The 254,767-nt window shown below is 41.6% G+C and overlaps 8 protein-coding genes across 23 annotated transcripts in view; 3 read left to right on the forward strand and 5 right to left on the reverse strand.

Moving 5' to 3' along the window:
• PIGG (phosphatidylinositol glycan anchor biosynthesis class G) overlaps positions 1–8,750 on the reverse strand; it is an 85,261-nt gene extending 76,511 nt beyond the window's left edge. For 6 of the 8 annotated variants that reach the window (XR_001922367.1, XR_001922368.1, XM_018086134.2 and 3 more), the window contains exons 1-5: positions 8,507–8,750; positions 4,995–5,200; positions 3,808–4,017; positions 2,137–2,325; positions 485–623 (exon numbers count right to left, since the gene is read on the reverse strand). Coding sequence is in view for 6 of the 8 variants with exons in the window: in XM_018086134.2 (XP_017941623.1) it covers positions 485–623; positions 2,137–2,325; positions 3,808–4,017; positions 4,995–5,200; positions 8,507–8,666 (904 nt within the window). In the remaining 2 variants the exon portion in view is untranslated. The remainder of the gene's footprint in view (positions 1–484; positions 624–2,136; positions 2,326–3,807; positions 4,018–4,994; positions 5,201–8,506) is intronic. The other 2 variants (XM_018086133.2, XM_018086132.2) reach the window with 2 other exon arrangements.
• A 25,272-nt stretch (positions 8,751–34,022) lies between these two features.
• On the reverse strand, positions 34,023–108,539 carry GAK (cyclin G associated kinase). Of its 2 annotated transcripts, XM_025896436.2 has the most exons (28): positions 108,521–108,539; positions 97,725–97,786; positions 96,275–96,334; positions 94,389–94,503; positions 93,808–93,950; positions 90,601–90,726; positions 88,623–88,712; positions 84,428–84,563; positions 83,712–83,824; positions 82,983–83,094; positions 80,671–80,794; positions 72,154–72,203; positions 71,919–72,067; positions 67,214–67,336; positions 65,320–65,453; positions 63,918–64,112; positions 63,250–63,367; positions 61,110–61,189; positions 60,565–60,758; positions 58,576–58,734; positions 56,671–57,141; positions 54,513–54,683; positions 47,980–48,114; positions 47,524–47,643; positions 44,748–44,960; positions 43,304–43,452; positions 41,214–41,390; positions 34,023–39,556 (listed from the first exon to the last, which is right to left on the reverse strand). In XM_025896436.2, the coding sequence occupies exons 3-28, from the start codon at positions 96,275–96,277 to the stop codon at positions 39,455–39,457; spliced, it is 3,702 nt and encodes a 1,233-aa protein (XP_025752221.1). In that variant the 5' UTR covers positions 96,278–96,334; positions 97,725–97,786; positions 108,521–108,539; the 3' UTR covers positions 34,023–39,454. The 2 variants fall into 2 exon arrangements, with proteins under 2 accessions (XP_025752221.1, XP_017941510.1); XM_018086021.3 differs by lacking the exon at positions 108,521–108,539 and having other exon boundaries at positions 56,671–57,138; positions 97,725–97,782.
• A 3,614-nt stretch (positions 108,540–112,153) lies between these two features.
• Positions 112,154–128,083, reverse strand: LOC103766668 (S-adenosylmethionine synthase). Its single transcript, XM_008933724.3, has 9 exons — positions 128,003–128,083; positions 124,935–125,012; positions 123,223–123,345; positions 122,219–122,331; positions 121,448–121,591; positions 120,078–120,296; positions 118,476–118,658; positions 116,813–116,946; positions 112,154–113,738 (listed from the first exon to the last, which is right to left on the reverse strand). Exons 1-9 carry the CDS (start codon positions 128,073–128,075, stop codon positions 113,636–113,638), a joined length of 1,170 nt encoding a protein of 389 aa, XP_008931972.1. The 5' UTR covers positions 128,076–128,083; the 3' UTR covers positions 112,154–113,635.
• Positions 128,084–132,994: 4,911 nt separating this feature from the next.
• Positions 132,995–146,837, forward strand: TMEM175 (transmembrane protein 175). Of its 2 annotated transcripts, XR_001922366.2 has the most exons (11): positions 132,995–133,033; positions 133,319–133,357; positions 135,285–135,382; positions 136,504–136,555; positions 137,425–137,460; positions 138,824–138,907; positions 139,544–139,708; positions 140,906–140,984; positions 142,721–142,862; positions 143,387–144,956; positions 146,740–146,837. XR_001922366.2 is itself a non-coding variant. In XM_018086110.2 (10 exons), exons 1-10 carry the CDS (start codon positions 133,004–133,006, stop codon positions 144,048–144,050), a joined length of 1,389 nt encoding a protein of 462 aa, XP_017941599.2. In that variant the 5' UTR covers positions 132,995–133,003; the 3' UTR covers positions 144,051–145,614. The 2 variants fall into 2 exon arrangements, 1 of the variants encoding a protein (XP_017941599.2); XM_018086110.2 differs by lacking the exon at positions 146,740–146,837 and having other exon boundaries at positions 143,387–145,614.
• Positions 146,838–153,101: 6,264 nt separating this feature from the next.
• Positions 153,102–174,320, reverse strand: PDE6B (phosphodiesterase 6B). Its single transcript, XM_008933723.3, has 22 exons — positions 173,735–174,320; positions 171,301–171,453; positions 170,874–170,963; positions 168,352–168,492; positions 167,264–167,338; positions 167,109–167,173; positions 166,109–166,175; positions 165,916–165,963; positions 165,581–165,730; positions 164,441–164,584; positions 163,803–163,868; positions 163,086–163,232; positions 161,393–161,500; positions 160,311–160,420; positions 159,218–159,305; positions 158,547–158,647; positions 157,050–157,157; positions 156,267–156,330; positions 155,852–155,926; positions 154,865–154,948; positions 154,427–154,583; positions 153,102–153,346 (listed from the first exon to the last, which is right to left on the reverse strand). Exons 1-22 carry the CDS (start codon positions 174,143–174,145, stop codon positions 153,288–153,290), a joined length of 2,511 nt encoding a protein of 836 aa, XP_008931971.1. The 5' UTR covers positions 174,146–174,320; the 3' UTR covers positions 153,102–153,287.
• An 11,907-nt stretch (positions 174,321–186,227) lies between these two features.
• Positions 186,228–193,017, forward strand: LOC103766665 (purpurin). Its single transcript, XM_008933721.2, has 6 exons — positions 186,228–186,289; positions 187,077–187,194; positions 188,659–188,795; positions 190,281–190,393; positions 191,508–191,720; positions 192,872–193,017. Exons 2-6 carry the CDS (start codon positions 187,078–187,080, stop codon positions 192,880–192,882), a joined length of 591 nt encoding a protein of 196 aa, XP_008931969.1. The 5' UTR covers positions 186,228–186,289; position 187,077; the 3' UTR covers positions 192,883–193,017.
• A 2,580-nt stretch (positions 193,018–195,597) lies between these two features.
• On the reverse strand, positions 195,598–241,219 carry IDUA (iduronidase alpha-L-). 2 transcript variants are annotated; one of them, XM_025896461.2, is made up of 14 exons: positions 241,075–241,219; positions 237,766–237,906; positions 210,442–210,524; positions 209,718–209,825; positions 208,917–209,012; positions 208,146–208,348; positions 207,542–207,721; positions 205,087–205,303; positions 204,321–204,536; positions 203,579–203,700; positions 202,175–202,300; positions 201,519–201,595; positions 200,629–200,729; positions 195,598–198,543 (listed from the first exon to the last, which is right to left on the reverse strand). In XM_025896461.2, the coding sequence occupies exons 1-14, from the start codon at positions 241,194–241,196 to the stop codon at positions 198,443–198,445; spliced, it is 1,893 nt and encodes a 630-aa protein (XP_025752246.2). In that variant the 5' UTR covers positions 241,197–241,219; the 3' UTR covers positions 195,598–198,442. The 2 variants fall into 2 exon arrangements, with proteins under 2 accessions (XP_025752246.2, XP_025752245.2); XM_025896460.2 differs by lacking the exons at positions 237,766–237,906; positions 241,075–241,219 and adding an exon at positions 211,912–212,058.
• SLC26A1 (solute carrier family 26 member 1) lies at positions 198,419–235,438 on the forward strand. 6 transcript variants are annotated; one of them, XM_025896456.2, is made up of 8 exons: positions 198,419–198,557; positions 198,924–199,027; positions 216,955–217,060; positions 218,486–218,690; positions 219,482–219,526; positions 221,847–221,926; positions 228,503–229,151; positions 230,538–235,438. In XM_025896456.2, the coding sequence occupies exons 7-8, from the start codon at positions 228,531–228,533 to the stop codon at positions 232,056–232,058; spliced, it is 2,142 nt and encodes a 713-aa protein (XP_025752241.1). In that variant the 5' UTR covers positions 198,419–198,557; positions 198,924–199,027; positions 216,955–217,060; positions 218,486–218,690; positions 219,482–219,526; positions 221,847–221,926; positions 228,503–228,530; the 3' UTR covers positions 232,059–235,438. The 6 variants fall into 6 exon arrangements, with proteins under 6 accessions (XP_025752241.1, XP_025752242.1, XP_025752243.1 ...); XM_025896457.2 differs by lacking the exon at positions 219,482–219,526; XM_025896458.2 differs by lacking the exons at positions 219,482–219,526; positions 221,847–221,926.
• Positions 241,220–254,767: the final 13,548 nt, after the last annotated feature.

A 254,767-nucleotide genomic window follows, 5' to 3' on the forward strand; every position in this document is an offset into this window, starting at 1 on the left:
GAAAAGGTAAACCTCCTGGGTTAAAGATAAGAACAGCTTAATAATTGAAACAAATAAAATATTATAATAATAGTAGCAATGAAAAGGAGAGAGGGAGAGGAATCAAACCCAAGAGAAAGAAATGATGCACAATAAAATTGCTCCCCACCTGCTGACTGATGTCCAGGCCCTTCCCAAGTAGAGATTGGCAGCCCCCAGTTTATATACTGGCCATGATGCTCCACGGCTCAGAATATCCCTTTGGCCAGTTCAGGTCAGCTGTCCTAGCTATGCTCCCTCATGGCTTCTTTTGCACCTGCTCCCTGCCAGAGCATGGGAAAACAGGAAAGTCCTTGATTCAGAGTAAGCACTAAAATATCAGTGTGTTATCAACGTTATTCTCATACTGAATCCAAAACACAGCCCTGTACCAGCTACTAAGAAGAAAATTAACACTATTCCATCGGAAACCAAGACAGTTCCGAAAAAGTTCTTTGATCCTTACCACTTCTCTTTTCAAAAGCAGAGCTGATAAACAGAAGAGGTGTGTGCACTTCTCCTTCTGAAGAACCACCATGACTACCCGTTTCAGACATCCCGTGATCCCCACACACAACTAGCAAATTGGGTAAAGAAGCTTCTTCCTGCAAATCACAGAAAAAAATGTAAGTTATTTTACTAATACAAGTCGTATATATCACTTCACTATCATTTTCAAACATGACTATGTCTCAAAGTGAATTTAATTTTTTTAAGCTTGCTCACAACACCTGGGGCAGATAACAAGAGATGTCTGCAGCTAAATGTTGTGTGGTAATAGTAGTTTTTAGAAGTTAAGGCACATACTTACTAACAGACTTGTCAATATATTAGGAAAAAAACTCAACAAAAAAAATCCCAAACTTTAAAAACCCCTTAATTTACAGTCTCAAGAAACTCACCAAAAGATTAAATAAAGGCTATCACACTGAGGGAAGAAAATCAGGAGCCCAGGAACAGTAGCATTAACAGAGAAGTATTTCCCACTTCTTTTCTTCACCTTCATTGAGTTTTTAGTATACATGCTGAATTATTAATATTGCAAATGGTAAAATCATATCAATTTAATATGAAAAAATAATCCTATTTCTAATACTCTCTAGTGTCTCAAGTGTTTTTGGGATCATGACTGATGTTAAACAGTGCGTATGTTTCTGAATAAAGAGAACAACAGAAGAGTAAGTGAGGCCTGTCCAAGAATTTTGAGCTAACAAATCAAAGATGGCAGAAAATAAACAGTCAATCCGCAACAAAGTCATTTTTTGTCATCTCTAGTTATTATCAGTACCTGTTCTACCCAAAAAGTAAAGTGCCTTTATTATTCCTGTATTCTAAAACGGAGATAAAGGCTTTCTGTTGACAAAAGCAAACATACTAAAAAACTGTAGCAAAACCACTACGACATTCATGAAGCTTCCACACACAGGATTTAATCTGTCCTTTCATACAACATATCCATTTGTCTAAAAGTACTACTGAAATTTTGTGAGCAGCTGTTCTGAATTGCAGTGGCCAAAAACAAACAAGAAAAATGCTTCTTGGAATTAGGCCACTTGGAATTAGGACTTGGTAGTTCAACATCCAGACACGGATGTTTAGGTAATTGACAACCTGTATATCCAAACCTAAAAACAGGTTCAGATGTGCTGCATTTAGCATAAGACAAAATGTAGTTTACAACCACCGTTTCCATTTGAATTTTTCAAATATCTAAGAATTAGGTATACCTTCATAACTGCAGACATTAGAGCCATTAGCTTTACATGCCCATTACTCCTCCCGCTGAATTTCATTACTAGAAAGCACACCAACCACTGCCCTAATTCATGAGGGATAAGAGAATTTTGGCATGCATTCCTCTCGGTGCACACCAAGAGGGAGTTATTTCCCACAGCTGCTCAGAGGAGGCTCTTAACAGATGTTACTAAAGTCAGCCAGTAAATCCTTAAAAACGCTACACTGTACTGTTAACTGGGGAATGTCCTGGGAAGGGAAGGAAAAGAACTGAAGAATACCCACTTCAGTCCAGGAATAAACGAGCTACCATCCACAACCAGCGAGCATTTTAATGTCAGTCCACAACTAACAAGACACTGATCCAAGAGGAAGCTATATTACCTTTGAAAGAAGAGAAATATGAATCTTCTTCAGTATGTTATCCATTTCACGAAGTTTTGGTCCCACTAATGGGCTGTTTGGCCCACTAATATGTCCAATATGGTCCAATCCCAGGTAATGTAGTATTAGGATATCCCAGTCTTCTCTCTTTAACACTCTATCCAAATGCCTGGTAACATTGTCATCAACCTCAAAGAAAAGGAAAACAATTAAAAGGTAAAAATAACTTCTCTCTTGTAAAAAACATGGCAAAATTAGATCACACTACCCATGAAAATTCTGCAGAAGTTGATGAGAATTACAGTCACTCACGATGTTAATGAGAGAAAAAAAATCAGACCAATTAGTTCAATGTCAGGCAGTCAAATATATTTCTCTTACAAAAGAGATTCTTCACCCCAATTACTTGTTTCTGGTCACGATGCATCTGATTACACACAAACAAGGCAAACAGCTTGCCAAGCTTCCACAGAAACTTAAACCACTTTCATCCTTCACACTCCTGATCTCTCACTTCACAAATTATCAAGTACATAAAGTATTGTAGGCACAGGGAAAAGCCTCTGTTTAGTGCTTGGAATCACAGGAGGGCAAAAAACCCACACTTGCTTTTTCAACTCAGTTTTTGCTAGGCAAACACAAAAAGATTGTACTTGCTGCGAGTGAAAGAACTGGCAACACAGTGAGAAAGTAAAATTATTTAAAAAGTGCTATTTGGAGCCTAACTTACCTGTTTTCCTGCTTAGGTTGACAATGCATTTTTAGTTGCATATCTTCTCCCTGGATATTAAAAATCCTTATAATATTTCACATGCAACATCACTTTGCTGACTCTGGATATAACTACCAAAAAAATCTATAAAAAGCTGTGTGTTTAAGGGACTATATTCAGATAGATAAAGACTGCCTAAAGAGCTTGAGAGTCACAAAATCACAGATCCAGCAGCATACTTGCATTTTTCCACTGTATGTTGAAGCTTTTGCAAGTCTTACTAGTGTAACCAGTTAAAAGTGTCTTCCAATCCATTTAGACCTTTCTAACTGCCTCACACATGTTAATAAAATACGTCAGTAGCAGTGGGTCGACAGCCTGAGGTTTAACAAACCATAAAGGTTCAAGAATGAACTAAAATTGCCAAAGCATTTATTCTTCTAGTGTGTCCAGAGTAAGAATTTTCACAATTTGTTTCATTTACTTTCTATGCTCCTTCTTTGATAACATAATGAAACACTACTCCTATTGCAATTACAAAAGTGATGCAACACTACAAAAGTATGCCTCTAGAAGACCAAGATAATCTATTAATTGGCCACTTAAGGACAACATTAACTAATATAAATACGACAGCAAACTGGAAACGTGGATAGTGGAATTTTTAAACAAAGCAACTGGTCTAACTTCCTACCACAAGAAGTTTTGTAAGAAAATCGTACATTTAGGAAAGTTATACAGTAACTGCATCATCCAAACACTTCTCACAGCATATGCATGAGGGACTGAAATGCTTAGCTCCACAGTGCCCATACCAACCACACGTGTAAATCCAATTTCTATTTAATTGCCAGGTGCGTATTTCAGAACTAGGATAGCTTTACTCATTCACTCTTAGAAGTTGCCACCGTGTGTTTGAATTCACTTTATTTACCTTGGGATCATACAAAGCCTCTCACCTCTGTAAAGTCTGACACAAAAAACGATGTAGTTCCATCATATTCCATGAAGTGCTTTGGGAACAATTTAACCCATGTATCATCACCATAAAAGATTATTCTCTTCCCAGCTGCTTTTGCCTGCCATATCAGATTGTCATCTAACAGAGCTGGAGAATTGAGGTTCACAACAACATCAATGAAACCAGGTATGCTACCTGTCATCAAAGCCTACATGAAACAAGAAAAGAGACAACATTAACCAAGAAGCTTCCAGGGATGAGAAGACAGTAGCAGTGTAAGCAGGAGGAAGCAATCAACCAGATGGCAGGCAAATTATACTTTAAGTAAAGAAACATAACAAAGTAAAAGAACACAGGCTGCCCTGACACATAACCTCACCTGCCACAATACAGTGCTAGTTGATGTGAGAGATAATGATTGCTTTACAAAAGGTAAAAATAATATTGTCTTAACTAGTGGACAGCAAAATGGCTTTGTATGACTTAGTCAAAATTTGTTTCATTTACTAATCATTAAATCACCAAAAAGATAGTTTAGAAGGTCCAAGTAAACTGACTCAGCATTCACAATGATAGTACATTTGAAACACTAAATAAGAAACATCTAGGAAATGAAATGAAGTCCACCTATGAATAGTTACCAGACTGTCTCCCCCTCACTCTCTCACTGGCCTTCTAGTTGACCTACAAAGATCACTCCCCCAGTTTCTTCAATGAAGAGGTGTCACTCAGATCCATCACTGACAAGCCTGGATGATCAAGTATTTTGATGATACCGCCACAATTAATCTTTTAGTTACATGGAACTTCGCACAGTTTCCTTTTTAAGCTCTTCAAAAACATCCTTATGACAAAACAATTTAAGAGTAAACTGGATTTTCTATCCAAGTTACAAGAACACAGAGAAATACCAATAAAAATGTTCTTGGATAGAAGAACAGTGGAAGACTTGACAACTGAGAGGCTGCTGGCTTTCCCATGACTGCAAATAAAGAGATTATGCACTAGGGCCTTAACCTCTGGGCGATGGCAAATCAGGACTCTATCACATGCACTCCTACAGCAAAGAGAGATTCAGCCACAGATTGCACTAACACAACAAACCTGTCCTTTATGCCAACTCCAAGCATACAAAACAAACACTCCAAAACTTTCTCAAATGAAATGGGAAAAAAAAAAATTTACCTTAATTCTAGGCATAGTCACAGTAGGTGGCTTTGCTTCAGCAATGAAGCTGTAGGAAGTCCCTTTTTCAACAACTTGTGTAGTATATGGCATGAACTGTTTCCCTTTGGATCCAAACACAAAGTCATCTCTCAAAGCATCTATCAGAACAATGACAACTTTATTGAAAAGCGGTGCAGGAATCTTGGTCCAGTTAGAAACCATTCCTAAGCAACAAAAACAGGGTACACAGAAGTCATCAACAAATTTTACCAAAGACTAGACAGAAGTTAAAAGGACAACTTCACAACAGAAATGAGTGCTTTCAACTCCTTTATTATTTTTACATTTGGAAATGAGAAATTGCAAACAACAGCCAGTGTGAGAAGTAATTCAGAGGATGCTGGGTTTTTAGGCCATCCAGCACAGGAATAACACAACTGTAACTCCAACACAGCATCTAGGAAGTAAAACAAAATGTGAACGGAATGTGTGATGTGAAATCGGGAAAACTGAGGAAAAGCTTTGAAATGGAGAATGTTCAAAGCAATAAGAAGGGGTAGCTGCTACTTTCTCTCTTGTTAATTCATTAAAGCTGAACTGCATATATCTGACAGACTTTTGTTAGAAAAAAGATGCTGCATTCACTTGTACTAACGCACAATTTTGCACATCAGAACACAAGCAATGCCTCTTAATCAAATCTCACCATAAGATAACAGGAAAATTACAAAGAAATATGAGATAGCAGGAAAATTACAAAGAAATAGACAATTTCACTGAAACTTGAAGGTAAAAGATCTCTGCACACTTGCTCCCTTCAAGGTAGAAGACTGTATGCCAGGCTAGTTCGATGATGGCAGCTGCAGGGCCAAAATCCAATTCTAGAATTCCCAGAATCTGGTACAAGGGTGGGCACAGCAAAATGCTGCTGTGCATCAAGCAGTAGGCAATGTCATGCCTTCAGGGCCACCCTTCTCTTGCACAGACTTAATTCTGGTTGCAGCAACTCTTGATGTGCATTGAGCTTGGTCCACATGGTGACATTAAGCTCTTGGTTCACCCTCTACAAGTCTCATTTCTTTACCAGGAAAACACACAGAAGGGCAAAATGCAAGCAGAATGCATCCTACCCACAGACCTCTACTCAGACAAGATTGTGTTTACTCAGTACATGTATTATATAAAGCTAGGGTTTTTACACTCCTTTAGAATAAAGTTTGTTTCTGCATAAGCGGTTGACAATTTGGAAAGGTCACAGATAGTGGTGTGTCTAACACAAGAAACTCAAAAAAAAACCCCAAAAAGCAAAAAAACCCTCAGAAACTGTATTTTGGAGTACATAGATAATCATCAATAAACTGATATTCACAGACTCGTTACTGCTAATGATTTTTCCAGATCAGAAAATTGTGGAGGAGGGCACAGCAGGGGGAAGAAGGAAATCTCAAAAACAATAAAATGCTAACTACCAGCAACCCTAATTAAACTGATAATTTTGGTTTAACAGGACCTGAATTATCAACTAAAAGGCATGCTTTGGCTCTCCATGAAAAACAAGAAGGCATCACTGGATGTACTGTCGGTAAAATCTTTCTCGTAATTTACTCCTATCCACTTGCTTAGTGAAAGAAAGCTTCCTGGACACCAAAAATGATCAGATCTTAAACACATATATCCTACTCCTAAGTTCCTCCTGCAGTGTAATTCATCAGTAAGTCAAAGTATTGAGAAGTTCAAATGAATTCTGAGTCACAAGCCATCTGAAAATACTTATTGTAAGATAGTGAAAACGACACATGGTGCAAGTCTTGGTATGTGGCATGATTATTTAGTGTTACTTACTTAGAGAACAGTTACTTTAAATGAAGCTGAACTTCTGCAAGGAGTGAAGAAAACCACAGGTTCTCTATCAAAAACTTCCTACAATGATGTGCTGCAAGGATTCACTATTACAGCCATCCCACAGGCAAGACAGCGTGGAGTCAATGGCAGTCAGGACTCACAAAGGAAACATGCAGGAAATACAGAGGCACTGGGGAAATAATCTTTCCTGAATAGACCTAAAGTAGGTTGAAAGCCTTCTGCATCATGTGTTTAGCAAGCAACACCTTGCCTTTAGAGCTTATCGTCCAGACCAAGAGATCACTGTGGAAGCAAATCATAACTCAAGAACTACAGAAAGAAAGTGTTCTTCCACTGTCACTCCATTTTTGCCTACTACACCTGGGATTACTAGTGACACGCCTAAATTTAAACTGCCTGTAGAGCCCTGTGGTGCACACTAACACTCTTCAGCACAAACCAGTCCTTTCAAAACCCAGTTATCTCACATCTCCATCCCACCCAAGCAGTCTCCCCCTGCATTAGGCTCCAGCCAATAATCACATGTGAATGCAACATTTCACTCACAGCAGCCTATCAAACATCTCTGGCAGTCTTGGTAAACTCCAGTTAGAAAGCAACCTGCCATCCACAAAATCCACTCAGGTCTGTTACCAGATTAAATTCTTTCGTTGTTCCTGCTTAATTGGTATCAGCACATCACATTCTAAATTGCACAACCTTCTCTTCCCTCCACTGCATCTCACAATTCAAGTAATGACTTGATCCTTGTGGGTCCCTCCCAACTCAGAACATACTGTGGTTCTGTAAAAAAAAAAGTCACACACTTTGAAAGAATAATAACAAATAACAAGCAGCTGAAGACCCAGTTTGGCAGGTACAGTCCTATTCCACAAAGTTACTAAGTAGATGTCCCAAGCAAGAGCTTGCAAGGAGCAAAATAACTCCTATTCCATTCAGCTGCCCACTGAACCTGAAGTTTCACCCTACAAGCTCCAAACACTGGTGAAGAACACTCCTTCAAGTACAAAGTCCTCTTCTTCACATTACTTTAATGCAACTTGAGACTGAACATGTAAGAAAGTTATATTATCAACATGTCCTCTACTGACTCCTCATTATAAAGACACTTGAAAACTTTGGTGTCGCCAATTCAGCTACAGAATAGAGCAGGACCTGTAAAGGGGGTGATTTCACAGAAATGGTAATGGACAGCAATACTCTGCACGTTGCAACCTGCATTGCTACAGTCACTTTGTGGCTACTGAGGTGCTAAAATCCCAACGAGGTGGGGTTAAGACGCTCACACAACACAGAAGCATCACAGGCACGATGGTTCTTGGGCACAACACAACGAGCGAGTTAGCAGAGCAAGCACTCAGGTGTTTGAACTGAGACGGCATCATTTAATGCAAACAGCTTGCCATTAAACAGGAGGGGTATGACGGCAACATCAGCGTCAGGGAACGGGGAATAAAAGGACAGGAAAACCCTTCAGAGACGTGACAGCTGACGATGGAGGCTTTTTGCCACAGTGAGCAGATGCTGCTGGCAGTAATCGACAACTACATGGAAACCAGCTAAGTTCTAAACTACTCCGGAAGCAGTTCTGGAAGCACGAAGGCGTCTCCAGAAAGGTGTCCCGCGGCACCGAGGGAGAGGGCGCGCTGGGCGGCTGCTCGCGTTACCTGGGCCGGGCGGGGCCGGCTCGGCGGGAGAGTCCGCACGGGCCTCTCTGCGGGGCAGAGACCTGACGGGCACCGGGAAGAAGCCGCGAAGGAACAGCGCGACACCCAGGGCCTGCACGAGGAGGCAGGAGGAGGCGAACACCCCCGAGCGCAGCCGCATCCTGGTACAGACCCGGCGGCGGAACCGGCACCAGCCCCGACCCGTCCCGGGCGCCGCTGCGCCGGCTCTGCGGGGCGGCCCCGCCGGCGGTCCGGCCCTGCCGCTGAGCCCCGCCCCCGGCCCGCGCGACCAACCAGCGGCCACCGCGAGCGCCCGCGAGCTTCGCTATTGGCCAGCGGCGACCCCGCCCCTTCTCAAGCGAGAGGCGGCAAACACCGGGCCGGAAGTGGGGCCCTGTGCGCCGCCCCCTCAGCCGCGAGCGGCGGATCCCGAACCGGCATCCCGCGTCCCGGTCCCGCATCCCTCATCCTGCATCTCAGACCCGCGTCCCTCATCCTGCATCTCAGACCCGCGTCCTGCATCTCGCTCCCCCACCGCGTCCCACTCTCCGTCCCACCCCTGCGCTCCGCACCCCACCCCGTGTCCTACCCCTGCGACCCACCTCCCGCGCCACACCCCACCATCCCACCCCGCGACCCGGCCCCGCGTTCCCCAGCGCAGAAGGAGCCGCTGGAGCGGGAGGTGAAGGGAGACTTTATGTAATGTTGCCACAAGAAAAGCATGGCAGGTGAGGAAGGAGTCCAAGCCGGGGACTGTTGCAGGTGTTTGGCAAAGCAGAACCTTTCCTCTCCACACACGCACACATCTCTCAATACAAGTGAATAGTGATAACCTTTCGGTCTTTCCACTGGAATGGAAACAAACTGGAGCAGGTGGGTCATGGCAAACGAGTGGGGAGAAATAAGTTTTAAAGGTTTAGTTTTCTGAAAGAAGAAACCGAAGGCACTCTGCAAAGTGAACTAGTTTATACTGGTCTCGCTATTGCTCATGGGTTTAGGATGATAGCCTCGGAATTTCACTCTTCCGAACAAAACTGCTTCTCATCTCTACCGGGACAGTTCTTGTGTGGCCCACCATTCCACCAGCAAGGTGTGGTAGGTGTTTCTGCGGCATAAGTGACAAGCCCTTAGCATTACCTGTGAGTGGCACGTTTTCCCTGATCCCACAAGTGCAGTGCCCCAAGGCTGCACTCACATTTACACCTGGACTTGGCTGGCTGGAGTCAGTCCCGGGACGAAGCTGCACTGCCACAGTTTGCAGCCCTCACCCACAGCTGTGTGTGTTGATGTGACACTACAAGTGACTCCAGAGTGTTTTTCCTGCTGGGCCTTTTGCCTCAGCACAAGGTGTTACCTGTTTTGTGTAAAGGCAGGCCAAATATATTGTACCATGCTTTTAAAAATGTTTTCTGGCTGGGGTTTGTCAGTCTGTGGTTTTACTGCCAGCTTTTGCTGGCCAGCTCTCCATACTTTGCAGCAGCTGTCACGAGGCAAAGTTGTCCTGATGTGAGAGGCATGTGTGAGTGTGGGTTTGGGATAAAAGCTTTGTGTAACTTCAAATTCCTTTTGGCCTTTCCTAGGGCCTCCAAGCACAGGGAAAAAATCAAGGAGCCTTTTGTCCTGTGGGTTCTTGCTATTTACATGGAAGATTGGGTAATAGATCTCTGAGCACCGTGATACCTTTAGGCTTCCTAAGTGCTTTTTCTGGTCACTCTTTACACATTATGCTCCTACTCAGACTAATTCTGTTTTCATTTCCTAAGAAGATCCAAAGCCATTATGTTAAGAAGAAATTGCATTTTTGCAGATGCTGTTCACTTGTTTCTTTCCAGAAGCATGACTCTCAAGGCCCATGAAAATTACTATTCAGTAGTTAACTGCAGCTCACTATGGGCAGTGCAACGAAATTCAGAGAGAACATGCAAGGCTTTGGATCAGTAGGAAAGGGAAAAAGGAAACTTTTGGCCATTGTGTTCAAGCTTAAAATTGGCTTTAGGTAACGTGCTTTAGAGTTACATTATTTGTATGTTCAGAAAAGCTGTATTTGTTGCTTTTCATGGGGATTTTCTGCTCTCCTTTAAACCTTGAACTAGCGAGTGAGACTCTTCAGGCAGAAAATAAGAAAGATTCACTAACAAATATAAAGCACCCTAGTGTGGGCAGTGTTTATAAATCACGAAACAGCATCTAAGAAACATCTGTCTTTTGCTTTCATGGACAAATATTAGTTTCCCTTGCAGGAATAAGGTGGAAATTCCCCAAAACACTGCAACTTTCTCCATCATTTATAGACCTAGATACACTTGCTGCCATGTGATTCACATTCCCCAGGACTTATCTCTGGGCATTTACTGAGTACCATCATCATTTGGCAAGTTGCTGCAGCAACACGCTTTCAAGTCCATTGCTATTGCACTTAGCTGCAGGGATCAAATATAGAGAAAATCCTGAGTGCTGCACAAGACTTTAAATCTGACTAAGTCTATGAGTCTTTGAGCATAATTACAGCATAATATACTCACAATCACTGCCCTGCAGTTCTGGGGCCATTTTACAAGTGTTCGAGTATAACCTACTCTGTTGTGCATAACACATTTACGCCCTGTGAGAGCTGGTGGTTTCATGAGAATTCAAAGGAAATGTTTTTATGCTCCCCAGGTTTTAAGCACGCAAACCAGTGTTGTGTGCATCAATTTGTGTCAAGGGGCACTGACTGACTTAAATAGCCTATAGAAGGTTAAAGGTTCATGTCAGGGTGTCAGAAAAGTGCAGTAAAGTGCAATTCCTGTGATTCGAGAGACTGTAGTTTCATCAGGGCCAGCAAGCATTTTAGAACACAGTGCAGCTCGTCCATGTGGGAGATGAATTTGCATCACTCCTTGCAGGAGCAATGTATTGCCACTCAAGCAAACTTACCTCTCTGTGTCTTGAGGAAGAAGAAGGGATTTAAGGTTCTGTGCAGAGCCCTCACTAGAGGCATTGTTCCAAATCAGCTGAGAAATCGGCTGACAGAAAGCCAACCAAGCCTTGTCTTCACCAGGTGTACCTAGCACTGGTTCCTCAACCAGTAGGAACATGTTTTGGTGAGCCTCTTTGCAACCAACATTTAAAGCAGCCAGGTGATATTGTTAATCTCTCTGGCATACCTCAGGGCTTTTCTTTACTAAGGCAACAAGTAAAAAGCAGGTAAGGCAAAAATTTGGTGTGTCCCATGAGAAAGGAGCACACCACCTTCCAACAGTCTCTGTGGCCTCTGCCAGCACTTAATGAAATGCTGCCCATTAGTCAGCACTCAGCATGTCTGCTTTCCCCACTCCTTTTCTCCTGATTCTTTGACTTCTTATCTTTCACATTTTGTCTGGGAAGAAAGGCCAAATCTTCCATTCTCCTCTAGTTTCAAACGCAGCCAATATGCAGCCAATTTCCTCGGTATCTATTTCTTCTTTCCCCTTCTCTTACTTAACCTTATTTTGATTGATTCCCTTGTAGTTTTGCTCTCAGGTCTCTTTGCCTGGTGTTAATAACTTCTAGGGATCTGCAGCTTACCACCTTGGTCTTTGAACTGCCTCAGGTGTTCTCCCTCTCGGGGCCTAATTTAACAGGATTTCACATCTGAGTGTGTGTATGTGAAACCTGCACATTTCTTCTGACCTTGACAAGGTCAGATATGTGAATATGTCGCGCCAGTGGTTTAAACAAGCATCCTTTTCTGTGATCAGACCTCTTGTTCCTAATACATTCAATACTGTATTGGGGAACACACAGGGGAGTGGCAACGGTGGCAAAATTGATGTGTATAAGCAAAAGCCACCGTTTTTACACACAAGGGGTGTGAAGCATATCAGTGAAGTGAAACAGGAAGAAAAAAAAAAAAAACAAAACCTACTTCACAAGGTGATCTGACTCTCCGAAAGCACTACTATGTAGTTTGAAATCCAGAAGGACACACAGAAAATTTTTTTCTGCTATCATTTCTCCATTCTTCAGTACATGGCAATTTGAATGTATGTCAGGTCTCTGCTGTATTAAGCCACGGTAAAATATCAAAAAAGGTTAGCAAAGACTGCCTGCTGAAGTGTGACTCTCCCTCCTCCATCCTGGTGCACTGCAAAGTCTCCAGAGGTTTGTAGTTGCTGAACAAAAAAACAATGCAGAAGCACTGTCATTGTAAACCTGCTTCTCAAATCTTAGACTGAATAGGAACCTCTGCACATAGAGGAGAATTGAACAGAAAAAAAAAAAATCAATAGTTTTATCCACATCGAACAATTGATTGTCTGTCTTTACAGGCACACACGTGCACACACACGCACGGGCTAAACCTGCCTTCAGGTTTAGCTACTTTGGAAACTATGCTTGCAGAGCTTATGGGATTTGAGATTGAGGCAACCAAGGGATCACTGAAGAAGATAGCCCCTGATAACCTCTGAGGTGGTGAGCTGTGGGAAGCCAAAGCCTGGTTTGTTTCTGTAGACTGCAGACCTGCTACTTGCCTGCAGTATGAAATTACTGGCTTTTGAAGGGGAGGCAAAGCTGCAGAGCAAGAACTAATTGAAGTAAGAGGCTGCTTGTTAGTTTCCCCCAGAGCCCTGCACTCAGAGCTTACCCAGCTTAGTAGCAATATCTCTATCCCCCTTTCTCTACACAGGGTTGCAGAGAGATGTAAACAGTCATTCTGTCTTAAAGCCCTGGCTTTAGAGCCACATTTAGAGTGCTCATCCAGGCAGGTTCTCTCAGAGCTGCAACCCTACACTGGGATCACTGAGCATGAACCCCACATGGAGCTGCTGGTTAGAACAGATCACAGGATGCTGTGACCCAATGGTCGTTTTTTATTTGGTCTAAATGGGCTGGATAAAACGTGAACAAAAAGGAGTAAAACCTCAAGGAAAAATTCCAAAGCCACTTAAGTAGATGTACTGATTCTGGTAGTAAAAACATCTGAAGCCCCTGCGAAATGCCAGTAGGCTCCACCAGTCATCTAACCCTCAGGGCAGGCACTGCAAGAAGGAGCCAAATCGGGGCCCAGCTAAAGCAACAGCTTTTCATTATGCATGAAAATTAACCATAATCTCTCCTCCCTAAAATTTTACTTCCTTATCATGCTGTCTCTTCCTTTAATCCCATTTTCTTTCCTAATCTGCTTCTTTTTCCCAAGGCAAAAGCTTTTGCAGCCATGCTCTGTGTTTGACAGTCTCTTTCCTGCTCTTCCTGATAGACTTAGCTCATTTCTAGAGATGCAGTGAGCAGGGGTCACTCTGATACTAGGTTCTTCCAGATTTAATGACAACCTGGAAAGAGCAAACAGATTCTGTCAGTGCCCCAAGAAACCTGTCTGTGGTGTCAGCTGACCCCTTATCAGGTGCCAAAGAATCCACAGGATAGTGGGAGAAAAGGGCCATGATATGAACATCCCATCCAGAACAACCACATTTGCATCTGGGTTACTAGGGAATCCAGCAACTGCATCCCACAACTGCAAGAAACAGGACTACCCCTTTTCCTGCTTCTCCATGAGATTAGTATGTTGTCCCCTGCATGCAGGTGATGTCTAGCCCTCGTTGTTTGCCAGATCTGCCTAGTGCTATAGGGCTTTCTTTACTCATGTGGTCTTTGTCCTACTGAGAATTTCTCATGGTACAGAAATCCTCTTTTCCTGGGTCCCTATGAGCAATGGTGATAAACAATTACAATGCTGAAGTAGGAAAGGTAGTTACATTCTTCTATTGCATATGAATTTGCTGAAATAACCTTCCTAAGAAATCATAGTAAAGATTATTTTTTTATCTTTATAGCCACTTTGCTTCACATCTCTCCCTTTTCTGAGCCTAAGTCTTCTTTCTAAAGTGATCTAACTTCAAAATTCACCTGCAGGTGCCAGCAGTTCAGTAGCACTGCTTTAAACTTTTTTTTTTATTTACTTTAAACCTAGATATTTTTCAATAGCTAAACACCACGTTGCATTAAGAAAATACCAATGCCTAACAGAAGCACTTCTAGTTTTGTAAACCAGCTTCTTTTCTGACGTTTCTTACTGCACGTGTTTACATGAAAGAGGTCTTTATGTGTTGCTTTTCCCTGCTGGGAATTGCCATGCTGTACCAAGCTAGCATCCTAAGCCCACTCGTCTGAGTTGTGCCTCAGAAAGTGAGGAGAGTGAGGGAAAGAAGAGAGTGAGAAGGGCTAGCAGGCATTAATAGTGCAGGCTGTTGGTGCCTTTGTTAACTCAAGTGTGCACTTTGTCAAATTTTCATGCTGAATAGCAAAGCCATCGCCAAGGGAGAAGCCCAGTCTATACAAGGAGCCTTAATAAGATGTGTCAGTGGCTGCAGGGAGGTCAGGGAAACAAGAACCTGTCCATGGGCAAATTATCCAAAGCGAAAATGTTCATGAGGGAGGCAGAAACGGTAACCCAGCTCCATTTACTCACCTAAGGTAACTAATCAGCACCATTGAACTGTGGTATCAGTAGATTCCACAAGAGGTTTTCAAGTGCTTATATTTTCAGGATAAGTCTCTTCCAGTGCCCTGTGGCTAGAACTTCTTTCTCTGACAGCTTTGTCACCAGTTAATTAACAGCCTGCCAGGCAGATAGATGTACCCACTTACTACTCCCCTGTGGGAAAAGGCTAGCTGCTCCTGTGTGGGCCACAGCCATCCTGCAGCATGCCTGGGCCCCTTCTCCTCCATGCCCTGAGTCAACTAATTCTGCGAGACCATTGCCTTGGGGGTTCCTCTCAGCTTGCTTCTGCAATGGCAGAGTGCTGTGTTTTCCATGAGGGGAATTAGTCAGTTGTAGAATGCCCTGTGAAGGAGCAGAGAGTATCAGAGGGAACTTAGCCTGCCTGGATAGTCTTGGCAGGGAGCCAAGCCTGATGCAGTGTCACCTGATGGAAGCTGGTCCCTGAAAACAGACGGTCTGCATTACCGCATTTTAGTTACCCACCTGCTCACTGCAGCCGTGCCAAAACAGTGGTGATTTGCCAGGCAGAAAACCAAAACCTTTTAGGTTTCCTACAGTTTCATTTCTTACAATGGCTGAAGCTCTTGCTTTCCTTGCCATTGAGGCAATTATGAAGTCCCCTGGATTACTAAGGTCTAATGAAGAGAAGTTTTCTTTCCTGCTTCTGTTGTCCCAAACACAGTCTCGTTACTGATTGTGCAGCACCAGCTCACACACCGAGGCAAGGTATTTCAGTTTTTTTGCACAAAGCAGGGAACTGGGTGGTAACCCACAACAAATTGGCTCCTTGATCATCAAACCCTTACACTATTTATACATTTTAAATAAATAAAGGCATCAGCAATCATTGCTTACAGACTTTTTCATTAATTATTACTGAAACCCCTATTTGTTCATTTTATCTCTCACTTCTCATGTCACTTAGTCTGCTTGCACCGTTCTTCTCTCCATTTGAGCCTGGGTTCTGCTTTGAGTAGGTGGTCATTGAGCTGGTGGTCACAATCTCCCACTGCCAGATTTGCCTTTCCCTCAGTTACTGCTCAGTCCTGCTGACTTCAGTCCTGGTAGGTCTCATCCAGACAGCCTGTTCATCTTGGGATTGTCTACCCCTTTCCTTAAAGCAAAAGATCAGCCAAGCATACAACACCAACAATGGAATTGTTTAAGTATAATTGTTTAGCTAAGATGGACTGACATTGACATATAGAGACACTACAAGCTTGTAAGTCCTATTTCAAGAGGCAGTCAGTCAAGAAGTCCTTCCATCTGATTGTAGTCTGTTAACCTTATCTGCACCAGTAAACTTAAAAAGTTTCCTTGTCTGAGCTTTGTTTTCATTTCCAAAACAGCTTCTGGCATATCCAACAACTGAAGCAATCCTTAAGCAATATTTCTCTCCTACTTAGGCTGTGCTCAGTGCCTATTTTCTCAAAATGTAGGTGGAGAGTGAGACTCAGATCACAGCAAAACTGAAACTGGCTGACCTTTTGGAAGATTTTCAAAGATCACCAGTGTTCCTGACAGCAGGAAAATAAAAAAAATACAACTATTTTGTGTCCATTTTAATGACTTTCGAAAGCTTTCAATGAGCACAATTACTGTAACTAAGAATCAAAAACTGTCAAGAAGATGAGATTTCTGTATGACCCTTAGTGAGAATGGTTTCCCATTCCTTGAATGCCTGTACTATGAGGACAAGCATCTGAATGTCCTCTTATTGAAGAAGAAGTATTCCACTACCCCCTCGATTTTAAACTTCAGCAGACTCAACTGTGAGTTAAATTATCAACATATGCAGAACACCAAAACAACACAGTATAACGGCTGTAATGGGAGGTCAAGATTTTTTTAATTTGATTTTCCCTCTGTTTTGGTTTTTAGTGGGTTTTTTTTGGTTTCTACTCAGTCCCAAAAACTCTACAAGGAAGAACAAACTGTGACAAATCACATCTCTTTTTTTCAAGCAAAAATGGCACAGAGAAGCAGATGAAGAGGGCACCTCTCAGACACTGAAACCATCCCTTTACATCGTCTTATATACTGTCTTCCTGAAACCTGTCACACTCCATCTTGCTGTTATTTGGGCTTCTTGGGTTGCTGTTCCAAGAAGGCGAGCTGCAAAGCTGCAAATTTCCACCCTCAGCATTTTGGTGATCTGTTGTTTATGTGCCAGATCTGCATGTCACCCAGCTTAGCTCCTCTCACTCCTGGCAGGTTTTTCTTCCCACTGCACTGAGGACTTTGTAGAGGACACTGTCATCGCACTTTGGCCCCTTTTGGCTGTGCTGCTCCTGCCAAGATTATAGTTTGTCACACTGGGCCTCATTTCAATATTGCAAGTGACCAGCACTGTGCACAGTATTTCTCAGTAGGTCCTGAGTGACCCCGCGAGTCTCTTTCCTGTTTGCTGGCACTGGCCATGACATATGGGAAGAGCTTCTCCACAGTGTCCCACCAGTACTCCAATCATTTTGTAAATGATGTGCTGTCACGTGTTTTGTTTCTCCTACACTGCCTCTCATGTATTTCCAGCTGAGAACAAAGATTCTGGCTGGTGATTTACAAGACCATAATCTTATTGTATTTGGTTACTGAAACTCACGCTGTATCATCACTCTCATCTCCTTAAATAATCCATTTCTACTTTTTGTGTCAAAAATTATTAGTAAAAATGTGAACAAGTTCTCCTCCATGGGACATCACAGATCAGTCCTGCCTCTAAATGGGCTATTGCAGTCAGCACCTACCACCTTTGACTTTGTTTCTCTTAATCAGCTATTCCTCAGCATCTCAAACTGAGCAACAATACGTTTGCCTTCCTCATATTGTTGTTTAACAGACATTTTAACAGACAGGGACAGACATTTTTTTTCTTTCAAACCTAATCATTTACCTTAGTAGATGAGAAACTTTCCACCTAAGAACAGGTTTCACTGCCACTATGCCCCTCTCCCTGAACATTTCTGTCTATCATGTTACCCTATTTTTACCTGGTTCTTGGTCCCCTCCCTGAGTACTGAATGCAACAAAAAAAAATATTTTTTGTCTTTTCCTTAAACTATAACAGTAGCAATCCTAGTAGATATTACCAGCTTAGATGTCCCTTATTAGCTTGCAACTCTATCTGGACAAAAATGTATCAAAGTCATCTTTTCTTTTAAATAGTTGAAGTGTGACTTAACAATAGAATCAGTAACAAAAAAAGACATTAAAAAAAAGGAAAGAAACATAAACACCCTTGGCAGAAGTATGGAAATCTAGAGCTGCAAAGAAAGCAGGTTGTGGGTATGATGCTTCAGGATATACCACCTAAACAGGTACAGCAGTGCCTTGCTATCAGTTTCTTGTTGCCTGCAATACTTGAAGAATATTAAAGGTGAAAAGAAGAAGATCTGTCATAGGAGGACAGGGGAGACAAGAGGACAGGCTTGAGGAGAGCAGAAAATTGAGAAACACCGACATTCAGAAAGAATGAAGCCACTTCTATGGGGGAGACTCTAAAAATACAAAGAAATAATCAATCCTATCATCAAGCCATGGTTCCTAGGAAGTAGCCCCTTCCTTCTATATGGAAGGAATGTATAGCATTTCTTCAAAGACTGTACACTGCCTCTGAACTTAGAATAAAAAAAAGTAAAAAAAAAAACGTAAAATGGCCAAACAGTGCCATCTGGGGACAGTTGGTTTAAGAATAGGATGAGCAAAAGCCAGTAAAGTTAATCAAGTACCTGCTTTTCCCACTGAGAATGAACAGAACTTTATTCTGTGGGGAAGTTTAGATTGTTTGCATAGGGCCAGTCTCGGGGTCAGGCACTGATTGACACACAGCACTGCATTGACAGTCAGGAGTGCTCCAAGAAATGAACACCAACACACCTCTAAATTCAAGAGCTGGAGTAAAGCAGCAGCTTTGTTATATTTTCTTGATACAAAGAATTTCTTCATTTGAAGCTTGTAGAAAACAGGAGACTACAAAGCCTCCAGAGCACAGTGTTCCCCCATTTAAACCAAGTATTTTCAAGTGAGTGCCTGAGGCATTGTTTAAGGACTGCAGTGAAATCATAGAATGGTGTGGGCTGAAAGGGAGCTAAAAGGTCCTCTAGCTCCAACCCTACTGCAGTCAGCTGGGAACTGTCCACTAGCCCAGGTTGCTCAAAGCCCTGTCCAAGGTGACCTTGAACATGTCTGGGGATGGGACACCCACAACTTCTCTGGGCAACCTGTGCCCTCACCGCCCTCACAGTAAAGCATTTTTTCCTAATATATAATCTAACCTACCTTCTTTCAGTTTGAAACCATTCTCCCTGGTCCTGTCACTATATGCTCTTTTGAAAAATCCCTTCCAAATCTTCTTGTGAGCTCCTTTAAGCACTGGAAGGCTGCTATAAGGTCTCCCTGGAGCCTTCTCTGCTCCAAATGGCAGCAGCTGACAGGTACCTCTACTGATGAAGTAAGACTCAGCTTGAAATCCTGCACTATTTTGTCTGTCCTGGGAGTCACTGCAGTGAAGGTGGTTCACTTCTGAGACAAGGCACAGATGTTTACACTGGTGTCTCACCTCTATAGAGGTGTGACACAGTGAGCACCATTATGTAGCTGTTTATACAGGCACTGAGAATAAGCCTGTTTTCCCAGCTGGTGCAGCTGATAGGGATGGAAGGACAGCTGTGTTATTTCAGAACTGGCATGGGGCAAAGGAGGCTGCAGGAGCAAAGCACCTGGTACTTCCTTCAGGCAGGCAGATTCTCTCTCTGTTGTGGTTACACTCAGCATGGTGCAGCCCTGAAGAGACCATGAACCTTACTGAGGACAGATTTTTGTCAGAACAGGCACTAGACAACCTGCTATTGAGGAAACTCATCATCGGACGAAGAGAAATAAAGGCATAGGAGGTGGATTCCCTCCAGCTCACAGCAGTTTTGAGGCTGGGTAGGCAGTTTCTGGCAGGCACACGTGTCCTCTCAGCACTCAGTAACTCACTGCAGCTGCAGCCAGAAGCCCCAGAGGTCCTTGGGGAGATTTCTCTCAGCTGTAGGTCTGTTCACAGTTGCTCTTTAGCCCATTCTTGAGCTCTCTTGTACTCTGCAATGCTCTTCCTTCTTGCACCCAACTCCCTGGACAGTTTGACATCCCTCCCCACCAGCCTGTTTGGCTGTTGCCACATTGAGTCTGCATCCTGTGTTCTCACAAAACAGTGTTCTTTAAAAGGTGTGCTACCATAGACAAGACAGATGCTTGGCAAAAGATAGCTTTTGCTGGTAGAGCTTTTGCTTGCTGGAGTTGCAAAGTCCATGCAGTGCAGGTATACCAGAGGAACTAGACTAACAAGAAAGTTTTGAGTTAACCGCAATATAAAGTGCCAAAAAAGATCACCATCTCTTTTATTCAGTTCTTCAGTCACAAAAGAAATACGTATTCAGCTCCTTTAGGAATTAAACCATTGACCTTTCTGAATGCCAGAGAGCCGAGAAGTAGGACAGAAGGAGAATGATTATCATATCATTAAAACAGAAGAACTCCCAAATCTACTTAGTGTGAGACCTGACACTACCTGGGGAAAAGGAGGAAGACAGGATGATGTTGTTAGAGCAGGATCTGTTGGGGGGTGGTTGCACAGAGAATCCAGGCTGACACAGGTTTCTCTGATGTTTTGGGAAGCATTTGACTTACTTCTGCATGACACCTGCAACAAGTCACATCCTTACTATGGTTGTTTGCAAAATGCAGGAAGCAACATTGACCCAAATCAAGGGGGCTTCCCTGCAGAAATGTGTTTTTGGGGGAGGTGCTCAGGCATATTTTCTCCTGGACACTGGAAGTCCCCGTGATGGTGGGATGCCAGGAGTGGGGCACATACGCTGCTGCCAGAGGACTTGGTCTCAGGGACATACCTCAGCTCCAGGGCAGATGATGCAGAACCTCTCACTTGCAGGGGACTTCCCCTGGCCCTGGCAGAGGAAGGGGCCCTCTAAAGGCACGTGCAGACCCCCTCATAATTCATAGCAGGTGTACAGGCACCCCATGACAACAGAGGTCCCTCTCCTAGCCCACTGTGCTGCCTGCTTGGCAGCCTTTGGTGATTCATTTAAAGCCGGTTTCCTCTCTTGGGCCTTTGGAGGAAAGAGGGCTCTGTCCATGCCTGGGTTTCAGGTGGTACAAGAACATGCCTTTTAGTGGTGTAGGTGTGGACAGCCCTGACTGAAGATGACACAGAGTGGCCAGTAGCTGCCTTAGCTTGAGAGCCAAGTTCACTGGTGCCCAGTTCAGTGGTACCAGGCCAGGGATCGGCTGCTGGAGGTGCCTGGTTTCTGCACAGCATGGAGCACTTGCACCTGTAGGAAGAAGCAGGTTTGATGCTCAAATATACAAGGGGCTCAAACTCTTCAGAAACTTGGTTCCCCTGGACAACCAATGGATTACCACAAGCCAGCTTCTACAGTGAAGGAAAATGTGGGAAATGTGGAGAAGGCAGCGCTGTTGGGAGCCCATTGCTTAGGTAACTGCACATTCATGCCAGTAGCTCCATGTTCTAGGCCCTGCATGGGAGGATTGCAATTGAAATACAAGCAGACACCTCTGAGCCACATGTGGAGTCCAGGCTGTATCAGAAGGAACAAGTTTTTCCAGTTAGCAGCTGAATCTGCCTGCCTGACTCACCAGTGCTTTGGGAGCAGCAAGGGCAAGACAGGTGCCAGGAGCAGCAAATTCTCCAGCTGGAGCATTCTGCAGAATGCAGTGGCAGAGCAGGGTGCAGCCACTTGTGGAAATGAGGACCTGTGCCATTTTCATTGTGATAGTATCCCACAAGTGTCCTCCCAGGACTGAATCAGAGCCATTACTGGGAACCATCTCAATTGCAGTGACGAGACAGGCATTTCCTTTCACAGGCCAAGAGCTAGTCATATATATTTACTGGTGGCTTCTGTTTGCTCAAGATTGTATCGATGGTAACCAGGCAACATTTATAAAAGTGACCTAACCCTTGTGTTTTGTTTGGTTTGGGTTTTTTTTAAGTTTCTTTCTGCCTTTACCGACACCTGGCCCATGTGAGGAGGCATGTCCTGGACTGACTGTGATGGCAACAAAGAACATCAGTTTTCATACAAAGATTTGACCATTGTACATTCATGATAAACTAAAATGATTTTGGAAATTAAGGACTGCTAAAGACTCTTTGTTTCTGCATCCAAAAAAAAAACAAACCCAAAAACAAAAACCTGTGTTTATAACCAGTGAGGCAACCAGATTCCTTTACCAACAGTGGTGAGATATATATCTATTTGGAAGGAACTAGAGTGTACAGGTGGTGGCAGATACATCCCTGCCTATTTCTGTGCTTTCAGGAAGCAGAGTGCAATGTTTCTAGCATAGGAAAAGCTACTTCCCAGGGTTTCTGTGAACACAACTCCCAGTCCAAGCTACTATGACAGCAGATGGGTGTTCACAATAGGGAGCTGCTGTGTCACACTCAAAGGGGCAGATCTAAGGCTGAATAAATATTCAGACTCCCCTGGTTTAGCAACTGATTCTTGCTTTGAAAGGAATTCTCTGAAATACAAGATCCCTCAGAGGGATCTCTCCAGGTGAAAGCTACTGAATGTCAGGGTTCAAAATGCTGGAATACTTAGTGTTCATATTCATTGTCAAGTATCTCCTCTTTTTTTGAAAGTTACTTTGATTCAGGTTCAGTGACTCTCACAGTATCTCATACTGCTCAAATACCAACACAAACCAGAGACAGGAGAACAGCTTTTGCACTCCTACGACAGTTTCTGTGAATCTGCTGAGGAACCACTGGGTCTCACAGCACTGCCGTTTGTCTTTATCTCATCTTCTCACTGCCCTGTATTTCTGAGGGAAAAAACAAACAAACAAACAAACAAAAAACTCACAAAGAGAGCTTGTGATGCAATCCCAAGGGAGAAGCTGTCCAGATCATCAGTACTGTTGCATTTGGGTTGCCAAAGCTGAGGGAACTTCCCAGAGTGCATGCAAAAAGCACTCTCCATCTGGGAGCTGTGGTTCACGCACTTCTATGCATTGTGACAGACATACTTAAGGAAGGATTAGTGGTCACCTAGGAGGTCGGTTTCCTAAATGAGTATCTATCACTTCTGAGTCCAGTGGTAGTGATAGCTGCAGGTAACCAGCTACCAAGGTGTATTTCAAGGCAGGTTTATGTTTCTGTGCAGCTATACTGCCTGAGGATGCACAAGGAGCCCTTGCATCTCCCTCCCTCCCAGCTGCGGTTTGCTGATGTGCTCTCCCTTACAGCTGTGTGCAGCACAGGAGAGTGCTGTGTAGGGTACTGCCTCCTACATCAAGATCAGTCCAGAAACTCACGTAATTTCTGTTTCTGCACAGCTAACTCCTACCCAGAAACCTACTGAAAAGGGGGGGGGAAAGCAAAGCCTCTTTATTCGCATCAGCAGAAAGGAGGTTTTGTAAGCTACTGGGTAACAGGTGTAAGGGGGTGGTGACAAGTTACTACATTAGTAAGAATTTTTTTTTTTTAATTTAACAGCTGTGTGGCTTGTAGTGTTGCTTGAAACAATTGAATGTGTATAAGCTCTGACCCCTGGGGCTCTCAGTGATTAATCCACACACGGGGATCCAGAGCACACTTGAAGCTTTGACTAACAACTTTAAGCTTTTCTTATGTGGTGAATATATAAGGCAGTTCACCACAGGGACAATTATGCTGTCATGGAGCTCTAGACCCTTTGAGACCTGCAAACAGGTCTCCACAGAAAGAATCAGAACACCATCTGGCTGCAGTGCTGAACGGGAGCTCAAACTAAAGCTGCCAGGCTGAAGGGGAGCAAGCCTCTGCAGAAATGTGTGTTGTTGCTTGCTGTCCAGATCTCCACTGCTCTCCTTTTGAGAGTCCCTTCCCAGAAAGAACCTGGTTGTGTTTGATGGATACAGCAGCTTCTCATACCTCAAAGACCATTAAACACTGTGTTTGTGCTGATCCTCAGCCAATCTGCAACAGCATTTTGAGCACGTGTTGAGAAACATGGTGCCCTGGGTTAGCCACGGGAAGCCACAGTCTCCTTTTTGGCTGTAAAGCAAATCCAAATCCCTGGGCAGCACACTTTCAAGTAGGGAAGAGAAGAAAGCGATGGGTTTCACTGGAGGTTTTTGCTCCACCAGCTTGGGGGCAAACTCTCTAGGAGGAACTAGTTTCCAACAGTGGAGGAGCTGGGTCATGTGCACCTGAGAGAGAAATACCTCTCTGCCATGTTAATATGGACAAATGATACCCTGCCTTCCATCCCAGCTGGGCTGGACTGAGATACAGCTCGTAGAGGAAGGGTAGAGCTCCCAATGAGTGTCTCTGGAGAAGCAGAGGCCCCATCCCATGCCATCTAAGGCCTATCAGCTCCCTTCTGGGGGTGTGGTGGGACTCAAAGTGCCACAGCTCCAGTGCAGAGGCTGACAGTGGAGAACTTTGAAGGTTAGACCAGGTGGGAGAGGCCCCTTTTCCTCACTCTGAGAGCATTTGGAAGAGGAGAATTGACTCTCAGACCTGTGAGGTTTTCTTCAGAAGACTTTCTTAGTGCTGAAGTTGGTTGCTTCACTTTCCCAGCCACGCCCCTGTTGAGTCAGATATGTTCGTATGTTCAGTTTATCTGGGAGGGGGCTGAGCTGCGAAAGGGAAGAAGGACAGCAAAGCAGAGGGTCAAGTAACAGTAACAGGGTACTGAGGTATGCAGTCAGGGCTGTCCAAGGACAACTTCCACACAGCCGTGCACTGGAGCACCACAGCCTGGGACAGAAAAATAAACCAAACCTTCTTTCTCATCATACCTCATGTGACTGACTGCAGCCAAGAAGGTGAGGAGGAGTGCAAGGAGCATCCAGGACAGATAGATCAAACATCCCCATGCCCACACCCATTCCAGACCTGATGGCCTCAGCATCTTCCTAACACCAACTAGGCACCAAATGCTATGGTTTTAAACCTCCATATTCTCATGTGGACACATCTGCATAGGATTGCACATGTGCTTACCACCTCCTCACACACACAAAATCCCCTGACAGAGGGAAGGGAAACCTTTACAGTGTGACACACTCTTCCGAGATATCTGGTTAGGCTGATCTTGTCAAATGTTGCAATGATATAAAACCATTTCACTCAGGTGCAACTTCAAACTGAAACTCTAAAAACAGATCAGAAGAAAAACACTTTGCTGTTATCAAACTCTTCCAGAAAGCCAAAACACAGGGAGGTTTGTTTGCATTAGCCAGGAACAGAAAGAGCAGATGACCAAGAGGAAACCTGGAGTCAAAGCCAGGTGATGAGAGGGGAGACTGATTATGAAGTCTTTCTTGAATCAAACTGCAAACTGAAGTGTGAGCAGCAGTAAGCACATCTTTAAGTCAGGCCATGAAATGTCCCTATTTTCATATACAATTAGCCTCACTAGAGCAGTAAGAGCCGCCTCAAGTCTCCTTAATGTAATCACTGCTTGTGGAAAATTTCCTCTTGTTGCAGTTTCTCCCACAACATATCTCCCTGAATAGGTGATCATTTCAGTCAGAGTGTGAGGAAACATCTGGGCCCATCTGGCTCAATTACAGTGCCTTGTTCCAAAAGCATAACCCATCATTTTCTGTTCATCTTGTTGTATTTTCACTTTTGTCTGAAATTAGGACACGGTCGGAAACGCTAATTATTTTATGAATCATCTAACATCAGACTCGATACATCTTTTTTTGTTGTTGTTGTTATGTAAAATCCTTACTTTCGATTCTTTTGTCCACTGATACCAGTGTAATGCTGTCTGGCTTATCTTATTTCACAGACACTGAAAAAAAAAAGGCTTTCTAGCAGTAGAACTGGCCATGCGTACGGCAACGTGCTCTGAATGCCCAACGTCTCTGTTTGCTGGCAAATTAAGTCTCTGTGCCCTCTGGCACACAGAGTGAGCAAGAAGGAGACAGATCCAGATCATGCTGTGCAGGCAGCAGAAAGGTGATGCTGTCAGCCCATTCCAACTGACAGGGTGCAGCAACCCAGGGCTCTGCATCATTTGCAACCCAGCAAGCCTTTCACCCAGACATGCAGCAGGGCTCCAAAGTACATACATAAGACAAAGCACATTCAGTGCCTGGCTCAAATGCTATGATCTTGGGCCCAGCTTCTGGGCAGCTCCCTGGGCAGAGGATGGGAAGCTCTAAAAGGTGTTGTGCCCCACAGCTCAGTGGAATTGTCAGATGCAGGGGAGCAGGAGGGAAGCCTGTGGGAAGTGCCTGTCCCTTTGTGGTCCCAAGGAAGAACCAGGCTGAACAGCAGGGCCTCTTGCACTGTTGTATTAGGCAGAGATGTGTCTGTTGCAGAAGGGCACGTAGAGTAAGTGCAACTTTGGACCATAAGGAGAACTTGGAGTCCCATGCTTTTTAGCTGCTATGACAGGAAGAGGAGCAGGGGCAGGCCTCTTCGAGACATTTCAGACAGGATTTACAGGACACACAGCAACAGGCTGGTTCCTCTGGTCTCTCCAAGCATGAGGTATGTCAATGGGAAACAGCAGGAGCAGGAGAGAGTGTCCCTAGAGAGCTGGTTGAAGGCACCCAATTCCTTTTATTCAGTTCATTGACCTGTGGCACAGAAGGGTACGTTGCCATCACATGAGACGCTGGAGAAGGGCAGATCCCTTCTCTGATGCTGAACTATTAGACCTGCATTTGCATGGTCAGCTGTTCCAATGCTTCAGGCTCACAACATCACAGACAGTGTATTGAGCTTTCTAGAAACCCCAAGGTCTGATTAGCCTTGGAGTCACAAAAGCAAACACACCAAGACCCTCTTCCAGGAGCCCAAGTCACACAAGACAGGTGGATCTAGGACAGGGTCCCTGGGGAAGCACTGTGCAGATTCCCAGCTATCATGTGCCGTGTTTCCAAAAGGTTTGCTCTGAAATCAGAGGTCCAAGACCACAGCAGGTACCCAGAATCACAGAGCTGCCCTGCTTCCTGCAGCAGTCTCCAAGCACTACAGCAAGCTTCTACAAACAGTCCCCTCTGCAGCGATGCGGAGCCAGCTACCTTGTCAGCTTTTGGTGTTGAGTCTGCAGCAACAGAAGAATCAATTCTGCCTAGAGAGGTATTTCTGCAAGCCAGCACAACCCAGTCACCAGTCCGTGCAGCTGCACACTGCTCATGCAAAGCCTCATGGTTCAGTTGGCCAGCAGTGGCTCCCACAGCACAGTGTGCTCCTGATCCTGGTGACTGTGCAAACCATGCCATTGCAAGTAGGGAGGTGGGAAACAGCTTGTGCCGTCTCATCCTCCACATCCCCAGGGCTGAAAGGTCTCACTGAAAGCAGGAAAGAAGCTAAGTAGGTTTGTTATTTGCTAGAGATCAGTTACAGATCAGTGTAAACAGCTGATCTCCCACTGAATTCACTTCTTTATTATACAATTTATTAGAGGATTATTCAGGCAGCTCAGCTGGATCTTACTAGCACATCAATATTTATTCTGCCCTTTAGCAAGAAATGGAACTACAAAGCATGATTTTCTTATTAAACTCTTCTTCTGGGAAGGCAGCACCTTGCTAATGCCACAGAAACCCTCTCTCTCCTCCATGAAGGCTTGTGTCCTTGCAGACCCACTCCTGGGCCCACCTCAGGAGCACAGCCCGGGAAACACAGGCACCATGGTGTCCATGTGTCACCAAGGAGGCACATCTGCCCAAGCCAGGCTTCCCACTGCACAGGCTGGTCTCTGCTGCGGAAAGCTGAGCTGTAGCTAAAAAGCTAAGTGGAGACACGACTGCAGTTATATTTAATGCCAAGAGAGGCACTTCAGATTTCCAAAAATGCCATAGAGAGAAAAACAGATAAATCACCACTGTTTCAGATCACTCCAGCACTGAAGTTGCAGAGATCAATAAGCAGATAATTCTGAGAAAGCCACATATCTGAAAACAAGGCTCTGCCTCAGCACATATTTGCCTAGAGTGCCAGACTACTTTCTTGTTCATGCTCATTGCTCCAAAAATAAATTGCTTCATCATCTATAACTGGATGTGTAAAACAAGGGCAAACATTATCTCAGACACAGACACATCAGAAAACAGGAAATACATGGGGCCTGCAGGGCCTGTACTAAAGGTACAAAACCTTAGATTTTTTAGAAGCTATCCAAGTTATTCCAAGTATTGACCTCTCATTGCAGAGTCTTTGGTATTGTAGGCTGTTTGAAGGACTTCATTCCTTGTAACTCTTGGCAATTCCTTAGAGGAAAGTGGGTGTTTTTGTTTGCCACAAACACTGGCACAATAGAATTTCTGAAATTTCAGATCTTAAGAGGCCTTGGACTTGCCTTTTCTTACCTAGAAATTGTAACCTTGTAGCTCAGCCATACTCTCATAACAGACCTTGAGCTTCATAACATTGTTTTATTAGACCTCAGGTTGTGTCAGGCCTTGAATCTATCTTGGCTTGATTTAGCCATCTCTGCAAAATCTGTTAAGATGCATCACCCGCAATTTGCCTTCGGATTAGACATGCTGCCTAGCTTGTCTCAGCTACAACAGCAAAATTGTCTAATGGTCAGTGCCTGACCTTTTCTTGTGTTTTTGAGCTTTGTTTTTGAGCTGTTGCCTAAGTCTTTTAGAGTAATTTTTGTTCAGCCTGTGCAATTATATGGTTCTTCCTTCCTAAGAAATCATGTCTTATACAAAGAAAGAGAAAACCTGAATAATTGTGGTTTAATTAACCCTGGGGACCCGCAGGAGGCAAGATAATATAATCTACTAGTACGTGTGAGGTTGAAACATACAATCATCCTAAACATACTCGAGAATGAGAGGAAAAATATTAACCTATATCAACAGAGCATTTTCCTGGAAATAGGGTTTGCATGACAATGAGCAATGCACAGGAGGGGCTAAGGCAAGATATTGATGAAGTAACTAGTGCTAGAAGCAAAGCCTTGAGCTTTTTAGGATAAACTTTTTACTCTTTTGTTATGTTGGAGGAGCCAACTCAGATGCAAACCTGTGCCCACAGATAAAGCCAGGACATGTCCAGGTCCTTGGGCTCCAAGAAAACTCCTGCTACTTGCCCTTGTTGTTACATGCCCTTGAAAAAGGTCCCTTTCCCTCCTTTCTGTAAGCTCCCTTTATGTACTACAAGGCTGCAGTGAGGTCACCTTGGAGCCTTCTCTTCTCCAGGCGGAACAACCCCAGCTCCCTTGGCTGGAGAGGTGCTCCAGCCCTCTGTTCAGCTTTGTGGCCTCCTTGGAACTCCAGTATGTCTACAGCCTTATGCTGGGGGCTTCAGAGATGGAAGTAGAGAGGGAAAATTAGTAAAATTCAAGCCATTTCTGACAGGAGGGAAGGAAAAAACCACTTGGTTTTCTTCGCCTTGAACTCCAGTGACTTCCTGGGAGAAAATGCAGGGGAGAGTCTGGCAGGAGGACACAGGTGGATGTGTGTCCTCTCCTCTTCATTGTGCAGTGGGGATCATTGAAACTGATGCAGCCTTTGTCCTGTTAAGGGATACAAAGCTACTCCAGCTTCTGCAGAACTGGAGCTTAATTTCAGAGTTCTGGATAAATGCATGGTCTTCTGACATCTCCTTCCTTGTTTGCTTCCACAGAACTGCAAATACTTGTGCCAGGCGAATTGTCTTTGGGAAATGCATTTCAGACTATCTGTGGGAAAGGATACAAAGTATTAAATGTCATATGGGTCACAGCAATAGATCTTCCAGTCTATGCTAAAGATCTGCTGAAAGATTCAGCAAATTCTGATCTTCCAGCATTTGGAGTCATCTTCTAATACTATTTGCATAGCACTGAAATTAAAGAACTGCATTTATGATTTCTCGGTTGAAGCAGACACATCACGCTTGACAGCAACAGAATTAAAAGTCGAAGCTCATTTGATTTTATTTACCTACACGAAATGCTTGATCATATTAAAGATGCAGTTTCCATCCAGGTAGAATTCTAACTTTGCTTTTAAGGTCTTGCTTATCTCCTTGTGAATTGCTGTCATTTAGGCTGAATTTTATATCTTCCTGCATGAGGGTAAATAAATGCCCAACAATTTTTCTTTGAAGCTGCCGGCATTTTATTTTTTTTTTCAGACCGGGAACTTCCCAGGACAGAACTTGATTCATCACCTGAGTTTAAGTATTTAACATGCTGATCAGATGCATTTTGTGGCACTCATGCTGGGCCACAGGAACACTGGTGAGAGGTCAGTCTTTTCTATGAGGGCACTTGTTAAGGATGAGACTAGTGCTGGACAGTGCAGGCAGGCACCCTTTGGAGCCACCCAGTCACCTCAACAGCCTCAGCAGGGGTGAAGCAACCTGGGCTTAACAGCCAGTACAGCCTCAGTTCCTGGGAGCAAGTATTAGGACAGTGTAGCAGTTTGCACTGCCAGGAAGCTTTGCATGCCTAGTCTGTTCTCCCTCCTCCCACTGCAGATGTCTGTGCCTGAATACCTGCACTCTAAATACTTGTATGTCTGTACTGAAGTCACACCTACTCACCACAGGCTGGGCACACGCAATGCACAGCCCTGGGATGTACCCACTTAGCCCTTTAGTCTCCCCTGCTACTTTCAGTCATGTGTCCCCATCTGTCTGTATCCACCCCTCACCCCAAGTTCAGAGAGTCCTGTGCTGCGTCTCCTCTTCCTCATTCTCCAGCTCTAAGAAGACAGCAGAGACAGAACCTGAAGGGCTAAAGCAGTGCCCTTGCTGGAAACCCCAGCAGCTGCACAACACAGTCCCCAGCAGAGCTTTGGGAGAGGAGCTGGGTGTCTCCGCTGCTCTTCCAGCTCCAGAGAGCTGCCAGCTCTGCCTCAGGCATTGTCAGCCTGTGAATTCAGACATTCAAAGGCAGCCCTTTTCTGCAGCACTCACACACAAACCACACAAAGGCATTCAAAATGGTTAGTGTGGCTCAGGCTTGGTTAAATAAACCTGTGTGGTGCCGGTGTGAAATGGCAATGAATACATCATTCTGCCAGCAGATGGCAATCAAAACAAGGAAATAGGATTATTGGTGATAAATAATTCCATGTGCAGCCAGGTGCATTTTATTCAAGGGAGCAATGCAGCTGCCACCCACTATGAGGGTGTACATGGCAGAAGGGTGGTGGTCCAAGAAGGGGCCAAGAAGAGCTGCTTGCATTAGGAAAAGCAGAGTAGAGAATGGAGTCCCTTCTCTCTCTTCCTCTTGGATGAGTTCCTAGGAAGATTTTATAAGAAACCCTCAACCACCCTTTTTTAAATCTGGAGATGGTAAACAATTGCAGTTCAGCTCTCTATGAGGGACATGTTCCTCATGGTTTCCCACACACAGGAGAAGAAATAACAGAGGTCTGGCAGGCTCATGGCTTACACAGGTAGGGAGGAAGCTGCAGCAGGCGGGCACAGAAGCAGACGAGGAGTTTCCAGGTCTAATAGGTGTTAGGCTCATGCTGGTAGGTGAAGCAGAAAAGCCTGGTAGAAGAAGGAAAAGGGTGGGCAGCTTCCACAGTGAAGATAGCTGTGTGAAAAAGATATTGGTAATCAAACCCTGCATTCATCCCTGGTTTCAGGCTGAGTCAGTAAGGGCACAAAAGGCAAATTTAGCCACAGTATACAAAAACATCTTGGTGAAATTACATAGAACATGCACCAGGTTCAACAGCCTTAATTCAATCAATTGAAACACACCTGGGAGTCCAGTTCTTGTGGTTCACACATCCCTAGAATAGACCTGGCACCCTTTTTTGCCATTAAGGCATCCTAAGGTAGGATGTGGACAGAGCAGATGGGCAGCAGGAAAGGAGGACCTATGAGACACAACAGTGACTAAGTTTTGCAGGTCCTGCTTTGATGAAGGTCAGTTTCCACATGAAGTCTGGTGAATTCATTGCTTTAGAAAGTCCAGAAACCCGGAGAAAGATGATATCTTGGAACCAGCGACAAGAGGGAAGTCTTTGGGTCGAACACATCATTAATAGCTGCTAGGAAGGCTGTCAACATCAGGACCCAGCTAGCAGGGATCAGGACAGGAGCAGACCCCGTGGGAGCACCACATTCAAAACACTAAGCTAGGTAGTGAAGCACTCTGTGCTTCACAGCTCATGACATCCCTGCAATGTTAAACCTTTGAAGAGGCTTGTAATTTAAATAAGCTTCCTGAGCAAGCTGGATGAGCTGTCTCTTCAGGTTTTGTCTTGCACATTAGAAGTGTGCTGAACACACTGCACACTGTTTGGCAAGGAGGCAGTGCACTGACCATCCCATCTCCTGCAGAGTACTTCTGCTGTCTTCCCACTCACCAGAACTGTGCACAAGGAAGCAAGCAGTGCAGTTCACTGACAGATAATGGCCATTAGTAAGTGAGGCCTTACCAAACGTGAGCCCCTGAACACCCCTACAAAGATAACTGCTTAATTTTTGGGTCTCCCAGCAGCATTATACACCAGAGAACATCACAGCCATTATTTCCTGTGTGCCCCCACCTTTGATTAGGAGCTGAAGCCATTCCAGGAGAACAGCCAGCAAGTTTCAGAGATTATAAGAGATGAAGTCTCTTACAAGTTCAAAGGGATCCTTCCAGTTCAAGTCTTCATCTACCTACATGCTCCATTTGCCCTTCTTCAGCAGTTTTTGCTCAAAAATCTGCCAGAAGTTCTCCTCTCACCCTCAGAACAGAGGCAGTGCTACGTCAAGGCAAATCATATTCTCTTCAGCTCTCCAGCATCCAGATCAGGTGTCTACAAGTACAGACTTGGAAAGCTTTGACTGCTGCAGGCTGCTCTGTGCCCCACAGTACTCACAGTGTTTCTGCTGCCTTTTTTTAATCTCCCATTGGCTCTTGCTGTTTTGTTTGTTCTGCTTGATACTGAATTTACGGCCATGCTATTTCTTTGTAACACTTTCTGCCTGGTGTAATTACATACTGATGTCTGCCAGCTTGACTCTTCAGGGTATCTATCTGCAGTGGAGTGTTGTCCCAGCTCAAGTCTTTCCAAATACACGTCAGAGTAGCTGGAGGCCTTGTATATGGCAAAGAAAGATGCGCTTGACTAATGTTATCCTTCTTTGATGCAGTGGTGAAGGACTGGAAGTAGGTATCAATGCATGTTTCAGCACCTTTGCACGTTAGGAGTAAACTGACTCACAGCAAAAGTGGCAGCATGTTCTGTACAGGATATAAGGAGAAGGATTATTCAGTGAGGTGCTGAAAGACCTATCTTAAGTTCATGTAAACTCAACAGACTATTCAAAGTAGTAGGCAAAATATGAAAAACATTAATCAATGGCAATGGCTTTTCCCTAACAGTGTTTGCTTTGCTTGCTAATACTTCTCTTTCCTGACCCATGCACATTCCACCCATCCTTCTTTGGTCACATCTGTCCACTCTCCTAGATCCTGTTTTCCACACTTCTCCTTGGGGAACCCCTGTGGTAATCCTATACTCTTGTGCTTTTAACTTTTAAAGAAACTTTCTCAGTGTCACTAAGTGACTTGTTCCCAACTATGAGAGATTCTGCTTGTCCATCCTAGTTTGAGAGCAGGGAGCCAAAAGATGCTTCTGAGCACCTTGCTAGTATTCTCCCAGCAGCAACTCACCCTTTGCCATCCAGTATTCCCCCAGATTTCTGAGATCTGCAGTCCTTCATCACCATATCTCACTCCCCCATCATCTCTACAGGCTGCTCATTCCTCCCTCCTGCCTCAGGCTTGTCCCCTTGCTCTTGCTCCCCTTCCCTTTGATCACTGCCAAACACGTAGGCAAGAGCTTCCCCTGGGCAGCAGAACAGCACCACATCAGGTCCTGTGCAAGAACCCCAAAACCCAGCACAGGCAGTCTGGAAAACTGAGCTGCCAAATCCCAGAGAACACTGCAGGGACACCCCTCCAACAGAAGAGACACTTCTGAAGAGCCACTTGGTTCCCAACAGGTTCAGCCACCTTGAACACACTAATGAGAACCATTTCTCTAATATATGCATATTGTTCTGAAAGGGGCAGTGGAAATGCTTTGGGTGTTCTCTCTTGCTAAAGAAGGAAACATACAAAGTCATTTTGCTTGTTTTAATTGATCACTGGTTAGGTTGTAATACATTTCAAAGCAAAATATTCTGTTCAAGGACATTGTAACCAAACATTAAATCTACTTTTAAACAAGGCTTAATTTGACTATATTACCTTTATATACATACAGGTATAATTTTCATTTCACTAGTAGCAAAATTACACAATACAATTGCATTTCATGAAAGATAGCAAAAGAAAAAGGACTGGAGTGTCTGTTCTGTCCTTCCACACACCCCAAACCAGAAAAAAACCACAAGTATAGAAAGTACAATCACAACTACAGATAAATACAATAAGGATCTCAGAGCAAGCTAAGACCTTATCAGAGAAGACAATCACTTCTAGAAATCTACGTTGCAAATATACAGTACATTCCACTAAAGAGTTTTGGGAGTTCTCACGATGCCTCTTAATCCCCTTTTGGTAATAAAAGCTTCTATGACAACATGTATCCTTCATAAAAAATAACTGAATTTGTGTTTTTGGAGTGTATGTTGGAAGCTTAATGAAGTCTAAACTGCAGCCCACAGCAAGCTCACCCAAACAGAGAGCGAGCAAGCAAGCATTGCAAGATTGATCAAGGGCAGAAGCACAGCTCAGCTCCCTGTCACTAGTAGCTTGAACTGCTCTGCACCAGGGACAGACTTGAAGGGTGGGAAATGATACATTCCTTTCACAGCTTCGCAGGTCAATCGCCTGGAAGTTCCTGACAGAAAATGTCAAATGACTCATACAAGGTTAATTTGAACTTCTTTACAGAGCAGACGTTACATTGCAATTGTTAAGACAATTAAGGACACAGCTAAGGGGCAACAAAGTTCCCACATTTATCCCATCCCTGAAACGATCCTGTGAACAGCAGAGAATGCAGTGGCCAACTACTATGCAAACACACTGGCACTGCTGGGGAAACTGGTCTGGCCTTGGGAGGTGGGATGGTGCATGTAACCCAGCAGTCCCAGAGGGCAGATGAGATTTCAGCTGCACTCAAACTCTGCTTTGGTTTGTGCAGAATACTCTTCTTGTGCCAATGCAAGCTTTGAGATGTAGCCTGCATTCAGAAAGGAACTATTGCTCTGTGCTTGGCAAGACATTGGAGGAACTCTCTCGAATTATCAAGAAAATGGAGGTAAACAAGGCATTTTTTTGAGCACTAGTTACCCTCACAAGTGCAACACCAAGGACCTTGCCATTGTTCCAAGGAAATGTACTCCATCGGCACTGTTGTAGGTTTTCCATGTTTTTGCTGAAGGAAACTACCACTGATCCACAAAATATCTGAACTTGACCCAACTAAGTGCAGAGGACCTTTTCCTTCCAGGCTTTATGTCTAACTGACCACTAACACTCTTCACTGCTCTTAAGGAACTCTGACAGCACTAGGAAACACCAAACAGGCATGCCAAGGTTGAAGACACCAAATGACTTCCTCCAACATGGTCAAAATACATCACTCACCTCCATTAGGCAGGTTCCAGTCACGCACACTCTTAACACCAATTTTTCTTCACAGATCTCTATTTTAAAAAGTTATGCCTGACTCTCCAGATCTAACAGCAATGTAACGAGCAATTTAATTAAAAAAAGAACTAGTGGAAACCTGCCCTATCATTTTAGAAACGTTGCTTTATAGAAACTTCTGAGGAAAAAAAAAAAAAGGAAAGCCAGACTTGCTACTGCCACATGCTACAGTCAGTCAGCAGCACTCTAAAACAGCTGGAAAAGCAGGCTACAAAACAGGTTTTCTCTACTAATCTAGACCTGTCTTTAGCAGAGGTAGGTAGGAGTAGGTCAATGAAGAGAGAATTAGAAAACAGTATTTCAGATGTAGTTTAGAGCCTGGCTGTTCTTCCCTACTCTTCCTTTAATCTCTGTTGCTTTGTTTTTCTTTGTTGTTGCAATAACCATGTCAACCTACTCATTTTTTAAAAACTGGACCCTGGTAGGCTGCAACAGATGCATGGCATTAGTCAGTGGTTGCTACCAGAGAGAGGAGTGACCAGCGTGGGTGAGAAGGCACCACGATTTGCTGGAAGAGACAAGGAGGTTTCTTCACCGCAGCATTTCAAGTGCCGTGTGCGAAGCCTGGCAGGCTCAGGTATTAACCCACCGGCACAACTCAGTCACCTCAGTCTCAAACTTTGCTGCTGGCAGATGCAGATATAAAAATTTCAGCTTTCAGGGCACGGCTTCAACACTTCAGAACTCAACTGCGCAATGAATAATAAGCATGAATTGAAAATACACATTTTAAGCAAAGAGAGAATCCAGCCAAGTCTCTGATGAACCATTTTTTCTGTAGCCTGTTCTAAAAGCCTTTCAGGTTGTGGACACTAAGAATATGGCCACAGTGAAATGTGTTTGTAATCATTTCAGTGCAGTCCTATTCCAAACAGCAGACAGACAATAAACAACAAAGTACAGAGTATGCAAAAGATTGAAAAGCTCTTATTCCCAGATTTTCTACCATTTTTTATTGCTGTTTTAAGATTAATTCAAACAGAATTGCTAGACTTTTCTTCCAAATGACCCTCTCCTTTAAAAGCAACATTAAGACTTCATATATGTTTATACGAAATGTACTCTGATTTCCCTTTTCCAGGTTCCTGTAACTAAAAAATTCTATATATAAGCCTAACGCTAAGAAACACCTTTAGTGGTCCTCATGCTGCTTTGTGTTCCACAGAAAACAAAACTTCAGTTTATTATGTTCATAGTCATCATTTGAATTTTTATTTTTTTCTTTTTAATTTTCAACTTATAGTTTGCTTACAGAGCCTTACTGAAATCCCCATTTTTTGCATTCTTGTATGCAACACAGCTAAATGACAGTCACCTAAAAGAGAAAAAAAACCCAAACCTGTCTGAAATAGTTTCAATATCAGGATTCAAAGGCTTATCAAACTGAGCATCTCCCAGAATCTTAGCAGCAAAATTCAACTACACAGAAAGGAGCAGGACAGAGCAAATCAGCCCGTTCCCCCACTGAGAACCAGAGATGACTAAGCCATCTCTGTTGAGTTGAGCTCAGTAAGTTAAGCTGCTCTGTCAACCCAACTGAAAGTTTGGTAATTATCAAACAGCTCTTGCAAGAACCAAAGTTCATGATTTTCCGTAATCTTAAAAAGAGAGGATCAATTTCAAGAGATCTTCAGTTCTAGATAAGACCATTCATGCTTCCCTGCTCGCTTAAAATCACATCTAAGGTTCTTCTCTGAGGAAAATTTTGCTAGCAAGAGTAGAGAAATAAAAGCAGATTAATGTAGACATCATCCAGAAAAGGTATTTTCCTCCCAGTTCTCAGGTTTTAACTTTTTAAACACCTATTTCAAGAAAAGAGCAATTAAAAATGTGTGCCTCAAAATTAAGCCTCCTGTATGTGCAAACATGGGGTTTTTTTAAGTCCTTCCTTACTCAAAGCAGCTCCCTCAGAAATGCTTTCTCTCTCAACTGTATTTAGGACTGCAGTCAAAGACATTATATATTTGTATATGTTTTTTTAAACCTATTATTAGATAGCATTTGTCCTAGAACTGTAAAGAGCCGCGCAGGTCTCCCACAAACCTATCCTACCACCAGAAGCCTTTAATTTCCATGGATGCAAAACACATACACAAAGAGCTAATGAATTGTCCCAAGGAAAAAAGATTAACTCTTACTTTAAATCAGACAGTAAGTTCTATCCTTTAATGAAGAAATCTACTGAGACTTAAGACTGCTTCAAAGCAGGAACTGAAATACAACTGCAGCTATGAATAATATACAAACTTTTTGATCCATAACTAATCCTAGCTTCATCTTTAAAAAAAATTTAAAAAAAATCACAGCAGCTGAATATATATGCAAATATACACAAACCCCTTGACCAGAGGTTAATAAGTAACTGTGTTGGATCAGAGCTTAGAGACCATAAATTGCAACCTGGGTTCACACATCTCTAACCCATCAGCTCTTGGGCTGGTGTGGAAGTGGAAAATCTCATCCCACACACTGTTTAGGTGACATTAAAATCTCGTGTTTTCTGTTCAGATATTACTCAGCAGAACAGTTACCTCTGATAATGATACAGTCTCCCTCTCATATAAAAAGGCAAGATGGTCAAAATATCCCCTTGAATGCCCAACTGTACTGAATCAAGAGACTGCTGCAAGGATTTAATGCTCCAACACTAATTTTCAATATTTTCAAACTTGATATGAAAACTGCACTTTTTATTACACAGAGTATAACAGTCATTGGTCATTTGCATTCATCCACCCCAGCACTAGTGCAGAAGTGCCTTCTGAACAGGGATGAGAAAACAGGGCAAGTTTTGTTACCAAGTTGTGTTTCTACTCATCTTGCACTAAGCAGTGCATGGAAGGTAGGTGAGCAGAAATGCAACAAATATACCCCATGTTTTCACATACACGGATGCCATGCCTATCTCAAAAACACAGAAGTTCAGACATGCAGCAAAACGTGTTAAAGCACTTTAAATGCTCTCCAGATGACAATGAGTAATGTAATACTCACTCAGACAACTCAAAGCACAGTAAAACATTTGAGCTTACACTTCAAGTTTCAGAATAAAATTATCTCTATCAGAGTATCTGAAGTGCAACGAAAGGAACGTTCCATGAAATCAGAAGCAAGAGACACCATTTAAAGAACCAGGAAAATACGCACAGGTCAGATTACCACCTTATAATAAATAATAAAACAGCAGGAACATGCAGACCTTAAAGTCAAAATTTGTTTCTAGATTCATGATATGTAAAAAAACAACAACAACAACAAAAAAAAAAGTAAAAATCAAGAACAACCCTGTCTGATTTCCCCACATCTGAGGTCTTTTTGGCTAAACAACTGTTACTTTGTTGTAAGGAACACAGGTATTGCCAGAAAACATTATTTACAGAATGATTATCAGATTGATTACATAAAATAGAGATGAAAATATACACCCTTAGGTTTGAGATAAGCCAAGCAAATTCACTGCTGCTAACTACAGCACTTTGAAGAAGGCGACAGGCACCAAATATCAAAGTTGAATCACAAAACTACTTGAAGGAACAGACAAGTTTGGGAAGGTAGAGGTACAGCAAAGATCAATGAAGTTGGAATGGTTTATAATTCATCCTAATATACCAGAAATTATTTAGCTTCATTAAAACTCTATTTCTCATATATAAAACTGAAGAGAAATCTTTACTCCCAGACTGTGATTTCTACAGGTACTGAGCAGCTTTTTTCTTAGTGGATCTATGTAATGCTTTGTACTCTACATCTTACAAAATACATCCCCACGTTTAAGTGCATGACTAGAAACTGCGCTGAAATCATGGAAAAAGCGCTTCATAAACCATAGGCGCAATAAAGTCACAACAATGCTCAGCTCCAGTTTCTGGAAGCAGTTCTGTGAGAGGTGAAGTTTTAGAAAAGGGACTTCGATCCCTGGTTTTCAAACTCTGACCACGCGTCGTTCAACTCCATGAAGATCATTTTGGCATACTGCTCATAAGGCTGTCCCGTGGCCTGAAGACAAACAGAACACATAATAAGCATAAAAATATTAGGAATTAGGTGACTTAGAAAAGATCTCACTCCTTTTATATTTGTCCTCTTATTCAACAACTTCAGACTGATTTGTGAACATAATTTTGCAGACACGTAACTCTCTCCAACCTCATCCAAAGCTTGCCACAAGTATTCTAAACAAAACCAAGCCCTTGGATTCCTTAAATCATCTTCAAGCTTACAGTGCAATTCATAAATAACTGAAACTTAGCTAAAAACAGTTTTCAAAGCTCTTTCCATAAAAAGTTTTAGTTATTATCACTTAACCAATCAAATAAGTAACTTCTGCATTTGCTTCCTGAGACAGCTTGCAGTAGTGCACAAGGATAAAATCTGAGTACTTTTTAAGACAACTCCTTCTGAATGGGATTTTTTGGAGTAAAATCTGTTGCTGGTTGTCACTGATGTTAAGATTCATGCAATTCATGTAACACAAATTACATTGCACTTCCTGTGTGTTTCCTTCCACACTCAAAGACAGTATTGATCACGCTTCCCTGCCTATTTCACAGCAGCCCTGACTCTGGGTCAACACAACCCAACCCTTGTGGTTCATAGAGATCCAGTCCCAAAACAGGAATTATTTTACCAGGTTCTTTCCAACACAAAAGGGAAGCTTCAGAGCCCTTTCCAGTATCCTTCCCCTTCTCCTGCTGCTTACCTCTTGCCAGCTGCAGTACTGTATTGACTCTTTTAGAGGGTGCTTTAATGGATAAGTGGCAGAAAAAAATAAGTGAGAAAGAAGACTGTGCCTCAAAGAGAGCGGTGTTCTGACACTGATGAACTGAGGAGCCTCCAGAAAACACCAAAAAAACATCACAAGGGTGAGAGAAGCCACATAGTCAAAAATACTGAAGGACAGGGGGGAGAAAAAACCCAAAGAGTGTGTTGGTTTTTTCTGTTATGGACACAAGACGACACAGAATTGAGACAATTGCTCACTGAACCACCAGTGACAGCAAGCCTGAAAATTCAAACCAGGTATATTCAGTGCTTATCTTTGTATCTAAAATACAACTCAGAGCAATAGCTCAGAACAAGAAGGTACCTTCATACACTGGAAGACTAACAAACCATGGAATGCATTAAATATTTTAAAAAGACTACTGGAATATCGCACTTATCACATACTTTTCATCTGATCATTTGTTTACTAAAGTTTACTTTTTCTAGTAAAAATTGTTCAGTAAACAAGGTTCAGCAGGTTTTTCCTAATGGTTTTGCTATGGCAGCCTCTGAGTCTCCATTTATAGGTGCATAGTCCTAAAAGACCTGAAATATCAGCTCATGGAAACAAGGCAGATTCCACTAACCAGCACTAAACCTGCCTGCAGTGAGAATCCAGCATAACTGACTTTGGTGCTCAGTACATCTTTCATAGGATGTTTCATTTATTAATGCTTACCTGTTGAATTCTGTTCTGTGTCAGGACAACAAGAAAAATCCCAGACTACCTGAATGCAGCAGGACACCACATTCAGAAGACAACAGAAGCAAAGTGAAGAGCACCTAGAGTGCTGATCAAGAAGCAGGGCATTTTCCAGTGACTAGTACAGTGTGGTAAAAGCAGTTTGTATTCCTTCTAAAATAAAGAAGATCAGAGGACCACACTCACCTTATCTGGATGAACTACAAGGACTGCTTTCCTGTAGTACTTCTTTACTTGTTCAGGAGTTACTAAATCTGCCATGCTGACTGGTTTCCACTTAGTTTCCCCTTCCCAAAGCACTGTATGAAGAGTGGATATTAATGCTCTGATATTTCTCTCCTTTCCTTCAATCCATTCAAGAATCTGGGAAAATCAGAATATACAGAACTGAATGCAGCACTGTAAGGATTCTCAGTCTATCTACAGACATAATCCTCATTCTGTGCACAATTACAATTTTAAGACTCAAGCACAGTTGTCTTAGTGCACCCACTCCCCAAGTTCAACTGTTTTAGCCACCTGAAAGTGAAACTTTTCATCTACCACTCAGGAATAGTTCACTGTTATTAGTTTACCGCAGAAATTCAGTCATTGCAAGAGATATTACTGAGATAGTTACATATTACAAACCTCTGTAAAAACAATGACAAGGGAATTGTCAGGAGTAATTAAAAGCATCTGTTACAATTAGATATTACATTCAAATTACATTACTCTTGTCCCCATTGGGGCACAAGGTTAATTTACTAAAATTCTTACCTGATTTGTAAAAAAGCATAAGTGCACAAGCATTGTACAAAAGATCATGTATATTAATAGTCAATGTTTACTTAAGCAACTGGCAGAGGAGCACAAACTAAAGTGTTCTTTGAGATATCCCTGACAAAGTTATTCTGATAACTGGCCATTTCCAACTTTAACAGCAATATTCAAGCCACTTATATAGTGATAGTGTTTTCATTGAATGCTTATGTAATATGACAATCTCTGCCATCAACAATGAGTATGGTAAATAAAAATCTGTATTTATTTCCACTTGCAGTGATTGGTGTTAAAAGGTAACCACACAAACTGTGCACTCCCTTTTCAGAGCACCCCTCCAAGGTTCTTCTACAAACTTTTCTAAAACACCATAAAGGCTACGAAACTGAAAGTACATTATTATGCAGTGTTATCAATGAGTAACACATAAAAAAAAAAATCTGAACAGCTCATCAGGTAACACCTCCCAAATTAGTTATATAGCTTATTTCCAGAATTGCACCTCCTAGTAATTTCTTAGGACAGCAGCAGCACTTGTTAACCAGTAAATGCAAGTATGTGGTCACCCTGAAGACAGCTATTCTCAACTGCCTTTTTTTTAAAGCATGGTTTTGTATTATCAGTTAAATCTATCTTTTCCCAGGAGACCTATGGGAACACTACAGATAAACAGTAGTTCTAGCTTGGAAAAATGGGAGTTTGAGAAGAAAACTCGTTCTTTAATTCTCCAAGTTTAGTTGAAGGAAACAGAAATTTGCATTCCATCCATACATTTTTGTGCTATTATCACTGCTACTTCATTGCTAACTGACGCTTGTTCCTGCTAATTGTTCTAGAGTCACATGATTTAAATTAAGATAAAATTTCGTTCTATTTTATCGGAATGGGATAGAGCTAATTTTTTCCCTAGTAGCTGGTGCTGTGTTTTGGCTTTAGTATGATAATAATGCTGACAGCAGCAACTAAAACATTGGTGTGTTATGTGGTGCTTCCCCTGAGTCAGAGGCTTTTCAGTTTTCCATGTTCTGCCAGTGAGCACAAGAAGCTGGGAGGGAGCTCAGTCAGGACAGCTGTCCCAAACGGGCCAGAGAGATATTCCATATCACAGAACATCACACCCAGTACACAGACTGGGGGAGTCAACTGTGGGCTGTCCATTGCTGCTCGGGGACAGGCTCGGCACTGATCAGCAGGTGGTGAGGAATTGTACTGTGCATCACTAGTGTCTCTTGGGCTTTATTCTTCTCTCTCTCTTAAATTATTATTGTTATTATTCCAACCCAGTCCAGTCTATTATTTTACTTTATCTCAGTTATTAAACCATTTTTATCTCAACATGCAAGTTTTAGCTTTTTAATCGATCCTCCTCCCTATCCCACCTCAGTGGGTAGAAGGCAAGTGGCTGCATTTAACCATCTGGGGTTAAACCCATGGCCATTAGTTTCTCTGTTAGTCATTGTATCCTTCTGCTAAGATCAGATTTTCACTTAAATCAAAATCACTGTTAAACAAACCTTGAGCTTCAAGGGGTCCATATCTTTAGACATTTCTTGTTTTCTCATCTCAGCAATAGTCTTTGGTCCCTTTTTATCAGATTTCGCTGAAAATCCTTGATTAGATAAGAGATCCTCAAAGTCATTTTCTGAAACTTTTGGCTTTTGACCTATGGAAGGAGAAGAACATTAAATAAAAAGTTACATAGGAGAATACGTTAATGGGGGAAATATATGGCACTCAGAAACACACTCCTGGCACGAATCACTACCATGATAAACATTCTTCAGTGATGTGATAAATTCCACAAGACTAATAGAAGGACAAGAATAAAAGAGATCACTGACAAGCTTTCAGTCCAACAGAACAGACAAGCTCACGTGCATCCATCTGACTGCACACTTGCATGCCCTCTTTTTTTAAAAATGGGAGTAGACTTGAGGGAGCACACATCTCTCTGTTCATGGTTTTGGAAATGGTTCCATTTTTCCACTGTAAGTTAATTCTAATGGCTATGCAGCAGTTTTTCAACTGCTCTAGTTAGAAGTATGTAGTCAACATCTAAGTGTTGAAACTTATACAGTATAATGAAGAGATAAAATACTAACAGGAATATTCATTATAGAACCAACACATTTCAGAGAACTGTAGAATAACTGAATTCTGAAGAGGCCTCTGGATGTTATCTAGTCCAATTTTCACTCAAAACAGGGACAACTCAGTTCATTTCTCAGGTCTCTGACCAGTTGACATCCATCTGTTTTCAAGGGAGAGGAACTACAACATCCCATTTCAGCACTTCATCATGCTAATTCTTTTTTTTTGCCTTGTTCTACAGACTTCCACATGCTCCAACTCATGCCCACTGCCTCTCCATCCTGTCACTTCTTTCCAGACACAGATCAACAGAATCATTTCAACATAAAGTGTCTGTTGTTCATTTATATGCCAGCTAAAGGGAGGCATAATCCTAATACCAACATGCCAGGAAAATAATATTTTCCAAGAAAGTTGATGTAGAAGAGACCATGCCCATCCCTATAACTCTACGTTTGCCTATTCAGTTGGAGCATCTTAAATTACTCCCAGTATGATTCCATCTGGTCCTGCCTCCAAATCTGTTTGAAACCCAAGAATTTCCAGTAAGTTTAGCCTCAAACTTTCTCAAGAGTAGGTACTAATTTTTAGTTTGGAATAACGTTGCATCCCTTTCCCTGTATCACAAACGGACTAACATGAAACATTATCAACCATCTCTCCCCAGACAGATCAAATTTACCTTTCTAAACCCAGTGATACAAAAAGGAGGACACCAGATTCACCAAGAACTTCTGTTTTTCTGTTTTCTACTACATACAACCTAAATGTAAATAAAAATATGGAGCTACAAGAGCTTCTGCAGGCAACAGTGCACCCAGCTAACTTCATATGGGCCACTGTAAGTAATACATTCAGAAAACTTACCGAAGCTTGGGGTTCTGACTCCTCTTTCTTCTCGTCCTCCAATAACACTGAAGTTTACTGTGTAGTTGGGCTTAGGTGCTGTGCTGGATTTAGTCTGAGACTGCCATGAAGTACTTGGTGGTTTTGGGGATTTCTGCCACTGATTTCCCAGCTTCTGAGATGGAGCAGTCTTCTGACTAAATCCACTACCCAAGAGTCCACCACTGGAGGAACCTAAAAATAAATGCTAAGTTAGTTGTTCAGTTTAATACAAGTAAAACAGTTTAGTCTTGACATATAACCACGGAGCTCACAGTGATGCCACGATACATGAGAAAACGTAACAGAAAAGTGTGAGTAAAATGAAGTTAGAAGAGTCTCATTAACAACTAACTTGAACAGCAGGAACTAGAGACTGAAAGTCTTCCAGCCTCTTACAACTCAAGTTCTCAATTGTCAGTTTCAGCAGAAGCACCCACTCTTGTCTGATGGGTCAGGCATGTGTCAGACCAGAAGATAATTTGGCTGTGACAGTAGTTATGCCTCCCAATGTTTGTTAATATGCAGAGGACAATGAATAACTAAGCACATGATCAAAGAAAGTAAGCATATTGAGAATATTCATTTTCAAATGAATGCTTTCAAAAGTCTCTAGTGATTTCTTGCACTACTGTTTAGGAAAGATGAGAACGTTATTCTACAGCGGCATTCACAAGGAATATCACATGAGCTAAAAAAGCACTGCAGGAGATACTGCTGTAATCATCCCAGTGTGGTACAGCCCAAGCTTCTCTGGGTATACACAGCAATGTAAACTCAGTTTGCTCTTTCAAAGCTGTTTCCTCACACTTCAGCTCTCTTGACTGCTCTCTTTTGTAGCTGCTGCTTATAGTTATAACTTGCACAACAGGATGTCTTCCCCTGGGCCATGTACAAGATACCTTACTACAGCTTTAAATACCACACCTGATACAACTTAGTATTCAATACAACACCTGATATAATCTAGGAATATACTGTTTTTGTCAGGAAAGCACTCAACTGCAGTCAACTCAGTTTTCGGCTACTTATAACTTGTGAAATTCACAAAAAAATCTGTTACTAGTCAGAGTACATGACCCCGCACTCTGAAAAATTATCTCTTTCTACTATTCTTTCAAAGCATTCTACATTCATTATTCCAGTCTTCAAGGCTACCAAATTCATCCTGTAGGGCAAGTCAGTGCCTCATTACCCACAGAAAGTTTTCAAACACCACACTCCCACTTCCTTATACAAGACCATTCCCAGGAAAGAAGAGAGTGATGACACCAACTACCACAGAACAGAATTGGTATCCTACCACTACTCTAATACAGTACTTTTAACTACCTTTAGCTATTGCCTCTTTTGGTTTTATATAGCATTCACATGTAAGCAGCTTGCACTCTCATAAATTCTCTTCCAGAATAACGATTTGTATGCGGACTCCAAAAAACTCCCATGAAAGAAACAACACTCAGTCTGAATTCCAGTTCTTATAATGCCTTGAAAATTCATTTCAAGTCTGAGAAGGTTAACTAGGATAGTGACATTTGACTACTTTTTAATGCAGTCATTTTTCCTGTTGAAAGGTAACTGAAAGACTAATGAATTGATCTAAGTCCTACTAAAATCAGTTCCATTTCTTCCACTGGATTCAGTGTGTGCTATACCTGCATCTTTGAGTCAAAGAAAAATTGATTTTTTTTTTACTGTCACACGATCTGTAGATTTAACAAGTCTGTTAATTATTAAAGTAGAAAATTTTTGTAATTTGTTTACTCCCAACCAGCCTCTCCTTCAACATCAGAATTCTGCAAGTGATTATGCACAAGCAACATAAAGAAGTCAAACACTGCACGTTACCTTGTGCTTCTAGAAGATAATTCCACTGGCACTCAAGTCAACACACAACGTTAACTGCCAGGGCAGCAGAGTAAAAACCTCCATCAGCAACAAGCTAAGGGAAAAACATGTTTCTGCAATTCAGCAACACTAGGTTGTTCTGAATCCTTCCTTGTACTCTTGGCAGCTGGTCACATTTATGGTAGTGTGGGTACTGAAATGAAAGGACCTCAGCTCCTTTTGCTGCCCTTCATTTTCTCACTGTTCGAGAATGCTGCAGAGCCAATTCCTGAATTTCAGGTGAATATAACATCCTGGAACAAGTGTAACTCCGTGTTGTGTCTTACCTTCCATAACTCCTTGTGCCCACCACTGCAAACTGACAAACGTTCCTAATGCTTTTGGCACTCATGCACATGTATGGGCGTGATTTGTGCTCATCTTACAAACCTGGTGTGAGCAGCAGAGCCATGAAGGTCTACTGAATTCAAAGAAAAGTACGGAATTAACAGGAAAACAACCGTCACTTTGGAACTAACAAATTTAACTAATTTAATCCAGCTTTCATTTTATATCCTTCAAGCACAGTACTAATCAATGCTAGGTAAGAAACCTCAGGTTCAGTTACTGAATTAGCACCCTCTGTTTTCTCTTACCATCTCAACGAGATTCTGAAGCATTAAGTATTTTCCACTGTTTCTATACCACAGCTGTGGTTTCTTCTGAAATATTATTTTGGATGTTTCACACAATATCTGTAAAATTCAATCTTTTCTTGTTACTCATCAGCTCTCTGCAATTGCCTCAAGCTGGTTGTTAACAATGAAAGGGAAACACTTTCCTTATAGGCTATCAGTAACATTTGTTAGTACAAGAAGCAAATAAAAAAAGTAGGGGCATTAAGCATAGTCTCTCAAAAGTAAGATCTTACCTGGAAGACCAGATCCAAGATTGGCAAGATCAGCAAAAGGATCTAAGTTCTGAGATTTCGCCTGGCTGAAAGACAGACCTGAAGACACACTGGACTGGCTCCCTGTGGTAAAAGCTTGACCTGTATAATAAGAAGATGTATGATGTACATGGTCTATTTGGAAATTGAGAGAATGAATAAAAGCACTATTTCCAGAACACCTTGAGCAAACCTCCCCTACATTCTGCTTCATGACACCTTTTACCAAGAATCACAATTACTATATAGAATTGAAACTATTTGATCCCTCTGTCTTGAACTTAAATCTGAAAAACTACGTGAGTGCCTTATTAAAGCATCATTCAAGCAACATAGCAAAAATGCATGAAGATGTGTTCAGCAGTGTCAAGTGATTAAAATGACCAAGTCTGGAGTATTCCTTATTCCCTCTAATGGAAAAATTTAATTCTATAATACCTTCACTAACAGGCTTCAGCTGTGGTGACGCTACATTACTGCTTGTTGAGGAATCTGCCCAAGAATCCCATCCGCTTAAGAGATCCGGGTGGCTTGTAGATGATGATATTTTAGGTGGCTCTGGTGCCAAATTCCCTACAGAAGAAAAATGAAATCTTATTTTTTTTTAAGAAAACCATCACGATAATGGATATTTTGCTAATACCAACAGAAAGGGTACCACACCGTCTACTACAATGATCAATTACATAGCTTGTTTAAATTTCTCAGTAACGCATTTATGCAGTCAAACAGGACTCAGAAGGGTTTTATCACTGGAATTCCTTCATGTATATTTAAAACACTCCCCACACTTCATAGGTAAGATATTTTCATGCACAGGCAATGCTATGAATTTAACAGCTTAGGTCTCCTGGGCAAAAGACTAAGGCTAGAAAGCCAGTGGTACTTCATGAATGGTGTTCTTCATCACTCAGCAGCCTGGGTCCTACACAGGTGGAGCCAGGTCACTTCAAACTGCAGGTTTGCCTAACCCCAGCCTGTTGTGACAAAGGGAGCTCTTGACCAACTAATTGCCCTCTCAGATGCAACACATCAATGAACCCACACAATTAATAAGAGGAAGGCTGATCTCTTCTGGGAAAAGACTGAGAATCAACAGCTCCATGGTTAAAAGCCAGTTTTCTATATGTGAAACAAAACCACCATGGCATCTAAAAACAGGCAACAAAAAAGTCACATTCAAAAGGATGCAAGGGTGCTTCCACTAACTCCTAGAAAGTGTTGCATCCAGCAGAAGGTTACAGCTGCCATCTCTGACATTTGCAGATGATTCCCCACTTGCTCACTCAGACACAGCACGAGGTGAGCAATCCTCAGAATGAGGTTCCATTCCTAGGTATGGAACACTCGAAGCTGCATGCCTCAGCAGCTCTGAGCATTCAGCTTGTGTAGACTCACAGTGAAGCACAACAACTCTTGAATCTAATCTCTATTTCAAGGCTATGACAAGAGTCTGTGCTACAAGGACAGGCTGTATTTCAGTAAAACCAAAGCATTCAGCAGTGTTCTAGGACACTTCAAAGACGAAGCATTTAGAAAGTTAACCCAGCCATCCTTACAAAAACAATGACATTTTGAGGCCTTGAATGTTCTGAGTACTACATCACAGCCTTTCACTTTTCTTAGCTTTTCAACTTTATATTCTGAATATTGATAATAAATCCTTGTAATTGAGGAAATAATTAGAAGCAAATTAAATATCCCCTCTAGTATCTCAATCCACTATATTAATATATATATATATAACTATATACTATATATTACTAAATATTATTTACACTAAGATCTTACAGCTGTAAATACATCAAATACTCTGCAACAAATATCTGCCAAGAGCCTGTATTTCAGCACTACTCTCTGCTGCATGTGAAGGAAAACATCAGAATAAAATGCTGCCATTTCCAGCCCCTTCTCCAGGGCTTCAGCTTCATCTCCCTGCCTCTGAAACCATGGGAGAAACAGTATGTGTATCTCCCTCAGTACTCAGGACCCCAGCTATCTGCTAAACAGCAGTGTCACTGGCTACAAACCTCAAAGTATCCAGCACTCATCAGCTTAGAAATTTGTTCAATTATATGCCCCTCCCAGGGGACATACGAGCAGCCTTGAATTATTTTAAGCATCAATTTTTAGGCTAGAAATTGTTTTGGCTTACAACCTCCGCTATTACTAGGGTTTTTTTACAGGGGCATAAGAAAATTAACAGCCACATATGAAATTAACTGTTATAAAACCAAGTTGAGAGAAATAAGAATGAGGTAAACCACGGTTGAATGCATTTGAAAGATTGAGAACACACTATGGGAATCAGCTGTTTTATAACTGCTGGCTTAAGAGCAGTCAAGTTGAACGCCTCCCCCACTCTGAACTAAGCAGGAAGTAGCCTACTGCTGTGTACAGCAGTAAATTCACTATTAATAGTAAGAGCTCACATACATCCACTACACTTTTATCACAAAAGCCTGAAACAATGGAATGTGCAACATACTGAACAGTTGACATATTACTCATTAAACCGTTCATTCTCACGCTATATTCTTTTCAGTTGTACAACTTGGGCATTACACCAGATTTTTAACACCAAGGTCAGGGCAAAGAACTATTTCTTTACTAACACTGCTCAAGCCAAGCTAAGATGTAAGAATAAGTTGGTGGTAATCAGATCACACTTTCCAGCTTTCCAAAATAAGAGACCTGCATTTTACTATATCCTGCACACAACTTCACACAAGGTTTTCTTTATTTAACTTGTCATCTCTACAGGAAATCCTTTAATCACAGAAGACAACGGGATTTTCTGCGAACCAAGAGGCTGGTTTATTATGATGCAAGGTTTTTTTAACCTTGTCTAAAGCCTGTCTGAGCACACAAGTTGTCACAGAAACTAACTTCTACTTGGGAGAAGACAACACTGGTCACTCAGGTTTCTTTTGATCACCTTCCACATCTCCTCCTATTTTTTGACCAAATTAGGTCATTCTCACAGAGGGAAATATGTTCCTGACTTGACCTGCATTAAAGATGACCTGCTAGTTGCAAATCCAAAACAAAATTAAATTACCTTGTTAATACGTGGCTGTTTAGCAGCAACTGTGCAACAGTTTCCTATTACAGGTCGTAATGCCTTAACAGACCAGATATTCTCTAAAAACTGTCTTTCATTTTAAAACTACTATGATTTTAAATTTCGAGCCACATTTGAGAAATACAAGGCTAAAATTCTAATCCTTGAACTTGTGTTCACTGAAACACTACAGGTATCTAGAGAGGTTTAGTAATCATTTACTGCCAGTGAAATACATCACTAAAATTTGATTCCAGACACTTATTACTGCTTCAACAGTAGATTCAACAAATCTATTTACTACAGCTTACTTTTAATGGTCATTGGCATTACTACTGATTTATTTTTAGTGAGTTTAAAATTGTTTCTCACTTTAATGACCTCGTGTTTGCACTTTCTTTTGCTCACTTAACACCATTTTTCTCTCATTTGTCCCTTCTTTTCCAGTTATTAGTGATCATGTCTTTTCACTCCCACATTCATATTAAAAGCAATATAAGTATTAATATTCCTAACTTTCTTGATAAAAATTGATACCTGTAACTGGACAGAATGTTAAAGGCTCAAACACATACTTCATTTCAGCTGAACACATAGAAAAGCTGTCATTTGAAAGATAAATGTAAAGCAGCATGAAGTGTTAACCCAACTCCTCCACTTCCATAAAGATTGCATAGCCACAGAGAAATACTGGGAAATCACTGTATAACAGACTGAAGAGAAAATGAGTACATTTCAAGTATCTTTTCCCTGTGTTGACAGAAAACTCCAGAAGTTACATTAAAATAGCAGGTATCATAATGCATTTACCAGGGTGCAACCTATCAACCAAAATCAGAAAGAGTAAGCATAAAAAAATAAGCATTGAAGTCAGATGTAAAAATATTCCTCCTTTTTCTTCTGTACTTGCTCAAATTTACTAACAGCTGAACAATGATGGTGGTCTCCTTAAGGTTGCAGGTAAACATTTAGAGAGCAGAAATTCACTTTTTTTTACTTTTCCAACTTAAATTTAATACATGTAAGGGTTCTCTGTCTCCTCTCTGATATGAGGACAAGCTGAGGGTGCTGGTACTGTTTAACTTGGAGAAAAGAAGAACTGAGGGCAACCTTATCAATGTGTAAAAATACTTAATGTGAAGAAACAAAAAAGACTGAGCCAGACTCTTCTCAGTGCTGCCCAATGGAAGGGCAAGAGCCAACGGGCACATTTTTTTCTATAAGATCAGTCCAACACTGGTACAGGTTGCCCAGCTCCAGAGTCTACATTCTTGGAAATACTAAAGATCAGTAAGGACATGGTGCTGAACAGCCTGCTCTACCTGACCTTGCTTTGAGCAGGTCAGGTAGATAACTTCCAGAGGTCTACAGTGAGTTAGATTTTGGCTGAGATTATAGAATCACAGAATATCCTGACTTGGAAGGGAACCACAAGGATCATTGAGTCCAACTCCTGGCCCTGCACAGGACACTTCAAGAGTCACACCACGTGTCCAAGCGCTTCCTGAACTCTCTCAGGCTTGGTGCTGTGACCACTGCCCTGGAGAGCTATTCCAATGCCTAACCCCCTTCTGGGTGATGAATTTTTTTGCAATATCCAGCTTAAATCTCCCCTGACACAATTCATGCAGCTCCCTTGGGTCCTGTCACTGGTCACTGGTTTCTGAGAGGAGATCAGTACTTGCCCCTCCTCTTCCCCTCCCAAGGAAGTTGTAACTGCAATGAGCTCTCCCCTCAGTCTCCTCTTCCCCAGGCTGGACAAACCAAGTGCCCTCAGCTGCTCCTCACACAGCTTCCCCTCAAGGCCCTTCACCATCTTCACTGCCCTCCTTTGGACACTCTCTAACAGCTTCATATCCTTTTTATTTTGTGGTGCCCCAAACTGCCACAATATTCAAGGTGAGGCTGCCCCAGGTCAGAGCAGAGCAGGACAATCCCCTCCCTCACCCAGCTGGTGATGCTTTGCCTGATGGCCCCAGGACAGGGTTGGCCCTCCTGGCTGCCAGGGCACTGCTGACTCAGATTCAACTTGCCGTTGACCAGGACCCCCAGGGCCCTTCCAGTGGCACTACTTTCCAGGCCCTCATTCCCCAGTCTGTACAAATATCCAGGGTTGTCCCATCCCAGGTGCAGAATCTGGTAGAGATGATGCTCCATAGGTCAGGATTGATCAAATTTATCGTCTGTTTGGTAACCTCATGCAGTGACAATAACAGTGGCATAAAACTGGCAACTATACAAGTATACAACTGAAACATACAACTTTTAACTGTCCACAGAACAGACAAAAGCACTGCAAAGGAAGCAGCAGACAGGATCTTCTCAGCAGAATCAATTACAGCTGGAATATAATGCCTAACGACATGGTAGGAGAGGGCAATCACCTGGGTACCTTTTATTTCAAGGAGGAAGCCCTCATCTCAGTCAGACAAATATTGCATTTTTTTTCTGTTCAGTTTGTCTGTAGCTAACACTCAGACTGCATCCCTCGGACACAGGGACAACTGGACCAACTGCTAAACAAGGAGGGGCAAGTCAGAGCCACAGGCAATAAGCTCTGGGAAGAAAACACTCTGGATTCAGGATAAGCAATGTGATACCACCATTCCTAACTACCTGCAGGTTATAGGTGGCAGTCTGTGTGAGGAGAGGTCTGAGCTTCCCTGCGTTGGACACAGCCAGTTCCAACAGAGCCATCAAAGGACAAAAATGAGCCCCTAGATGATGGCATCTTTGGGAAAACATTTTTTAGAAAGGATAAAAAATGCTGCACAGCAGCTGTGAGAGAAGCAAGAGAAGCATGAGAGAAACAGCCCTGCAAACACCCAGGTCAGTGGTGAAGGAAGGGTAGGAGGTACTCTAGGTGCTGGAGCAGATTCCCCTGCAACACAGAGGGAAGACCACAGCAGAACAAATATCCACACTGCGGCCTGGAGAGGAGCTTACACAGGTGGACATGTCCTGGATGGAGCCACAGCCCACAGAGTAGCGGATTCCTGGCAGGAGCTGCAGCCTCTGGGAGACCCATGTCCCTGTGGCAGTCTCTTTCTAAAGGACTGTAGCCTACAGAACCCCTTGCTCTTGAAAGACTGCATCCTGTAGGAAGGATCTGTACAGGAGGAGGGGAACAGTGTGGGGATGAGAGAGCAGCAGAGAAGAGCTCTAGACTGACCACAACTCCTATCCCTGTGGAGAGGACCCACACTTGTCTTCCAAAGTCACATTTTAAAAATCTCTAACACAAGTGGCTCTACCACTGCAACATTTTTCCAAGTGTGTGCTTTTCTTCAAAGAATGACAGGAAGATCAAGCATATCCCAAAGTTTTTTGTTTAAAGATTAATAGATTTTAAAATAAATGCAGAAGGAAAAGGCTTCGCCAGGAATACATCAAAGAAATGAAACAAATAAGATTAGAGCATTACATAATGTACTTTGTAAGTATATTACCAGAATGCATTCAGGTCAAGAAGGTGCAAGCTAGCCTCAGCTTGCATTTTAAGAACTGGTTATACTATATAACTTGACTCGCTCATTTCTTTTCCAAGGTTTCCAGAAAATCTTTAAAATCTGAATACAATCAACATAGCATTTTGTCAGCTATAAAGTAAGTTTTGAGGTGTTTGTGTACCCTCAGTTCAAGATCATTGAGAGGAAACTCGAGCTCCTAACAGAAGGTTAGGAATGCTACAAATCCTCTCACATCATAACCAGCAGCATGACATTATACAGGACCCCCTTGTTTCTTGGTGAATTGATATCTGCATTCCCAGAAGACAGAGCTAATTAAAAACAGCAATCACAACAAGTGGATCTATTAAGACACTAATCCACCTTGACTAAGCTGAAAGACAAACACACAGAGCAGCAGAAACTGTTGAGAAACAGAACACCAGAAGCACACTTACCTAAATTTAAGAAATCTGAGCTGGAAGAAGGTGGAAGTGAACTTTGTGTGGAAGGAATTGTATTTGCTGTAGATGTTGATGTTGGATTAAGGAAGTCCCCAAAGAGGTCTGGACCAGACAGGGCTTGATTCTCTGAACTTGATGACATTGTGAATGGATCAAAAGGATCAGCTAAAAGGGAAGCAGAAAACAAAAGTTAACTCATGACAAATTTTAGAATAAACAAAGTTGAAAAAGCCTTACTCCCTCTGGGGGTACAGACAAAAGCAAAGTTCATGTTAGTAACCACAGCAGCCTTCTGCAAATTCTTCATGGCCAAGAGTCACCACCTGTCTCTTCCTCTAGCCAAATGTACTTCTGCATTGCTACAAAAAGTATCTCAGCCCTACACAATATGAAGAGCTATGTCTTCAAACACAAATCCTTAGTAAGACTGCATAAAATTCAATAACATTGTTAATTTCACCCATTTAAGACACACCTTAAATTTGTGTGACCATCAGCATACAAACAGAAGAATTACATTTGTTAAATGCTCTATAATGCCAAACCTTCAATAAATTTAAAGAAAATGGACTATTATTCTACTAAAAAGAGTATCAAGTAAAACATTCATACTACCATTTAGACTTGAAGGCATTGGTGATTCTGGGGCAGAAAGCACGTCAATGAAAACCAACAGAAGTAAGAGTTCAACAGGTCTCTAGTGCTCACAGTGAAGAAAAACTAATTGGAAGAGTATTTATAGTCAACATGGAGTAACATGTGACAGTCAGCTGGAATCATGGCTTGAGATCTTCCTGTTTGTGCTGCCCTCTAGGGTCAAAACCCTCAAGAGCCCAGGGACTCAGAAGCTGAAGAGAAGGAATAATCCTGCCATAGCACCCCAGCACATCCTGAGGTAATGACATTGTACAGGACTCACTAACACTTCACAAACGAATCCTGGATTGTCACTAAGCAAACCTACTGTAGCACCACACATACATAAAACCTCAAGTATAACTTTGATGTGCAAAGTGAAATATAACAGTGACCAAATATTCTCACTTCTGCAACTATCTTATATAATTCAATTAAATACCTTGAAAGAGAATGAATACAAGAATGAGACAGACATGACTATTGCTCAGGTGTTTCACACAGTAGATATAAGGCATGGTTAGAGAAATATAAAGTAATAAAGCTTCTCTCTTATAGATCTCTACATATGTGAAAACTAAAATGATTCCTCATTGACCACAGTAATGAAGTTCAATAGTGAACTAACTGCCTCAAAATAAAGAAATATTTCAAGTCATCTAAGTGCTCTACAAGAAAAACACTTTGCATTTGTCTGTATATTAAAGCTTTTAGTCCCCATGAATTGTCTTTCCACAAACAAGCTAAGCCTTGTAATAGTTCCCCAGATTATGTTCCCTGAAATCTTACTGTTAACTTCACACAGAGAATTGCTATTCCCAAAAGTTTAGTAATGTGGCAAAGAGCAGATTATCCACTAGTATGAGGAACAGAACACCTTGTTTAAATACCCAATAGACAGCAGTATGTAGCATTTTCTTTCTGGACATTGACCTGTCAACATCAGTAAAACCAGCAAGAAAACATCTTTTACCAGTATCATTATCCCACTGGTTTAAACAATAATCTACAGGATTTCCAGTTGCCTAGCAGTCTTATGTGATTAACACTTAAAAGTCCCACGCAGACATTTGACCTAAGCAGCACAGCTCTGTACAACTAATGACATTGCTTTACATAAAGTTCAAGAAAGCAGTAAGTTATGACAATTCTGTGCCTTAGCAAGAGAAATTATTTACATGTGGATTTAGAAAAGGATCTAGCATGTAATGTTTGTATGGGAAAGCTATGGATTCTTTAAGAATTTCCTTTAAATTCAAAATTTTATACTTTTCTCTTTACATGGTTTAAAGCTAATAGGATACTGGCATCATAACTAAATACCTGGATATTGTACCGGAATTTCTTTCCTTCATGCAGAAATAACAGGTATTCTGTGCAGAATCTTGCTATAGACCAACATGCCTTCACTCTCTGTGATAGTATGAGTACATGATACCCATTTTCTAAGCACAAATGCAAGTAGCAGTTTTCATGTGTTGACTGGGTGAAGAGTACTGATGTTAAATTCACATACCTGAAGACATGGCTGCTGCTGAAGATGTACCCTGAGTAGCAGCTGGATGCTGATTGCTGAAAAAGAAATCTGTTCCTTGTCCAAGGAGATCTCCAGTGGGCTCTACTGAAACCTGTGATGTGCTACTCACAAAGAGATTGTTCAACAAGTCTGCATTACTTGATGAAGAGTTTCTTTCCGAGATAGGTTGTTTCTGTTCTGGTGATATATCAGAGTCTAATCCCAGCAAGTCCACACTCTCTTCAGGAAGAGATTTTTGTAATGATGCAGATGGAGCTTCAAAATTGGCTTCAAAAAGCAACTCTCCTTCTGGAGTAGAGTCTTTTTCATCAACAATTACTGTGCTTTCTTCACCTGGAAATGTAGGGAACTCCTCATCTGAAGGATCACTCTCCTCCCTGTCATCAGACAGTTGAACATGATCGTTTTTAGATGAACTGTCCTCTATTCCACTTTCTGGAGTTTTTCCTTCTTGAAGAGAAAAAAAAAAACCAAATAGTTTTAGATTACCAGGATTATTCTGCTGACTAGGATGAGACAGCAACATAGGAAGCAACATCATATGAAGCAACATCATGGCAACATCATATGAAGCCAATCCCTAACTAATCAGAGCTCACAAAAGAATTGATGAAAAAACAACTAAATGTTGCCTACCACCTCTTTGTACAGGGCAGGCAAAGCAGCAGCTCACTACCACATTTGCCACTCTGCAATGCAGGTATTAGGAATTTTTTCAAAATTAGGCTGACTTGGACATTCACCTCAGATCATTGTGCCACTTACAGTTCAGAAGATCTCTCAGTAACTGCTGCTCCACTCAATGAAAGCCTAAGCAGCTGCTGACATTTTTGCCAACATATCAGTGCCACTGAAAACTGGGAAATAAACTCTCCAACCAGTTTGCTAGATTAGAAAGCTCACATTACTTTATTAGCAGCACAGGCAGGTTATACTCATGAAATTAAAAAACACCCATGACATTTCGTCAATACATGCATATATGCTAATTATTTCCGTGAATTTATTTGGGTCTGTGTAGAGGTCTTCTCAGGGTCTTTGGTGGCTGTTTGGGAACATCCTATTTCCCAAAATTCCCTTTTATGGTCCCAGATCTTATGATGAATCTTCTTTCCTTAAGAATGTCTCAAATATGTGGTCAGGTCATGGTGCACTTCTCTTACCACTCTTTACTCCAACACTGTCTATGTTCTCAAAATTAAGACATCTATTAGTACATATTCATCACTAACGTAAGTAAATAAGGAAGCATTAACTGGCACAAGACTTATTAGTCACAGATGTAGGAAGCTAACAAAAGGCCACACTAATCTCTGGTATTTGTACTAAGCAGTATATAGTACAAAACTAAGGATTAAGCAAGAATACAGGGACTATACGCTATTATGCTAAAGTTAAAAGAATTTTCCAACATCTTCCCCCACTGCTGCATAGACTCCTCTTAAAGGAATACAACTTGTTCGGTAACAGCAGCACCCAGAAAAAGGGGTTACACGTGAACTACAAAGTTACTTTTTCACCGTCCTTAAATACTAATCTGGACCCCACTGGCTAGCATACCTTTTTTCCTCTGGTCCAGCCTAAGTAGGGCTGTGGGAATGCAAAGCTTCCTTATAGACCTTCATGGTTAAGACTTTTACAAGAAAAAAAAAAAAACTTTAGCTCAGCATTTAAGTTATGCTCAACACCAAAACCCATTACTTGGTGTTTATCCAAATGAAGCAGAATGACTGCTTATTAGTCTGCAGAGCTCACTCTTTAAATAGCTTTTCCTCATAGTCTGGTGAATTAGAGACTTTTGCTGAATAAGAAGGCTTAAACACTCATTGGAAGGTATGCAAGACAAACACAAGCCTGGGAGTTACTTCAGAGGAAAACCTGTACCTTTCCAGTCCAGAGAGTGAAAGAAGTTATTTGCATCAGTACTACTGCTGTGTGGGGATTCTGTATCAGTAGGTGCACTTTCTGATGACTGCTCCAGCTGGGATGCTTCTGCTTCATATTGTGCAGTTGAACCTGGTTGTCTAGGCAGCTCTGGTTTCCCTATAAAAACAGAGTTTAAGCCATAACCCTTAAAGAGAAACTTCTCAACCTTCATCATAGAAGCTGATACTTGGCTTGCAGACTGAGTGCCATCTGCAAGTATCTAACGCTCTGCAAAGGCAAATTCCTGTCCACACTCTGCCCTTGAAATTAGCATTATTGAATTTGTTTTGACTGAAAAAACTGATAAGACCTTGTTTTCAGCTAGGACATTAAATCAGACTCATAGCAAAACACTCAAGCATTCTATTTACATTTGGAGGAAAACGTAACTAACATCTCACTTGTACCAACTGTTCCCTAAAACATGTGAAAGCTATGAACACTATCTGCAATAAGAGACAAAACAACAGAAAAGAAGCAAATGCAGCTGTAGAAAAAACTCAGAGTACAAAGCCAGACAAGAACATGGACTTGTTAAGAAGCATCACCAAGGGGTTGAGTAATACACTTGTGTGCTGCTTCTTATATTTCTTATTTTACTGAGATCAGATATTAAGTGACTCTTCTGTAGGACTGAGTCAGGCAGAATTACCTACTGCTAAATTATCTCTCAAAAATGAGGTTTTCTCATGGCAAATTGAGAAGACTCCCTAAATAAGTCGGTATTCATCCACTCTTTGAAGAGAATGGATGAATGCTTCGGAGAAAGCTTCTGGTCTAAATCTGAATACAAAACTGGTAGAGCACTTTTTCACCCTCCTTCCTCATTCTCAGTTGTGGCTCAGAGATGCTGAAAAAAATAGTCTGTCTCAGAAAACATACATGAAAAATCATGATTAATGAAATAGAGTAAATTAAATTTTAATAAGGTAAGCTTATAAAACCAGTTCACAGCACTTGCTTTTGTACTATTTTCTTCCCATCAACTTTAAGAAATTCTTTTAGTGTAACTTGAAATGCTTACATTTCATTTATCCATCAGAAAATGGAAGTGACTTAAGAAAATAAGAGTAATTTTTACAGATCTTCATCATCAATGAAACAGCTCAACTTTACTGACCCGAGAGTTGTGTTTACAGTAGGATTAAACTAAGTTAAATAGAAAATTGTATAAATCATAGTACAAACAAAACATATCCTGATTAAAAGAAAACAAGAACCAGCAACATCTATCTGGTTCTTGTATCAAAAGAAATGTAGTTGAGATGTACCATATTAAAAGCGTAGAGTAAGATCTCATTTATCACTAAAATCACTATAGTAATCTCCATCATGGCTTTTATCCTGGAAACACAGAGAAGGCTTAAAAGCCTGAATGAAAATGTCAAAGCTAATTACTGATACCAGAAGACACTGAATAGCATCAACTAGAATTAATGCAGGCACCTGCAGATGAAGCACTGAATATGTAGTATTAAAATAAAGAGTCTGCTGGAAAAGTCGAGGAACTGAATTACAACATTACTTGGCTATGCCAGTGCTGATAAAAACACACTTAGTTAAGACCATTTGCGAGGAATGCTCAGATGATTTTAAGTGAAATGATACTGGTGCCATCTTAGCCAAATAAAGCTCTTTCAAGACATCTTGCCTACAAATCCTGAGTGTCAAAATTCCATTTGCTAAAATCCCACAAATGGCATATTCATAGCTTTAAAGCAAGCAAATGTAGCCACAGTAGAAGGAAGATAAGAATAATTATAACCCATTACTAGAGAATAATTTAAGTTCCTTCATACAATGCACATTTTCAATGACATTTACAAAAAAACCCGACCTTTTAAATTTATTTCACTTAATGGAACATCAGAAACTAAACAAAAGCCTCAAACGCTAAGTACATTGGAAACTTCATCATGTTCTCTAGTTTTTCAAGGGATTCATTACCAAATTTTGATAAAATCTCTTGTTGTTCCTCTCGGGTGGAGAAGAGGATCTTGGGATTCAGTCCCTTTATATTCATATTCTCCCATGGTGGCTGTTCACAGCTAGGCCTATCTCTGGGCTCCACCTCTACTTCCAGATTGACTTGAAATAAATCAGGATACTTTTCTTGTATGTCACAGGCATCCAGATCATACCTGTAAAGACACATACAAATAGATGCTTGATACTGATGGTTAATTGGATTAGGTCTACAGCAGTACAAAACAAAAGTTCAAAGCAACTAGTATTAGACTTAAAACATGCTGTATTTGTTTACTTTTCCCATATATTTTAAACGTGGTATTTTTGTACATGATTTTTGTTGTAATATGAACAAAACCTTCAGTTTTCTTGAGGTGAGAAAATGAAAGAATCTTATTGCAATCACAGTCATCTACTTCCTACATTGACTTTATTTCTTTCCCCTCCTATATGCTGATTTTTGGCAGCTTAGACAGTTTCAAAGAAAACTTCCTTCAGTCTTCTACAAAGAGGTGTCAACATACTTGGCAAATTTCACTGTAGTGGCATTTCGAGGCACAAAACCTGTGTGGAACTGAATCTGAAACATCTTCATTGAAGCCATCTGTTGAAAACAATACAGGAAAATGGCATAAACCCACAAGAACAGTATGCAGAGTGTTCTGCCTTGAATATAATGCAAAGTATTTTTAGCATTAAAATATTTTAAAGTGTTTGCTTTGCTACAATTTCCATTTAATTCCATGTATACTCATCCTTTGAGACGAACATAAATAGATCTATTACTAACACTAACAAATCAAAATACCTTGAGTCAGATACATCTCATCACTAACCTCAAAACAGACTATCAAAGTTTTGTTTATTTACAGATCCTGTCTTGGAGGCTGAAACAGCATGACCTTTGCTACCTTTCTGAATAACATACACTCAGAAAAACCCACTGTGCAACACACTAATCAGGAAATATATGTCACATAAAAAGTAATTGATTTAAAACAGTTTTAATGTAGCACATTTAAAAGAACACTTCATAAGGCATGCAAAAAGTTTTTTTCTCTGAAAGTTCTCAAGTCAGCCATTTATTCCAGACAGAATTTAAGCCTTTTCTGAGCTGACTCATTTTAATCACTCAACTTTCTCAACTCTTTCTTCTCTTGACAGAAAAGCTACTTTTGCATGCCTCATCAGAATGTGAGCATCCAGAAACTGCCACTACAGAAGATTCATGCAGCTCCTGATCTTGCACAAATCCAAATTACAGCTCACTGATAAATCCAGAACATATTTGTTCCCTAGCTTTAGTTACAACACATGTGAAATAGTCTTGCCAGTCCTTACAAAGGCATATAGTAATAGTCCAGAAAATTGAATTATGAAAGCTTTTCTTGTAAATGAGCATTTATTGAACCTCATAACCAGAAAGCAAGTAATAGGCAAAGCACTGACAGAAGGCTGAGGGAAGTGATCTTTCCCCTTTATTCAGCACCAGTGATCTGTAGTCCTGTATACAGTGCTGGGCTCCTCAGTAAAAGAGAGACATGGACATACTGGAAAGAGCTTCTTTGATCCATCCATCCCTACCCTGAACCCCATATGATAACCTGAACAACCTATTAAATCCATTTTCTCAATCCCTTCCTATGCAAGACATTTCCTACAAGACAAAATAAACCCTCTCTAAAATTGTCTGTGAGGAAGCAGAAGACATTCACAATGCCCAGCTCTAGACACTTAGAGGTGATCTTGAAATGCGATGGTTGACCTCTGTAAGAGTTCTGCAGAGAGGTTCAGGCAGCAATTTACAGCACATAAGACTAAGGACACACTGAATACTGTTCCATCAAACCTCCCAACCCAGATTGTGACTAACACTGTTGATGTGTCACACATTACAGCTGGTGGATGAGAAAATTCTAGTCTTTTCCTATCAGTGAATAAACGCCAGAGAAACACCATGAAAGAAACCCTATCATCAATGAAAACGAGACTGCCCAAGGAGTATAACCTAACCTTAGCTAAATTCCAATTAAATTTCAACAATGTCAGTTGTACGCCTTTTTCCTGATGACCTTGAACCAAACCACAGTTATGGTATGCACTAAGGAATCATTTCACTGGGCTTTCAGTTTTAAGGTGCTCTGGAAGACCTGGGTTAACCTCTGCAACATGACGAGATTTGATACTCACCTTCCTATTCCCAAAGTAGAAAAAACATAGGGAAAACAATCTATTTCATTAATAGTGGATTATGTATGAATATGCATGTTTGTCCCACATGTACAGAAACTGTCTGAAGAACTGTCTGGCTCAATTTCCACAATGCTCCAAGTTATCCAAACTTTGCACTATCCCTTCTTATCTTTTACATGGATTTCCAAGTTTAATTTGAGTTACTTATCTGGAGAAAAAAGAACATGACTCTTTTATAAGAAATTTGAAGACAGGCTTCATTAGCAAGTTTTTCGTGATGTTGCAATACATTAAGAATGGACATACTCAGAAGACTTGAAAAAGCTGAATTCACAAGTGTATGAAAACCTCATGCATTTTTTTGAATAAAGAACAGCAAATAAAGTGAAGTAGTTAGTAGATTATGAGTAGGGTACAAAACTGCAACAAGAAAAAGAAAGTCCTCATGTAGGCTCTTAAATTGGTCATTACCTTGGCTTGTAATCGCCCTCCTAGAGTTGACCTGGCATGATAGATTACAATGAGAACATCTCCTTGGACTGTTATACCCAGTGGAATTACTGCTTTCCCATCTTCAATTTTAAACTCCCTAAAGAAAAAAAACACATAACAATTGATTTTTACCTAAAAAATAATGTATTATCTTATGCTTAGTCTACTTTCTCCAAGCCTTCAGTAGCTAGAAAGTTAAAAGGACTTAGGTATTCTGTCACTTTTCCTGTCTTTGATTACCTACACCTGGTATTGTCAGTACCATTTGCAATTCCCATGCAGACACCAGAGCCGTATAGGGGCTATGAAGCAGCCACCTTACAGCTACCATGCCTGGAGAATCCTTACAGTGTTCATGACTGAGACGTGATTCTCTGTTCAGTGCATGTACACATACCTCAGGGATCAATATTCCTAGTTTTACATCACATGGAGGGAGAAGAGAGCCTTGCTCTCCTCTGCCTTGCAGTGTCCACTGCGATGCCACCCCACCATCACCCCCCCCATTCTGCCAGACCAGATCCAAACTGCTACAACAACAACATTCTCTTCCCCACAATTTACCTTTCAAGATGAGCTAAAATGGGGCAGAGGAGTCTAGAAAAAAATAACATGCTGTTTCAGTGCAAGTTATAAGCTGTACTTACTTCATTTTGTCATATTCCTGGGATGTAGTGGTTACTCTCTCATCTCCCACATAAACTTCACAAAAAGGCCTGCAGCCGTTACGCTGCTTACTGAAAAGTGGAACAGGAGTCATGACAATTGATCTGATGAGGATGGGCTTGCTGTGAGGAATAATGGGTTCTTCAGCCATCATGTCACACATGTATTCAATGTATCTGCCAAAACCAGAAGGTACTCGTTTAGTCAGAGAACAAAATTCTAAAAAATGGGTGAACACATAAGTGAGTTACTTCTGTTCTTATACAGTCACCAAGTAGTGATGAGTGTTAACAGTAAAACACTGGAAAGATTTAACAGCACTTTCAGGAAACATTTTCAAATCTGATACAGAGTGTCACAAAAGGAAAATTAATAGAAACAGAGAAATATTTATCAACTGTAGCCAGCCTCTCATTTTAGGGACAACAACTCAGTTTCTGTACAGAAGCCTGATGGCTGCATCACAACAGAAAAATATACTGCCCAGAAAATTGAATACAGCCTTCCATATGAACTCATCTGCACCCGTGTCCCACATTCCAGACAGCTCCAGTCACTGCTTTAGGTCTGTAGCTTTACATATATTCACTTGTAAAACAAACTAGCCACTCTTTCCAAAGGCCTTAAACACTAAACTACAAGAACTACTCAGTTCATATATTGCACATTATGGATCACTCAAATCTTCCTAAAGGCTTTAAATTTGTCCTCGTTAATATAAATTATCTTGTAGAGAACCCTTTAAATACACTTAAAGTAAATCTGTACAACAGTATAATCTGTCACTTACACTGAACTAATACTTTATTTCTCACCCTTCAAAATTTAATGCTTCTGGTTGGAAATACTCTTACTACCAGTATCACTTGCTATTGAGATTTTACTGTTATAAGATCTAACAAATTAAGTCAAACAGTTCAAAATGTTTGTCAAAGTATATGCAAGTCACCTCTGCAGGCACTCCTTTAAAAAGCACTAGGTATTCTTACCCAATTGACAGAAATAATTATTGGTATTGCCACAGAACTTCAGTTATCTGATACAATAAAACCTATTGTAATAAACTAGGAAACACAAAACCAGTCAAATGTGGCAGGGGATTCATAATTAAGAAAGCACCCAAAACTCTGCATACCCTTGTTTTCACTCCTAACACTTCTTCACTACTGGTCACACTTGAACCACTTCTGATGAGAACGTCATGAGTAACTTACAGGGTCACAAAGCCCAGATTCAGAATTTCTCTATTTATGACACAGCAAAATACTTGGAAAAACACATGTTCCAACACAGACATTATTGAAATTATTTATCTTCCTAAAAAGCATCCTGTACCATATTAAGAACTGAATAACTACTGGCTTCAACAGTACCTCACAGTACCTTTTATGAGAAGGCCAAATGCCAGGTGGACAGCGTTTCATACTGAACATATAAACTGCAGCTTCAGCAGTAGTGAAGAGACGACAGAAGCACAGAAAGGAACAAACTACAACAGCAGACGCTGCTCTTCCATCCTAAAAAAAAAAAAACAAACAGAAGTTACTTTGTTATCAAACCTAGTGGAAAAGGCATTACCCAAGTTACTGAAGAACATGATGTCTCCTTATTTAATGTTATGAAGTCCAAGTCTATGGCCATCACTAGATTTGCAGTTTGTATCTGAACGTTAAAGGTTTTCATTTAATTTCCTCACAATGCAAAAGATACTACGTATTATCTGCTTGCTCAAATATGAAAAATTACTTTAGCATAACACTATTTGAAATTTTCAATTTATCTTTTTTATCTTACTGTCAATAATACGCATTTTTAAGGTTTCTTTCCTGGCTGCTGTTTGAAACTCCAGTTCAGTGCTGTTTTTGGCTGACAATCATGGATTTCTACTATAAGAGAAGTACAAAAATTCAGAAGGACTAAACTCACTAAAAACTCTAGTCTTCTGTCTAAAACTGACTGATATTAATAGTTTGCCATGAAATTAATGGTAGGAGACTAAAACACTGAACCTCTTTCTGCTGGAATCACGGCTGCGTACATATCCCAGATTCATCCCTGTATTAAGAAAGGCAGAAGATTTAAAAGAGGTAAGGGCTGATAGAACAGGACTTCAAGGTTTTTTTTGCTAGCAGCATGGAACAGAACTTTTATCATTCATTTCTGGTGTACGCTTTTCACATCACGTCTGTCGTGCAGGCACATATATATAAAAGTTCCCCTCACAACTGAGGAAAAGGAATGAGTTACGTATCTTAAACGAAACACTTGAAGGGAAAGATGTTACAAAAACTAGTGCTAATTCATCACATCTGCTTCTTTACCTACTTGACCACCAATCACGTGATACTGAGATACTAGGAGTATCACATTAATATAGAATTAGATAGGTAATTCTAATAAATGCTGTGTCTAACCTCACAGCAGCACTGAAAGTTACATCGGTTTTCAGGATCTGATGTTAATTGACTTTTTTTCCTTGCAAAACACACAAGTATGGTTTGTCAGATTAACAAATTCTCTTCTTGACTCCAGTAGTGATATTCCTTATAGACTGCTATACCATATCAAAGGACAGGTTCTGAGTGCTTTCCAGCAGCATTGCAAGCATTGTCACAATTGTGATGGTTCTGTTTTTTACTGTGCAACAAAATTAAGAATGAAAAAATTTCACATGTGATTCCTTCACACAAACATAAGAGTAGCCTTGTATTTTCAAATTTTGAACAGAGTAACTCTTCTTTAAATTCATTCTTCCCACCCCCATATTTGACACAACGTGGCTCTGTAGAGGGTTTTACTGCTTTTTTTGGTTATACCAAGTTAATAACACTTTATAGACCAGTGAAAGTTACAGAGCAATCTGCTGCCAGCAGAAGCAAGTTAACCAAGTATCTCACAGTCAGTTTCTGAAATTCTGTGGCTACAGATTACATTCTAAGTGGACAGTAGTGGGAAATGCAGTGTACACCCATCTAGCACTTGGAAGACAAAAAACAGAGCAAACATCGAAACAGTAGAGCAGATTTTTTTGTCCCAAGGGCTACTTTGTTTTAATGCCTCCTGCATACTGCCTTCCATTCTACATGCAAGTAAGCAAGGGTTACATTACCCTACTAATTTCCCTAAGGAGAAAACTGATGCAAGTAACTTCCCTAGAGACATAGCAGGAAGGAATTGCCCCCAGCAGAGAAAGCCAATAAGAGTCACAGACTAAATGGATACTAGCACTCTTAATCACAACTTAAAGCTCTATTTCAGACTTAAACCAATTTCTTACAAGGCAGTGCACAATGCAAACATTTTTCTGGTCTTGTTTCAGCCACAAATGCATGTTCTTGCATATGCTATAAAGATTCTGAAGATTTGGCGCTCGTCTTGCTGGCCAGCCACATTCAGAAACCTGCAATGACAGAGATGAGAGAGACAGCAGTAGATGTGAGAAACGAGACCACAGTCATACTCATTTGCATAGCATAAGCTGTGCACATAAGAGGCAATTTTACACTTTAATGCCACGTTCATGTTGAAATTAAGCAAGGTGCTCAAGAAAAGTTGTCTCACACAGTGTAAATGCCACTTTATAGGATGAAGTGCAATAAAACTCCAGTCCTGTCTACAAGTCTGCTGCACTAGAAGTATCAACAACTGAAATTACTATCTGAAATATTCTTAGAGCAAGGAATCAAGTAAAACAGCTTTCAACTGTTGTACACATACACTTAAGCAAAAAAAAGCCAAAAAAAACCCCAACAATAAAAAGACTAGGCTTCTTTTTATATTTGTCCTTTATTCAAAGCTCTTCAGTGGTTAAGTAATATTCCTTCTGCAATTAGTGCTACAAAACATTGCCAAATAATCAGCTTCACTACTAAGAGCCTATATCCTTAAAATCAACTGTCCACCAGTGTACGAAACTTGGTCCTTGGTACACTTGCAACACCTAAAGAGCAGACATATTCAAGATCAAGGAAGCAACTTACAAAGCAAGCTTCTCCTATTTGTTTTTAATCTCAACCGCAATTGCCACATGTCAAAGACCAAGTTTTCCTATCAGCAAGATGTTTTCCTACCCAGATAAAGAGTTCAAGGGTTACTCTGTGATGAATTACCTGAACTGATGATCACAAAATACTGATTTTGTACCAAGCACAGGAAAAAAGGCTGACATACAAGTCTTCTACAACATTTAACTGTACTCTAGTATTTTAATTAAAAAAAAGAAGGCAGTTTCAGAAAGCATCACTTTGCAAGAGATTTAAATTGAATGTTCCTTTGTTAGTGAAAGCTTACACAAAGTCACCAGTGAATAAATAAAAGCTAAGACAACAAGTCCTTTATATCCCCACTCACCACAGGACTCAATAAACCTCAAATGTGGGCTTCACTACATCCCAAATATTACAATAGTAGTGTGCTGGTTTTGGCTGGAGTAATTTTCTTCTTAGTAACTAAATGAGGCTGTGTTTCAGCTTTGTACTAGAAACAGTGCTGATAACACAAGGATGTTTTTGTTATTGCTGGGCCGTGCTTACACAAAGTCCAGGCCTTTTCTGCCCCTCACATCACGTCACCAGTGAGCAGCTGGGGGTGCACAAGCAGCTGGGAAGCAACACAGCCAGGACAGCTGACCCCAACTGACTCAAGGAATATTCCATACCATAGGACATCATGCTCAGATGGGGCAGAAAGAAGGAAAGGGGGAACATCCAAAGTGATAGCGTCTGTCCTCCCAAGTAAGCATTACATGTGATGGAGCCTGGCTTTCCTAGAGATGGCTGAGCACCTGCCTGCCCATGGGAAGTGGTGAATGAATTCCTTGTTTTGCTTTGCTTGCACCTGCAGGTTTTGCTTTACATATTAAACTATCTTTATCTCAGTCCAGCTGTTCTCACTCTCACTCTTCTGATTCTCTCCCCCATCCTACCAGCAAGGAGTGATCGAGCAGCCATGTGGGGCTTGGTTGCCATGGGTTAAACCACAACACAGTGAAAGAATCACAATGCAGCTTCGAACCAGAAAAGTATGTGTATTAGAAAACGTAAAAAGTTATGACTTTTCTGGGGGATTTATCATTTACTTTCTACTCAAAGACTAGTTTTATTACAAGATGTAAACAGATGTAACAAAACTACATCACCTTCTGTTTCTTTGGCTGTATTTTAAGCTCAAAGTGTCCTGACAATTAGCAGAATGACAGACAGTGCACAATCTCTGAGCAACCTATTCCTAGCAGGACTCAAAGCTAGCTGAAGAGACTTCAAAGCTACCATTGCTTTCAACCAAGATTAAAGAAATTTATAGAAGTTCCATACAGACAGCATATAGCAAGAAGCCAAGAATATATAATTTCACAAATACATTCTAAGCAAAGAGTCAGAATTAAAAATTTTAGAAACTGTTCTTCTATGATCAAGTTTAAGGGTTGCCTTAATTATCTTTAGGAGGCACTAAAGAAAAAAAAAAAAACTAAGCCTCCTTAGTCCCTGCACGGCTGCTCTCACCCAGCACTGAATAATGAAGTTAGTCAGAATTGCTGGACATCTTGATTTCAAGAACGGGCAGGTAAAATTTTCAAATATAATTAAAGAGTTTGTTTTCCAAGTAAAATAGTCACCCTTAAAAAAAAAAAAACAAACAACCAAAAAACAGAAGACAATACTTTGTAGAAACTTCCTAAATACTCCTAGACAATAAAGTTAGCAGCAATCTACAATGTTTTGACTAGTTATGACCTAACTATTACTACCCAGCAAAACAAAGATAGTAAGACAACATTAACATCAAAAAGATAAACTTGGATGAGAACACTTTCAGATCAATGGTAGATTTAGCTGTGCTTATATTACCATTCATAGAACAGATACATCAGAAATATCAGTGTACAGACACCTCAAACTTGCATAACCAAAAAACCATTTTCAGCATAAACTAATTCCCAGCCACAAAATTTATCATTCCATAAACAGAGATCAACAGCTTTGTAGCATGAGGAATAAATCAGTTCACTACATCAGCCTCGGTAGACTTTCCAGCAATTTAGCACTAAAAAGCACTGCTGAACAATTTTGCTTTGCTACAAATAATCATGTAGGAGGTTTCCTGCATGATTAAGCTTTGCCTTCCATCTTAAATAGCCTCTGCCTGAGCCTCATACTGAACCAGCTGCAGATAAAGCACCTGACTGCATCTATCCAAAGAGGCAGTAATGATTTCTTTCAGGTGTGTCAATACTCGATCTCGTAGACAAGTATACAACAAAACGAATGAAGATTTAGGAAGGGTCTATCCACATTTGTTACAGGCACGCTGGTGGCTAATGAGGCCAATACGAGATAGACACATCCGATTGCAAAAGGCACAGCAGAAAGACTCCTTAGATGGTGTATTCTGCAAGACACGGTTCTTTCTGCGTTGCCTTTTCTCCTCGAGAGTGATCCTGCTGCGTTCTCAAAGGAGACAGCAGCGTTATAGATGGTGTGTCTCCAGGCCTCTCAATTTGAGGCCAGAGTAGACCAGTTATGGTGATCAATATGGCCAAGACTGAGATGTTGTTTCAGGGAGTCCTTGTATCTTTTCTTCGGGGCTCCTCTCTTGCAGCAGCCGGTGGCAAGTTCACCATAAAGCAAGATCTTAGGGAGGCGGTAGTTGGTCCTTCATCCTGGAGACGTGCCCTGCCCATCGCAGCTGTGTTCTCAGCAACATGGCCTCAATGCTTGTGACTGCTGCTTGTTCTAGAACAGATGTATTGGTCACATAATCTGACCAGTGGATGTTTAGGATTGTACAGAGACAGCGTTGATGGAAGCGTTCCAGGAGACGCAGGTGGTGGCGGTAGATGCCCCATGATTCGGAACCATACAAGAGAGCAGACAGCACTATGGCTCTGTAAACACTGATCTTGGTACTTTTCTTCAAGTGTTTATTACGCCATACTCTTTTATGGAGTTTTCCAAAAGCACTATATGCCTTTGCTAACCTGTTGTCTATCTCCCCGTCAATCTTACCATCCGAGGAGATGAGGCTACCTAGGTAATTAAACTGCTGGACTGATTTGAGCTCTGATTGGCCAATGGTGATGTGGGGATGATGGGGGACTTCCTGAGGTGCAGGTTGACGGAGAATCCTTAGGGTTCTCCCTCAAGAAGAACAAGGACTGGTTTGACGAAAACAATCAAGAAATCCAGGACTTGTTGAGGAAGAAGAGAACCGCCCACCAAGCACACCTTGCACTGCCATCCTGTCACCAAGAAAAGCAGCCTTTCGTCTTGCATGCAGCAAGCTCCAACAGAAACTCTGTGACATCCAGAACAAGTGGTGGATCGATCTAGCTGAAAAAACTCAATTATGCGCAGATATCGGTGATCACAAAGGTTTCTATGAGGCCTTGAAAACCTTGTTACTGATTTAGGCAAATATCTTCATTTCAATATCAGAGAAATTGCCAGAAAGGCCAACGGAGGGTCAGCTAAGCTACAACAATACTGAAGACAGTACCAACAGTCAGTCAAGCTGAGTCATATGGGAGTCAAATGGTGTGTAGTGGGAGAAAGTCCAGTGAACAGGTTATGCAAATCAGTCGCCACGTCCTTGATAAAGGAAAGTGGCAGAATATAGGAGAGGCTGAAATTTAGTAAGACTTGAACTACATGAAGTACTCCCCATCTAAATTTGAAACATGTAGGGCACCTGGACATGTTTTCAAAGATATCATTAGCCCAGGAAAAGTGGACTTTAGTCAGAAAAAGATTAGTCTGTAATCAGTTAAATTTGGATTTAAAACTAAAGATAAGCAGAATACAAGTTAACTCTTTGACCTTGTGTTTACACTTATTCTTTTGTCTGTTTATTTTTTTTTATTATTATTCTTTTGTCATCTTTTTTATTAGCCTCCTTGAACATATTTCACAATAAAAAGCTGAAGGTATAATCAGGACATTTTGTTGCAAGATCTTTTACAGAAATACACAAAAAACTATACACACCCTATTATGGAATCTTGAAGCCCTGTATGTTCTTGGAGAGAGATTGTACACAGCATAGTGGCCAGGATGTTTAGAGTCCAGACATAACCGCACATCTTCTATGTTATTTTTGATGGCAGATTCTACACCTTCAGCTGGAAAGGACATCACTAAAGACAGAACAAACAGCAGGTGACATTTTTCATACTATAAGAACAATGAGAAGTTATGCTTAAGAAAAACATAGCTATCATACCAGCAATTCTGGAAGTGATGTATGATATATCCAAGTCTCCTTTTGCATAACTGAAACAGAACACACTAGAGTTAGTATTGGGAAATACAATCATTCAAGCCATAAGTTTAAAAGCCAGGTCTCTCAGGTCACATTCATGACCATGAATAATGTTTCATTTCTTCCATTTGAGGATTGCTACCTCACACTTCAAGGTTTTCAGAACAGGGCCAGAACAGATACTGTGTTTGAACAGTTCCTCAGTTAAATCAGTTCCTCCAAAACCATCTCTGGGATTTTGTAGAGATGCCTTTAATGTTTAACTCACTCCTCTAGCCCCTACTCTTACTGATAAAAATTCACTGTAGGGTATCAGTTTGAAAGCCTAACGAGGAAGCATTAACATCCTAGTTGAAGCTTCAAAGTTTAAAATTATATAACTCATGGCACAGATGGCCATGCTATCCAGTATCTGGATTCCATACAAATAGTGTTAGGGAAATCTCCCTGTCCGATCATTGAGGAGCACTCTGGCAGTCACACTCCCACCACCAAACCGTCACTGCCAGGACTAGAGCCCCTTCACAGTGGGTGGCTCCAGTGAGCCCATGGGTGCCCTGCTTGACTCCCCACACGTCCCACACTCACAGTCAGGTTTCCTCACTGGATTGACCCCAGGCCTCCTATAGAAGAGTCTCAGACTTAAGTAATTTAATCATGATGCAGCAACAGACTCCCCTTGATTCTGATCCACAGGCACTCAACCTTATCATCACTGACCTCAAGTTCTACAAAGAGACTCTCTTAACATATAGAGCCACTCCTCCACCTCTCCTACCTTGCCTGTACCTTCTGAAGAGCCTGTAGCCACCCATGGGAGCACTCCAGTCATGCGAGTCATCCCACCACATTTCTCTGATGGTGACTACATCGCAGCTTTCCAACTGCACAATGACTTCCAGCTCCTCTTGTTTGTTACCCATGCTGCGTGCATTGGTGTACATATATGCATTTCAGCTGGAGAGCCTGGTTCCAACCCCTTCCCCCTTCAAATCTAGTTTAAAGCCCTCTTAATCAGCCCTGCCAACTTACAGGCTAGAGTCCTTTTGCCCTTGCTCGATAGATGAAGCCCATCTGACTCTGACAGGTTTGGTACCATAAAAATTGCCCCATGATCAAAAAAAACAAAATTTCGCTGGTGGCACGAATCCTTTAGCCACCTATTGGTAAAATGGCTTTTCCTACTCCTCTCCTCATTCATCCCTGCTACTGCAGGAACTGAGGCGAACACAACCTACGCTCCTCTCCCATCAACCAAACAGCCCAGAGCCTTGAATTCCTTTTTAATTACCCTGGTACCTCTTTTATCAACCTCATGGCTGCCAATCCAGACTACAAACAGTGGATAATAATCAGAGGGCTGAATTAGCTCAGGGAGTCTCCTGCTAATATCCCTCACCTAGGCCCCAGAAAGGCAGCAGACGTCCCTGTGGGATGGGTCTGGTTGGCATATAGGGCCTTCAGCTCCTCTCAGAAGGGAGTCATCAACGACAACTACCCTTCTTTTTTCTTAATAACTGAGGCTGTGATCTCTTTAATAGACAGGGTACAACTGGGAGACCCTCCAGACAGATCTTTCTTTTGAGTGTCATCTCTTCATACAGTTGTGTATAGCTTTAAAAAGTAGCCTTTTTGAAAAATAATGTCCCAGTGACTTATTTTTTTTTAATTTACTTATTTAGGTCTATTCCCTGCATCTCTACCTTATCATCCACATTATGTCAATAATTTACTAATTTAAGATCACTATTATTTTTTCTTTCTAAGGTATCTGCTATGTAGCTGAATGAAAAAAACTAAAAAAAAAAAAAAAAAAAAAAACAAAACCCTAAAACAACAACAAAAACAAACACAAAACAAAACAAAAACAAAAAAACAAAACAAAACAAACAAAACCTGAAGAGACTCAGTGCCAGGCCAACATCCTTGAGTATAATTATATAGGTCTGCACTCCTGGATTGGCAAAATAAGAACAAACCTCACCTACAGAACTTAACTCAGATATTCCTAACTTAAATATGTCAGTAGGACATTAACTCCAGAACATCAAAATGTCATCACAACACTACAATGCATGTTTAAGGAATGCAGAGTTTCCAACAAAGTTTCAAGACACTACATAAAAGAGCAGACCCAGGATACTGAACTCAAATTTTACACACCAAGAGAAAACATCAAGCTTTGATTTTTATTGCTTGCTAGTAAACATAAAGGAGGTTAGTGGGATTGATTAAAAAATTATTGAATAAAGGACTGTGAGAAGGATTTTAGATAAGGCAAGGACAACTGTTCTGAATGGAAGACTATCTCAAACTGAAATCACCACAAAGAAGGTTGAGTCTCACTAGACAAAGCACTAAAGAAGATTCCTCAGCCTTGAAAAATCTTGCACAGGGAGGTAGACAAATGGTCACTATTTCAAAACACATTGCACTATTGGAAGGACACACATAAGCTCAAGCTGCAACACTGTTGCAGCCAAAGTAATTAGGGCAGAAATTTACATTCAGAGCTAATCATGATTTCTTACAAAAATTAATGATGATTATAGTCCTTCATAAAATTAAGAAGTATCAAATGTTATTTGTTGCTTACACCTAAGAGCTTCAAGCAAGAAAATATGTAGATCTCTGTAATAACACCAACTTTTTCTGATATCAAGATAAAGGACTACCTAATATAACAGCTGAAGAACAAAGAACCTTTATCTCTTCAGTGCTTTAACACCAAGGTTAAGCAGAAACATCAAACAGAATTGCAGAACTATTAAGAGCCAAAAATCAATAGTCCTCACATCCCTTCCTGTGGGAAGACTTTCAGATTCTGACTTCTTACTAGCAACACCACTCGATTCAGCTCCAGTTTTTACACTTGTCTAAATTAAAATGCAATATTATTAGGAGCATGGACCTCACCACACACACATTGCTGCAAGAATGCAGTTTAGCATGTCGACAACAGAGTACAGCCAACTCAAGCATGCTGTTTTGAAGGGGAAAAAGTTGTGTGCTTGTTACACCCAAGAAGTCTCAGAATGTTTCAGCAGTTAAAACTTAGCTTCTAAACTGCAGTACCAGGAATTTAGTTTAATCAATTTAGGCGTGTCCAGAATACATCTAACACACCATGTCCTTAAAGTTCCTTGAACTTTATTCTGAAGATTTCAGATCTATTTCAGTAGTAATACTTGAACACAAGGTTCTCTGTTTACAGTGGAGTGTTTTATGGTAACTGGCATTTCTTTAAACAGCAAGAAGGTGAAAAAATGCTTCGTCACATTGGCAAGCATTCCTACATATTTCAAGATACAACCCTGTAACTACAAATCACAAATAAGGTTTTTCTTTTCATGTTGTTAACAGCAGAAATTTCATTTACATAGAAATGTTGTTGGCAGGTGATAAGAGTAGGAAAGTACACAAACAGACTTGCAAAGAGGGTTTCTGGCCTGTGATTCAATATAGAAAACTCAATGTGCTTTTAAGGCTCTAATTAAGCTTAATAAGAATGTGTAATATGACACTAATATTTAGTCACTTTTCTGATGGTACCAGGCTAATTCAAGGCTTTTTAGCAAGTCTAGAGGGACTGGACTAGACTAGCGTAGTCTCCAAACAGAGGCATGGGGATTTTTCTTACAGTACCTAATGGGGGCCTACAAGAAGGTTGGAGAGGTACTTTTTACAAGGGTATGTAGTGATAGGACAAGAGGGAATGGTTTTAAACTGAGAGAGGGCAAGGATAGATGATAGAAATTCTTCACTGTGAGGGTGGTGAGGCACTGGAACAGGGAAGCTGCAAATGCCCGACCCCTGGAAGTGTTCAGGGCCAGGCTGGATGGGGCTTTGAGCAACCTGGTCTAGTGGAAGGTGTTCCTGGCCATTGCACAGGGGTTAGAACTAGATGATGCTTCCAATCCAAACTGTTGTATGATTCTATGAAATGCAGCAAGTAAGATATGAATTCTCATTTTGCAGAATAAATACCTAAGCAAAAATCAGAAGTTTTAATTAGATGTTAAAAAACTTTTCACTATGTAAATGGTTGGCATTATCAACCTTGCCAGAAAACAGCTGCACCTAAAGACCACAACTAATTAGCATACAGAACAAAATTCTACAGCTGTGCATAGTTACCCTGTGTTATTAGCTAAAGATGAGAAAGAACAAAGAATGACAGACCAACCAGCATAGTTACAATTTGAGTATATCGATGCATTAAGAACCTTTTAGTTTCTTATTTTTCTAATTTTGTAAGCTTTATAAATTTTCAGTCCTTATCCCTCACCCTGTAGCACAAGTAGTTTACACATTCCTCAACCCTCTTACCCTATTCCATGCTCCCCATATCAATCCTACCCCTGAATTCAGTAGAAATGTTTAGTCTCTTGTCAAGGCGAGGCCTATGCTCTTTAGAGAACACTCATATCTTGGCCTGAACAACAGAACACAGTCAAGAACTAGGTGGCAGTGTACCCTTTGTGCTATGAGGATGATGAGAATGATGAAGAGGTGGTCCCAAAAGGTCACAGACCCAATTCCCATGGGGTGGGCCAGGAGGTGGACCAGAGCAAAGGCAACGGGATGGACAAAACTTGGATTGGTCAAGCAGTATTAGAAAATGTAACATCTCAGGCACAGCCAGCACATCCTGTAACATCTATGCCTTGGCACAAATTAAACCCTTTCCTTATCTCACCGTCAATTAACTGCTCCTGAGGTTTTTTTCCTTAGCATAAGCTGCACAGGCATCAATATATACCATTATCTTCACTTAAACAACACCCTCATACTAAGCAATCTTCCTCCAGACATCTCTACACTTACAAGATTAGGAAAAAATATCTGTTAATTAGCTAAGTACCTTTTTTTTTTCCAGTTTATTTTTTTAAAAGCAATGAAGAAAAGCAGCACTGAAATTCACATGAATCTGTTCCCACTTGGTTTTGCTTCATAAAACTGAATTAATTATTCAACTACTTAGTGTAATAGAAAGATCTATGATATTAACATGGCATTAAAGCAGAAATAAAATTACCTTAGAAGCAAAGAAAGCTGGCAATAAAAGGCAGCTAATTATTCCATAGATTACTACATCAGAATCTTTTCAGTGAAAGAGACTGTTCTGACAAAACAAAGGAAGACTGATCATAAGTTTTGAGTGCTGCTTTCAATGCCAGTGAAGATCAGATACTTTAAACATTTAGCTATGTTTTTTTTGCAGGGCATTTGTAACCTGTGTGGATGCAGACCTCAATGAGTGTAAAAGCTGGTCAAGGGCACAGAAGCTTCACAAGAGAGAGAAACACACAAGCGTAACAGAAGTCTGTCTGCAGATAAAGGAAGTAACTCCACAATTCAGAAAACCAATCATAAGCAGGAAGGAGAACCCCTACCTAATGAGATGGCAGACTCCAACACAAGGAGTGCTTAAGCGTGGTGGCAAAGATGTGTGACAAAGAAGAGAAATTTTAATTGGTGCAGAATGTCTGCTTCTTGTGTTGGTTGAAGAGTTTTGGAATGGCACTCAAGCACGCAATAGTAGAAGAGATATTCTCACACCACTGATTCTATCAGCTGTAGCCACAAGACAAGCTTGTAAAGCAGAGAATGACCACGACAGAAAGAGACATGCCCTACAGTAGATGTAAACAAAGCATTAACAATTCAGCTGGATTGAAACATAGTCTATGAATGCACAAGCCCAGTCGTGGGACTCCCAGCAGCAGAATAAATGTTGAATGCCAAAGGACCTGACCCTACCTTAGGTCCTACAGAACATTAAGTACTGGTCATGTTAATTCACGTTTTGCCATTTCAGTGAACTGATAAATACAGTTAGGATTAAAAATACACTACAGGCTTATCAAGGAATGAAAATTACAGAACTAAGGCCTGCTAAAGAAAATTGGCAGATTACAAGTGGAGAGAGTTTCTTTTTTCAGTATTGGTTAAATATTACCTGGAAAATTAGTATTGAAGTAATTGGTTCTCACTAACATAATGACATAGTTGGCACATTCCCTCAACCTTTTTTCTCCATTCCTCAACCCAATGACTAAATTTGCTTAGACAACACAAAAAACCAGAAATGTAGTATGAAGATAGAGGGCTTTACACAAAATCAAGATCTTTTTACGACAGTGTAGAACTTAAAAAAAAAACCCTGACAGTCTCACATGTTCTGTCAGAGGTGATGTTCAAGAATCACTTCAACATAAACCCTCCTACTCCTCCTATTCAACCAACCTAGTCCAAAACATCTGTGAGGGACTGATCTCCTCATGATGAATCATGGAACATAAAATACTGTCTGACAACCCCCTGTCAATCCACCACAGCACATTGCAAGTGCATCCCTCATTAGCTGGAAAAGTCTCTGGACATGGATTTCATTTGGATATGACAGTACTCCCACCCACTAGGAGCTACCAAGCAAAACAAGGTCAAACAATTACACTTGCAATATATTCAATTCTAGTAAATATCCACATGTGACTTTCTGTAATTAGAAAAAGCAAGGGGTAAAAGTAGTGAATTTTTCTTTGACTAATACTTAGTAAGTTCCACAAGCCATGCACTAAGCTGTTCTGTTCATCAACAGAACACTAACCAGCAACTTACAAGTAGCACACTAACTTTAAAAATAAGATAGATGTAAGACTTATTTTGGGCAGTCGCCATAATCTAAACCATTGTAGAGAAAAGCACAAGAACCAAACAGAATCTTTCCAGACAGCAAGCACTCACTGTCCAATACTTCAGAAGTTGCTACATGAGCTCTGCAGATGTGGTTGGATATACAACCACCGTTTTCTTCCTTGCACACTACACTTACTAAAGAAACAAAGCAAAAAGCTACACACATATGTTAGGTAAGATAAATAAAAATAAGGTGTAGGCACAGCATAAGCCATTCCATATTAAGAAGACAATTTTAGACAGTTCTAATCCACCACTAGAAAAGGGGAAAATGGCACAACACCAAAATCAAAAAATTATTAAAACTTTCAGTAGCCTTTAAGGAAGAAATCACTTGCAAGAGCAGGAAGAGGAAACCTCTTCAAACATAACTAAGTGATGGAGGTCCAACAACCCAGAAAGTCATGTGGAGAGAAGAGTACAAGACACTGAAGTGCAGGAGTACTTCAGAAGCACATAGCGTACAATAAAAATACAGTATCAGAGTAAGATCTAATATACAACCATGGGAAAGTAGGGCTTATAACTTTGTCAAAACTACGTTTCATCATGCAACAGTTTGTTGCCCTTGTACACCTCCCTATCTTGAGTCCACGTGGTTTCCCCAGGGTGAAAAGTTTGATGCTGTTGTCCCAATTGCTTCTGTAGAAAGCTTAAGGACAAACCAAAGCTCCACCACTTTTGCAACCTTTAAAAAAAAAAAAAACAACAAAGAGGACCTGGCCTTTTTAAACCATGCATAGGAAGTTTAAACAGGCTAAGTGTAAGAGCAAACAGCTAAAAAAGCACTTGAAGTGACCATGAAAGTGCAGTATCTACAGATCTAACTTACCTGAATATTATAAACACTTTAGAGGAGTACTGTACACAAGTTACACACAGAAACTGAAAAAACCCACATGGCGAGCAACAGACTTCACAAGCAGTATCTCAATTAGTATCCCAATTAAAGGGGCACAAAGCCTACAGTGAGGAACAAGGTTCAGTAATCCTTATGAGGCTCTACTTCAGACATGGTACTCAGTAGTGACTTATCTGTTCCTTGTAGAACTAAGAAAACCCTTTAACACTGCATCAAATTTTATTATGAGAAAAATATATAAATCATACAGATCAATTAATATTGATCATAGAGAAACATTTGAAATGGGGCTGAAAAACCTGATTAAAAAAAATAATCACACACTAGGAATCTGAAAACATCTAAACAGGAGAGCATCCATCCAGGCAATGCAGGGTAAAGGAAACAAACAGATCCCCTCACACCGTCTTGAAGGCACAGGATTCTACCTGAAAGCTAAACTGAAGAGCTTATTCACTATTTCTCTGCAGGTTTTTTCCCCTCAGATCCACTCTCTTGATTTGTACCTTTCACCATTCCATCTTTTTTTCTTCCTCTCTTATTAAGAAAGGCACTTTCTAGTAATTCAATTCACTCATTTTGCATCATGACAGTCCAATTCCATACCTCTCTGCCATGCTCCAGCACCCACTTGCTCATCTCTCACAAGCTTTCAGGATTTAAAATACAGTAAGGCAAGAAGTACTTACAGACAGGCTTTTGCTGCAACATTCTCAATTCTAGTATATGACTGCTAAAGTAACTTTTGTATCAATATCATTCATAAAATTTCAGGGGCTGGCTACCACCTATTAGAGCTCAAACTTGGAAAGGTATGCTGAATTCATCATTTCTGAAGTAAGCTCCTGAGTCTTCATTTAGAACTCTTAGCAGAACAGTTGTTAAATTTTTATTTTTTGGTTTTTTTTACTCACTTGGCCACAGACTGGATAACTTTAGAAGATGTATCCTTAATATTAGTGAAAAATCGCTCTGTTCCACCCCTCAGAATATCAAAGAACCCTCCATAAGTCTGGTCACATTCCGCAACGGTCAGGCCTAGAGTAGTTGAATAAAAATAATTGTACTTTATTATGGGGCCCATTCCAGGATATGACTTAAAGTACATTGCCTGCAAAGCTGGAAGTGAATGTACATGTAGGCTACACCTTGCTGTAAGGCTCACAGTTTTAAAGTTCTCCTTAACTATGACCTATGCAGCCAGGAAGTACTTAACACATTGTTTAATTTGCTGTTTGTATTTATGAGAAAACAAGATTAAAAAATTCTGAAAGTAAGGCATATGTTTCATATTATCAGCGCGGTAAAATGCTGCCTTTTTTGAGTATCAGTTTCTTAAAGTGCAGCTTATTATTAGCAGATCTACTTAATCATCTCTAATAGACACATTTTAATGCAGAGCTTCAAGAGCAGCTGGCATAGTTAAGTTACTTTTTAAGCACAGCATCCCAGATAGCACAGCATTGCAGCACAATATCCCTTTTAATATGACTGTATGCAACAAACAGCAGCCATTCTTGCATAAAACAGACTGACCAGACTGACTTTTGATTACAATTACATTTGGAAACTGGATTCTTCCACAGAAATTAACATACACATGACATTACTACAATAAATATTACCCAAATTTAAAATTTCCCCTGTAAAATTAATAAATTTTGTTTCATTGACAGTTCAGCATTATTAAAATCAATCAAGAAATATCAAACTAGAAGGAAATTTGAATACAGTATGAAATATTCCCTTGATATCATCTACATTAATTGTAGTGTTCCATATTTACATATGATAGTTAATATGGGTGCAGAAAGAACAATAAGAACTTAGATGTAAATAAGCCTGTCAAACTGTTTGTTTCTTTACTATTTAAGTATTTTCAATTGCATGTACTCTGGAATACCCATTTTTACAGAATGGCTATGTAAGCTTTTAACTGTATCATTTTGGAGATGTGTTTTGGTTGATCTAATTTAGTTCTGCTAGTCCAACCTATGTTTTATCTCAGACAGAACTACAACTCCTCCTCCCCACCACTGATGTCCTATGGTACAACTTCAGGTGTCCTGCAGTCCCTTCTGCACAATGCTCCCATAATTAGCTGAGCTCATGGGAGTACCAGCTATAGCTATTTCTGAAAGTACTGATGAGATAGCCAATAAATTGAATTTAGGCTGCTGCTTTTTCCCTTTGAGGCAGTCAGACATGAATCTTTTGGAAGTGACAAAACTAAATAACTTTAGACTATGGTCACTGCCAGATACACTTCAAAATACCACAGGGGGTCAAAAGTCTTTTGGGGCAGGAGAGAAAAGGAGATGGATGGATCTCAGATGCTTATGGAAGTATTTCTTCTTCATAGAGGCTTTCTGCAGGCTAAACTAAACACACGTGTGAGGTCAGTGACTCCCTAGCATTAATGAACTGCTATGGTCCATAGGCAAAATCCCTGCAACTGCTTCTGCATTTATTTATTAGGCTACCTCAGCCACTAGACACAAAGCCCATTTTAGCAAACAGTTACAGCAAATGCCACAGAACAGCTGCCGTCTTTTTAAGCTGTAACCTATCTGATGTTAAATAGTTCCTCTTGGAAAGCAAAGACACCTCTCGCCTTCATAAACCAAAGATCCAAAGTTGTGCACATACTCAGGATATGTACTGATTTCAGTAACTTTTACCAAAAGGTAAAAACTTTTCAATTAAAATATAGCACTCGGAAGATAACAGTTTAAATTCAAACTCCTCTTATATGCTGTTCTTTACACAATGCACTTTCCATTATTATTGCCTCATTGAATCACAAAAGTTTGGGATTTAAAGGAAGCCACTTTTACTTGTTTGTCATAAGCTGAAGACTACTATTATCTCTACAGCTCTTGTTCTTTAGAACATTATTGCTTCTTGTATACACCCTTTCATCAAGTTTTAGTTCACTTATGTCAACACTCCTGCCTCTACAGGTCAATTACGCATTTAAAATTATTTTCCACGGGAAACCTCATTTTTATCCTGCCCAGCAACAAACTTGAGAAATTCACATCTGAATGTTTCAACACACAATCAAAACTTTGCAAAAAATAAAACAAGGTTAGAAGCAATTATATGAATGTCGAATAGCTAGTGCCAGAGCAAAATATCCCAAACCCCCAAACGACTTTTTCTTTTCCATATGGAAGATACACACCTGTCTTTACACTAAGATGACGCCTCTCTCTGCACATACCTGCATTGTACATGTTGTTGAGTTGTCCCACGGGCTTGGAGCTCTGTGAAACAGAGGTCACAGATGTCCGAGGCTGAGCATTGTTTCCATAGCCTCCATTTTGCTCCAGGAGCTGAGGAGATTAATGCTCACTGTGAGTATTTTCCTGATAATTTGGCCAACTTGTTATGCTTTGCAAATTACTTTTACTGGGTGAGAACAAGCAAACTGAACCTCAGGAGAAAGCAGGGAAGTTAAGATACTTGCAGTGCTGTGCAAATTATGTACTGGACAGGAGACATCCAAGTGGGTTTCAAGTTAGTGTAGGTAGAGCTTCCATATACTAGATTTATCTGTGCAAGTTATTTATGATTAAACACAGCATGTCAAACAGAGCACTAGCATAACTAAAGAATAAACCAAGAGAAAAAGCAAGGGGTAAAAGTAGTGAGTTTTATTTTGACTTAACTGAGTAAGTTCCACAAGCCATGCACTAAGCTGTTTTGTTCTAATAATAAGAATGACAATTGGTTTTCTTTAACATCTCTGTGCTTTAAAAGCCACATTTTCAAGGATCCTACAAGTGATACAGATTAATTCAACTGCATTTCAAAATAAATTAGTGTGAATTTTTAAAAAAACTAAGGAACAGGGGACCTGCTCTGCAATCTGTTAATAAATGCACATTCACTGGAGAAGAGAGGACAGAAAGAAAACCCAATCAATAATACTCCTATGAGACATCTTTACCTCTGTGATGGGGGATTTAGGATTGACATTCCTAGCTGCTGCAATCTCCTGCAGCTGGTTCACAAGTTCAGTGATTGACAGTCTCTCATCTGGGTTCACCTTCAAAGTGGAGCCTACAAAAGGAATTCAGACAACATAAATTCAAGGCCTTTCTCCCAGTTGATATTAATTTCTTCAGTGTATAACAGTGCAAGAAGCAAACAAGTGAACAGAATGGAGCAACTGCTAAATCCATATCTAAATATCATTCTCATAGTAGGTATCCACGAGAAAAACAAAACACTCATCAGGATTAATAATATTTCAAAGAACACACTTCAGCATCAGTTAATGAAAACCACAGAAGTAACTTTGTGTCTAATACTGTTGGATTTTCATATCTTTTTGGAACTGTAATTAAAGTTTCCAGTAGTCTGTTTTGAAATTTAAAGAAAAGAGAATTTTTTAAGCAAGTTCAAAGAAATCAAATCAAAATCCTAGTTGTTCCTATGCACTAATTCAGACCCTAAGCAAGACAGGCAACAGAACTAAAAAAGCAAGTTTCACATCCTAATTTTTTTGATAACGGATTAAAATTATTAAGAAAACAAGAATTTGTTGCAGTTCACCTTTTTTCACCATCACATGTCAGTAACATTCAACTATCAGTAATACAACACTGCCAATAGTAACATGTATCCATAAAGACACGAAATTAAATAACATTGCAAACTTACGAATGAGATCATGAAACACAGAATAGCGGGTGTCATTTTGTGGGATGACATATTTCCCATTGACTATGCGAAGTTTAGCTCCATCTTCGAATGGATGTTGCCTAAAGCACAGCAAGTACAGGACACAGCCCAGAGCCTACCAAGATAAACACAGAAATACTGCATAGAATGATGGAGTCATTTAAGCTGGAAAAGACCTTTATGGTCCTCAAGTTCAAACATTAACTCAGCACTGCCAGTCCACCACTAAACCATGTCCCTCAGTGCCACATCTACACATCTTTTAAATACCTTAAGGGATAATGACTCAGCCACTTCCCTGGACAGCCTGTTCCAATGCCTGAGAACCCTTCCAGTGAAGAAATTTTTCCTAATATTCAATCTAAAGGTCTCCTCACACAACTTGAGGTCATTTCCTCTTGTCCTATCACTTGCTACTGGGGAAAAGTATTCCTGCCTTTTTTTAAAAAAATCAGTTAGAAGCCATTACAAGAAATCCATTTTATGGATTTCACAGTATACAAAAATAAGTAGTCTTGCAACACTGAATGTGTTCAAGAACAGGACTGTCCTTACAAAAAGGTTTGGAAGTTTTATTTCGTATCTTCATCCTGTGCTGAAAGGAGACACATCTAATTTGTGGGGACAGAATTTGGTCTTTTTTATTTTTAACTCAGGTACGTGCTGTTATGCAATACAACAGCTAGGTGAGCAATTAATTGTCAAGCAAGTTGTTTAAATGACACTAGGGGGACACAACAGCATGTCTAAAATGCATCTTTCGGTAAAGGTTTGAAAAAAGGAAGGCCAAAATGACAGTTCCTTTATTCCCTACAGTGAGATGAGTATTCAACTCTTGTAACAAATAAAATTTAACAGACAAGTTCATTCAAGCTTAAAAAAAAAAAAAAAAAAAAATCACAAAACTAAGACTATCACATGCAGGGAACTTCGAAGTTCCTCCATGTATCCAATTGAGACTTGGGCAACCTGGAAAGGGAACAACCTACACAGGCAGAATTCACTTTTGAATTCTCATCTCTGAGTGACGCAGATGTTATGGATTAGCTGGGATAACTGCATCTGTTTACTGAAGCAAATGGAAGCTGATACAAATCTTTTCAAATAAGTTAGGGTATTAAATATACTTGCAGAGTTACACAACTGTAATAGAAACACGTTCCATTCTCACCTATAGAAGTTTGATAATAAGTCATCCAATACTTCCAAGCAACTGTTTGCACAATAGTTTGGAAAATTCCTCTTCAAAAGTCTCTTCTGGACCCTAGTTAGGTTGTTTAAGCACATGGGCTTTTATAGTAGCCCCCACAAATAAAACAAGCCAGTGAAGACATTACCTAAGAAAACTGCTTACTCTCTCCCATCCTCTGTGTGCACCATCCCCAACTGTCCTTGGCTGTCAATTTATCCCAAGAACAGCTTCAAACATCTGAAGTTATTGGAGTATCAAAGGTTTGAGACTTAGTAACTCCAAAACACTTACTGAGTCTCTCAGTCCAGGGCCAGAAATAGAGTATATATGTTAATTTCATACATTCTTGCACATTTTTGTCAGTTTGTTGAAAAAAAAAAGCTCTCTAACATATACACACTGAGGCATCACACAGTATACACTAATTAATCCAGCAGGGGAATACAGAAGGTACCATCTACTACCCCAAAGAAGCATCTGTTTACAAAGAAGTAAGGCAGATCATACTTGAGAAATTGAACTACTCCCTGCGTAGTCCAAGACACCCTGCACATCAGAAGGCAGCAGGGGAGAAAAGCACCAAGGCCATCAGCTGGTGCTGATTACTTCTACACACAGGAAATGCAGAGGCCACTTAGATTTGATCTTTGCTTCAACTGGTAGAGAATGTTTTTCATTTCCTCTCCGTTATCTGTAACGGAGGATTGTAACTGTGATAGATTTTGGATATTTTAAACACCAACTGCCATTCAATTTGGCTAAAAGGCAACTTCAGTGGCAGCCACCATTCACACAGCCTCAGCACTGATGCACTTGACAGAAGGGCCCATTTCCCCAAGATGCTGTCCCAAAGCTGCACAGTACCTGTAGAGAAGTTGCCTGGGTCAGTGTGAGCACTCACATGCTAAAAGGCAAAAAAAGCAGCACCACAAAGTGACCAAAAATAACTTTTGACCTGAAATTGGGCCTTTATCAGTAGCTTATTTAAACCGTCCTCAAAAAACAGTGGGATTTTTGGAGGGTTGAGGAAGTGTTCAGGGAGTGGGGGATGAGAGTGGGCAGTGGGATTGTTTGGAACAAATAAAAATACTGTTATTTCTCCCCTGACCAGCTTCAGGCAACAAGCAGCACACTTAAAGAGTTCTACAGCACAGATGCAGGATGACACAGGTATTACACCAAAATACTTTCTGAGTTGAATTAATCTACATAAATTCTAAAGGGATTGTTCAGCTCACATAGAATTAAAACCTGCAAGATATCTTACACTGACTAGGAGACTTTTTTACTAGATATCAGTAATGAGAACCCAACTTTGAAATTTTGCTCCTTAAGCTCTTTTGCTTTTTCAGAAATCTTCAAGAGTGGGTGGGTATGAAGCACCTTTCAAGCCAAAAGATAATTTCATTGAACAAAAATCGTTATAAACGTAAAACCTGTCACTTCAGTTGAATTTCAGTTCAGGAAATCACATTAGTTTTGAAAACCTCTGGATTTAGTGTTTTTTTTTTCTGAAGACCTCTAAACTTAGGTAGGAAATACAGAGAAAGCAGTTGGCCACATCTAAAGAACCTCTGTCTTATAATCAATATCTAATCACATTTCCATTGTGGAGTCAATGTGGTTGGTAACCATCTTTCATCTGTGCTGCTGTTCTAAGGAAGACATTACTTCCTTCATGTTTTTAAGCTCACACAGTGACAAGCACATAGACTGCAATCATGAGTATTATTCACTCTATCTGCTCTCTTTGGAAAACTTCTTTGTTTATCCTAACCACAAACTACAAATCATTTATGCTTCCTGAGGCAGGGCCATATTCTATTGCCAAATACTTTGCATATTTTCATTGAAACCAAAGCATAAAGAAGAAATACAGAACATGTTCCAACAAAGGCATGGTAAATGGAATAGATCTTCCAAAAAAAAAAAAAAAGAAGAAACAAACAACATGTTAATACTAACAGATACAGAATTATTCTAGTCAAAAAAACAAACTGTAATTGTCCTTTTCAGTGAGGCTTTTTTTTAGATAGGTTTCTAGCTTTTTGTTTAACTGGATGTAATCCTGGCTCAGATTGCCAGTATTTCATGCATGTGAAGTGACCAAATGGTCAGAAAAACGTATTTTGCTTGGTGTTTCTTCATATGCCACAAGAAAATCACCAACAGCTGTAGAAGTTGCATAAGAGTTTCCTCAATATCTTGTAACTAATTTAAGAAACTGAATGCAGTTATGAAATCCCAAATAAAATTTCTAAAGCACCAGTATTACATTTTCTCAGTCTGTCTTTTGGCACACTGCAAACACAGGTAACAACTGAACAGCTTGACACCCACCTTCATAAAAAACATCCAATAAACTAAATCCCTAAGCATAATCTCACTGGGGAGCACCTTAGTGCTGCAGAGTTATGCAACTGGAAAAGGTACAACTGAGGATTTAACAGTTACCTTTAATTCTGGCTACAGATTTTTTTAGTGAATGTTAACAGTTTACCACACTTTCTGTACAAAGCATGAATGACCTCTGCATAGTTCTCATTCTTGCTACCTGTCAGTATTTTACCTAAATGCAATACCTAGACATAACCATTTTGAACTTGCCAATAGGCTGTCCCAGGATTACATGCACGGCGCAGCACAAAAGGCAAGAATTTGAACCTAAGGACTCAACTATTATGGGTTTCTAGCAGCAAGCTCCAACTAGGCAACAGTTCTAATGAATGCTAAAGAAGTTCATCATTGCCTCTCACAGTGGAAGTCAAGTTAGATCTGGGAGAAAACCTTGAATACTACATCTTGTTCTTTTAATATTTAGATACAGAATTCATACTATGTAAGTTTGTTTTGATATAACATACTACTTCAACATGTATTTTGGTGCTTTTATTTACTTAATCAAAAACTAATGGCAAGTCTGCAAAATCAGTTCCACTATGACATAAGCAGCTACAACACAGCAAGAGAAAAAATTCTTACCCAAATGTCCTGTTTTTCACCAATCGGAAAATTTGAATACAAGTCTATCATCTCTGGTGTTCTGTACATTGGCGTTGTATTCCTTGTGATCTGCAGAAGACAGAATTTATTAGAACAGAATCTTGAATAATAAGCTTCTTCAACACCATTCAACCAAGGAAACAGTTCTCCATGTAGAACAGATTGGATTCCCACTTGGAAAATTAATTTCAGAAAGACCTTGGCAAATTAGAGGACTGGGCAACCACCAACCATATGAAGTTCAATGAGGGGAAGTGCTGGATTCTGCACCTGGGATGGAGCAACCCTGGATGTTTGTACAGACTGGGGAATGAGATGCTGGAAAGCAGCACCACAGAAAGGGACCTGGGGGTCCTGGTTGATGGCAAGTTGAATGTGAGTCAGCAGTGCCCTGGCAGCCAGGAGGGCCAACCCTGTCCTGGGGGCATCAGGCAAAGCATCACCAGCCAGTCGAGGGAGGGGATTGTCCTGCTCTGCTCTGACCTGGGGCAGCCTCACCTTGAATATTGTGGCAGTTTGGGGCACTGCAATATAGAAAAGATATTAAGCCATTAGAGAGTGGTCCAAAGGAAGGCAGTGAGATGGTGAAGGGCCTTGAGGGGAAGCCGTGTGAGGAGCAGCTGAGGGCACTTGGTGTGTTCAGCTGGAGAAGAGGAGACTGAGGGGAGAGCTCATTGCAGTTACAACTTCCTTGGGAGGGGAAGAGGGGGAGGGACAGGCACTGATCTCTTCTCTGTGGTGACCAGGAACAGGACCCAAGAGAATGGCATGAAGGTGTGTCAGGGGAGATTCAGGTTGGCTATTAGGAAAAGGTTCTTCCCCCAGAGGGTGGTTGGGCACTGAACATGCTCCCCAGGGCAGTGGTCACAGCACCAAGGCTGACAGAGTTCAAGAAGCATTTGGATGATACTCTCAGGCACATGGTGGGACTCTCGGGGATGGCCCTGTGCAGGGCCAGGAGTTGGACTCAACCCTTGTGGATCCCTTTCAACTTGGCATATTCTGTGAAATACTTGTCAAGGCAACAGACATCAACTGAATCCTGAAACAGTCACAACAGCTTGGATACAAGTTCAGATGAAGACAGCAGTACTCAAATATTGTCACAAGAGTCCTTTCAAACTGCAAAACACATAAAACAACTATTCTACATGAGGCAAAAAGGTATAATGATGCAAACACCGAAAATCAACAATTAAACAAAAAAGTGAATTCAAGCTGCTGTGTGTACATCTCATTTTTTCATCTCACTTACAGGCAGTTCAGACACATCCAACGAGTTAAGCTCTGGATCCCTGAAGAGAACTTTTCTACCTCCTTATTGCATTGATTATACTAGACAGTGGTACAACCTCATAATTTCTCCAGAAAACAGTGGATTGCTCTCCAGGGATGCCAGATTCCAAAACGGAGGAGTTTACAGAGACTCACAATATCAGAAGTTGCATACATGGATTTTAAGTGTCACTGTATTTCTCCTGTTGATGTATTACATTAGATTTACCAGCATTACTCTCAACTAAAAACAAATGCCACCCTTGAGGCACCGCAATACTCCCTATTCATATTATGCTGAGCAGATTTACCACTTCTTTATATATCACTCAACTGAAAAAAAACAGATAGGAAGGTAGGAGTCACTCTGGCATAACCAATTTCTGACTTCTGGTCAGGAATGTAATTTAAAAAAGCCGTACTAATGACTTATCTTCACACCAGACTGCAGAATGGACACAAACCATGTTGAAGCAGTGCTTGTGTATGTAGTTACAAAACACAAGCTATGATTGTAACTGTAGGCAGTGTTTCAACTCTGGCAACACAAATACAAAACCAAAACTTTATAAATAATACTGTAACTGAAGTAATCTTCAGGAGTCCCATTAAGCAATATCAGATTAATAGTAACAGTTAATACACTGCTGATATTAAGACTAATCACATTAAAACATCTCACCTCTTCTTCAACCAGTGATCTCTTCTGTGCAGACCAGTTGTAGTCAGGATAGTAAGCTATAGTTGTAGCACTACCAAAGTCACAAAGTTTAATTGTCCCTTGGTTACTAATAAGCAAGTTTTCCACCTTCAAAAAGAGATAGGATAATAGATTAAAGATGTTTTCTTTCTGTACACTAACACATGTGCTTTTACATATCAGGTTACTTGTATAAGTAAAAACTACTCACTTTAGATCAAAAGTTGTTTACAGGAGCACAGATTTCAGACAGTACTGTAGTTTTATAGCAATGTAGCCAACTTTCAAAAGGAAGCAAACATACCATGAGCAGGAAACATTAAAGAGAGCAAGAAATAAACCCCAGGGGAAGAAAAATAATTTCCGTAGAGCCTAAGAAAAGGCCAGTTTTTCAGAGAAGCACTCGTAGAAGCAGTGTCTTGGAACCCAAATGTTTTCATGCCTCAAACTGAACACTGTTAGCTTGACTGCAGTGGAGTGGAGGTTAGGACTACCGCAGACACAAAACAGGAAGGTATTAGTACAGAAGCAGTCTGCTAGGAAACACCCAGAAAGAGGCAGCCATGACCCTGTGCAGAGACAGAAACTGGCTATTTGAGGACCATGTGCTGCCTGAATCATCATCATCATCATCCCTGCCTTCTTCTATTTCATAAATTCCCATCTTCCTGTATTTTTAAGCGAAACGGGGAAGAAACTTAAGGAAAGGTTAAAAGTAAGTACTGTGGAGTCAATCACAAAAGGGCTGAGAAATAAAATTTGTATCCCTGCACACAGTTAGGAAAAGGTGTAAAAGTTAAGAGGCATATTGTAATATCAGAACACCACACTTCAGATAAGTAGGTTTGTCTTCCCTTTCCCTCTGAAGCCACTTCATCTCCAGACTAACTTCCGTAAAACCTCAGTTTACAGAACATCCTATTAGCTCTCCTAACACATGCCCCTTCCAACTTCTTCCATCATAAAATGAATTTTGACTGCCCTGCAGGAAGACACAAGCACTGCTAATGATGTGGTTAGACTATGAATCCCAATGAGCAATCTGAATTCCCTTCTCTGTTGGATAACCTTTGCTTACCTCTATGTACAATAAGAAGGGTAGGCATTCAACACCAAATTAAATTTATACAATAAAAATGGTCACAGTATGACCAGAGATCAAGCTCCTGTGCAGGTGTGTTCTTGATTTTGTGCTTTGATAAAGGTTGCTAATCATATAAAGCATTCCAGCTGATTATTGAGATTTTAACAGGCTCTATGACCTGTGTTTTGCAGACTAGTTGTGTACTGCATGACAAATCCTGAAAAGATGAAATTCAGACAATTAAAATATCACAAAAGCACTGATATTTTACAAATCACCCTCTAACCAGCTTTGAATTTTTATAGCTCAGCAACCGGCTAGGCTCTTTCAGTGGTGAACACATGCATTTTAAGTGCAAGTTTTATCCAAAGATCTCAGGAACAAAGAATGGACCACACTGACAAGCATGAGAAGGAAACCACAGGAGGACAGAAAAAGCCACCACTAGAAAGGTAAACTTGTTTTTAAGCTGCACTGTAGAAGTTCATATTTTTAGTCAAACTAATTGAGAAAAATCTGTTAGAACTCCACCCTACCACACCCCTCCCCAAAAGTACATATTTGAGGTTGGCTCAAAACTTTGACCTATGGTTTCTGCACTGCTGGTCTTAGTTCAGCCTTCTAGAAAGGGTGGCACAGTTAAATGATCTCTGTTTGGCTCCTGACTGCAGTAAAGCCTCATACTACTGCCACACAACTATCACTCTGCTTTACAGCTCCCATAAACATGAAACCAACAATTCCAAATCCCTGCCTTTTTCCATGTTTCATCTCTGCCAGGATCTTACATTGCTTAAGAAAAAACAGTCCTTGAATTACAATTACTTCTATGGAGTTGGCTTCGTAAGAAATTGCATATTTATTTGCAAGTCGCTTTTTTACCTTTTTTTTTTTTCCCCAGAAAAGAGATGCACCTTTTCTACAAGCCAGGGGCTGGTGTATGGAAATTTCAGTGAGGAATACAAGATTTTATTTTAGAAAGTAACACCAGGAAAGTTCAATCCAGACTTGGTTAACATGTCTATGACATGACATAGAACTCTATTCAACGGTACCAAGGAAAAAAAAAAGGAAAAAAAAAAAAGAAATGCTCTATCATAAAAAAACCTATGCTTCTGTTAATGGGCTACACTAGTGTCTAGCAAACCTTTCAACAGTGTTAAAAGCACTTAACACACACTTATTTCTAAAAAGTGGTTTCATTTTCCTTTCCCTAAAATGATTGAGTATGTGCTTACTTATGAAGGAACAAATTTTTTTTTTTTATATTCATCTGAAATCACATCAAGCTGGAAACAGACATATGTGTGAAATTCAGGCACTGCTTCAGGAGCAAGAATCTTCTTTCTCTTATTTTATTTGTTTTTACAAAAGTTTGATACAAAATATTTGTAATACAACAGAATCTCACTGATTATTAAGGGCTTCTTCATCTAAGGTATAGGGAACATGAAAAGGTGAACTCCCATCTTCAAAAATACAAAATTCCAACTCAGATGAAGTCCTTTCAAATCTCCAAAGCTTCTAAGGGGACAACACTTTCTAGAGCATAGCACCATAGAATCTTGGGAAAGGCTAACAGAACAAAAATACTAAGAAAAAAATCTAATATGGATTATGCTTACCAAATTTTAAAATATGAATTAAAAAACGAGCCCTAAATTGCAGTGCAAGTTACTTATTAGTTATGTTAGTTATTAAAACTAACAGCTTAATAACATTCTAAAAGGCAACGCAATCTTTTACAGGTAATTCAACATTCTTCTCCTTGAAAGCTTTACCTCTTCTACTTAGACCCCTGCTCATCCCAGAACTGCAATTCACAAGTTGTAACCAGTTATTTTATCAGCAAACCAGGGTAGAATACTTTTCTGTCAGCTTGTTTGGATGGATTAAAAGCAGTCCTAACCACGAGCACAAGGAAATGATATTTGAAGAGATGCAGGTATTTCAGTGATGACCTTCACTGACACTCAGCAGTGGTGGGAAGGCAATACATGTAAGCACTATGCTCAAGAGCATCCACTGTGCTGGGTCAGGAGTCTCTACACTGACCCAGCCCAACAGCCTTCTTTGCTGTTTAAAAATTCAGCATTGTAACACACCTTTAAATCTCTGTGGATAATAGGAGGCTTCTGCTTATGCATATGCTGCACTGCTCTGCAGGTCTGGTAAAAGATCTTCAAAACTGTGTCACAGGAGATAGGTCCTTTGGATTCTACCTTCTTTAGGAATTCCACCAGCTGTCCTGCAGGAGATCAGAGAAATTCACATAAGCACACAGAGAACACTGCAAATTCTGAAAGCTTGGCACAAATAGACAAATGCTCCACTTGTCAAGAAAGATTTACTGTCTTGAGTTGCATTAAATAGATATTCTGAAAATGGCAAATGCACACTGACTGCAGGGACAAAAGAAATAGTGCTTTAAGGAACTACTCCTACTCTTCCTTTCTTTGACTAGTCTCAAACACAAAAAACTTAATAATTACCTCATATTTAAGACAAGGTTGAACTGCAGTCTAGAAAAACATGATCTTTATCCTATAAGAGATAAGGTTTAACTCTAGGTCCACTGAACCATGCTATCTTCAAGAGACTTTCATAGTTTTTAAGTTATGAAGAAACCTGTGCAAAACAGCTGTCAGAAGCAACGTGCACTGCTGGGAAAAGAAATAAAATTTACCTTTACACAGCTCTGTAAGCAGAAGAAACTCTCCCTGCCCCGTGTCTGATTCTTCTTTTCCTATAGATGCTGCAGAGCAGAACTGGACAATGTTGGGATGACCTGAAAGTTTTTTCTGGAAGCAGCATGTTCAAGGAAGATGACTGCCAAGTTTATTGATACTATTGCATCCAGCAGTTCACTTGAAATGCTAGCTTAAAGCCACAGAAAGCATAACAGCTGCAATTAACATACTAAGCAAAACATTGGAAATCCATGCCTCAGCTGTAAAAAAACCTGAGAAAGTCGCACAAGCTAATGTAACAAAAAGTCAAAATAAAATAAAGTCCTTGTGATTAAGGCTCTGAGGAAACTGGACTCCATAACAGGTCTAGCTACTACCTTTTGACTTTGACGATGACTGCAAAGCATAACAGAAGTAGCAAAGAAACTTTCTATTTATCAGCTGCTTCTCTAGATGGCTGATCAAGAAGGAAGGGCTATTGTCTCCTCACCTATCCAAAGCAAGTATTAAGTATGCTGTGTTTCAGTTTTAAGTACCTAAAGTCAAGTCCAAAAGAAACAGAGGTCTAAAAGAGCAAGGAACTAATCCTCCCATCATCAGTAACAGTTCTTCATGGTAAAACCGTTGTCATGTTTCACTTCCAGTTCAAAAATTCAAGGCATCGTTTTTGAACTATGTAAAGGCAAGTACCATATAAGCAGTCTCAGTTCCTGACAGTGGAATTATGCCTGTCTGTGTATCACCCTGGTCATACACTGAAACTCATGCCCATGAGACAAGCACACACTATTTACAAGATGAAGAAAAAAGCAAAGATGATGTAAGTGCAACAAAGCAATTAAAAAGGGGTAAGTTGGTTCCACCAAATTAGAATAATTCCAACATTATGCATCTCTTCACAACCTTCTATTCAGAGCTGCAGGAATTATTTCCATTTCACAGTTCTATCTCAGAAAGTTAGCAGCAATTAATCCTTGCTCGTGTTGTACATGCACTTTAATGACTCTGAGCTGTGAAAAACATCCAAAAAAACTTTCAGTTCTTTACCCTTGGCAAGACAAAGTCGGAGTAGCTAGAAAATATATGCTGTGGTAGTCTGCTCTTGCAGGCATATTTCTAGTAAATGGTGTTTAGGGTAAGATTCTGCCAAACATACCAGAAATCATAAAAAGAAATGTTTGAGTAGTTTAAATTAAGATCAGTGGGTTTGCCTGGTAATTCAAAATGAAACTGGATACTCAGAGGGGAGCACATCAGCATACCACAGCTACTCACCGATGCTGGGGAGCAAACATTGAATTTACTAAAGTTGAGGATTGAAAACACTCTGACATTATACCCTCTACTGTCTAACATCACTGAAAACAGAATGGACAGCAACGACACAGAGAAATGTCTGCTTCTTGTTTCTGATGCACGTAGTCTACTGTAATTCCTTCCTTAATATTCAGCATTAAAGCCAGATGCATCCAAAGCAGAAATTAATAGACATTTAGACTAAAAGCAAAGAGCAATAAATCCAGTGCATGAGAGGGAATTCTATTTAAGTATCATCTGAATAGTCAAAGGACCTCTTGACCACATTCACAGGACTGCAAGAAAGCCCAAGTAGGAATTTCAATTGCTAGAAGTAAAAGTGCAAAGTCTACAATAGCTACAAAAGTTTTCTGCACACATTATGTTGCAGCAATTTTGTAAGAACCTACATTGCTGGATGTTGGTACCATATTCATAACAAACCACGAGTCAAACCTCCCTTGGAATGTCAGTCCACTTGGACAGTGTATGGCATGGAAAGAACAGAATCTGTATATTCCTCCTTTTTTTTTTTTTTTTTTGGTCAGAAATGTCTGATATCAGGCAATGTTTGAGAAAAGGATACCATAAAACAAACTTCCTGAATGATGGCTTTGTTCTTTTCTTCTTCATTAGACAACAGTCGCTGTCAAAAAACAGAATAATTGAGAAGAGAGTGTTACTAAAACTTACAGAATAACAGTGCATGGATTTTTTTTTTTCCACAGAATACAAAGGATAAGCTGTAATCAAAAACCTAAGGAACTATGATTGGGCAGTAAACAAAGCTGGCTTATTGTACATTTTGACATTCTGCCATAAATAACACTCAATTTTCCTGGACTATTCAGGTTTAGTGATAATTGAGCAGCTGTAACTTTTGACACTCTCAAAAGTAACCACTTTGACAGTTCTCTATTGTAAAAAAACACTGAAGTCTCCTGGCTACAGCATTGTGGACTAACAAGGGAAGATTGATCTTCTGCCTGAAACCTTCAGTAACAACCTTCAACCCACTCTATACAAAACTCCTTCCAATTACGTAGCCCAGCTTTTTCAATGGTTATTGACTAATCAGCAGCAGAGTCAAGCACTACTTTTATCAAAATCACTTGGATTTGGAGTCAACATTTGGCTATAATAAGCCTGAGCACATTCTATAAAAGTACAAGTTTCACAGAACAGAGGAAGTACAGTAATGGTTCAGCTTTTATCTGTTATTTTTTAAGGGGGTTACTTTTGGAAGACATTTTGAATACATATAATATACGGGTTTGGTCACATGTTTTGCTATTGTAGGATGTGGTATGAAAAGAAAAAAACAGACAAGTAACTACTGATGGTATAATGCCATCTTACCTCTCCAACACCTCATATTACCACCCTTTTCACTCTCTCTCTACAGCCACAAAATACCCCTTCTTCAAAAATTAAGCTTTTTTTGTGGTGAACATAACCGGCATGATTTACTTTTCAGCAAAACATGATAAAGTAAATGACTTCACTTTATTCTCCTTCCCAAAATACTTCAGTATTTCAGTTGTTTACAGCTGTTTATTATAAGCATTTAGAAAACAAGAATCCAGAGAAGTGTCTCTTAAAAGTACTAGGCTGAATGTTTAATCAATGACTCAAAGTGTGGAGCACTATTTTTAACACTCAGAAGACTTACTCTGAATGTACAAAGGTAGGCTAAATCTGCTTCTGAGGAGAGAAAAATATTCCTGTACTCCACTCCAGGTAACTAGAAAATATTCTTTTTACCCAAGCAATAAAATGTCTGGGACAAGGTCATGAATTTCTGGACTAAATGAAGTGGCACCTACCAGATGAATTCCTGAGTGTTGCCATCTAAGTATAAAGTGCAGCCTCCTAAGAAAAATGACCCTTCTAAACAGTGTGCTACAAGCATCATAATTATTCTGGATTTTTCAAAATTACTTGTTCAGTGGCATACATAAGCAATAACTGCCATGCTAGAGCATCAAGCTAAAACACAGACCTTATAAATCTGCAGTGAAAGAAATTAATATTACCTTTAAAGCATAATCTTTGCCACTTCCAAGATCTTGAGCTTCATAGACAAAAGCAAAACCCCCTACAAGAAGAAGACACATTAAGTCAGTTTTAATTTCAGTATTCAGGTACATCATTCTTTTTAGTATAACAGAATTAATACATGAATTCATATACTTTTCCAAATGTAACAAGCATACATATTTTCAGTGGCTTGCCAGGAGTGCTGGTTACCTACATCCAAGATTCAAAATATTTCATTCTTTTCTTTTACATATGCCAATAGCACATTGCCTTTGCTAGCTTCCTGCATTTTTTTAAGTCTGCATATGCAGATTTCCTAGGAAGCAATTTTTTTTTCAAAGGTCCTTGTAAAACCAAGACCCAGCACAGCCACTATTACCCAATGACTTCAATTAAACTTCTTGGTATTATACTGTTAGGCTTCCTATAAAAACAACCCAGCAATAATCAAGGGAGATAAAATTCAAACATACAACTCCCACTCTTAAGATAATTGCCGTGCTTCAGGCTTCATGTTAAAAACAGAAAGCGTTTTCAAACACTAAAGCACACATTTCCACTGAGGGTGATATTGTTACTAAATTGCAATTTGTTATTCTATACAGCATTATTTTCCTTCCAACTCCTTTTGTCAAAGCATCTATTTTCTCAAACACTTCCACTTTGCTCAAGAACTCTGTGCAAACTTCTGCAGAGTAAAAGACTCGGAGTTACAGGTTTGCTAAGTTTCCTCATTGGCCACCCATGTTAATCTAACTATCTAAAGAACATATTTATAAAATTCTAATCTATTTTTAAGACTCCACAGTATCATTTCCGTTTCTTCTGGGAACATCATCCTTGTGGCTACACCAACAGTGTGGTGTATGCTGTCCATGGCAGAGTATCTTTAATAGAGTAAAAGCCAAAGTGACAAACTTCAATTATTTGCCTTCCTACTCCTCTAGCACAAAATCTATTTTCACTGAACTACAAAGCAATGTTCTCTCTCTAGGAACAATTTGGAGAATAAGTACAGAAGATACCAGAACTACAGAATTTCACCAGTCAAAAAGGGAGAGAACAGGACAACTAAATAATGAACCATCGCAGAGAAGAAATAAGCTGACAAGGCACTTTTTCAAAAAGATGCAGAATCCAAATCAGTACAGTCACGTTAGTACCCGATACCTTCTCTGTAAATGAGAAATATTAACATGAGGCTGAAGTGAACACAGTTATTTGTTTTGTGCAATTTAATCAAATACGAGTCTTTTCAAGAAGTAATCACAAAAATTTTACATGGCCATTGAGCATCACAGTGTTCTCCAGGACTCCTGAATGGTTCTGCCCATACATCTTCTTAATTTGCTACTAGCATCCACAACGTGAAACAAACAAATGACAGGTTCCTGGATACTGTCTTTGCTTTTGTGGCTGCAGTTCAGCGGTGCCATACATTACCCACATTTATCCATTTACCATGATTCATTCTGCAACATCAGGTTTGGCACTTCCCACATTAGGAATTTCCCCTAACTTTTTTGAAAGGCTCTAGTCCCAATGTTCTCATCAGCAATTCCAACCAGCATTTTGGGCATGGATGGGACAGGGGCTGGAAACAGAATGAAGTTCACAGTTACCAGCATCTCAGAGCATTACCTGAAGACACTTTGCTCCTCTCTGAATGAGAACATATGCAAGAAAAACATGGCTCTGGAGAGCTCTGATCAGTTTGGCTACTCTTTATAGATTTAATAGAGGTGGTGAAACAAGGAAGAGAATCTGTGAGTCATCCTTCCACTGAAGGCAGGTGCTGGGAAACCTTGGGTTTCAACTGGTCTCCCCAGCCAGCTCCTTATAGCCACCCAGAGGCATTCCTCAGGTTTCAGAGTTTCCTGCCCCAGTGAGCTGCAAGCCCCTACACCAGTGTACACCAATCACTGCACCACAGAGCTACTGTCTCTGTGTTTTCATCCTACACAGATCCCACAGACCTTCTACACAAAGTACTGCTGGCCCTACAGAAGTCTTTACATTCATCTTAATAAATATTTCAGTTATTTTATTCTAATAATCCTGCAAGCTGCACCTTGAAAATATATGCTTCAATTTACGAAATTAGGGCCTTCAGGTCAGCACAAATTTCTAACACAAAATTACATCACAGTTAGTTTTCTGGAAGGCATTCAAGGGCAAAGTGGTGACAGAGGAACCCCAGAACGGTTGTTCTGCAAGCTCAGTTCAGCTGCATACACTGTCAAGGATTCCACAAGGGCTGGAACAGGGCAAGTCTACTCTGCATCTCAAACACACACTTTTCTAGTACCTGTATAAATACAAGTATCCACAGACCTACATCCATGCACTCCGAAACACAACCATGCTCCATACAAATGCATCAAATGTCCTCTTGGAAATAATACAGGTGAAAGCACCTATGAATCAGAATTAACTCACAATCAATTCAGTCCACTGTTTTCAAGCATATCCAATTAACAACCAAAGTGATCCAAACTTTTAAGAAGACCCCTAGAAACATTGCTACCTTTCCAACTACTTTACCTGGTGTGATAAGCTTTCCTAGAAGCTCTTCCTCCAGTGTAAGAAATGCTTACAGTACAGACCAAGTTGCACAATAATACTAAGCTGAATCCTGTTGACACTAAGTATGAAGGAGCAAAAGGAGGAATTCATTTACCTGACTAAAAATGTTAAAGTAGTCTTCAAAAAAGTTGTATTTCAAGTTTTTGTGAAAAGTCCTGATCATCATACAATCCTCCCAAAACCCTGGACATATTCCTAGGTGCCCCAAAATTTCCTCCCTCAATCAGAAAATAACCTTGAAATTCATGCCTAAAACTCAATCACATTTATGAAAACAACTCAAGTTCACTTCTTGATGGAGAAGTCTGGGTTTTTAACAGAATCATCATGTTACAACCAACTCCGAAGGGCTTCTGAAGATTAAGTTATCCTTTTGCATTTAAATTAATCTCATTTCCAACCAAAAACCTAATTTTAGTCCTCTTCATTGCTAGCTAGGAATCTAAAATTTTATACTCAGCTTCATGACTGCTTCAAAACATACTGGTAGTTAAATTTCAATACTCACTGCAAAACATAAATGTTAATTCTGGCATAGCATTGCAAGTGAACATTGCACTGCAACGCTAGCAGTGAAGCAAGTAACTTGTAAAAGTTACAAATTCTTGTTATCAACAGAAGTTAATACATGCTCTGTCTAGGCTAAAGCGCAGATAATTAACTTTCAGTGAAGCACAACTGATTTTCCCTGGACTGAAACTGGCATACAAAATGTCCAAACTAAGATTTCGCTGAGATCAAATTTAAACCTGGCAAGACTCAACTTGTGTTTTAGCAAAATACTTAGATCAATTACTACACTTTAATAGGTAAGAAAAGGCAAAGTAATGAAGAGAGTCTTCTTTAAGGCCATTTCAATGGTAGTACATGTTACCTGAGCTCCTAGCACAGTAGGATCCCACAGTTTATACAGACATAATAGAATAGTAAGCTGAAGGGAGAAATGTCATTGAAATAGCACTAGCTTGAGAGTAGATAAGTATCTTAAAAGATGCATTTTTATTTTACTGATTATACCTTAAATTCAAGTATTGAAATGCTAAACTTTGCAGAATTCCGGAGAAAAATCAGTGGTATCATGTGTTGTTAATTGTTACTTCACTGCGGCTGCTGTACAGAGAATCCCACTCCTAGTGCCTACAATCTCATCCTTAACAGCTATGCCACTTGAAAGTAATGTTTTGAGAGGCAGTTTCCCATTCTGCCATTTTACTGTTTCACCTGAACACAGTTCAGTTCCATACAACACTGCTCATTCCATGTAACGTTTGGCTCTCTACTACTGCAGCACTACAGCTGATACTAAGTTTAAATTCATGGATTTTCTGGGATACCAAGGGAGGCAGAATAAGTTGCGAAGGTACTTCTAATTTAGATTTGCTTTTTAAACCATCTGTTATTGGTGAAAACAACTCTTACACAAAAGGCAAAATTAGTCCTACTGCTTCACTCTTAGATCCAGTTTTACTTCAGGTTTGATGCTGGCTCTCTTAAAGCAGTTTTAATATACCCTCAATAGAGACAAGTTTACTGTCAGAACTTCTCCTCTGCCATAACAGTTTACTCCAGGCCTTCTGACCAATATGTTTTGCAAAAATGGAGAGGAAAAAAAAGGGGGAATAAAAAGCACTTTCAACACAGCTGTACAAACAAACACCTGTATAGTGGACAGATGAGGCAAATGATAAAGTGAAAGTTAACAGTATAACTTCTAGAGGTCTATAAGGAATGTAATTACATTTGGGGTGTTTTCACTCATTTTTTTTCACTCATGTAAGCATCTGTAGGTGGTTTTAAGACAGTTTTCTGAAGCTTTCTATATCTGCAAAATCATCTCAGTATTTCCCCACACAGGTAGCCAGTGCGTATATACGTACACACCCATTCCAGCTCTTGCCCCAAGAGACAGGTTTTGCACTGCTGAAGCATTTCTGAGCCCCATTCTCAGAACACAGTCCAAGTACTCAAGAATGGTCTCCGACCAATATTTTCTGCCACACAAATTGTGTCAGAAGGAAACTGTTTCTTTCTTTTTCTGTAAACACAAGCTCACAGATAAAGGTTCACTACAGAGCACCACACCAACTCATGGAAACAGTGTAGCCAGAGTACTACAGTCAGTCCTGGAAGCAGTCTTGCTCCGCAGCAAACCTGGAATAACAAGGTAACACAAGAACACAAAACTTACCAGCCCGACCTTCCTGCCCCACACTGACAGCCCTTTGCATCAGGAACCAGCTGTACCTCATTTGCTTTTATAGTGAGCACTCTGCACTCATCCTTACACCACCACAGCCCACAGGCATTGTTCCTGACAGTACTTCATAATTCTCTTACAAAGATTAGAACATCCTTTCTGTTCTAACCAAGAGACTTGGCTTCTCCCTCAAGTTAAACCCAGGCATCCCATAATACTGAATAATTTCACTGCACTATTAATCCAATTGGATCTTAGACTGTTCTTTTTTATCCCGTCCCTGTTTTTCACATCTCCACAGATTTTTATTTGTTTTCCAGACCAGCCATTTCAGTGAAATGATAATTTCCCACTTGGCAGCTGGAGAAGCATCGAAACAGGAACATGAACCACAACACAAAACTGCTTGCTACTGTAATACACTGTTTCATTACAGACACAAGTAGCCATGAGAAAGAGAGGGTGTGAACACTTCCTGTTTGTAACTTGTCCACGCCCCTCCCAAATACTGACCAAATTTGTTTCCATATCACTTCTGAGTAGCTTATGTTTCAACTATAACATGATTGAAACACCGTAACTCTAACCTGGACTACAAAGTTACAGTGCATCTTACCTGAACGCTTTTCTATCAGAATACAGAAAGCATCCTTAATCAAAGCAGAAAAGATTCTGCTATTGTTGCCAAGCATTGATTCGGAAGCATGTTTTTTTGAAGTCCAGTAATGTGTTCGAGTCAATTCCAAAGTCCTAATAACAAGATGAAACTGCCCCAAAAATGAAGGATGGCCCTAATTTAACGATCAGGACATTTTCCCACAACCTTGAGAAGTAGAAAGGTTTCAAGAATATCCCGAAACTTTCAGAGCTCCTCTGTAGGCAGGAAGTGCTGTAGCCAAGAAACACTGGCTTTAAAAAATACCACTGTTCTGCTTCACGTTGAAAACATCCTCTACATCTGCAGTAAAGGGAATGCAACTGGAAAGCTGCTAGGTCAGGTGCTTTAGCTTTTCTTTAGAAATCATCATCTTTTTTTCTCCATCTGTCAGCAAATAAAACAATGTTCACAGAAACTTGACCATTAAGCATTCATTGTGCCTCTGCTGCCAGAATTTACAAATTAAATCCACCCAAAAATCAGTACTTAATTACATTACCACTATCCTGGGAATCCAGTACTTGCAGAGACCATAAAATTGTTCCTATAAGCTTTGTAAACTGCAATACTGGCTGTTCACCCTCAAAATACTGAGGAAGCCTTGAAGTCTAAAGCAGCTTTTTTTTTTTGTTGTTACTTTAATGACAGACACAAGTTTCACCTTGTCAGAAAGCAGTTTATAATAAGTCACCTGGCTTCAACTCATGACATCTTTTTTAAACTCAAAAAACCCCCTCAAAATCAAATAAAGTCTGCAGCCTATTGCTACCTCTCTGACTAAGGAATGATTCACTATGATGAAAAAGTTTTAGACTCAGATCAAAGAATTTGAATAATGCATTTTTTTGTCATCATGTTTCTCTTCTTGTGTGCTCTTTTGTCAACATTTGTTGCTCAAAGGAAGCACAAGAAATCATTACACATGAAAAACAGTGTGCTACAGAACTTGCTTGTTCCCCGTTTTTCACACAGCCAAACACCTGATTTTTTTTCCTCAGTTGTTCAGCCTCACATGCAAAACAAGCAACAAAAAGCATTGGAAAGTTGTCAAGTGTACATGGACAGTTAGACAAAGAGGAACCAGAAGTATTATTTTAACCTAGATATATTTAAAAAGTGAGATTTCATGCAATTTCCTTCCATGTAACTTGATCTAGACTTTCACTGGCTTTTTTCAGCACACAGAGAATCTACTGTAACCATATGGAACTTCCTTGTAATGGCAGCACAACTGGACAAAGTGACATGTCACAAGGAAGATTCACTTTGGTTTATTTGCAAAATACTGTTATATTGAGAGGAAAATGTTCTGTTAAAAAAGAATAAATGACTAGTATTAATATTAACCCACATTAAAAAGCCTTGACAAGTTGATAGTGCACACACTGAAGGCTCAACAGATAGGAGTAAGAAAAATACATGTCTATTCTTAAAGTTTTTTCTAAACTAAGGAACAATGTAGTGAGAAGGAAATACCATTATGTCTAAATAAAAACGAGACTAAATGTATTCTGAGCATATTATGAACTTGCAATGTATTCAGAGTCTATAGTAAAACGATGCTGAAACAAAACAGAAGTTCCACTGCTTCGTCTGGTACCTCTGAACTGTCTGCAAAGCCATTTTCCAGAACTTCTCCCAGCCTTCCCATACATACATCAGCATGAAAAGGTCAATGTGTTTCATGAGATAAAACTTGTATTTGAAGAGTTGGCAAGCACTTCACAAACATCAATGAAAACTCCCTCTTTCTTTTACTGTTCACTTGAGGACATTAACTCCTCGGTTCCTCTGCAGGAGAACCTCACACACACTGAAACACTAATTTCACCACCTAGTTTTTGCTGCATATTTGTCAGGCCAAAGAGTACCTGGCCAAAGTAGTAATACAAATAAATTTCAAATAACTTGCAACTAGCATACATGAGAGCAGGCAGCTCTCTTTAAGCTCTCTTTAAGCTCTGAAGGACAGTGTTGCTCATTCCATGTCATCACTGACAAGACCCAAGTTGCTTTATGTAATTATTTTTAAGTTGAACCAAGACACCACTGCCCAACACATATAAAATCAAAGACTTTGTCAACAGAAGATATTAAATAATTTATGACCCGCTATAACTGTTTCTGCTACCCCAATAATACAACAGCTACTTGCTTTTACAAAACAAAAGGGCTCAACAGAAAAACATTCAAGGAACAATATGATTGGAGTTAAAGTCTGCGTAATTTTTAAACACATGAACAGTTTTACTAATATCTTAGTTATCAAATCATTTCATTTGTGCTCTAAAGACAGCAAAATTTTTATTGAGCATTTGTTCAGCACACAGCAAACAATTAGCTAACTACCAAAGCCACTACAACTGTGCAATTTACAATTATCAAAAAAATTCAACCTTCCTTGTAGTTTTGAAACTTGACAGTGCATATCACAGGACATGCCACTCTCATATCAGTTTATACTCTCATTGGAGTACCATTACTAGACAGAATTAGAGAACAAGTTTCTATAATTTCCCTACCATCTTTGGCATTGTCAGTCTCTCAATGAATACTCTGACAGCCCAACGACAGTCATATTCCTTCTACAGTATAGGCAGAGATCAAGAAATTTTCCATATTTACTTATCCATCATCTTTTAGTGCCTCCATTAGCATGTAAATAGGCATATGGTATATCAGATGAGATGTTTTGTCCAACATAGGCAAAACAAAAAATACCTGTACTGTCTAGTATTAAAAAACAACTCTGCAAGGTTGGTTGTGCAAATACAGCAGCTTTTAGGAGCAAGAAACAGGAAATTTCTGAAAACTACTTTTCAGCATGCTGTGGTCAATCGCTTTCCCCACTCTCCCCCAAAGCCAAACGTGCAGGCTACATTGATCATTGAGTCAGTAGGGACAACCTCAGTCCTTCAACCATTTGGTACAGATTGATATGTGAATCCCAACATTCTTGAAAGGGCAAGAATGTTCACTGAAGACACAAAAAGTCATCATAAAATGCACACACTGTTCACATGAATAGCAAGGGAATAGTAAGAGATCTGACAGGTGACAGTTTAAGCCCCTCTCACCTAACTCTAAAAAATTTAAACGTGTTAGTAAGCATTTGGAGAGCTCACATGTAGCTGGACTACATGTACACAAACATCCTGATGAGAGCAGTCACCCGTGTTGGGATTGAGACAGGTACAGACTACTTAGATTTGACCAGTGAATTATGGCCATACAAGAGAGTGCCCTCTCTGATAAAATATGAGATAGCTACATTTACTAATATCCACTAATTAGATATGCAACCTGTGACTATTTTACTGAAGGAAAATTGGGGGGGGGTCTGTGTGTTTAACCGGAGGACCCAAAAGAGCCACCATACCCTGAAGCCACCATCATACAAAGGGCAAGTATGGATTATACATAAAGACCCCAATCCATTTCCTCTAAAATCTCTTACTTGCAGTGAGCTACTGAAATGCTCAAGCAAAAAAAAAAAAACAGGATACCATATTTTAGGAGTGCTCAGTCCAGCCTGTGACACACTTAGTCTGCCCTTGCATTCAGAGGTAGTATCAGTGCTAGAGATCATCACCAGCTCACCCCCCTAGGTTGCTCTCAGCCTCCTGCAGCAGCACACCATGTTTGAAGCTATCCCAGTCCTACTCCTAGCATGGCACCTCCACAAAATGAACAGAGAAACACATCCAAATGAACTGTGCAGCGAGTCTCAGCTTAGGGCACAGCCAAAGATGTACCTGCATCAACACCAATGGCCAGCACACCACAGGGCTGGAGGGAGTTGTGGGGCACAGGAACAACTGAACCGGTGCTGACATAGGATACTGTGCCACACTAAGCCACAGGCCCTGCTCACACCAGCTACAAACAAAGCAGAACCTATGATCCTACAGAAGGGGCCACCTCTCTGTACTGGCAGACGTCACGCAGTTCACCATGGATGAGAAATCTAAATTCAGAAAGCAGCATTTGACTTTCCAGTAGGGAATTCGGCATGAAAGGACTCATCTAGAAGAAAAACAGATTCTGTATTTGCAAGCATGGAAGGGAATACTTATAAGCCACAGTTATGGACACATTTATCAGAAAGTGTCACACACAGGTTCAGAGCTGAAAGATAAATGCAATTTCAGCAACAAAATAACCTATATGCTAGAGACAAATTCAAGTCTGAAGACAGCAGGAGAGGCTGAGACTTCTATATTTTATATCTATTTTATGTTATTACTCAATAGGGGGTTCTTTTACACCAGTTTTGTTGGCTAGCAAATCTTACTTTCTAGCAAAAGCAAGCGGTAAGCCCAACTTCAGTTGGCACAACAGAGAAAGAAAACAATAAAAAATAAAACCATAATACTGCAACAAACATGGAACATGAAGCAGTGGTTACAGACAAATTGTAAAGAACACCAAAGTTAAAGCAAGTCCCCATTTGCTTTAAGTCATCTACCCTGGCATCTTTCCCCTGACATTTTACAATGCCTGTGCCAGATCCTGGGAAACAGCAGGCTGCTGTCAAAGTAAATATTCAAATACTTGCTTCAGAACCAAGAACTAAACAGCAGATACGCCTCAAAAGTAGCTTCCTGTCCTAACTTTCCTTTGTCCTTTGGAAACTGCTGTGGTCACCGCCTGCAATAATGTTACAATATCAGCAGCACAGACAGTTCTTTTAGTGTTCACACCATACTGAGTGCCTGCATTTCACTCACAACTCTGACCATAAAGAAGCCATAGGTGAAGGCTGATGGCCAAATAGGACTTGACATTTAGTACTGTTTTAAATGCAACTTACTGCGTAAGAAATTGCCAGGTTCTGTCTAAGCTCATGTGCCAAAAGTGCTTAAGCATTCAAATGACAAATTAAAGCAATGGTGAAGACCACTTTCCTGTTGTTTTACACCACTAAGTTTCTGTAAGTAGCTTGTAAGTAGTTTGAAGTAGCTAATCTTAAAGAATCAAATTTTTCTTCCATGCAGATCACCAAGGTTTCAACAAAACACTACTTAAATACCAGACAATTCCAAGAAGAAACCACAGAAAGTAACCCCAATAATGAAAAGGAGCTCTGAATAGAGTTTTGCAGTATTTAACCTAAATAACACCAACTACCTGTACAAAATTAATGAAATATTTAACTGCATTAGGATGGACAAGTTCACATTTTAGTCTTTTGAGACTAGCTTTTGGTGGGTCTTCTGCTTGAGGAAATAATTTCTCTGATCACAAGCACAAGAAGATCCAAATTTCTGCTATTATCTAAGTAATTTGCACACACCAAACACAGCACCCATTCTAAAACAGATTGGCAAGTGGTGTGTCAGGATACCTACCCGAAAATTCAACGAAACTGAAAACTGCCCAGGCATTCAACTCCTGTACTCTAGCAAAGTCTATGTGCACAGTGCGATCAGCCTCCTGACACGAGTGTTTAAAGCAAACATGTTTTCCTGCATTTCACAGTCTTCTGAACAACCCGAAGCAACACAGGCAAACTTGCACCTTTGGCATACTATGTATACGTTGTCATTTAAAAAAAAAAAAAAAAAAATGCAACCCAGCATTCCCACGAGGTCCTTGGTAGATTATAAACTCCTCTGAGTTCTGTTACGCGGTGAAAGCACTTAAAACCACAAAGCAAGCGAAGAAGCGGCCACACAACACACCAGTTCTCCCGTGGCTTCCGTGTCCTGAAGCGGGACAATGACACCCAGCACGGCTCACACAGCCGGGCCTCAGGGAGCACCCCCGTGGCAGCGGCAGGCGCCGGGCGGCACCCGGGACCCCCGCAAGGAACGGCCCTTCCCAGGGGCCGGAACGCTCCGTCCCGGCCCGCCGCCCGCGCCCACCAGGGCGCGGGCCGCCCCAGGAGAGAAACCCTCCCTGTCCAGGAAGGGGAAGAGGGGGAAAGGGGAGCGGGAGGCCCGCGCGAAACCCGTCCGGGCCCCGCAGCGCCGGAGTCCGAGCCCGACGGCCCGGCGCAGCAGGCCGCGCTCTCCCTCCGCGGATGACCCGCGTTGATCGACTTCATCTCTGCCATCTCCACCGTCGCTGCCCACGAAGGAGTCGTTTCTGGGTCGGCGGCTTGGCCGCCCCGAGGGAGCCAGGGCCCGCCATGGAAGTCCAGGGCGGACTGGAGGGAGCGACAATGGCCCCCGGCGAGCACTGCCCGCGGCGGCCAGGGCGCAGACGGGATGGGGCACGGGGTGTGGGCGGCGGTGCGCGCGAGGCTCCGCCGAGCTACGGGCAGCCACTCTCCTTGCGCCTGCCGTGCTCTGTACCTGCGCGGGTCCGCTCCTTCGCTTCACTTCTGCTCAGCTTCCGCTCGCTCTACCGCAGCTTCCGGGGCTCGTGCGTCATTTACGCGCTCCGGGCGCCGCCCACATCATGTTCGCCGGCCCCGCCGCCGCGCCTGAAGGTTCCTGAGCCGAGCGCGCTCCCGAGCCCGAAAGCGCGCCTCTACGTCCCCGAGCCGTGCCCGAGCCCGAGCGCGCTCCCTGAGCCCGTTCCCACTCCCGCTCCCGTTCCGACTCCCGCTCCCCGTGGCCGCGGGAAGAGCAGCTCGCCCTCTCGCCCTGCTGCCCGCGGCGTTTCGCCCTAGGAATCACAGAATGTGCCGACTTGGAAGGGACTCATAGGGATCATCGAGCCCTGCACAGGACCCTGCTCGGGAGTCACACCCATGAGCATTGTCCAAGCGCTTCTCGGGAGAGGCCTATGGATTTTTTTTTTTTTTTTCATTTTTTTTAAAGTTGTTAAAGGCGGAAAGGTTTTATATGCCGGCAAACTTCCTGTTGAAAAGCAGAGGAAAACAAGGTTGTGCCTAGTTTGCATTCCTGTTCCACTGTTACTAGTTTGCATTCCAGTTCTGACCACCACACCGGAATGCAGCACGATGGTGGAGCTGTGCTCCGGCCTTCCCATTTTAACTCTCGTCTAGTGCTCTTCCTTCTACAGCTTCACTCAGAATGAACCACAAGCCGTTCTGGCCAAAAAGGAAGGTGGTAAAGAAAGAATTTCCTTTTGTGTCACAAGGTCAAGACAGGGCAGAGCCATAAACTGGGGTGCCATAAATGAAAAGTTCCTTCTGTCTATTGGTGCATAGTAAAGATACGCCCTTTAATTTCCATTCCAGTAATTGCTTTCAGCTTCTTGGGGATTACATTAATTAAATAGCACTGAATTCGCATTCTATTTTGCATTTATCCAAAATATAACTAGAAAAATGGCACATATAATAATATCTCCATAGCTCCAGATAGGGTTCATTAGGTTCAGCACAGATGAAAATCTATTTTAAAAGTACATCTCAGAGAGAAGATTAAATACTTCTTCAGTGTTTGTATTTTTTAGTGCAACTGCTCTTGTGAGGTACTCTGAAAGCATGAGTCATAAAACTATTCCTCACACAAAGCAAACAGAAGTTTGACCTTTCTTAATTTAATATCTTCGTTTTGCATGCAGAGACCCTCCATTTCTTCTGAGGTCAGAAATACACAAAAGGCACTTTTACAGCCAAGTTGGCACTTCTGTCCATTCATTTTCTTTCCTAATTGCCTGTTCTAGGACTGAGTGAAACCATGCCCCTTTGAAAGATTTAGGCTTAATTCTGCCTCACACAATCCAGCAAGAATAACCATCTTTGGGAAGTGCCTACGCAAACTCGCTGTTTGAAAAAACTCTTTTTCAGAGCAGTCACTAATACCTCCACATGTTACACCCAAATAATTTTGTGCAGTACAAATTTTCCATTCATGCAGCTCTTTGTGTTAGCTGAATATCTGTACAGCCTGCTACTGCGGATGAAGTTGCAAAACACAATGCATAAACTGTTGTGTTCTTCTTCTTCTCTTACAATTTTTTTTCCTATGCAGATTATGACCTGCTATATACTGGGAGATTTTTATAAGACTTTGTAACCACATATTTCAAATAAGACCCTATGCATCTGATATTAAAACAGTAAGTTTAATAAATAAATAAATAAAGATATTTCAATTGGTCCCTGGATGGAGGCTACATTTGAATTTAGCTAATTTTTCAGCAATCTGCCATGTTAAAGTTTATATCTGATTTGGGAACCCTTTTTTACAGTTCAGGTTCTAGTTTAAGTCATTCTTTTCCAGAATGGTAATGAGAGAACGCACCAATCATTCAAAAAAAGATTATTTTGCTAGTTTTGTGGAGCAATAGTTTTGTGTCTGGCTTTGGACTAGACAATACAAACTTAGCAGAGGTATCCTTTCTCTATTTGCTGGTTTCAAACAGGGCATATGTCTTTTTTCTGGTTTTTAAGAGGTTTTTTACATAGGGCAAATTAGCTACCCTCTATAAATAAAATTAATTCACTAGTCATTAGAAAACTCACTAAAATTTTTAGACAGGATTTCTAGAGTCTTAATGTACACTGTACCTGTTCCAATCCATATTTAGGGATTTCTTCAGCAGGTGGTACTCCTGGCTACTTTGGAACACCAATCAACGACCAGGGGAAGCAAAGCTTAGTAATCTATCCAATTCCTTGAAGAAAATGTCTTCAACTCTGAAGTCAGAAAGCAAGGTGAAAGGAGTCTTGCAGGAATGTGTTCTTACTGTCTGAAGTGCACCGTGGGGGTTTTGTGGGGGCTTGTTTGTTTGTGTTCTGTTTGTTTGACAGTGAGCAGCGATTAACAGACCCCTCCATCGAACAAATAATTTCCTCATTCAATTTAACAAAAGACATTTCATCAAAATGCTCTTCTTCCATGAGAAAGAAAGCATCACAGCTTCTTAACAAAGCTCTATTTAGCTTTGGAAGGGTGAAGTCTTATGACAATGAAATTGAGACTTGTTAAAATAACACTATATGCCCATTTACTGAAATTGCTATTAGTTTAGTGTATAGTGATCTCTGCAATCCCTTGCCATTTTAACTTCGTGCCACTATTTATTAAAACATTTTTTGATATTTTATTATTTTGACATTTCAGAATTAGCAAGCTGCATTACTATTTTCTGGAAAATACCAATTTGAGCAAATTCTAATGAAGTTTAATGCTATGCTTTATGCCTACAAGACCATATGCATACTAAATGTGATTAGTTTCAGGCAAAGATAAGGTCCAGGGTCCTGTGATAAAAAGGAAAATCGTCATTAAATAAAAAAAATTTAAAAAATGCCCACAAAAGAATTGCATTTGGTTTTCTAATGGAAAAAAATAAGTGCCTCATCTGTAGGTCACAAGGACTGCAGCAGTTACTGTGCTAGATTGGGTTAACTGCACCAGGCCAGGTGAGACACAGGTACAGTTGTACAGTGACCTCACTTCAGCTCTGGTCTATCCAAGGAGCAATGGATGGATCAGCCTTTGCAGGAAAGGAAGCAGCCTTTTAAAACTTGCTTGAGACTAATGTTATATTCAACTGCTTGCATTTGATTAGACTTATCACTGAAGCCTTTACTTTTCCATTAACAGGGGTGAGGGAACCTTATTGCTTAATTGTTTATCAAAACTCCCTGGTATTAAGAGTAACTACATCATTCCAACATTCTGTCTTAGTTACCAATTTAATGATGAATTTGCTTGTCAGAATTGCTAATTTCCATATACAAGTGTTTTCATTCTCTCTAGTCCTTGAAGAAAAGCTGAATGATTTTGCATTCTCTCTCTCTCCATTTATGTTTTCATCCAGAGAATTAAAAGGAAAGTCATGTCCTCTAAGTGCTTTTTACAACATTTTTTTTTTACATTTCAGAAGTTGCCAAATTAAATTTAATTGAAAATTTATACAGCCAATCCCAATTCATGCAGACATGGAAAATTCAAGTTTGAGAAGGAGTAACTATAAATGAACAAAAGAATTAAAACATAGGAGTTCATCAGTTTTCACAGATATGTAATGTTAAAAGCAAACAAATAACACTGCCTCATAGCTAGGTATTTTTAAGGTTACAGTGACTAATGATAAGAAATGGGTATTTTTACTAATTTGCTTAAAATTCACTGAAGTACTTAAACTAAAGCTATAGTCTTGGAAGACCTGGCCCAAATAATTATGGCAGTTTGTGCTATTTCTGCTTTCCTCTCATGGGGAGCTCTTGAAGTTACCTCTCCAACTTCATCCTCTTCAGTACAAATTTAACTGGGTAAGCAATAGTGGGCTGCCCTGGCAGAATAGGAATGGCATCAACTTCCACAACCATCTGTGCACTTTATATCTGATCACAGTCAAATGCCTAAATTGTTCACATATTACCAAAGACAAAGCTGAAGACTATATTAGATAGAGCTACATGCATTTGAAGTGTAAGGCCACTACGAAAGTTAGAAATCAAATACAAATAATTTTTAGTATGTCTATTAACTACAGAATGTCATTTAAGTGTACATACAGTCTTTTCTTGAACTGCTTAAAATTTTACCTGGTTATTAAGCCCCCTGTCAATAATATGAAATGTTTTGAAAAGCTTAAAACACAAGCTTTTTGGGTATTTCCCATGTAAATTCTTCTCTTCCAAAGTGCCCATAGCATGCTGTTTTTTGATAGATTGGCCTCTTCAAATCCAGCTCCCTAAATGAAAAGAAAAAACCAAAAGTGATTCTTACACTTACCTCTACTCCAACGTACATTATGATCTGGAAATACCAGAAGCATAATCAGTATCATCCCCAGGAGAACGACAGTAAAACCTTGGTGTCATTTCCTTCCCCACGCAAATTTACAGAAAGAAAGACAGTGAGCTGATGGTTTCAACTTTAAAGTGACTAGAAATAGCCAGGTGTCTTCCAGTGTCTCAGAGGTGCAGTAAGTATGCAGTTAGGTTTTATAAACGTTACAATGCAGAAGCATTTTAATCAGAACCAAGTCCAGCTACACCTGGGCAAGCATCAATGTGTTTTCTGTTATTTCAAGTGTAACGTGGGACATTTTCTAATGCTACTGGGCCAGAAAGAAAACGACCTCAAAAGAAGCTGCCAAAGATGATGATCTAGTAGACTAGGTAACTGTGGAGGTTTAACTGCTTATGTAGATACACTAAGTCACCATTTAGAGTAGGGTGCTTAAGATGAGTTAATTATAACTAGATAAATAATGAAGGTGGAAGTGCTTTTTAGCCTGCATAGTATAGTGGATGGCAGCTGTGCTAAATGGTTGGCTACCGCTATCTACATGGAAGTTTCTCTTTGTTTCATGAAAGGCCTGAAACATTTTCATCTGCTTGGGCTTTCTTCTATTGTATTATCTTGCTTTAATTATCTTTGAAAGCACATTTGGAATAGACGATTCATGTTGTAAACTGCTGGAGAGAAAAGTAGTGGAGAAATGACAAAGTAAGAAGTACAAACACCAACAGGATAGTCAATACATTTCAGATGGTGAAGAGATCACACGTTCTCACACTTATGTGGACATTTATGACATAGAGCAGCTATGTGTTGCTTCAAGTAGTATTTTGTGCAACATGGTCACATTCTACAATGGCTACTGTAGTAGTCATTTGTGCTTGACCCTAAGCCAGAAGGCATCAAAATATGAGTGCTGACTAAATGAAAAGTATGTCAATGAATAGTTGGCTAGAATGGACAGCCAGCACCACTTCCAGGATTTTAAATATTGTGAGGCGATGTTTAACAAGGAAATATTCACTCAATGATGCTCACGCTTTTGCCAGCTTTCTTCCTTTTCTACTGCCTTCACCACTTCCAGGACTGTATGTATTTTTAAAATGCAGCATATTTTAACCCAACAAATCAAGGTAAACGTCTGGGAATCACCACACAAAATATTGTTAGTGATGAACTACCATAATGACAAAGTTAAAGAACAGTTTTGATTGTATTTGTGAACTGATAACACTTGGAAAACATTATCTATCAATAGAAGTTGCCATAGTGCCTCACATGGTCTCAGACTATTAAAGTAATAAGTCAGCTCTGGCCTCAGCATATATATTCCATACTCTGAAAAGGAATGCAAAAGGCTGACCATATCAGTTGATATAGCTTGTCAGAAATGTCTTTCCTTTTTAAGGGAAAAAAAAGTCCTCTTATTCACTAACATGTTGATATTTTTTTCCCTCAGAGTCAAATGTGCTCAAGATTGCTCTGGAATATAGAGACTTGAATGATCTTAAGTGAATCATTAAAAGCATTTTTCTCAAATAATGAGATAGCTAACATACATGTTTCAGCATTTTAGAACAGAACTTTTAAAACCTGCATTGCTCAAAATGACAAAGTCTGCATGGACTCAAGTTCTTGCTGGTATCTATCTCAAGTTGAACTCCCATGTCAATTTCGCTTGAACTCACAATGTGGATGCTCCCTTAAAAGAGAAAAGCTATAGTGTTTCCATTAGTTTCTCTCCACTAGTTGTGTATATCACAAAACTTTTAAGAGGACAGGTTTGGTGAAAATCAGCCAAGAGATGAGGAAGTTCATCAGGACTGAGAAGATGAACCTGTACCATTAGGTCTTAGGAAGCTGTACTACAAATAGGCAAGAAAACTGTGCCTCTTAGAAGTTCACATAAAGAATCATATAAGTTAGTCATAAATGGGAGAAAAATCAATGAAAAATGCTCAGGTCAAATTACAGCTCACTGGAACGCAGGTGGGTAACTGATGATAAGGACAGGTGCTGATCTGTTTCTCTCCTTCAGCCCTTTCTTCTCTCAAAGAAAAGAGTAATTCCCATGCTTCTTTATGTGTAAGGATTATACTAGACTAAAAGACCTGTTTTTTCAGGCCCATTAGTATTCCAGAAAAGGTGAGCTGCAAAAGGCAATAGTTATTAGGTTTGGGTTTGCACGTGCTCTCTGGCTGCATGGTAGCCTCAATGACACATTTGATCACAACTGAATTTTGTCTTCAAGACAGTTCATCTCATGGCTATTCTTGTTCTGGTTTTAAATTCACACAATAGTTCAGTTACCAGATCCTTAGAGAGCATGTAAGAAACCTGGATTCCTCTTTAGTTACCTTTAGTTGACTTCAAACAGGCTGCACAAAACTGCATGGCAACCAGAGACAGGCTCTCAGTGTTCAGTTTCCCTCTGTGTGTGCCAGGGCAAATTACTGCACGTAATGTCCCACTCATTTCAACAGGATTGCTTGTGACGTGAGAGCACCAGAGCCTTTCCATCTCCTCGCAGCTGTCTCATAAGTTGTTGCCAGCTGAACATCAAAGGCACGGAGACCACACTTACCTCAGTACTGCTTTCAGAAAGAGCCAATATTTCTGCTGCCTTTCAGACAAGGCAGCGATGTGGAGCCTTACACACCCTGTAAGCAAACTGGAAAGCCTAACTACATCTTATGTTAAACTTTAATTCTACTTTACCAAGCAAACTACCACCTGGCTAATGAACTGCAACATAATTCACTATCGGGGTTGCGTGTAGACATACCTGGTGTAATTTAGGTAGGTCTTAGTTATTCAGTGCATTTTGTGGCTAGATTTATCAATTGGCCCTGTTATGTTGTGCTGGGAGCACGGATGAAGGAAGAGCAGAAATTATACCAGTTAGCAATTTATGACAAAGGTGAGTTTCTTGAGGTTATAAGCCAGAAAGTTAAACATCAAACTGTTAAAGAGAGCATTAAAGACATGATTCCATACAGCAAATACTAACATCACACAAACCTTATGATAGCTCCAAGGCGCAGATCAAAGTTTTTCTGGACAATTTCAAGCAGTTCTTCTTCAGATCTGTCTGATGTTCCATAATGAAACACCGAGATCGCAAGAGGACAACTCAGACCGATAGCATATGATAGCTGTAGGACACATGGAAACAACCCAAATACGGTTAACACAGACCTTCCTACTTTTTGCTTAAGAGAAAGGAAAGGCTCGTCACATGTGTCAGGGTAGTTTGCAAACATCTTGTCTCCATAAAGGAAACCAGGGGATATGCTTTTGCTATTTGTCTTTTATGTCAGAAAATTATGTTTTCCTCAGAGAACGTTCAGCCTGGTCAAATACCAGACGTGGGTGACATTCCTTTAAAGCAAAAGGGGTACTTTCTGTCCTTCTCAGGTACTGCCATTCTTCACGCAGTTCCCTCTACTATCCATCTTGCCCTTTCAGTATGAGAGTTGGTTAGCATGTAAACAATATCCATAGGAAAAACAGTTGTCAACCTCAGTGGAGGCTGGCAAAGTCTCAGCGTAGCACACAGCTATTAATGGACTGAAAACACTTTTGCGTTTCCACTTCGTTTCTCCTTTTGTTAATCTTTAATCCAGCCCTCCCTGACTTCGCAGGACATTGGCTTCTCTGCTCTCCCATCCTCCACCTTATCTTCTTTGCTAATATCTGACATCTCCATAATTTACTGTTAAAAAAGTCAGACTTGCCTTGTCTAGAGAAAGGTTCATGTCTGAGAGAAGGTCCCCGAAAATTACTGGAATGACAACGTTCCCACCTAACTCAAAAATAAAGACAGTGACGTAGGTGTTCAAAAATGACACTCAAAACGTGCATACCAAGAAATCAGAAGTTTATCTTCTGTCCCTTCAGAAAAAAAAAATAATTATCAACAACTGGCTAACCAACACTTCTTTGTGCCTGGCTTATTCTCAGTCTCGCCTTTTCCTGACTAACTCCAAACTATCAGATATCAAACACATGCACAACATCTAAAGCAAGGAGCCTTGTTCCTAATTGAGATGTCTGGATACTTATGTTATGGATCATAACTACATCCAGTGGGCTTTTCTTTTGGTCCACGGAGAACTTAAAATGTTTTAAACACACCTCCGCAGCAAAACATCACCCAGATTGCTGCTACATTTTACTTATTTAGTAAATGAGTTGTGTAATGAGTTATTATGTAGCAGCTACTGAAAACGAGTATGTTCATAAACTAGTATTGCAAACTGCCTAGGCAAACTTCACTTGTTTAAGAGCCACACTGGGTTCATGTTTAATGGTGAAACTGTCTGTGTGTCAATAAAACACCTCCTTCTGCTTCTTAGACATAGTAATAACAAAAATTCCTGCACAAGGAAAGAAGGGCATTTTGTTCTGAGTATACAAGGCTAATGAAGGTTGTTCTTGCTTTAAACTCTCTAAAACAAGTGAATTTTGCTTTTAATCAAATCTCACACCATAGCAGTGTACTAGGATTGTGAACGTAATTTCAAATGCAGTTTAAAACAGATTAAGTTACAACCAATATAATCATTTAATACAGCAAGTTGCACAACTACACCTAGACAGTGCTACCATAACTGCAATGTGCTGTGCAGCCCAGGCCGGAATGTCTCAGAATTTGGTGTATTACTTTCATGGTTTGTCTCACCTGGATTAGTACCCTTTTACAGAGACCAGCTTTCACCAGAGATTTTGCAATCCAGCGAGCTGCATAGGCTGCAGAACGATCAACTTTGGAGGGATCTTTCCCAGAGAATGCACCTCCACCATGGGCTCCCCAGCCTCCGTATGTATCAACAATGATCTTCCGACCAGTCAGTCCAGCATCGGTCTGAAAGACAAACAACTGAGTATATTCACAGACACAAGAGCTCATCCAGTCCCATACTAGGTTAGTGGGTATAGCTTTGTTTGGTATTTGCCACAGATACAACTCCATTCACAGTGTTCACATTCACATGCAACTGTTTAATGTAAGAGTTCTCTACATGACTGGAATACTTTTCAGAGATGTACTGAGCTGTCTGGGCTACAGTCACTTTTGAAAACCTTTAAGAATGTGGCACAACTGTAAACACAACAAAAAGAAAGCTCACTTCAAATCAGCAATCATGAAATAGTGTTTCTGGGTTACTGGACAAAGTCTTCACTCAGCAACACTTTGATGAAGGCCAAGAATTTAAAGCAACAAGCGCAGATCACATATGACCGAAAAGGTTAACAAGCTTCACTTAGATACCCATACTAAATGGGAAGTAGGGGCTTCACGTAACTGCAACTCAATGCTGTCAGAACATGAGTACTGAGAAACTCTAGCTCAGTTCATGTTAATGGTTCAGTAGTGACACTGGTGACACAAGTGATACTACTCTTCTTCCTTCACTCCCGTGCTCCTGACAATGGAGTCCCATGCTCTTGCGTAGACATTTTTCTGCCTCCTACAACTTGATGAACTGATCTAACTTGCTCAACCAGCAGAGAATTACTGCCTCTCTGTCAGATTAGCAAAGCTGGCAATGGTGTGTTGATAAATGAACTCCAGAGTGCTGAGAAATTCCATCCTAAAAGAAGATAAACTGCACTAATCCACTATTTTTATATCTCCAAATAAGTAGTGTGGGAGCAAAGCTGACATCTTTTTCTCATTGAAAGGGGTATCCCTACATCATCCCAGTGTCATCATAAGCAGATCTTGTAGTTTTAATTCTTATGAAGTCTTCATACAAAACTGTAAAGTTTTCTGTAACATAATTTTTTTACAATTTCACAGCAATGACCTTCTTATCTAGTACCAGCACATGGTAAGCAGAACATGCATCAAATTCCAATGACTACTTAGTCAGAGAGACTTAATACATTAGGACTCCCTTGAAATTCGTTCCACTTTACAAATAATTTCTATTGTTATTCCTGTTTTTGATTTTTATCATGAAAGTGAAGAGATAGTTCCAGCCAGACATTTTAGCATGTAACTTAAGGACTGGATTTTGCTCATTTAAAATACTTTCTGGAAGCAAGATGGAGATCCAAGAATCTGTACATTTTGCTGTCAAAGCAGGTAGAGCTTCAGTTTAGATACCAGCTGTCCAGTAAGAAAACTCCAGTAGGGATGACTGAAGCTTCCTTAAAAATGTATAGATTTTCTTGATTAAAGGTATGCTAGTTCACTGTACTATTGTTTAAGAGAACATTCACAAGCATGTGGCAAAGTAGAATCCAAGTCTGTATAGGCTATCATTTTTCAAAGTACCTTAGGACCACCTTCTATAAACTTTTCACTTGGAAGGAGATGATAAATGGTGTCCTCATCAAGATACTTCTCTGGAATGACTTTTTTAACAACTTTCTCCATTAGCTCCTTCTGTATTTGTTGCAGTGTTATGTCTGGGGCATGATTTACTGAAATCACCAGTGTGTGCACTCGGATGGGCTCCAGTATGCCATTACACTCCTTGTATTCCATTGTAACCTGGTGAGAAAAAAAAAAAGACAGTGAACACTCAGGGCCAAAAGAACCAGTCTGAAAGCTGCAAATGAACCTCAGCTATTTTCTGCAGCCAAAAATTAACAGAAGAAGAGAATTGGGATGAAAAATGATGGATTGCTGTCAGTGCTTAAAGTCATTGTAAAGAAAAAGAAATACAGAAAATACTGAAGTACTACTACCAGAAGAGCTAATAAAGGACATCACATATCGCCACAGAAAAGCAAAACAACAAGGAAGTTACAAAATCCTACGATTTTAGCAGTTGATGCTAAAATCATTCATGGTTTGGTATGCTAACCTAATTTCAGATAGTAGACTACCAAAGTAAAGCCTAAATAAATTTTGGAGAACCCTGCTAAAACGAACAACTGTAGATCAGATTATAGGCTGTATCCTTTGCTCCCAACCATTGTACATGGCTTCTATGTACATGCAAATATTAACTGGCATTGCTTCATCCTTAGTATCTGTTTTCTTACAGACTAGAGTGGTCTCTCTACTTTCCCATCCTTCAGACATGCTTGAATAGGTACATCTTAGAGAAATCAGCTTATTCACATGTTCACATAGTCCTGTCAAGATGTAGGGATTAAATCCATGTTGTACTGCAACAACAGCAGCAGTATAACCCAATGCAATTCCACACTAAATACCAGAACTTAAGACTAAAACATCTTGCTGTCTTAGAAATGCCACATGCATGTCCTTCCTTTCCTTTCCTTTCCTGCAGATTTTACAGCCTGGAAGACAGAACTTACAGTCTTTGAGACATCCAAAGTAGTTACACTTACAATAGGCTCAGTGACTCATCCACTCAGCTCTGCAACACAGCTGTCAGTGGTTATATTTACTCAGGAAAAAAAAATCCAGCTGATCACTGGTAGTTTGCTGATATTCTTAATTTCCAGGGGGAAAAGAAGGAAAATACAAGTATTGTTTTGAGGAGACCTGCTAAGACACTGATAGAACAGTTTAAACAAACCATATGTGCTACCTTATCAAACTCACACCTCCTTGGATCACAATAATGACAGCACCATTTTTGACAAACATGAAATCTGATATAGTAGCACATGGGGTAAATAATTGCTATTGTCTCTCACCTTTACAGTTCATGCATCAATGTTACAAACCTGTGTTTTCCCATCTGGTCTAACCCAAGGCCATGTTCCATTCCGTTCCAGAGCCCTTATAGTTGCAGTTAGTTTGTGTGCCAGGAGGATTGTTAAGGGCATACATTCCTCAGTTTCATCAGTGGCATAGCCAAACATCAAACCCTGCATCAAAAAACAGGGAACTGCATTGAAAAATGGGAAAATAAGCTGCTCATTTCCATATTCGCTTTCCATTTCTGCACTTGTCTTTGCCACATAGTACTTTAAAATCACCCAAGCTTAGCAAGAGACAGCAGCAACATGCAGAGTTGACACCCTTTGACACATAACCAACCTGAAATAACATTTATGTGCAAGAATCAGAACCACAGCAGGGGCTGGTTCCCAAGAATGGTTCTGCCTTAAAAATCCATAAGATCCCTCTTCAAAGTCTTCATAAACATAAAGCTCATTAAGACTGCTTAGTTTTCTCCCCGCACATGACAACTGAAATCTCACAGCAGTTGTTGCCTAAGAAGTAAAACTAGGCTAACCAAGGACTTGAAAGACCAGAAGCTAACCAACTGACAAAAATGAAATTGTAGCTCTATCCCGTTAAGGCCACTTGATACAGGGAAAGCCACTTTCCTTGAAACTAGTGAAGGCTGTGATACTTTTTTTGCACTTCTGGTGATTTAAAAGAGTTCTAGTTCTTACAGTTTGCACAATAGTTTTTAAGGAAAGTCTCTGGTCCAATGTAATTGCAATTGCTTGCACATTTACTAGATTTGAGTAAATGTCTGGAATTACCTGATCCCCTGCTCCAATGTCGTCATCACACTTGCCATGGGAGATAGCATCCTTGATCTCTTTACACTGCTGTTCCAAGGCCACTAAAACTGTGCAAGTCTTATAGTCCAGTCCTGGTGAGGGGAGTTTTGGGAAGTTAGGTCACATATTCCCAAGAGTTCACAAATTGCTGGAGAAGTTTTTAAGGATTATCTAGTTATCTTGGCTAAAACTTTCAAAACTCTGAACACGTAAACTTCCTATACTACATTTTTTTTATTGCCAACAGAAGCAGACAATGAGCACATTTATATAACAGTTCCACGATATGGGAAAATTAGTTCTATTAGGTCAAACTTAAATTCTTGAAATTGACAGCATAAGTGTAATCCTACAAGCTGCCCCACCCAAGCTTGTTACATTTTTTATTATTATTTGGGTTCAAACTATTTGCTATTAAATCTGGAAGAGTAGTGTGGAAAATGTTGCCAGAAACTAATATTCAGTTTTTCTTGTAGTGTGTTCTAGGGTTCAATAGAATTAGAGAAAAAATGTATATATCATGCATGAAAAGGGAAGACTGAAGGGAAATAGTAACGTGTTTCAACTGCTGAAAGGAAACTACTTTGGGATCTATGTTAAGAATACATAAAAACTTCCCATTTGTGTGAACTTCAAGTGTCACAGGCTTATGCACCCCAAGGACAAGTAATATCAGTGTTAAAGCTTTCATAGCACAAACCTACAGATGCACCCACCTTCTGACATAGGTGCAAAACCTAGTTCTTCTGCATCAGAGAAGCAAGAGACACCTGGCTCTTTCAAGATAAGTCTTTTATAAGTATGCCACCTTAAAATAGCTCCTTCAATACTACACACTGAAAATTACACATAAACAACATCTGTGAGTTTTCTCCTAGGCCTGGATATGCATTTCACTTCTTTCTCCAGAAGAACATTAAAAACATGACTCTGGCCACACGGAGAACAGACTTAAGAATGAACACATGTAGGATCTCACTCACCTTTGGAAGAGTCATCATATCCTATCCTCTTAAGGGTCTCTCTCACAATTTGTTGGTAATCTACTATAGCTCGGGATGTGATCTCTCCACAGAGCAAAATCATTCCAGTTTTTGCTACACACTCTGGAGAAAATATGAAACATCAGAATTTTACTGCTACTATTCTACAGTTACACAGAGAGATCCTGAAGATGGTTCTACAAGCAAAGGACTAATCATAAGGGAAACTCAGCGTAAAGCCTTAGCCTTACACCTTATACCTAAAGGTCTGTGTGCAATCATTCTTCTCTTCATCTGATATGAACATTTAAATGCCTGCATGGGGTGGGGATCTCCTGTACCCAATTATCCTATCTCCACAAAGGCCAGCAGAAAATATTTATAAGAATAGATCAAGTATATAGGGCTGTTTCTCCAAGTAATTGCCTGGTCTTCAACAGTTTCAGGTCAGAATTTTCCTGAAGCTAAAGGGACATAATTTATTAACAGATGGTTTTACCAGTCTTTGATATATTTTTGTTACTGTAATTCCTCCAGTTGCCCTTGGCAACCACAAAAACTTTTAGCTTCTACAAGATCCTGCAGCAAGAAGCAATGCAATTTCATGGCAAATTTTGTGCAGAATCACTTCATATTTTATTTCTTTGTTTCTTTCAAGAGTCCACTTGGTTTCCAAACTTTTCCATTTTATGTAAAAACACATAGCAAACAATCACAAAAAAATTTACTACAACAATATGACCTACTATCTATGTAATTATGTCACATCTCAGTCTTCTGTCTTGGTAAGACAAACTGATGGTGTTTCTCACATCTCTTATCACATTTTTCGTTGTTATTTTTGCAGCATTCCTATGTTATCATCTTCAGCTTTTCAGCAGTTTTGGAACCATAACTGCCTGCAATATTGAAATACACCCTTCATCAAGTCTAACACTTATGCTAACCCCTCCCTCCACATCTCCTCGCTGCTCACATCTATGCATCAAGGTTCACATAAAATTTTTCAGATGAAGTGTCAGATTAGATCACTGTGTTTATGGGATGCAGCTAGTCCTCTGTGCTGTAACTACGACCTTGATGGCTCGTTCTAAAAATAAAATTATGGTATTTGGAAAGCTCTTTAGACACGTTCCCTTTCTGTGCGTATTCCACTGTGGCAACCCAGCTTATTCCAATTGGATAATATGTTCATAGCCTCTGTGGGTGATACGGCTAATACATGCAGAATACAGCATAGTCCTAATGGAAAGTCCCACAAAAAAAGCAAGCCACTTTGATCAGAATCACATTCAAATGAACTTATCCTTCTGTGAACAACAGGCACCGCCGTATTCGCCCTATAAAGACATGCACCTTGACATATATCTTTCCTCAGTTCTTTTTTTCCCTAATTTTCTTAGTTTCCTCTTTATTATCATCTTCAACAGCCACAGTTTTCTCTGATACCAATGGCTTCTCCTGCTCTACTTCTTATATGTCATCACTTTTAATTTGCACTGAGCTACGTGTATTTCTGTTCATTTTTTGCAGTGTTTTTTCTGCCTCCTCTTCTCCTCTGAATAAGTGAGCCAAAGCTGGCCTCTTGACTGACTGTGGAAATCTTGACTGACAGCCAGCTATTGGAAGAATTTTGGATCAAAGGATACTATATCAACATTGACTACTTGTTGTACTTCATTAATCTGTTTTTCTGTCTGGATTGTACTTACCACAGGCAACCTTGGCATCTGGATCAATACTGAGATGAGCATCTACGACAGCATCACTTATCTGATCACATATCTTATCTAGAAGATAAAAATAAGATAGACATCGCATTTATTTTTGTAATTAAAAAAATTGATTTCTTCATAAAATTTAATTCCCAGAGGGCAAGAAACTTCTTTTTATAGGGCATCTGCCAAGAAGCAATTTTACCAACTTATATTCTGAAAGGTATGTTTTCACTTCTCTCCTCAAGTCACTTCTATCTGACATTTTACTGTCATCTGCACAGGCCAGCAGCCTCCCAGTGAGGGGACAATGAAAAAGGCTTGCAAAGGCATCCTGAAATAATAATTTCAGGAGAATAGAAGATGTAGTAGTTTCGGAAGTGTTTAAGCTAGGACCTTTCTGTAGCAGTTTTGCACTCTTCTCCTCTTTTATTTTAAACTTTGTATTGTATTTTCTGTATGAATTACTTGTTTTAACCTACATCTTATAACTGAGATTTGCATTTCCAGTACTGTTTGTCCCTTCTGTACCTGCAGTGTGGACCTCTGAAATCTCACATGCAAACGCTTTCAGATGACAAGAGACATTGCCCTCCCTACAAAGGGTACTGAAGTCCACTCCTGCAAATATGCACTGCTATCTGGCTCATTCAAGTTTAGAAAAGCTTCTGCAAATTTTCTCTCGGGGACAAATACTGGCCCCTCACAAATTTTCACAGTTATTTCTGAGAGCTGGTCTTCCTGTTTTAGGAAAAAAGCACTGCAGAAAAAAAGTTTTACCTATTCTGTCTTCAGCACCTGTGACCCGTTGTCCAAATAAGACCTCAGTATGCCAAACACATTTGGCTCGTTAAAAGTTAATGAACAAATTTGTGGACAAATTGATTACATCTCGTTAATGTAAGCGGAACCAGGTAAAAGCAATCCATGTTATTACTTCCAAAGTACGTGTTTGAAAGGTTGCATATCTGCAGAACTAACATGAGGAATAAGAATTAATTTTCACCCACCATCATTACAGAAAAAATTTATCCAAAATATGTTCAGCCACATAGATAACAGCTGGATCTACAACACTGTCTGTATCAGTAAGTCAGGTGCCTGTATAGTTTGTAATAGTCTGTGTAATTATACATGTAATTGCCAATCGAAAATAACTTTTCTCAAGGGCCCACAGAGAAAATTAATGTAGAATCATAACTGAATGTCCACACCACTTTAAACTACTTATTTACTTTTGCAGACAATCTAGTTTGGAAGCAAACATCAGAATGAAATTATAAGGCAAGACTAGAGTTACTCTGTACCACAAAAGGACTGTAATTCAATGCAAAGTTTAAGTGCAAACTGAATTTTGTGTGAACCATAGGGTAATATCTTACAGTACAATCTAAAAGCAAGGAAAAGGGAGATGTGCTAGCCTGTAGCTTTGAATAGATAAACCATTGTGCTATCAATATCACCACACTCAAATGCAAACTAAACCCAAAAGCAAAGCATGAATGCTAAAAATACATGTGCCCCTTCTATTTATACAGGCTACAGTGACTTCAATATCAGCATGAGATTTTTTATGGAAGGGTAGAGGTTGCTTCTTCACTGGCATAATTTTCACAATCTGAATCAGCAACTTCTGTATCTTTTATGCTCTGTTTCTAGCATTTTCCCCAAACAAGCTGAAAGTACACATTTCACTGTGCACTTCTTGATCATTTGCAAAGTCAGTCCAACAATTTAGAGGCTTGAAGAAAAAGCAAAACAGAACAAAGGAACAAAAACCACACCAACTTGATAGCTGTAAAGCTGCATTATTTCGCAGCTTAAACATTATCTTCCTGAAATTTCTTGCAAGCACATTCACTCAAAGATTACAAATCCTGGTTCCAAAGTTTATCACCTGGCTAGTTTGATACCCTGAGACAAACTGAGTTCTGAAGACTGTGAAATTGATCCACACCGAAGGGTCCAATGCTCAAGCAGCAACTGTTAAGTTTTACTGCCTTCAGCTGTGTACACAGTTACAACAGCCAGTGCACTGTTCTAAAGCAAACAAGTGGTTGTGGTGGTTCAAGATATAGGTGCCACATGCTGCAGTGGTCTTGCAGTTGGACTGTTCAGTAGGAGTCGGGCAGACAGGCTGGTATAACTGGTTTCATGCTGTACCATTCCCACCTAATGAGTAAGAGTCCTGAGAATATGGATACACAAGAAAAACTTGTCTGCAAATGTTCCATGTTTGACACCACGCTGTTTTTCTCACTATTTTTTTTTTTTGTCTTTCCTTCTACTATGGAAAAAGTAAGAAGTAATGCTTTTTTTAGTTTAAACACTAAAATGCTCCATATGAAGGTACTGACATATAAGGAAATGTTAGTACCCTTACTGTAAATTTGACTCACTACTGTGCCTCTTGGAGGTCCAAACTTCCTCCAGTCCCTCAGTTAACATGGATTCTAGATTGGTGTTGGTTTAAACAAAGCTGTATGAAAATTAGCTGATTTTAGTGAACAGTAATTAGAGCTGAAGCATTGTCTGCACTTCCAGACCTGGAAAATTCAATGGTTCTGTACATCCTACACCATATGCAAACTTGTGTTGGAGAGAGCAATGTGACACATAGACACATGCAGTATTATAGCAGTCACTGGAATAGAGCTCTGATGAAAATTAATGCTTATTACTTCAGACATTTCAGAGATTGGGAGTTCAATGACCACCTATAATATACATGTGCATAAAGTATTATTTTTTTCATTACAGAATAAAAAGTAAAATTGTAATTCCACTATACATGGCTGCTGCAAGTCTACCTGTACAGGACCAATCCATGCTTTCTAAAGCAAATTTTTTAAATTATCTATACCAGATTATATTGCATATTAAACAAATAGGACACATTCTAGTCAAGTAAACAAAGACACTAATCTGAAATCTATTAAAAATAATCAATTGGGTTTTTCCATCAGTTTCTCCATTGCAAGAGATATGACTGAACTTTCATCAGATAGCATTCTTCACTGAGAAGTATTAATAAAAACAAAGATATAATCAGAATTTTTACTTACCAGAATGTCCTTCAGCCACAGATTCTGAGGTAAAAAGAAATCGTTTTTCTTTTTTTGCAGTGTGAATTGACATGTCTTCGTATCTTTCGCAAGCTTGCAAATGAGAAAGACCCGAAGCAACTGGACTACAGAACAAGCACAAGCAGAAGGTGAAGTGGAAAGGTTAATGTGCCTGTGCAAACAGCTGACATAATTGCTCCTCCCTGTTTGCTCCTTGGAAGTTCAACAGGTTAAGACAGATCTGTGTGGCTTTTACCGCTTTTTATGCACTGCTACAGAAACTTCTTTCATAAGACTCTCATGTGTGGTTAACCTCCTACTTTTGCACACTTCCTCTAGCCTCCATTCTTAATTGCTAACTAAAAAGCACTTCAAGATGAGATGTTATCTCAGCACTGAGATGTTATCTGCATTTGTAGGGACAAATGATGTTTTCAACTAGGCACAGTATCCATAGTTCGTACTCATCTGCAGTAGTGAACTGTGCAGAAATGTATCTCTCTTTAACTGAGAACAAATGTTCATAACGGTTCCAGGTGGTAAGAACTGTGCTCTTCTTCCACAATACTGTCTATGTCAGAGGCTAAGTCAAGAGTGTAGAGCAACAAAACAGCATGCTCTGTAGAAACAGGGGTGAAGACAGTGGGTTCATTATAAGCTACCTTGAATTCTGAGACTAAAAGCTATGCCCTAGCTCAATGAATCTTAAATTTGTTAGTGCTCAGGCTCTCACAATTCATTTTACAAATCCCTTTTCTCCTACCTTTTGCCTTGATGGAGAGACACTAGTAGGGAACAGCTAGACTCAAGTATCCAAACTAAGCAAGGAATTGCTGCCCATTTGGAAGCACTATTTCCCTTTGGCTTATTTCATACATATACATATGCAATATAGTGCAACAACACACCTGAGCACCTGAGTGCAGCACAGTATCAAAAGGCTGCCTAGACACAACGGGTGTGTCTAGTCTTAAAAACCCTTGTGCTGCTGAGCAGCTCTACGCTGCTACAATACATTTTGTTGAGCTCAGCTTCTCCAAATCAGATGTCATTTCTGAAAATGTTGCTCCGTAACCTAGGCATGTTAAACATCAGCAAGAGTGGTACTGAGATGCAGGTCAAACTTCAGTGACAACAGAAGGCTTTACAACTGGCCATCACAAGCAAACCACATTCCTTACTGGACCACCAGCAAACATCTCACAAGAGACGTGTGTTCATTCTGCAAAGAAGTCTTCAGTGCTAGGAAGCAGCATGCCTGCATTTCAAGACACTTCCCAGTAGTGAGGTATATGAAGTAATAAAAGCAGTAATGAAGGCAAGGCACTTAAACAAGTGAGACAAAGCCAACCCTCAAAAAAAATAAAGCAAAATTGTATCTCAGCTGCAATGCCTGGAGAAGGCACATCCTAACTATGGTAACTCAGGTGGTAGCTAGTATGCTGAAAGAGGTTTGTCACTCTCAGAGAAAACCAGCCCTCTGGAAAGGGATACATGAAGAGGTGACTTAGTTGAAGGAAAGAGACCATCTGCACCCCTTTTGGTTTTGTCTTTTTGTTTTGTTTTGTTTTAAATCCTAGGAACAAAAGTTTTCTGTACATAACAGCAAAAAAACACTGGTTCTCCAGAGGACAATGGTTGCTTAAGTGTTTGTGGAGGAGAGCAATAAAGACAAGACTTTAAACCACAGTTAAAGATTATCAGAAATGCCCTATGAAATCCATTAACTCATCTATTTCGTTGCCTTTCTTTCATGTCAGAATTTATTACGATACAATAAAAATCTAAACTAGTCATACAGAGATTTGTGTGCCTGGAAGAATTTAAATTCTGTGTAATAAATGCACTTCAAACTCAAGTTACATGTTCCATAAAACACTTCATACAAAGCAGTGAAAAACATTCACACGAATAATTTCAGTCTACCCAATCTTTAATCCTTATTACAATACATTCTAAAACACTTGTGCTTTACACTGTTACACCTGGTAAGGTGATGGAACAGCTCATTCTGAAGGCCATTTCTATCCACATGGATGACAAGTAGAAGTAGTCAGCACTGACTGACTAAAAGGAAATCATGCTTAACCAACCTGATAGCCCTCCACAATAGGACAACCACCTGAATGGATGAAGGGACAGCAGCGGATATTGTCTACCTTGACTTCAGCAAGGCTTTCAACAATTTCTCTAACAATATCCTGATAAGTAAGCTCAGGAATTGCAAGATGGACAAGTGGACAGTGAAATTAATCAAGAAGTGGATGAACAGCAGATCCCAGAGGACCATGATCAGTGGCACAGGGTGTAGTTGGAGGCCTGTTACTAGTGATGCTCCCCAAGGTTCAATACTGGGCCCAGTACTGTTTAATTTGTTCATCAGTGACTTGGATAAAGGGGCAGATGCCTCCTCAGCAAGTTCAGTGATGACACAAAGCTGGGAGGAGTTGCCAATACCCAAGAGGTATCATGTAGCCTTTCCAAAGGACCTCGATAGGCTGGAGGGATCATCAGAGCAGAAATGTCTGAAGTTAAACAAAGGCGAGAGTCCTGCACCTGGGGAGGGATCACCCCAGGCACAAGTAAAGGTTGGGGGCTGACCTGCTGGAAAGCAGCTCTGTGGAGAAGGACCTGGGGGTCCTGGCAGACAACAAGCTGTCCATGAGCCAGCAGTGTGCCTGTGTGGCCCCAGTGGGATCCTGGGGTGCATTAGGAAGAGCATGGCCAGCAGGTCGAGTGTGCTGATTTTCCCTCTCTGCTGTGCCCTGGTAAGGCCACATCTGGAGTGCTGTGTCCAGTTCTGGGCTCCTCAGTACAAGAGACAGGACGCTCCTGGAACTGGTCTAGCAGAGGGCAAGAAAGATGATGAGAGGACTGGAGCATCTCTTTTTTGAGGAAAGGCTGGGGGAACCAGGCCTGCTCAGCCTGGAAAGGAGACAACTAAGAGGGAAGCTCTTAGTATATAAGAGGTATATAAGTATATATATAATGTATAGAATGTATATAATGTATATAAGTTTCTAAAGGGGGTGGGTGCCAAGACGTTGGATCCAGACTCTTCTCAGTGGTGCTGAGCAATAGGATGAGAGGCAATGGGCAGAAACTGATGCACAGGAAGTCCCACCTGAATATGAGGAAGACCTCATTTACTGAGGTTACTGAGCACTGGAACAGGTTGTCCAGAGAGATCATGGAATCTTCTGCTCTGGAGATAAGCCCTATGGACACAGTCCTGAGTAACGAGCTGTAAGGGACCCTGTTTGAGCAGAGTTGGACCAGATGACCTCTGGTGGTCCCTTCCAACTTTACCTATTCTGTGGTTGTGTCTTATACAATATTCTCACTCAGCATATATTCCCCAGTACGGTACACGTGTACTCCAAAAGACTGAAAGTAAAAGGAAAAAAAAAATTACAAAGAACAGTCAATATTTTCTTGAGTCCTGCATTAAAAGTATAGAAATATGGCAGAAAATAAACTCTCTGGTCTTGGGAGATCAGAGGGCTGGGTGCCACTAGGTTTCATTTCTGATTATAACCAACTAGGCACTATAAGTCTGGTTATGTTCCCTGAGATCCCAGGTGCACAAATAGTGTGGAAATTTCCTGTGTTCCAGTTTCTGACTGTTGCCTCTGGTGCTATTGCTCAGCACCACCGAGAAGAGCCTGTATCCATCCTCTTGGCATGTCCCCCCCCCTTTAGACACTTACATACATTGATGAGGCCCCTCTCAGCCATGTCTTCTCGAGGCTGAACAGGTCCAGCTCCCTCAGCCTTTCCCTGTAAGAGAGATGCTCCAGTCCCCTCATCACCTTCACAGCCCTCCGCTGGACCCACTCCAGGAGCTCCATGTCCCTCTTGTCCAGATGTGCCTCACCAGGGCTGAGTGGAGCTGCAGGATCACCTCCCTCGACCTGCGGGCAATGCTCTTCCCTTTCTAAAAATGAAACTTGTTTGAGGAATATCAATTGGTTCTCCAAGAGAGAACCAATGTTCCTTTGCCTCTTCCGTTGATGTTTCCTTGGCCGAGCGTGGAAAACACCATCAGTGTCACCGGATTCAGGATGCTGCAATGGAAAACGGAGAGATCAACTGGAAGGTCTTTTAAAGTTGGGGTATTGCTTCTTCAATACGGATCTGAATCATGGGTCATCTACCACCACCACCTGTGTCTCCTAGAATGCTTCCATCAACGCTGCCTCCAAACAATCCTAAACATCCACTGGTCAGATTATGTGACCAACACATCTGTTCTAAAACAAACAGCAGTCACAAGTATTGAGGCCATGTTGATGAGAACACAGCTGTGTTGGGCAGGGCACGTCTCCGGGATGAAGGACCAACCACCGCCTCCCTAAGATCTTGCTCTATGGTGAATTTGCCACCGGCTGCTGCAAGAGAGGAGCCCCAAAGGGGAGACACAAGGACTCCCTGAAACAACATCTCAGCCTTGGCCATATTGATCACCATAACTGGTCTACTCTGGCCTCAAATTGAGAGGCCTGGAGACACACCATCTATAACGCTGCTGTCTCCTTTGAGAACGCAGCAGGATCACTCTCGAGGAGAAAAGGCAACGTAGAAAGAACCGTGCCTCGCAGAATACACCATCTAAGGAGTCTTTCTGCTGTGCCTTTTGCAATCGGATGTGTCTATCTCGTATTGGCCTCATTAGCCACCAGCGTGCCTGTAACAAATGTGGATAGACCCTTCCTAAATCTTCGTTCGCGAAGCCCGGCCATCATCGCTTCTTCAGGCGCGAGCGCCCAGCATCACGCCGTTCCTCAGCGTGTTCAAGCCAGGAGCAGCGCTGCCGGCCCGGGACCCGGGGAGGATCCGGCGGCTCCCGCCCTCGCGGGGCCGTGAGGGGAAGCGCCGGCCCCCGCCGCCGCCGCGGGCGGGGGCGCAGCGGGGCCATGTCGCCCGCGGCCGCGCGGCGCGGCGGGGGAGCCGGCGGGCAGTGCAACCAGCACATCGCACCCGGCTTGCTGGCCTACAGCGATGCGTGCTCTCCATCATGCCACCGTGATGGTGAGCGCTCGGCGGCCGGTGGAGGGAGCAGGGAGGGGGAGGGCGCGCCGAGCCGCTGAGCCGCGCGCCGCCCTCCGCGGTGGCGCTGTCGCGACATTGTGCAGCGGTCCCCGAGCCCCGCAGTGTCGGCGGTGCTGCCGTGGCCCAAGAGCGGACGTGCCTCCCGGGCTGCTCGTGGCCGCGCCATCCGGCAATGCCGGCGGCCGCCTGAAGTTTGTTGCGTTTTAGTGAGGCTCTTAACAGGAAAAAGAATGTCGTGTACTAATAAGCATTTTGTTATTTCAGATTTTGCCGGTGGCTCACACAAAAATACATCCTGATCAGGTATCACCTGTGTTTTGTTGTTTCTCGTGATCTCGCAAGTAGATGTAGCATTCTCATATAGCAGTCCTGCTTCATTTTGAGTTCCAGGCTTTAAAGAGCTGAAACTGTTAAGTGACATTAAGCCCAGTAGAAATTTTGCATAGGGGATGACCTGATGAACTCTGGGTGAAAAATTAAATACCAAAGACCCATGTTATCTGCATACACTGAGACATAAAGCCTGAATAAGCTGTATATTGTAGGCCACAGATTTTATAGTTACTTTTCTATGAACTAGAAATTGCCCATCGGACCAAAACGTCTTTCAGAAAGCATCTGCTCTTCTTGGTAATAAATCATCACTTAGAGAAGCTACTTATGTAGTGCAGTCTGAATGTTGGTGGGTAACATCAGGCTGGTGTCCAGTCACTGGTGGGGTTCTGCAGGGCTCCATCCTTGGCCCACTTCTCTTCAGCATCTTCATCAATGACTTGGATGCCGTATGAAGATTAACAAGGGAAAGTGATGGATTCTGCACCTGGGATGGGGCAACTCTGGATGTATGTACAGACTGGGGAATGAGATGCTGGAAAGCAGCACCACAGAAAGGGACCTGAGTGTCCTGGTCTATGGCAAGTTGAATCTGAGCCAGCAGTGCCCTGGCAGCCAGGAGGGCCAACCCTGTCCTGGGGGCATCAGGCAAAGCATCACCAGCTGGTCAAGGGGGGGGATTGTCCAGCTCTGCTCTGACCTGGGGCAGCCTCACCTTCAGTATTGTGTGCAGTTTGGGGCACTGCAATATAAGAAAGATATTAAGCTGTTAGAGAGTTTCCAAAGGAAGGCAACAAAGATGGTGAAAGGTCTGGAGGGGAAGCCGTGTGGGGAGCAGCTGAGGGCACTTGGTCTGTTCAGCCTCGAGGAGACTGAGGGGAGAGCTCATTGGGTCTTCAAAATCCTCACAAGGGGAAGTGGAGGGCCAGGTACAGATCTCTTCCCTCTTGTGACCAGTGACAGGACTTGGGGAAATTGCCTGAAGTTGTGTCAGGGGAGGTTTAGGTTAGATATCAAGAACAGGTCTTCACCCAGAGGGTGGTTGAGCACTGGAACAGGCTCCCTATGGAAGTGGTCACAGGACCAAGCCTAAGAGAGTTCCAGAAGCATTTGGACAACCTCTCAGGCACATGGTGGAATTCTTGAGGTGTCCTGTGCAGGCCAGGAGTTGGACTGGATAACGGTGATGGGTTCCTTCTGACTCAGCATCTTCTGCGCTTCTATAAAATCAGATCAATAATACATGTAATCTGAATAAGCAAAGGTGGGAAAAGAAAATTACAGAAAATAAATTAATTCTGGAAAAAGCAGGGAAGTTAGGAAACAAAACAATTTGAGAAAATTTACAGGTTTTTTTCTTTTATCACGATGTATTTTTCTGCTCTTAAAAACAGACCTTTTGTCTCAGTTCAGGAGGCTCAAGTATGATCTGTAACACAGCAAATATGCTGCATGGCTCTGTTTAAGCCACTGTAGTGGTACATGCAAAATTTGCAGAGGTTAAGCCCTCTCCTTCCACCTTGCTAACAACCATCACGTGAAAACTTGCGTGCTGCTTCTGCTCTAGAAGTCAGTGCTGTAAAAATAAAAGAGGGACGTTGTGACCAGTCCTGCTCTGAAATGCATTGTCACAGTAATAGTGGTGAGAGGGTGCCTAAGTGAATCACAAGGTGAACAGAGTATTGGGAAGCCCTTTTACAGATCGAAGAGATGTGTTGAAACATCATATGCCAAGTTTCAGCCTACTTAATAAGTTTCTGATAAACCAGTTCCTCTGCAAGGTACTGAAAAGATTGTTGGAAGAGAACTGCATTTTTGGGAGGCATGTCATTTCTCATTTGCAGATATTGGTAATAATTCAAAAATGTAACATTTAACTTTTGTTTCTCTGTTGCAGAAACTAGGTGAAAGTGTTCAGCAACTTCTTCTAGCAAAAATTGCGGTCTACTTGATGACCTTCTTAATAGTCACAGTGGCATGGGCAGCTCATGTCAGGTAGGAAGAATATGTCTAACTCCAAAGTTGAAGAAAAACTGATTTTTGAAAGTACAGGAGATAACCAGGTGTCCGATACATTTCTGTCTTGCTGACATACTTCTGAATTGTCTATTGTTAAATAATATTGAAAAATCATTGTAAAGAAATGCTGCCCTTAGCATTGAATAACTACTCCTACACCACTGACATAGTGAGACAGAGAAGAACAAGCATGTATCTTTTTACTTTTCATTTTACTTCGTATTTTAGATGCAATTAAACTTCTAATTACGCTGAAAAGGCGTTACTTTGTAACTTGCATGTTCCACAAGAGAGGAACTGATACAGTACAGCTGCCCAAAAACTTGTCTCTCTGTCCTCAGCAGTGCTTCTCACAAAATCAATTGTAATGTTTCATTTTATCTGTTGTAATGTTCTGCATTTTATAGAGCTGTGGGCACCCTTACCTGCCTTGTCTTGGTAGTTAAAAAGGAATTGACATGCAGGCATCATACTGGAACCATGGCGGTTTTTGTTGGAATTTTTAAATTTACAAATGTTACTGTGCAAGTGGATTGAGTGCTTTGCAGTCAGGGTGTGCCACCTGTGATTCAATATTTGAAGCTGATACCTCACATCGGTGCTGTTATCACATTGCTTTTCTTTGCTTGCATAAGTAAATGCTGAGGCACAGTCTTGGAATAGTTTAGGGTTTTGTGGAGGGTGATGGATTCTGTTGATTCTAAGTGACAGTTTCATGGATGAGTTCATTTCTTTAACAAGGTGTGGGGAAGTTTGCAAGCAAAGCTTTATTTTGTGTGATATTAACTATGCTGTATTTCAAGATAAATAATTTTAAGCCTTAACATTCTGATAATACTCTGTCATTCAAATGGAAAGTGGGTTCTTAATAACTGCTCCATGACTGACCTTGACTGTATCTCACTCTTCAGAGTTTTCTAACAAATTACTTCCATGTTTGAAGTAAATGAGTTTTGGTCACACCTGAAATACTTGTATTAATTCTGGAGCAAAGAAAGTCAGGTTCCCCTATAGTATAAATGCACAGCTTGTATATAGTGTTGTAAAATATATTTTGAGAGTTGGCTTGTTCATGATATCTTGCCTTGCCTTGACAGATTGTTTCAGGTCATAGAGCTTATAGATGATGTCCTGGCTCTTCTAAATCTGGTAAGTCTTGTCAGACACGCTGGATGTTTAACTGGCAAGCACTGGATCACTTTTTCTTAAGTGTGTCTGTGAATATCCGAAAGTTTTTAATTTAAGTTGCATCACTCTGCAAAATTTCCAAGTCAGGAAGATACAAAGGTCTATAACTCCCGCTTGCCAAGGTGACTCATTGATAAGTAACTTGCTTTTAACTTCCAAATGCTTTACTATAAGCCAAAAGAAGCTGCACCAGGTTGGTCTGAAGTTCATCTGAGGAACTGAGTATTTTTCTGTGTTTAAAACTCTGTTCTCTGACACACAGTTAATTTAATTTTGTTAATAAAAGCACTGGTTAAGCTCCATGAGATAACACTACAGGAAATTCTTTTAGAGGACTAGTTTAAGGCCTGTAATTCTTACCTAATGTAGCTTTCAAAGCACAGCATTTCTTTGGGCTTGAGGTGTTGTTTTTAGTTTGGGGTGGGTTTTTTTTTAGTTTTGCTTTTTTGTATATGAAATATTTGCGATCAGAGATTAATGTTCTTGACAAATCAGAAACACCTATTTAGAAGGTATGGTACATTTACCATTGCTACTTTAGAAAGAAGTCTGTTAAAAAACATAGCAAAACTTTTACCTGTGGTATAGGTAACAAAACTGTAGTGTTTTTTAAAATCTGCCTGTACAGTTTGGATAGCAAGCATGAAATGTATGTACAAAACTATCCATTTGTTGTAGTCAAAAAGCTCAGCAACTTCAGAAACGGGGCTGTTTTTCATGATGCAGCACAAGCATTTGATCTGTTTGTATTTTCTGGACACATCTTCAATGAGGGCATTGCTTGCTTTGTATTTTTACCTAGTGTTTCACTATGAGTTTTTCTGTTTTAGGCCTGTATGATGATCATAACCTTTTTGCCATATACAGTAAGTACTTTTCTAAAATGTGATATATGTTTAAATTACAGTGGTTTTTTTCTCTATTCGTTTGGAAAAATTTTACCAAAGTATTCAGAAACCCAGGAAAGTGTTACTATAATATTAACCCTGAATCCATTGTAATAATAAGACTTGCTTCTTTAAAATTCATGAGGGTATGTTATAACCTTCAATTATTGCATGTTTTAGACTTGGCAGAAAATGGGTATTCTAGAAGAAAGCCATAGTATCATAGAATCATAGAATAGTGTAGGTTGGAAAGGACCATTAAAGGTCACTTAATCCAAGCCTCTGCAATGGTCAGGGGCATCTTCAGCTAAATAAGGTTGCTCAAAGCCCCTTCCAACCCGACCTTGTGTGTTTCCAGGGACTGGGCAACCTGTGCCAGTGTTTCACCACCCTCATGGTCAAAAATTTCCCATGATTTCTTTTAAAAGAGCAACTGTATTGAAAAAGGTCAAAGATGTCTGATGAGAATTTTGCCTTTGGTAAGATAAATAAAACTGTATTTCAGACTCCTCTTTAGATGATAGAACATTTTCCTTTTGTAATCTAGACAGAATTTATGGTATTGCTTTTGACTTACTCAGCAAGGTTGATTCTGGCACCTGATGTTCATTTTTCAAATCTGCACAATTTTTGGTCAGATGACCTAAAAAGAATATTTGCAAGTGAACACTATATAACAGAATAAAATAGTTGCTTAAAATGCATCTTGGCTGTTATACGTGTAAGGCAGGCACCTGTTTCTCTGTGGACATATCTGTGTTAAATATTAGTCTGCAAAAATAAGGCTGTGGTCAATAAAGCAATCTTTATCTGCAAGAGCACACAATTTTTACTTTGCCTTGAAGCTGAAATAATTTTTGGAAAGTTGCCAGTGTTACTTTAATACTACGCCCTGCTTTCCCTTCCCCACCAGTGAAACTGCAGAAATTTATACAACAGAGAGCCACAGAGAGAGGGCACTTTTTTGAATCTTTTAATTTGTCTGATACCAAAAAGTTTCACAGCTATAAACATCATGTCCACCAAAACCAGTTAAACTTTATGCTCAGCTACAGGCCAGTCATAATAACCAGTCTGTGGTTATTATGGAGACATAGTGTCAGAGTGGTTAAGGTTGAGCAGTATCAACATCAGAGCAAAGCCATCTCTCCAGATGCCTTTGGTTGGGATGCCTGCATGTATTTGTGGCTAGAAATTGCATTTAGTGGAATTATAGTGAAATTCAAATTATTGTTTAGGTTTCTGAGTTTCAGTATTGAATGAAGAGTGCTTCCATTTCTCTGCTGTTATTCTTACATTGTTTCCTAATTACATATTTGATCCAGTTGTTTATTTTTTTCAGTTTTCCTTAATGGCCTCCTTTCCAGAGGTACCTTTTGGCATCTTCCTGTTCAGTGTCTGTGCTGTTGTCATTGGCCTTATACAGGTATTGGATCTATCCATTTATATTTTTGCTTTTAAATACACTTTCTTGGGTAGAACTAAAATGAAGTTTCTTACCTAGGAGTATAAATTGCTAAATGTGTTGTTTGTATAGCATTCTTTTTCAAAGTTGTGCCTGTTGTGATAACACAGTACCTGTATGTAAGATGAAAGTTTGCATTTCTACTGTCTTGTGAAGCTGTTTTATCCCAACTACATCAGCTGATCTCCACAGAGTTCCTTTCCTACTCTTTCTAAAAATGCCTGGGGGAAGTTGCATTTTACTTTTCCTGCTGAGGTTCTTTCTGAGCCGTGCAGTGGTGGATGAGGGAACACAGGCTTTCAGCCTCAGCCCGGTGGCACTGTTCTTCTCCTGGTGCAGTGCTTTGTCACTTCTGTTCCTTATTATGGAGGTCTTCATTCCTTATCTTGTAAGAAGACGACCCATGGTCGTGACAGGCTCTGCAGAGGAGACTAAAATCTTGATGTACAGTGCACTGTGAAATCTCAGAGTTTCTAAGACCAACCTTCCGTATGGGAGTGAAAAATAAGTCTGATGGTGTTTTGGAATTTGTTGATTTATAACTTTGTTTTATATTTGAAATGCTGCATAAGTTCAGCACTTCTCTTCTCCTTGCAGGCTGTGATAGTAGCATATGGATTCTATCACCCACACTTACTGAATCAACAGATACAGGAGTCTGAAAATCAGAATTTCTATAAACGTCATATCTTAAAGATTATCCTAAGAGGACCAGTTTTATGCTTTTTAGCAGCCATCTTTTCTTTTTTCTTTATTCCTTTGGTAAGTTCTCCTAGTTAGCCAAAAACCTTGATGCAGCAGTTTATATTAGTTGTCTTTAGGACTGTGTATGAAAATAATGATGTCCATGTTAAATATGCAGACTTTCTCAGTTGCCTTTTCTGTGGTATTGTGGCTGCTATTTTGCACTGAATATGTTCAATTCAGACCTATCAATCTGTAACTTGATCCATGAGTTCATATAGTTTAAATAGATTATTCTGCTACAAAATTAACCTTACTTGCTACACCTGATTTTTTCTTTTAAGCAGTTCTTCTAAACTTTAGCTTAGTATCTTACTCATCAGAAGTAGGTGAGGTAATGTGGAAGATTACATGAAATAAACACCACATTGCACAAACTGAAGACCAAATAATTTTGGCTAAGGCCTGCTTTTTCACAGCCTTTTTTCACTTCCATCTTTATTTAATGGCAGTGAATTGCTCCTACTTAGTAATAGCTGCTATTATTTTTTCAGAACCCCTACTTGGAACTGAAATCTAGTTTTTGAATGTATCCCGAGCTTCTGTTCCTCTTGTTCTTTAGGAAAAGATGGATTTAACTGAATTTTGAGAAAGATTCCACAGAATTGGCAGTGTTTAAATAATACTCACATTTGGGAGGAATCAGGTTGCAGCTGATGAAAGGGGCAGTTATGAGTCCAAAGGTGAAAAGGCATAATTTTATCTGAAAATGTTTTCCTCTTCTCCTTCACCCTGTTCACTAATGGGTCGTTTGGCTTTTTTAATATTTGCAATAGTGAAATTAGTCTCCAAGTTGCTTAGTTGCTTAGACCTGTGCAAAGCCTTTGAACCACGTAGGACCCACCAATGGGTTTTAGTGACATAAATCGTAGAGTCATAGAATATCTCAAATTAGAAGGGACCCATAAGAATCATGTGGGATAGTTCTTCAGCTTCCAAAGCAATCATTCCTACCTTTTTTGTCAGCAGAATTATCTCCCTTCTTTTAGTTTGCTTCGTTGTTGGTACTAAATTAGCTATCAAAAAGCAGTATTTGGTTCTACATGCAATATTCAGGATGTGCACGTTCATTTCAGCTGAGCTTTTTTCAGGTTGTTAAGTCAGTATTTGGTTTTCTCAATGTGACTATATGTAAGATTGAGAGTAATAGTTTCGTATTAAACTTAATTTATATTTTTGTAACTATATTTAAACTGTTCATTTTCTTTTCCATAGTCTTATGTACTTCTTGGACTCGTAATCATTTTTCCACATCTCACTCGATTCATTAAATGGTGTAAAACCAAAATTGTTGGTGAGTAATTAACAAAATTCAAAGGAGTATGTTCAGATTAGGTTGTCAACATGTTATCCAAACAGCCTGTAATGAAGTTACTTTAGTTCTGCTTCCATTTTCAGTCTTAGAATGTAGTCATTTTGGGGCTTATTGATGTGCTTCCAAAGAATTTCTCCCCTGCTCCCTGGATTTCCTTATTTGTGATGAGATTTGTGTAAGACAGAACACATATAAAGATCCTCTCTGAGTGAAAAACCTCTCTGATTAGTCCTGAGTATGCACATGCATGCAGAGACAAGTACATGAATGATGGCTGCAGGCTGTCTATCCCTTTCTCCTCCTAAAAAAGGAGCATGGGGATGGAAGAATGTACGAAGCAAGCACTATGCTGTTATCACTTTCTTCCCTGCAATGCTGAATAGTCACACATATTCAAACTGGCAAGAGCTGCACTTGTAAATCAAACTTTTTCAGGGTAATTAACTGTTCAGGGTGTTAGATCTCATTAAGTGCTGTGGTCTAGAGGGGTGCCTTCCCACATGGCTTGAGTCAGCCTAAATCCATGCTTCCTTCCCTCATGCTCCTTGCTTATGTTCTTTCTGCCCTCCTTGTGTCAAGACTAACAATTGCACAGCCATGCCAATAGCCTGAGCTACTCTTAAACCCTGCTGAGAAGGAGGTTGCCAGTGCCAACATAAAGGAGAATGTGGTGTCATGCAACCTCTCAGCTGAGAGGTGCACTGAGAGAGCAGTATAAACTGGCCACAGAAACACTGAGCAGATCATGTCTTTGGAATTGACACTCACATGGTAGGGCAGAACAGTAACACCTTTGTGCATCTACTGCTGTCCTTCAGCCTAGTACAAGTCCATCTGTTTACAGTGCAAATGGGAGCGTACTTCTGACTCCCCCATGTGGCACCAATAATAGGGAGGCAGAAATGTTGTGAAAGGATGAAGCCAGACTGTCAGAGCCCAGAATAAACACATACAAATATTGTCTGTGCTTACTGCAATGGGGACAGTAGTTTGCAGTCAGGTCATGTCTGTACGTCTCACCCTGTCAGATGGCTGACATAAATTACTGCTTTACTGAATTTCTTGTGATTACACTTGCTTTGTATTCAGTTCCTCTTCCTGCTTCCTCTGGAAGCTTAAGCTTTTTCTTTGTCCAACCTATAGTCCTGCAGCAGTGCATTTTGGCTAGCTAGGCAGTTCAGAGTCCAGTCTTTAGAGATGGGTCTAAAGACCCATCCAGTCTTTAGATGGGTTTGACTTTTCCTGTAAAAGCTCCACCTTTTGACCACAGACTTGATTTATTTTAAATTTGATATCCCAGTTTAGCCACCATACTCCAGAGAGGGTTTTTTTCTACCATAAGTTCTTCACACTGTCATAGAGGACCTACAGCTGTTAGGGCTTCCTGAGGCACAGCATCTGATTTGGTTTGTACAATTACAACTTTGAGTCACTATTCACTTGGAGGAAATTGTCTGCCATACAATTTAAAGGACAGGGCTTTTTTTTGTCCCTGAAGTGCTTGTCTTGAAAGAAACGTGAACTTAAGGGAGAGGCACAGATGCCAAAAAAAAAAGTGGAGTGACTGACCTGTGTGGATGACTGGCACCTTTCTTCCTACAGAAAAATTTTGGCAGGTGGGGAGAAAGAGAAAGGGAGGTCACAGTAGGTTGTTGAACTACCTTGTTTTATACTTCCTTCTTATTTCATTATTAAGCACCTGAATTTTTTTCCAGGTCAGAGGGATGAAGAGGAGGAACACCATAGCCTAGAAACCTTCACTTTTTACCTCAGTGAGCCTCTGAGTAAAGAACGGGTAGAAGCATTCAGTGATGGAGTCTATGCTATTGTAGCAACCCTGCTCATTTTGGATATATGGTAAGGCTTTGTACTGCTTCTTTCACTTCGTGTTGTTAAATATATTAACTTTGTATGTAATATTTGAGGAAATAAAGTCCATCAGACATTGTGACTTCTAAAACCTGCAGTGGTTACTTTAGGTATGATTTTCTGAAAAGATACAGAATACAAACCAAAAATACTTCTAACGTCCATGTTCTAGCAGTAGTGATCACCATTTTATGTGATACGTGTTGGGATGTGGAGTCTTGAAGAAAAAAGCTTTCTCTTTTGTTCATTTATGTTTTCAGATGAAAGGCTTTTATCAACAAAAGCTGTTTAGTCACTGCAGCAACTTTATTAGCACAAAGAAATGCCAGCTTGCATTCAGACTTCCTTTTAGATCTAATTTCTTTGCAGAGCTGTTATTTGAAACACTTAAGTTAAAAATTATAATGGATGCCTGTTGTTCCCTACTTGCTCAGAGTAAAGCAACACAGTTCAGTGTTGCTATAGGTGTGGTTTTATAACAGTAATATGTAAAGTAAGTTTTCTCTCCACAGTGAAGACAATGTCCCTGATCCCAGAGAAGTTGAGGAGAAGTTCCATGGCAGTCTTCTTGAAGCTTTAAGTGAATATGGGCCAAACTACCTTGCTTACTTTGGCTCATTTGTTACAATCGGTCTCCTGTGGTTTGTCCATCACTCACTTTTCCTTTATGTAACAAAAGCTACCCGATTAATGGGACTGCTTAACATACTTTCATTGGCTTTCATTGGCGGGCTTCCACTAGCTTACCAGCTGACCAGTGAATTTGCAGAGAAGTCTCATAATGAAATAGAAGCCATTCAGGTCAGCTGTGTTATCACCTTCTTTGCCAGCATATTTCAGTTTGCAATATGGACTACAGCCCTCCTCAATGAAAGGGAAACTTTGCATCCATTTGCTAGATATGGTGGCAAGGAGCATGCCTTTATGTTTGCCAAGCTGGCTCTCTATCCTTGTGTAAGCCTTGGGACCTTCTTTCTAACGTGCTTGTTAAGTGAATTTTCCACAGCAATTTTCCATCTTATGCAGATTGTAATCCCATTTGCTTTTCTTGCCTTGCGCATTTTTGTTAGAATTTCTTTAACTGTTGTAAAGACCATGATGTCTCTCTCTAGACGGAAGGTTGTATTGTTAGAAGAAGAAGAGGCATGTTTGTCTCCTACTGAAACACTGTCCTAAATTTCCACACAGTGCATGTGAAGTTACGAGATTAACTTTAGTTCTTCTAACTCACATTATCTTCATGTGTGGATTATATTGACTTAAACCAAAGCCTGCGTTGACCATAAGTAGGGCATATTTAAGTTTTAGCTGGTCATGCCTGAGACCCTTTTTCCAAAATCTGCTATTGAAAATGTTGGGCAAATAGGGCATACAAAGAAAAGCATGTTCTGTTTCCTTTAGAGTTACTCTACAGGAAAAAATGCTGTTTGACATGTAACTGCAGTGATGCTCAATTAAGAAGTGCACAAACAGGTGCCCAGCAAAATGGTAACCAAACACCAGAACAGAAGCTGGTTGCGCTACTGTAAGATAAGAAGTGAGGTATGAACGACAATGGAGACCTCTGGATTTCTGGAAGGTGCATCATGGTGGAACATTTGTGCATACAGGTTGCTGGTCTTCTCTTTTTCCCCCCCAAATGGTTACAGTGTCTGTTCTGCATAGTAATAAACTGGGGATAGCATTTGGAAACCTACCTGCTGCGTTTAAGTGGCTCTGTGTGTGAGTTTAGATGGGAGTTGCAATTGTGATAGCAGTCTTCCAGGCTACCTGAACACAAGTTCTTTGGGCATATTTGTTCTTTTTAAAAAAGGATATATGTAACAAATGAGGAATCATGTGGCTTTGCCACAATCCAAGGTTTCAACTAACTTTGATAACCTCCCAGGGAAAAGGGCTGTGGGACTAGAGGTAAATTTGTTTTCTGTCCTGCAGCAGCAGCTCATCTGAAAAGTTTGTGTTTCTCAGGCTTTTTGTGTCTGTTTTCCTGTCTGTTGAATGGAACATCCTTCTGTTACTCTGAAGGCATACATCATATTCAGAGAGAGTATCAGACTGCCACATATGAGAGTACCCCCTCAGGTAAGGGAGTTGAGTTTTTTTCCTGAGTAGTAGCTTATTAAGTCATCTGAGTCTCAGGAAGACAGCAGAAGAAACTAACCCTGTAGAAGTTCCAGTCTAGGGTTTGGTGGATTTTTTTTTTTTACTCTTTTATGTGGTTTGATAAGCTTTACGCTTATCAAGTCACCTAGCCTCTGGCTGCCCTGGAAGCCTTTACATTTCTTTTTGGCAGAGCCATTAGTTTGTATCTTGAACTGTCTTAGTGCCTGACAACTTTAATGCCATATTTAAAGGCATTTGGGGAATTTTGTTGTTCATCTTAAAAAAAAAAATACTGTGGCAAAGTATGCCTGAAGAAATTAGAGGTGAAAACAAATTCAGTTATCTTGTTTTAGTTGAGATCAGTCTTGAAAGCACTTGTGCTTTTGGTTTGAAGCACCTTGATACCTATATGTAATTGTAAATATTACATCCTTCGTGTGAAGAGAGTATGTTCAGCTACTCAAGGGGATTTATACCTAGTTGAGGTTAAACAACTTCCATAGTGTTGTGTGTAGCAGGATTTTTCTGATACTTAATAAAAGCACTTTTGTTTCTGTATGGTTTTGTTTCTAATGTGCAGCAGTCACATAATAGGTAGTGAATATGTGTATTTGTAATAAATTTCAATCAGTGAAAAAACAAAGCTTGTAGCTCTTTATTTCTGCTCTGCAGGTGAAACTTATATCCAGTGTTTACAGTTATGTTAGATGCTGGGGGGGTTTTTCCTTCAAAACCATCAAAAACTTCAGTTTTGTGATTTTGTATAAAACACACAAATGCTTTTAATGTGATGCGAAGAAATATTGATTCTATTTCTGTTGGTACTTGAAGAAAATGAGACTGCAAACTGAATCTGACCGAGAAGTTTCACTGCAGTGTTTACAAGGCTGAAGTGAAGTGAATTGTAATGTATAAATACTACAAGGAACTGTATTGGCTAACTAATGCATTCCTTCTTTTTATCCCACTTCCAAATAAGTAATTTGTTCTGCAAAAAGAAAAATTTTATTTTTTCTTATAGTCAAGACACTATTATTCAAACCAAATTTGGTAGTATCTAAAAACATAAACTTGAGGGCAAACTTGATGTGAGACTTCATATAAACAGAGCTGATTTAGGATCATTGTGATAGTTTTGGTACGTTCTCGAGAAACAAACTGCACTAATTTGAATTGTGTCATTCTCAAGTAGAACATTCCCAAATCTAACTGTAACTAGCTGTTCTTTACAGATTTACTAAACACCACAGGCTTTTGTCTCTAGGAGAATTAAAGGGAAACACAGCGATTATTACAATCCCAGAATCATAGAACGGATGACACTGGAAGGGACCTCTTGAGACCATCTAGTCCAACCCTCCAGTTTAAAGTAGGGGCGGCTGGACCTGGTTGCCAAGGTCTGTGTCCAGTCATAATGCGCATCTTCACAGAGACACACCAACCACTCAACAGCTTATAGGGTCCAGCCTTCTGGACTGTAACCCCTGAACTACTGAACCCCATCACCCAGTGCCAGATCCAGACTCCTCTTTGAACACCAGGGATGGTGACCCCATTGCCTCCCTGGGCAGCCCATCCCAGTGCCTCATCACCCTAACAGTGAAATTTTTTTTTTTCTACTATCTGTTTTCAAACGGGTCAACCCGCTTGAATGTCCAATTGCCCTCGGGACTCAAAAAAGTTTGTTTGTTTGTTTGTTTGTTTGTTTTTCTTCCACTTAAAAAGGAATTTCTTACATCTCAGTCTGTTGCCCATTTATCAGCCACTGAAAAACATCGATGAGATTCCCCCCGATCGTCTCTCGCAGGCTGCGTAGCCCTATCTCGCTCAGCCTCTCCTTGTAGGAGAGATGCTCCAGTCCCTGCGCCATGGGAGTTCTTTGAGTGCCAGAATCGCAAACCCTGGAGCGAACAGGACCGGCAGTTCCCGGCTGCCCGCTCACGGCTTCTCTCCTCCCCTTCCGCCCGCCGCCGTCAGTTCCAGGATGGTGCCGCCGGTGCAGGTCTCGCCGCTCATCAAGAGAGGGCGGCGGGGCGTGTGTCCGGCGGGTCCCGGGGTCCCGGGTGTGCCGGGGCCGCGGGACGGGCCGGCCGGGCCGGGGGCTCGGCGGGCCGGGGCGGGGGGCGGCGGGGGGCCGGCGGTGCGTGTGGGCTGAGCGAAGGGCGCGCGTCTTGTTCTCGTCTCCGCAGTTCAACCCGGCTCAGCGGCGCTGCTCGTGGGGGATCTACGGCAAAGAAGCGATACGGTGAGTGCGGCGTCCCGGGGGGCCGCTCCCCGCGCCGGGCCCCGCAAGGGCACCTTGAGGCCGCCATTTCCCCCCGCCCCTGCCGCGGCCCTGCCGGGGCGGCCCTGCCGGGCTGAGGCCACATATCCCTGCGGGTTTGTGCCTTTGTGCCGGCACAAGGCTGGCTTATCCTCCTTTCTGAGCGAGCCTGCGGGCGCGCAGCTTTCCGCCGTGGGTTCGGGAAGGCGTGTTTTAAAGCGAGTGTGTTGATGGCAGACTACCTGAAGCCGATTGCTGAAGAAGAGAGAAGAATAGAGGCGGAGGAGAAAAAGAAACGTGAGGAGCTGGAGCGGATTGCAAAAGAGATCGCAGAAGGTAGTTCCTCCGTTTAGTTTGTGTATCCCCCGTTTGGCTGCTGGACTGCTGTTTTACAGCAGTGCTTTTAGGAGAAGTTGAGGCTTACAGCTAATCCGTGGAGCCAATGCTTAGGGTGATGTGAGGAGTAAATAGTGCTGCTGTTCAGTGATGCTTGCATTTGGAACAGGTCATCAGGGGAAGCGTTAAAAATGCGTTTGAAACGAGTCAGGACTTGTTAAATGGCTATCTGAATTTCCAGTGAGAAAACAAAATGCTAAAAACTGCTGCTTGTCCTTGAGGAATGACTGGATCTGTTTAATGACTGTAGTGGGATGCCCCTTATTCAGCTGTATGCAACAAATTTACAGCCCCTCTTCTCCATGCAGTGCAGGGACCTCATAAGTATGACTGATCATCTAAACTAGAATCCGTAGGCAGCTGAATGTAATTGCAACTCCAGAATTTTAAGCGGTATCACAGGTGTAGTGTTAGAGGTCAGCTTCATTTGTTGTATCTCTCATGTGAAGAGATACATGCTGGAGGGGATTTGTTCATATTAGTATTGCTGCTATTTTCTCATTCCCTTCCACCCTGTAATATTCCTGCTGTGGTGTTGTCGCCCTGGTCCTTAGGATTATTTCTTGGGTCCCCTGTGTGTTTCTAACAGAGGATTCCTCCCCTGCTGCCTTACAGAGGAGTGTGCTCTCTAGCTTGGTTTCAGCAAGGAGTTTTTTTGGGTGGACTTAGAGTTAAGAAGAGTCAGAAAACTGAGTAATAGCTGAGGCTGTTCTTGGTGCAGCTACACACTCCGTAACTTGTTCCGTGGAAACTAGTGACATTTCCATTGTCCTAAACAAAACTGCACTGAGCAAAACACTGTAAAGTTAAATGAACTACACATACAGAAAATCAAATATGCAGTTGGGTGATTTGTATCACCTACTAGAGATGAAGCCATTTTGCATGGCTGTTTTGCCATCTTAAATACATAGTCTCCATTGGTCATGGACTAAATAAATAAGCATTTTAGATGTTCTCTAGCTAGGTGAAACTTTTGTAATTTTGGAGGTAGAGGCTATGCTGTGGTGTTGCCAGCCTACTTAAAAATGAAGTTCTCTGATTATTTCTTTAGAATGTTTAATCTCTTTAGAAATGGCATAAAGATGACAGGTCTTTGTTCCCAGCAATGGTTTTGGTGTGGTTTTTTCAGAAAAGCAATTGTTAAACTTTCATTGAATGCAATGTAGTTGCTGGAGATTTTCCTTACAGTTGGATGACTGGACATATCTGTAATGATAGCTTTTTCTGGGCTTATTTGACTCATCAATTCAGAAAATGGTCTTTTACCAGTGAGTAAACTTAAAAGTGCCTTTACTCCAAAGTATGAATTGCAATGCTGTTGAACAGACAGAAGTGGGAATCATAAAAACTGACTAGAAAGAAATTACATGAAAGTAGCCTTTGATTCTGCTGATGTTTTGTGTATTTTAGTACTGCATGGGAGTGGCTAGTAGTCCTAACCATGTTTATTTTTTCTTCCCTTCTAGCAAGTGAAGATTCCATACTGAAATGAACAAAAGATGTGATTTGAATTTCACACGTGGCTAGGCTGTGAACTGTCCAATGGTTTCTGAACTCTGCATGATATTCTATCAATAAAGTACTTACTACACTTCAGTTGGTATTTTTTGAGTGAATTGCCCAGAACAGCAGCAGAAATACTTACAGAATGTGACAGGAAGCATCTGTCCCAACCAGGCCATTGTTGCAGCTGAATCCCCCCACTATTACCCCAGCAATAGCCAGTCACTACACCCATTACTCATAGCTAATGTTTTTGATCAGAAAGTACATACAATTTAATACACATGGGCAGGTGGAAGGAGAGGGGAGTGGTGAGGCACTGACTGCCTGAACCTGTTACTTAAATGGCTTGTTACTTAAATGGAGTTCCATAGAAATCATAGAATGTTAAGGGGTTGGGATGGATCTTAAAGATGATCTAGTCCCAACTCCTCCTGCCATGAGCAGGGACATCTCCCACTGGACCAGTTTGCTCAAGGCCTTGTCCAGCCTGGCCTTGAACTCTGATAGGGTTGGGGCATCCACAGCCTCCTTGGGTTCCAGTATCTCACCAGCCTCAAAGATGTAGAAACATTAGTTAAGGAATTTGCAACCACTGAAAGGACAGTGGTCACAATCCTCTGGCTAAGTGACTATATGGTTAGATGGTACCATTTTGGGGAAAAGACAAAAATTACTTTTGTCACCTGGCCTGTGTAATATCAATTAGAAAGTCAGTGTTCTCCTCAGACACTCAGCCTGCGTTAGGCAGTGAGAGTGATAGCCACGGCAGTGGGCAGAAGGGCAGAGCAGGCTGCCCAGAGCTCAGGGCTGTACATCCTGTGGCTGGACATGACCTACGTGTCAGAACAGAAGACAGTGGGAGCAACTGATGAAGTGTCTCATCAACATGCCTGAGGAGCAGAGTTTCCCACCACCAGGCACTCCTTTCTGGAGCATTGTGTTTTGCCATCAATGCTTTTCTGTAGATGAGCCAGCCTGGGAATCAAGGCATCAGGGACTGTCCCAGGATACCACAGATGCTACCCTGCACTTAACTCTTGGATAATCTAAGACTGTAGCTGACTGTTGTCTCACTGGTCCTGTCAGCACATCCTGCCCCTCCTCTCAGCTCCAGTGCTATAGACATGCTGCTTCCTATGGATCTCCAAGGACTATTTCTGCCTCCTGTCACAGGTCCTTTCTCTTGAAGGGGAAGTAACCCTTGACTGTCCAGCAGGGATGCATCTTCTGTGCTGGAGACAGGCAAGAACTCTGCAGCCCTCAAGAGTAAGCTGCAGGGAAAAAAAATTCCCTACAGATTGTACCCTGTCAGAAACTGATATAGCGCACAGTGGGAAAAAAAGGAGAATGAAACGTCTTGCCTTACTGTTTCCTTTATTACCCTCTGATTGCTGTGTGTGGCTTCCCACAGCAACATGAGAGGCAGTCAGCTACTGAGCAGCAAGGGCATGGGACCACTGACCTACAAAAATGGTCCAACAAAATGGCCATGGACAGCAGAGCTCTGTGCTCTGCTTGGGGTGCTGAAGGTCCACAGGCAGGTAGAAGAGCAAGAGGAAGGGGACGGAGGAGCTTGTGGAGATAGCAGGGAGCTTGTGCTGTCCGCACCAGTGCAGCTTCCTGCTGCGAGATCTCTGCTGTTCTGTGACTCTAGGGCTGCCCTTTTTGGAAGGGAGCATCAGAGACCCTACTGCTTCCATGGAAATGGTCCACACTTCGGAAACAGCCTCCTCCACTGGCACCACAGCCTGCGTGTCCATGGACACCCCTCTGCAAGTGTGCATGATCCCCTTTGGAAATACACAGCAGCATGCCCACCCCAATGCTGTGTGGGACAAGTTGTGCTCCCATGTGGCTGTGGGCACGTGAGGCACTGCCACCCACAGCTCTGTGTCCTGCCAGCACTGCTGGGTGTGATGGGCAGGCTGCCCGTGCTGCTTGTGTGAGAAGCCCTGCTGGGGCAGCCTGCAGTGCTCTGGGCACTTCACACTGGGCACAGAGGGCAGGGATATTAGTCTCCGGGTTTCATTACCCAGAAAACATTTGAGAACATAAGGAGCTTTTCTCAGCATTTAAGTGTACAGTGTCTTGTGATCCTCAAAATCTCACTGCTTCCCACTCTCTGATACAATAACCTTCTGGCATTTTCCCACCAAAAGAAAAACAATTTCTTGTTTGACTTCATCTGCTGTATGATAAAAGCTTCCTACATGGTTCTCTGCTCTTGTGAGACCCCACTTGAAGTACTGTGTCTAGATCTGATGCCCTCAACATAAGAAGGATATGGAACTGTTGGAGCAAGTCCAGAGGAGGACCACAAAGTTGGTAAGAGGACTGGAGCATCTCCCCTACAAAGACAGGCTGAGAAAGTTGGGGCTGTTCAGCCTGGAAAAGAGAAGGTTGTGTGGAGACTCATGGCAACCTTCCAGTATCTGAAGGGGCCTACAGGGAAGCCACAGAGGGACTCTTCATCAGGAACTGTGTGATAGGACAAGGGGTAAGGGGTACAAACTGAAACAGGGGAAATTTAGGTTACATATCAGGAAGAAATTCTTTCCTGTGCGGGTGGTGAGACACTGGAACAGTGTTGCCCATGGAGGCTGTGGATGTCCCAACTCTGGGGGTGTTCAAGGCCAGGTTGGATAAGGCCTTGAGCAACCTGGTCTAGTGAGAGGTGTCCCTGCTCATGGCAGAGAGGGTTGGGATTAGATAAATTTGAAAGTCCATTCCAACACCTAACATTCTACAATTCTATGATTCTTAACGAAACTGAGACAAACAGCATGAAGTCATTACTAATGGCATATTTAGCTTTCATGCAAGTGGACTTTCTGTATTTTCCTGAAAGACAAGTTGCCTCTCATGGAATTGCTGTGTAGTGATAGAGGATTACATCTTGCTTACTACACTGAGACACAGATAAATGATGACCATGTACCACCATAGCTCTAGTTTTCCTTTTACTTGCAGTATTTTTGTAATGCAAAACAAGATACTGAAGGGTAAAGCCCTGAAAGATAGCAAGAGCAATAGAAGAAGAAGAAAATCCCCAGCAAAATAGATATCCAAACAGTTTTAAAAAAGAGAGAGAGAGAATGAGAAAGGAGCAGAGAAGGTGTCTCTACTACTACAACAGTGTAATTAAATGCTCTAATATGTTTACATGAATAAACATGAAAACTAACTTTTATCTAAAATAAAAGGGTACAGGTCATCAAGTCTGTAGGGGAATCTAGAAAACAGACACCTCAGAACAGGAGGAGGAAAAGGAGGGGTTGGTTCTGATCAAGTGTATTAAATAACTGGCACTATGAGGCAAAACAGAACAAGTTTAGGAGATGCCACAATTCAAGTTGCTTGGTTAACTGTAAGTGGAACTGTAATGGGTAATGATAACCCTGTCTTCTTAAAATCTTGTGTGAAAGAACAACGCCTCAGTTAGCACACTGTGGAACCTGCTCCTGAAGAAAGCAGCTACTGGGTGTTATGGCTCCATGCTTTGTGATGGCAACGCATCCCAGTTCTTGAAGTGAGTGCAGAACATTTATCTGTCCAAGTGTTTCTTGGATTTACATGGAATCAAAGTGTTTTAGAGCAGTTCAGAGGTTTACTATGATCAGTTTTCATGCTTTATCCTTAGCCTCAGATTTCTTTCTGATATCGTGATATCCAGATATAGGATTTATTCTGCTATCCAGATATAGGCTTAGATATGACAAATTTGGCTCTTCTTCTGTTTTCCTAGTCTGCAGGCTATGGTTGTATACACTGTCAATCATATGAGGTTGTATGGAGTAGGACTATCCTGATCAGTTTTGCTGTAAGAAGTGTTTCAGTGCAGGAGAAATGCTCTTCCATAGTCCTGCAACCTGATTTATTGGGCCCAGTGTTGTTCTGATTTCCCATATGCCATCTGACATAAGGTGCATTACATGGAGCAAGAGACAGGACAGAACTGGCTCCTTACCATCAGGAAGAGATGCAATTAAGGCAAACAAGATCTAGCCCTTCCCTGGTTGATCATAAGCCTAATAAAGTATCAGAACAGTCCAATCAGGAATGTATTTTTATGTCTTTTTTTTTTTTTTTTTTAAGCGTGGGCATCCTCATTTTAGGTGGCATATATTGCATTGATAATATGTCTAAAGTATGCTACAGGTTTTGGAAGCTGGAGCTGTTCCTCCGTTACAGGTTATTCCATCTGCCATGTAAAAAGAAACACAGAATTAGAGACACAGTCACAAATTTTCTTCTTAGTTTTTTAAGGACTTTTATGTTTTCCAATGACCAGTGTAGGTCATAACTATAGTACCCTGTCTAGAGCTGCCTGCTGTGCAAAGTAATTGTATATGTAAGGCTGCTTGGAAAGAGTATTTTAGAGTTAGTAGAAATCTTCCTCGCTTGAATATCAATTACTTGTTCATAAAGTAATTCTTCAGAAATTTTCCAAATAATAGTTAAAGCACTTTTGATATTTTAATTTAACTTGTATGAATTGAACTGAGACAAGACACCTAGATAGCTCTAATAATTTCTGAACTGTGTCACTTGAGGGCTGCTGGAATTTTGTTGGAAAAAAAGGAGAGTTCAAGATACAGCCTCTGTGGAGCGGAGGCATCGAGTTCTGGCAGATATTTGATCAGACATTTGGGAGAGGCCAGGACGACCTTCTGCTTCCACATTTCTGAGAGTCAAACAAGTGCTCAGGCTGCCAAACAAGCTTTCACCCAATGCCCGCTACAGCCAATGGATTTCAGTACTACACAGGCTGGGCCCACAGAAAAAGAAAAACAGGTTTGACCAAAACAGATTGCTGCTAGGTTCTACCATACTGCTGGCTTCTAGGTAGTACTTAATCTGGACTAGAAATGGGATGAACCATTGTTCCTCAAGTGTTCCCCCTAGGACCCTGTTGACTTTTCTTAGCTCCTGCTTTATGACCTGTGGGACAGCACATAGGCCACAGTCCCCGAGTATAAAGGGATGTTTCCCTGCTGTTTTCCAGGGACAGCAAACGACTTTTGGCTATCCTTAGCTACATGGGAACTTGTGCTGAATGGATTCTCACTAGTTTCCCAGAAACTAGTTCTTGGGAATTTAAGTGGGTGGCCTTTTTGACAGCCAGCCATGGTGCCTTCAGCCTTGCCAGTGGAGCCAAATTTAAGAAACTTTTTGTGGACATCTTACTCTGCCATCTTAGCAAAGCTTGCTGCGGGTCTGTGAGAGTATTGCATATGTATGTTTCTGAGTTCAGAATGTAAAGCTAATTACTGTTTCTGACCTTTCTTTGCAGCCATTCTCTCTTCCTCTTTTTTCTTCTCTTCCTCCAGAGCTTTCATTTTTGCATCATACTCATCAGCACGGGTCTTCCACTCATTTCGATTGTTCAGGAGCCCATCAAGCATAGGCTGAATTTCCTCATGGAAACGTGAAAATTCCTAACCAAAACACACCTGTCAGCACAATGCAGTGCAGCGGCAGTGCTGGTCCATCGTACCCCAGGGCAGACCCTGACACCTCACCTCCAAAGCTGGCTTATGCAGAGAAAGCATTAATGGCACAAACAAGCACCGTGCTGCAACACCTTGCAGAGGGGCAGATATTACCTCCTCTACTTGTCCCTCTCCCCTTGAGTGGTGTTGCTGCACTGGGACTCACTCACCTGGTATTTGAGCCCCTGTTGAGAAGGATGGGGTATGCAAGGGTACCCTTTGCTTACCTTATAGACAAACGTACACACAAAGTCAATGAAACCCACTTGAAGCTTTGGAAGCTCAGCAGCTTTCCTTCGGTCCATCATGGGCTGTGGGAGGACACAAGTTGACCATGATTTATGAGAGCACTTAATTGAAAAACACACTTCTATTTTCTCCCCAAAATTGCCTTGTTGTGTCAGCCTAGCAGTTCTGTCATGCCATACACAGAGGCTGTCCATGACAGCCTTCTTTCTCCACTGCAGAGGAGTGAAGTGGTCTGACTTCCTTTGCCATTTTAGTAGAAATTTTAGACAGCTCTTTGAGTGTCTGTGGATGGGGAGGAGGACAGAGAATCTTTCCCATGTTTGTCTCAGATACCTGAGGGAAGGTCCATTATAGGGCTGAAGAGGTTTTGAATTCCATAAAACATAACTGAGCACAAAATTATATTCTTATAAGACCTTGCCAATTAATATATTATTTGTAATGCCACCGTGGATAGATGGGGTGTATGAAAGTCTTCTTAAATAAAACCCAAACCACACAGGTGGAGGCTGCATCAAGGAGTGATTCCTGTCCCTTTCAATACCAAATTTAACTATGTGTTAAAAAAAAAATATTAGAAACACCCTTCCATTTACCAGAAAGTTTCTTGACTCTACAGAGTTTGTGTTTGCAGTTTTTCTCTTTATCAGAAACTATACTTTCTTCTGTGACTTATCTATTTAATTTACATTTTTTCTGTAAGGGGCCAGCACAAAGTCTCCAGGGGGACTCCACTCCTCGATGGTTCACAGTCACTGAAGCCATCTAACTATAGGGAGAGCTGGACAAGAATCACTGGGTATTGTCAGAGATTCTTCACTGAGTACACACTTTTCCAATGGATTTTGGCAGGCATGGTGATTTTAGGCAGAGTCACAGCACTGTGACAGCAGCACTTCTTGTAGTAAGTCTCTGCTGAGACTTGCTGTCTGAACTGAGCTGCCTGGCTCTAGCACGGTACTTACAATAGGCTGTTGCTGAAGGACGCTTATTTCTAAGTCTCCTTGCTCCCAGAACTCAGCTGCTACCAGTAGAGCTACCTACATTGACAAGGAGGGAAAAAGAAAAGTTAGTACCAACTTCAGCCTCGTAACTTGATGCGCTTCAGGCCTCCACCATGAAGAAAATCTGACTTCTAACCCTTATGTGTAGTGACAGCTCTACAGTCTTATTGCACTTGATCTCATTAGTCCACTGTTCACCTATTAAGAAACATTTCCAACACTACTACAATCTGAAAGAATGGTTAATCCATCAAGACTGTAGCTATTCCTTTTGGTAATTCTGGTAGGAGACTGATTGACCTTCCAGGCAGCTTAGGAAATTGCATTACTTTGAAGTATAAACTACAGAAATCTAATGATATATCAAGCACCTGACCTTACTCTGGACTTCCCAAGGCTTTGTGATTGCTGACAAGTCACAGGCAGTCATCATCATTGCCCTAAAAACAGGAAAGAAATAAATTTATTGTCTATAGCCTGCACCTTACTTCTTGCAGGCTCAGGAACTTCATGTCCCAATACTGTGTCGGGTATCCCCTTGTTCCTGCTGAAGTGATAAAGAAAGACATGCTGCTGTAACAGCCTTGATTCTGACTGGACATTCATCAAGAATTGCTCTCTTTGTTAAAATGGAATTGAGATGGGAAACATTGTTTCTGACATTAGCATGTTTGCTGCTTTAGTCAGTGCTGGGCTGAACTTCTTGGCTTTGGAGTAGCATCTCTGTCTCCCTCATGGATGTGTAGCAGTGCAGTCGGCAGTGAGATTGTGAGTGCACTTCACTGCCAGTGCAGAGCATCCTGCAAACCATCTGTCAAGTCACAACAACAGCACTGTGACTCAGGCTGGTTGCCACTGGGAAGAACAGCTAATGAATTGGATGTCCCTGCTTCTGGTCTACAGGCCACAGGGTGGCCTGGTAGGAATATACAGCCAGAAGGGATCCTCCATCTCCCTACGAGTATGTGCCCAGATTTATTTGGAGGAAGAACTACTTTTTTTTTTTTTCCCCTTTTTAAACCCTGCTTCTCCAGAAGGTCAAATTTAAGCCTGCAGTAATATATCATGTGCTGATTTTGCACCAAATGCAGCACAAAGGGTATACTGGAGCTCTCACCAGGTGTACACATCACTAACCTTTCCAGAGCTGATTACTCACATGACAACCTCTTTCTTTGTTGTCTCCAGAGACAGGTATTCAGTCCAGGCAGTCTCACTATCATATGTCTTAGACTCGTCAACAATCTTTTGAAACATTGTTCTCTTTCTTTGAGGGGAAAAAAAAAGTTTTACAAAAAAAAAAAGGGGGGGGACAAAAGGAAACAAGGAAACAAACATGTTAAAAACAGATAGCTGTTCCTGGTATTGCTAACCCTTCCAGAAGGATTTCCAGTAGTTGCTCTCCTGGCACTTAGAGCATGTATGAAGTAGTTTTGTGATGTGGCCTGTCTTCTCTGCTAGCATTGAAACATCAGGTTTCTTCAGATTTTATACCACTCAAAACATGGATGTATCATGTATAAACCATTCCTCAGAATTCCCTACATATGTTTAGGTATATAAATAAGGTTAACAGTGATTGACTAAGTATACAAAGACAAGTAGCTTTAAAAATACTCCAGCTTTAGGTTTCTACAGTTTGCTTAACATTCAAGGAAAAAGCCTCTTTATTTTGCCAGCAAAGGTGAAAGCATTTCTCAGCTGACATAACTTGCAGTTGTACATACTTTCAAGGTCCTGCTCATGTCTCACAACTACACTTATTTTTAAGGCATTTACAATAGTTTCCACTACTTAAGAGAAGCAGATGGTGGTGCTGGGGTTTGTTGGGGCTTCCTTGAGGACCTATCTACATCAATATTCCTGGGTCTTAACTAAGACTTTGCTTGCAGTTCATGGACCAAGGAGGTCAAGGACCAGTTTGTTCCCAGCTGGTGAGGAAGTGGTGGTATGTGCTCCCACACAGACATTGTATCTTCAGAGTAAGACTTTGGGGTATTGTAATCTCCCTCAAATTCCTCTTCTGTGGACTGTTTATATTTTGCATAATTGTACTGCAGTACAAAACACAATAATCTGGTCTTGACACAGTACTCTGAAAGCACATTTTGAGAGCTCCTTGTTAATTAGGCAGTCATATGTCATTGAATTTCAGCCTTATGTCCCAGAAAGTTAGCACACACTGCTCCAAGATGTTTGGCAATTTTGGCTTTTGGGTGTGAAATAGCCTGTTAGCTGGATATTCACTTACAATAGACCACTTATTATTTGTGTCATGCTGCTCTCCCAGAGAAGTTAGTGCAGCCTTTGCCAGACCATTTGCCATTTATGAGTATTTTAAGTGTTGGAGTGCTAGGCTAAAAAAAACCCAAAACCTGACATCTCTTTCCATTAGGGGATCATATAACCCTGCCTTGTTGGAAATAGAGGGTTAAAAGGTCAAGTACGTGGCTTGACAGAAGTTCAAAATTCTTTTGAATGATTTGAGTTCTCCCACCAGCTCTGCAGTCAATATTAAAGGCAGCCTCCCAGAGCCAGTGTCTGTGAAGAAACTGCTACACGGGTGGGAGGCTTTCAGAGCAAAGCATCACATTTGGCCCTTGTAAAGTGCCAGCTGCTTTCTGCCCTTCACACACAGAGTACGTGACTGACTTACTTGAAGTAGAGTGCCAGGTCTGTTGCTATAATGGCAATTTCCATCAGGTGAATCACGTGCTCGTGCTGTCTGCGGTTGAGGTTCTGACATATATTCAGTGACTGAAAAGAGAAGGAAAGGGAGTTGCAAAATTCAGGCACTGTGGGTTTTTATGAGTTCCTGGCCACCTCCCTTTCCCAAAGGTGTTCACTTTTATTTTCTTTTAACGGCTTCAGCTTGCTCCCCTGAGTTGCAAGGGTTGTGAGCCCTGTTCTCATGTGGGTGGCTGGTTTCCTCTTTTGTTCACTGAACCGGGTCTGTATCTTGAAACTTGTTACACAGCGTGCACCCAAACCCCATCCCCTGACCCCAGTGCAAATTTGCCTGAAATTAAAAGTTAGCTGTGGGAATGTGTCAGCCTTAGTCCTGACAGAGGGGCTGCAGGAGAACAATCCTTTATTTAACATATTCCTATGTGGATAATGATGTGTCTTCTGAAGGAACCAAGTCATGCACTAAGGAAACCTCTGTGTTTTGGTCCTGGGTGAGGATAGATTGCTTGGGGACAGAGGCAGCTGCAATTTCTCAGTATCCAATCCAGAGAAAGGTCTTGTGCTGACAGCTCTGTTGTTAATGAAAAATTTTCCTAAAATTAAATTATTCATGCCCTTATATTACAGTACATTACCAACCTCCTCAGAGAGCAAGAATTTTCCAAATTCCAAGTGATGTCTCTCTAAAATTGAGGATCCATGAAGTTTAGCTAAGGGATTTTGAGATCTGGTTATGTAAAGGAAAGATGAAAAATGTAAGTGCAGCATTTAAAAATAAATAAGAAGTGTCTCATTTTTTATTTATTTTTTGTCACACACATAAGTTTAACTCCTTTTAAAAGGGTTAAGAGTAGCACTTTTCAGTAAGTAATGACCTCAGCCTAATTAAAGACTTTTGTGACACTGCTTATAACTATTTGGACACTGTATAAGACAGTCTTTCAACTACAAAACTTCCCCTTAAATGTTGTATCTGACTGCATTGTAATTACTCAGCTTAGTAAGCTTGTTTAATTCCTGAGTTAAATACATGTTGATATCTAGTAATAGGACTATAAAACCCTGCAATCCTTGGACACTTTCCTTGCTGAAAAGCAAGGCCCTCTTGTATCAAAAGCGTGAGCCAGCTTCACTCAGCGTTTTTCCAAAGCACCAGAAAACAGTGAGACAGTATTGCCAGCCATCATTGCAAAAGAGCTATGATCTGACACTACTTTAAGGGAGCAACAGGGTCTTGACTAGTCAATGAAATCATGCAATTTTTTCTCTGTAGCTAACAACTACCTACTGAGAGCAGCACTCTCACGGGTGCTTTGTTTCTGTAGGTGGTGAGGGCAGTGCCGTGCATGGTGCTTTCCCCATAGGTACCTTCCATCAGAAACTAGTTGTCTTATGCCCAGGGTGCTCCTGGTGGCATCATGGGTCTCCTGTGGCACTCAGGCTACCAAGTGCCTTCTAAACTGTAATGGTAGTGTAAATTTTGCTTTAACCAAAGGAGGTTTGCTAGGAGGTAAAGCAAGCCCCAGAGAGCACAGCAATTTTTCAGCGTCACCACTGACCAAAGCATAAGCCAAAGTGCTGTAGTAAGCTGAAAAGCAGGGAAATTTGCAAAAGAAGTTTGTTACCCCTGTGTATTAAACAGAGCTGTGCTGGAGTTTGGTGTGGTCAACAGCCTGATTCTACTCAACCTGAGAGCAACAGAACTGGTTTGAAGCAGTAAGAAAGTGCTTACTTCATTTGGTAAAGGTTGTTGGTTCCCCTGTGGTCAATATCGTGGCACAGAGCAGCAGTTACCATTGCAAGGGCTTCAAGGTCTGTGTAGTAACGCTTGAGTTTGCCAGTCTGGAGGGAGAGAATGTGCATGCCATATGTTAACACCTCGTACAGGAACAGGTACTGACCTGTGACTGCTCTGTGCCAGGGATCTCCTTACTGAAATAGTCCAGGAGAACTGAAAACATTTGTGAACCTAAACACCACACATGGTAGGCTTAGGTTAAAACGGGGAATCAGCTGGAAACAGAACATTTCAGACTCAGGTAGGCATATGTGTGGTGCATATGTGCTTGATGCACATCTACAGTGTTGTCTGCATCCTGCTATAGAAGTCTCATGCCCTAGGGTTCACCCAGGTTGTCATAAGCACCCCTGCAGTCACTGGACAGAAAGTACTATGTGAAGAAGTTCCTCATCTTTCTGGGCAATGTGATGTCCCAGCTGAATCACCCAAGGGATTGTGGTAGGCATAAGCCTGCTGCCAGATGTGCAGGCAGATGTGTGAAACCATCCTCAGTGGTTCCTGGCTGGTCAATCCTTGGTGTGGAGCAGCAGGCAGACACTTGTTTTTCTTGTTGAGGTGTTTATTGCCCTGAGAGCCTGTGAGAAGTGGCACTTGCTGTGTTCACACTAGCGATATACTTACACCCGTGTCTGTCCTACCTGGAAATGGAAAGCATGGGGTTGCCTCCATCCCAACCTAACTTCAATGTCTGGCTCTTACTGTCAGAATCTCTTGGAAGAATGGAAGTCCTGTAGTCTCTTTCCCCTACTCTGCAGACGGATTTAGTCTGGAGTCTATTCAACACCACAGACACCTGAGAATTAAAGCATCCCATTCATTGGCCAGCATTGACCAAAGATTCAAATGTAATGCAAGGGCTGTTACCTAAGGCAAATGGAGACCTCATTCATCAGGACCTGTGCTAGGAGCGACAAACCCTTTTCCTATACCAGGATTCAAAGGGATACCTGCATATTTCTTAGGTGCTGTAAATAAACTGTGCCACAGAATTAACCAGGGTGGTGTTACCTTACCATCAGGAGCGTGAACATGGTCTGTGCAACATTGAAGCCATGACGCCAGTTGTGGTAAGTTATCTTCCGGTAGCCTTTGCTGACGGAGTACACAAACCTTACCAGAACCTGCAAATGGGGAAGAGGATGTTTGTTTGGGTGATGAAGCCGCTGGCTCTGGCTCTCACAATGAGAATCATATACAGAAGTCATGGATGAGGTTCCAGTCCTACAGAGGTGGCCCCAGAAAGGGATCAGAAGCTGTAATGTTATCAGACTTCCCTGACAGCATCATTAGCGTAAAGCCTAAAGATTAGTGGAGAGCAAAACGGGATCTAAAATATAGCTCTCCATTTTCTAATTTTTTTTTTTTTTGTAAGAAAAATAAAATCACAGAGATGTTTGTGGGGTAAACAAGAATAATCACTACCTAAAGGAAAAGAGATTTCATTGTACCGTTTGTGAATTTATTGTGGTTTCATCTTACTGACTGTGAATTTCTTGATTTTTTTTTTATCTAAGTTGTCACTCCTAATATTTGTCTGTCCTGTATCTTGTGATTTACTAATACTGATATCTCTCTTCAAGAGATGGGAATCCATAGATGTAGAGATGGGTGGCATTTATATCACCTAAGCAACTACGATATAGGGCATTAAATAACAAACTAGCTTTTTCCCTCTGCATTCTACTACTCCATGTGTACTACATCTTGTAGCTGTGCAGGTTTTGCCATTAGAGAGAAAATTAATTATGGATGAGTATTCATTTTTAAAAATCTCAACTATTCAGAGTTGCAGCAAACAAAGACTTTTTTTTCACACGTGTATCAGGGGTTAGTTGTTGCAGAATAGATATTTTGGGTACTTTTTGACACTGACCTGCTACAAGTAAGAGGCATAGAGATAATTCCCATTCGCTTCCCTTCTAATTCCCAGCCTGCCTTTCCAGGGTGGAAACTCTTCCTGCAGTTACCTCCAGATCCCACTAGATGGAAATAAACCTCACATAATGTGCCGAGAAATCCCTTGGGGAGCACCAGAGCTGCTGAAATGTCAGTTTCACGATTCCTACGGGGGGACGGTGAATCGTGAATTTGCGCATCAGGGGCTATGGAGTCCTTGTTCCCACAGGGTCGCACCATTCCCGCCAACCACAGTCAGGAAGTTGGTGCCAATTGCACCAAATGAGAGCACAGACGTGTTTGCAAGGGGATGAGAAACAAAGGGACCTGCCAGTGTGGGTTTCAGCGTATCTCGGTTGAAAGCTGAATGGTACATCCGATAGCAAAGGAAACAAGCACACAGAGGCAGGCACTCCCCATGTCGTGCCTGGAAACTGTTTTTACGCTGCGGCCGTGAGGGGCATCAGACACAGCAAGTGCAAGCAACCTTTTGCGTGCTGTACTACCCCTCTCCACAGACCTCACAGCAAACCCCCCCTGTGGCAGGCAGCGCAGATCAGAGGAGGACAGCTTTGCGCTGCAAACGCTCACGTAGTGATCAGCGGCAGCGAGAGGCGGTCCCCTGCCCTCAGAGGTGTGAGGGGGCTTAGGACGCACGCCCTCCTCCCTGCAAGCCCCATGAACCCAGTTCGTGGCTGCTCTGTGAGCTGCGCCGGGCATGCACAGAGAGTGCCCTGCGTGGGGACCTCAGCCACAGGTGGGTCTGTTGGCCATCCGAGACGGGGCACCTTGGGTTTTGACAGCTCCTACCTCCTGTGGGATCTGGAACTTTTTCACCACGCCGAGCTCGTAGTACATCTGAATGCCACACTTCACCAGCTCCAGCTCGGTGCAGTCAAAGTCAGAGAACCTGAACTCATAGATTTCAAACTTAGTGGGCCCCGGGAGCTCTTCTTTCTGTAAGAGAGGTGGGGATGGCTTATTGCTCTGCTGCTTATGTCATTCCTAGGTTTGCTTATCAAAAACTTATCAGTCTGACACTGCTGTGAACTTTTTCTTTTAGCATATAACACATAAACAGACTGAAATGCAGCTTTTCATAATAACCCCATTAATGGGGGGAGAGGACGGGATTTGGTCAAGTGCATGAAATATTTTTTGTTTTCTGTTGAGCACTTGATTTGATGCAGTTTGAAGACTCAAAATGGGGGAAGACTTACAGCCCTCCTTAATTACTCTGGAGAACAATATGCGTGACAAGCCGAGGTGACTGATGTGTTTCCAGATGGACTTTGAACCCCTTGAGATGAAGTGGCAGGGAGCAGGGACTCCCCAGGACCTAGGGAAGTCGCGTGCTGTGACATTATGACGGTAACCCCAAATTCACGCAGCAGAGGAAGGCAGGATATGCTTTGCCTTCGCCCCTGACCAGGTAGCAGCATGCCAATGCTGATAACTGTTTCCTGCATCCACACAGGCAATGTTTGCTCACCAAGGCCTTTTATTCCAGCAGTACATTGTTCTTACCAGAATGCTTGCCAGCTCCTCTTCCTCACACTCACTTGGCTCCTTCCCCAGCTTTTCTCGTGTTGGCTGCAAAGAGCATGAGTGTGTTAAGCTGACAACCAAACCCCAATGGACTTTGCACTTGGCAGCTTTGGGGCAATCTAGGGTAGCTGTCATACGCAAATTGTGTTTCCTTCCTGGACCTTACTTCAGTTTCTGGTCTTTCAACACATGCTTCCTGGTAGTGTTCTCCCTCTCCTTGGATTTGTGTTTCCCCTACTCGTAAATGTCCCCCTAGATCCAGTGTCCCAGCTCGGTCCTCTAGCTTCACATCCTCTGTACTAAGAAGGTTTTAGGAAATAAATCAGTTTCTCTTCCACCCCTACAGCCCTGCCCTGATTAGTGCCTGTGTGAGCCCACCTCCAAGGTTGGTTTTGCTGAGGAAATTAGAAAGGACGTATTGGGGCAGTGTGCCAAGGTGGAGGGCAGACCACAGAGTCAGAAGAAACTTCTTTAGCCACTGTGCAATGACTAGGGGCCCAGGTGCTGCCTCCACGTGGCTGGAAGCATTTCTGTGAAATGGGAGACCTGTGTCTGTGCCATAAGCCGTGGGCCAGGCCAGTACACCTGGATGTGTGCTGCACATTGTGAGGCATTACCAGAATTTCCTGGATTTCATCCTTGTCACATTTCACGTGGTAGAGCACCATGTCCTGAGCAATGTCCTTCCGGTTCTCCAGCTTGTTCATCTTATCATATGTGTCTGTGTTGAGCACAGACCAACCCAGGAACTGTGTCAAGGACTTGGTGAGGGGAAAAGAAGGAAATGGTGAAATAACTGAAACATCTGTTCCTCAAACGCACAGAAATGTAACAGTGCATGATATATTTTTTGAGAAACACAAGCTCCACTTTGTCCACAATTCTAGCAATAAGCAATCATGTGTTTGCTCCCAGCTGTGACTTACTCCTCAGCAGAGCATCTCCCCAGCTGTTGAGTCTGCCCAGCCCTACAGAACATCCATGCTGTGGAGGCTCAAGGACCTTCTGTCCAGTTCAGTGTACAGAAAACTATTTCTGTGTTGCTGCAAGTGCCTCCATGCCTGTGGAAAGGCTGCTGTTACAATGGTGACAGCAGGTCAGGAATGCTGAGATCAAGGTGGTCTCATCACCTCTTACGTGTATTTACGCACACACTGTGTTTGCTTTCCACTCCTTTGCTGCTCAGTGGCCAATTAAAACTGTTTTTTTTTCCCCACAGTCTTTTAGTTTGATAAGAAAAGTCTGTTTCAGGAAATGTTCTGATTGATAACAGATGCCAAGAGCTGAATGCTTATATTGCATTGAAACTAACATAGGAGCATTTCTAAGCAGCAAGGTCCTTGCTCACAGCTGCTGCTGGTAGATTCAACAGCTGGCCTCCCTTTGTATCTCAGCTACACAGATAATTTCTGTGTAATTTTTTGGGGGGACTGGCCCAGTCAGTGAGAGCCAGCTGTCAGGTATGTGAATGCAGGTCAGAACGGCTGTGTTGGTGCACAGTAGCTGCTCATGGCTAGGTGTCCAACCCAAGAATGCTGAAACAAAATGATGCTAACACAGCTGGGTTTCAAAGGCCAAACTCCCCAGTGTGTCAGATAGCTGCTTTCAAAACTTCCAAGGTGATGTGTAACACCTCTCTAAGCAACAAAGAAGTCTACTTAGCATCAAAACACTGGAGATGTTTTGTGGGTGTACAATAAGCAACAGTGAGCTCTTCAACCATATGAATTACTTCCAGCCACAGAAAGGAACTATACCTCCATGAGGGTTTCATCCTGCTCATCAAAAGGTTTCCCATCTTTTCTGTTATAAAATGTGACGACACCAACAATTTCTTCCCTTTTGTTCACAATTGGCATGGAGAGAACATTTTTGATAGTCCATCCTGATTCATCTAGAGGACCTTCCTTGAAGCAACAGCAAGCAGAAAGACATCATGTACTTAATGTGTTTTCCAGACACATCATCATTCCCATTTGACATTAAGACTTCAGACAAAAGAAGTATTTATATATCTAATATTGACGCAATATTACATTTCTGGAAAAAGAAAAAGTAGAATCCTTCACAGAAGTGGAAGTTTTCACAATACCTGAAAGTTGAACATCTCATCTGCAGCAGCATTCATAATGTTGCAAATCTAGGGGATCACACAAAAGAAAAAGTTTTACAATGTGGGCAATGAGAAGTTTAACTACCAAAACATAGAACTGAATTGATGAGAAAGCAGCATGAGTCTGACTTTATCTCAGAAAGATTTGATGAATCCTAGGTTAAGTACTCACAAATCCACTTTCAGCCACATAGGTTGGCAGCCCAGTAACTAGTGCCCAGTGATCCGGGGTAGGATTTCTGAATGAAAGAAAAATATATAAAGGAAATTAAGGATCTATGTTTACTGAAGGATGATCATGGAGCTGAAGTGTATCCAACTGATTGCATAATCCAGATTTACATATTTCACTCTGAGTTCCTAAACAGTCCTGTTACTTTCAAAGGATCCACATGCACAAGCAAAAAATTTTCATGTAAGTAAATACTTTTTTCTTCAAGGATTCAATACAAAATAACACATAAAATATCACAGTTTGCAGAGGCTTAATAAAAAGTAATTCCTGGGAGTGGGGGCCATGTTTTCAACACAGAGAAAGATAAAAGGAAGTTTCTGGCCAAGGTTGTCTGCCAGCCTGAACTTTGAACACTGCTGTACTGGGGATCAGAACTGAGCAAAACTCCTGTTAAGTCAGGTTTGTCTAAGGTGCCCAAGGCTCCTCTGAAACACCCAGTGGCAAGAAGAGAGGGCAGTTCTCAGAAAGAGGATGTCTTCTGCTGTGAGGAGAGGAGGAAAGACCAGAGGTAGCCCTAAGATGGGATCAGCGACTGAAGGATTAGAGAGAAGCAAGGAAGCGTTGCCTCAACGAAAGGGCATCCTGGGTGGGCTCACCCACTTCCATAGGGAAGGCATGGAGGAGGAGAGATGCCTCAGCCTGGCAAGGAGAGTGGCAAAACTGCTGGCAGTCAAGACAGCTCACTTCTGCATCTAAAAAGAATCACTGGTTGTAGTGAATTTTGGAGCCTGGCTTGCAAGTCAGGATCCCAGTGCCCTTGGGGAAATCTTTATCCCACAGAGATGTGAGCTGAAGAACCAACTTACATTCTGTCTCTCTTACTCAGTCTTCTATTAGTCCTTTGCATTTCTCCTCATGGATGTCTTTAAACCATGGGGAACCTTGGTTTTACCTACACTCTGTGTCAGTACCTTACTTACAGGGACTGGGCACTTACGGAATGACTTTAATGTCTTCTTTTCCATGTAATATGTAATCGATGACCTTGTAAAAGACTATTTCCTGCAAATAAAGAGAAGAGTGGTGTTGAAATTAGTGGTGAGGCAATCCAACCAGGTAGGAGAGAGGTAAAGGAGCCCTGTTCTCACGTACCCTGCCATCTGGAGTGCGAGGCCCTGAGTACGGGGGTACTTCTCCCAGCAGGACTGGCCATAGGTCAAAAAATTCCTGGTTTTAAAATTAAAGAAGTAGTTTTAGAGTAGAAAAGTGCATTCTGCCTCTGATCTCAAAGCAACCATTGCTCTACTGTGCTGGTTTTTGTAGTGTGTAAAATAAGGCACCAAATAATAAGACTAGTTCAATACTAGGCAGCAGAATGATACCCAAATACCTAAATTGGGAAGTGGGGTGCATTATATACTGCCTGTACACAGGGTGTTGCTTCATTCAGTGAACACTGCTGGCTGCACTCAGAGCAAATGACCATGCCAACCTTTTGTGTTCTTCCTTTTCCAGAGTGTGACTATATGGTTAATCTACTACTTGCCAGATTGCTGAAATATTTTGTTTGCTTGTTCTTCCTAGGCTTCATTGTAATGCTGATCAAAGTGTCTCTAGCACACTAATGATCTTTTAATACACCTCTCCACAGGACAGTGTGCCGTAAGAGCTCTGGCAACACAATGGTCAGCCTGATCATGGAATAAAGCAGGGCTCCATTGACAAGGATGCTGCGTGACCCCCACATAGAACTTGACAAAGTTGCAAACAATCAGACCAAAGCAGATGTAACTTAGCTTCTGTCAGCTTGTTTTCATGAAGACAAATTCCATTTAAAAGCCTGGATATTGTGCACATGGATGAGTCCTTCAGGAAAGTGGCTGCTTTGTTGCTGGGGGTTTCCACAGCTATCTCACTATACTTCTGATATCCACAGGCTTTCTGAGGTTGTGTTTGTGTTGCAGGCTTTGACCAGGATTGCCACAGTCAGAGACATTTTCCCCTCGTTTTTCTTCCCAGCCTTTGACAGTCCCATTCTAGTGACAAGCTCTCCCCTTTTCCTCTATTTTTATTAACCCCCGTCTCTTCATTTGCACAACAAAAGAATGCCAACCAAAGTAGGAATTACGACTGGAAGTTAATTTGCACTTTGACGGCCTCAGGAAAACTTATCTCGGTGTGTCTCCCCTCAGGGGACAGCAGCAATCAGAAAGATGCACAACACAGATGTGAACGCTCACCTTCTGCTTTGTCATGTCCAGGAGACCTACTGAGTACCGGTCACAGTTCAGGTATGCCCTCACCGTGTAAAAAGCCTTGTGGAACTGCCTCTCAATGTCAGTCAGTTCCTCAAAAACCTTATTTGCAGACCACAACAGCACCTGCAGCGAAATATCAAAACGTAAGCACAGCCTTTCCTTGGGAGATGGGCTTCCCAAATGTATTTGGAGCAACGAGGAAACGATTGGGGTTTCATACTGCAGTTCCTGAAAAGTGCAGGAAACCTACACAGCAAAATGCAAAAGCATTGCTTATTCGCGCTGGGAATTAGTAGGGAGGAAGAGTCAGGTCATCTCGGAGTATTATGTAGAATTGCAATCTTAAAAATACACCACGAAAAAAGCAGTACTGTCAGGTAGAGAGTTGTCTCCACTTATGTTTTAAAGCCGTTAGTAAAATCTTGCATCCAAAACCGGTTAACACCAAAAACGTTGTGAATTTACAGAGGCTGGTGTTTGAAATATGTGAATCAACGCTTTCCTCAAAGCCTTTGCACAGCTGCTTTGTGTGCACATCGATGTCTGCTCCTTTTACCTGCTCTGTGCCCCACAGATGTACCCTTAAGAAAGATGTTGCTATTAGGCCCCTTCAATAGTGAAAATGGAGGTTGCATAAGTATTGCTGGTGGTGCAAGGAGAGCCTTCGTGGGCGTAAAGGAGAAATATTCTCTGAAGTGGTAAGGAAGCATCTACACAATCCCTCAGCTTAGCTAACGCATGTGTGCTTGTATCCAAATGTGAGTGCTTTGCTTTCTGATCCCAGGAAATGTGAGGAACAGTGCTTCAAAAGCACTGAGAGCTGCAACCTGAAGTGGACTGGACCTGTGCCTTGAACAAGAAGTGCTGTTACATGGCCACTACCAGAAAAAGGGTGCCTCACCTCTTCACCTCTGGACACTAGCGGATAATTTTGACAATCATGAGCTGCATCGTTTCTGTTTCTAATTCATAAACTGGGACAACTCTATAAAATCTGAGATGTTCATTGTCAGCATCCCTCAGATAGGATAGTGGAGGAAAATGAGCAACAACTTAGTCTTTGGCACTTTACAGCATGCAATAAGTAATGCTGAAAGCCACAAACTCTGTGAGGAGGACCAAAACAAACATCTGAAAAATGTCTAATTCATGGCATGATGTAAAAAAGATGGTCAAAATGTATTATATGGTCTTCTAATCAGACTCTTACACAGTGTCTGAGCACAAGCAGACTGAACTGTCTTTCCACAAACCATTTTATGCACAATACTGCACAGTCTTTGTGGATGGGATTTGCAGCATTAAAATCCTAGACCACCTTTGAGAATGTGATTTGCTCATTCTGTATTTCGGTGCTTTTGGTTATAACACAGTGAACTGTATTAACTCTCACACAGACTGTAGGACCTAGATAGCCAGAGGTCTGATAACTGAACTACTGGTAGAACTATAGCAGTGTGTCCTGCATCTCGTTCTCACTTTCCTCCCTTTCTGTGGGACCTGCTGATGCAGCATAGCATATGGACACAGGATTCCTGGGTTCAGAACCAGACCAGAGCACCCTCTGGGAGACATTAGGCCTTCCACTTTTTGAGTCTCCACTTTGTCTTCTATCCCATTTCTTACCAGCTCTACTGCTAAGCCCTCAACAGCAACAAACCTTTGCCGGTTCTGCTGTAGTTGAACTACTCATCATTGCTGAAGGCTGTCTGACCTGGCCATCATTCATGTTTTTTATTAATAAAATTAGGTAAAGCATATACAATAAAGAATTAGTAAATGTAAGTGCTGTCCCAAAGCTTCAAAATAAACTTGCATTCTGCATTAATTTTGCTGAGACAGGCATTTATTCCCCATGGGAACCCCCACTGGAGAATAGATCATGGCTGCCACGAAGCACAGACTCCACTGCATGTCCTCTTCAATGACAACTGGTTGCCTTATACAGAAAGTGATTGCAAGGATTCACATCCATCCCAATGAATTTGAGAATCCTATTGTAATACAAGTCATGGAAAAGAATGTTGGCTGATTATTTCAATTCAGAATACCCTAAACCCCTAATCTATGGTCATTTCTACTGATAGAGGCCAGTACAAAAGCTGTTCAACAAACGTTTTACTGTCTCTAAGAAGAAATTCAATTGCATTTTTTAATGAGCAGACGAGGAAAAAATACCACATTCTCCTACGTCTCAGGAAATCTTTTAGTGCTGCTGGCTGAAGTGGTTAAATGACCCAAGAGTGTTTTGCAGCCTCAAGTCAACAAAAGTCAGTCCTGCTGAAACTGGTGCCACTGTGTCAGGTCCTGCACTTTTGCCAGTAGCAGCAGAAAGAGTAATGAAGGACTCTGGGGAAGGAACAGCACCTGAAAGCACTTGAGGGTATCTTTTTTTCCTGTTCTTAGGGCACAAATCTCTGAAGCAGATCAGGTACACCTTTGAAATCAGAAGAATGCACTCACTTGGTTTTGAGATATAACCCGTTTTGCATTTTCACTCTTACCTGGCCTCTTCGAGTCTCACAATTGTGAAGATAGCTCAAGTGATAAATTTTCAGGTTCAAGGATGCAAAATTCAGGTATTTCAGAAAAAGCTGCAAAGACAAATTACGAGATTGAGTTGAATGCAGTACCAGCCTCATGCATACTGTATTTCATAACACTGCTTTACAAGCATCATGGGAATTTCCCTGGATAAATGCTTTGCTGTGCATTGGCATGAGATGAGGCTTATCCCACTGTGTCTTCCATGAAAGATTTATGAGATAAGCAACCTCATTTTAAGCCTCTTTTATTAGAGGGTGAGTCCCCTTTAGGGAAACTCACAACACTGGAGCTTCATGGAAAGCAGACATCCCCAGTATAAGAGAGTCTGTTTTGCAGGACACAGGTAACACCCTTCTGATAGAAACTCAGCTACTGACCACTTACTGTTTCATCTGAGCTGGTGAAGTGTGGGCCGTTCAGTTTGTTAATAGCCACAATGACAGCAACCAAATCTTTGCCATTCAAGATGGGTGTCGCAAGGATGTTTTTTGTAGTATAGTTGGTGAGCTCATCGACAAATGGACTGAACTGGGCACACTGTTTAACAGAAAATTCACAAATTAGGCATTTTCCACAATATCCGCAGACTTAAAGCCAAGATAAAGCACAGCCTCTCAAAGCGAGCTGCCTAAAGAAAGTTTTACTTCAAAATTATTGAGGAAGATGAATTAACAGAAAATTGGACAGTCTACTGATGATAAAGCTACTATCAAGAGGAGAAGCTGTGGCTTCAGATTGCAACGTGTGCTTCCAACTTTCTGTGGGGATCCTGCTAACCATAAGCTTTAACATGTCAAACTGTCAGAACAAGGAGGCTCTCCACCGATCATTCTCAGATAGATGACATTCTTCATAGTGCCTCCTTCCCCCTTTCCTCCGGCTTCTTGTTAGCACTGTGGAGGGAATACACACAGATACCTTGCAGCACTGCGTAGCCACGGTGTATGAACCAGTGCAGTCACCGGGAAGTTCACTCACTCTCATTTTATTTCTGCTTTTGCCTGGACCCTGAGGCTTGTTGTCAGCTTGCAGCATCCATGAAGCCATCTACTCCTTGTTCTCCCAGACATTCCCTCACATGTTGCCGGACCTTTGTGCGCAGGATGGCAGATGGTGGGGCAGGTACTCCAGGGGAGGATGCAGTTAGCACCACTAGTGTGTGTTTCCTGGCAATCTCCCCCTGCATCTGGCAGCAATCCACCCCCTTTTGCCCCAGGAGCACTTTGGTAGTGGTTGCCATGTGCAGACAGCTCCGCAATGGACTGGACTGCCTGGGAAGTCACCCAGGAGGGAACTGCCATTCAAACCACTGGGGGCATGCTAGGTCATGCTGTGGGGCCAGTTCAAAAGGAACTTGTCCAGTTCATCCTTGTATCAATATTACATTTCCCCCCATGACAAAAGAAAACAAAGCCGAGAAAGCATAGTACAGGGAAAGCAGATGGCCCATCACTTCACTTGCATGGGGTCCTATTGACACCTCCATCACCTGCCATTAGGGAGTGCAGGGATGGTCCTGCTGACCCAAGATCTTCTCTCTGCTCAGGTGAATAACCCTTCCACCTGGGTTAGAAAAAACCACACAGCTCTGATCATATTCAGAAGGTTGAACCAGAAGAATAATCTCTCCCTAATGTACTTCTCCCCATACCTTCCCCACTGCTGGGCCTTCTGCCAAATGGGATAGACCAAGCATTGAGTCTCTGGGTCTCCTTCAAAGGAATGTCTTATGGTGATGTCTGAAAGCACTCGGAGTGCAGCTCTTAGCTCACAGCAACGAAATGCTCCCATATTTCTGAAGAAACATCAGGAAGCAAACAGCTTTAAAAAGTTTGTCACATTCTGATGCTTCCCCCAACATCAGAAACAACCCAGATGTCAAAAAATAAAGCTGCAGAACCAAATCAGTGTCTGTGTTCTGTGGAAGACAAGGAAGGTTTTGCCAAAGGGTTTGGATATGCCTGTATTGAGCAACAAATGAATCGATCAACAGATGGTCTCTCTATAACTAGCAAACAATAGATGGAGTAATCCCAAATGCCATATTTGGGTCACATGGATTTTAGTTTTATACCTATGATTAGAACAAGCGGATTGTTATTGCTGCCATTCTGGTTTAAGGTGATTCAACCCAGAAGTATGGGGAGTAAATGTTGTCACGAAGGCATAAAAATAAAACATTAAAATTCCTGAGATCCCTCCGGTTTACAATGTTTGCTGAAAGTTTTTTTGGTCAAAGCTTGTCTCGTTCTGCTTCTGATGAAGATCCACCATACACAGGTTGCAGCTAACACGCTTGTTCTGAGGTCCACTCCCTCTGTTTAATAAAAATGTCTCTAAATGCCCTTGGCTGAAATTTCATCAGACAGTAACCATTTTCAAATGTTTTCTCTAGCATAAAAACCCACTTTGTACTCCTGTAAAGGATTTCTCTCTCTTTGCAACTTACTAATGGATCACAAAATTCTGTGAAAAATTCCATGTGCATTCAGTGCAGATCTGACTTCCTCACTCTCCTCTGCTGGACTACGTGTGACTTTTATTTTTTTTTTAATTTGACAGACCAAGTGTGGCAGAGTACTTGTTTCCGGGCACTAAGACCCAGTGTAATTAATGTGCTTAGCTTCACCTCATTCTATAAATGAAATTGAAAGCAACTTGAAGACTTGCTACAGGTGCTTTTGTTTCCAGTACACAGCTATTACACCACAAGACCTTTGGCCAAGCACTGAGATGCACTGCTGCCTCTTGACCCCTTTGCACTAGTAAGCATGTGAGCCTCTCTTCTACCCCGTAAATGAATAAATGGCAAACATACCTCATGGACATCCTTGATGTTCATGGTTTTCTTTGTCTGTGCAACATAACCCACAATGCCTATGTCCAATGGATAGACAATCTCGCAGTCTGGGGACACCAGACATTCCTCCAGAGTACTTCCCTCTTGGATGTTGAAAAGCCTTGTTGCCAGTTCAGGTGTGCCATTTCTCTGCCTGTACATGAAAAGACTACAGCGGTCAGCATGAATAAGGGACCTGATTCTTCTCAAGGTCTTGAAAACAACTTTCTCCATGTTGATGCTTTCTTGCATGTCTTGGATCAACTCAAAAAGTATTTCACTCTCATTGTTATCCCATGACTCTGTTTTCAGTTTCTTCTCAAAGTACTGCTTGGCAAAAGCAGGGTTGCCATCAAGAAACTTCTCCACGTCGTCTTGACTAATGCTCATTGTGAATGCCCTGGATCTTGCAGAAGACGTGGTCGTTGCAAGCAGCACTCTAATTTCTCATGTAGTTCCTAAGCTTTCGTAGTAGAAGATGCTGCTTCTAGAATGACTAAGGGTGAAGTGTCACTGCAAAGAGAGCTTGTCATCAGGAAGATGTATTCCTTTATAGCGCCGAAGGTGAGTCTGTGAGAGGACAGATCTTCTCAAACAAAGAGATTAGATGACCTCTACAAGAGCTTTGAGTCAACTTTCCGCTTCTTAATCTAACTGCAAACAAACATTGAGTACCTGCAATATCCGAAAACACTCTCCTTTCTCTTGATAAGCAGAACACTTACTGAAACAATTATATTGAGGCAGCAGCAACAGGGAAGAACTGCATCTCCTAACATTGAAATAAGCTCTTTAAAGTCTAATTAAATATATACTGCTTGGGCCTAATCCTTGGCTAACAAGGTGAGCATCTTATTATTCCTGCTCTCCTAGCTCCTAGCAGGAGTAGGAAGTGCATCCTTTGCAAAAGAACACGGTGGCCAGAACAAAAATAGTGAGGTAACGCTGCTCTTTCAGGACTCTCTCTACAATTTCATGACTCTTGGACGGCTGTCTAAGGGCTGTTCTCTAACAAAAGCACCAATCCTGAGTGCTTTAGTCCAGGATTTGAATTGAATTTGCAAGGACTATGGCCTTTTCTTCTTGCTAGTAAAAACCTGGACAGGAAAATACGCCTCATAGTGGGTCCTTTCAGGAAGGAGAACTTCCATTTGGGATTACTGGATTGAAACACTCTAAGGAAACATGGGAAGCCTTGAAGGCAACACAAACAAACAAAAAAACAAACACCAAACAAACCCCAAGCAAACCAGGAAGGTAGAAAAATTTCCCTCATCGCTATCAGTGGAGAGAAAGGGTGAGAATTATGGCTGTGAGAAACATAAGTTGTTTCACATCAATGAAGCCACCATGCTGTGCAAACAGCAGGTGAGGACAAATGTGATGCTGGGAGGCAAAATGCCTCAGAGGCCATCACCTTTTGGAGGAATTAATGCACGGGAGTTTTCATTTCTGGCAAACAAGAGTAAGTCCCATCCACCACATTCCTGGAAAATAAACAAGAGTAACCTGCTGAAGGAGTAAGGGCCCAGGCTGTGCCCTCCCTGAGAGAGTTGTCACCACTGCCAGGAGTGGTTCAATCCAGCCCGAAAGTGAATGTGGATACCTGGGAGGAAGGCGGTTTGTTCTGGTAATTCTCGTAGCCAGGACACTAAAATAGAACTACTGCTCAAGAAGACTTGAAGGAGGTGATGTGTGCCAGGGTCACATACACTGCCTCCAAAAACCATGTTGCAAAAGAGGGACAAGGACCTACTCAGAGCTGGCATGGTGCGTGACTGCTCCAGATCTCCGGAATGAGGATGGGTGAAACCTTTTTCTGAGCAACAGGCAGGATTGTCCCAAGCACAGGACTTGGTGGCAATGTGGAATTTTAATTTTCAGACATCTGTAGGGATGGCAGTGTTTCAGGTTGCAGGTTGTTAAGCCAGGTTTCACGTGTCACAGCAGTTTTCTGGGCACAAAGGCTGGCAGAAAGAGCCAGAGGGAATTTTCTTTGGTTTTGACTGAAAGCAAGGGAAAGAATTGCCTGAAAAATGAAGGTGAGAGACAGTTTAGGTGAGCGAGACCATGAAATGAAAGTTTCAAACTGGAAAAAAACAGGCCATTTTGTAAATTATGTGTTCTTGTTAATCTCAAGGAAGAGAAAACCAGACAGAAAATGTATAAGCACGGTGAAAATATTGAAGATGTGTAAAAAATACAGTGAACAACTAAAAATGGAAAGTAAGAAAAGTCAAATTGAATATAAGGTTACATTAGGAACATGAACACTTTCTGTTTATCATATAGGGAAGAGCAGGAATATTAGGGAAAGCATTGAAGAGCTGGAGTTTTTAGAATGTTGTGTGAAATAACCTCTAAACTGTTAATGAGTTTTTCTGACAATTAATGGAGGATCTTCTGAGGTTTTGAAATGCTGGGAAAAGGTAAATGCAATGATTCTTTCTGCAAAATAGGAAAAAGAAAGAACTGGAGAAATTCACAGCAGACCATTTTAAATTTGGCTTCTAAGAAAATACAGGAACAAACATGTGTCTGTACATAAATAGAGGAGACAAGTAGCATCCAGTGTGATTTTGTCAAGAGCAAACTGTGTCATACATCATAATTTCCTCTGTAAGTCTTGAGACAAAAAGAAAGTAGTGACTGCCACAGCTCTTGACTGATGAGGAAATGACACACAAGATACTCTCTTCAGGTGAAAGCTTAGATGAAGTAGTTAAAAGGCGGCAGCAAATATATTTGAGAGATGAAGATCTGTTGTTAGTAGCTCACTAAAGACATTCAGAACCTCTTGAGTAGGCTTCTCTGTGGAGGCTCTCATAGATGTAGGACGTCTCATTATTTCCACTGATGGGTGGAAAAACATTAAGTCGGCGAGCAAGCCACGGTCAGGTGTCTGCAAATGTGTTTTAGCACCATCTTAAAACTAAGTTGCAGACAGATGTGTTCAGGACTAGAGCACTAGACCTCACCAAGGGTGTATGGAAAGTCCTATTCAGGTGGAGAACAGTCACCTGGTGAATTCATGGGGATGAGTCACTGTCTGGGCTTAACAGAGACTGCACATGTGTCAAGACTACCAGGCAGAAGGAGGTGTACATCCATTAGGATGAACCTTCTATTGCATAACAGATTATGCCAAGTTGTACTGAACAGATGTCTCACGTGGAATACAGTGGGAAAATGTGACCTCTGAGGAAAGACTGAGGTTTCTCATGTCTCTTTTCTAAACAAAACAGTCTCCAACTCTATTAAATGTTACTGCTAAGAAAAAGGGATCAGTCTGTTCTCCATAATCGTGTCAGTACAGTAGATTTTAGACCTGCACAGAAAAGGCTTCCAAAACAGTGGGAAGAGATTGTTCTTACCCAGTCTTAGGTATCCCTAGAAACAGAGATGCATCCTTTTCTTCAGCAAACACTTTTAGTCAGAAGAGATGCACATGTAGTGATAGAGCCAGCTGGAACTCGTACAGACGAACAACTTCTTAAAACTGGAGGAAAACTAATTTTTCTGCTACTGGATTTTTGAAAGAAGTCTGCAGTGAAGTGTAGCTCCTCTTACAGTTCAGCATACTGTGGCTTGGCACTTTTTAGGACCTATTGGAACCTCCTTGTGCCAGGTCATATTTGTGTAAGGAGAGAAGGTCTCCAGGGAGCTCATAGCCACTTCTCAGAAACGTTTCAGTGTCCATGAATCAGACCATCTATGAAAGAGCTATCACAGGACGCAGCTATACAGTTAGAGGACATGCTCAGAGGACATGCCCTGTATCTGAACAGAAGGTCCTTTTGGCTTTGCAACATGTGGTGTTTTCTTGACATAAAAAGGTTTTGTGGATGCACTAAGAGGTATGCAAACTGCTGTATATGCTTTTTGACTGTCATTTGGGAGCCGAAAAATTGCAAATGGGTGAACTTTTTGTATCTTTTGGATCCAAACCCTCCAGATATTCACAATTTGTTTGGTATGAAAGGTTATGTTTCGTTCAAGATAAATGTTTTTGTTTCAAAACATTTATAAGAAAAACAAGCAGTGTCCAACAGCAATACTCCAGGCCCAAAATGCGAAAGATCCAAACTCAGTTCCTGCTTCTGCACTCAGGGTTTGAAACTTAACAAGGCTTCCTCCTAAAAAAGGGGAAGGAATGAAGGTCCTAAAGTACTGGATTTTCTAGCTGCAGAGGTGGAGAAACTGATGCAACATTTGTTAGGCTAAGCCAGGGCTGTGTAAGTGCAGTGCAGTTGAAACCATGTAGGAGTGGCAGGTGGAAATCTAAATCACCTTTGGAAATGGAGCCAGCAGTGCCACAGAAACCCCCTTGGAGAAGGGTGGTGGGCTGATGTACCCAGAACTCAAAGCATGGTGCAAAGGCTTCAGGTATTCCTTCCCTAGGCCTTCAGGGATACTCAAGTGGCACCAAGAAAGCCATTGCCGGCATAACATTGGTAACTGAAGTGGATACAATCTAAGCTTGCAATAGGATAATGTTCTTTGAATGGACTTAGGCAGACAATGGAGGATTTTGGAGGAGGATGAGGATGCTATTTTAGGAAACTTACACTAGACTGTCACGCAGTATAATAATATCTGAACACGTGTGGTTGCACAAATTTGTTTTTAATAGCTTTAAACCTGAATTGCAAAGTTGGCACAGGACCTCTACTTTGTGGGGTGTCAGTGGACGTCATTTAAACAGTGTTTCAAATGAAAACCTCAAATGTTTAAGCTGCCCTGAAGGCTTGGCTAGCAGCTGGGAAAATGAGCTCAAGTTCCTGGGAATAAAATTCCTCTCCTCCCAACAACTCATATGACGGTCTCTCCCCAGTCCTAGGAGGGACACTGCTGGAGACTCCAACTGTGGAGTAGAATCATCCGGTGCAAAACGTACCTTCCAGGAAAAGCAACACTGTTAGGACCACTTATGGGACTGTGTCCAAAGCAGTGGGTGCAGACAGTGCACAGTGTCTGCAAAGCAGAAAGAGGGATGGCAAGTGCTGAGGATGTCAGAGCTCAAGATGCTTTAAGCCTCTCCTTCCTGGGAACATTGTTTTCCTCCTAACCAAGAGGTTGTGGGGAGGGGAGCTGCAAGTGACTAATTTGATTAGACACTATCCTTACAGGATACTGTATTGACAGCTATACTCAAACCTTTCTGACCCCCTCATCCGTTGCTGCATAACGAGATTGCAGCTTATCTGATTTACCATGTAATATTCTCATGCCACCTGCTTGTACACAAGAGTTAGCTTTCCTGCCTGGAGCTATGGGAGCCCAGCGAGGATCAGTCATGTCACTTGCCTCTCCTGGGCCAGGGTCTTCTTCTACTCCCCAGGGTCTGGTCTGCTCCCCCAGTTGCACGTGGATTGTCTCTTGCTCCACGGAGGGTCAATGTGCAAAACCTTACAGTCTTTGCTCAGCATCCTCCCCCTTTCCTTCCCCTCTGTGGCTGTCCAAGGACCTTTAGATGGCACCACAGCATGACCCTGCCTCCTGGGATCTTGCCCCTTGTCCCAGACACTGCTGTGCCACACTCCTGCCTGCAGTGCCAGGTAGTACAGCCACCAGTGGGTGAGAGACTGCCACCCACTGTCAACACACATGGTCAGTCTGTCCCGAGCTGGACTGGGGCAGAGGGCACCTTAGCAAGTCTGGGGATGGCACCAAATTGGGGGAGCAAGGGGCAGTGCTACCCTTCATCAGGACCTCAGAGGTTGGAGAACCTCCTCCAGCCCAGACTGGGCAAGCTCTGAGTCCTGCCCCTGGAGCTGGCAGGAGCCGACAGAGGTACAGGACGGCAGCAGTGGGGACGTGTGTCAGCCAGGGTGTGTGCATGAGCACAGCTGGAAACACATACTTGTTTTAATGCAATCTGGCTGCCACACAGAAATGCAGCAGCAGAGCACGGGAGCATGGATTAGTGACGACTCCAGGTCTGCAGAAAGTGCAGCTTGAGTAGCAGCTGGTTATGCTAGAGCTGTGTTTCCTTGCTGGAGGGACAGCTGATATCTGAATTGTAGCAGGATTGATAAATATTTGTAATAAAGTATAAATCCCATGCACTACTGTGCAGAGGGGAAAATGTGCTGCTGCCAGTTCAGTTGCAAGGGGTGAGCAACGGGCTTGCATTTTGGCCAGAATGTTGACTCCATTTTGTCATGACAAAGGAATATCAGACCCCATCTTATCAATTCTTTTGGAAAATTACCCCAAAATTAGCATACTAATTTATATGTTGCATTGGTGAATTGCAGGAGTCAGTCAGAGATTTACATCTGAGTGGTCCTCACAGAAAGGAGGTGGATTTCTGAAAGTGGTAGCCCTTCTTTTGCACTCTAGCTCACAGGTCAGTTTGGGATTTGGCAAGTCTGATTGGTACTTTTTTGAGAGACACTTATGAGGAAACTTATCTTTGTCTTGCCAGAAGACTGGAGATATGCCTAAGCCTTCATTAAGACACCACAGACCTGATGTGGCTTTTTGACCTTATCCTCCTTGTACACATGGTACATATGCACAGATTCCCTTAATTTTATGGTGAGATGGCACAGTTAAAAAATATTACAGTACAGTATCAGTGGCAATTTCTGCAATAAGTCCATGAGAGTTTATTATGTTTCAATTGGCAGACTGTATCCAAAGATCTTAGCACGAATCACTGAACCTTGAATAAGAAGATTACCTCGTTCATCAAATGTCTTGTGAAGCTCAAGAACAAAAAAGATCATTAAACCCTTCCCAGACTAAACCGTGTGCACTCCTTGCACAACCATCTTCCCAAAATGGAATTTGGGCATGGAATTAAGGAAAACACAATTGTAGGGCACAAGAAACTTTTAGAAAGAATACTATTAACATAATAGAGGTGTACTCAAAAGTGTATTTGCTCATGCAGCGTCAGGAAGAAGCAATGAAGAGGAGAGAAGAGGCTCTAAGGAAAGATTTGCAGAGGAGAGCATCCCAGATAATGAAGTGATTTTTGGGAAAAATGGCCACAATGTGGGGGGAAAAATAATACAGAGAGCAGGATTGTTTAGTAGAAAAGGAGTGGAGAAACTGACTCTAGCTTCAAGAACAATGAAAGAGCAGGGAGATGATAAAGTAATGGGGAAGAAAAAAAGGGCTACTGAGTCTGTAAAAAGCTGTGGAACCAGAGGAGTGCAAACAAGCTTAGCCACCACGGGTAGCAACAAGTCAAGCCAAAAAATCACAAGAAGAATCTGGGAGTGCCTGTGTAGTCTCAGCGCACATCGCAGCACAGTATGAAGGGGGGTGCAACACTGGCAGGTACAAGGCTGCAGCAAAAAAGAAACAAGTGCTCATATTCCAGAGACCAGCAGGAGGGTTGGTCATACAGGTGTTTTACAGGAGTGGCCACAGCTCCCCGTGCTGGGGCTGCAGGCACAGAACTGCAGTGAGTCCTGCAGAGGTTTTGATGATGTCTGGGCACAGTGTGGCCTGTCTCCTCTTCCTTCTCTCCGTGTGGGCAGAGGGGTGTTTAGTGTTCATTTCCTGCAGTAGAGGTTGCTGCAGGTGGTATTTTTAATGGGCATTAGTAACTATCTCTTTGAGGCAACATTGCAATTTTCAGTGTTTCCAGCTTGCTGTTCCGTCTGAAGCAGATGTAAACTTAGTCTTCAGGTCAAGTGTTTTCTGGTTGTAAGTTTACAGAGGTAGTAACACTGTGGGACTCTCAGAGTTGACTGGGACCTCTGGGATCTTCAGTAAAATAAATAATTTTTCTATGTATGAGAAACATGACATGGTGAAAACAGTGAAGTTTCCTACCTAGAGAAGATTTACACTATTTAAGATCTTGCAGCTTCAAAGATCAGCTGTTTAAAGCATAAAACAAACAAGAAAATCCTCCATTACTGAAAAATAATTTTATCATCTTTGACGGCTGAAAAAACCCCTCACAATTTGTTTCTCCTTTCTGAAGCTCCATAGTTCCATCCATTTCTCCTGCAGAAGGTGCAGAGATTGAAAGCTGAAATGCAGTTGTATGTGAAAGCCTTTGTTTATTATCTAGCTCTGTCACTCACTGATCAGCCTGGTGTTCACACCTTCCCTCCTCTTGGAATGCAGAGAGGTGCTCTGACCTAAACCTTCCCTCCTTGCACCTTCTGTTGCAGGTGGAAGCTGTGTCCTCTAATGCCTACTAGGGCCATGTGCCCAGCTAATGGCTTTTGACTGCGTGCACACACAGATTTCCTTGGCTTTTGTAATTTGTGCTTCTGGTTTTAGCTTTTAAATCCATCATCGGGGCTGGCATGGACATCCTGGCTTATCCATAGCTACTCAAGCTCTGTGCCAGCAGTATCACTTTTGCAAAGCACTTTGAGATGCGTGCTATGTAAGAAGCTGTATATATCCCATTGGAGTAATCTGGTGCAATAATCTGGGGGCAGCATTTACTGTTCTGCAACATACTGACATATGGTCTCTTTTTACAGCAGCATATGGGCTGCTTCACTGCAGTGTCACACGCTTGTGTGTGCGTTGCTGGAGAACACACATCCCACTCCCAGATCTGCTGAGGACCGAGAGGACAGTGATAGTCTGCTCCACTCCTTCATCAGGGTGGGAGGCAGCAGAAATAAGGCTTCCCCACAGTGGGACACCACACGAAGGCTGTGGGTGTAGAGGTTTTCATTTTCTGTGACTTCTGCTGGGAAGTGCTGATCTTTTCCAACGAAGAGAGTAATGCAGCACAGATGACGAGGAAATTGTTTGAGGTTTGTTCCTCTGTCATTCAAGGGTAATGTTCTTGGGTGTGTTACATCATTAGATCGAAAAGGAATCGTAAATCACTGCTATATGACTTTCAAGGCAACATTCAAATACCCCACAGTTTCAAATGCCAGGAACTGACAGGCACCTTTCTTTCCTGAAGTACGATAGTGTAATTCCCAGTAAACGTGTTGACTGACAATTGGCAGAGCAGGGCTCATGTACTCCCAGACGAAGACACACACATGTCCCCTGTGCTCAAGCAAAAACAAGGGGCTGCTCAAGGCACAGAGGAGTCAAAGAACCTCAACTCCTCTGCCACGGTGGGCAGTCAGGTTGGAGTGAATGGCTTTCTCAGAGCCACTGGCAAGGCCTTGACAGAAAAGTTAAGTAGCACCCACTCTCCCATACCCTTCAGCATCTTGCTGCCTTGGTAGAACAGAGTGAAGGCAGAGCTGGCTAAAATCTCTCCTGCAGTGGGATTTTAACACACAGTGATCTGCTGGTCAAAGAGGCATATCAGGTTTTTTGTCATCAGCTGGTTTCTGCACAACTGTATAGATGATGGTTGCAGCTTGATCAGTGAGCTGCTGGATTTCACTCTCCAATGCATGACAGTTTCCCCAAATGGCCTGTTGCTAACCTCTACCAAAAGACCATTCAGGTCTGAGGCAGTCTCATCAAAAAGAGACCTTTTTTTGGCCATCAGATAAGAAGGTGAACATTTTGGTTGTTGTTTTCTAGTGTTTACTACTGGCATACTGTTGACTTATCTCTATAGATATCTGGTATTTATGACTACTGAACTGATCCATTTGCAGGCATCGGCAGGTTTATTCATTTTAGTTGCAACATTTGTTTAAAGATACCATATTTGCCTTTTTCATGCCAAGCTGCCAGTTCCTGGAGGGTAGAGATCAGCCCTTTCAGCACAAGAAGCCTAGAGATTCTGCCATTTCAAAGTGGACAGGGGGGGTGACATCTGCAAACATGAAGGGAGTTCTGCTCTCTGAAGGCAAGGTCTCTACACTTGAAGGTACACTGTGGGGTATCTCTATGGCCTGATCTGATTCTTTTCCTGGGGTAAGGCAGGAGGAAGGAAGTTGTTCCCTTCAGACAGCAGTGAGGTAACAGACCAGAGTTAATTTAATCCCTGGTGTTATTCCCAGGACACCTTCCAGAAACAAGAGGCATGGAGAGTATGTGAATATCCCTGGACGTATAAATCATGCATGTAATATTCTGTTTCCTTTTCTGTTCATGCGACAGAAGCAGCTTAACGCCAAAAATGCAGGAATAAGTCTATAGGCTCTAACTTGTTGCAAGCATGAATTAGGTCTAAAGCTGGAGCATGAACCCCTCATGACTTATGGTGTGATGGCCACTGCAATAGCTGTCAAGGGAGACTCAGAATGCATGTACATGTAGTTGTTCTCCAGTTCCATGGCAAAGAAGCACACAACTGGAGAGCAGTGAACTTCATGCCTGATGCAGGAGGCTATTTAGAGAGCTCATACTGTGCCATCGGCTGCTGAGCTAGCAACATATGTTACTAAATCTGAGATGGCAGTGCAATTGCAGTAATTCCCAATGCTTTTTCCAATAATAAAGCAGAAGGAGGGGGACCCTGGTACGGGTCAGAAATCCAAAACTGCTGCTGTATTTCACAGGATAGGGAAGAAGATAAGATTAATCACCTCATCTGCATACCTGTTTTACTGCAGGCCATTAAAACTACCAGTTACTAGTGTGCTGAGTTCAGTACACTGAATGGCCAGGCCACTTCTTCTACTTAAGAACAGCCAGTTTTGATGAGCAGGTCTGGAATAGGCTCTTGGATGCGTTCTTTGATGACAAAAGCCTGCAGGGCACCTTTTTTTTTTTTATAAAATCCACTTCATGTTTGTCAAGTTCAACAAGCCCAGGAACATGTTTCAATGCTTTGATTCTTCCCTTTGGGTTTTTTTTTTTTTCTGTGCCCAGTACAAATGACCACAATGTTGCAAAAAATGAAGGTTACTTTGATTTTGTTTTCTTCTTGCTCCAAACAGCAAATAATGCAGTGACAGATGTTATGCTCACTAACCAAAACCTTGTGCTGTGATTAGCTATTATTAGCATGCGTCTAATCCCCAGGGGATTAAATGGTCATCTAAGCATGGCTTCGGGTGTCACCTGTGTCTCACATGGACATAAACCAATCTGTTTTGCTGGAAACAGATGAGGTGATAAGTATTTGGAAGCCTTCTAATTTACAGAAAACACGCCAGTTTGTTCTCTGTCATATTCCCATGTTAGGGTGGAAAAGCACACTTCTGCATCTAGCCCTGAAATGCAGTTTAAGAAGTTGCTTTTTATGTGACTCTTTAAGCAGCCAAGCAGTCTCAGCTACCAGGAGTTCATTCCCTGGTGAACTCGCCCAGGTTGCCTTTGAAGACACGTAGATGGCAAGAACAGAGAAGGTTCAGTCACGACAGTGCATACAAAGTACAATTGCCTTCCTCTAAAGTGGAAGTGGAAGCTGCATAGAGGCCAAATAAAAGTTTTCTCCAGTATCAAGCAAGGACTGCCTTTCCCAGACAATGGGCAACCCTGTGCAAACTGCCTGGAAAGCAACACAGTTCACACCAGCTACGGGGCAAGGCTGAGTGCTCCTGTTCAGGAATTCCTGGGCAAGCGGCAGTAAGGGATCTCTGCAGCAAGTCCAAAATGTACAGAAGGCTTTAGCCTTACTCTGAATGTCCAGATCATTGGGTTGGAACCAAAAGTGTCAGGACTCCCAGCAACTTACTTGGGAACTACAGAGTTATCCCTAGTGGTGACATCCAAGGCTCCCCAGCACCCAGCAGCCCAGTGGGAAAAGTAACTGTTAGTTAGTGGCAACTCCTAGTTGAGTGTCTGAAGTCTTAGATCTCCCAGGTAAGCCTGGGAGAAGGAGTGCAGGAGAAGCCTTTGCAGCTGGGGAAATTCTTTGGGCACTTGAGAATGACAGGCACGGTTTGCTGCCAAAAGTATTTTTCTAGTAATTTCTGCTTTCTCATCCTTTCGTGTTTTACTGTATCCCCATGAAAGGCTCCTAGGAAGAACATTTAGGGAAGGAGAGAGCTATAGTATTTATGCAACTGGAAATGCTTACAAAATCAGCTGGGAAGAATGTGCATAAAAGTGTTGCAGTGCACAGGAGAACTGGGGACTCTGAGATTTTGATGTGAATACATGAAGGCAAAAGTTTGTATTTTGGCACTTTTTTGTCCCCTCACCACTGTAGGTAGTGCATAACATCTTTCTACTTTTGCAAGGATCACCTCAATCTGATGATGCAGGCATCAGAAGAGCTAATTATGTATCTACACCATGAATCTTGTCAAACTCAAACACATGCTTCTGCAGATGAGTATGTATAGTCCAAGTGTTTCTCTGATTAATGCTCTGTGCTTATTCTCCTAACATGTGTTTGAAGCAGAAAGACTTCAATGAGACAAAGGTGTAGTACAATTAAATCAGCAGATTTATTAGCTTTCTGGGCAGCTTTTCCATTATGTAAAAGCTGTGTTTGTATCACTATAGCAGTCAGACCCACCAGTGCGAGGATTAAAGTTGGTTTTTACATAATGGATTATCCAAGATTAAGTGTTTTATTCAGGCACAAGAGCAAAAATAACCAATTAGTGACTTTGCAGATTCCTTATTTAAAGGCAGCTGGAGGGCAATTGACACAAAACTCTCCTGCTACCTGCAGCCCAAAGACTGAAGCAGAGTGGTCTCAAGGATCTCCAACATCTCCACCCCATCCAGGTAGGTCTCTCTTCAGCAGAGGTGGACCAGATTAGCATCTATTGCAGCAGGGAAGTGCAGCTTGCACAGCAGCAGCTAGGAACAGAGTAGCTGCATGGGTGTTTGGGTCTTGGGTTGGTAGCTCAGCCTGGATGCTGCTAACAAGTTTCAGGCAACAGTTTTATCTTGGCATCAGGACAGGTATTCAGGGTCAAATACTTCCCAATAATGTATCATGAAGATGCTCTCTTTCCAAAGACTGAGAATTATGCTGGGATATGGATGAACTGGGATGCCCATGGAGACAAATAAAGCCACAGGCACTTAGTGGTTGTTCTGCAATGACAGATCAGGCTTTTAGCAAACTAATATTATTCATTGTGTTTGGAGAAGGAATGGCCAGAGGGCAGGCAATACCAAGGTGTGTTTTACAACCTACAGTGCTTTACCAGAGTTCATCAGAGCATTTTCCTTCCCATGAAAACAAAATTCAAAACATTTGAATTTTTTACCAAGTCTTACCAACCCTATCCGTAGTCTGCCTAGATTTATAATGTAAGAATATCATGCACTGCAATACTACTACTGGCATGCAAAATACTCTTGCAAAGTAATTGCCATTGCTGTTCAGTTTTGGCTGAATTCAGGCACCACAACGACTCCATAGTTTCTCGGTGGAGGAGCTGGTAGTGCACTCAGTTTGGAAAGAAACTAGTTTTAAAATGAGGGAAATGCACCTGCAGGCACAGCACTTGCAATGCCCACCTACTGCACGAAATAAAACTCTGTATTTGCTTTTGTCTTGCAGAATGAAATACGCGCAGTACGTTTTCCTGGCCTCGGTCTTCTCCAGTGTTGGATATAGCCTAGCTCAGACCTGCGCAGTGGAGTCTTTCTCTGTGAAAGACAATTTTGATCCAAAAAGGGTAACTATGGTTACTTCAACAGTATATGTGAAGAACTTTTTGTTTTTTAAGGTTGAGTTGTGTTAGTCTAAAGGCGTTCTTCACCAGAAAGTTAACCTCTTTTGTGTGCTGTCTCACAGATGCTGTCCCTGTAGTTTGCTTTTCTCAGTAGTTTAACCCTCTGACCATTATGGTAAAATGGGCCTTGAAAATAAGAAATGTTACTCTATTAGATGTTGTTTTCTGTTAGCTAGACACTCAATATGGATTTCAGATTTGAGCAGGCCCATGAATGAAACAATTTAGATCCACATCAGAGACAAAGCTCAAACAGATGACCTGGGGTACTTGCATCCACCATCAGCCAGTTTTGGAAGTCACAGCAAACTGAAATCTTAACTAGTTTGGTATCATGAACATTGACTCTTGTTCAAACACATCATTTGTGCCTCTGAGAAGGAAATGAGGGCTTACTTGCTGTTGGAAAGGTCCAGACTAGTGTGCCAGTACCAGTTTTAACTAATGCTCAGCAAACATCCCACTCCCATATGCAGCTGGGATGTGGCAAGCACTCCCTCTATACAAGATTGGCGTTGCTGGACCCGTTTCTGGGGAGAGCTTTGGGAACATCTCAGTTTTAAAAGGTCAAAGTTTTTGCTCAGGTTCTTGTATTTGGGAATTATAGACTTGTTTCAGGCTTAAGCACATAACTTGCCAAACAGATCTCATTAGGTTCACTGGAGAATCAAATTTAACACAGCTAGCTTCTGCCTTTTTTTCAGTATTTCTACAAATAATGTTAACTTTTAAGGGTCTTCCTATCTGTCAGTCATCTGTTCAGATCTTGTTTTCATTTCACTAGATACTGCTTGTACATTTCCAGGGAACCATTTTTTCATAGACATTTTCTTCCCCTTGATCTGATTTCTTTTCTCACTGTTGCTACTTTCCCCAGCACACCCTCTCCTTTTCATTGAGCACACAGACATTGCTTTCTGCTTTGCTGGGTAGACCCTTTTCACTGTCAGAGATCAACTGTGGCCCCTGGCAGCCCCTAAGTATGTCTCCAGCTAGCTTGCTGAGGTCTTTGTGGCTGCAGTTTGGTATTGTTGATGGCATCTTCCATGGAAGAGCAGGCACCTGAACGGGAACAGGGAAGAACCAGCCTGACTCCCAGCAGGCATCTCAGGATGGGAGAAGCTTTCAGTGGGGGGTCACTATGACAGGAATGTCTCACCTGACAACGAGTACATGCACACAGCAGTGCAGATCTGATAGACCTGCTCCCTTGGCTCACCTTGCCTCCTGGAGGCAAGGGCTCACCAGGCAGCACTGCAGGACCTGTGTGCTGCACACCCACCCAAACTCACACTTTATCCATAGGCCAGGCAACGGGGAGTCAGAGAGGCACCATGATCACAAAATCGTTTTTGTGCTAATCTGGCCATTGTGATTAATTCAGATATTAATACACCTTCATGTTAGTATGCAGGGAAATGGTATGCCCTGGCCAAGAAGGATCCAGAAGGCCTTTTCCTTCAGGACAACATCTCTGCTGAATACACCGTGGAGGAAGATGGCACAATGACAGCGTCTTCCAAAGGCCGAGTGAAGCTTTTTGGGTGAGCTCTTTTGATTTTCAGCTCTAGCTGCTGCCAAGAGGTACCAGATAAGGGGGATATGGATGGTGATCTATTCTGAGCATAGAACATGACTGGGTTTTCTTCATTGAAAAGGGAAGCCCAGCCAAGGCATGATATTAGAAGCTAGAATTTAGACACTTTTGAGTGCTGGGTTACTTTTCATCCTGGCTCAGGTTTGGGTCCATCAGAAAACTACTGCATAAAATCAGTTATTAAGACAAATCTTGAATGATGGAGTGGTTAAGTAAATGAATTGCAACAAGTGAAGGAGCTAGCGAAGGCTTGGGTGCTGCAAGGGCAGGATAGCTCTCATTTCACTGAGAGGTTCAGGGGAAGGAGAGGGGTGTAAGTGAGCATTGCTGTCACAGACCTCTCAACAGTGTTAGATTTCTGAGGAAAATATGTGGTTAACTCTGAGATGCCATTGCAATGCCTGAATAGACAGATGGTGAGAAGCTTAGAGTTTTACCTGTTGGTCATGATTACTACAAGGAATTACGGCATGTAAAGGGATTAAATAGCTTTCTGAGAGCAGAAAAGAAAATCTGGGGCTCCTGGTTAGCTAGGCTAGCACTAGCAGGTGGCTATGAACCTTGTAAGTCTTAACAGCACAGCACTCCAGGAGATTTTGGGAAGGGGCAAATGAAACTTTGCAGACAGGCCACACAGTGTAAGTGGGAAGATTCCTGAAAGGACTCTTCAGAAATCAAGCAGGGTCTCAGAGCTGCTGGGAATTTTATTTCTGCAAAGGCAGGATAAAGGGGAAGTGCAGCCAGAGCAAGGAAGGGAATGAAGATCTTTCCACTGTTTCACAAATCCAGACAATGCTTGACAAACTGTGCTAAAACGTGGGTGCTATTCAAAGCAAACAGATCCCAACCAGAAAAGGGCATTGGAAGAAATGGGCACCTAAAAGGGTCTCAAAGGCTGTGTGATGGCTTTTAACTAGCTTGGAAGGGGGGGCTATAATTATTACAGTGCTTGTGACAGACATCCCTGTGCCAATAGTGCTAGGAAGGGTTAGAGAGAGGAGAGTCGACTCCCTGCCTCTGCCTGGGGACACAGTGAATGACTCCAAATGAGCCCAAATGCAGGTCACCTCACTCTGCAGTCTGCTAGCAGGGAGCCAAGAAATGACATTCATCATTTTTGCTTGGTGGCTGTCTGCTTGTACAGATATGGGTGGCAAAAAGCCATAGGGTCAGGAGGTGCTGCCCCAGCCACAGCATAATCATACAGCAGAGTTGGGAACCAGACAGCAGCAATGCACTCTGTATGTGTGTGTGTGTGTGTGTTTGTGTGTGTGTGTGCGGTTTGCATCACTTAAAGACAAACACTGACTTGGCATTAAGAGAGGCCATGCCCATTCCTGAGGCAGTTGTGCCCAAGTCCTGAGTGAGGGACACCCATTTAGAGCTCACATGCTGCCAGGTTTTACCCTGAATCTCATGGATCTCGTTGCAGTTTCTGGGTGATCTGTGCTGACATGGCTGCTCAGTACACCGTACCTGACCCAACCACTCCAGCAAAAATGTACATGACCTACCAGGGACTGGCCAGCTACCTCTCCAGTGGTGGTAAGTGAACTTCTCCAGCCCTCTGATGCTGGCCAATTGCTTACAGCTCCCCAGGTGTGCATTTCAACATATGAGCAGGGAAAACAGTTCAGCTCAAATTGCTCCAAGTGCAGACAAACATCCTTTTTTTTGGGGGGGGGGGGGGGGATGCTTTATGCAAGCAGTGTATTTTATCTCCACAGAAGAGGCAGGATCCAGAGACTCCACAGAGACCCCTCTGATACACCATACACAGGGAGGGTGCAGCTTAGAGGCATTGGGCCACACACACAGGTTTTGTCCAGCCAGGCGAGGTGTTGAACTTAGTGAAGCATAGTTCCTGGGCCCCACTGTGGGCATATAAAAGTGCTGAGTTCAGTCATCCTTGAGGTCTTCATAGCTAATTGGAGGAGACACGTGGACCCATATTTGCCCTCCAGCAGCCAGGCACAGGTCTCCTTCAGCAGCCAGGCACAGTTTCCCTCAGACACACATAGCTGGACTCAAAGGAATGGAGCTGTTAACTGAAGTTCCTGTTGCAGCAACTGCTCATTCTGAACCTCAGTTACGCACCCTATGTGCAAACCCCATCCTGTGTGCCTGAGTGTCCCTTAGCTGTGGGAATCCAGCTATGGAACTTGTGGAGGACTTGGCCCGCTAATGAGTAAGAAAGAAGTACACTCACTCAGTACTGGAAGATAAGGCACACCAAAATGAACTCAGCTGAGCAAGGCTGGGAAGCAGGAGGCATGTTTTGCTGAGGCTTCCTGTATAGGAAGTGTAATCTGTATGGCCAAAATTTATTCTGTATGCCCTTCCCTTCACCATACTTGAGCAAGGAACAAAAAGAGATTTTTTTTGTCATTGCAAACCTAGAAAGTCCTAGTCCTCCTCATACTTCTAGCCTAAGAAACAAAAGGTGAAAACGCACTGAGCGCCACGGGGAACAACACAGCCTCAAGATTCCCTGTGCTTGTCCCAGTTCTTCACTTCAAGGTGCACATGGGAGGCCATACTAGATCCTTTGGGAAGCTATCCCTGCCATGTGTTGAAGTGAGGTGTCTCCCCGTGGAAGCATCCCCCCCCCTCCCCTGTCTTGCCCACTGTGACCAACACGCGCGTTCTGGTGTTTCAGGGGACAACTACTGGGTGATTGACACCGACTACGATAACTATGCCATCACCTACGCCTGCCGCAGCCTGAAGGAGGACGGCTCCTGTGACGACGGCTACTCCCTGATCTTCTCACGCAACCCCCGCGGCCTCCCCCCGGCCATCCAGCGCATTGTGCGCCAGAAGCAGGAAGAAATCTGCATGTCTGGCCAGTTCCAGCCCGTGCTGCAGTCAGGTACTGTGGGCCAATTAGCGAACTTAACGAGTTGCGGAGTAGGTGATTGCATTTGCTGTTAATGTGACAGAACCATAGCAAACTAAGGTGTACTCGTTAAGCAACCCTTTTTTAATGTCAGATCTGGTAAGAAACAGCTACAAAGGGAAGTCTGTGCAAGGGCAAGAGCCTGTTGCACGCTGGTTCTGCAGCCTTAAGATTGCCCTCACAGGAACCCTGTGTGCTGAAACTGGCACACTACCAAAAGATCAGCTTTGTTACTCTATTAGATAGCACAGGGACGGATGTAACAACCCTGTGCTTCAGCCCTTGGAAATGCTGGTCTTGACCACTTGGATAACAATGTCCTCCAGGAAAGGAGGAGAAGGTGCCCCCAGGAAGGAGCACCCTCACTCTTCTTAGCTCCATCACGATTTGTGTACTGGGTGGTCTCAACAGCAGCGATGAGGGGCTCTGGGTGTTTCTGACTGTGTCTGCCAGCAGTGGGAGTCATCAGTTGTGCCACAGACATGCAAACAGACTGTGTCCAAAGCTCATTTCGAGAACGTTTTTCTGAAGGTATGGGAGCTGATCTAGCTCAAATGCTGCCCATGAGACAGGCAGATAATTTTTTAGGGCTGTGCTGGAGCAGAAACTCCTATTTGTTGGCAGCTGAGTGCCCACCACTCACATACTCACTGCCTTGCCTGGAGGTTGGCCAGGCCCGATGCCACAGCAGCACACGTGTGGGACAAGGCACACATTGTGGGACAAGGAAGAGCAGCTAAAACCTTCTGAATGGCATGTCCTTGTGCCAGCCAGTCCTCCACTGCAGAGCAGGTGCTGGCATCACCCAAGGTTGTGGGCGTGGGATGGGTCCCACACCCCCTCATAATGCTCTCTGTGGCAGAGGGAAGGTAGCTGGTTTGCATGTCTAGGTGCTCACGAAAGCTGAAAGCTCATGTCTAGCTGGGAAAGGCTGCCGAGTGCTATGCCAACAGACACAGAGCAGTGCAAACAGCAGCTTTTGCACCCCCCATCCTAACCTTGTACTGTGATTCAGAAGTACTCTAGGAAGGCTGTAGGTACAGCTTCACTGAAGACTAAAAGGCTGTTAAAGCACTTTGCAAGCTTACTTAAAAGGACTAAAGTTTACTTTTCTTTCTTTCCAGGGGCCTGCTAAAAGTACACTTCTGATCCTATCCTTAAGCTCAGAAACCAGACCTCTTGGTCTTGAAGTTGCCACTCAGCTAATAAAAAAATAAAATCATAGGACTAGTGTGTTTTTCCTGAAAAACACATGAACATATTGGGGGATCTGTAAACTGTGTGCAATACAATATTACCTAATGTGGCATTAATCAATAAATGTTTTTAAAAAAACAAAACAAAACACTTCTGGGACTGTTTTTTATTACCTGCTGTCCTGTTGGGGCCAGATGGAGCGAGGTTGTGGGTAGAGGTCCCAGGTGAGGCTGCACAAAGCAGCAAAAGCTTGTGGGTGCCTGCAGGGCCCTGGCATATACAACGTATCTCTTCCACCACCACTTCCATTTAAATTCTGAAGCTAAGAAACCCTCTGGAACAACAACTCTGAGATGAGGCTCACAGTGTGATCTTTGCTGCCTGGTAGTATCTTACAGTCACTTCTGGTACATCTGAATACTCAAAAATCCACACAGAATATTTCTAACTAGACCCTGGACCACAAATGCAATAAAGCAGATGTTCTTTTCAATAACACTGGACATTACTTTAAATGAGCAGTTATTTGCATTTCCAGTGGCACAAACAGTAATTTACTCCCCTCTGCCTTCATCATCAAGCTTTCAGTATCTGAGAGGTACAGATCTGAAAGACATAGAACAGACAGGTTTTTTGGCTGAGAATTTAACAGACAGAGGAAATTAAAAGAGCAGTGTCTAGAAAACCCCATGTAGAAAAAGGGTAACATGAGTCACTGTAACTAACATGTACTTCCCACTGCTTCTAGTAAAATCACGTTCACTTCTAATATTTCCTATTAATAAAGCTACCAGCCTAGAATGTCCCCAGCAAGCTGGTGATCCCTGCAGTTTGTCAACAGCAGAAATTTTTATAAGTTATGTTTACCAAGCATAGAGGTAAGATTAAGCTGAACAGCCCCTACCCCTGAAGCTTTCAAAAGGTGTGTGGCAGAAGGCTGATGTTGAGTGAAGACCTCCAGAGCATACACTATCAGTTTCTGCAAGATGTTTGAACAATCTTGTCTACACTAGGTGATGATTATCTTCTGCATCTGTTGGAAGGAACATAGACACCAAAGACTCTTCTCCAAAACCAGAGACATTATCCCAGGGCTGCAGGCAAGTCTCCCAAGCTTGTCTCTCCCAGGATTTCCAGGCAGTACTCATAAGGCTCTCAACCAGCTTCAAATCTTTATTTGTTCCTTGCTCTTCAGGTCTCAGGAAAGCTACCTTGACAGGGAACAAGATGGTGAACTCCCATCTAAAGCTAAGGACAGAAAAAGAGGTACAGTAGCAGGCAACGCTAAAACCCCACATACAAAGAGACTAAGAGTGTTGAGAAAATATCAGCCTTTTCTGCTGGACGAAGTGCAAGGTCAGTGCATCGACTGAATGTTCACCACCTGCACTCCTCTCCCATGAGGAAGTATTGGGGTGGAATGCATGAACTTAGGACTTGTATCACAACTGATTAGACAGCACTAACCCTTAGCTGAAGGAGCCTGGCCTTTGGACAGAACATTCAGATGAATACTACCAGTCCTAGAGAAGTGGGATTTTTAATATCTATGGTTATAGTAACTGTATGACCAGAGCAGCTAGGAGTTCTAGCAAGAAGAGATGATCTATATGCAGGACCAAGTGCTTATTGTGCTTAGTGTAGCCTGTCCAAATGAGTTAGGCAGTGAAATTCCCCTTCAGGCACATAAGGTTATGCCTCCAGGCTCATAGGAACATAGTGGTGATTCTGGATGAATACACTACAGACTTATACACACCCCAGGAATCTGACTTGTACTTGGGGAAACATGTTCCCATCAGGACCACAAGCAGGCCCTCATCGTGTGATCTGGTGAGTTAATAACACAGATGGGCATTACCTCATATCCATTTCTCTCCAACAACTGCAGGAAATGTGAAAAGACGAGGTAGGGTAGGGCAGGCAGCCAAAAGTGTATTCTGAAAAGATTTACACTTCTCTTGAAATTCCATCAAGTTCAACATGAAACATCTGGGGTGTATCTAGATGCAGGCAGTCTTCTGTCTGCTGTTTGAGCTGGCTGATGAAAAGCAGCCTGCTATTTTTGTTATTTAAGCGTGTGTATAGGTCCCAAGTCGTAATCTTTGTCCTGCACAAACTTTCCAATAACAAGAGAAGACAAAAAAACTGTTAACGAATTAAACGGACTGTTGTTTTGTCCTCAGAAGGTCCTTCAGTGCTGCAGAAAATCTATGACTGCGCAACAGCAGGAGGGACCCTGCAAGGATATTGTCCTTCACACACCAGTGAGCCTCCTCCCAGCAAGGACACTGCAAGTCCTGAGATATGACACTATGATACCCTGTTGAGCTCGACCAGTTTCCCCTGGGCTGCGGTATCTGAGGCAATTACATGCACTTAGGTTTCTACTTAAGCCTTGAAATTTTTTATGGTAAGGTACTTCTCACGCTTCATTTTTATGTCATGTTGGAACATGCACCAGTCAAGGTATCCTTTATACCTTGTGCTGGTAGAGGCAGCGAGCTGCTGTGTGGTACTTGGTTGCTGGCTGCGGTTAAACCATGACAATCCTTGAGAACGGTCTTTAATTCCCAAGATTTAGTTTTTGACACAAGAGTTTCAAGCAGTTTCTACAACACAACGATCAGATCCTGTTTTCACAGGGTTCATGTGAAAGATTAAAAACTGATTTTATTGGGTAGCATAAAACATGGTAACAAATGCAGCATATACACAATCAGACAAAATAAAACACTCAGCTGAAAGATTCTTTCAGTTGCAAAATTGTTATATGGTTGCAAAATTGTTATATCCCCTCAGAAGGTTTTGTTTGAAGTGCAGGCAAACAATCCTATCTTGCAGATGCAGCTAGATTTTCTTACTTGGATTTATGGCCAGCAAGAGATACACCTGACTGCTCTGCAATCTTGCTTTGGTTCTGATACTACAGAGCTACTAAGCACCTGCTACTCAGACTGTGATGGGGGGCTGATCACTGCCTGGTAACAGGGGAGATTAGTTAAACATGCAATTTTGAAAGCAATATCAGACAGAGTCAGCAACAGAGCGTTACAGAAATCTCAAGTTTCAAGTATTAAATAATGTTCTTCTGTAGACGTTAAATTAGAGAAAAGACAAGAGCATTCTGAAACTTCTACACTTCGTTTGAAATACATTCAAGCCTGTAAATACCAAATTATCTTCTCTCCGTAATTGTTTATACACACTTATCCCTTAAAGGAATAAGTTTATACCATAGCAGCAAAGAAGATTTGTAAAGGAAATCTTCTATTTTTCATGGTTTGCACTTATATTTTCTTCTATATCCCTGAATAAGAAAATCAATACTCTTCAGAACACCTACGTTTCTTTTTTTTTCCAAACAGTTGTAGCTGGTGCATTGTCCCTGGTCTGATAAAGATTGCTATATTCTGATTGCCAGTGTGGGAAAATTTTAAACCAGAAGGCTACTCAGGTAGGACATTCTAACAGGGTCAACTGTCCTCTCAAGCTCCTGTATCTTTCCCTGCTTCAGACACACTAAAATCTCTCAAATCCCTATAATTAATATTTCTCTAAATAATTTTTTGTTGTTCCACCTCATACTAGCAAAACAATATGTCTTAACTGCTAGATTTTATTTAAATGTGTATTCTGATTCTTCACTTAGGGACAGCTATAACAACTTGAAAATGCATTTTTACTATCTCCATCCAAGTAGAACTTACCAGTAACTTTTCCAAAACTGAGAAGGTTATCGCTTCAGTAGGCTCCATGGCCCTTTTCTGTTCTGCCTTATGGACAAGGAATTGGAAGATTAGAATGTGACACGTGACCCCTATTCAAGCTTTAGTGAGGCAAGAAATATTTCACCTCAATTCTGTGACAAAATTAATCTTTTAAGGCTAATTTTCGGTATAAGCATATGAACAAGTAATCAGAAGGTAAGGAGATACAAGGCCACACCTCAGCCTGTACTGGCTTTTTGTATATGCTTCTTTTCTGTGCTGTAAAAGTGAGGGCATTTGAGGTAATTCAGCTCTCTCCTACTGTGCAAACTTGTTGGTTTTGTTTTTGTTTTTGTTTTTTTTTCTCTGAGACCTCAATGTTTCATCAAATACACAGTCTTTGTTGTTATGTTGGTGAGGTGGCTGATGTCAGCAAAGAAAGCAGTAGGGGATTTGTTTGTGTGACAAAGTCAGTCCCCTTATGGAAAACACTCCAGCTGTTTTCACTGGCATTATCCTTCTTTCTACAAGTGTTTTAGAGGCATAGCTCAAACTGTGCCAATTGTGAAAAGGGGAGAGTAAAAAAACACCCCTGCAATTTCAGGGAACTTTGCTGTTTACATAAAGTGTTTGGCAGCTGCAAGCACAGCCAGCAGTGTAGCCCACGATCTAGGGCTATCTCACACTTGTGCACATGCCTTGCAAAGCACAGAAGCTCAAACTGTTCTTGGTTAATTTCCTAAGTGTTGTGAGTAGCAGCCCTGCTGCATTCAAGAGTGTGCTCTCCTGAAATACGAAAACACAAAAGGCTCTAACTGGTGTTTTAGCTTTCTCCTGATTATCCAAAACCAAGTGGTGACTTACAGTCTGAGAGGCAAGGCGTGCTGGGGGGAGACCTCACCTGTAAGGGCTGTAGGATGACAAGCTAGGTGACAGTAATGGTGACAGCAAGGGAGAGGAAGAGGGACTTTCAGGGTTAGAGCCTCTACCACAAAGAAGCAGTGGCTCATGGCCATCGTGCAAACAGGCGACTTGGGCAAAAAACAGAAAACAGAAAAGGCAGGAAGTTTGGAGCCTAGGGCTCTCTGTGCCACCTTCCCCTCTGAGGATGAGCTGCTATCCCTTCCTCTGCCTATGGCAAATAGCTGTGGCATGCCAGGAACAGTCACAAATGCTCAGAGAGCTGGGTGGAAACTCCTCTGTGAGAGAGTGAAAAACCTCATACACCTGAAGACATGGCAACTGATCTGAAAAAACCTGCTGTGACTAACCAGCAGGGAAGAAGGGATCCTTCACCTCATGCTTTGGATGCGTTTGGTTTCTGGGCACTTTTCCATCAAACCATTATGTCAGGACAGCCTGCCAGCTAAGGCAGGCAGTTTACTCTCAATCAGGTCTCTGCTGCCATCCTCACTCACACAGTGAAGCAATGGACCAGTTCCTGCTGCAGTTTGTGACCTCTATAAATCTTTGCTTGTCCTGGCCATTAGCTCAGCGTAAAATAGGGAAGAATAAATATTTATTCCCATAATTCCTAGTTAACTGAATCCCAATCCTATGGCAGCCTCTGACCAGTTGGGTTGTCAGTTGTGGCTGTTTGATAATGCTGTCTTTAGTCCTATGAAGAGTTAATAGGGGCAGTTGCTTCTAACTTGCATTCCTAACTTGCTTCATCAGGTCCTTTCCATACTCCCTCCTCAGCCTGGGAGGAGTTTATTTTTCTGGGGGTTTGTCATTTGCAGGGAACATACACCAGTCTGACACCAAGCCAGGCACCACTCTTCAGGGTCACTTGAAAGCTTCAGCATACTCCACGGGAAGAGAGGGCGGGCCTGCCTTCCCCCAGTAGTCAATGGCACGCACTCTGTAAAAGCCGGAGACTGAGCTTCCTGCAAAGGAAAAGGTTAGAAATGTCACTGTGAAACGCTGACACCTGTGGCACCTGGAGGATGTGAAGCAGGCGCTACTCCTGTGAAATGCAGGTTTGTGGAACGGGCTGGGGAAATCAGTTCTGCGCCGTATGTAAATGTGTCTGTGCGTGTCTAACTAAAAACAATTACAAATTCCCCATGGCCAAGTACTAGCGTTTTTGCCTTCTTGCATCAAGGAACCTCCTCCCTCCTCCTTAGGATTTGCAAGTACAGCCACAGGACTGCTTTACCAGCAGTCCCTCTGGAAGAAGACTATGACATCTTCTGCAACAAACAACTAGTAATTTCCTTCTTTTTTCTGACTTAACTTTTCTGCCTGAATTGTGCCTTTCAAACAGTTATGTGGGGACAGGATCAACAAAGAAGCAGAACAAGAAGCACGCAGGCTGACTGAAAACCCTGTGCTCAACTCAGGAAGCAGCACCACTTACTTTAAAGGCAGGTAAGTTGATGTTCTGTGGTTCTGCTGATTTTCGTCCTTGATCCAGTTCAAAGAACACAGCTTTCTGTAGCAGACTCTTTGACCCCACAAGCAATATAAATTTGGTGGTTTTTTATCTCTTTACATGATTTTTATGTGTGCTTTAGTATTTTTTTCTTTAAGGAAAAGGATGCTAGAAATAATGGGCGAGGAGGAAGTACCTAGCAATAAAGGCTGCTGAGACATGAGATTTTTTTGAGTAGTCTTTTTTTTGCATTTGTTGTTTTTGAAACAAACAAATAAAACTGGTATTTAATATTGTAATATAATATAATAATGAATACTAATTTCAGAGATCTGCCTTAGCCCTGATTTAGTTTTTGTTTACCTATGTAGCCTTTATATTGCAATAATAGCCATGAACTTTATTATGCACCTCCTGCTCACGTTAAGATTTTCTCGGGTTAAGATGAGCTAGTGTTTCTGCCAAAACTATCTCTGAATTGCTCTTTATTAGTATCACTATGAGGCGAGGTCTGTTTCTGTTTCACAGAGCTCTCATCAGTGTTTATTATCAATACCTGTTAGACAATCATGCTGCAGAATAGATCACATCTGGTTAAACAAACAAACAAAAAAAAACCCCCAAAACCAAAAAATACCCAACACTATCTTCTTTCACTTGGGTGTTTCATCTGGATAGGCTTCTATTGCATGCTGGCTGTACTTGAGGAGAAATGACCACATGTTCTGGGAGAAGCTTTGCCTTTTTGACAAAGATGAAACTCACCGCCCTCTAAAGTGAAATATTTACAACTTAAGCAGCTAGTCAGGGCTAAGAAGAAAGCCCTAGGAAAAGGCAAAGAGAGGTGTCACTCCTTGTCTCCATGTTCAGATAGCCAGGACAAACTTTCTTATGAGATGACCTCTTCTGTCCTTACAGTGGAGCATTTCAATAGCTTAAGATTGCCAAGCCATAAAAGGAACGTGTGACCTTCCCCCGGGGCGGATCAGAACTATGGAAAGATGGGCAAGACCTCTCACTTATTTGTGTGCTGATGCTATCCCCTTAGGCAGTTTAATACCTCCAAACTCAGGAGTGCACAAGTGTTATCAAGGCAGTTTGCTCTACTGCCCTGCTCCAAGAGCACTGTACAGATTTTGGCAAAGGCATGGTCAGTACATGCAGGACTGAACCTCAGACTTGCCTTGCTGTGAGTCTTACTCTCAAAAGCACAACATCAAGCTCCGGTCATGTGAGCCATTTTTTTTTTTTTTGGTCATTTTTGCATGTTTCTACAACAGCTACAAAAGGGCTGCCTAGCTTCTCAGGGACCTTTCCAGGCCTGTAGCTGGGTGTCTTTGGCTTCTGTGACAAGGAATTTATCCAGGGCAATACTACTAATAATGTCCTCATGACTATTTGTCAATCAGTGTCTGTCCTTGAGAATAAGGCGCTCACTGAGAATGTGGTCCTAAACGCAGGGATGTGCTCTTATTTGTGTTGGGAGTGTATGTTACCAGAAAGTTATGTACCTTCAATAGTCACTAAACAATGTTTCACACACATGAGTGGCAATATCAACATGACAGTTTACCTAATATGCATAGTCTTGCCATACCTGGACTGTAGACCCAGAGAGTGAATATTGTGTCTTTGGCATTAACCCGCCGGTATGCTTTTCCATCTGATGAGAATTCCACTTCAAACGTCTTTATACACCTAAAAAAAGAAAGACAGCTCAGCAAATATAACTGATAATGTGTTGAGCAATCAAATACTAGTCTTGGGGCCATTTCAACAAGAAGGCCAAAACCAGGAAACAGTCAGTTGACTCAATCCTACCAAATGTAGGATGGCGTGCATTGTCAGTATAACAAATAACCAGGGCCCCAACAGCCCACAGAACAGCCAGGCTGACTCCCACATTGTGTATATGCAGCATCACAAAATATTAAGCATCTTTTACTCTCAAACTCGGGTTATCAAGGCTGAAGAGTCACGGGAGACTGGCCTGAAAAGGAGCTAAGTCAGTGCTTCATGAGGTGTAGTCGTACAATGGATCATCTCTGACAGTTCACCTACAGAGTTTCCAGTCCAGTCCAGTTTGCTGAAGCAAGGAATTCCAGGTTTTGTCTTCCTGTTCACATCCCTTACAGAGATGTGCAAGATCCCACCTAGGCATCTGGTGATAATATAACTTTCACCATGAATCTTCCTGCCTGCTATGCTGAAGGCAAGTCCCTCAGAAATGCCATTGAATGCTGGTGAGAAACAAGCAGATTCCTTTGGTCAGGCAGCAAACCAGTCAGGGTTGCTCTCCCCAGTTAGTGCATCCAGGTCCTACAGTTCATTTTGTCAGACAAATGCACTGCAACATCTCTCAAGGAACAATTATTCATTAATTTTTGAACCTGTTTCACTCTGTTTCACTCTGTAAGACTGGTGACAACTTAGGCAGTAATGCATTGGTAACTCAGTTGTAACCATTTTATTTTAAAAGATACTTACTTTGAATTTACATGATCATCATCCCACAGCACAGTGACCTGCCCCTTTGTGAGAGGGATCAAACGAACACCAGTCACCTGTCAAAACACACATAAGAAAACTGTACAAACCAATCAGCCACAACAGGTTTCTGTGTTCATCCTTCCTTACTAACTATTTGCTCTGACTTTTTTCCATTGAGACCAGATGAAAAAACAAAATTCCTGGCTCTGTGGTTTTGTAGCCTGTGTCTCCCACCCATCAGCCTTGCAGAGGACCTTCAGAGGCTCTGGGCACCACTATGAACTGAATGAGCAGATACAGATGTTTAATATATGACAGTCACAATTCCATTTTATCTTTAGTTATCAATTATTAACTGGAGAGCTGTTGTCAAGCCTTGTGGCATATCATGAGATTTTAAAAAAGATACTGCAGTTTTTAGCACTGCATTATCACTTTTCAGCAATGGATAAACTTTCATTTATCTCAGTGATGGCTCCTACCACTTGCTCTGTAACGCTTTATCTTGAATTATATCTTGGAGAACCTTCTCATCAAAGGAAAGAACTGTCTTTTAATGAATAGTTGATCCAAATGTTAGTCTGGCTCTCCTTAGTAAGATTTAAAGCAGGAAGCAGTTTCTCTTCTGGTGAGTCTGACAGTAGAATACATACTTGACCTGGAGCAGATCTGGGTCTTGCACAGATGTGGACAAGAAAGACTGAGGGAATGGGAAAGTCTTGTTTCAGTGTCAGGATGCCATCTTCAGGAAGTGGGAATGGGCCTGCTACCAGTGGGTCCTGTGGAGCCAAAAGTAGTGTTGTGAAAAATCTTTCATTACAGCACCCAAAGGCCAACTGTAAAATCTTTCATTACAGCACCCAAAGGCCAAAGTGTAAAGTGCCTGTGTATTTACTCTGGGATTCTAAATTTCCAACAGAGATGGTGTTGCAAAATGCCTTAGAGCCATCAAAGTTCTTCAAGCTGGGACACTTTTCTATCACACCTGTTTTCCAGCTCTTCAGGAAACACGAGGGTTTCTCCATCTCACAATCTGGGTTGATCAGAAAATGCCCTTTAGGCACACTCTGTCACTTCTAGTAGCCTTTTAGGCTACAGGTCTTTATGAACCATGCCCCTGTCTCTTCATAGTGTGCAGAGAAAACTGTTGCTAGCTACAACAGCCACATAACTGGTCTCTGAGGATGAGGTTTCACCAGATGGACAAGGGCATCTAAAACCTCACTGCTGCCCTTTTAAAGGAAGAGCTGATGGCTCCTACAGTATCCAGCAGGCCTTAGTGCTTGTCATTTATGGTGACTGGGAAGAGAACACATAGTACTGCATACCCAAGTCAGAAAGCAACTACTCTCCATGGGCCCTAAAGGGTATGAAGGTGGCCTCCTTTATTTTAACCTATATGTTTGAATGCATAGGGAAACTATCAGAGAGGGGGTTGAAGTGACATATTCTCACACAGTAAGTAATTTCCACATGGCTTTTATCCACAGGGAGAGGAGTTCTCAGAGAGGACTTACTCCTTAAATTACCTCTGCAGTGCATTCAGCACTACTGAGGATTAGGGGAAACTGCAGCCCTCCCTGTGAGCCCCTGGAGTCTTCTGAACTTGCACAGGGTAGTTTCCACCTTAGGGAGCTGTTTCTTTTCTATTACTGAGGGAGTCCATTTCAACTCTCTAATGCAGCAGTTTGACCCTTCTGTAACACACACAGGGCCATGTGACTTACTTGGGGAGGCAGAACAGAAAGGGTCTCAAAGCTCACTGAAGCAGAGAGAAAGTGGAACTTCACCAGGAGCCACTGTGCCTCTTGAGCTTATGGGTAGGCCAGTAGCAAAGAAGTTGGTCATCTATATTTAATCTCTTGTATAACATAAACACAATGGTATCAGTTGTGTATCAGCTACATTTCTCTGCATGACTGCAAGTGCATTTTTGTGCATATGTGAGAAGTAAATGACTGTGGCCTAAGGAAATTTTGACAACCTGGCCTGATTTCTTGTCTTTTTCACAAGCACTTTACCTGTACAACACTTCAAGCAAACACATATAGTCATACCTCAGCATCCCTTATTTGCTGGAACTGTTCTGGAGAAGGAAAGTCAGGGCTTCCTAGGTTTTTCCACTTCAGGTAGGGATTGGTTTGGTTGTTATCCAGGTAATATGTCACATACATCAGCTCTTTAGGAACACAAATGAAAGAAAGTAAACTCTTTACTTGGATTTAAAGATTAACAAGAATAAATTTAGCAGAAGAAGTCTAAGTCTACCTTCTCAAGAGTGATTTCAGCACATTGGAGCCTGGCTTTCACTGGAAGTCCCATGGTTAGCACCCTTATAAGGCTCTACAGCTTACATTTTCTAAGTTTAAATTTCAAGCAATCCCTTCCATAACCTGAATTGAAATCCTCTTTTGGCACAGGTGCGGCACATATTCGTTAGGCAACTTCATCAGCTGATTAATGTGGTCATGTTGGCTGTCTTGGAGTCATCTCATTAAGGAAACTGTTGCCTGGCATTATCCAGACAAGGACACTGAGATTAATAGCTTTCCAAAAAGGCAGCACTTGGCAGCTGCCATTAAAGGCAGGGTCAAAGTGTAGGCATTAGGAAAGCATTAGGAAAGAACCTTTCCTAGAAGAAAACCATGATACCTCAGAAAATCTAGGAGTGCCCAAAAGATTAGAAAGTTAGCAAATGAAACTCACTCTTGCAACAAAAGGCAACTAAGTAGAAGTGTTTCAGCAGGTATTATATCCTAAAGATCAACTATGGGAGTGGCCTACATGATATTTGTTTACCTCTAAGACTGGGGAAATGGGTGGCATTCACTGTGACGGTGCTGATGTTGGTTGAAGTCTTGTTATCCTCACTTAAACACATCAGTAGGGTAGCTTGCCAGCTGTCTGAGCGTTGCATCTCACTTGGTGTGTGCACAGACACCAGCACACCAATTGTGCTGCTTTGAGTGCTTTCAACCCCATTGCTCTTCACTTCCGCAGAAATCTGCTTTTCTCCTTTAAAACATGTGACAACTCTGTAAGCACCACTGTTAGTAAGTCCTGTATCAGATTCTGATATAGGAAGGGTCAAAGCACACAGATCTGTAAGCTGAGCTAAGTTCTACCTTATTTTACCAGTTATAGGATTCAGTCAGGTTTATTTTTCAACAGCAGAGCATGCACATACTACAGCAGTTCTTATGCTTAGCAGTTCAGCAAGCAACATGCAAAGATGTGACAGGGAATAGGTTCTTCCTTTGGTATGCTGAATGAGTCTTCCAGCTGTGGGGATTTCTTAAAGTCATTTGCAGCCTGATGGGAAGTACCCCTTGCATTACAAGAGGGAAGTACTAGTCAACAAAAAAGGAGTGGCTGGCACACAGAGAGTACAAACAAATACTGGACTGTCAGGAATATTTTCTGAGCTATTAATTTTTCTTAATGCAGCTGGTAAACAAAGGGTGGGAGAAATCCTGCTTTTATGAATGGTGAGATAGCTGGAACAATCTCCCTTAGGCAGAAAGCTTCTAGGTAGGATGTGTTCTTTAATCAGTGGTTACCATACCTAGCAGTGCCAGCAAGCCCATGACAGTCAGCACCGGTTTCCGCACCATCTGGACATGAGGTGGCTTTGTGTTGTTCATCTGAAAACGTGCTGTCAGAGTCCGCTGTGTGAAGTAATGGGGGTAGTAGCTCAAGAAGGCATTGTCATTACTCAGCAATGTGTAGTTGATGGTGTTGTTGGCCTTAGAAATGAGCAGGTTTTGGTGCTGGATGATGACCTGCAAAGTCAGAGAGAAAATGGACCTTCACCCCGGAGAAAATCCAACACACAGTGCCTGTATTTTTTTTTAGTCTTTACAGTGTACTGAAAAGAACTGCCTTTTAGAAAAGTTTGAAGAACAAAACTGCTCATCACAGCTCTAGGAGAAACTATACTTTAGGTTGTTGCTGTGGAATTTTGGTGCTGAAAAAATCTCCAGAGCAGTTAATCAGGGGTGAGATAAGAAAAGGGTTTATTTTGCCAAGGCTAAGATGTTACAAGATGCACCCCCCAGCCGTGCCTGAGATGTTACATTTTATAATACCATCCATCCAATCCCAGATGTGTCCACCCTGTGGCCTTTACTCTGGTCCGCCCCAGGTCCACCCCCTGAGAAATGGGTCTGGGGGTTTTGGGACCCCGTGTTCATCCCACTTTCCTCTTCATCAGAGCACAAAGGGTACACAGTTACCTAATTCTTGACCGTATTCTGTGGTTTAGGCCCTGATATGCTGTTCTGCCAACAATCTAGGCCTTGCCTTGACAAAAGACTAAACATTTCTGCTGTGTTCAGGAGTAGGATTGATATAGGGAGCATAGAATGGGGTAAGAGGGTTAAGGAATGTGTAAACAAGGGTGCTGGAGAAAGGGAAAGGGACAAGGGACAAAGGAGGGGGGGGGTTGCTGCTTTTAAAATCTACTTCCACTACTTATAAAACTTACAAGTCTTACAAATATTAGAAAAATAAAAAACATTAGGGGCTTAAGGCATCAAGGTGATATATTAATCACTGCAAAATCTGAAGTGTCTATATAGTTATCTGAAGTGTCTACATAGTTTTGCCTGTAATAAGTCTCTGAAATAATTATTACTGGTACTCTGCGTCAATAACTAATACATTTCCTTGTCTACTGCAGTACTATTGGTGCTCCTCTGTCTTGAATACTTAATTAGGAATCTGGATTTTAGATTAAATCTAAATGGTCCTCCAAATCTGGAATTACTTTGTACCCACTATACCAGTGGCTGGGGTACTGGTTCTGGATTCTGTTTCTCAGTGAGTTGTTCTTCCCACTTGGTGCTAACTTGGAATTAGTTCTTACAGTATTTCACTGGTTGCTGTGCTGCTTTCTTGCAAAATGTCAGAATTCCCAAGCTCTCTGTTTAACCAAATTGTGCCCAAGTATCAGAATCAAACAGAACTTCAGAAGGCTGACAACTAAACAGTCTCACAATTGTGTCCCTGAAGGAACACGGGACTCCAGCTTCTACACACCCAAGTGTTAACTTTCCACTGGGTGTGCCTTTTTTTCCCCCTTCAAATCACCATGTCATTATAAACACTTTTGTCCTCACAAACTCTCTGCAATGTAGTCAACAACTTGTTGCCTTACAGAAGATTGCTAAGTGTGTATGCATTCTAAAGGAACCGGGAGCCTTTGCCTCCACAGGAGCTGCTGATGTTTCTTTTTTCTGGGTGACATACACGCTCCTGTGTTTGGGAATTACTGCTTTGCACAGGAGCAGTTGGACTCTTTATGCTGTATAAGGTCGTGGCTCACAAAGCACCAGGCCTGCACTGGAAACTATTGCTATACAGGGGAAGAGCTGAGCTTGTTCTGGGGCCAAGGTAAAATTACTGCAGAAGGAGGAATGTTGAGAATTCTCTCCTTCTGCTGCTTTTCTGAGCATTATCAGTAATTACTATCAGTAATTAATACGACCCACCAGTACAGTCATTATCCAAAACCAAAGAATGGCCTTATGCTGAGAGCTCAAGGGACTTCTTAATTATTCCTGATGTCTCTTGGTGAGATAAACTTACGAAGGAGCTGGGAAATAATGTCTCACATGTGAGGTGACAGCCAGCAGTAGTGAGATCAGAGCAGCAATATTACATCACGGAGACAGCATGTGTGGGTATGGTCTTACCAGGTGGATCTAACGGGGTGACTGTATTCAGTACCTCACACATTCTCCATCTCAGGTCTCTAGCACTTCTCTGACTGCTTCTCAGTTTGGTTTTGGGTTGGTTTTGTTTTTTTTCAGGAAAGATGAAGAAAACTAATACAAATTAAATCAAGCTGCTGAAAACAGACTATTCAGGGAAACCCAAAGTGTATCAGTAGGAAGCTCTCCTTTTTTAGGATCTAATAGTTTGAGTAGCTGCTTAAAAACTAACTGTAAGTCTTCTTTTGCAATGGCATTAACACATCAGGAGTCATTGCTGTGACAACACTGCCAATGAACTGTTACCTTTACAACCATAGCTGCATAAGTCACATCAGCTCGCCAGAGCTGTGGAATGGACCATCCAACCATTGGATCTGCTTCATCATTGTATATGGCAACAGAAGAAAAACTTGGAAACAGCTTCTGAATTTGTTGAACTGCTTCTACTTCTTGTTGCAAGATGTAGAGAGAATTCCCACCTCCCTGCAACAATATTTCATATCTGCTTAGTGAAAGGGAGCTAACAGTAGTAAACAGACATAACCTACAGACATAAACATATTCCGAAAACATGTTCCCCAGTTCAAGAGGAACTGTGGACCAGACAATATTAGTATTTTTATCTCATCCACTACAGTATGCGCTGTTTGCGTGAGCTCCTCCTAGAATACAAAATGAAAAAGAAATAGAGGAGTCATTTCCCCGTGGGAATTAGGCAAAGGCAAATTTGTTTTGAGTGAAGTCTGGTAGCTGAACATCTTGAAAATTTTGTAAGAACAGGTAGCCATGCTTCCTGCTATAGGCTGGACACTCATGTTCACCATCATCAACTTCATAAGTCAGAATAAAATGTAACTTTTATTTAACTGATTGAAAAATTTGCTTTAAACTGAAATCTTGTACTAACCTTCTTATGGAGAGAGATGTAGTCCAGCCTTACACCAGTCTCCCCTGTGAAGAAGTTGGTCCCATTGTAGCAATGACTCAGAAGACTCCAGCATATGGGTGACTTGGGTAAGGGGTGGAATGAATCCCCAGGCCCTCCAAATTTCAGAAGAGGATTGGCTGCTCTTAATCCTTCTGAGCAAGCATCGTAATAGTTGAGAAACCCTAAGGTCCAAGCAGAAGCATGTATCAAAGATGACAACTTAAAACAGAAACTGGATCTAAAACTACAAAGAGATGCTACAACTCTATTATTTGATTTATTGGCAAGACCTCAAAAACTGAGGCTATCCTTTCCTATGCATTGACAACACGAGAAGATATCAAAACCCCAGCTGCATTCAAAAGGTTATTTATTCCAAAGGTCTTGTATGGACAGGGTCCTAAAACACACAGCTGTCAATGGAGAGTTTTCCTCCACTCCACCCTTCAACCCTTATTCCCAATAACAGTACCTTATATCCAACCAATGAACTGTGTCTTAGTGTAACTCCTGTTTCATTTTCCCTGTCCCACTATCCCCGTATGTATATTGATATGCAGGCAGGGAATAAAGTGCAGTCAGTAACATGACCTTAGCAGACTAAGTGTAGGGGTACCTGTCACGTTCCTTACCACTCCTGTTTACCTTACTTCTTTGCCAGTATATCTCCTATCTCATTGTTTGCCCTCCACTCACCCCACATACCTGTCTAACTTTACCATACTACTAAGTGCTCCAAACCATGCTTACCTTTCACTGTCATAGACACATTGTCAAAGTCATGGTGGTCTGGTTCATTCCATGTTTCAAAATTCCATTTAGCAACATGCTCCAATCCATACCTATCTGTAGAAGAGGCCTCATGTATCAGTGAGTGGCATATTCGGACAATATGATCCAGACATTGATCCAGACAATCTTATCAATTATGGCTGCAGGTGAGGTTCAGCACCCAGAACCACAACTACATAATTTCCCTCATTATTAAAAATAATATTATTTAATATTATTTAATAATATTAAAAACAATATTTTCATATTTAAAATATTGAAAATAATGAGGGAAATGTGATTTGGTAGTTTCAAAATGATCTCTCATTTTTGATGAAATGCAGCAATATTCAAAAAAGATGAAAGGTGAGAAGGAGCTGAATTCCAGCCTTGTGGTTAGGTTACTCATCTACCTTTAATTCAGGTTGAGGCTTCTGTCTCATTAGAAATATTTGAAGTTGACATGCAAGAAGCATTCAGGTTATTCTGTCCTAGTGCAAGCTGTGTGGTTTACAACCACAGCAATATAACTAAGTTACAAGTCAGTTCTTAGAGGGAGGCCAAATATACTACCCAGAGCACAGCCTTCATTCTGAATGGATCAGCAAAAAAAGGGACTACTATTACATGGTCTGATCTGGCTGCTTTTTTTTTTTTTTTCAGTTCTGTGCTGAAATCCAGGGTCTTGAAATTGAACACAACACACAGAGAACTTTTTGAAGTAGCTACAAAGGATTACAACAGTATAAATAGCAGAGCTTTTTTTTTTTTTTAACTTACCTATGTATCTGCTGGCCAGAACTGTAATTAAGTTTCTCCATCTTACTACCTGTTCTTTATCTTCAAAATCTAAAAAATATCCTGTTGGATTCCCCATCAATTCAAATCCTAAAAAAGACACAAGGAATTGGGTCTCCTTTTTCTGTGAATGGTATCTCATTTTGGTCAATGAAGGGGCTATCATATTATCCGAAACAAACCTGTTAATGAAGCATCATTAAATGGGCTTTCTTTCCTGTTCTTCCATGTTCCCACCAGAAATATTTTAGATTTGAGGTTGTTCACATTTGTTACTTGTCAATGACTATAGTAATCAATACTAATAATTGCCAGCATAAATGCAGGGCTCAGAGAAAACTTTAAACAGCGGATGCTTGCAGAAATCCACGGGAGGTTATACCTTGAGTATACCTTGGGCCTTTTAGGTACACATCAACAGGTACAAAGTTTTCTCCTCTTCAAGAGCTCTCATTTCCAAATTCATACATCTGAAACTGCCCTTTGAAAGCAATGTAAAACCATTTGTATTGTTTTAATTGCTGTAGTATTGTTTTGCTGACACTGTTTCCATTTGCATGGACAAGAGGTAAAGGAAAGTAGGCAAATAATGAATATTTATCAAAAATAGCTTTGGAAAAACTCTCTAATAATTTTGTAATAATTGTACAATGTGGGCAAAGATATACAGATATATCAAGCTGTGAAGGCAGGGAGCTGTCCTTACCTGGAATTAGCTTGTTTTCCCACAGGAGATCCATAAGGTTGTCCAAGGCAGTAAAATTGTAGTAAAGTCTGCCATTCATCATTCTGAAGAATACAGGTAATAAAAATTACAAATGTAAATTACAGCACAGGTAGCAACTGGTAGTAGATAATCGGTCAGATGGCTTCCTTCTCAAAACTGATATGTAACCAGGGTTCTTGAAATTGTACACAAACTTCCTTCCTCTAAAGTCATGGGTGTTCACCATAAGCAAGTCTTATTTTTTCACCAATCCACGCTCTTTTCCTATTCCAGCAGCAGCAACAGAAGCAATATAATGATCCTGCTTGCTGAATTTTGTTTTTTTAACAAAATATTAAGATTTCTAACTCTTTGCTGAAATGAAATCTATATAGGTTGTTTTTTTTTTTTGCTAAGCTGTTTTTTCAGTTCCCATTAGGTGACCTACTGCTAGGCCTTGATCACCTTCTGTCCCATATGAGTCTTTCTTAATGTTCTCTTAATTTGCAAAATATAATATAACCTTCTTAGTGGCACTTCTTATGGGTTTAGGTCCAGCTGAAAAATAACTTTATATCTTTCAAAGAATGCTGAATTTATGCACACAATGTCTGTAATTTTTATTTCATTGTAACCATTTGCTTAGTTATTCTCAGGCTGCAATCCTTTTATCCAGCTTTGAATAAGTGCATTCAAAGACTTGGGAGCAGCCCCATGATGAAACCCTCTGTGTCAGGGAATCTTGCAGGAGCACTGGTAGTAAAATTTGGACACTGGAATTCTTTTACCCAGGAGATGAAAACCGGTATTTGCAATTTATCTGTGATACATTTGAAGATTTGCTTTAAATTCCCAAAAGGCTCTGTAAGCACCCTTGACATCAGTCCTGCCCTGGCCACACAGCAGCACTGAGCAGGGTCTTGGCAGCACCTCTCTAAGCTGATTTCTCCAGCCATGCCAAAGCAGTACACCTAATTTTTCTGGTATAGTGCAGCCTGACCATTTGTCCTGCAGTCTTGCCTGCTCTTTCCCAGGCACCTTGCCTCTGCTTGGGTGGAAAGCTGTACAAGTGAACTGCAGACGCAATGTTTTAGGTATGGGGGAATGGGGAGAGACAATCACCTACAGCTCTTGCAACTGATCAGGATGAGATGTGAGAATGGGGCCATCAACAGAGCTCTTAAAGCAATGCTGGGCTCTGTGCTGAGATTCATAAATTGTTTCTTTCTGTGCCTTCCCGTGTTTCTAAGCCTCTTTGATTGAGGCTCTTCCTCTGCGCTTTCTTGCCAGGGAAAGGTTTCAGTAAAGAAACTGTAATAGCAACCACAAATGCCCAGAGAATTAAGAAGGGCTGACAGAATTGCAGAGAGAATAAATAAAGTATCTGTGCAATCTGAAGAGAAAAAATCTCCAGCCGTGATCTAGAAGAGGAAAACAGGACAGGCAAAATAAATATAACATAAGCCATACCCACTGTACCAGCTCCATATATCCTGTATCAAAGCACACAGTCCTAGCCCCAGCAGGTCACACTCTTTTACCGAAGACCTAAAGCAGGCTTTTCTCTTTTAAAGTATAACAGAAATGGTCATGACAGAAATTGTTATGTATGCAGCCACTGATGGGCTTACAGTCCCTGCCCAAATGGTGCAGCTGTAAAAGAAGCAAATAGCAGAAAGATATTTGCTTTCGTATCCATAAAAGTATTTTAGAAATCACTGTTGAACTACAGAATGACCATCTGAAAATAGGGGTTTTTTTTGGCTTAGACAGATATTTTTTAAAAAGTCTTGACAGTCCTATTCCAAAGTTCAGAGACAAATATTTTCTTGCAAAAGCTAGCTAAGCTCCCTCAGATCCATTAACTATTTCCAGTTGTACCCTGTGTTCTATTGAAATATTTGCTTACATGCACACTTACAGTCAGTGTGCATAACAATGATTAACTACGTGGTCTTGTAAAAACTTAATAACGCCATTTAGATAATAGCAAAAGAACTAGGGTCTTCCTGACTCCAGTACTGTGTGAAAATCTATGGATAAATAAAACTTTCCATCTGATATACGTACACTTAAGACCCCAGCACATCTACATTTTTCCTACTCTATCAATTAAGTAAAACATTTAAAACAGAATGCCACTGCCAACCATGAATGAAGTGATGGTACATGAGATCTTATCTTATGTGTGTAAGTGTAGGACTTCTTATGTCCTTTGGCTGATCTGTCATTTTGTATGAATCTCTTTTGCCTTGCAAATGGACAAGACAGTATGCTCCCATTAATAAAACTGGACTGATAGGATTGACACTTCCTCAAATTTTGATCTTATCCTTACCCATACTACATTTCTGATGTGAGATGGATGGGTTTTTTATAACATATATAGTATTGCTAGAATTTCCCTGCCACACAGTGGCTGGAAGCCATGCTGACTGTTGCACTTGGGGCACAGCTTGGCTCAACTGTCAGGTTGTTACCAGGAGCAATCTAAAGACAATTCTAGAACACTGAAGACCAGATCAAAACTGTTAGAGGCATGTGACAAGGCAGATCCCTGACCCAGGGTAAATTCATTTGACGTTTCCATGCCATGTGACTGTCAGGGATGGTCCCGTGCAGGGCTAAGGGTTGGACTCAATGATCCTTGTGGGTCCCTTCCAACTCAGCATATTCTGTGATTCTGTAACCTGCTGGCGCACCATTGTATACCAAAGGGCCCTTGGTTGCAAGCTCAGAGATTTTTAGAGTCTTTTTTTTGCCTGCTCTTCTTTCAACCTCTCTGTCCTTATGTCATGGTTTCTAGACATCGCTGTCTTCATTTACAAACACGCAGAAGGCTATGTGCCTGTAATTTCATTTGAGTGCTTGTCAGATTGGGATTGTTCATTGTTTGCTGTTGGGTTTTTTGGATGTGAAGCAGCAAACACTGTCCTATGTTTCAACTTTCAACAGTTTTCAACTGTTCCTCATTTGGGATTTTTCTGTGAGACTTGCCAGATGGACCTTTTTCATCATCAGTCATTACAAACGACACTAAAGCACATTTATTGGCATCCTGGCACCAATGCTCTCACAAGCACCAGGTCTGAGGCTGCTAAACTCCAGACACTTCTGCCTGCTGGTGAGGTGTCTTCCCAGTCCTTGCATGGTCTCAGTTCCAGACACATTTGTATGTGCTACCTCTTGGGAGCAACAATGATGGTGTGAATACGAAGAGCAGTGATGAGTACAGAGTGCTGTCCACTGGTTGTCACAAAATCTTCTTCTCTCTTCCTTGGAAAGGCTTGCTTTGTGGGCAGTCCTTGCTGAATCAAAGGCTACAGGCCCATGTTAACAGCTTTTCACTGCCTCCTATTACTGCAGTATGTTTTTTCCAGTATTTTCTTTTCAGAGGCATAGTTTGCTATGCCGAACTGTTGTAAGATAATCACGTTGTGCTTCTTATGCATGCCACTTTCAGCCTATTCCAGTTCACAAACTTAATTTCTTGGGAGGGCAGGGGTGAGCTATCTTTAGCTGTCAACACTTTCCATGGCAGCCAGATCTGCTCCAGTTAGCACAGCTGTGGACATTACTCCTTAGCCTACAGCTATAACTCCCCCCCTGTGCCCAGCATCTGCTGCTTCTCTTCTACCCTGGATTCATCCTGTCCAGAGGAAGAGTTGCATGCCCTGGAAAACAAGTGCACACACAGACATTGAACCAAATATCTTATCTACAGAGAAGAGAGCAAGAAAAACACAGGCAGGGAGTGTTTCCACTCCAGGTGATCTTCAGTCAAGTACTGAATCTCTGATAATGTCAGGCTAACTTTTATATATATTATACTTTTATTGTAATGTACTGAACAAAATTTCCTGGGATTGAAGCCTGTGGCTGACCCCTGTCAGCAGATCTCAGCCTGTTTAGGAACTGAAAGGTAACATGTAGGGTTACTCTCAACAGAGTTGTTCTGTTGAAGACAGCCTAGGACTGAAATGATCAGGAAAGACCTATATATTGCAGCAGTACCTTTCTCATCCTGACAATCTCACTCAGATGGTGTGGTCTCCTTTTCGTATTTCTGGTGAACACAGTTAGCACGCACATCAAAAGCTAACATAATCTAGCTTGCTTTCAACAGTGTTTGAGAACAGCCTCTCTTCTGGTAGACAGGCCATAGTGGCTGGCTAACACCACTCCCACAGCAACAGAGATTCCTTACATCCTCTTTTGGGAGCTTCTGCTTGGAAAGACTGATGGCCTAGTTGCAAATGTAGCCAAGAAATAGAGACAGAAAAACTGGCACTGGCAGGGGAGAGGTGCAACTGGCACCTGCAGAGTAAGTAAAATTTTTCAGCAGGCTATTGGCCAAACCTCAGACTTGGAAGGTGGACTCCATGATGGAGCCACCTAAAAAAAGTGGCTTAAAAAAGACCCTGCTCCACAGAAGGTTTTCTTAGAGTAGTGAAAGTGCAGCCTAAGATACTACCCTGCTATGGTGTCTGAGACAGAGATTGTATTACATACCACTATTCATTCAACAGAGATGCTTAGACCACTTTTGTCCACCCCCTGTAAGGGGCTTCCTGCAAACATACACTCTCTTGTCCATGGTGTCCAGGTCCAGGATGTGGACCAATGGTAACACAGTCACTGTTGTTCTGTTGAGTGTAAATATGTATGATAATTTAATTCCCCGTCTCAAGACTAAATGAAGTTCTTGCAGTAAGTGACTACTATTGGCAGCATCCTTGGATACAGTGTCCCAAGGATTTGCTTACCACCTTTCTAGAATCCAGAACAGGCACAAGCGCTCACCTAAGCTGGAGAGAAGCTCCAAAGCCAAAATGCTCACTGGAAACAAACAACAGTAAACTTCCCAAACGTTCCCACAACAATAATTATCTATGTCAGTTCAAATTCTTGCTGCTCCTAGGTTCTCCAGAAGGAACTGTCTTCAGAAGTATCCATCTCATTTTTTAGCCAGGAGAATAGGCTGTTGAATGGACAGGGAAGCACATAAGCATCTACAAAATGAAGGTCAAAACCTCTGGACAGAAAATGTCAGCAAGTTTACTTTTTCCAAGACGGCAACTTGTTGTCCTCCAAGTACCTCTTATAACACAAAAGGATCCTGCCTCCTTGGGGTTTTTTTGCAGCTATGAGTAATGAAATGAAGCCAGTTTAAAGTCCATGCTGTTAAAAAGACCTTGTTTGCTCCAAACCCACCAATTGTCTACATAAGCTTCTTGTTCTGCTGAGTACTTTAAAAACCTCTGAACCTTAAAAGAAGATTCCTAAGGGACTGTGAGCACTATGGAAATGTGGAGGGCAGAATAGCCCTTACTAGCATTCACCTTTCCAGAGGCTGAATTCTTGGCAGTTCTCACCAGGATTCCTCAATGTCAACCAAAAATCCTACTTGTCTGGTATTTCAGGTTTAAGTACAAGATCATTAATAAATAACTCAGAAATCAGTAAGCTCCCAAGTTATTAATAAAAAACACTTCCCCCTTCTGAATTGAGTGGAAACTAACAATATAATACACATTCACACTAGAGCTGCTTCTACCACATTCTTGCTCCACTCGCTCTTGCTTCCTATGATCAGGTAAAGCAAATCTGCTCCTATCTGTGAAATCCCCACATCCCAAAATAACCATGATCACTTGATCTTTTGCAGGCCAGTGAAGACTGATTCTTCCTCCCCGGTGGTCCCCAGGCAAAACACCGCCTGTGCTTTTTACACACGCTTTGCCAACCAAAAACCTAATTCAGAGGCTTTTTCAAAGGCCAAAGACTAGTTACTGCACTCACACTAAAGAATGGGCATATTTTAACACTTCCGTGTTCATTTACTAGCTTTAATATTTTTCTGCATCTGCTCCTCAGCTGTAACATTCGTGTAAGCAGGGACTGAAAATCTGCTTGCTTTACGATTACGGCACAGCTTCTGCACGGAAGTGCAACGCCGAAGACTTCGGTCTGTGCTGGCTCACGCTACCCGTAATTCACTCACCCTATAACGTGAATGAGTCAGCCCAGCAGCAGTGGGAGGATGCATTACAAAACCACACAGCCAGGCAACACCCAGCCCTTGCTGATGTCACAGCTTGTCACAGTTAATCCATCCACAGGACCAGTCAGCGCGGTACGTGCGCAAAAAGGAGGACGGGCATGAATCTCTGTGGTTTAGGAACGAACTGGCTTCAAAAATGGAGAATGCATCGTCTGTTATTTACTGGAAATCACTGCCTCTTCTACAGGCCAGCCAGGAGGCTGCGCATCCAGCTGAATCTTTTTATTTTTTTAAAAGCATAAAAATAGAATTGACTTTGATTTATACAGCATCTTAATAAGCTTCTTTCCTCTTTGAAATCAGCATTGTTTGAGCTTCACCTTTCAAAGCAACTCACAAAATCCTTGCTGTGATCTGGCTAAAATTCACAGGCACAGCAGTGTGAGCAAACAATGGATGTTTTCAAGCCGATGCTAATCATGGCCTATCATTTTCCATTTCTTACCCAGCCTGCTTTTGTGAGCATAGTCCTTCTTTCAGCAATGAACGTGCTGTGTGTGGGGGAAAGAGAGAGAGAGAGAGGCAGACAAAGCACCAACAGCTTCCTGTGCTGAGGTGAGTTAGCCTCGGAAAATGTGGTTAGACTGTTGCATCTCTTCTCCCCCCTATACCATCCTCCTCCTCCTTTAAAACAAATTCAAGAGGCAAAAGAGGGAACAGGCTACAGAAGCAATTTAGGCAAAGGCATAAGCTATTTTAATATCTGGCCTCTCTAGACATGCGAGCATAGGCAATGAGATCACCTAGGCATGGACAATTCAGTGTTGTGACACCCTGTCATCCCTTGTTGAGATGTTACGTTCACATTCTTTTTTAAAGGGAACTAATAAATAATGGTAAGATGAATCCAGAAGCAGAAAATGCTTTTTGGCTGCTTCTTCACTACAAATTTAAAGGCTCTGCAAGTGACTGAAAGAAAGGTTCTGTCATGGTACATGAGCTGGGCTGCTAGAGGACACCTTTCTGATGAAATCTGATATATGAAAATTATTTCCTTCAGCATAAATTGGCTACAAGTAAAATATTCATTGTGGTTTTATGTTGTTCTTGATGATGGAATTCCAAATAATGTCACCTCTATGCAAAAGTTTTGAAAGGAAGGGATAGGGTAACTAAATCCATAATTAAGACTGAAGGGTGACTTTTCAGACACACAAGGAGGAGAAATTATGATCAAATACTAAAACTAGCTTGCTTCAAGTACATAACTCCTTTTGGCATTGCCTGGGAAAGCAGGCAGTGGACTTTTCTTTCCAAGCAGCAGCAGAACTGTTCTCTATACACATGCAGCATTCTAATTCAAGCACACAGCCTCCTACTGCACCTTCAGTAATGAGCCTCCGGGGTACATACTTGACTTAACTGTTTTCATTTCATGCTTCTGTTATTATGACTCCTTCATGATCACATCTTTATTTTCTGTAAAGAGAGACTATCCTTGCTACATTAAATTTGCCTCTAAGATTTACAAATATGAGTAGCAATGTTCATACTCATCATTATGCAGGCTTCGGTTCCACAGTTCTGGCTGTTTAGGGATGAAACAACTGGCAGTTTTGTTTATGAGGCAGAAAAAGTCAGACATTTTACACTCAATGTCAGTTGATGGCATGTAAAGTCTTCCTAAATGTAAGATTTATTAGCTAAGCCCCCTCCATGATTTAATTTAATAAAAATCCTTTTTCAAAGGACTTAATTCACGATCATGGACAACTGAGTCTAAGGACAGTTCTAAGCACCACCTGCCCTAATTTCATTTAACACATGGAGTAATTTTTCAGCCAACTGAAGTAAGCGTTCAAAACTCGTGAAACTGTTAAAAGATAAGTCAGCACTGCATTTCTGTTTGAGGTCTACACAGTACAACTGGTTTTATTAAAGCTGAATAGTAGGGGTGAATAAGAAGTCAGAGACTACCAGTAGCGCCTGTAATGTATAATGATTAAAACTTTATCTTTTACCTGTGATTACCCACTACAGGACAAAGATTTCTCCAGTACTACTATTTATTTATGTTATCACACTGTAAACACCCTTGGACTGATAACGAATTGGAAAGACCCAGACTGGATCATGATACAATTTCTAATCTACTCTTCTAGAAAGCTGTGCTCCTGAGGTACTGTGCTACTGAGTGCTGATAGAAAAACTGTTGTGGAACTACGGCAGCTATTCTGTGTCTTTGGTAAGTGCTTTTCCATTGGTTCTGTGTTTGTAGTGGGAAACAGATAGAGGGATGCACAGTGAAGGAGATTTTATTTTACTCAGTTTTGAATACATAAATGTGCACTGAACTTCGCAGATCTCGGAGTTTCTCCTACAGCAGAGACTACATAAAACTTTTTTCATTTTAAAAAAACCAGTAATATGTCTTTCCCCACATATACATCATTTCAAGCTGCACTGGACACTTGCCACGGGTACAGAAGGAATGTTAGGTGGAGCGCATACAGGATTTAAAAAGAGTGGATGATTACTTTCAGTGTGCCCATCTTTCCTATTAAATAGCAACCAAATGAATGCTTTTTTTTAAGCACACACCTGGTCACTATGATATCAAGGTAAATTACAGACTAATTGAGGCCTGAGGGCATTTTAAATAATGCGGGCATTAGGCTTAAGATTTTTAATTCACAGAATTTATGAACTTCAGACGTGCACAGAAGGAAAAACAAGGCTACTACGTTTAGAATATACACTTTTGAAGATTTGATGTTATTGGTTGTGGCCCAATAAGCAAACAATTTTAACTACAATTTTATTGTTCTAAGATTAACTTTCCCTGTGTGACTAATTTAGCATTATTTTTTAAAGTACATAATCAGGTTACCTGATATGAATTGTATGTAGTAATGTCATAAATTTTCTGAAATAATCTAAAATCCTCAGTTAAGTGTGTCCACAAATACATTTTATTTCTTTCTAATATTTCTTTCATAAATACCTCTGTTTGATTTTGCTTTTAATCTTTTGCAGTTCTTAATCCAGTTAAGATTGTGCATCTGTTCATAAGGATAAATAGTAAGTCACACAAAGGAAAATCATCTGTAAACTCACAATTACCAGCCAATGGTTATCATTTCTCTAACACAGTTCCTATTCTTAGAGATAGGTGTTTCATTGCAATATGTCTTTTGGTTATTTTGGCCAATTACCATTGTTGCACACTTGAGCATTAGACATGGAAAGACAGTACTTTTAGAACTTAGTCCTTTTTCTTTAGTGTCAGTGGAATTCAACCAGGATGCCAGGAACAGCCCACTCAGAATTTGTGCTGCGCTGAAGCTTTGATGAATGACTTTATGCAATGGAGTGTGAGCTCCCATCTCCATAATTCACTGATGAATGTTCTGTCAGTACTTCTGTATGTTAAGTAAAGCTTGTTCATCATAAAATGTAATTTCTTCAAAACTATATTATTTTCACAACTCCTAGGGGTAGAATGAGAGATTGTTTCACATAGTAATTTTTTTTCCCTATGCAGAACTGTCCTGTCCAGAGATATTTAGCCTGACTTTTATGGTGCTGTGTCTAAAGAATGTTCACATATTTCAAAATTATAATTTGAAATTTCTTTCTTTTAGATTTTCAGAAAGTGTTACTTTTAGGGTAACCTGAGGCAAAACAGTTACGACCAACTCTATATGGTAGGAGTCAAGTGATAATGATATCATAATATCCTCCTCTCTCTCAGGAGCCTGATATTGGGAAAAGTGCTGTTGGAGAAATGCAGAGAGGTCTCAGAATTGTTACATGGGGGAAAACCCAATTATTCTGCAAATTCCAGCATTGCAAATACCAGAAACTGCAGACCCTCCAAATATTGGAAACATAAAGGAGAATGGAGTGGGCAAGCTTATTTTGGTACTGAAGTAAATGGCATGCACATTTTAAGAGGTTATTAGAGAAAATAACTCTTGGTTCTAGGAATTAGGCAGTAAAATGGATGAAAGGACAAATATGAGACACTTGAGTTTAAGTCTTCTTTAAGAAGAAATACCACAAGGCTGAAATGAAAGTAACAGAAGAATGTCAGTGGAGACATTTTCCATCCTGTAGTGCACAAGACCAAAGAAACACACTATCTTGGTGACCAGTGTGCAAAAATTCATTATGCAGAGTAAGTGTACCATTGCTTCCCCCTTTTATTAAGAGCTACCTTAGCAATGGCAAAGGGACAGGACTGCTTGAAAGGCTTTCTATAAGAAGGCATGAAACAAGGTTTTACTAAGATTGGAATTACCTTCTTAAGATTTTGGTATTAGTATGTCACAACTACTGCCACCAAGTTTGAGTTCCTGGTAACAGCCAGCAGTTTTAAGAAGCCATGACTAATTTAACATCACAGAGGTGAGATGTGCTTCCCTTTCCATTCCTCTCTTACGTGTGTTTTGACTTTTCATTTCCCTCATTTTTATGTTTCCTTTTTATTTTTAAAGAGCAGAAAACAACCTTCTGCACTGGGATAAAGGACAGTGTTGGAATCTGGCCTTCTGTAATCATGCTTGTGCACTGCAACCCACTGCAAGCCAGTAACACAGTGTTTTTTAGGCCCTGCAACTCCCATCTCAGATTCTTATAGCATGCATGCTCGTTTTCTTCCTTGGCTGAAAGACATGCATGTGTTCTCACATCTTAGCTTGTAGTACAGTTCCTGTGAGCTGTGGCCTTGTGCCCAACCTGTTAATCTGCACTGCTTAGTAATCATTAAACATTACATATCACCTTTGTTGAGAGGAGGAGATGGATGTTTATTTGTCATTTGGATAGTCTGCACCTATCCAAAGAGCCAAGGTAACTGAGAGGGGACTTGGTCATTTATATACCTCACAAGAATGAACAGAAAGTCAATCTTTGTCCTCTGATCTGCCTACATTTTACAGAAGCAACAGATCTTGTGATCTGAATGCGCTGACATGCAGGAATGGAACTCTGACCTCTAGCAGTCCCACTCTATGCACTGAGCAGAACAGTACTTATTCCAGCCTGCAAAGTGCACTCAAGCAAGACTGCAGTTCTCTTCATACACCTTGAATATGTAAAATCAAAAGCTAATGCTACACGCAGATGCATAAACCAAATCAAATCTCAGATGAGAAGTAGCTTCAAAGGTCAGAGATGTGTTAGCCTTAACTCAGCATAATTTTTGGATCAGTGTTAGTTAATTAATAATCTTACACATTATTTAAACTCAAATCCTCAGCTAGTGCTACATATATATACAAGTTCACAGAGAGATACAAGTGACAACACACTACCAAGCAGCAAGCTCAAGATTCCATAACTACCCGTTCTTACCTTGAGGAGCTATTTAGCTAATAATTATCCTTTATGCAAATAGAGCAGTGCCTGACTGAAGACTTTCATTCATTCCAATGTGCAAAAACAGAGGTGATACACTCCTGTCAAAAAGCTATCCAGGTAAGAGACTTGTCTCCCTTCCCACACCTCTGAACTCAGGTTTATTTGTTCTTTGCCTGTTTTCAAAGGTGTGAAACTGCCTCTTTTCACTTTCTTTGCACACCGGTGTTGGGGTTTTTTTTGTCATTACATTGCTGTTCATAAATATTGCTTATAAGTTTGTAAAACCTGCAGTCAGCTGAAAATGGTATGGCAGTTATCTTTCCTGCAACCCTGGTCTAAGAGTTCAAGACCGGCCACTTGTCTAGTTTTTACTTATATTCAAGAAAATGGCATGTATGAGGCTTATTTGCTTCTCAAAATATTAAAAGTGAGAATTTTCTTAGTGATTAAGTATGAAAGATGATTTCCAAAATACTGTCCTCATTGCATGTAGTAACCCTAAGATGCCAGGGGAGGCAACAGGAATAAACATAAGAATGGTATATCAATTTGGTGTTCTCTGCAACATCCTAATATGGCTAAACAATGTCCAGCAAAACCAGAGGGCACAAAACAGAGCTTAGTATTTAACTTTGTGAATGACAACCCAGGTCTTGAAAAGCTGTCTTGAAAGATTTTTTATAAAAACCCCACACTTTCTCTTTGGAACAGCTGCCTTTCCAAAAGCAAGAAGTCCGATTTTTAGGAATGTTTTTTGATTCCACAGAAAGTGCCCTTTTAGTGGTCATGTCCTAGGACTCTCCAGAAGAATAATGTTGTCTTGCCCTCAACTGCATGTCAATATTTTGACCAGCAGGTTTTTGGAATCCTTGAACAAAACGAGTCTCTGCAGAACCAATGAAACTAGCTGATCATTTATTTGGCAAGGTATGATCATTCCCAAAGATGGTCTGATGGGCCAGCCTTAACAACAGGTGCTGGCTGACTGTGTGAGTTCCACTGTAGCCTGCTCATCAGCTGTGGGGTTATTACATGTTGGTGGCTGCTATCTTACTGGTATAATGAACTGAGAATCTTTGGGAAAATAAGAATTGAATCTCAGCTGCCAGTGAATGCAAGCATTTTTTAAAAAAAGCCTAATCTGTCTGGCAAATCCCAGACCAATTTCTAATTGGAATTAAAAGTTGGGAACTGGAGATTTTAATTAGAAATACACAAATCTAAAAGACCACTTGACTCTCAGAACAAATCTCCCCTTAGTATAGCAGTTTTAATTTGCAGAGGAGTTGTTCTGGCTTTCCTAACTCCTCAAGACCACTAAGCTGTAATGTTTTTTCCTCTTTCATTTTTGGATTAGTCTAAAAGTGCTTTGTTTTATCACTTGATCGCTTCTAAAACTTAAAGGTTATGTTGACATTTCTAAGGAATCAGGCAGAACAAAAACAGATTAATAAATCAAAGTAGTAGGTGCTAAAGAAGTATTGTATTATATTATATGCAACTCAGGGGATTTTATTTCAGACTAGTCAGGTCCCACGAGCTAAATGTCCTCCCTGCATCTGTTCAAATATGTCCAAAGCACCAATTGCTGGCTCAGGTTTTTATGCCACCATAAAGGGTCAGAGTGCACTGGGGTAGAGTTTCCAGGTACCTTCCTCTGAAAAAAAATGTGGTTTGCAAGCATAACACAGCTCTGTATATTGAATCTATGCACCATAAGTGTGGCTAACCAGGGACTTTTTTTAAATTTTGTCAATGCTCAAAACCAGAAAAGTAAGGTAATAACAGCCATTAGAGACCAAGAAAGGTTTCTTACAGACAGAAAATGTTTCTGATAAGAAACATGAACAGTTTGACTCAACATCTACAAGTGTTTTCAAGCAAATATTTAACTGAACTGATGTGTCTTATGTTTTTTCTGTAATTTATGTAACAAAAATACAATTAAACTTCAGTTTATAAATACAAAACCTGCTCTAACCACATTAGTTTGAAGATGATTTTTCATAGTTCAAACATGAAGGAAACTGTAAGCATCACTTGGCTCAAACTCTTTAAAGGACTTTATTCCACTTACACTTGGAATCACTGTTTTAGCAAGAGTGAGCAATTCTAGTATAGAGTTGTGATACTGTCTGACTTCTGTCCCACATACAGCATTTAAGAGATCTCCTTAGCATAAAGAGTCAGGCTCATCCTGGCTCAGTTTATTCCCTCTTGGACTTTCTAGAGATACAGATTCGGATTTTCTGGTGGACAAACAGGTTGGGGAGACAAAAGGATGCAAAAGAATAAAGTTTTTTTGGTTTGTGCTGTTTCACAAAGAACAACTCATCCAGTCAAAACAGTTTTTATGTACCAGCAGAAACTGCTTGCAAAGAGAAATTCCACAGAACATACTGTGATGAATGTTTCTTCCCCTGCAGAGAGATTTGGTCAGGTCACTGGTGAAAAGACAGGCAGAAAGGTGGGACTAAGGCCAGCTGGAAAGCTGGTAGTTTGTCTGTCTTGAGTGGTTCTTGGCTTTGTTTCTCTTTTTCACAAGATAAAATCAGTGCATTTAATCTGAAAGAACGAGTGGTTCAGACAGTGGTTCTGCTCAATTGTTTTTGCTCATATGGTCAAGGGAAACTTGAAAAGAACTCAACTGCGAAGACTCCAAACGTCGAAATACAAGCAAAAATAACCAATACTATTTTCGTTGTAACTGTATGGATGTTGTACCTGCACACGAATGAGCACACAAGTAAACTTTCACTTGCTTTGAGCAGTTCACGATGTTCCAACACCAAAGTCAGACGCCATGAACTGAGACGTTCTGTGCTATGTGCTGCTTCACCTCCACATCCCTGCTAAGAACAGCTCTTTCAGCAAGCAACGGGAAGACTTCGCTTGCATAAAATGCAAACATTACGTTCTGTGAAGTTCTGGAGGGGGAAAGTGAGACTGAAATAGAGGTTGCCTCTTTCTTATGAACCACCTAGTATAGCCTAAGCTGAAAATGGGTCAGTTTGGTGATCCAATAAAGGAATCCATTCACTGACACCCCTAGGGCTCCTGCATATCGCTCAAGTATTACCACTTTGGAAGGCTGGTGTTGTATCTCAGTGCTAAAATCAGAAAGCTGAAGTTTACTCACATGCACAGGAGCAGACAGATCTCCTCTCCATCACTCTGTCTTTGGAGATGGCAGCAATAATTTAGCTCTGCTAAATTGCACAAATGCACAGAGGAAAGCACGCAGCTAAGGCGGAATCTCATTTCCTTTAGGTGAAGCAACTAAGTTATTACTGAGCTACAGACATCACAGTCTTGGGTTACACAGCTGAAAAATGGGTTGCTGATAACAATGTCCCTCCCATTATTTGGTGTGACTTTACTATGTTCTAAAAGCAACAAAGAAACTTTAAATATTAACAGTTTCTGGAAGCCAATCTAGGTTTAGAGCTGAGTGTTTTACAGCTACCATATTCATTTGGCATGGAGTCTTAAAGCATATATAGCACAATAAACAACTATTTACAGGAAGGAAATCCTTCCTTTCAGGAGAAAAAAGAATTGAAGAAAATGACCTCCTGTCAGCCTGAACTCAAAAGATACATGTTTTATTGCACTAGGTTTCGGGTTTGGGTTTTTTCTTTTGGTTAGTGGTGTTTTGTCAAAAGCTACTGTAAGTAGCAGTATAAGTAAGGCAGTATAGCTAAGATATATTACTAAATTATCATTCATAAACAAGACCTCTTAATAGATATCCATAGAAATTATATTCCAATAATCTTACGTATTAAAAATCACTACCATCCCTCAGGAAGCTGCAGAAACAATACACGTGTGTGAATTTCAATGGGTTTTTTTTGTAAACACCAAATTACTCCCAGGTAAATTGTATGAGTTTAGAGAGAGGCAGACAGGAACTGTGCAATTAAATATGTGAGCCTTGTGTACAGAAGCTGATGTAATCTTTATGTAGCCTATAAAAAACACTCATTGAATATTGAACTGCCCACTAGCTTTTAAGTTTGTAAAGCAAGGAAGGGCACAGTACTTATTTCTTGGCACTCTGACTTCATTTGGCTGTAAGAAGTGAATGGCATTTGAATAAGGACTTGCTGTCCTCACACACAAGACTCTCATTCTCCAAACTAATTTAGGTAAGACAGGAAGTATTGGGTTTTTGCATCTTAAAAATGAGCGTCTTTATTACACTTGCTAGCATTCTGTGTTTGGTAAACTTTATTCATATGCTTTTAAGTTCTTCTCTTGCTGTTGTAACTTATTCTATCTTTTCTCTCACATTTGCATTCTAATAAAGACTAGATCCAACCCATTTCCTGTCCAAGTAGGACAAGAATATGCTAGGATATGTCCTAGCATAATCATGCAGTACATTAGGGTCTAAAGTAAACTTGGCATTGATAAAAAATAGATTTTGATCTTTCTAAATAATTACACTAAATTGTAATTAATGTTTCCTTATGATAGAAATAAACCTTACTTACAAACAAAAAGGAATTTATACAGTGGGAGCTAAAAATGGTTTTATGTAATTGGGATGGACAGAAATCTACTGATTTTTTAAAATATATCTAAACTACTTTTCAACTCGGACACTCAGTCCACGAGTCTCTAACAAGAACCTCTTTTCTGCCTTTTATCAAATTATAAATCAGCTATCTATCTATAACACCAAAACATCCTGCTTCAAGTTGTGATGAAATTTTGCATGGCCTTATAAATCACACTGTATCATTTACAATAATATCTGGGAACTTGTTTCAGATTTCTGCACTAGTTACAGGTAATTATCTTCCTATTATTATCAATTTGCTGGCAAAACATAATTATTAAAATACTGAAAAAAATTTCTAAGCAGGATAGACAAAAGGCTTTCTAATACGCCACTCTCTATTTGGACTGCTCAAGATAGAAAGCTTACAGGCTGTTGACAATCTATTCTTTTGCTTATCAATTACCCTTCCAGTTGGACTCGCAAACCCTTTGCTTTTTCTCAGCTTTGAATTCTACGCTTTAACTGGGTGATACCAAACATCAACAAATCAAAATACTCTTCTTAACAACAACAACAAAAATATATGAAATTTACACACAGACAATGATGTCTTCTGTCACTAGAGTCTAAACTTACTATTAACTGTTAAAATCATTAAAATATACCAACAGAGTACTGTGCCAGTGAGTGTACTTCAGATTTTAGGAAACTGATGGGTATGGCTTCTGTCTCTGGATATTTAAGGGGAAAGAAACAGGTTTTTGTTGTAAGTGAAGACAAGCTTTGACATTATTGCAATGTCACTCCTGGCACCAAAAAGCTCTGCTGCAGGGATCCTGCCTGTTTATGACCCTGGGAGAGGCTGGGTTTGGAGAAGGTCTGCTTTGACATTCCGCATACTATTGTACTAGCACATGCCATGTGCATCTAGGTCAATGAGTCATTCCTTATCTCGCTACTCACGTACAGTGATCCACTCTTGGAAGTTGGTTCTTTCTTTCCACCGCAAACCAGAAGACAAGATCTGCTACCTGGCATAGTCTGTTTGATATTTTCCTCCTGTCTGCTCCTATTTTTACCTTTTTAGCTATGTAAGTTAGGGCACTTGCATCTTTTGCCTCTCAGTTGTGTCCCGAACCTACCCCCAAAATGATTAATGAATGCACTAAGCTAATTTCAACCTAATTTGACAATTGAGTAAACATGCAGAGGTTGAGTCTGGAGAAAAGATTCTGTCCATTGAGGCAAGAGACACCAGAAATACCACCATCTAGGGAATGCAGATTCCCTAGTTTAGTTTTCATTGTGTATTAGTAGATTAGTTTTCATTGTGTATTAGAAAACTAACACGCAGAATTATAGGAAGCACTGCCTGTTTTGTTCTGCTGTACACACAATTATTTGTTATACCTTATTTCCAGAGAGCAAAACTAGGGTAACTGTGTTTAAACCTGAAAACACTAACATGCAGTGCTCTTCTGCAACGGTAACAGATTCCATCATGGTGCATGGTCCATATGTTGCTGAAGTGATATTTGTGAGGAGATGCTGAGTAACAGAAACTGCACATCAAACCAATCTACAATTCAACAAGCTGGTGTTAAGCAGCAACTACAAAGAGTCCATCAATGGCTTGTGTACAAATTTTTGCACAAGACTAAACTGTGGCTCTTCAGAAAACTCTGCTTTACAGGTTCTACTAGCAACATTTTTCTCCTGCGCATTGACAACAGCTGCAGTGGCAGATCATTATACCACATGTGAGTTACAAATCGTGACTACAAGATGCGCTCACTATCAGAAAGACTATAACCTACCTCACTAGCACATTTATTTCACACCATAAATTGCTGCTTCTGCTCACAGAGATCTTCGTGATGGAACACTTGGGAGAGATGATGGAAATCTTTGTTGAACAAAGACATTACTAATTTAACCCCATTTTTCCTTGGTAAAACAAACTGGATTAAATTGAACGTACTCTTTAATGCCTGCAAGAAAGGGCTCAATCTGCAGATTTATTTCTTAGTGTTACATGCCACTGTAGCCCTATGATAGTGTGCTTCTTGGGATGATGCTTCCTTAAAAGCAAAATCTGGTGACAGACTGTTAGCATTAAAGCATCTGTGCTAAAAAAAAACTTGATGAATTGCAACCTAACAGATGATTTCTTCACATTGCAGGAACACGTAAATGAAGTAAACTGGGACAATGGAAAGACAACTCGAGGCTACCAGAATGGAAAACAGCACCTCTTCCTTCTTTATCATGGAAAGAAAGACACATGTGAAGATAAGCAGGAAACAAGTCATGCTAGCTAAGCTGAGAAAGAGCTGCTCCTGCACCCCACAGAAGCTGAAGAACTTTGTTATGGATTTCTTTCCTGTTTTACGATGGCTTCCCAAGTACCAGTGCAAAGAATACATTTGGGGGGATATTATGTCTGGGTTAGTGATTGGGATCATTTTGGTGCCTCAAGCAATTGCATACTCACTGCTGGCAGGTCTGAAGCCCATTTATAGTCTTTACACGTCATTCTTCGCCAACATCATCTATTTCTTAATGGGGACATCCCGTCATGTATCAGTTGGCATTTTCAGCTTGATAAGCTTAATGGTAGGACAAGTTGTGGACCGAGAACTTCTCTTGGCTGGGTTTGACTTGAATGATGATGCCCCACCAGCCTTGGGTGATGGCTCTCTGCAGAATGACAGTCTGTCCAACACAACTGCCTTCAACCTTACAATTGCGGGGATAAATGCTGAGTGCGGGAAAGAATGCTACGCTATCGGCATTGCTACAGCCCTGACGTTCATGGCTGGAGTGTATCAGGTAAGTGGTTGCTGCCATCCAGAGGCAAGGTATGAAGTTCCTAAAGCTTCTTTGTATGACCTAAGCTTCGGCTTGACCCTCTTTCAGTGAGAGATACGGTACCAGTTCACTTGAATGTATGTGCACCTTGGACTGTTTTCTCCAGGAAGACTAACTGTATGCAACTCAGAGAAAGCATGAGACGGGCAGTTTTTCTTAGCTACTAGCAAGCACAGACAAAACAAGAGTCTTCTGCAAGACCATTAACATTGTTTTGATACTCTACTGCCTTTTGGCCTTGTTGCTTTTCACGGGACCATGACTCCCACTACAGGTCTTATTATGAGGGAAATTTCTAGGTAACTGTGTACTTCAACAATGAAGAAGTAATTCTGTTTCCCTCGATATTTTAACAAAGGTGCAGACATACTCATTCTACAGGTTCACAATGTGTGACTCAGTGTTTTGCTAGGAGGGGTTATGTTCTACCAAACTGCTGTGCAAAGATAATTCAAAAGCAGAAAGGACAAGAGGAGAAATAGATTGACTAGCCTACTTTTCAGATAATGGCTGTGCTGGACTCTTTGAGACTTGCCAACACGCTGCCCATCACAAGGATATCAAGAGAACACAGAAGGAAGCATCAGGAACATACTTAACCTATTAACTGTATATATATATATATAATATATATATAATATATATATGAATTAAGAAAGAACTAGTTATCTCCCCGTTTACTAAGAAATTTCAGATCACATTTATGAGAAAAAAAAATGCCCTTGTGAAGCTATATTTTCAAAGCCATCTAAGAAAGGAGAAGGAATTAGTTAGGAACAGTATCCTGAGATATGGGAGAGTCTGTGAGCACTTCTGCCTCTTCTGACTTTAGGCATGCCACAAAGGCTGTCTGTGCTCCACTTCCCTTCTGTTCACCAGGCTAAAATTAAAAGCTGTTTAATACAACACCTAAAGTAGGGATCTTACTTGTTGTCATTCAAGTTCTGTTTACAGCACAAAGGCTGTACATTTTAACTTTATTCACTTTAAGACTGAAAAAGAGAAAATTTGCTTTGGTATAACAGAAGCATTTTGGATCCACTACTCTTTTGCATAAGAAACAAAATTCAGACGAGCCACTTCAGTGGAGTCACCTCAGACCAGTGTTTGACTGACCCTGTCTCAAACTCGTCATTCACCTCTTGGATTTGTAGGGTCCCACAACAGTAAAGGGAATCACATGTTTTAAAAGCAGACTGGAAACAATAAGGGATAATTCCTGTTTTAAGACTGAAATAGCCAAGTGCTATGGGCCTCCAGCTAGTTCTCTCCCATCTGTGCTTAATTATTTGCAGCAACAGTTACAGCTCATGTATTTTTTTCTTTTCTTTTTCTGTGTTTCCTCAGGTTCTAATGGGGATTTTCCGTCTGGGTTTTGTATCTATGTACCTATCTGAGTCGGTACTAGACGGCTTTGCAACCGGTGCTTCCTTAACCATTTTAACAGCTCAAGTGAAATATCTGATTGGAATAAAAATTCCACGTAGCCAAGGGCATGGGATGCTTGTTATTACCTGGATTAACATTTTCCGGAACATTTCTCAGGCCAACCTTTGTGATGTCATCACAAGTGCCATTTGTATCGTGGTGCTGGTCACTGCGAAGGAACTGGGAGATCGGTATAAGCACAAACTGAAATTTCCTCTTCCCACAGAGCTGGTAGTTATTGTTGTGGCAACACTGGTGTCACACTACGGGAAGTTAAATGAAGTCTATGCATCCAGCGTTTCTGGAGCTATTCCAACAGGATTTATTCCTCCAAAGGTACCACAGTTCAACTTAATGCTCCGAGTCGCCGTAGATGCTTTGCCTCTTGCCCTAGTCAGCTTTGCCTTCACTGTGTCCCTTTCCGAAATGTGTGCAAAGAAATATGCTTACACCATCCGAGCCAATCAGGAGATGTTTGCTGTGGGGTTCTGCAACATCATTCCTTCTTTTTTCCACTCTTTTGCAACCAGTGCAGCTCTGGCAAAAACCCTCGTCAAAACATCTACAGGCTGCCAGACTCAAGTCTCTGGAGTAATTAGTGCAATGGTGGTTTTGCTGGTGCTGCTCTTCCTGGCACCTCTCTTCTACTCCTTGCAGAAGTGTGTCCTGGCTTGTATCATTATTGTCAGCCTCCGAGGAGCCCTGAGGAAGTTCAGAGATGTGCCAGCACGGTACCACGTGAATAAGGTGGACACGTTTGTTTGGGTCATTACTGTGTCTGCCTCTGCCTTGGTCAGCACAGAAATAGGGTTGTTGGTTGGCATGGTTTTCTCCATGTTATGCATTGTTGTTCGGACACAGCGGCCACGGACAGCCCTGCTTGGTCAGATCCAAGACACAGGCTTTTATGAGGATGACTTAGAATATGAAAATCTCACTACTGTTCCAAAGGTCAAAATATTTCGTTTTGAGGGTCCACTTTACTATGCAAATAAAAACTATTTCCTAAAGTCTCTGTACAGATTGACCAACTTAGATCCTAATCTAGAAGCTGCTAGAAGGAAGAAATATGAGAAGAAGGAAAAGCAGCATCTGCAAAAGGGAAATCACAGAACTGCTAATGGACTGGGCATCGGAGAAACCACTTTGCAACTAGTTCCTAAGCAAATTGATTTCCAAGCCCTTGTTGTAGATTGCTCTTCCATCTCATTTTTGGACACCACTGGAGTTAATACCCTAAAGGAAATCCTGAAAGACTACAAGAACTTAAACATTTCTGTTCTCCTGGCTTGCTGCAATCCCTCAGTGATAGACTCTCTGAAAAGAGGAGGTTACTTTGGAAGAGATTTTGGAAGTATGCAGGAAATGCTGTTCTACAGTATACATAATGCTGTGCTGTTTGCAAAAGACCAAAAGCTTCCAGCAGATTGCTCAGTTTAACCCTATGGCTTCCTTGACAATTCACCACAAAAGCAACAGATGCAGTGGGGCAATTTGCAATAGGTAAATTATCAGACACACTATTGGCTGTGTACAAGCCATTCTCCCCTGAAGAGCTCCACTGTTTGTCAGATGCCATGCAGAACAGCCACTGAGGATGCAGTCCAGGACAAGCATGGAACAGGTCAGATTATCACCTGCACCTTCACTTTAAAATGCAGGTGATGTGTAGTAAGGAATTTTGGGATTGGCTTGTCCCTTGTACCATGATCACTTATGACCCAACATGTATGTCATGAGACTGTTGTGCTCATGGTCAGCCCAGTGTCACCTGGCTCTCCCAGGGGTTTAATGTCCGGTTTGTGTTAAGAGGGTTAAGCCATTCCCATGAAAATGCAATCAATCCAGCATCCTGGACATGTAATGGTTTAAATTCTGGCTTGCAAGGCCCTGCCCCTTCCATCATTCCAGATGTGCTCCTAAACAACTCCCACTGTTTGCACACAAATAAAATGTATAAAATATTGTAGAATGTAGCATGTCTCTCCTCCTCGATTACACAGGCTTAATAACATAACCTGCCACAGGAGAAGAAATTGTGATTCATCACAGGTTCCTCTCAAAACGACCATTTCCAAAAATCGCTGCTGGAGTTGGTTGTTTTATTAGCTTAAATCTGTGGTAATCAGTTGCTGAAGGCTGTGATACCCCTAATGATGCCAGAAGAAACATGCTTGACGCAAGATTTCGTAACCAGTAAGAGGATAAACAGGATTAGGGAAAACGAATGGCTTTAACTTACAGTCACAAAACTACCCAGGTAGCTGTACCACCGTCCTGTAAAAATAAGTTGCCTCTGGTGGGCAGATGCAACTCTAATTCAGGGATACATAAGGATCACCAAACATAAAACCTCAGAACCGTGATGCAGTACGTCACCTTCTTCCTACAAATGCCTGCCTGGGTTCAAAGAAAAATAGGAGCAAATAGGGTAGGGTGGGAAGGTAAATCTGTGAGTTGCCTACAAGGGGATTGATAGGTCAGTCAGAACTGCCTGGCTGGTCTTCTCTGATGCAATGCTAATGAAGTATTACAAGTAACATACCTGGGCCAAGTAAAGGGAGCAACGCTTTGTAACTTGTGATCCTCGTATGTTGGAAAAATTCCACCACTGTTTGTACATACTACAGATGTTGTGGGGTTTTGTTTGTTTTGCTTTGTTTTTTTTTCCTCCTATCATATTAGTCTTTGATTTGAGGTCCATTAGACCATGTTTTCCAGGTCTAGTCACCTTCTATAATAATTTACCTTAACTGCTGTTCATTGTGCTTTATGTCGTATGATACTGCCAGTGTCAGTTGTTTTGTTATATATGCATATTCTTTTTATTACAAATAAGCATAGCTTTGGATTTTGATTTTAACACAGTTAGTACACAGTGTTCTGGTTCATGGCACAGGCAGAATGTCCTCCACTCAAGTTTATAATTACCTGCACAAAAGGTAGGAGAGCTGCCCTGTCTCTCTCATTAATCATGGCTGGTTCATATAGCACCAAGCACAGAAGGAAATTCTATCACAGCTGTGCCTCTTACAATTAGCAGACTCTAGAAACAGAGTCCATGTAGAAGCTCTAGAAACAGAGCTTCCAAGTATGCAGAAGTTATTTCTTTGCTGTGACATTAAAAAAAAAAAAGAAGTCAGGTCAACACAATATGTGACTTGCTTGTTTCAACTTTTTAGATCTCTGAAAGAAAGAACACTCAAACTGAGGCTCTCCGGGTGCCCCAGGCACTGTCTGGCTCTCAAGAACAAGTATTTTGTTAAAGGAAAAGTAGTGCTTTACCAAAAGATAAAAAAATAAATTCAAAAAAATGTCTTCACAGGGATTGAGAATAGCACGGTATTAGCTGATTCAATACTGACATTTTCATGAACTCATTCCTGTTAAGAAGGCCAGAGCAGTAAAACCTGCCAGAAATGTCACAAGATTAAAGGATTGATCATTGGCAGCATTTTCATGTCATCAAACAATTCACTTACATTATTATTTAAACTGCTGACTTGGTATGCCTAGATTTTCTATTCTAAAAAGAAATGAGCCCAAGGAAAAAATATTGCTTTGTGTAACCATTCTTTGATCAGGAAATACCTCTCTTAAGGTCCTGCTTGCGGCAAGCATGAGGAGTTAATACCACACAGTATCAGTACAGACACTCCTAGGCTGCTGTGCCAAAACAAGCTGTCGTTCGAAGTCAAATAAAACATCCTAGCAATCCAGATATTTTTTAGTTTTATGGATCAATCCACCAATCCAGAACATAAAGAAAAAAATTGCAAAAGATACCCTTAACTCTAGATTAATCTCATTTTAAAAGAGAAAAAAAAAAAGAGGTTCTAATGGAAGGTGTATTCTTGCAACAGTCTCCAGAGAAAAATGAAGAGAGGCTGAGAAATTAAGAGTCAGAAGTCTCTTTTTCATCATATTTATTGTAGGAATGGTACAAAAGGATACCTAAGCTAAGAAACTTGGCTACACATAAGAGAGAGTAAGCTTTAGGACTTTTACTACAAAGAAAGAAACTACTGATCAGAAGAAACCATAGAAACAATTTTCTGGTTTGGGTTTACTAGCAGAACTGGCTCACAATCAAGCTGTGTTGGACAATGTCAAACACAGCAGGGAAACAACTTCAGTGATATGCTGTAGGGATGTTGGGAGACTCTGAATTATTTCTAAGGAGTATGTAAAAGTTAATTTAAAAAGCAAACCTTTTTCTAGCACATTTATGTTTGCTATACTGTGTTATACCAAGATGAAGGACATGAAGACTGAAAATTAACAAAAACTGCTGATTGTCTTCTCTCCCAATCTACCAGAGATTAAGTATGGTGACTTGCAGAGGAGCTGGGGATGGTCTTGTAATTCCAACTATGTTAATATTAATACTGTTGAAATAAAGATTGTTATATGCCTTTTAGGAAATGTTATATGCTTCATATAGAATGACTGTATTTTTGTTCACTGTGATGCCTTGTGATTTATCATGTATCATGTATCAAACAGATTTTAGTACTGCTACATAAGAACGGAAAAGGGTTCTTAACTTGTGGACTGTGTGTCCCCCTTAGAGCTGGGCAAGGAGTTGGGAATCTTCAGCTCAAACTGTCCTGTTGACTAGTGCAGCATGGCAAGAATGTGTGGTTTAGGTGTCAAAACAGCTCTGTTTATTGGCACTGGTAACTAACAACATGGAAACTGTCCAGTCCCTGAAAAACATCTTGGGTTTCCCAATAATCATGAATACTTCTACACCACAAGACCAAGAGACAAATGTGTGCTTTTGGCTGGAAAATAAAACTAGCAGTTCTCTGAAAACAGTTTATCTTGTGGTATCCTTTCACAGGTGGTGAAATAATGGGCTAACTCAGAATAAAGAAAAAGATAAAGAGGTGGGCTTCCTGTACTAGAAAATGAAGGGATGCACTTGGCATTGGGGGATTAGAAGACATAATGAGAAAGACCACTACAGAAGTGAGAAGGGGAAGGTGGCAGTCTTTTATTTGAGCACATCTGCTTCTCGGGAGAAACATTTATGACCCCTTTTTGATGATGGTACAACTGTGAGCAAAAGCAAAGCCTCTATCTGTTAGGACTCCACAGAGGTGGCACCTCCGAGTCCTCTGTTTTCTCTAAGTGTTCCTCTTCAGTCAAGCGCCCATTTTCACATTCCATGAAGTCTTCTCTACTCACTGACCCCACGACATAACACAGTTCCACTGCTGGAGGTTTCTCACTCAAAACCTCTACATCCTTCTGGAAACCACTGGTTCAGGAAGAAAACTGCACAGGCACAAAATTCGGCGTCAGGACTGGACCTCTCCTTCTCCTACTTGCATTCCTGCCCGTTGCTTTTTTCAATTCCAATGTTTGCCCGCACGCTCCATGTTCTCTCCCTTTCCAAATCACTGCTGACACTCAGAACACTGGTTGTCCTTCCACAACTCAAATGTCTCCTTGCCTTTGACAAATGCACATTTTTTTTGCAAAATGAAGAGTTTTAAGCCTGGTTCTAAACAGTAGCAAAGTTTCTAATTACCACATGTCAAGGCTGGGCTAAATATCAAGGATAGTGGGTTAGAATCCTACCCTTGAGGAAGTACCCAGCTTTGCTGGGGACTTCCTGATTGACTGCTAAGTTTCCATGCTCCTAGAATTCTAATTGTGTGAAGGACTGTACCCCACTTTGGAAGATTCAGTGCCTCACTTCCCAAAAAGGCTGAGCAGAATCCATGACAGATGCATTCCTTTCCCTCATTTGGAAAGCCCAATTCAACACATGGCACAGCTAAGACAGGCTGCCAGGAGGGATTCTGGGCTCCAACTGTAGGTGTGGCTACTTTCTTTTTGAAGATACTCACAGATTCTTCCTAAGTCAGATGGTTACAGAAACCTGAAAGACCCAAGCCATCTCCCAGGAGAAACTTCTGAGATCCAAGACAGGGACCCCAGCAGTGGTGAGCACTGGTAGTTGCCCTTGCCCCTGGATCACTGCAAGAGTACAAATCCCACAGTCCAATAAGAGAGGGAGACACAGTAGAGGAAAGGGTATTCACTGGAAACTTCCACAGGGAAAGATGAGCGCGAGGAGCTCTGTTACCTGCTATACTCACAGATGGACTAACATACAGAGGCCACTCTGGGCTACAGATACAACACTTATCTGTGTGCAGGGCTTCTCATCACCTTCCCAAAAAATCTACATACACAAGCACACCCGAATAACAAGGAACAAAACTTCTGTTCCTAATACACACTTCGAAACATGCAACTCTTTTGTTCACATCCCTTTTCCACAGTTGCTTCCTCTTGTTTCCTCTCCTTCCCCTTGTTGCTTCCCAAAAATGATAAATTCCCATTGTCCTGCATCGGGATAGCACATGCCACAGTAATGTGGATTGTAAATATGCTCAGCAACAGTCTGAGCCAAGCAAAACTTTAAGAGCTATTACAACTTTTGATGGGGTTTTTATGTTTTGATGGGGTTTTTATGTTTTGTCTTCCCTCACAGACCCTGCTCTAGGCATCTGTATTTGGTTATTTCCACTGGGCATATTGGTATGAGTGCATTTAAACTGAGTTAAAATGGGACTTGAAAGGCAACGAATTCCAACGTTGTCCTCCCAAAGTCTGACATGTATTTCCCAAGAACTAGAAATGCTATCTGTATATGAATCCTTTTGGAAGAGGGTATTAACTGGTATTACCCGAATTCACCATTTCAGTTGTCACTACCTGTCAACTGATGCAGTGCACAGGTGGGTTCAGGATGCAAAAAGTAACTTCCAAGTTAGGTAGAAGGAAGATAGAAATAGTAGAAAAATAGTGGCAGTTTTCATTTGGATCTCTCAGTAAATCAGGCTTGTATCAATCTTCGTGGGACTTTTTTGTCTGTATCATGTCTCCTAAATTAAAGGACTAAAAAGTAAGCCATCTTTCTAGTCCCTCAGCTTCTCAACAGAAGCTCCCTCTTTCTCAATCTCATAAAACCTCAAAATAATTCTCATCTGTTGGAACATAACTGACTTCCAAGGAAGCAAAGACATGCCCAGCTTGCAAGTAGACAAAGATAAATATCAAAGTGAGCACCTGTTGGATCTTTTAATTTAAGTTTTCCTAGACTTTGACTTGAGGTGACTTTGCTTACCTAAGAGCAACTAATTCCAGTAACCAGTGAATTCGAACTTGTTCAATGCCACCATGTGGAACAGAAGAAACGTAGGCAAGGTTCAGCTCTTGGTCTTTGCTCAGGTCAAACAGGTCAGCACGGCTGTGAGGTAAAGGAGGGCTTCAGGAAAAGAGGGACAGAAAAGAAACAACACATTGCAACATTAAGTAACAGCACCACTGGGTATGCAAAGATGTCTACGCTAAGTCCCTACACCAACTGCAAGATCCCACTCAGCATGAGCAGCACAGTCTGACATGAGGTGAAAGCAAAACGCAGCTGCAGCTTATTTGGGGCTAACTGGCTATACGTGGGGTTTGCCAAAGTGGAACACAGCTTGGGTGTATCTCATTGGCACGCTCACAGGAAAGCGTTACAGGCAGTCATTACTGCACAGACAGCAATCTCAGGCAGCAGTGGCCCTAGGAAACCATACAGTGGCAGTCACCCTGTTTGAGTACCTAATGATAAGGGAGCTCAGTGTCTCTTAGGCTCTGGAATGGAAGTCAGACTTGCTGACGTCTGTAGTATGGAAAATATGGGCTTGACCTTCATGCAATGACATCAATTCGTGCTCTGCTGTGGAAGCTACACTTGTCAGAAGCAGAATTAGATGCTCAGAGCCTTCATATTCTTCAGCCATGTTCAACTCAGCCCTAAGTATAAGGAAGCATGGTAACATGTGGCTTGAGGTTCCCATGCTTGATGCTGAAAGCAGCTTAACAGGCTCACAGCTACACAGCCACAATCATGCTAACGTGAGTCTGCTGTCTGCTTATTCCATTGAAATCAACATTACACTGCAGCAAACTTCTGTTGTTCCTATCCCCACCAATAAATAGCTCCAAGATGGAAGTCAGAAACTTAGAATGCTGCACGGTTCACTAGGTTTGGTCACCCTTGGGGACTTTCACTAAGCCTCCTGGTAATGTGTACATTCTGAATGGTAAAGCATTTGTATTACAGGAAGGATAAAACAGCACTGCCCCTAAGGCTTGGTAAAATACTTCCACATGTTTTCACACTGCAGCAAGAGATGACTTGTGCTCTAACTGCACACTGTATATTATCTGTTTAAGTCAATAAGCAACCCAGTTTATGCTTTGTCTGGTGTGTTCTGTCTCCTATGATGTGTGGACTACACTTGTGCTGACTGCAACTGTGCTGGGAAGAGTCATACTGTCATCCTTTCCTCCTCTGTACCCCTCCACTTATTCATCCCACCACCAAGGACTCTGTGGAATAAACCTGCTACTGTATAACCAATCTGTGCACAAAGGGAAAAAAGCCTGACCCCACCTGAACAAGAACCTGACACAACTGAGATACTGCCTATCTATTACCACACCTCCTGCATCCTTATCCGAAAGTGTGTCTTGACACACAACACATCCTCTTAATAGGGCTTAACACAATTCAGCCTGTATAAGTGAGCCCCCTCTGCAATTTTATCAGCATAAAAGGCACTTAAAAACCATCTCCGTAAGATTGCTTCAAGTCACACAAGGGAGACTGAGAAGTTACTGTCTCTACTCTTACTAAAAATCTATGAGCCATTTGGGTACTTTTAATTGTTCCAGTGGATGACAACAGTGTTAACTACCAGATTATGAAAGAGTGCTCTACTACTATTCTGAAATTCAAACTGGCTTCAGTTCAACAGTGGCAAAGTTGGAAAGTCACAGAGCATTCACATATTTTCGCTCAGTCCGTGCTGAATAAACACTCTGAAACTCAGACTCTGCTAGAGAGAAATCTAGCAGAAACCATAAGACACAAAAGAGAGCTGACAGAATAGTGGGTTTTGTTAGTGGTGATATCAGTATGATATCAGTATCTGTCCTTTCCTTTTCTGAGTGCAAAGTGCCCATCCAAGAGAACCTCAAGCCTTGCTCCCAGGCTTTATCAGCTGCTGATCCACAGCTGTGCCCTTGTCCAGCTGTCTGAAACTGTGACACAGAAAAGAAGCTTTAACAGCTGGAACCCAGTTGTGCCACTGTGTGAGCTTTCAAGGGAGCTTGAGAAATACCACTGTTGGCCAAGTGTTATAACTGAATAGCTGCTGACCCATGGAGAGCCTCTGCTGCTGCTCCTCTGCCTTTCCCTCACATGCCTTTCGTGTTTGCAGCTTTCCAAAGGTTTTCACACAACCAAAATCATGGGTGCAGTTTAAATGAGCTACACACACTATTTTTAAGGCAGGTTTTCATTAATGTTTCCTAACACTGCAAGCAAAAATTAAAATAAAAAAAATGAAACAAAAACAGAAAAAAAAAATCAGGAAAACTCAAACATCTCTCTTAATCAGAATGTATTTTAGGTCCTGTTCTGTTTTCCCAGCAACATGGAAAATTAAAAAAAAGTTGCAACTTTTGACTTGGGGTACCTTTAGGCTTTACACAAAAAGAAAAAGGACACAAATTCCTTTTTTCCAAAGCACGTGCTGCTGATTCCATCCCTACTGCAACTCTTTTCCATACATGTGTTATTTCATCCACTACACGCCTAAACTGAGGAGGTCATAATCCGTTTAGAGTAAGATACAAGCATGGCAGCAGAATGTACCATCTCTTGCTTTCAAGAGATGCTAGAAGGCTTTCATGCCTGCTAGAAGCCTACATGTATCTGACAAAACCTGAAGGCTAACCCTAACCCAGTTAGCTCAGTAAGACTGGGCTTTCTCCAAGAATCAAATCACTACCAGGATACAGGGCAGCAGAGATGACATTTTTTTCACGGTCCCAGCCATCCCCCTGACTTAGGGCAACCAGACTCGCCAGCCGCATCAGGAAGATGGTGCACCTGGAAAGTGTTTGTCAAGAAGAACAAACTCCTAGAAATAGCAGTCTTTTGTCTGATAGTCCCAGAACTATCAGAAGCTTTGCCTGGGCCTATTTAGAGGCCGTGGCAATGGAAACACTGAAAAGTAAAGGAAATTAGTTCAGAGTATCAACATATGCGCTGTGCTGGGGGAAGAGGAAGGTCTTCGCGTGTTCGAGGGGGCAATGAAGCAACTCGGCGAGGGAATGTCGCCCGGGCCTATTTTTTTGGCCAGTTCACACTAACTGGCCACATCCCACATTCTGCTCTACACTGGTGGAGCTAGTGCAGCAGAAGCCGAGCAGCGAGGGGCAGCAAGGCCCCCTGACCCCACGGCAGCAGGCTCGGGAGAGCCTCGGTTCCTCCTGGAAGGCAGAGTCCGCACGCCCGGGGATCGAGAGGGCGGGAGGCAGCCGGAGGCGAGAGCCCCGGCGGAGGCGGCCGCGCGGCCAGGCCGTGCGCGCTTACCAGAAGCCGGTGCTCCTCCAAAGTGCTTGCAGGGCCGCTCGGCCCGCCGGGCATCCAACGTACCACCTCGTACGCCGTCGGGAGCCCGCGCCCAGGCGGCACCAGCAGCAAAGCCACAGCATCGCGCCCCATGGCGCGGGACGGCGGCGGGGCCCTGCCGAGCGCACCGCGCGGGTCCCGCTAGCCGACGCGCCAGGGCACGCCCCCGCGGGCGAGCGGCGGCCGCCCCCGGAGCCCGCGGCCCTTCGCTGCCTGCGGGCGCTGCTCGCCGCCTCCGCACGGCCGCGGCCGCTGTCCCGGCGCCGGCCGGCCCACCGGACGCTCCCGCCCGGCAGGATGCCGCTGGGGCGGGCGGCGGCGGCGGCGGCGGCCATGCGCCTTCCCCGCGCCCCACGCGAGGGCAGGCGCTCACCGCCGGGCACCGCGCCCGCGCGGAGGCGGCGTGGCGGAGCCGGGGGCGGCCTCCCTACCCCGAAGGGCCTGTGGGCGGGATTCAGAGCGTCACTGTCAGCTGCCGGAGGCTTGAGCGTGTTGTTGGTCTCAGAACGGCAGGGAGCAGTGTGCGGCCCCAGCCCTGAAAGCCCGGCCGCGTCCTGGGCCGCATCCAAAGCAGCGTGGCCAGCAGGCCGAGGGAAGGGGTTCTGCCCCTCTGCTCTGCTCTGGTGAGAGCCCAGCTGGAGCTCTGCATCCAGCTCCGGGGCCCTCAGCGCAGGAAGGACATGGACCTGTTGGAGCCAGTCCAAAGGAGGGCCACGAAGTTGATAAGAGGATTGGAGCACCTCCCCTACGAAGACAGGCTGAGAAAGTTGGGGCTGTTCAGCCTGGAGAAGGGAAGGTTGCGTGGGGACTCATGGCAACCTTCCAGTATCCGAAGGGGCCCCCATCAGGGGGGAAGCCAGAGAGACTCTTCATCAGGAACTGTGTGATAGGACAAGGGGTAAGGGGTACAAACTGAAACAGGGGAAATTTAGGTTACATATCAGGAAGAAATTCTTTCCTGTGAGGGTGGTGAGACACTGGAACAGGTTGCCTATGGAGATTGTGGATGCCCCAACCCTGGGGGTGTTCAAGGCCAGGTTGGATAAGGCCTTGAGCAACCTGGTCTAGTGAGAGGTGTCCCTTCTCATGCCAGGGGGGATTGGGGCTGGGTAATCTTTAAAAGCACCCTTCCAACCCTTAACATTTTATGATTCCATGAAGAGCTTTAAAAGCGCTTAATCATACACAGTCTCTAGCTTGATTTTCTAAACACTTGTTTGTTACCACTTGTACCTGAGGACTGGGTTTTCTGTGGGAAAACCTCTCCTTTGGGATCCCTCTTTTACCTATTGCTGTGCCTTCAGGAATCTCATCAAGCCTTGCCAACTCGAAGTAAAATGTGGAAGTGAGCCACCCTTCCACATCCACGAATACCACGGCAGCATCTCATTTTGTATTCATTGTTTCTGATTAATTGGGTGGATGGGGTACTCCAGTCTGATTTCCAGTAGAGGCTTTGGATTTAGCAGGGGAAATTGTGAGCCTCTGGAACAATGCCCACACCAGGGAACCTGCAGAGATTAGCCAGGCAAAGAGCGCACATCAGACCTGAAGTTGGGACATAGAAGATAAGGCAAAGCTCCTGCCACAGGAGACACACAAAAGCGTGCAACTCTGCATCACCCCCGAGTTTCTCTTCCATGTCTGATAAAGCATCTAATAAGATATTTCAGGGTACTTCCAAAGAACTGCAATTCCTAGCAGAAAATCTTATTTTGCTCACCACAGCTGCTCTGGTGCCTCCTGCCAAAGAAAGAAAATGCAGCAGAAAGAGTTACCTGCTCCCTGTGAAGGAGCCCGATATGCCTCTGTTCCCAAAACGTCTCAGGGCTGCTGTGGGGTGAGCAGCCAGGACCGTAAGACTTGCTTTTTCCCAAGCAAGGTAGTCAACAGGACCAACATGTTACCGGCAGCTTTTGCAGGTCAAATGCCAGGCTACACTGGTGAAATCCAGTGGTCTACTCCACAAGTCTCCCAAGCCTCTTCTTCTGGGGGAAGGGCAAATGCCAGGGTTACCACAGATGACCTCCAGCAAACAGTCTGCCAGGTGTAAAAGTTTGATTCAGAGTAGAACACCTATGTCCAGCTTGCTTTGAGAATAGTTTTAGAGATGGTCAAGCAAAGCCACGACAAAGACCCTAGTCAAAGGGAAGTTCCCCTACTGCCTTTGACTTTGTGCTCATCCAAGGGCTGGGAAGTGTCCAGTGGGAGTTTTTCTGTGGAGCATTTTGCCAGGGAGATTTCCCGTAGCTGACACTCCCACCCAAAGTACACTGGGGATTTTACAGCAGCCTCCTCCTGTCTTCCTGCAAAGTCTGAGAGCTCTTCCTGTCCTGAGGCATTTCTGAGAAGGCACAAAGGCACAGGGAATGGAGAGCAGCACTGTGCACTGGCCCTTTCCAGTAAGTTGAGGCTGACCTTCCCAGCTATCTGGCCAGTGTAAAATCCTCCAATGTCTCAAGCTAGGCAGAGGAGAGATATAAAATCTGTTACTCCTGAGCTTGAATAATCCCTCTGAGAAAGACTGTGTAAGGCAGTTGGACCCAGCTGCACTCCCTGCAGCATCCCTGCAGATGTTTTGGGAACACAGTCATTCCAAGCTCCTTCAGGAATGTCAGGGAGCAGGTAAATCTTCCTGCTGCATTTGTTTCTCTGTCTGGAGGTAACAAGAAATCTGTGTGTGTGTGTGCACATGCTTTTCTGTACAGATGCCTCCATCGCCTTCAGCATTTAATTGAATTACAAACTTGGCTTCAAAGAACATTACTGGAAATGCCAAGATGGCTTTGTCACATAGCCATCTAATCATGCCACATGGCTGGAACAAGAATTTTGCTATAACATATGGAAACTGAAGCCTAGGAAATCATCTAGAGCTATCTGGGTAGTTTTTATAACAACTAACTATTATTAATGATAAGGCATTCCAGGGCCTAAAAGAGTCTTTACTTTTTGGAAAACTCCACATTTCCACATGGTAGCAGCTGGTCTTTGGACTCAGCAGCAGATGGACTCATCTGAATAGTCTCAAGTTTCATGTTACATCTAATCCAGTCTAACCAGGACTTCTGCCGAAAGGACTGGTCCTGCTCTTCTTCCCTGCCACTGCTTGCCTGTTGCTGATGTTTCCCATATGTCAGGTCCAACAGCAAGACAAGTGGTGCGAGGATAATTCCTCTGGCTGACTGGATGGGAAGCATTTCCTTTGTGGGTCAGTTTGTTTTGTTGTGGACAGGTAAGCTGCAGAGACATGACACCGTGTGGCTCTAGTTCTTGTTACTCTGCAACTGAAGAAGCACAGGAACAGAGGTAGGAGAGAATTAGACTCAACTGGCTGCTGGTAGGCTGGAGATGGCATACTGTGAAATTGTGCTCTGGCTCACGTGTCTCCATAGCTTCCATAGCATGGGCAACCTTGTAAAATCTAACTCTGAAATGATCTTGTTCCTTGCAGAAGTCTAGCAGCTCCATACACCCATCCCCCTAGTTGCTGCTGCTCGTAATTTTCTGCAATATACTGAAGGTTTCAGACATATGTATTTCACACCAGGACTCGTGTCAGCAACGCAGCATGGATCTTGGTACTGCTTTTGTATGGAGGTCTTGTTTTTAAAGCTCAGCTTATGACGATGTTACAGCTTTTACTCGTGACCTGGTGGGCTTTGTAAGCTCCAGGATTTCCTTCTTCCTCTTCACTAACTCATTTCCACCCTTTGGGATGAGTAGTTGAACTGGATGTGTCCTACAGCTATTTGTTGTCTTTCCTCTCAATGGGACAGTCTTACGCTGCTTCAAGACCTGGAGTACCTCTAGCACTAGGTTTGTGCCAACAGGCTGTGCAGGTTGCAGGCAGACATAATACCTGCTCCCTGGTGGTGATTGCCTGTACTGGAGCTTGCTTTTCCTGCAGTGATCAGCCCTAGATAGAAGTGGGAAGTGATGCAGGAACATGGGTGCACCTCTGAGGCAGCTTAAAAGCTTGAAGGTGCCTGGGGCTTATCATCCTAGAGTTGCATGGTCATCTCTTTGGGATTAGCAAAGGGTGATCAGTTGTATAGGAGACAACAGAGTGCTTTAATCCCCTTTGTGGGTGGGATGTGCTGTTTCCTCTCAAGGGTTTCAGGTTTTTTAGTGCCTGCTGCTTTCCTGGTGTGACACTATAATTTTTTTTCCAACTCCCACTTTTAGTCTAGAGGTACAATTCTAACAAGTTTAAAAGTGTTTTATGGCTTTTGCAGTGGACTTTCTGGACTTCATAGCAAAGGTACAGTTGCACCCTAGGGAGATCAACTGCTGGTATACCACATAGTCTGGGGAGATGTGAACAGACTCCGTGTGATTAAAATACTTTTCATCCCTTCATAAGGGCTTTCCTCCTCATTTCTTAGTTTACCTAAGATGTGATTAGGAGGTCTTGTTATCACCTTTTCGAATACAATAAATTTAACATGGTATTATGTGAATGCTTGAAATTCTAAACATCATCCATGTGCATATCTCTAATATCCCAAAGCCAGGGATATACATTCAAGGCCAGGATTTGACATCTCCCTGCATTTGTGGTATCTGTCATATTACCCTGGCTCTCACCCAGTCTATAAAGCCTGGGATTACTTGATAAATGCTTTCTCATTTTAACAGGAACATGGACCTCATCACCCCGATGTCACCTCCTAATCCACCTTGATTCAACATGACTCAGGGAGATTGCTTTGCTACAATAAATAAATCTGAAAGATTTTGCTGCCGGTTGTACAGCTCTGGGTTTACTCCACTGTCCCTGAGCAAAGAGGTACACTGTGTCCAAGTGTCAAAGTTTAGCTGGGAACTAATGAAAGCAAACCAGATATTTTAAGAAAACATTGAAAAGAGCCCAAAATGGGGCTCAGGCAGCCACCCAAGAGCCTGAATTTGCTGAAGAAATTGGCATGCCAAGGACTCAGTGTGATGTCTACCTTCTGTTTAGGGAGAACTTATGTCTTCCCTTAGTCTTAGTTCTCAGAAGGACAATGGTGGGCTAAAGTTAAGGACAGAGAAAAGGGATAGATAGTAGGAATTTAGTGTCCCTGGACAGTCTTATTCTTATTTTCAGGATGTTGATTCTACTGTAGCTGAACTAAAGATAGTAATCTCCTGTATTTAGTTGGACTGTAGAGACTTTAATTAGTCTAATGATAAATTCTGAGCTCTGCATATAACCCATATTCCCTTTTGTCCACAGCAAAATTTATTTTATAATGTAGGGAGAGAGGTACCAGAAAGACTAGCATTGATGTTACATGGCAGTCACATCTGTTTTGACTGGGGTCATGTAGAGGAGAGGCAGAACTATATTGCTTAGCTGAGGATGATACCCTGCCTTGCATCCTCCTCACAAACCACCTTATTTCCTCAATTTCCTCTTTGGCTGCATCATCTACCCAGGGCAAAAACTACCCTTTACTTGTTTGGCAGCCCACATAGTCATTTCTTTTTCAATTCATTTAGGTCTTTTGGTGGAATGTGGATTTGCATATATTTGCCTATGGTCAGAGCATGTTCCACCTCTTGCTTTGAAGGAAGGGAGGCTGAGTGTGGAAGAAAGAACAGATTTATCCCTCAAACCTCGACAGTTTTTGGTGCTATCTTTGCTCCTAGAACTGGCATCATTACACTGGGTGGACAGGGCATGGGGAGTTGGTTTCCACGGCTTGCTCTGCCAACAGCTTTCAAAAAGAAGTCAAGGTAGACAATATCCCTCATCCTTCCAGATGGTTGTTTCATCATAGAAGGCTATCAGGTTGGTCAAGCATGATTTACCTTCAGTGAATCCGTACTGACTACTCCTGATCACCTTCTTGTCAACCATGTGGATAGAGATGTTCTCCAAAATGGTGTGCTTCATCACTTTTCCGGAGATTGAGGTGAGGCTGACTGGATGGTAGTTCCCCAGGTCCTTCTTCTTGCTCTTCTTGAACACAGGGGTGACATTTGCTTTCTGCCAGTCCTCAGTCACACCTCCTGACTACTAAGACCTCTCAAAGATCTAGGGTGTAGTTGCAGGAGAAAATCACACTGTCTGCAACTTTCTGATTCCTTATATGCACTGGAGCTGAACAGGAAGGGGAATGAATCTCTCTTATCCTCTATCAGCACCTTTCTCCTACGTGAGTGGGAATAACTGAAGACCAGAGGGGAAACTTTCAAGGTCTGTGGTTCCACAGGGATAGTGCTGTGTACTACCATGCAAAAAAACATTAACCAGTGGACATTTTACAGCACTGAATCGCACTTCATGTTACTAAACAAGTGGAAGTTGAGATCAATCACTGGTAGCTGGGCAAGAGCAAATTCTTAAACTATAGTTACAGTTTCGAGATCCTCCTGGATGCTACAAGATTTGTGCCAGCTTTTGGTTTGCAGCTGATCCAGATGGAAATATTTTTTATTTATATATCTGTTCTTAATGGATCAATTAAATTATCCATTATCATAATGTCATAAAAAATGGAATCCAAGAGACACTTTTTTTTTTTTTTTTGTGAATTAGAATTAAATTCTCTGTGTCTGGTCTGAAAGCGAGTTTTGGAAATCTGTGATGCTGGTTGTGTTAATATGAAAGATGACTCATGGATGGAACTTGAAATTCAGATTAGATGGCAGTCAACAATTAATAAATACAGGTTTGGAAGCCTGCCCCCAAAACTGAAAGACACAGGATTTATGCATCCACACTTGTTTGTTCCACAGGACGTGGATTGTAACTGGTGTCTTGTGTGGGCTAAGAGAGGCAGAGGCAAAAATAATAATAAATCAGAGAGTCTTCTAGAAAAATGAGAATGGCTACTCTATGAGTCCTTCGGAAAGCTTACATTGGCTCATTTTGTCTAAACAAATCAACCCAGCTGTACTCAGTTAAAACTGTTTCTCCCTTACAGAGCTATTTGTCACTTTGACACCAAGTATAACCTTAATTTCCGTATTAGACCTCCTGTGGCTATCACATGAGCTTGTGAGTCATTAGAAACTCTTCCAGTTAGGAACCATGTCAGTAACTGACAAGATAAGTACTCTCACAGCACTGTGCTTGTGACGCAAATAAACAAAACTAAGGGCTTTGGGCCACTATCCATTTCAAAACAAGGAATAAAGATGTGTTCCTCTTTCATATGGTCTTCTCAATCTAATTGCTCATAACCAGTCAAGAAACCAAACTTTAAAAATAACTTCTCTATCTTTCATTCTACCACTGCTACAGCAAACCTGCGGTTTGTCTCTAATCCTTTTTATATCTATCTCATATATGCCCTAATTAATGTTTAATTCCTTACTAAAATCTTCCATTAAGGATTCACTTTATTTCTGGGAGGCACAGGGCCATCACAACTAACATGTATCATTTGTTTGACAGTTTTATGGTTCAGTTGGAACAATTTGCAGAGCTGTCCATCAGTATCTTCCCTGTAGCTTTGTAGCCTTTCTATTTTAGTCAGGAACTGCAGAAGAGAGCAGAGTAACAGGCCACTAAGTGGTACTTAGAAACTGAAGGAACGAAGTTCAGAAGGGCCACTGGAAATGCTTTGCCTAATGATTTATTAAGTTGTTCCACTTGTTTGCAAAGGTTTAATACTAGTGCATTAGAGGAGGAGATCTGCTTCAGAGAAATCTCCTCAGCAGGGCAGAACTTGCAGTATTTTTGTTTCATGGGTTTACACAGTTCTCACCATCAAGAAGTAGCACTGTCACTTCTCTGAAGCTGTGTAAGGGATGACAAACACCTCTGCTGTCTTAGCATGGCCCTGACAGTGCACTGTGGAAGGCTGATAAAAGCCTTTCTGCACTCTTAGTGTTTGGGCATTATCTGGTTAAGGCACCAGTAGGGAGAAAGGAAGAGATGTCAACAACTTCAACTGTTGGGCAGCTTTGCTGGCACATTGCCTTGCAAGACCAGAACAAGTCTGTGGCCTTGGCCCTCCAGAGTTGGACAGTCTCAAGCTGTCTGCAAAATGGCTATGTGTCTCCTCCCTGCTTCCTTCTCTTTGGGTGCTTGCATATCACTCTTTGGCATATACCCTCCCCTGCACCACCTGTCTTAGCAGACCTCGTAGCAGACCTCGTATCTTGACAGGTTTACCTGCGGTCACAGTTGTACACAAGCCATATATAAATGGTGACAGTTTGTGATAATGTTCACATTTCATTGCCATTCCAAATGATAATGCAGAATATTCATGCCAGCATTTCATACAGCTTCTCCAGGAAGCCCATCCTTCTGCAAGAGCAATGACCAGTCCCAAGGCAACAGCCTCTTGCCAGCTGCTTCACCATTTTATACAGTGCTCTCTAGAGGCTTTTTGTAATGGCAGGAGGAGTCTGCTAAAACACACATGGCATTCCTGTTAAAAGCTTGGGGTTTGCACCCCAGCCTTATTGTCATGCTTAGCCTGATGCAGAATGAGAGAAACAAGTAATCCTGGAAACTGTGCACAGTGGTGCCCAGTATAGAGTGAGGTGGACTTGTTGCATGGCTTGAAAGTTTGTTGCTATGCTTGCCCACAGATTTCCATCTAAGAAGGTGTAGGTTACAATTGTGGGTAGGTAATTCATGGGAAAACTTCTCAGGCAAAGTTTTCTCATTTCCAAGTGGAGAACTGGGTGTGCTTAAGTTAACTGAGTACTCTTTTTCAAGGAACAGAACTCTTAAAATAATGCGTGTTAAAACGGGCAAATTTTGAAGTTCGGACAACATATTAAAACAGAGCACAAGGTCATTCAAGGTTTGCAGCTGCTTCCTGCATCGACGATGGAAATTCTTTTGCCCAGTTAGAATTCTCAGTTTTACCTCCTTCTGAAAATGAACTGGTGAACTCATTGAACTGTAGCATAACTACTTTCGTCCAGAGTCCAAAGCAGATTTAGCAGCTCAACAGATATGAGCGTTGCACAGCCATTTGGGATTTTATGGGTGCATGCTTCTGTACCATTACATGCTGTGATGCACCTAATCTGGACAGGACAGGATCATCAGGGGGTTTAGATTAACACAGTGTGTCAATTTCAAGCATGCTTTGTACTTGCTCTATTAGGGCCTTCCCTACCTAACGTGATTAGTAAAAATGTATCTGCATGCACAGACACAAACACACAGATACATATTCCCATTTTCAGGGAAATCAGCTCTCAATGTCTTGCCAATCAGCTGTTGCTGATGGTAAACAGGTCTCCTTAGAGTGACATTGTGTATTATCCTTTTTCTACATGGTACTTGAACTTTTCTTCATGGGGCTTATTCTGCTGCTCCCAGATTTCCATCTTACTTCTTACAGTTTCCCTCTGGCCAAAGGGGTGAGAAAGGATGATTTTCTGGGGGAAAAGGATGTGCAAAGGAACAACACTGAAATCTATGTTTTCCAAACCATATCTTCTTCTTCTCTGGCTTGTATTTTGCCAACTTCAACCATACTGATAAGAATTTCTTCACAGTGGAATTTTTAGGTTGAAGGTGGAAGGATGAAACAAACTATAGAAACAAGAGAAACAAAATAGGACTTGGAAATCTCTTTGCTGGCTTTTTATGTAAGAAGTAACAAAGTATTCAGTGGGTTCAGGTTATCACAGCAGTAAAATCTAGAGATGTTTATCAGGCTGGCTTTGAATTTTAATGGTTTACCTTCTCAGAATTAAGCATTTTCTGTTTGAGAGATCTAATTTTGAAAAAACACAAGTTAGTAAACTTAAACACAAACTGGTTAACCTGAAAAATTTCTACTGGCCATAGAGGTGGCTAAGGAAAACGAGGTGTCTTTGCAAAAAATGTGTCTCTTTTTTCCTTTTTTGCCTTCTTCCAAACTTTGACTATTTCTGAATTGCAAGGCTTCTAGCCATCTCTGAACTCTAAACAGGGAGTCCTTTTCGGCTGAGCCAGCAACACTTTACTTCCAGAAGATGTTAGCTGTCATTGCTGCTCGCTCCCCGTGGATCTACTCAGGGAATTTCACCCTTTGCTCTTCCTTGTCAAGCTGCGTCTCATTGACAGCATAAATATGTCAGACAAGCACTGACATGCCCTTGCCTGTCTTGGTGCTGATGTTTGACATGGCACCAACTTGCTGTAATGCCCAGTTGCCACTTTGTGACAGTTTTTGCTCTGCATCGTGTTTTCCCAAAATGTTTTCATTTGTGGCTCTGGAATGTTTTAGCTGAATTGACACCCTGAAGCCAAGGGGTGTCCTGCCACTTTTGATTCAAAACTGCTGCATCTTTTGTAGTATGAATGAATGAATGACAGTTGAAATTTTCCTGGCCTTTTATTACACATTCCAGCTCATGCTTTGGATTCAATTATATCTCCATATTTACGTTTCTCCTTAAGCAGGTAATGCAGGATGATTTAAGATGCTCTTAATAATGTGTTACTGGGTGCTCTGACAAAAAGCAAATCACCAGAGTTAGTTACAGCATTCAGCTGCCCAACTGTACTGGTGATTGCTATCATAAGTTTTGCACCAATTTTTGCTTCATTAGATACTCATGTAGATGAGTCATGAGCTCAAATACCATAGATGTACAATATCATAGTCACAATGCCTTAAGGCATGTGTCACAGAAAGCTAACATGGGACCTGCTGCGCAGCCTCTGGAGGCCTGTAAAGGAATTGTCAGTTTTTTCCTCACTTCTGTCACCCAGTTTTCTCCGTAAGACAAGCAAATAGTTCTCATTATTCATGTAAATTGGCCCTGAACTTCTGAACATCATCTTTGTTACTGCCTACTTTTCAAATTTTAGAGGGTGTTGGGTGGTATAAACATACAGCAAAGGGAGAGTCTGTGCCAGTCTCGGAGTCTAGAGACACTGCTATCCTGTTGTGCCAGATGAAACAAAGGAGGGAAAAAGGATGGGATCTAGCTAGCCTAACTTAAACCACCCAGAATGCAGAGTTAGCTAGTACCTGCAGAACAGGCTGGGATATCTCTGTTTGAAGTCAAGCTCTGCAGCAGCAAATCTTCTTCCAGTGATAACAGAGAAAGCCTTGAAATGGACACCTCATTTCTGGATAGCTGGAGTTAGATGGAATTAATCCCCCATTAATCAGATTATCTGCTTCTGCCTGAAGCAAAGATAGGAATATCTCAGCTCTGCCTAAACCTAAAACCTCATCACAAAGAATGTAGCATTGGCAACAGGTCACCAAACACTCTTGTCTAATCCTATGCCTATGTACAAAACCTGAAGCCTTTCCCTTTCAGATACTGCCTTACTCACAGATAATAGCCACTGGCAACACTTGTGTAACTAAATGTGTTTAATTAATTTTTCCACTTCCTCCCTCTCTCAGTCACAATGCTCATTATGAGGTTGCTGATATTCCTTCCAAAAGCTTTTTCGGACAGAGCACAAAAGAAAAGATGATTTCTGACCATAATGACATCAGACTTTCTCCTTACACTTTTTGGCCGGAGGCACAAGAGGTATTGACGGCTCAGCCTGTCCTAGAAACGTCAGAACTCATGAGGTTCACGGAGCCACACGTTAAATGAAGTGTACAGAACTCTGTAGCTGTTAGACTGTAATTTAACAAAAATAAAGCTTTGCTATATAAAGAAGAGTCAGTCAACTTTGCAGATGGCCTCCATGCCTCCCTCACTAATATGAAGGTATCCACAGGAGAGATGGACAAGTCCACCAGCCTACCAAAAGGAAGATCTTGCCACTTAGCTCTTGATAATCTGAATGTTCCCAGTTGTGTGTTCAGTTACAGAGTTACTGTTTTCTTAGCAGGATTGCTCTTCACATAGCAGAGGATAAGGTGATGTTTGTTTTGTTCTTTTCTGAATTACTGGAAGATTTGGATCTTAATTTATTACCCATTGAAATGGGAATGGGCAGCTAGTCTCCTTTGGCAGCCTTGAGGTGCTCTCCTTCCAGATGCAAACTTAGGCCAGCCTTAAAAGGTTAAAAATGTTTCGGGACCTCTGGAGCTTTGGCCACTCCTGCTGCAGTGTCTTTGTTCTTTTATGCTGTGCAGATGGTGATAGATTTAAATTGTGTCAGTCCCAGAGCTGTCTTTCTCAACGTACTTGGTTCAAGAGCCAGCAATTAAGTGATGAATAAAATGGATTAAAAATATTTTCAACTGAAGTCTGGATTTTTATCTGAGTAGTTCTGTTTGTAGAAGGATGGCACCATTTTCTAGGGATAAAAGAGTCCTCTCCCTGTCCTTCATATAAATCAACTGTCCATTGGAATGTTTCACACAGGAGGTGTGTCGTGATGAGATTTCAGGGGAGATGTCACTTGGCTACTTGCTCTTTGGAGGCTGCTGTACATCACTGCAGTCATGGCATGCTTCCCCTCATGAGGAGCTCTGTCAGGGACTTTAGGTTTGGCCAAATACTCCTTTTGTTAATTTTTCATTGTTTACCTAAAGGGAAATTAAAATTCCATGTGAAAATCTGCATGATTTTCTGAAAAACTGTGGAAATGGCTGAGGTAAATAGCTCTGGGCTGTGAAAAACAGCACTGCTAAGACACCTTGGCACAATATGAGTACAAGTTCTGTGGCACAGTGCAGACTCATTTTTTAGCACTGAGATAATGATTTTCTCTTTCAAAGAGGACAAAATTCTCCAGAGAGTTGCAACAGTTCCTTCCAGAGAAGAAAATTGTCCCCTGAGGACAATTCTGACAAGGGTCTCAGCTGATGGGAAATCCAAGCACACTTATTGTGCTTTATTGCATGTCAAGGATCTGACATCAGTGCTGCTCTAAATCTGCATCCTTTGATCAGTTTTCATGGAATCTAAAGAAAACCATTTACACAATTTCTCAGTTCCATGTGGAATCTTAAGAGGACTATTGAGGTCTGCCTGACTAAATTCCTGCCTGTTTCTGTTACTGATTTTGCTCTAATATTTCTCAATATTTTTTGTCTTTAGTTTGTGCCAGAAGTGCTCCTGCTGACCAAATTCCAGTGAAATCTGATGAAAAACAGAAATAGAGGCTTAGTTTCAGATGAAATTATAATTGTGAATATGCCTGATTGTCCTGGAAGTGTCTCTTAGTGGTTAATGCACTGAAGCCCACATCTTCGTGTTCAATTTTTGTTGGCTCACATGATTGCTCAGTGCTTTGGCTGTTCCATATATTCATGTGACCACTGAGGTTTTTTTCTCTCATGCCCTGGCTCTTGTGCCAGTTTAGATATTGACTTCTTGGAAGATTGGCTCTGTGTCAGTGTGTTTGTGCAGAGCTCTTGCGCAGTACATCTTTTTGACACTGAATTTTTCTGATGCTGAATTTTGGCTGCCTCTGTATTACAGGACTTTAAGGAACTCCAGAAACCTTTTGTGATGGGTGGAGAGGCAAATATTGGATTATCTGAGACAGAAACACTTTTATTACTACTTCTTGTTTGTTTGTTCCAGAGTGGTGATATGGTCTTTGGGAGGAAAAAGGGAGTAAACCAAGTTTAAAAAAATTTGCATTCTCACTAATCACAAGGAATCAAAACTGCTCACAAAACCAAGCACAGATAATCTGTCCTACTTAGGACAGCTGAGATCAGTTCATCATGATGGGTGTAACCCAAAACTGTATTCTATAGCCTTCCATGTCATTTCCCAGAAACTAGACTATTGTTGTCAATAGACTATTCGCACCCTCTGCCCATAGAGC

The sequence above is a fragment of the Manacus vitellinus genome, unplaced genomic scaffold (assembly GCF_001715985.3).
Source record: "Manacus vitellinus isolate BGI_N305 unplaced genomic scaffold, ASM171598v3 scaffold_9_pilon, whole genome shotgun sequence".
Taxonomy (NCBI): domain Eukaryota; kingdom Metazoa; phylum Chordata; class Aves; order Passeriformes; family Pipridae; genus Manacus; species Manacus vitellinus.

Coding starts and splice junctions, on each gene's coding strand:
- LOC103766668 (XM_008933724.3), bottom strand. CDS start 128,075: ATGTCAATTCACACTGCAAAAAAAGAAAAACGATTTCTTTTTACCTCA. Junction 125,013..128,002: donor TGTGGCTGAAGGACATTCTG/GTAAGTAAAAAT, acceptor TTTATCTTCTAG/ATAAGATATGTGATCAGATA. Junction 123,346..124,934: donor AGATGCCAAGGTTGCCTGTG/GTAAGTACAATC, acceptor TATTTTCTCCAG/AGTGTGTAGCAAAAACTGGA.
- SLC26A1 (XM_025896456.2), top strand. CDS start 228,531: ATGGAAAGACAACTCGAGGCTACCAGAATGGAAAACAGCACCTCTTCC. Junction 229,152..230,537: donor TCATGGCTGGAGTGTATCAG/GTAAGTGGTTGC, acceptor GTGTTTCCTCAG/GTTCTAATGGGGATTTTCCG.
- PDE6B (XM_008933723.3), bottom strand. CDS start 174,145: ATGAGCATTAGTCAAGACGACGTGGAGAAGTTTCTTGATGGCAACCCT. Junction 163,869..164,440: donor ATGAAATCCAGGAAATTCTG/GTAATGCCTCAC, acceptor TGCTCTTTGCAG/CCAACACGAGAAAAGCTGGG. Junction 154,584..154,864: donor TGTGTACGTTTGTCTATAAG/GTAAGCAAAGGG, acceptor TGTTTTGGTTAG/GAATTTTCACGTTTCCATGA.
- IDUA (XM_025896461.2), bottom strand. CDS start 241,196: ATGCTGTGGCTTTGCTGCTGGTGCCGCCTGGGCGCGGGCTCCCGACGG. Junction 209,826..210,441: donor GGAAAACAAGCTAATTCCAG/GTAAGGACAGCT, acceptor TGTCTTTTTTAG/GATTTGAATTGATGGGGAAT. Junction 205,304..207,541: donor ATGCAGCTATGGTTGTAAAG/GTAACAGTTCAT, acceptor CTGACTTTGCAG/GTCATCATCCAGCACCAAAA.
- LOC103766665 (XM_008933721.2), top strand. CDS start 187,078: ATGAAATACGCGCAGTACGTTTTCCTGGCCTCGGTCTTCTCCAGTGTT. Junction 187,195..188,658: donor ACAATTTTGATCCAAAAAGG/GTAACTATGGTT, acceptor CCTTCATGTTAG/TATGCAGGGAAATGGTATGC. Junction 190,394..191,507: donor CAGCTACCTCTCCAGTGGTG/GTAAGTGAACTT, acceptor CTGGTGTTTCAG/GGGACAACTACTGGGTGATT.
- GAK (XM_025896436.2), bottom strand. Junction 64,113..65,319: donor ATTTGGCCTTCTCATAAAAG/GTACTGTGAGGT, acceptor TGGTTTTGGCAG/ATACATTGAATACATGTGTG. Junction 63,368..63,917: donor CAGGAATATGACAAAATGAA/GTAAGTACAGCT, acceptor TTTTTTCTTTAG/GGAGTTTAAAATTGAAGATG.
- TMEM175 (XM_018086110.2), top strand. CDS start 133,004: ATGCGTGCTCTCCATCATGCCACCGTGATG. Junction 133,034..133,318: donor TCCATCATGCCACCGTGATG/GTGAGCGCTCGG, acceptor TTGTTATTTCAG/ATTTTGCCGGTGGCTCACAC. Junction 138,908..139,543: donor TTGTCATTGGCCTTATACAG/GTATTGGATCTA, acceptor TTCTCCTTGCAG/GCTGTGATAGTAGCATATGG.